The sequence below is a fragment of the Pseudopodoces humilis genome, chromosome 5 (genome assembly GCF_049639895.1).
Source record: "Pseudopodoces humilis isolate 2021_Gansu_Grassland_sample_001 chromosome 5, ASM4963989v1, whole genome shotgun sequence".
NCBI lineage: Eukaryota > Metazoa > Chordata > Aves > Passeriformes > Paridae > Pseudopodoces > Pseudopodoces humilis.
The window spans coordinates 34,595,115-34,868,136 of NC_142204.1; the positions used below are offsets into that span (position 1 = coordinate 34,595,115).

The 273,022-nt window shown below is 36.4% G+C and overlaps 3 protein-coding genes across 4 annotated transcripts; all 3 read right to left on the minus strand.

Annotated features, from left to right (window-relative positions):
• Positions 1-2,729: 2,729 nt before the first annotated feature.
• On the minus strand, positions 2,730-123,929 carry PTPRQ (protein tyrosine phosphatase receptor type Q). Of its 2 annotated transcripts, XM_088055134.1 has the most exons (63): positions 123,823-123,929; positions 121,464-121,601; positions 120,704-120,839; positions 119,387-119,641; positions 118,184-118,401; positions 117,020-117,206; positions 116,588-116,872; positions 116,016-116,297; positions 115,152-115,421; positions 113,790-114,050; positions 112,161-112,291; positions 111,852-111,981; positions 110,250-110,400; positions 109,655-109,761; positions 109,108-109,205; positions 106,176-106,338; positions 104,271-104,531; positions 102,421-102,581; positions 101,375-101,486; positions 100,476-100,702; positions 98,216-98,285; positions 95,980-96,179; positions 94,301-94,550; positions 93,025-93,153; positions 92,138-92,284; positions 90,238-90,410; positions 87,654-87,867; positions 85,816-85,968; positions 85,521-85,700; positions 84,600-84,707; positions 81,864-82,145; positions 81,304-81,486; positions 80,513-80,614; positions 78,141-78,261; positions 74,308-74,468; positions 72,622-72,767; positions 65,602-65,767; positions 64,833-65,123; positions 64,327-64,602; positions 63,389-63,540; positions 61,634-61,775; positions 59,795-60,064; positions 50,398-50,730; positions 44,090-44,211; positions 40,185-40,371; positions 37,699-37,943; positions 37,027-37,093; positions 36,293-36,451; positions 34,838-35,060; positions 34,289-34,362; positions 28,800-28,899; positions 27,918-28,046; positions 26,615-26,659; positions 20,442-20,468; positions 19,697-19,778; positions 15,193-15,283; positions 13,720-13,796; positions 11,172-11,306; positions 10,930-11,055; positions 8,802-8,950; positions 6,884-7,019; positions 3,308-3,431; positions 2,730-3,020 (listed from the first exon to the last, which is right to left on the minus strand). In XM_088055134.1, exons 1-63 carry the CDS (start codon positions 123,868-123,870, stop codon positions 2,983-2,985), a joined length of 10,206 nt encoding a protein of 3,401 aa, XP_087911260.1. In that variant the 5' UTR covers positions 123,871-123,929; the 3' UTR covers positions 2,730-2,982. The 2 variants fall into 2 exon arrangements, with proteins under 2 accessions (XP_087911260.1, XP_087911261.1); XM_088055135.1 differs by lacking the exon at positions 26,615-26,659.
• A 5,909-nt stretch (positions 123,930-129,838) lies between these two features.
• On the minus strand, positions 129,839-219,289 carry OTOGL (otogelin like). The gene is made up of 57 exons (XM_005519540.2): positions 219,211-219,289; positions 218,199-218,238; positions 217,063-217,111; positions 214,930-214,987; positions 213,135-213,233; positions 212,346-212,500; positions 209,586-209,707; positions 208,226-208,431; positions 205,421-205,548; positions 204,680-204,786; positions 202,354-202,460; positions 201,538-201,663; positions 200,743-200,851; positions 200,481-200,527; positions 198,998-199,143; positions 197,269-197,392; positions 195,498-195,675; positions 194,653-194,777; positions 192,650-192,859; positions 191,621-191,786; positions 190,485-190,559; positions 189,893-189,945; positions 189,047-189,209; positions 185,863-185,970; positions 184,782-184,920; positions 171,008-171,142; positions 170,390-170,536; positions 168,658-168,777; positions 166,360-166,476; positions 163,481-163,637; positions 163,042-163,068; positions 161,438-161,605; positions 159,622-159,900; positions 158,887-159,004; positions 157,597-157,676; positions 153,909-156,709; positions 153,063-153,240; positions 151,965-152,107; positions 150,893-150,916; positions 150,658-150,750; positions 149,852-150,041; positions 147,415-147,629; positions 145,452-145,593; positions 144,930-145,115; positions 144,216-144,428; positions 143,222-143,326; positions 142,806-142,913; positions 142,325-142,426; positions 140,977-141,081; positions 140,848-140,888; positions 139,829-139,892; positions 138,721-138,899; positions 138,257-138,365; positions 137,343-137,458; positions 135,702-135,747; positions 131,526-131,605; positions 129,839-130,430 (listed from the first exon to the last, which is right to left on the minus strand). Exons 1-57 carry the CDS (start codon positions 219,287-219,289, stop codon positions 130,230-130,232), a joined length of 9,708 nt encoding a protein of 3,235 aa, XP_005519597.2. The 3' UTR covers positions 129,839-130,229.
• A 5,213-nt stretch (positions 219,290-224,502) lies between these two features.
• On the minus strand, positions 224,503-228,252 carry RPS16 (ribosomal protein S16). The gene is made up of 6 exons (XM_005519391.3): positions 228,160-228,252; positions 228,014-228,069; positions 227,245-227,346; positions 226,490-226,586; positions 224,836-224,883; positions 224,503-224,701 (listed from the first exon to the last, which is right to left on the minus strand). The coding sequence occupies exons 2-6, from the start codon at positions 228,059-228,061 to the stop codon at positions 224,556-224,558; spliced, it is 441 nt and encodes a 146-aa protein (XP_005519448.1). The 5' UTR covers positions 228,062-228,069; positions 228,160-228,252; the 3' UTR covers positions 224,503-224,555.
• Positions 228,253-273,022: the final 44,770 nt, after the last annotated feature.

Here is a 273,022-nt window from a genome sequence, read left to right on the forward strand (position 1 = left end):
AGTATTTTAAGGACACTGAAAGTAGCCTCTTGTAAGGATGTTCAGCAGAACTAGCTATAAATATATATAAAAATATATATATTTATATATATATATATAAATACAAATACTGCTTTTTTTCTGCATGGAGATAAATCAGTCTCTAGAAGTTTCCCAGATAATTTAATGCAGTGTGACTTAATTTCAATAATCCTCTAGAATTTCTGGTTTTTTCTCCAATTTTTATTCATTCCATTTCTAATTTTAGCAGAGTACACTCCTGCTATATTAGTAGTGCCAAGAATTTGTAGAAAATTGAGTGGTGACATTCAAAATGAATGGATGAGCCTCTTCATACATCTAAATATATTCTTAAAATAGCAACTGGACAAATTCTGCTTGACTTCAGCTCTGCAGTGCTGTCAGTAGCACTGCCGTAGGTGTCATTTCATAAGGGAAGGAGGGATGGAAGACAAAACACTGTGTGGAAATTCTTCCTCTGTAACTGAACTGAGGTCTGGAGGAGTTTCTTGATACATGGATGCTCTCCTATCCCTGTAAAGTATTGGCACACACACAGGAGGGTTCAAACTACTGCTTTGTTTGTACTAAAAACCTGTACTTAGGGAGAATTGCTTGGAGATACTTCTTTCCCTGACCAGGTACCTTATGAGTTGTGGCCAGTTTATGCTGAATATAGCCTTTTACCCTATAGATAATACAAAATGTGTCAAGGTGGCATATATCAGATTGCTTATGTCAAATTGTACAGTGATTGTACTTGACTCGCCTTTCATAGAGAAAAGGGAGTCACTTTTTCTAGTCTCTTACTAAGTTGTCAGGCAAGCAGGTTACTGAATGCAGTGGAACCATAGGCAGGTCCTCTAAAGGAGTGCATGGAATCTTCACCATTAAGTATTTTATAAAAGCCAGAGAACATTTAAGCATGTTTAGAACTTCTGGAGTTCATCTCTAAGTTGCATAAGGCTTATCTTTTTCCTCCAGATACTCCACCATTGTGGATATACGACTATACAAGATTATGACTCTATAATGTCAATTTATCACAGTGCTCCCTGTACTGCTACCAAGTGCAACCACAAATCACAAAAAAACATCTGTAAGTCCCTATAAGCAATTTGTCAGAATACTTTAAAGTACATGTATAATAAATGAAGAACACATGTTTCATAGGAACCAAATGAAACTAGAGCTGTACCGAATGCTTTGCCAGAGACTTGAACAGCTGTGGACATCACCTCTCTCTCCCCCTATCAAGCTTTAAAAGGCATTGTTTTCTTTTTAGCCTGACAGGTGATGTTTACAATACCGTTGATCTTCCTAGAAGACAGATTGCCCAAATATCTCTGTAGACCACTTCTACCTCCTTAAATGCTGTCTTTTGACTTTCATTTTAGATATATGGCACTTTCTATGAAATGACAAATGGTCTTCACTGTACCATCCTTGCCAGTATCTAAAAACACTGTCATTTAGTTCTGGAAAAGTACCACATTACCTTCTGCATAGCATTTTCTGTCTGAAAGCTACAGTGAAGAAATGGAAATTTTTGTTCATTGGCCGTTCTGTTCAGAGTGTGCACACACAAGAACATACATATTTCAAGGTTCTAAAGAGTTTTGTCTGAATTCCATGAGCTTGATGCCTTAAACTGACAGCTTTGATTTCTTCTGTCTAAACACAATATAAGGTGGCAGTTCCAAAGTCTCTTAATTTTTTTTACCTGAAAAAAAATTAGCAATCAACCCTTCCACCCAATAATATAAATTGAATACTGTCACTTCTATGTAAAACCAGGGCACACAGTTTCATTATATCTCTAGTCCTCCTACTCTACTAATTTTTGCTTTTCTGCTCAGAAGCTTCCTGCTTCTCTCATTCCTGTTTTAGATCTATTTCCAATAAACATCACCACCATCATCATCAGGAGTGGAAGATGTTTTCTTTTTATAAATCTCTAGATCATTATCTCTAGATTTTAGCTTCCATAATTTTCAGTGTCTGAAGTGATCTGCCAAACCTGAGGAAGGTGCAAAAACTTTTTTACTTTACAACTGTGTTATAAAATACATTGATATTAAATTTTGAGCAACCTTTAAAAAAGTTGAATAGTGTTATATACAAGAAAGGTGAATGAATTCTAAACGTTCTATTACATAAGTCAATCTAGCACTCATTGTAACAGGTAATAGATTTATAGCTTTACTTTTTTTTATATGCTTGAAAAAGTAGCAGGAATGTAAAACACTTTTTTTTTTTTTTCTGCTCTGAACATGTGCAATCATCATTATGTATTTAAAAAAAAAACCAACCTGCTGATTATAAAATAGTTTAAATAGCCCCAAGTGTCCCTGAAGAGCTACTGTGTGCTGTGTAAAAGCTGAATAATCCTCCCCATGTCAGAAGGTGACTCTTCAGCTGTTCAGGATCATAAGCTGATGTACTACCACTTGTTAAAAAAATATTCAAAACACAAGAACATACACTTAGGTAAAGATCATTATGATGGTCTTGGAATTAATCTGCAAGAATTGACAACATTGAAGCCAATCTATCAAGAATGAGTAAAGAAACCTTAGCTTTTACTTAAAACCAAAACACACAGAACACAGCAAATTCACACCAAAATAGGTTCAATGGAAATGTGAATTTTTTACATCCTATTTGGCTCATTTTTCTTTTACAAAGATAGTTTGGAAAAAATGAATGTGTTCAAATACACTTTAAATACATTCTGAATGCACTATTTATATAACACCAGAAGTGCAGTCTGTGCAAAAGTACTCCAAATCATTATTGCTCGGTGTTCTGAATAAGATACTTCCACTTATTTATGAAGGCACATTGATAGAAAAAAAGATTCTCAATCATCTGTGTTTCTTTTAATCAACAAAATAGGGGAATTCACTTTGGCCCCTGTGCTTAGAAAAATATGACTTTGAGTTTCAAAATCTGCTTTGCTGTAATATTTCCTCCTAGTATTTACATGGTTGTTTCTTCCCATTCAAGCTCCACATCACCTGCAGAAGAAACAGATGCATTAAATAAACCTACCTTGTAAACAAATAGTAACAAATGGCAGATAGCTGTTTTTCACTTAATTTAAAAGATCTTGCATGGAAAAATGTGGGGAAAGCTTGAGCAATAACCATTACTGTGAGGGGGAATATAGAGCAGCAAAAGGCTAGGTATTTATACTTTTGAAGCAAAAAATGCATGTCAAAAGACTTTTTTTCTGCTTCTTATCTCAACAAGTCATTGCAACTGCTGTGAAAAAGTAATTTTGACACAGTCTGTATCTCCTTACCTTCCATGGCATCCAGAGAGTCCATCTTTTGCAGTGCTGAATAATTTACAAAACATAAGGGCTGACTACTTCCCTTGGTTGTCAAGAGATCCAATACACATTGATGTAAAAATATATATTGTGCCTGTAAATTTGAATTCAAAGATGCTTGATTAGAAGAAAAATGTACTTGTAATACCAGAAAACCTTTTAATTTTTCTATACACACCTAGAAAATCTCAAAGTAACTGCAGTTTAACTCAGCAGTCTCAGTACTTTTGTGATTATATCATATATGCCTGATCTGATTTCAATTATTATGAAACATAATGCTTTAAATTTGTCAAAATATTTTAATCCTTATGAACAGTAAGATATATGAAATGAGACTAATCATTACTGAAACTAATAGGCTACTTCACAATTTTCTGTGAATGTTTGTTCTATGAAAAGACATTTTGCCACGAGATGCAGACTGAAGAAACTGAAACACATGAATGTAATATCTACATAAGAAAATTTTCCTCTTTCTACCACAGAGAAAACCAGCAGGGTGCACTCAAATGCAGAAGTTCAAGTAAATCTAAACCTATATGTTCTAGGAGCTTGCACCAGTGCTAGCAGCAAATTAACCCGGTATTTTGAGTCATACTCCTCGAGCTGTAGCCTCACTTCTAACACATGATAGCATGAAGAGTGGGCAACTGAAGTTAATTTGACACTTTCAAGGGCATAAAGTCTGAAAAGAGGAAAACAAAATAAGGCAATGTGAGAATGAAATAAAGAAATGAAAACAGACAGAAATACAATAAATGAATTAAGCATATATTCACATTGAAGTATTGTATATGTAGATGCAGAAAATAAGCCAGGTACATTCAGATTGGAAGAGACCCCTTGAGACCACCGGGTGCAACTACCCACTGCTCAAGCTGGCTCAGCTAGAACATGTTGCCCAGAACCTTGCTGAGGCGGATTTGGAACCACTTGGCACCAAAATCATACTCTTAGATTTGACTTTTGCACAAGTAAAAATATTTATGTACTTTTTTGGCCCAATAATTGCTATTTTGTTTCAGAACTGCCATCAATTTGCAATTCAAGAGTCTCAGATGTATGAGAGAAATTTGCTTACATGGATAAGTTTTTGCTTACATGGATAAGCTCCAGAACTGTGGGTAATTAAAACAGCTTTTCACAGCTTTTCCCCTGAAGCATGCAGCACCATTACACTTTTCAATAACTTTATTACTGAAATAATAGCATGACATTACTTCAAACTAGCCCTTGTACTTGACAAGAAGATTAACTTTGACATGTCTGCTGAATAAATATGGATTTCTAGAATGAAGGTCTTAAATTTCAGTAGAGTTTAGATTGGTTATTCTAGTTGAGAATGAAGACTCTGAAAGCTCTGTGATCTCTTGCACTCATACAGCTACTTCTGATGATGTAGCAATGAAAATCTGGGTTTGCCAGGGGAGAGTGAAGGAGGCTGTCTGGGCAATTTATATGTAACTTATTATTTTCCCAGTTAGAATCAATGACAATCTTAACTATTCTCATTAATTGGTTACAGTAACAGATCATGACTCTGTTAGCAAAAGGAACATTATTTTGAATCTATAAACAAGCAAAATACAGGTCTGAGAGCAATCAGATTTTATTTATTTTACTCATAGATCTTACAGACAGTCTGACTGAGGGATTTCTATACTGAGTTCTGGGAAGGAATTGCTCCTCTCTTTTATATCTTCTGTGCTGCTCACATAAAATCTGATTAATAGGTAACTCGACAGTGTTTTATAACAGAACTCTCAAAATAGCTTGACTTTTGAATCCACCATAAAACTTTACAAGATTGATTCCCTTTGGGCAAGTTTTGTTGCTGATCTGACTTTTGTAGTCTTGCAAATATGAGTAGAAATGACCTGGACAGAGAACAGGCTATCTCAGAATTTTGCAGTTAGCATACAGATGGATACTTGATTTGTTAGGAAATCTGAACTCTGACACCATCATCTCTTATTGCATTTTGGCACACCTTTTCCTAGCCCCTGCCAAAACATTCAAGTGAAGAGATACATAAAAATAATGCATATTTTAAAACATGTGATGATGTTATCGAATGTTTGACTGTTTTAAGATTTTATTTTGGGAGTGCTCCCATTAAAATGCCTTCCAGCCTTTGATTTATTTCTATTCTACTTCTAGACAAAAATGTAAAATGAGAACCAAAAAGTATTCACAGAATTCATCATCACAAGAAAGTACTGGCAATTGTTTAGCTGCATCAAGACTTCAAAAGGAAAAATTTACACTGCAGCTTACAAGACACATCATGTCAGAATATCACCAGAGGGTCCCATAAAATCTTCTGAAGGGTTAACTGCTTTGTGTATCCTGACACACTTTCTGCATATTCAGGGTGTTTCTTGTTAATGTTATGTTCTGTTATTGCCCAGGTTGATGATTTGGTCCAAATGAGACCCTCCCACCCCACGTTGTCAATCTGCCCTGAGTCCCCTGTCAATTCTACCTTATGTCCACCACATGCTTGGAATTCCGCTTTGGGAATCCTCTAAACTTTGACGCTTGATTAGTCCATGTGACCAACTTTCCCACCCCCACCTCCCTCATTGGATGATGATTTTGTGAACCCTGCCTTTTACCCTCCCCAGGATATCTCTGATTAGCTGATGCTTTGTACCTTCCCTATTTCAGCTGTTGCACGCTCACATTTTCTGTCTTTTGCCCCCAAGATTATTATTATTATTGCAGAGCAATAAATCCTCTGTTATCCCATGCAAAAGACCTCCCTCTCATCCTTGTCTCCTCAGAGCGCAGACTGACAGCCAAAAAGCCGTAGAGCAAGTGCTCTAGTCACACCTTGGGTCATCCTGCTCCTGGGGTGTGACCCACTGGGCATTTAGAATCAGCTTTAAATTCTTCTATTATTCCTTTACATATACTCAGAATTCCAGATACAGCAGAAGGAAGTCTTCTATGCCAGCAGATCACCACTGGCTTATCTCCATACAAAATAAGTCTGTCAGAAATGTACTTTTTTAGACTCAAAATCCACCATTGCTTTTGAACAGTCTGAAATCTGTGATCAAATTCATCCATATGTACTATTTCATTTGAAGTAGTTGAAAACAAATCAAGGAATCAATAATGAGTCCAAAGGCAAATGAATATTTTAAAGTTTGGTGGACTATGCCACATATACATACACACAAAAAAAAATACAGTAAAGTAATAAGTAAAGTCAAATTAAATAGTAAATGAGTGAATCCATTTTTAATCTAACGATTGTTCAGCACTCAAAACTTAAAGTTTCTTAGAGACAGAAATCATTATTTAGGTTTAAAAATAAATAGCACTCTTTTCAGAACTTGTCAAAACTGCTGGCTAAGTGTACTTAGGTGGATACAGACAATATATTTCCACAATGCTTGAAATGAATAAAAGCAGGATTTGGTAGAAAACGTATTATACAGCTGATTATTATGAGCTTTCTAGTCTTGTTTTGTAGATCACATGAAGAAATGACTAATTTTTTAACAACAGGAGAACAGGATGGATAAATCTTACCAGATTTTGTACCATACACATTCTTTCACTTCTTAGCTCAGCTACAAGTCCATAGATATCCACAAAATCATGGTCATTTATATGTTGAGTTAAATGGTCAAGTGCAATATAAACACCTGTTCTTCCAACACCAGCACTGCAAACATGATAAACAAGATAAAATCAAACTTTTTTGTTAATGCTTTCAGTATTTTCTTAGAATATTCTGGATAAATTGTTTATCGTGAAGAGAAAAACTTTTGAAGCAAAACCTAAATCTTTTTTTCAGTATTTACATCTTGTGAATTCCTTTCTGAATTGGATCAAGTGAAATCTGGATTTAAACCAGTTTCTAATTTTGATTTCACATTTTCATAATTTTCAATTTCTCATTTCCATCAGATAAATGAGATATTACTCATTTGTATGTTCATAAGACCCAAACTTGTTTGAGTGGGAAAAAAGATACTATAGATTTTCTGTGAGTTTTCTGAAGCTCATTAATTGAGAGGAAAAAAAATCACAAGATTTTGTGAAATCACACAGGGATTCTGTGATACTTTTGGTATTTGAGATGCTACAACATGGCATCTAGCAAAAAATTTAAAAGAAAATACTTTTAAAACGAGGATGAGTGTTCAAGACATGCTGACAGGTAGCGTTTTATTTCAAGGTCTTATAATGAATAGGATTGTTTCCAAATGATCATCAGACTTCTCAGCAATTGGTGTAATAAATTCAGGGTGTATCAATGTGGATAATGAAGAGACACATAGCAGAACTCTTGAGCTTGAGATATCTAGAGAGCTAAAAATAATGAGTTTTCTGGATATGATAAGATAGCCATCAGGAATTTGAGCACAGGTGGAGTATCAGGTCCATGCTGGCCCCTTTACACATCTCCTGTCTGAAAAGAATGTAGGGTTCCTTGCAGAGAGACCCCACGGAGTATAAGTGTCCTGAAAACATGAAGACCATATTGTTCTCTCCTGTCGTAGCCTCTCTGGCCTTTGCAGCAGAGGGAAATGTTCATCAGAGACAACAATATTAAATAAGGCTTTACTACCCTTTGTGAGTGGTACCCATAGGATGCTGAGGACAAATAAAAAGAACTGCCATGCATGATATAATGGTTTGGGAAAAGATTTGTAACATCAAAGCCATCTTTTCCTTCCACTTATTTCCAGACTCTCACCAAGAGAGAAAGAGGCAAAGACAGCAGCAGACCTATGAGTTCAGATCCCTTTTATGGAGCATGCCCACTCACTCAGTGGGAACTGCACAAAAAATGCAAACACACTCATTGGTCTCCATAAGACATAAGCCTCCCCACACACACTTACTCTTTGAAACAGAAGTTTAAGGGTATTAATGAAACCAGTGGAAACTATGACATCTGAACACCTCTAACCACTAGACCATTTACTTAAGAGCCTAAATATAGGTTTTAGCTCCTTATAGGCATTCAGGTTTGAAATCTGACCTATGAAACCCCTTATTTCTATTTGTCATTCTCTGTGGCTTCAAATAGTTTCTTCCTTATGATATGTGACGTGTACATTTTAGATATATTTTTAATACTTCTTAAGAAGAGTTCTAATTATAATAGAAGTAATTTAAATGAACACATGTGATTTGCTATTCCTCTTCTTATGATTAAAGAGGAAATTGGAGAAATATCCAGCAGTACTTCATGGTAATTGTTGGAGCAATTATTTCCGTGGCATCACCCCAATGGATTTCCATAAATGTGAACAGGCATTGGCATTTTACCTTCTAGAAAGGAGTAAGAAGGACTGCTAGAGAAACCTTCACTGCTGTCCATACTAGAACCAAATCTGTGCACTCAGTCTTCATGGCTGTTCTGGCAACTTCCCTGTGCATTATTATGCACTTACAATTCGAAACTACCGAACGATGATTTGGTGAATACACTTACCTGCAGTGAACCACCATTGGTGTGTTGTCATGTGCTCGACTTGCACGGATAAGTTTTACAAAATGGATAATTGGTGCAGTAGTTTCAGGGACTCCGTGTTCTGGCCAAGAAGTAAAGTTACACTGCCGTACCATCATGCAGTCTCCATGCTGAAAAGTACAGAGTAGCACAGTTTTTACAGAAGAAATGCTGCAGAAGGTTCTGTAAGGTACATGTAACCTTCTCCGTAACCTCATGGAAAAAAAGTAAAGTTAGAATAGCATAATAATTATAAGATTACTGGCATGAAGGGATAATTTGTTGTTCACAGAACTTCTGGCAGGTATTTTGGGGATGGCATCAAGTCCATCTTTCAGAAAGTATTAGCGACTTCAGTAGTGACTCTTCATTTGACTTCAGTGATTATACCTGTAATTTGTAGATTGCAAGTTGACATTTCTATGGCTCATTTAGATGTTTAGTGAGCTGGAATGACAAATTTGTTCAGGAAAAAGCAACCACTCTAAGACTGATTCTATATGGTAAAGGCAACCACACATACACTGGTAAATACAGATATATTTTCTTTCATGCTCTCTCAATCAGAGCAGAAGCAACAGTATCCTCAAAAAAGAGGTTATGATCTGATACCCAGACTACTTTTGAAGGATGTAAAAATGAAACAGTATCATGTCAAAGGCCTGTCTACATCAATATGCTGTTTCCAACAGTGGTCAAGAAAAAATATTAGGGAACATTATAAAACACGACAACAATGAATCTGTAGTTCTGCAGAATAACCTTTCCATTCTTAATCATTTGTGACTTCTGAACTGCTTCAGTGAGAGACAGTAAACAGAAGTTTAATAGTACTCATCAGTATTATCTTCTACTAATTTATACAAATTTTTTGAATTCCTGTAAGTTTTTAGCGTTCACAATATCCTGCAGCAAGGAGTATCACAGTTCAATCAACTTTTGTGTAATGAACCAGTTTTTATTTTTTTTAAGTTCTTTTGAATCAATCACTTCTTTCATATTGCAATTGTACAACTTCAAAACCAACAATACAGCACATTTAGTGACATGCTTACAAAGGGCGTAGCTTCTTGAGCAGGGTAGTTCAGCTACAGTGAATGGATCACCCACTCAATTCAGATTATCTTCTTTTCAGCCTCACCCTCCTTAACACAAGTGACTTGGCATTTCACTGGCATTCATTTTTATTCTAAATAGTCCTTTTCCCAGTCTTGTTTCTCTGTGTTCTATTTTTAGCTGAAAATAAAGGTTTATCTTCTCCCAATCATTTTTAATGTTCAGTTTCTCTGTACTGTGTGCACAACATATGCCCATGGAGCGACTGCTGAGACCAGCCCCTACCTGCTGTGTGCCCTTTGTCACATGCACATGCCACAGGATGGTATTGTCTGCATTAGGACAGCCTAGTTCAGGTCCTAGGATCTGGCTGCACTACTTACAACACAGATCAGTGCTGGGAGTGTAGAAGAAAGCTGACTTGATTTTGGGTCTTTATTCCCAGACTGTTTTTTAAGCACGCCTGCTGTTCTGACTTAATGCTGGGTTATGCTTTTTCCAAAGGGTGGAAACTAATGAGTCATGACAAAGCTGGAGATCTCTGCTGAAGCCCTACTCCTCCTTCCCAGCACAAAGAGTAGGAGTAATACTGATGATTCTTATTTATATTGGGTGAATCTCCTGGGGGTGGAGGCCAATGGCTGGTGGTACAGTGCAAAACAGTTGCACCAGAGAATCTTGCCCTTTAATCTGAGAGGGATACATTCAAAGGGATTTATTTGTCTGATCCCAGAACGGTTAGGATTATTCCTTTCTAGAACAGACACCAAGGTGTCCAAGTAGAAACTTCACCTCCCACCAGACCAGAATTTCAGTAACCTTAGTAGGCCCTTCACAGCATATTGGACAAATATCTGAGCTCTTTGTGACAGAAATTCTCAGGAAATAAAACATGAATGAAAATAAAATGCAGGACAAACAGGCAGTACAATGTATATACACTAAAAGGTTAAAAGAAGAATATTGAGGGAGCAGTTGGGCGGGATATAGCATGTATGATGTTCTTTGGGGAGTTAGATGAATTTTGTTCAATCAACTTCCAGTGCTGGCTTACCCTTTCAATTTTTAGATCTCTGATGGTCCAGTCTATTTGAATATCTTCCATCAATTTAGTAATCACTATATCCCCAAACACAGTCACTGGTTTATTATCTTCTGGCCAGTACTGATGACATCTTATCTGCAGGGAGATGATTACTAATTAATTAACAACTATCATGTTATAATCTCGACAGAAACTGCGCACAGAATTTCCAGTTACATCAGATGCTTTTAATAGGTTCACTGGTAACTTACACGTCCTTTTTCAAAACATTGTGTGAGCATCACAAGCGTTTTAGCTCTTGTCTCCCACACCATTCTCCAGAAATCACCCACTGTTCCTGGTAATGGTCCCTGAGTTGCAATAAACTCGTTTGGACATAAATAGCCCTAAGAAAGAGAAAATATTTAATACATAATGGCTGGCAAGGAAAAAAAAGGGTTTGCATGTGACTCATAGCTGTGCCTGTATCTGCCATGCCTAAGGCTAAAACCTTGTCAGACATACTAAATGAACTGGCATATGCCTGGATAGCCACTGCATGGCAGGCTGCCTCAGAAAACTAAGGAAGAAATGGCTTTTTTGTGTAGTCCAGTTATGAGCCAATACTCTACTAAAGCATGGGAAGTGCCATGGCAATAGAAATGCATTTAGCAGAGCTATTACAGGGACATCAGGTCATCAATTCCCATTTTAAAAAATCTAAGCCTTCACATTATGCTTACAGCACATCCAGCCAGAAGTTACCAAGAACTAGGTCAAGAGGTGGCCAACAAAGTAGAATTAAATAGTTCTAAGGAGCAGTGGAGCCAGGGAAACAATTAAGGAGCAGTCTGAGAACCAGTGCAAGTAATACACACACTAATGACCTTTTTCTTTGGTGATTGTCTGGGATCTGCTGTAACTTGGGGCTGAAACTTACTGAAATAAATGATCTCTGATGAAAGGCCTTCAAGAAACCTACTGAAGGTGTTGACTTATTTTAGTGTTTGTTTCTGCTCTTTGGTTAATTTATAAATTGGTGTAAAGCTTTGGAAGAAGAAGTTTATTGAAAAAATGTACAGATGCTCTGAGTGCGTGGTTTCACATGGATCTGGTTCCTCATAGAAAAGAAATACACCTACAGGAACTATTATATACTACAGAAAGTCTAAAATAGCAACAATAGCAATAATAGTAATAAATTTATGCTGTAGAACTAGCAGTTTATAATATCACAATATTCTGCTTTTTGCTCTAAACAACTGACACAGTGGTTTATAGCACCAGCAAAGCTGCTTGTTGGAATTATAGCTCTATAATTCACAGCTGTCTGTTATTTACTCCATCTATAATATAAAGAACAGGTGGCAGTGGGAAACTACATTAATCCTCCTTAGTTTAAGACTGAGGTGAGAAACTATAATTCAGGGGTGCAAAGCTCACAATTCAGTTACTGACTTTGTTTAACCAATGAAAGTCAAAGCAGCAGCAGAGTTCCCTTTTGTTAAAATATGTGTACAAGACTTCTTCTATTCTTCTATTCTTCTATTCTTCTATTTTCCTCTCTTAACAAGCATGCATCTGTAAATAAGCCTAGGTAATTAGATATGTAAATACACATACATATTGCATGTTTACATTTATATATTTATACATCTACAAACATGGAAAGTGAGAGCATATAAAGGGCAAAACTTTAGCATTGAGAAGCCATAACATTGTAATTGTCTATTCACTGGCCATCATATGTACACACAAGCAAAATCTCAGCAGGGAACACTCTGTAGCTGGCTTTTGCTGCAGCTTTTTGGAAGCTGCTGTTAGTGTTCCCTGCCTAGGACTTGGCTTGTCAGTGACAGGAAAGACTAGACCATGCGCCAAGATGCCTCTGCTTTCCTTCTCAGTCATTCTCTGTATAGTCCCAGTATCAAGTGGCATGGTTCTTCCTGGCTGCTAACTCTCAGAGCAAAGACATGATGGGAATAAATACCATTTTCTAATAAGAAAGGAAGATCCTCTCAGCTCTACTGCTGATTCTCTGTAATGTCTCTTAGTTATCAGCAAATAACTATTTCTATTTTCCTTTGTGTTGTCTGTTCTGATTATACTCTTCATGTCTTGCTATGTGTTTAAAAAGTATTTAATGTAAATCAAGTCTTGACCTCATGTAAGATCACCAGCCACTGATGGAAGAGATTAGAGGCATAACTGTAATTCACACTTTGAGCTTCAATGGGACAAAAATGAGGTTAAAATATATATGAAGAATTTACTGAGCACACAACAACAAAGAGGGAAAGTCTGTGAAGAAAGATGAGGACAGAAAATAACATTACTTTCTTCTTCAAGAAGCCAAATTTCATTTTCCTCCATCATAACTTGCACAAAATAATAAGGGGAATGCTAAAACTGTTAGCCATTTCTATGAAAGTTTTTAGTTCAGTTGTCTTTGCATTGTCCTATTCATATACAAAAACTTTAACTCCTGAATCAAGAAACCAAATAACACCTATCTAAACAACTGACCTCAGTGGGAGTTCCACTATTGCCTTTTATGATAATGGTATGAGAAAATTTCTAAAAAGAAATTTTCTGGACAGTTCTGATTATTATGGAAATAGTTGCTTAGCAAGGAAAATGGGATATATATATTTTCAACTCGTCATGTTTACTGCCACAGGGGTCACTTGAACAATGTCGTGGCAACAAGAGTTGTAGTGAATGAAAGAAAAATTAGAATCCTTTTTTTGTTGCAAGTTATCTTTTTACTCTTGTACCAGAAAACAAATACAGTAAAAATGTGAGAGACTTTCTACTTACAGACACATAGCTGGCATTAATGTAGTCAGATCCAGGAATACCAGCATCAGGCATCAGCTTTACTCTGTTGTTATTATCTATCATGGAAGTAAAGTCTAGTTAACTAAAAGATTGGTTCAAAAACCACAAAACATGTAAAAAGTGTTCCTGGAGTGCTAAGAAATCAAAAATACTGTTATTAACAGTAGAAATATTTAAAAGAGTAGAACACTAATTACAAAGGTAATTTAACCTTTTTTCATTACTCTATGGTCTTTCTTCAATGCTCCAGACATGTTGTATATAATACTTTTTAATTTAAATGGTGAATGAGCCAAAACCTCCGATTTGATGTATGTGTGGGAGGATTCTGTACCTAAAAGGAGCCTGTGTACTTCAAACCATGCTGTTCTAGCACACACAACTTCTGTGTGAATCAGAGGGCAGGGTCAGGGATCTGATAGCTTTTTGCTATATACTTGCTGCCCAGGTCACTAACCCATATTCTGGCATTTCTGCATAGCTTTACTTTTTTTTTACATAAGGTTAAGTCATTAAAAAGAAAGAAAAGAAAAAAAAAAAAGAAAGAAGAAAAGGTTAGGGTTTCTTTCTTGGTCCCACAGTACATATGCAGAAATTGCAAAATCCACGAAACGTGTAATACCTGAATTTTGGTGTTTGGTCTTCAACTTAGTAAAGAACATTAGAATACAAAGTTAAATATTTATGAAACATATCTGTTTATGTTTTATTATCTGCCACAAAGATACATTTTTAGTGACTGTAGCTTAGAATATGTCTTGAACAAGGCAGTAGATTACAGGAACAGCTGCTCTGAAAAGTTAATAGCACAGAATGTAGCATTATTAACCCAGGAATGCCATGCACTCCATCTCACATCACAGCTAATGCCTAAAATAATAATGACATTTCTTGTCTTATTAACTGAAAAATGAAGCAGTGTTGGGTATAGAGAGACAGACTCCTGTCTCCTGTGATAATATCTAGCCTGGGCTTACAAGTTATCATACAGCCACTCTGATCTTCTGTGGAACCTTTGTAGCACATGTACTCATATCCACAAGAAAGCATATCCAGACTCCTGAGGTAGCTGAATGCACAAACATGTGGATTTTATATGTTTAAAAATTGCTTCTTACTAAAGGTGGAAAAAAACAAATGAGGAAGAATTTTAAAGCGTTTGCTACATGGCTTGAATTACAAAGCCAAGAAACTATTGAGGCTACAGTTTCTTGCACCTGCATATTAAAGCTTGTGAGAGCAAGTTGAAAGCTACTTGCAAATAAAACTGTCTTAAAAAAACCCCACAAAGTAAAGACGGATTACTTGACAGAAAATTATTTCATAATGTGGACATGATTGTACTGCTATTTCAAAGAGACATCAAACACAAAACCACTTGCATTCCAAATATCTGTTACACTATTGAAAGTAAAGAGCAAAACGGAGGAGTTGGTCGGTGAACACACATACATGGCTTTATGTTTGGGAAACGATTCTTAGACCTGTTCCAAGGCAGATCAGCATCTGTTGAAGCAAGGTCCTCGAGAAACTTGGGAAGCTCCTGTAGAGGAATAAATGATTGTTGGAAAAGTTTTCCACTTTAAATATGACACAATCATCCAGTAAGAGGAAAGACTCTACAGTTCTGCAACAGTGCATTTCTAAGAACAGCTGGAAGAATTAGAGTTTCCCACCTTACTGTCAACCCCAGTTACACCAGCAATGTTAGATGCAGCACTGCAGACAATGCTGTCAACTTGAACAATTAAGCTTACATGAACTTTCACCTTTAAAAGCCTGGATAAAGTCAGTCTATCACCTTTTTCAGTTTTCAGGTTTTTTTCATTAAGTCACATGCTTGGTTACCATGCCCTACTGACTCAGACTTAGTCTTGAATAATGCCTTTTCCTGACTCCTGTAGCTTGGGAGAGTTTGTAGTACAGCATGAGAACTGATGAGAATTTAATTAAGTTGAGAAAACTGGCAATTAGTTATTGTTCATAGGACTGTTTGTGACATGGGTGGGAAGAGTTATTTTGGGTTGTACCGCAGTTTCATAACTGGCCATTAGTTCTAGTAATGGAGGACAGAGATGGATAAATCATTCATGCTGAGGAACTTATTTGATGGGGATGTTTGTGTGCATAAACAGGTATAATTTACAAAGTTGATTAAAAGAGTGGAGACAACTTCAGAACTTGTTAATGGGGAAAATGTGTTAAAGTGATCTTGGTGTTAAGAAAATAGAAGATGCGAAAATCCAGAATTCTAAATACATTGTTAACTTCAATAGAATTTTGTTTTGTTTGACAAATGTTACACACAAGTCTGTTTTTTATATCCATCTATCTAAGCTATAAATTAAGAGGTCTACTTATTGCTTTGAATGAGCATAATGCAAAATTTTGCTGCTTGTGCAGAGTAATCCCTTCATATTTGTCTTTTAATATTAGCAGTTACTGTCTGCATGGGCTACTTCCAAAAGCTGGCCAGACAGCCTTACCATCAGGCTCAGTATTATGTCCTTTTGCCCAGGTATTTGAGACAGTCTGTCTTTTATGAATAAAGTTTAATGGGAATCTCCTAACAAATAAATAAATAAGTAAATGAGAGGGGTAATGAAAAATGGAAAACCAGGACTGTTTTATCACAGTGCTTTTCTTTCATTGTTAATTCAAATATTTTGTCAGCCTGGTGTGTAAAACACAGTTAAAGCTGGAGATGTTAAAATTCCTCTCATTCAGAAGGCTGAAACTCTCTCACAAAGTTTCTGTCATTTAATATTTACATGAAGGAAGGACACACACAAAATGCCTATTTTGAATTTTGCAAGTGTTTTGGGCCATGGAATCCCATATCATGTGAACTTTAACTTGTCTCATTTGCTTCACTCCTCTGAGTTTTAACTTGCCAGTTAACTACTGTAGAAGTAGCAGCATTGTACAGCACTTTATAGTAGAGAGGAAATAGAGAAGCAGATCTTGTTATTTTCATAATGAGACTTCCATAACTGAACAATGCTAAAAAGCCTCGTACCAATTCTCTGCATTAGTAGGGATTTCAATCTTATCTATTATTTTCAGATTTGGGGAAAGACAATTTGGTTTCCCAGACTCAGTAACAACTTGTCACAGAAATCATATTTCTTTGCAAACTCATAAAACTTTGAAATAAACAATTTTCATTTTGTTTACTGTAGTACTTCTGTGACACTGGTGACACTTTGAAGGATTTTTTATTATTATTCATGAGCACAACTTATAATAAAACAAGTATTATACAAGCATTTCTGTTTTAGTAATTTGCCAGTTACTAGAAATCAAAAGTTCCCAAATGTATTGAGAGATGCAGGAATCAGCTGAAAGGCTGGAAGTTTGAATAGCAGTGAGGTGACACCCATCATCAGTTACTTTGGGTCCCTATGGCTTCTTTAAACTTGTCTTTTCTGACAAGAAATGGATCCAGGTCCGTTCTGAGGTCCCGATTCCCTTCTCATCACATTTACCCACAAGCCATGTTCACATGTGAACCAAGATTGACCCCTGAAGATGTCCTGGCACTGCAGTTTGGTCAGTCAAGAAAATTAGATGAAACTGGGAATGTCCATGGATTACAAGAGTAAGTGAAATTACAAGAGTAAGGGAAGACTCACTCACATTTACGCTGGAAAACTCCAAACCATATTTGTTGTGCACAAGCTGCCTATTATTATAAATTATATTTACAATATAGTAATAATATATTTAAATATAAATTATTATTGTAAATTATCCCTAGATTACTTTACCTACCAAAGCATATCTTGGAATTGTCCAGGAAGACTGCTAGGCTAAAGAGTTCAAATACAACACAGGGAATATACTAGCAGTTTATTTGTGTAAATTATCATATTCTCATATTCTGTTCCCGGTAAACTTGAATTTACTCATCCAGAGACAGACTGAGAGAGCCCAAGCAAGCTCAGCACTATGCTTTTCACAGAACCATAGAACAGTTTGAGTTGGAAGGGACATTAACATAATTTAGTTTAACCCCATGCTGCCATGGGCAGGGACACCTTCCACTATACATGACAGCTCAAAGCCCCATCCAGCCTAGCTTTGGACACTTCTAGGGATAGGGCATTCACAGCTTCTGTGGCAGCCCATTCCATTGTTTCACCACTTAGTTACGTGCTTCGGATTCAGGTTTGCATCATGTTCAAGGGTTTATGCCTTGAGCTCACCTTTCCTACACACACTGAAGGACCCTCAAGTCATTTATGTAAAAGTAGAATTACGCATGTTGATAAAATCAGTGCAGATCATCTGCTTGCTTACTGGGTGTATTGCCAGCTCCTGAGAATTGCCATTACCAATGTAATTTCAAATATGTTGTCAATCCTATTTATCTGTTAAGACATGTGCTGAAAATAATATAGATACACTCAGATTGAGGGACTGCACCAACCTTGAAATTCTGCCTGCCCATGGACAAGACATCTGGGAAGATATCACTACATTCTGAAACATGGAAGTTGAACCTCAGAGAGAAAAAAGACTGAAAACCTAAATGACATAAAACTGTCTATTATAGGTTGAGTATATAAATGGTTTTAAGGAGACCTTGGCTTCTTGTATTTCTCTAAATTTTAATCAGATCGCAAAGATTTTGGTTTGATGAAACACTATTGTTTAAGATTCAAGACATTACAATGCTGTAAGGCTTAGCCAATGTGGGGCATGCCTAAAGAAAGTAATACTAGAGACTTTCTAGTAATGAATGTTAATATGTGAAAGTGTTATTGATAGTAAAACTTTTCATCTGTTCAGTCATGTATAGTCTAACTATAATCATTCTTGCTCAAGTGAAGTAAACCTTCTGGTTTTAGGAAAAAAAATATTCATACTTTATTGCCCTGAGAATTTTATGGTGCTTTTTATTATTAAATCCAGACCAATTTTACCTAATGAGCATAACAATAAAACCTGTAGGAAATACCATTAATCTTTATACACTTTTTTTAGTGTTCCCTTGGAAACTGAAATACTATAATCTAGCAGAAGAAAAGCCAGTTGTTAAGTCTTCATTTTTGTTAATCCAACTGTAAATTATTCATGGTAAATTTATAAATCCAAAATAATAAAGTCAGTGGACACTGACAAATTATTTTTGGACAAATGACTGTATGTGTTAAGATAATGATGATAAAGATTCTGAAATAACAAGAAGTTATTGTTGAGGAAAAAATATGATAGCCATAAAATATTACTTAATTAAAACAGTGAAAACTTTCAGATTTAAATTTGAAACTATACATGCATTATATTATCTGTAATGTATATTTTGAGAATTAGGCTCTTTTCAGAAAGACAGGCTTGTTGTGTTCATCTGCTTATGTAAGGAAATGGAGGCTGTTCACATGGAACCTATTCTCAAGAGCATAAGAAATATGACCTATAACTCGTAGAGGAACAAAAACCAAAGTACCACGTGCAAACCTTTGACTTTCTGCACCAAACTCTATGAGAGAAAAACATTTCTGAATTTCATGGCAGTATGACTGGGGCCTGAAAATTTTACAGAATGGACATTAACTGCTTTTGGAGTTATCATCACTCAGGAAAACAAACACATTTATAGCAGTTAAATATATGCATATATTTTAGAAAACTGTAAATAACTTGTTCCTAGGTAATCTACATATGCAGCAATACATATGTAAAAGCATAAATATGGTGGTCTTGAAATGTTGGAGAATAAAGAAGATCATCTTTGGCCGACACTAAGGTGAATAATTCTGACCAGGTTGTAGTATAGGCTGCAGAATCCAAATCAGTGTACTGTTACTTTCTAAACAATCAACCTGGTAATTGGGTATTGATTATCAAGGCCAGAGTCCTTCATGGCCTTGTCTGCTTAAAATGGACATGAAATGTGACACATGAAACGACTGAAGGTCTTGCGATGTTGTGACAACTGCTAGCAACATACCGAAAATTCTTCCTGAAACTTTAGGTTGTTGTTTGTGCAAAGCTCTTCAACATGTTGTAGAAAGGATTTCTTGCTTATTGGCCTGAAAGCAGACAGAAGAATTAGAAACCCATAGGGAATATCTTTGTCATTCTTGTTATTTAACTGTAGTTTATTAATGAACAATATTTTCCACTTCAATGGAAATTGACGCTTAAAGACAGAAAATCATGAATTGCTTACAGCATGCTTATTTGATTTCTCTTTAGTCACTTAAAAGAGAAACATTTCATCCCCTTGTTGTTCCTCCTTACAAAATTTTTGATGTTGCTAATGTTAACAGTACTAAACCTATAATTGTTTTTATAGGTAACAGCATTTCAAGGCAAGGTTTTGACATTAAAGTAAATTTGTAAACTTATTATCGCATTCTAAGGTACATAATATTTCTTTGTCAGACAGAAAACATTTTACACATTGCAAGGTTTTAGACATATAAAATATTGCAGTGACCTCATTCTCATAATGACATGGTTTTTAAATCCTGAGGAGTTTAAATAACCCTGTATTACTTCCCAAGCTAAAACACAGACATGCAGGCTTCACCCCAGAGAGAGAGAAAGCATTTCTCCAGTTACCATGCAATTAGTCATGCTTTTATGATTTATACGCAGCTTGGAGTTTTTTTTCCTAATAAACATAGAAGAGGGAACCACACATTGAGACTCACCGATGAACACAACATAAAAATCTTTAGTAAACTTACTTGATGGATTTTCTATAACTAAGTAACCTGAAACAGAGATTTTTGTTAAATGTAGCAAGCTGAGAGTTAACCAATATTGTGCAATTTAATAGGTTCTAGATTAAATACCATGTACTTAGAGATTGGCTTCCCTCATGGATTCAAACTCAAATCACCTTGGGTGATTGTCTTTATAAGTTTTTATCTCAGGTATCAGCAGATATGTGTAACAGTTTCTATCATTTTCTTTAGATCACTTTACAGTGCTCTGGGCTCATATGGCCCTGGGAAACCCATGCTTGCTGCACACCACTACATACACATTGACAGGCTTCATTTTGCATTCTTTACCCAACATCATTCTTCTAAGTGCCATTTCAGAGCACCAGGGTAGGATCAACCTGACTAAACACAGACACCTATTTCTTAGCTACTCTAGATTTCCTTTATAATCAATGAAAAAAAATAGCTGTAATTTCACCTCATTTGAAGCAGGTATCTAAAATGAGTCACAGATGAATCATGATGTTGGTATGCCTCTACAGAAACCACAGCTGTGGTTGTTTTTCTAAAGATTTTAAAAATTAGTGTCCTGTTTTTTTCTTCATTTTTCACATGTTCACAGCTATTTCTGTATATGTCAATTTTAAAAACTGTGATACATATTAGATGTCTCACAGCAGGCTTCATGAAGGTGGTACAGGAGCATCTATACTCAGGACTTTCAGACGGCCTTGAAACTTGGTCACAATTGCCTCTAAATGGATTTAGAAACCAAATTTCAAGCACTCAGACTCAGAAAGCTTGTCTAAAGGACAAAGTCAAAAAGTTTGTAGTAATTAAGTTTAAAAGATACTCCATTCCTTCAAAAAACTCTAAGTACCCCTTTTATGTGTCTGTTCCTCCAAATATATATTCTTACAGAAAATATTACAAAAAGTATTCTATAATACAAATTTCTACCATATTGCTGTCATAATTTTTGTAGAAAAGGAAAAAATTGTTTTAAAAATAGTTGGTTTATGAAATTATTCTTAATTATTAAAATTTTAACTGAGATAATAAAATGAGATTAATACAATTGTTGAATAATTTATTATTGAGCGTCAGAAAAGTTAATTTCAAAGCTACTAAGGATGCCTTTGTGGTACATACCTTTTTAGAACAGTTATCCTAAAACAAAGCAAACTAGCTATGAAAGCCTCACTGGATCAGTCTCACTGTAGTTACACGTATTCACAGAAATAAAGGTGCTTACTAAGGACAGCTGAAGGACAGCTTCAGAGTGGAAAAGAGGGCAATAAGATAAGAAAGCATGCCACTCTATTTATTCAGAATGTTTAGACATGTAGCTTGTGCTTATTGTATCACATAAGTTTGTGTTCTGTGGCACATGAAACTGCCTTCTACTGGCAACATGATAGAACTAAAGTTTCCTAACAAACAAAGGATTTTTAATAGTTGTACCAAAGTACTGCACACAAATATATATTTGTCTTTGACTAGAACATAAACTTTTTCCAGGCTTTTTTTCAGGTAAAAACTATAAGTAGACTGAAGGGAAGTTACACTTCTTTTTGCTTTGAATTCTCCTATCTTCACCACAGAACAACAGAAAAAATTCATGTCCCACTTGACAGTCCAGTAATTTTCCAAATACTCTCCTTTCAAATTTTTACCAATGAGGGGCTTACTGCACATAATTTGCAGCAATAAAATGGAGTTTGGTCATTAGGGAATAAAAATTACTTCTGTGCTGTACATAAGCAATCCAGGTAGGCCATTTAGTGTTTCAGTGCTGAAGGTACATGGATCCAATCATACAAGTTTTTTTAAGCAAGGCATCTAAGGGTTGACACTTTAACCTAGCTGTAGGAATTTAAGTGATTTTTAGAACTACTGAACTGTCAGATTTCTGTTAGTAGCAAGTGCACATAGCAGTGGCTTGGTAGCCCAGAAAATAAGATAATTAAAGTGCTTAAAGGAAAGATAATGTCTAACTTGTCTAACTGTGGCAAAGATGTTGGCTTTGTTGTGTAAGGACTTTCAGAAGGGATGAATTTTGTGTTCTCAGTAAAGACTTTCAGCAATTCTCAGTTTCAGCATCCTTAGGCTTAAAAAAACAGTACTTTTTCTACATCTCTTGAATTGGAATACATAGTAATAATCTTACAGTGTTTTGTCCATGAACAAATACTCATCTATCTGTAATATGGTCCTCCACATTTCCCAGTGTTTTGTGTAATACTTAAAAATATAAATATCACCACATGTTGATGAACACAACTTAGAATCGAGCCATGGAGTTGAAAATTTCCCTATTTCATCTGGACCATTTCAGATTCCCACTTGTCTGGCTTTGAAATGAGGAAAGAAAAACATTCTCTAAGATAAAAAATGCTTTATAGCCTTAAATCTGATTTTCTTTCAAAACAGTGTATTGTTTCATGTGTGGAGTTTTTTGAAGACTATCAAAAATCTGAATCCAACTCAGATTACTTATGATAGAGCTAGAAAGAAGCCATTTATTTGTTTTGGCAGTGATAACTGAAGACATATTGTCACACAGACTCAGCTTTCTCTCTGGGTCAATCATCTGAAATCTACAGGGAATTAAAACTTCATCCAACCAGAAAACTACAGAAATTACTATGTAGGCAAAAGGCTTAACTCATAGGCACCACTCTCACTTCCTAGGACCAACTGAGGAACTAATTTTTAACAAGTTAATTGAGAGCAATATTAAGCTTAACCCTTCCTACATATTAAAAGCCTAAGGAAAGAGAACACATGGTCACTTCTTCCATTGTACCAGGACACAAAGATTTATAAACCTTGTTCTCCTGGAACACAAACTTCAGGAAGCCTATTTTTGATAGTTGATTACTAAAGGGAAACTCCAAGAAAAAGGCAAGGCAGAAGCCATGCCTATCCTACTCAAACGAAGACAGGTCTGTCTACACAAAGTATCAGGCTGGTGTATAGAAAAGTGCAAAATTGTTACCTCAAATATAGACACCTACGAAATGTATATAGGACAGATAAGATCAGACAATCATTTTCTATACAATACTTTTCCATAATTGTTCTGATATTTGCAGGGCCTACAGTATCTGTAATACAGAAATATTTCTTCTGACCCCACTTGCTTGACAAGCTGTTTCACATAGAGTGAAAAAAAAGCCTCAAATGATCAACCACAAGGTTCAGTTTCTCAAGGAAAGATTTAAAAAAACCCAGGCATCAAATGGCTTTATCCTTGCTGTGGAAACCACTGCAAAATTAGGGTGCCAGAGAGGTTGTCTCCTAGGTAAGCACCTGAAACAGGGAAGAGCCATATCTCACCAAACCTGGTGCACACTGAAAGTTTAGGGACAGAATTTATTCACAGAAGACTAGTGTCTGCTTTGAAGAGTGACTTGGCAAACCCTGTGCACCTGTTGTAAATTAGGCAAGTAATGAGAGCATCCAGTACATGTATATCGAATGTGCTTAATGAAACAGTGTTTAATCCAGTTCTGATTGATGGGCTATATATGTTTCAAACAAGGTTGTTTTCTATTGTTGTCTCACCCCATCTCCACCATCATGGAATGCAATGTATGTCCCAAACATTCAAAATTAACATTTTGGATTCATAAAGAACATCTCATTTTCCACTAAATCCAGTAGGACTTAACTCCCTGCATGCCCTCTGAAGCTACATCCAATTGATCAAATGCCTAACAAAGACTTGTTGAGAGTGAGTGTCTATGAGCTAGTATTAGTAATTTTGGCCACTGAAATTTGTCAACAATGTTTTTACAATTTTTAATTATGTTTAAAGACTACTTCTGGAAGTGGGATTTATCCTTTAATTTCCTGGTCCAAAAAAAAAGTTACCCACAAAAAAGTTTAAAAGTTGTCCAAATGAAATGCTTGGCACTTTGAAATTTCTCTTTTCCTACTCAAACTGACTTTTGTAGTGCAAAATACTTCATATTAAAAAAAGTTATAAAAATGTATAAAATATGTTTTGATTAACCTATACTGAACACTGGCTGAGCTTCAAGCTATTGAGTTTTTGATCTAAAATGATGAAAAGTATTTCTCATCATACTCATATAGAACAGAAAATTTTTTCTAAGATATTGGTTTTTCTCATGAGATACCAGCTGCAAAAATTTTCTGAGAATATGAGCCAAGATCATAAGCCATGATCCACTAAGTATGAGAGAATGTCTGAAGAGACAATGGATGAGAGACAGGCAAGAAGGATCTCATGGAGCAGGCTAGAGCATTTTGATTCTGTGGATGAACTCTGTCAGCTGCGTGTGCCTTTATTGATTTATAGCAGCTAAATAATATCATGTCAGAGTAGTGACAAAACCCCCTGTTTTCCAAATTACCCCCTTGAAATGAGCACTGAATAGGATGATTCCTATTCAGTGGAAGAGGGAATAGCCCTGTATTGTTCTGTTTTCAGCCAGGATTTTCACACAAACTCCCCATTGCCCTTTCAGGGTAGGAAGCTGGACCAGATTTCAGTCGATTTACTGCTATCTGAAAAATACAAACATGCCAGTCTGGTAAAGGGATCTGTCCATCTCTGCCCTCCTCATACACTTGCAAAAGCCACAAACTGAGACACAGCAAGCATTGCAAACACAGCTGAGACCGCTGCCTAAATGTGGCCAGTGTACACTGGGCAGATGTAGTGATGCCCATTCCAAATGCATGGGAAATTTGTGAAGGTTAGACTGGAGTCATCAACATTAAATACTAGAATTAAACACGCTAACATGTCACTGCTTTAACCACAAATCATGAGAATGGCAGGGTCAACACAAGAACTGGAACTGTGATTGAGTTCAGTATAGCTGCTCCCCAGTGGTAACAGGTACAAAAGTTCTTCCATGGTGCAACTGTGGAAGTCTAAAAACAGGAAATGAAAATATTTTAGTCATTAGGTTTTGCAGTAAGCTGCCTTGGGACATTCTGCCATGCTTCTGCCAACTCCCTGATAGAGCCCATCATTACCAGGAAAGATTAACTAAATTAAAGACAGCACTAAAGACACCTAAAATGTTCCTTTTGGCCATTGACTTTACCAGAACAGATTATTACACATAATGAAAGATTCTTTGAGGCTTAAAAACAAAACAAAAAAAGCCAAAATAAACTAAAAAAATTTTTAATAGATAAAGGACATCCTGCCCCTCATTACTATATGTATGTTATCTAGGAGAGTACCTTGGGACATTTTCTGTCTTCCAGATGAAAAGATCCTGTCCTGAGGAGCTCTCAGTTAGTGCCTGCACTTCAACAGTTTGTCATAATATTCAACAAAGGACCTGGGCAAGGAGTCTGCTGTAGCTTTAGTGCCACTACAGTTTGAAAAATAATAATCCAAAATTTTAACAGCTGAGTCCTGTACCTTACAGCGACAGAAGTAGAAAGTCTTTGCTTTTGGCCATTGAAGGACAGTTGGAAGGAAGGAAGAGAAAAAGACAGATGAAAGGACATGAAAAAATTGCAAACCAAAATGTGAGACTGACTCATTAAAATAAGGGTGATGTAACTAAAACTGCTGAAGCATTGCTCAGTAAAGGTCTTGCTGTGCATAAATCACATAATGAAGTGTACATAAGTATGAAATATCATGGTTTTCAATTACTGTTTAGCATTTGAGGCTGTAAGAATTAAAAATACACAAAACTTAGACAGAAAAGTGGCAGAATGGTATTTGCAAACCAACAAAGGATTTGATGCATGGATATGTTGCTGAGATTGTAGGGGCATAGTATGAAACAGCTGCAGTGTGAGTACAAAAGACAGTTGAGGAAAAAAAGTAATTTCTCTGAAGTATACATATCGTAACTTCCAAAAGGAAGAAACAGCAAGTTTCTTATAACATATTTACACTAACTTTGTTTCATATATCAAGGCTATATTTCCATAATGTTTTATGATTTCCATTTAAAAATTACCCTGATTTATTTCAAAATAGTTGTGGAACTCCTATAACTCAACATTAGGGACTAAAAATATAGCAAATTTCACAATGAAGAATACTATTGTTTGTCATTAGAATATCTGCAAAGACTGACATTTCATTTTGATTAATTATATCATTCAATATAGTATGATAACACACAGGTTAAGAAAATAGAATGGAAAACACACCATGTTGCTTCAAAAATACAAAAACTTACTGGATGACAAAAATCTCCTTGCGTCTAAAGAAAAATGAAGAGTATCTGGAAGTAAAATCCATTAACACTTTAGTACATAAACAACATTAGTACAATTCTTATTCAGCTAACAATGTGGAAACAAGGTAGCTTAGAAAATCCATCAGGATCACTTATCTGAGGCACAGTTACCGCAGTGCACTGGCAGTGGTTGTGCCTTCAGAGGACGATTTGCACTGTTATTAGCAGGTACTAAATTCTGCTATCTGAACAAGTGCCACGCACAGGACATAGCCCAGCCCTTATGGCAATGAGTTCCAGATGATTCCCAGTATGTTTTCTCATCTGTTACAAGCAGCCATTCTTGTGTGCTCTATTTTGAACAGGTTTGTGCATGCAATCAACTTGCTCTGTACCACACACAGACATACACAGAAACCCCAGGTCAACAGCTACAACCTTTTATCTTTCAGCTATTCCTAGTCTGCAACAGTAGGATATTTGGCTACTGGGGCAAGACTATTTTAGGCTTCTCATCTTTAAGGACACTGCCTACCACAGTGTTTAATCTGTGACACAGCAGGGAAAATACAAGCAGGTGAAGAATGTTCACAAATATTTCTAACACAGCTGGATGCCACATATTATTGATAATCACCATTATATTTATTTGTTGAATAGTAACAATATTTCTGACAATCAAAAAGCAGTTCTCCTTCTCATAAAAATCTGTGACAAGATTTCTTGTCAGATACAAATGATGAATTGCTGCATGCACCTTAAATGAGCTGATGTTAGGACAGCCAGTGTGCTGAGCTCCACAGAAACCCAGATGTTATGCCAATCCCTTTTTTAAAAAAAGAAAAATGCTTTAAAAATGTCAATTAAACAATGACAGATTTGTTCTTGAGCTAGTTGATTTGTTCTTGAATTAGTCAACAGGGACTTCTAGAAGCCTGGCTTTTTCAAAAAGCTAGTGTAAATTTGCAGCCTACACAAAAAATCAGGCCATTAAAAAAAATAAAAAAAACTTTAAAAAACCAGAAATTCTGCACGTTTAAAATATGTAGCCCTTCTTTGGCTAACACAATTAAGCAGTGATTTGCACTTGGTTTTTTATCTTGTTGTAAAAAGAGCTTAAGATTAAGTGATTTTCTAAAAGCCAGTGAGAAGTGTCTTGAGGATGGAGGTCATTCTTTGAAAAAGGATCTCAGTGACCTGTGTAAATAAGAACAGCACAAACACTTCCAAACAAGCAAAGGTCAGAAAGGGGTCATGGCTACAGACCCTTTGGGCTACTGTTTTGCCTAAGGAGTACACTTACCGTGTAAATCTCTCATCCTTCAGCTCCAGGTCTGCCACTGTGATCAGCTGATCCAGTTTGAATTTAGTGTCAATAATTTCAGCATCTCGTGGGGAGTATGTGCCTCCCTCTTTTTGTTTTTGCCGAATTCTAATGGAAAGCAATAGTGAAAAATACACATGCAAAAGATATAAGGACACATATGTCAATACTTGATTTGACAGGCTGAAACTGAAAAATGGTTGCCAGGAATCCTTCCTTGGCCTTTATTCTTGTCTCCCTTTTAACAGTGTAATTTAGTCAAATACTGAATTTATGTTGTCTAAAATTCAAAAGAAAGAATCTACATGCTCTACTCTTTTAGTTTTCCAACAAAAATTCTTTGGTAATGCCTGAATAATCAAGCTGTGTAAGAACAGAACTGATGAATGAGCAAACTAACATCAAGTGTGCAGTACACAGCCTGCACACATTTTGTCCACTATTTGAATTTAAACTCAATTTGTGTATTTAACTGATAAATTTATTAGGAAGACAGAAGATAGAATTGAGTATTTACTTCATACCCAGCTGGAGATAATATTAGCCATCAGGATCACTACAACCAGCTGGCACTCTGATCTGTCAATACAGAAGTGGCTCTGAAAGGTTAAGAAAGGCTACCACTCTGATTTACACTCTGGAGAAGTTAGACTTTCTTCTTCTATGGGGGTTACTCTCACTAGACTAAATTCTTTATGATTCTCTCCCTAAAGTTCTACATAAAAACAAATAAAAACCCAAACAAAAATCAAGACATTTTGAAAGTACAGATTAGTTCCACTTATAAGATTGTTTCAACTCTTCTTTAAACCATTTTTGAGTGTTTTCAAACATGCTATGTCTAGGATACACAAATCTCACCTTGCAAAAGCATATACTGCAGCCACCAAAAGAACAACGGAAATTATGCACAAAGTAACAGCAAGGACAACTTCTACAGATCTTCCAGTCACTCCTTCACCTGCAACAGAAAGTGGTAAGCTAATACATCATAGATTCTTCAGAACTTTTAAATTTCTGACAGTATGAAATTAGGGAATAATGAAAGACAGACCCTTTTGGTCTCTGTATAACTGCACCCATTTTATGTTGAAGAGCTGCTTCAGAAAGAAAAGTATAACAAAACCAGAAACAGTTTATGTAAGGGTTCCTAAGCATTGCTGATCTATCCAATACATAATTTTAATACAGCTATATGTGCAGGTGTCACCTGGTCTTTTTCAGTTTTACCTGCTAAACAGATTAATGTCAGTCTATACTGCAGTAACATCAGGCTGAACACTGGCCTGAGTTCAGCTCCTGCTTCAGTCCCTGTGCAGGACTGCTCCAGCTCCTCAAGTGGAAAAGGAAGAGCACAACTCCAAAGCAATGAGACTTGCAGCTGCCACTTGCAAAATAAAACACGTTATTTTTAGAGTTATTCTAAGGGTGCTGAAAGAACTGAACTTCCTGGATTAATCTGCCTCACTGACCATTAACCCATGCTCCTGGTTTATGTGAGAATTGGTGATATTGTTAGGAATAACCACCAGTAGGTCAAAAGTAATCATAAAGGCCATTATGATAGAAAGGTAAAGGTGTTGGTATTCTAATCAGTCCTTCCAGGTGAGAATGAAAGCTCATTCAGAAACTGATAAACTATTTAGATTTATAGTTTCTAGGTGTCTTTTCGAACTTCTTTAATTCTAAATTTCTGGGACTCATTTAGTTTCCCACCCTTCATGTAAACCTGTACCTAAAACAAAACCCATCCTCTTTTTCTCTTAGGCAACAGTGAAAATAAGAAAAGCGAGGGAACACTACTGCTGGTATTATTCCTTTCTGTTGACATTCACCTCCACTTGCTAACTGTAGAATTTAGCTCCTGGAGAATTTAGCCTCAAGAAGAAGGAGAAAATGTACTGCTTCCTGCCATATGAAACTATTTCCCAAGGAAGGGACAACGTCCTCCCAAGAACACATTGGGAAATGCCATAGTCTTGGCATTGCGATTTTTGGATTTGAGAGTATATTGCAGATGGTCTGGACTGATGTACATAAGAATATGCAATTAAAATTCAAAATGATCCTGATTTATCCGATAAAGTCACCTTAAAACTTCAGTTGGATGAAATTTTGTAAGAACAAATTTATGGTTCTATATGTAGGCAGGAATAATCAGCTACAATAATACACCGCACAGGTAACAATAGGCTAGGTAGAAATTTATCAGAAGTGTGAGATTATTGTAGGTTGACACCAACATGAATAATCAATATCAGGCCTGTATGAAGTGACAGATGACAGAATTCAGTATAGTTTGAAAAACACCTGAAACAATCTTTCCACTGCATTAGCAAAATTTTAAATGCAACACCAGACATTACAAGGTAAGAAAATATTTAATCTCAGGTAAAGATAATAGAATAGAGAAGCAAGTACATACAAAAAATTTCAATGAGAAAATGAATGAAAAAGTCCTGCCACTCACTTTTCACTGTGATAGAGAATAAGTATTAGCAATGTGAAAGAACAGAAGAATATAAAAAAAAACCTCTACAAAAGTTCTATTTTGCAGTGAACAGTGAAGTCTATGTTAAAATGTACAGCTAACATTAATGCAAGAAATGCAGATGTTATTAAATAAAACAGTGCTGTTAGAATGCCAACCAAGAATTAAAACCACCACATTTTTCTCATGCTTCTTTGAAATAGGGGAGGACTAAACATATCTCAGCAGACATGTCTGTAGAGATATTCATGGGCATGGGAAAGGAAACAAAGAATATCATGATGTGCAATTCTGAACTGCTGCACTCAATACAGATGATAACAAACTGCAATAATAAAATACCATAAAGTCAGTTTCTATGCAAAAGACAGTGTTAGGAAACCCTATTTCTATTTTTTCCTGTCTCATCAGCTTTATATTTAACATGGAAAAGGTACATTTACACAGGACGACTGAACAGTGATTTACCGAACTAGCCATCAGAGTTTACAAAAAGGTTACAAGCTGCCTTAATGTATCACAAGTTTAAACAGTATTTATCACTGCATCTTAATTATCCCATGAAAAAATGCTGACCTTTCATTGTAGCATGGACATTAACTTTGCAGTGAGAGTCATGGATTGTGAGGAAGAAACTCCACCTCTCCAGCTCGAGAGGAAGGTTGTGGTACACCAAATATGATTGGGTGGGTGCACCTATTAAAATGTATCCTTTACTATAATTAAAAAAACTACAGCAGCTGTATATTCCCATAACCTCTACTTCAGTGTTCCTCCCTAAAACAAATTACTGTTATTTACAAGGGTATCTGACATGACTCACAAAATGCTTTCTCAAAGTTTTCCATATTTTTTTCTACTTCAAACATGTAGTATTAAATTGCACCAAAAGGTTAGCTTACTGATTTCCCAGATCAAAGGCCTTTTATATAGTAGATTTAGAAACCTGAATAATGTAGGGTTTTTTTTAACTTTTATGAATACCTCTGCCAGAATTCAAATTAAGGTTTTAGCTAATAAAATGAAAGTATAATGTTGGAAACCCACAAATTTCAGAGATTATTATTAAAGAAGCTAACTGATTTAAAATCAAATTGCAATTTGGATTTCAGGCAGCATAAATTTCTCCTGAAAAGCAGCTGATATTATGAATGCAGTAGAAGTAATTAGGTTGCAAAGGTTTATAAAAGCTGATTTTTTTGGTATGTTTTCTGAGATATATTTCTAGAGCAAGCTGGATGTTCCTATAACCAAGCATGTTCTATAAGGAAACTCTTGGGTAAGGTTCCTCTCAAGAGAGTGCTCTATCTTCAGGACCATTCAGCTGCAGTACCTGCATCACTTGTGATATATCAATTTGATGATTTCCCAGCACTTTTAAGAAAGAATGCAAAGAGCTTTGGATTAGCTATTCCATGTAAAATGGAATTACACTGAAATTTAGAAGCTCTGAAATTTAGAAGCTAAGATCAGACAAAAGTATGTTGTAGCCTGGCCTTAAAAAGCAGTGCTTTATGTTAAAGTTTAGCACAGAAGGCATTAGATGGGTATGAGGAGACATGGATATCTGAGGAATTTATCCCTGTTTTGGTTTTATCCCTATTATATTTTATTCAGCATACAAACACATCTTGCTTATTTATTGTGTACAAGGTGGAAAATGTTACCAGTTTTCAGTAACAATACATAAGGCAATGAATTACACTATCTGCCTGCCATTAAGTATTGCAGATTTTTCTGTTAGAAAGGAGAAAATTGCCCCCAGGACTGGATACAGTTGGACTCATTTCCAGTAAATTTTTTTCCCTGATTGGTCACGTTATCTTTCCCTTACTGGGAAAAATATTTCCTTCATTTGCTTAACAGTTTTAAGCTCAGAACATATAAAGACAACTTTTATGTTGCACTGTCCAAAGCATTCTGGGCTGGAGAAATAGAGCCAGATCCTTTCAGAATATTCAGGTAGTGAATTAGCATTTCAGGGTCTTCAGTATCAGATCATGTAACAAATTCCTAAAATGGATTAGATGAATAAGGGAGCTCACATCACAGGAGACGAATGCCAAATGAAAAATATGTGCCCACTAAAATTCTTCTGGGTACTCATTCAGTTGTCTTGATATACATTTTCAGAAAGTCAGGGTTAAAGCTTAGCTAAGTAAGTTTTTGACTTATAAATATATTAAAATAACTTACAGATCTTATTGCAATCTGCTATAGGAGATATCATTCCCAATTTTGAGGGTATATCATCATGGCCACGAAGGAATTATGTTTGATTTCAGACCAAGTAACTCCTGGCTTATTGGCTAGTGACTTTAGAACCAGATGGATTCTATTAGACAATAATAATTTATTAATTCATATGGAGCTTTGTCTATATCTGAAGGATGAAAGGGCTAAAGGGTCATGCCCTTAGATGACCTGCCATTAAGCTCACTGGAATATAATCATAGAATCATTTAGGTTAGAAAAGACCTTTAAAATCATCAAGTCCTGCTGCTTACCCAGCACTGCCAAGGCCACCACTAAATCCCGTCCCTAAGTGCCACATCTACACATCATTTAAATACCTCCAGGGATAGTGACTACCAATTTCCTGGGCAGCCTGTTCTAAAGCTTAACACTTTTTCTGTGAAGAAATTTTTCCTTATATCTGATCTAAACCTCTCCTGTCACCACATTTCCTCTTGTCCTATTGGTTGTTACCTGGGCGAAGAGACTGACACCTATCTTGCCCTTGCCACAACCTCTATTCAGGTAGAGAGTTATAAGATCTCTCCTGAGCTTCCTTTTCTCCAGACTAAATGACCCCAGCTCCCTCAGCTGCTCCTCACAGGACTTGTGCTCCAGACCCCTCATCAGTTCCATTGCCTTTCCCTGACACGCTCCAGCCCCTCAATGTCTTTCTTGCAGTCATGGGACCAGAACCAGACAGGACTCAAGGTGTGGCCTCACCAGTGCCAAATACAAGGGGACAATCCCTGCCCTGCTCCTGCTGGCCACACCATTGCTGACCCAGGCCAGGATGCCATTGGCCTTCTGGGCCACCTGGGCACTGCTGGCTCATGTTCAGCCACTGTCACCAGCACCCCCAGCTCCTTTATCCCTTGGGCAGTTTCCAGGCACTGTGTCCCCAGCCCGTAGCACTGCATGGGGTTGTTGTGACCCAAGTGCAGGACCCAGCACTTGGGCTTGTTGAACCTCATCCAGTTGGCCTCAGTCCATTGATCCAGCTTGTCCAGATCCCTCTGCAGGGCCTTCCTGACCTCCAGCAGATCAACACTCCTGCTGAGCCTGGTGTTACCTGCAAACTGACTGAGGGTATCCTTGATCCCCTCAGTCAGGTCATCAACAGGGACATTAAAGAGGACTGGCCAAATACTGAGCCCTGGGGAACTCCACTAGGGACCAGCTGCCAGCTGGATGGAGCTCCATTTAACCACCATTCTTTGGGCACGGCCACCCAGCCAATTTGTCATGCAGCCAAGAGTATCCAATACTAGTTCTACATCCACTACAGAAGGAAACAACACAAACAGAATAGCTACTGGCTATTGTTTGCCAAACAATGTGAACTATCCCGGCAACATTTTTATTGGTATACTTGAATCTCTGCAAAAAAACTTTATCAATACTGCCTCTTCATTTAACAGTCCAGGCTCACATAGAATCTCTTGACAACCTCAAAAGGACATATAAGGCAATGGATATATTTCTTCAGCCATTCTAGTTAAGCTACATCCAACAAACACAGGGATTATTGATTTCATGGAAACCACTTGACTAAAAAGAAACATGGAATTGTGTAGACTCTTTAGAAATAGAGAAATACTTTAGTAAATTACAGTCTTCTTACCCAATGTCTTGACAGGGTCAGAATAGTCAGAATCTGTAAACTGCCCCTTAATGTTGGTTGCTCTGAATTTAAATCTGTGAAAGAAAACCAGGAAAACTAATGAAATAAAGTTTAAGTGCCTTTTCTTAAATATGGTTTCATTTTAAAACTAAAATAATATATTTAAGTTTAGTATAATATATTTAAAATCATTAATAACCTACAAAAGTGACATTATGACAGATATCAAGAACTCAGTGTCAAAATCTTAAACGTATTAAAAAAACCCCAATGTGAATTGCTTATCTTGAATTTGGATTTATTTCATTTAATAACTCAATTAGCATCTTTTGCTTAAAAAATTTTGTTAAAAATTTGTCTCCCATATCTATGCTCCACCAAAAAAGTTAAAATTAGGTCCATATGATGATCAGTTCAGTCTCCTCCTCTTCTAATTTAACTATATGTTATTACTTTTATATTATTATTATTAACTATTTGAGTGTTTACATAAATCTATGTTGCGCTTAAGTCTGTCTCTTGGACAAACGTGGAGACAAATGTACTTACAGGTACTGTTTTCTTGGTTTCAGTGGGCCATTACATATTTTGTCTTGACTGCCTGGTATCAGACATGTAGTATCAGCACCTATGACATATATCTCTTCTTTCCCACTCAGATCTTCTTTTCCTTCTATGCATGGTGGGTTTGGAAAGCCTTCATTTGTAAAATATGGCCTTGGTCTGTTGAAGTAGGCATCATACCACTTGGTAACATTCCCATCATGCTGAGCTATTGTCAAAAAAAGAAATAATAGATTAAATTTACATTCTAACCAGACTGAAATTAAAGAAGTTACATACGAAGTTATTTTATAAGAGCTTAGCATGCTACTGGTGCAATTTACACAATTAAGTCTATAACTGCATTTGCACTTAAACCCAAATTTCCTTACCATCCACAGTATCCATGTTTTGCTAACTCTGAGTAAGCCAATTAAATCATGTCTAGAAAATTTGAGGGGCAATTTCACACAGCAGTTCTGCCTATAGAGTATATTACTTGCAGAAGACACTCAGCTTTGAAACTGAGCATGGCTAGTTAGCAAAGCCAGTAAAAACTCTTTAGTCTGAATACAGTCAGGATTGTTTCATAAATTAAATTACGAGATTTCTGTATGTAGATGGTACCCAGCAGCTCATGAGAAAAATCTTCACAATGTTGCTTAGCATGGTATTTGTTTTTCTTCCAGTTTGAGAGAATCTTCACAGCAATAGCTATGAAGTAAGTGGCATTAGGATTAGTGCTAAGATGCAAAATTCAGAAAAAGATGAGGCACTTAAGATGAGTTCACTTAATGTGCACACTTTACTTCTATACTTTGAAACGAAGTAAAATCTAAGTAAAATAAGGTATTTAAATAACTGGAGTTTGTCCTTCTTAGGTAAAGTAAGCCTGACCATACAATGTCCTGTCATAAAACTCCCACTCACATTGGTAAACAATTACTTAAAAAGGTTTCACAGCACTGTTCATGTGAGTAAATGTTCATCAGTCCATACAAGGGAATAAACATTCTTACCCACAGTCTACAGAAGGGAATTATCTCTGCCCCCGTAATGAAATGAAATATCAACTGCACATGGCTGCATTATTTTACAGGCAACACTAATAGCAACAGAAAAATAACCTTGCCAAACCGCAAAACTTCATCCTTATTTATACTCACAAATGTCAAATGTTGGGGTGTTTCCCAAGGAAACAGAAAATAAAGAGCTATAGTGATAGAATTAGGGACTAAATAATATTGGTGGCTTCAGACAGCATGGAAGACACTTCACCAGAAAGCATTCCCAGAATCCAGTACCCAGCCCACAGGTATTGGGTGCCCTTAGAGATGTTGCCACAGCAGAAGTGACTTTGTTGTCTGTCTTCTGAAATTAAATTACTTAAACCCAAGAAAACAAATGAAAAAGACAGCCTGAATGTGAAAACAGTTTTCAAGGGAACTAATTAAATTCTACCTCCAGCTTCTGCAACAAGAACTTGTATCTTCTTGATAGGGCCGTGATCATCGCTGTAATAACATATTGGCATTCTGATTGTAATTGTTGTAGCTGTGACGAGTAATGCTCCATTGGTATCATAAACTGGTGCTGGTTTCTTTTTGGGCCTTGGAGGTTCTGTTTTTAAGCAAAGAAATACCACAGAGTTCTGTTTTACAATAGTTTCACTGCAGGTATATTGTTCAGGCATACTGATGAGTTATGTGAAAAAAAAATCTCCAGCATATTTTCAGGGATGACTTAATGTTCTACTTACTGTCTTAAGCCTCTAAAAACTATATTGTGATAAATGCCTATGTATACAATTTTTAATTAAAAGAAAAAACAGTAAAATGAGTGAGTTTTAATTTTATAATTAATATCAATCAATGTCTTTGTTTATTTCAACAACTGTGATACTGCTATTTCTGTGTCATATTCTAAGCTGTTTGCTGATGGTAACTAAAATACTGAACTTGATATAATTATTTCAGTGAGTCTGCATGTGCTTTACATTATGATTATGATACAAATAGCAAATGATCAGCAAAACTGAACACTACAGTTCAAGAGGATCAATTATATATTCCTGTTCCTACATTATGCAGCCTCTAAATAATAGCTCAAGGCACACAGCTGTGTACTCACAGGTGGAACATAATTTCTTCAGAATTTATAGAGATTTCAGTAACAGTATACTTTATGGGACATACCTTTGATATCCATGGTTATTTTCAATTGAATTTTTGGCCCTGCACCAGCACCATTAATTGCATACACCTTAAAAAAACCAAACATTTGTTTTAATGAGTATTTTAATAGCTTCATATTGGCCAATTTGGGATAAATCTGTAGTAACAATGAATGCTGAAACACCTTTTGTCAGTCACACAAGGCTAGAATTTACTTTTTAGCTTTGAAATCCTAAGTATGGTAACAATTCACTGCTTATAGTGTAGCTCTTAAAAAAGGAGTAAGCAAGCTCACTTAAAGAATGATCTTTCCTCCTCTCATGTTCCAGTCTCTGACTATTTGAAAGTACTTCATGCACATATTTCTGGCAAGCTCCCCTTACAGAACTGGGCCTTTCATGTCTAGTGAGCAATTCCAGTACTGGAATTAAGAGAGAAATTTAGTCTTATGCTTGTCTGTGTGTCACAAATTACTTTGCTGAGCACATGAACTGATCACCCAGGCTAGTGATGATCCTGCTCCCACTCACTCTATCCTGTTCGTTGCTCCCCTTGCTCCTCAGGCTTGCCTCTCTTTGCATCCCAGCTAACATTCTTGGCATGAAAATCTTCATATTCAGCAAAGTTTCAAACTAATCTTACATCAAAGAAAAAAAATACCCCCACACCCCCCAAAAATGTAAGAGTTCTTACGCTGACATTATAGGTATGTCCTCCTTTTAGTCCTTCTATCATGGCAGTGACTGACTGATCTTTTTTTTCAATGACACTAAGGTTGTGGATCTGGATGGCAGCAGGGTCATCTTCATTGTAAACCATAGCTTGATACACCTGAATGTTTCCATTTGGTTCAGATGGTGGCACAAATGTTACTTGGAATTTTGTTACTTCATCTGGTATCTTCTGGAAAGTTATGTTGTTAGGTGGGTCTTCAGGCACTGAAATAAATATTTCAATGATCCACTTAATCAGTTTACTACTATTACTATTAGAGTAAAACCTGAAAAATTAAAATTATATGTTTTGTATATCACTATTATTTCATTGATTTTTTCTGGGTTTTATTAAAAATCCTTAAATAGTTCTTGCATATGAAAATATTGATAAACACAATAAAAAAATCAAATATATACTGAAATCCTTTTCTTATTGATGGTACTCAATGCTATAAACTTTTAAAATAATGATTAGACAAGACTCAGTAGTCTCTACTCAGAATTTTTTTTTCTGATTATCTACTCAAAAAGCCTGAAAGCATCATTCTACCTCGAAACACATCTGGGGTACACAAATCCTTGCAGATGTTGACAAGCAAGAAACAAGAGTCAGTGAGTATTCCTTTCTGAGAAAAGCAGAGTATTCCCCTGTTGACAGCAAGCTCCTCCCAACATATAAACAAGCTACTGTGCTCCTAAAAGTCTCTGCTTATCACAACTAAATCTTTAGGAAAAATTTTTCCACTAACTGATGCCCAGACACAAGCACAACATGCATTTTTCCTGGAGGCATTTTCTTGTCAAACACTGATTCCAGTAGCTTATTCTCAAGACAGAGAAGATATAAATCATTTTCCCAATGTCCCTTTCTGAAAGAAAAGGCTGTAACATTCTTTCCAGGCAGCTAAATATTTATTGCTCTACCTGAGCAGACAAGTATGTAGCGTGACCTCTAAATAGTGAAATCAAATGACGGAAGGTAAACACATTCCCTCAGCCAAGGATTTAGATGCAGTCATCCTGTTTCCCAGGGTTTTTATACCAGCCAAAGAATGCTTACTGAGGCTTCTCTGGAGTAAATCTGTGTCAACTGGTCCTAACTAAGCTGTAAGCTAAGCTGTACAAACCAGATGAAACAAGATGAGAGGGAAAAAAATAACTGTTCCTCTCTAAAGTTACTGCACCTCTTAATGTATCTCATATTTACATAAGGAAAAGGGCTACCAGAAAAGGTACTACAGGATGCTGTCTGTCTCAGAATAGATCCAGCTACCACATAGTTTAATCTTTTTCCACAGCAAAAGAGCATATCTTCTTCCAGGGATAGAAATTGGTCATCAATTCCTTAGAATTTAATTTATTTAAAGCATTGGAGATACATATACATATATATATATACACATAGTATCATATTAATAGGGATTTTAGATTTTCATACATCAAAGGAAAGAAAAATGATAAATAAAGTCACTGTGTAGTACATTTAAATCTGACATTAACCTGAGTATATAACTAAATAAGTTGTTTCACAGCAGACCTTACTAGAGATAATTATGTTTTATACACAGGTGATAATTAGTTTGAATGAAGCAGAACTTTAATACCTCTTGAGAAAATATTTTTAGTGTTTTGCTTGTTTGTTTGTTTAAACAATGGAAAACAATTCAAAACCAGCAAAGACAATAGACAGAGCATAACCATGATCTATGTATGTAAAGTTAGGACTATATCTTCCCCATGTACATATTTATATTTTTGTACTATTTATAGTTTTCTAAGCAAATGCAAATGCAATCTACTTTACTGTAACATCTCATCTCTCAGTTTTATTTCTCTGACTAACTTAGCAGCATCGTATACTTTTGTCACATTAATATCTAGTTCATGATCCAGATTGTTTAGAATGTGTGGAACAGCTAACTCAAGCAGAATTTCCTATGGGCCTTCACTAGCCACTTCCTTCCGCTGAGAATACACAGATAATGTCCTCAAGTCTGCACAGATACCATTTCTAAATGGCAAGATTCACTTCACTTAATATTTTATGTTTAAATTTTTGCACCAAAACCAAGGATGTTGTATTGAGTTTTCAGTAGTCTCTTAACAGATACCTCCACGTGGGTCATCCCTGCCCAAGGCAGGTGTCTCATATATACATGCTAATGTATACATAGAACCTCTCTCTTCATTGGCCATAGAAGTAATCTAGTTGGCTGTGTTCCACATACCCAAGTTTTACATGGAGTGAGGTAGGAGGATCCCAGCGTAACTAAAGGTAAATCTTAGTATTTATAAACATCCCTTTTTTGTTGTCTGACACCTTTTTAAATATTAAAGAAAAAATATTGCTTGAGGAAAAGTCTGTATTAAAAGCCTACCTCGTGGTCAAATTCCTCATGTATTTATCAAATTAAAGAAACACTGTGAATTTTGATCTGTATAAAGTAGAAAAAAATTACCAACCTGCTTCAAAAGTGGAGACAATTACTGGGGAACTAGCCTTGCCTTCTAGGACTGCAGCATTAACATCCCCTGTGAAGGCAATGATCACTACAGAATACCTTGTAAATGCTTTCAAATCAGAAATTGCTAAGACTTTATCCTCCTCATTTGTCTTCAAAAACTGAGCTTTATAGTTGTCATTATCCACCTGTAAAAAAAATAGTAAAATAAAAAAAAAGTTGTTACAAGGCTTGAAACAGCAAAAGCAGGAAATTATTATTTAAACATCTTATTTAACTTTTATTCTTCCGCTTTCCTATCTAGTTATATAGAAGGGTTCACAAGAAGTGTCTGGATACCAAGAGTACAGAGCTGTGCTGGGGAATACACTCCCATCCAACCCATGTGTTTCCTTTCTGGCACTACATCAAGTATGTATTTAAGGGAATGGACTCTTTGGTTGCTCCTGTCTCACACCAAGCAAACCTGAACCTGCTTGGAGACACAGGGCCAGGGCAATTATAGTGACCTGCAATAGGCATCAAACAAATGAAAAAAAAATATAGGCAAAAGATCCAGAAGATGAGCAGTTATATAGCAGAAGACTGTTTGGAATACAATTAGAGAGCTGGGCAGCAATATAAATATTGTTACAACAGCAGAAAGTTCAATTCTTCTTTGGATGGAAGAATAGAAGCTCTTTTTTTATGAGAGAGTTGGGAAGAATTAATTCTCCCACTAGAAAAGCTGGAAAGATTTAAGGTTCAGTCTGAAAAACGGGAGGATTATAGGAGATCTAGTAATAACTTTAAAATATGAAAAAGGGTGTTTATAAATTGAAGATAACCCACTGTTTATAGTGTTCACAAAAATTCAAAAAGAAATTTTACTTACACAGAAAACAACTACAATTAAAAATTACACAATCTGCAATGATATACCTAAAAATGGAACTAAAACCATGACTATTAATTTAGTTATAAACTAAAATAATCTATTGTGGGTTGCTGAGCAATTTTCAGCACTGGATATTATATGAAAAAGATAACAAATAATTTTTGAGAAATACTTTAGGTACACTTGTTTCTGTGTTAGAGCAGGCTAGGGGTTGGATTACATTGTGGATACCTCTTATCCTTACATCTCAAGTAATCTGTATCCCTGCAGAAAAATCTTCAGTGAAAGATTGGACTTTATATCAAATTAATAACTTCTAAAGGTAGCTTCAAAAAGAAGAAAAAGGGAAAAATGGGTGCTTTTCCAGTGTTTCATCAAGTATCATTTACAAAATTTTATTTATGTATATTCCCACTGCTTCCCACAGTTAATCATGTTTTTATTATTGTTTCTTCTGTGTAATTTGAAAAGAGAATTAGGTAGCTGTACAGTAGTTTTCCCACTGAACAAAATCTGTATTAAATGCAGCTGATAAAACATTAGAATAGCTCAAGCATACCATTTATTTGACAGATAGGCATGTATCCCCACTGAGAATTAACCTGAACTAAACTTTCTGATGAATTAAACAGGCATTCATTTCCTGGGATGGCCATCAAGAGCTGAAATATTTTCTTCTTTCTGACTATCAAAAATCTGGCATATAAATATTTATTCAACACCTAAAGTACAATCACAGCACTACATCAGTGAATGTATTTCTATTCTTCATGAAGTTTAATGGCTAAGTTCCATTTTCCTTAGCCATTTCCAGGAATATTTTATTCGGAAGTACTTCTAATTATAGTAGACAGTAAAGCATGACTTGGAGGAAAAACAATGGAGTAGTTTTTAGCTTTTCTGATCCTTAAAAATGCAAGGCACATCCTTGTAATTTACGCAGAATCCCAAGACATTCAGTTATGAATACTAATGATTAACTTTTAGTATATAACAGAGGAAAAATCTGAATTATTCTGTTCTATGATGCTATTTTTATAAATATTTAAAGATAGTTGAGAATAAAAGTGAGTAAAGTTATACATACTGGAAGTTTGTGGAATTTGGAGTCTTCATAAAAAATTTCCCACTGGGACAATAAAATATATACTAAAAATTTCACTGAAAAAGATTGTGACAGCTTTATTGGTCTTTAAGAAGGAATAGGTTTGTGCACTAAAGTTCTACAGAACTGGCACCTGTAGTTACTGATCATTAGACAGACAACATCTAATTACAAGGAATCCATAAACATTAACAGGTTACCTGATATATACTTGGAAAAAACACCCCAAAACCTCACTTTGTAAAAACAAAACTGGTCCTCCAAACTGAAGATTTAAAGTTTTTTGAGTTTCTTTCAAATGCTGGCAAGTTCACCTGGAACATTCCATAGATCATCTTCCTTCAGGAGTTTTATTATAACTCCGATTGATAAAGTATTGATAATATTTTCAGAGTATAAATTGAGATTATATAATTCATAATTTTGGAATTATCAGACAGAGAGGAAATTGTTTTAGTACAAGCTAATAAAATATTAAACCCCAAAAAAAATCAGGCTTTGAAAACTGAATTTTTAAGTTTTATAAAAACCATGAAACTTTTCCCGCTGATGCACTAAAATGCTGTTTAGTCAAAAAGTACAGGAATTTCACAAGGAAGAAATCTTCTCTAATTTTATTAGAGAGGAAATAAAACTTGATGAGTAGTTTTAGGTGACCTACCCATTGGACCAAGCAATCACCCATACAGTCATACAGTCCTCCCCTTGTCATACATCCTTCATCCTGCCATACTATTGCTGCAGTAAGCATGTTCAGAGCTGAGCAAATTTCACTCTACATGTTGTACAATGAACTTAGAATAAGAGAAAATTACAACACTACACATTAGTCTCCCTTGTAACTTTTCTGAGTAGCTTAAAAATATTTTGTATTTTTCAGTCATCTCCTTAGATATTTTGATTGCAGAAATATCTCAGCATTAATATGTTAGCAGATCTGTAATTCTTATGACAGATTCAGAAATTAAATATGCACACATTGTCTTACTCTATTCTCAGAAAACTTTCTGTTTAAAGGCCTTAAATATTTTGAAGATTTTAAATTTTTTTCCTACTATCTAACAGATTGATTCAAAATTTTTGAAACTGAAAATGGCAACTTTTCCTAGGTAATGTCTGATAAACTGCTTCCTATTTACACTTATAGCCCTGTCTGTATAATTCCTGGCAGAACATGGAACCTATATCCTACTTCTCATGTGCTTGACTTTAGAAAGATGCATATCTTGCTGCAGGGCAGGAAATGGGGTTTATTAATGGCGATTTTAAGGAGTTTTGTAAGTGCAGTAGAGGATGAAAAGAGAAAAGCCACTGGAGTTTTTGTCTTATGTCAGCTTATTTTGGTTATAAAGATCAAGGAGAGAGAAGTGTTATTACTGTGCTACCAAAATACAACTAATCTGATGGACAGAGCACCAAGTGCAAACAGGGAAATCTAGTTTGACTTTAAAGACTTTAAAGCTGCCCTCTGGTGCCGTGTAACTTTGTACAAGTCATTTCCTTTTGCTAGGCTCTCTACTTTGGTTTGTAAAATCACTGTGATGAACCTTTCATTCCTTTGAAGACGAAAAAGTTATTGTGGTTAAAAAGAGGTCGACTTCCACAAAGCTCAACTACTGTTTTCCCATACACCTTTATAGATACACATTTTTTCCTCCAAGACCTCTTATTAGCACATGTCTTTTAATATGAAGCAATTAACTTATCTCCCATTAATAAATTTATAAATGTACAATTAATTCTTACATGGAATTTATGTGGAAATAGACACAATTATATTTGTTATATATTGTTATATATTATATAATTCACTGGTTTTCAGTCCAGTTATGTCTGTCCTGCAATTTCTATAAGAACATCTGCTGTGCTATTGATATCTCCAAGCATCTGTATACCCAATAAGAGTAAAGCAGAGCTGCCTTACTGAGGTAACATCTATGAGGTAGCTCGTCGGTCCCGTAATGATGGCAGGTTCACTCCAGCTGACATTAACACTGTGAGGAGATGTAGCTAAAACAGTCACATTTTCTGGAGGACCATCTGGAGCTGTAGGAAAAAATGTGCATGTGAAGCATGGCCAAGGAAGTGTACAAAAAATAACCCAGTATAATTTCTATGGCCAGTAGAGATTTGAAAATAAAACTTTGTCACACAGTTAAGATTAAACACGGCTTAAATAACTTTAGAAATACATCTTCCAGTGTAACCACTACAATTTTTCTAGAGTATGGATTATGACTTCATCTTATATTGAGATTATAGGTTTATTTAATTACAAGTTCTTTTAAAGTATTTCACACGACACAAGCAAAATATATACAAGTATCTATACAAATAAACAAGCATAATACATTTGTGTATGTCAAATTAATCATTTAAAAAACAAAAAAATTGTGAGAAAAAAAATATATTTTGCATGCTAGAAAAAAATTTCCAGCAGTATCGGAAGGTACAAGCAGAAATAATTCTCTACATTTCCTTTCAATTTATTCTTAACGTGTTGAGAAACTACAGAAAACCCAAACAAAAGAAGTGGTAAGAACTGAAAGAGGGCAAGAATGTTCACATTGAGAAATTAGATTTCCCTAAAATTGCCATTTGTTGGAACATATAATTTGTGGAGGTGATATGTGAATTAACCTAGTTATTTCTTAGTAACGAATGAGAAATGAATGAGATTATAATAACATCTCAGCAATTCTCAGTAAATGGTATTATTTTTTCATAATAGCCATTTAAACTTCAGGAAAATAAAATTTGGAATAGAATGACAAGAGATTTGTAGATAATTACAGAACTTGGCTCCAGGGTGCCTTGTTTTCGGATCTACTACAAAAAGAAGACAGCTGTAGTGTCACTGAACAGCCTGTTAAAAAACAACAACATATTTGTACATATTTCCAGAACTTGACATCATGGTGCCTTCTTTTCAGTCTACCACAAAAATATACATATGAGTTAACAGCATATTATAAAAAATTACTGAAGCAATGATACCTATGCTAATTAGAAGATGCAGTCTCTTTTCTCAAACATGATTAACACATGAATATGTAGTTTGCCACTATCAATCATTAGATAAGAGGGCTAAATGAGGAAAAAATTGGAAGGTATAGAAGGCTACTTAGCTCTTCAGGAAGAACAAAAGGTAGGAAAAGGAAAAGAACATGGAAAGAAGCATGTAGCTGCTGCAGTTATGTGTGGAAGATTAATGAGGAAAATAATAAAATTTTTCACCACAGAGGTGAAAAATTGGCACCATCGTTGCAGAATAAAACAGAAATATTTGGGATTAGGAAAGGTGCTATGATGAGTTTAGGGTGTTGGATACAGGAATTAGATTCCTGTGCTGGGATTAGCAGGACTATACAAGACTTTATAGGCAGGATCAAATTCAACCATTGGAAGCAGTCCCCAAAAATATTGAATAGCATGGAACAACCGAATGAAGAGCATAACTGAATGAACTGTGAGTGCACATGAGGGGTGGTAAAGGAGAAGAGTGCTCAGGGAAGGCTGGCTGTCAAGTGGGGAGCTACAACAGAAAAACAAAATACAAAGGCAAGCAAGTTCCCTGCAAATTAGAATAAACGCAGATTTTATTTTTCAAGTAATGCACATCAGGCTTGTTACCAAGCAGTGTCTTTCAGTGTAAACAATTATTCCAGTAACTATGGTAATGATATTTATTGGCTTTATTGCCAAATGAAATTTTCTGGAAAACAGTATAAAACTATATATTTATATATATGGCTTCTTGAGCCTTAGTTTTCAAACCAACCAAGTTTCCAAAGACAATTTGTTTACAGAACTAATCGACTCTGAAGTTATGCATTAGAAGGTATAAAATAATTTTAAAGAATAATCTAATCTAGAAATCATCCAGTCTGCCGTTGCTTATATGGTTAATTTCCATATGCAGTTTATACTTGATGTATTTGTGGATATTTGCAAGAAAATTCTGATTGAGTATGCTATATTTAAGTTACTTATCTAAAGTGCATCTAAGCATTAATACCTGGTTTATTTTCATTATGAAAAGTAAAATATCAGACATTAGTCATATCATAACAAAATGTAGGAATAGTTTCTGAAATAACAGGTATAATTGGGGAGAAAACCACAAAATTAAAGGTATCTGACATGTCTTATGACTTACAAAAAACATCTTTTTTAAAACTGTGTTTGATTCAGTGGATAACCACTGCATTCTGATTTAGGTTTGTTTGTGAAATGAATCTGGTCAATATGAACCCATGATATCACTACCCCCTTTCTCTTATAAATCACAGCAATTTACTCTGGAGAAATGACCTAGTCTTATTCTCTCATTCCCCCATAATCCAATCACTTCCTCTCATAAGCACTTTTCTCCTGGTTTTCACAATAATGCATTTTCTGTAACTAATAACCATCATTTCCTGATTATCATGCTTCTATCCTTGCACAGGAATGTGGGTCTTATGGAGGTCAGGGTCATCTTTCCCATCCATCTGTGTCCTGATGCTAAGGCAGCAGTTAAGTGTGTTAGTTTGAAGATAGGTCTGGATAGCCCATCATTTAGCATAATCCTCAAAAATAAGACTGAATACTCCAGTTTTCTAACAGAAATTCATGCTTGCCAGTTTGGTTAGGATTAGCTCTTTTTTTCCCTTTCCCAGCAAAAATTAAATGTGTGCTTCAGTTATTAAATTTTTAATAGTCTAGGTTATTTTTATAGAATTTTAAACAGGTATATCTTATATTAGTCCACAATTATTTTGAAACATTTATTTTTGAGGAAATGTAACAAACAAAGAAAAACAAGTTCTCCTGGGCAAAGCTTTCCAGAAGAAAGAACACATAACAAGACATAAAATCTCATTACTTTTCATCACACAGAAATATTTCTTTAATAGTACCAAGCAACTGGGTATCTGAAGGGATTGGGAATGAAGGTGCTGAAAAGGGAAGCATAACCCTCTGCCCCACACTTCTATGTTCCAGCCTTCATGGGACACTCAAATATCTGGGATTTTCCTTTGTACCTCAGTATATCCTGGCATTAGGGGACTTGGCAGTTTACCAAAAAGCACTGCATTGTGTAACTGTGTGAGATCCAAAATGAGGTCAGTGATCTCACTGTCATTCATTTTTCATCTAACACTGGCCCCCCACGATTACTTTTCTCTTAGAAAACCTAACTTCAGCCAATCTTATTCTCCTCATAAATGTAATATTGAAACTTGGGTTAAGTGCAGGTATGAGGGAACAAAGAGGTGCCACAACAACAGCAATGGTGCCATCACACTACTTTATGCGAGAGTAAGACAATTCCTGTGAGGAATAAAGTAGTGTGATGAGTGCAAGACAGAAAGCTAAATAGTTTATCTGTGAGAACTGGGCTGTACTAAAAATCCACAATATTTTCACAGAGTTAATTATAGCCACTCTCAGTACAGAACACTGCCCTTTTTTTTTTTGTTTGAAATTTGCAAATGAGTTAAAGAATCTTGAAAATAATAGCCTTACATTTGTCTTTGTAATGAACTATAATAAATAGATAAGATCCTCGCCTTATTCACGGGATAGTCACAATAATTAAGTATTTCTGCTTTAGCACAACAATCAAATCCTCAGAACTTGTAAAAAGTATTTAGGATTTCTTTTATGTAATTTTTGTTGCTCATGAAGTTTCTTCTCTTTATATTCTGGGAAATGAGTCTGACAGTTTTCACCTTAAATCCTCCTCCTGATAATAAATAACCTCCTGAACATAATACTTTAATATTTTCTTTAGGCTTGAGAGAAATACAAATTTCTGAGAACCTAATGAATTATGAAGAAAAAATCCTTTAACTATTATTTCACAGCAAAGGTAACTTAACCTTTGGTAGAAGCAATATCTTACAGAGACACTTCTTGAAAATCAAGTGAAACGGGGCCTAACTTCTGCCCTCAAATGTGCAAACACAACTCCCATTGATTTTATGGGCTAAGTACTCAGGGTATTTTACATAGCAGCTAAGCACTCTTAAGCCCTAACAGGCCCTGTATATTGGCTGTGTATCAGCAGGCTAATCCAGAGGATGCTTGGCCCTATCCATGAGGGAAAGGAGAGGGAGATCAACACCTGTTTTCTGCATACACTTTGCAAGGCTGCCCAGAGTGCTGAACCTGCTTGGTGCATTCTGAATTTCTCTTTCCTCATACAAGTTGTAGCCTTTGCAAAGGAAAAGCAGAACTGAGGGGTTTTTTTAACAGTATTTCTAAAAACAAGACTATGAAAAGTACAAGGTGCCTAGAAACCTGTCCTTGCTAAAGATCAGCCACTGCTCATGGGGGCTCCCAGCACTGCTGAAGCACAATGGAGCTGCCAGCTGGCTACCCAGATGTGTCATGTCACCTTCCTCTTTTTTTTCCTCCTCAGCTGATTGCCTTCACCCCAGGAAAAAGACATGACATTTGGAATAATGCCCATGCTTCCTCAACTCTACAGTGGTGTGTTTTAGAGGCAACTTTTCTCCTGGTGCGTCACCAGTTTAACTCACAGGAAATTAATTGCTGCCTACTTCTATCACCACAGACACAGGTCAGCAGCCCCAGGCACTTGGGCTGGAAGAACTGGTGGAACTTTTACATCTTTGACCCCACCACTTTTAAACTTAAACTATCTACTAGAACACACAGAGGACCTACTGCTGAGAATTACACTGAGTTGGTGTGGAAAGGGCTTGTGCCCTATGAGATGTTCATACTTTTAACTACCACTTTCTCAGTGGGTTTGGATAGGAAACTAGCTCTCTCTTAAACCAAATGATCACTGTCCAAAGAGGAAATCATAAAAGGCATTCTAATGTTATGCAATTATATGTGTTTCCATTTACTGCTTCTCCATACAGTTTAAATCCCTAACTATTTTAATTCAGCAACAATTTTGTGGAAAGTATTTGCATACATCAGCAGCTGAATTCTATCAATTTAATAGTAAGAAATCTCCCCAGAGCTGCTGGCTCAAGAGTTGCAGAACTTCTGTTATCTATTTTCTGCTCCATCTGGGTTTATGGTTTTTTCTTTCCTTCTCCTTAATTTAAAATGTTGCATTGATTTACAAGCAGAGATTCCCCATAAGGGTCACTGGACAAAGAAAGAAAGTGCACGTGAGAATGACTCTGCAGCTGATTCCAGCACTTCTCAATCCAAAGGACTACTTATGAGCTTTATAAAAAATCAGGCTTTTATGATGTTAACTATCACAGTATCCAAATCTTCCTGTGCTCACATCACATGATTATAAAAATATGAGTGGGACAAGGTAAATATCTGGACCATTGAGCAGTCCTTGGTACACAGCTGTTTAAGTACTTGGTAGCTCCATTATTATTATTTTGTAAGGGGAAATGACTGAAAGAGCTGTGATTAAGCCAGGCAACTCATGGTGATTCTCAGTCATTCTACAGAGGCTATAGACCAGATATTCTCTATACTAGGATGGCTGCAAACTGGTGGGAAAAGTCATATATCCCCATGACAACTGCCTAAATAATTTATGTTTCATGTCCCTTTCTCCCAAATATTTAGTGGTGACTTATTTATGACAACTACCTCTTCTCTTGGAAACTTAAATCCTCAGTTGAGGAATGAGAGTTCTAATATGTGTCATGGCAATCCTCTATATGTTACATGGCTCTGATTGGTAAACTCTGCTGGTGGATATGGTTTTGGAAAGAAATCTTAATTCCTCTGAAACTATTGCTTAAATTCCATTGCCAAAAACACACAACAGAATTTCAGAAAAGTTTTACAATGTTAATGGACAGACTTTTAGTCAAAGAATTAAACAAATACTTTTTCTCATTGGCACACCCCACAGGCGAAATCGTATTGAAAAATGGCATATCAAGTCATACTAGCAAAAATTCAGACTTACCAAGTGTACACCTGTAGTACAGCTGAGGATTGAAATTGTTGTTGGGTAAGCAGTAAATATAAAAGAGTATATACAAAATCCATTGAAATATCAATCAGTGTTAGGTAGTTAAGTATGTATACCTACCACATTTTATATATATATATATATATATATATATATATAAAATAGATCAGGAGTTGTTATAAAGTTGCTGTAAATCCTTATTGACTTCACCAGTGTCATAGGTCTATGAAGAAAAACTTCTACCAAGAGTTCCTGCTTATTTAGATGAACATCACATTGTTATAGCATTATGAGACATGACAGACATCCTTACTTACAGCCAGGAAGGGTTTGAGTTGAAATCCAAGGTGAAGAACTGCCATAACCAACATTTGTACTGGCAGCAACAGCAAATCTGTACCATCTGTATTTTTTCAGTCCATACACCGTGTCTTCTATCCAGTCATACATGACATTTTCATATAAATACTGATGCATCTCATGTTCAATACATTCCATAGCTTCCCAGTCACTGCAGTGGATGGATTGTAGCTGTGTGGTAATCTTGTAGTTTTGAAAGTAGCCAAGGATAGATTTTGGTGATCTCCAATGCAAGGTCACACTTGTTGACTGCACGTTGGAAAAAACAATATCCCTGGGAGCACTAGGAACTACAAATTAAAGCACTTGTAAGATACCTTAATTTGAATGAGAAGTAATTTCAACTACTTTTATCCACTGTTGAAAAAATAATTTAATAAGCATATCTAAATACCAAGATTCAACTTCATATGTTTAATAAGCAATATTTCCAATGGCATAAATCACACTGTACATATTTAGGTGGCATACATTTACTATAGTTTTTGAAATAAAGAAAAATTCTTTCAGGCATAGCATGTAGGACCAGCTTTGAGAGGTGTGACATTTCTATTGCTACTTTTGGGACTATGTCTCAGCTAATGGGGGGAATATTACACAAGATATTTTTGGCAGACCCATAGCATCTTTTGCTGTGGGTTCTAACAGGCATTCCTCACCTCTCATTTAGAAATACTCATGTGTCCCCCTCTCCCGTGCTAGTATATTAAATTCTCAAACAACATGTTGAGGAAAGTTTTGTAAGTCTCCTGTTTCACCATCTGAATGAAAAGTATCAAGACATGCAATATGTTTGTCTAGCGTTCTAGAAGTGCTTTACCAGAACATGAAGAGAAAGAGCTGAATAAAAGATAAAAAACAAACTTCCCACAAATTTTGCTTCCATTTATTTATATGCAGGTTATATTCACGTCCATGAGAGAGAAGCAGTGCACATATGTACATACATATACATGTACACACATTTACCCTGTCTATATTGAGTCACCAGTGTACTCCCAGATTTCACAGACTAGTTGCAACATATGGTTTTGTGCTTTATCACATAGTCATAGAGAAAGCTAATATTATCTCTAAGACTCTGTAAGATAATACTAATACTCTCTATGGCAAAAACTGTGCAGAAAAATCAGCTCAGGAATCATTGTGTGCACATAGCTTTAAAGTGTGCTTTAGAGTCTTTGGGAGAAGAGGTATCACTGGTAAAAGAAAAACACACGATACATCCTCAGACTGAAACTGAAGAAGTCCCAAGGCTTACATAAAAAAGAAAAGGATCCCAGACCAAAGTTACTGGAGAAGAAAGAGAAAACACTCCTTTTTCTTTTCTTTCAGCCTTATGGGAATATCTGATCTTTGCTTTTGTCTGCAACAATTTGTTTATTAAAATCATCACATTATAATAAGCTGAAACTTCTCCATTAAATATAGATGTCTAACAAGAAATGTAGATTCTGAATCAGACAAAGCTGTGTTGATGAAAAGGCTGAGAAATTAAAATTCCTTCAAATGAACCCAAAGCAGGTGGAGTCTGCAGGAGAGGGAGTAGGCAGAGAACCATGGGCCTTCCCCTGTTCTTCCACTGAGCTCCTGTGCACAAGTACACAACACCACAGCATGCAACAGCCCCTTGGGCTCCCATCCTGCTACACCCTAACCAGACACAGAACAACAGCAAACTATATAAAAAGAATCTTTGCTAAAGACAACTTCCATCATTATACATGGTGCTATCAAAATTGAAGTTGTTTTTCTCTGTTATTATTAGCATTACAGAAAGTAGTAAAAAACCTCAAAACATGCAATACCATTCTTGCTTGATCAGATTCAGAGATGTAATACTTATTTTATCAACTTTCAAAAAAATAAAACACTGCAATATTTTCATAAAAACTTTATAAACTGTATTAACTATTTGTGTAAATGACAAGAAATGTATTATTTTGACTACTAGTTTATGGAAAATAAAGGCAGAGAAATGCCATATGGTTAGTAGAAAATTCCTGTATTTTTCCTCCATTAATTTTCTACTGTGTTGCAACGTAAGCTGTTAATATCTGCTAAGATACTGCAAAAATATGAAACCTTACACACTCAAATATGATAAAGAAAAAACGTGGGCCAGAAGAGAGACTTAATTATTGGGCTATAATCCAACACAGAAATTAGGGTTTGCCATAAAGCAGATAGTAACTAGTTATTTGCTGGGTGTTAGTGAGAAGGTGGAAATATATACTTTCACTTGCTCAAATGTGCACCCCCTGGTGCAGTCTCTGGACCTAAAACAAGTGAGGTTAAAGAGGCTGGTCACATTGCAGTGTCCATGGTGTAGACACCATAGTGGCCTTTCCTTCTTAATGGCAGTATATTGTTCCCTTATTTTCAACATGGATGATGAAATAAAAAATATTTGAGAGTTAGCAATTTTGCAGTAAAGAAGGAAAAGACACTTTTCATAGAACTTTCATAGAACTAGCAATTATATCAGGCAAAATGATGGTGGCTCTGATCTGTGGGCTCTCCCACAGACTAACAAAATTCTAATAAATCCAGACTCCATGAGCTTTTATTATATTTGGAGAGACAAACTCAGTGAAAGTGGGGAAAAAATGGAGGGTGGAGAAATGATTCTCTTTCTATCTGTCCTTTTTCCCACTGACTACTGGGGGTGCCCATACACATTATCTTCACAAGGCTGAAAGTAACATCTGTGATTATCCCAGTAACACTACATGAAAACCAACATTTTTAAAGATAAACTTGCAGGTATCCTGATAGCAGACAATCAGACAAGCATTTCTCCTTTCACACAAAAATTTTGATAACTATTTTTTGTTGTCACTTTTCCAGTTTATGAAGAACCACATAAAAAAAAATATTTTGAACCTAAAAATCAAGGGTCAGTCAGAAGAATTGACAGTAAAATTTTCTCTGTCATTGCTTACAGACCTTTAAAATGTAGTCAGAGCCTTAAACATTAGTCAGTTTAAAATCAAGCTAATTTTGTCTCCTTCCTTGCACAGACAAATCAAAAATAAATGTAATCACTCATTAGAACAAATAAAAATATGTGACTGAGACTGGAGCAGATCAAAGAGGCTTGGTCCTAAGGCCACAGTGAAGAGCAGTGACACCCAGTGGCACAGTATCTCTTGAACTTGGTGGTTGTGTTCAGAGACAATTTCAAGACAGCTATGCTATTGGGTTACAGATTAAAATTACTCTAGCATGGAGAATCAGATTTCCATTCCTCAAGAATGACTAAAATTCCCCCAACTTTTTCTGTCCACAGATGGTACTGATTTGAACAAACCATTCCATGCTTCCTAGAGCAAACATGCAGCTTGTCTAAATTTTCTAAACATGACTTAACTATGATGAAGTGATCACTGTTCACACTAAAATTTATGGAAGTCAGAAACTGCATATTTTTCAATTATTATTTCAGGTCACATTGGAACTGTAGAAAGACTTATTATCAATTCTCTCATACAGTGACAATTTGGTATGTACCTAATGGGAATTGTATTATTAAACCAAATTTCCAGAAAGGTACACTGAAAGAAAAGGTACTAAAAAGGTTGTGATTGAGGTATTTTAAGACACTAATTGCTCTGATTAGATAGTGGGAATTTTCATCCTAATCCCAAATTTAAATTTCCTTAGAATCATACATAGGATCCCTTAAGTCTCATCGCGTATCTCACAGTCTTTCCCTATTGTATTATATTTGCTATAATTCATCTCTGTGAGTAGGGAATTTTTCTAAGTCTGAAACATTTGGTGCAATGTATTCCACCTAATTTTCCATTTAATTGCTTCGATCCAGCTTCTGAAAGCTGGCCAGGGAGCTGGCAGAGAGGCTAACCATGAAATGTTGGTGAACTCAATTTCTAGAGTGGAAGAGAAATGAGGTATTTTGAGGTTCATCTACCATTGTTCATATGATGCCTAAATTTCAATGAAAAGTAACTGAAATCAGATCCACATGGGATTTTAAGCTCCTAAAACCTATTTACATGCCTGAGCTCTCACTGAAGTTAACAGAAAGCTAAACACCTAAATAGAAGTTAGTTTGGCAGATTTTGGCCCTATGCCTGTCTGGCTACAATGCTAAACAGCCCTTCCAAAGCTGGTGGACTGCTCTGAGATTAAGTTTTTATTTAATAACATAAATGAAAGGAAATTCTTGGTAGAAAAAGCGCTAGCACATTGCAAAGACTCATATCAAGTCGAAATTGGCAGCTAGAACTGGTTTAAACTAACAAAAATACTTGGTAGAAAAAAACCTTATTCGCAATGCAAAGATAACCTAAGGGCAGCAAAGGACACACACACAAATCTTCTGAGAAAAGAGAGGTTATGGCTTTCTGTGGAGACTTTTGTGGAAAGCAACAACTACAGCTGCACGGGCCGCGAACAGAAGACGGTAATATGATATGGCATAGTTCCTAACAAAGTTAATAAAAAAAAGTCTGCCTACAGAACAGCTGCTTGTAGCTGGAGTTTGGATTAAAAGAACTGCGGCAGCCTAGAGGTCTGTTGGGCGGTATTAAGAGCATCAATAGCAGGAAAGTGAAGAACAAAGTAGAACCGACAGCAGTGGGCACACACCAAAAAAAGTCTTCAGAAAATAGAAATAACTGAAAAGAAAATAAATATTCAGTATTGATTATCTCTATTAAATTTTGAAAGCTTAGTGACGTAAATGAATTCCATTGAAGGTTAAGCTTATAACCCTGACCATACTAAATATTAATGAAGTATATTAGAAGAATGCTAACTTCTGGAGGACTCATCATGATATAAAGTCCTGCTCAGTATGAATAAGTACATCATGAATAGGAACCAAATTATTTTGCTAACATAAAGATGTAAAAAACTGTAGACTATTTTTCCCATGACTTGGGACTGACACTATCAGACATGCTTCAAAGGAAATTGCACAGTTGAGAGTATGTTTTAAAAGAGCCTCTCTGGACCATGTTTCTCAGTCCTTAGCCCTCTAGAAAACTCAGTCTCCATCTGTGGGATCTGAGTACTGAAAAATCAAATCATGCAAATCTAGAGAGAAGTGCACTTCTTTAAGCTAAAAAGAGAAGTAGTGAAAAGCTGCCTGTACTCAAGTCTTAGAGTACAAACTTTCCATTAAACTAAAACTGACTGCTTTTCAGTGAACACTGTTTTTGGCCTGCAGATGCTATCCATGTCAGCTCTGTACATATACGTCACCACCATTTCTTATACATTAATGCAGAGTTGACCTCGTCCTTACAAAAAAGACAAAAATTCCTTTTTAACACCGATTTTTATCAACCTTCTTATAAAAATAACACCAGTACAATTTCATTGGCAGCAACCAAGTGATCCTGCTTTCTTCTAGTGAAGATTTGCCATCAACCTTAAAGCCATTGACTTAAATTTGGACGAAACAGCTAATCAGAAAATGTAAAGAAAACCATATTACATAAAGAAAATCCATATTAATAAAAAAAATTACATCTGGGAAAAAAAATTAGTTATCTTGGAAAGAAGTGGTTCAAAGATTCTTATTCCTAATTCACTCTGCAATTTTTGGATGATTTTACTTTAATACAATTTTGAAATGTGAGCTTGGAGCAGAGATTGAACGTGTGAAACACACAGCCCTTTTCTGCATTAGTGACAGGGGACACTGAAGCTTTGCCATTTCCAATAGAGTGACTCTGCAGCAGGCTGATTCCTCAGAATCACCAGGGCAAACACATCTGCACTGCACATCTCACTTGCAGCCCTAAGAACCACTTGAGGGCATGGGTTTAGATATTCTTACAGTGCATCACGGTCATCTGTCATTTCCTTCACTACTTAATGAGGAAAATCATGTAACTCCAGCTCAGAGCTGTCATGAACTGACAGATCCTGAGAAAAGGATTTATGGCGAAGCATTTCCTTGGATGTGAAGATGGCTTTAAACTCTTGCTATGTTTTGTGCTTCTCAAAGGTTTGATTACAAAAAGCCTGTATTTTCCAGTGAGAACTTCCATACTCCAGATACAAATCCAGAACATTTAGAGCGTTCCTTGTGCAGAGAATAAAGACATTTTGTGCACATGTAACAAAAGATGATGCTAATTTTCCACCTCCACACCAAAAGACCTGAGAAACTTCCCTATCACCAATTCCTTTAGGCACTACTCTTCTTTATTCACAAGGCATGCATCTGTGTATAACTATAAGTTATTAATGGCCTGGAAAATGAAGCCCAGATTAAATGAAAAAATGCTTCTTGGACAAATTTCTAGCCATATTCCTTTTTAATGTGAGATATGAATGAATGTCTGTTTAGCAGAAAACAAATGGTAGGGACTGTCACCAGAGTACAGTGGGGGCCTCAATGTCATCTAAGCCTGTGATCAGGTATGAGACTAGCAGGAAAGGGGAGAAGGTGGGGAATTACTCTGTGTATCTTAATACTGCAATCAATATCATTAATATTCTAATAAAATAATGAACAGTCTATAAAGAAAAATCTAAATGAAAAAAATTAAAGCAAAAGCAGTTTTCTTTTTATTATTCATGCTTTGGATACCCCCAACTGGCTTTTTAATTGTTCTATTTGTATTGTAAATGGAATGACTGTTCCACTTGCCTCAGATTTGTGAGTTAACTGAATATTCACAGTTTTGGTGTGCCTTTTGGAGAAGTTTCCTACTATTTTATGGCTGTCTCTTCCTCCTAAAAATTCACTCAACCTTAATAAAATTTCATTTTAGTATGTGCATTATCTTGAAGATAATCCAAGGATATCTATTCAGTCATAAAATCTTAACCCATTTACACATATGTATGTATATTATATTCTCTTTCATATTCCTTATAATGTATTTAATCACAAACTAATACTACCACTACAAAGCTGACGGTTTTTATAACATACTGCAGCCTGGCAGAGGTGGTTTACCAAGACAATGGAGCTAGATTAGACACAAAACAGTACTAATCTCCTCATAAATTTCAGCTTCATGATTCATGTTTAATTGTACCCAGATATGAGCAAATTTACCTCAAAAAGGTAAATAATCTTGCCAAGAATTTAAAGGTCAAATGCTATGCAGTGAGACACTGAGCCAAATTCGATTTCACTTTATGTCAGAAATAAATGCATTGCAAGTGACTCAGTGCTGGCTACATATTCTGTGACTAATCTTAGACCACCATAAATAAGAAGCTGACAACAGCTATAAAACTGTTTCCATTCCCATCCATGAATCTCCAATTCCTAGTATCCAATCACTACAAAACAATTCATACAAACACATAGCTAAGGAAATGTCCTAATAATAACTAGTTTGTTGTAAATATGACTAAGCAACAACAAAGCAAGAAAGGGTTAGTGCAGAGTTTGTGGCAAAAAGTACATGTGTTGGAGTATAAATCCTTCACTTAGCAAAACTCCCAGTGATAAGACACATAAATACTGTAAAAAAAAAAGTCTAGTTTGGGTTTGTTCCCCTGCTAGCACAACTCTTTATAACACTATGAAACACTACCAGTCACTCCCTAAAGCCCAGGCTTAATCCACAGCTTTCCCAGTCTTTCCTCAAGGACTAATTAAAAGCTAATCCCAAATTTCCCAGAAATCCCAACAGTTAACTTTCTCAGGTGTCAGGCTTCTTTAACACGCTAGAAGCCTTTCCCCCATCCTCCAAGGTGTGAAGCACCTGGGAAGTCTCCTGTACTCCTCTGTTACCAGAGGGTAACATCCCTCCTATGCAACTATCTCCAAGTCTGAACTCCACCCCAGGTTCAGTCTTGCTCTGGCTCTGAGGGTTGGCTGTTCAGCAGCCATGGTGTAAAAGAAAGCTTTGAGTGTAACATTTGAGAAATGCTCAGAAATGCAGGAGCACACTCAACTGCATCAAGCACAGCAGCTCAGCTAACTACATTATTTCCAGCCAACGCTGTAAAATGTTTTGTAAAAGTATGCTCTTCCCCAATACTTAAACAATTCCTTTGCCTTTTCAAAATTGGATTTTGAGCCCTGCTGAAGAACAGAAGTTTCTGAGCAAACAAGATGACAGATGAAGCAGGCATATGTCTTAAATTGCCAAGGTTCTGGACAGAAGGGGACCAGCAGGGATCACAAACTGGCAGCATTTGTAAGGGAACTGTTGATGAGAAAGCAAATTTAGACTGAACATTTTTATCAGAAATGTGTATGAATGTGCCACGTCATAGTTCAAATAACAGATGTGGCCAGGCTTTAGTGGGATAGACTGTATCAGGAGGAGGGACAGTCATCAAAGTACAACCCTGGCAATTTTCACAATGTTGGCCAAAATATGCCAGCAAGGGGCTTGTCCTCATTTGGAGCTCATCCATTTGATCTGGAACCAAAGCAAAAGTAGCTCAGCTGGTAACACAGACATTGTCTAGAGTCATTCAGACATGCACATCCACAAGTCTAATTTTAAGAAGTGTGGAAATCAAAGCTCATAATGGGAGACCAAGGCTCTGTGGACCAGAGGGATCCAGTGGAGGTGCATGCCACTCAGGAAGCTAGCAACAGGAAATCTGAGAGTAAGGGTAAGTCTGATCTCCAAGTTCAATGTCTGACCCAAGCCTGCATAGCCGAGCTGCTCCCCTCCATTTGCCATCCTGAACCAAAACCTTGTTGCTGACACAGATTCTTGTGTTTATTATCTGACAGATCTGAGAAAATTCACTCTTTCAGTTGAAGCATATATGAGAATGAGTGCTGCAACTCATGTTTTAAGTTATCCAAAAACTTAGTAATAAAGTATTACAAGAGCTAGGTTTGATTTCTAAGCCTCATGGGGCACAGTTGTGCTCCTCCACCCCATCCCTGTGTTTTCTAGTTATCCAGCTTTTCTGAAATAGAGGCCCCCTCAACTCCATTGTATAAACAGATGTCACTTAATACAAAAAAAAAAAAAATAGATAAATGCAGTAATTTATCCTGTAATTTGGTAGAAAAGTGAAATCCTACCTGGATGTTTCTTGTTTAACATAATTTTTAAATTTTTATATTTAACTATTACCAAAGAAGAAAAAAATCCCAAGAAATAGTCCCAAGAGTCCCCAGAAAAATAGGTGATCATAAATGAATAAAATACTCAGATAGAAAAATATGTTCTCAGTGTGTTTTTAAAAATGGCAATTTATTCTCATCACTAGTTGTGTTCTAAAACAGGAGAAAGAGGAAACCCTGTTTCTCTTCATTCACTATTAGCGAGAAATTTAAACAATAGAATGATTTAACTGCCTTTATTGAAGCAGTCTCTTCATGCCTGCTTGTTTCGTATTCATCATTTAAATTAAACAAAAAAATTAACTTAAATAATTATTTACCTTTTTCTGGAAGAGTAGTGGCATTGCATATCTGTTCTTCACCATCACCAGCAGATGTTGCAGCTTTTATTTTAATTTGATAAGTAACATTGGAAAGCAGATTTCTAAAAGTATGCAGTGTATCATGAGATGAAAAGTTTGTAGAATTTCCTTCAACTGCTATGATGTAATGTGTGATTACACCGTTGGCTGAAGCAGGAGGGTCCCACTGCACTAGGATCGATTGCCAACTCATTGCAATACAACCAAAGTTCTGTACAGCATCTGGCACTTAAAGGATACACAGGCATCAAAGATTAACATGCACACACAATTAAAATTGTAGTCACAGAACAATATCACTAGAGAAGCAGACCCAATGTTCAGAGCAAGAGTCAAACACTGCATTGTCAAATTAATAAAAGAAACACATTGAAAGGATGAAACTATGACTTTGTCCTAATTAGATTGCTCATTTCCAGCTACTCTGAATATGAGTGATGTTAGTATTGAGACAGAAGAGGCCATCTGTCTGGCTTCTTCCTAATTGTGTGCTTCAGTTTTGTTTTCCCAGCAAAACCTTTTGCTCATATTTTCCCCATTTTTTTAAAAAATACACTGTACTATAACATATACAACATACATACTCCATAAACCTACTCCATATATATAGCAACAACATCAACAACAGAAGTTCCTTATTTATCTGTTTCCTTATTTATCTGTCAGCCTTATTTCTTTCAGGTACTATATCACACTTGTCTGTACAGAAATCACTGGGCAGGTTTCATAGCTCTCATATCAATTCTTTTAACTTACTGTTCCCCATTTATTTGCTGAAGAAATTTTTATTCCAGCAGAAGAAATTTTTTAAATGCTCATAAAAAATTAATGAAGGTAGAAAATATTATAATCATGTTGAAAATAGAGCAATTATTTATCAACTGGTTAAAGAGAACTGAAGAAAGTACCAGAAGTGCAGAATGTCAGTGATGAAATGAAACAGCTGATGGATGACCATGGCTCTTGCAGGGGTCCAACAGCCAAAGTGGACCAACTCAATGATGGTGCAGATTTCTGATCGTGTTGTAACTCTTCAGCATAACTTTTTCACAGAACCTCTGCTTTACAGGTTCTGGAAAGAATCTTTCACTGGAAATGTGATTTTAGCAGACCTGTAGTCATCATATGGGATCATTTTATTTTGGGGTCTGCTCCCTTTGCCAACAGTGTAAAGGAACCTGGGAGCCCCCTAACCCATGTTTGTCCCCTGCACTGACAGCTCTTACAGAGCCTGGGGACTGCTCTGAGTTGCAAAGGAGCTACAGTTTTGCACAACAACCAGTTTCACAAACCCACAGGCTCTCTGTAGTGAATGTAAAGTATTTTACTCTTAGTGGCTAGCTTCCTTCCTAAAATACATTTTAAAAAACACTAGTTAAAAATTTATATTTGTCTAATATAATTTCCAGTTCATTTGCCAATCTTTTGTCCAGCTGCTTTTGATACTGCTAATGTTCCAGTTATTTTCACAGGGATCTGAATTGCTGCTTTGATCTGCAAAGACTGATACCTATCTAATTTTCCTCCCTTTATCTGTGTTGCTATTAAAAGATTTATAGTAGCCATATAAGCCTCTCATTTCAGATGAGGACATTTTTAATTCTACACTTCCGAAATCAGACTTCAAACCCAGTCTACAATAGGAATATGAATCAGTGCTACACAGGCAAGAGACAATGACTAAGTGTTAGGTTATGTTTTCTTTGGACACAAGAGGAATACTTTTGTTCAGCTATACAAGGAAAAAAATATTAATATATTTAAAACTGTCAGAACTTAGAAAAAGTCACATCTAACCTGATTCCATTGTTGTAAATTGGACAGCATTACTGAACTGGTTGCCGTTCCCAAGCTTGGTAAATGCAGAGACACTGATAAAATAGGGGCTGTATGGGTCTAATCCAACAAGGTTTGTCTCATGGTTTGAACCTGAAATGTTCTTAAGGAAAGAAATATTATTAGTACACAATTAATCTCTAGAAACATTGTGGACTTCACTTTGAACCTACTGAAGTGAACAGAAGATTTGCAGCCATAATTTTGTCTCTTCTACTCTGAGTAGCTTTCAGTCAAATACTGAAAACTATTTCTGGCTTCACATCAACCCCTCTCACCTTCTTCATTGCTACACCTCTGCAGTGGAAGAGGTCATGGGTCATAGTTTCTACATAGATTGATGAAGAGTTAAAACTAGCAAACAACAACAAAAAACTAAAACTAAAAGCAAAACTGCAACAACAAAAAACCCTCAGCTCAGTTCCTTGGATCTGTTTTTCCCAGACCATGCAAGGCATAGCTGTTCAAATGATAAGATTATAATAACAGCAAGGAAAGAGCTGAATTTCAGCAAGAAATTCTGATGAACATCTTGTGGGATCCAAGCTATCAGAGAATTACAGTACCTAAATACAGTATTTCTATATAAATTTCTTTCTCTGCCTTGCTGCTACAACCTAAATCTAATTTCTTGCCCATAAACCACTACAAAACATGAAGAAATGTAGGGCATAGCTGACATATTCAAGTGCTTCAGCCAGTTTCTGTATTCTAATTTAATTTGAGTCTGCCTCAGATGGAGAGATCTTTGGTGGTTTCTATGAATACCCAAAGAATGTGTTTCTAAAGGTAGCTGGCTGTAGAATCCGCAGTTCCTCTTTCATGTGTGCATGGTGGCCTTTCATGTATTATGGAAGAAACTGGGATGATGCCAGCACATCCACAAAGGGGAATAACAGCAGACCTCACTGCAGCAATGCTTTGTCCTGCAGGTTTTACAAGCATCTCAGATGAGCAGGGCTCACTATATAGTTTCTAAGCTTGAGACACAATCCTGACCTCAGCTTGCTGCCTTTGCAGTTCATGGATCATTTCCTGAGGCCATGCAAGCAATCAGATTTAAGCCTTGATCAAATTTTGTATGTCATAAAATTACAGATTCATAGTTTGGTTTGAGTTGGAAGGAACCTTAAAGATCATCCACTTCCTACCCCCATATTGTGAGTAGGGAATCTTCCATAAGATAGGGTTACTCAGAGCTCCACCCATCCTGGCCCTGAACATTTATATAGCATCTATTTCAGTCACAATTTATTCAGTTCTTATTGTGCCATTTTTTCTTTTTTTTTTTTTTTTAATGAAGACCTCTGAACAGTTTTTACTTTTTTTAAAGATGACTAGGAGTTACTGCTTTTTTGAATCTTGAAAGTCAATAGGTACTAAATAGCTAAAGAAAGGTAGCCACAAAGCAAGTAACTTCTGTAATTTTCTAACATCAAGCTTACATTAAAATACAAATTAAGATTAATAAATCTCACCATTAATGAAACATTAGAAGCTCAAAGCACATTAAAATCTAACAATTTTTCCTGTTAAATCTGAAAAATTAAATTACAGGTATGGTGGGAAGGAAAATAAACTGTCTTAACAAATAGGAACCTATAGGAGCTTCATAATTCTAGGAGCATAACAGCCATTTAAAATACTAGCCATGTTTTTTTCCTAAAGTATGAAAAAATATTTTAAAAGATTATGCACTTTTAATTATAAACATACCCAAAAAAATAGTTTTTCAGTGTTGTTTTGATAAATCTTAAAATTATATCTCATAATAACACCATTTGACTGGGGACTTGGATCCCATTTTAGCCACACAGAATCTGCGGTGTAGTTGATAATGGTCAAATTCTGGGGTGGAGCTAATGGCACTGCAAAAGAGAAATGTTATTGAGTTCCAAATCACAAATAATCCAGGCAAAACAATACACTTCAGACATGCAGGAGAACATAAGTGCTTTTGTTAACATTTGTATCTGAATTCAAGCTAACAATACTTCATTGCTATTTCAATATCTTTTCTTCCTCTTTGACATGAAACAAATTCCATTAATCCAGAATACATGTTTAGTTAGCAAGGGATCTTCTTAGAGATCTAACAAATCTATTAATCACTTAAACATCCCTACTGTCAGAACTAAGGCATTTAACAGAAGTCACATTACATATATAACTGGAATGCGATACACTTTGCTTCCTACACCATATATGGAGCACAACACATCATATGTTTAAAAGATGTGTAATTTACCATGCAGGGGAGAGGAGGTCCATGTAAAGGAGAACTGTGTGAATGTGTCAGAAATATTTCCATGTTTTATCATTTTTAAATTACATGGGGGGATGAAGAGAAATGTACTGTTGCTTGCTTCAAAATCCCTGACACTCTGCAAACCATAACGCATTCCAAAGGCAGAAGATATTTCTTCATGGAGTTATTTTTGTAATCCTATGCAGAATGTGACCTCCTCTTGCACACTGTGGCAGGAGGAGCACTCAGGAAACACTTGCCTTGAAGTGTTTCCTTCTTCTGAAAGCTCTTCATTCACAGACCAATGGAAAATTAATTCTTCATAACAGGTCTGATGCTCAGATCTAAAATGGATGCAGTAACATAGGCTGATATTTTGAAGCTGGTTACAAATGAATTTTCTCACCTGACTCATCTGTGTAGAACTGAAGCACGGCAGGTGGACCAGGTCCTTTTATTGTTCTGGCAGCTACATAAATGCTGTACAATGTGAATGGCAGAAGGTCTTCCAAAATAATAAAATTATCGGTGCTAGAGAATGAGCTATTCCTTTCTGGCCCAAATAGATTTAAATCATAACATATTATAATACCATTTGGCTTAACAGGAGGGTCCCATGAAAGCATAACTGAGGTAGTTGAGAGATTTGAAAATTTTTTGATTACAGGCGCTGATTCTGGGACTATATGAAGAAATAAGAAAGAGAAAAACAAGGATAATCTCAGAAAAATATGAGTTACAATAAAAAATTCTATTTCATGGTCTTAGAAATGTGGAGCAGTTGTTCATGTCACTGTATAACAAAAACTTTAAGTGAAGCAAGAAAAATAAACACTTTATTTTTCTTTTAGAAAGTTCTTTGTGGTTTTCTTATATATTTCCTTAGGAATTAATAAAATATCTTAATCTTACCATCTTCATCAGTTCTTATATGAAGACTTAGAGTATGCTGTTCAGAAGATCCTTTATCAGTGGCTGGTGTGATTTTCAGAAGGTAATCAGTATATTTCTCCAGATCATCAAAAATTATGCTTGTGTTGTAAGTAAGGAAAGATAATATCTTACTGGTTCCCAGTTGCATTAAACTTAGAGAAACATGAAAGAAGACTAAGCCATTTGGCTGGGATGGTGGAAGCCAGCTTACATTTACAGAAGATGAGGAAATGTTTTGATAGACCAGATTTTCAACAAAACCTTCTGGGACTATGAGAGATAATAAGCAAAAAATTAAATGCATGGATTACAGTAATAAAACATCCAAACCCCAACCAGAAATAACTGCTCAAAATATAATTAGTCTGAAAATGTCAGTTGGAATATTTTCTACAACTTTTAAAACCATTTTTGTTTCAATATCAAAAGGAAAATAGCTGAAGGCATATAGGAATAATAATTTCTGTTAAATTTGTTTAGGAAAAGAGTCTTAATGAAAGGTTATGACAATAATTTTATTGCTTGTATCCACAGAGGCTTGTGCTCTATGTTCTTAGAATTTCAGAGACTCAAATCAAAATACCTTCCTTGCAAAGATAAATATTGCAGCACTGAAAAACCACACTTTATGGTTTTTTTTTTTAACTTTGCCATTATAACAGTAAAATATTTTTAAGTTAGAGAATATTTAATAAATATTTCATAAAATCATTGATATACAGCGAGCACTAAAAAAGTATTCACTTACTATCCTGATCTGTATACACATCTATTTTTTCACTGGTTTTGTTTCCATCTCCAAATGCTGTGCTTGCAGTTAACCACAAAGTATAATGGCTGTATTTTGCCAAGTCATCCAGCACTACAAATGGAGACGCACTGACGTTGCTGCCATTACTATAACTTGTGAAATTCTAAAGAGAGAGAGAAAAAAAGAAAATGTTAGCACTTAAAATGTTTTTTATTCATTGATTTCACTTTCTAGTTTCCCATTTAGCCATCACCTCCACCAGCAGAAATTATTTACCATACTCAGAAGACATAAGCCTATGCTTTGACTCCTAATAAATACTGATTTTTCTGAAATTCTAGATTGTATGATGTCTGTTGTTACTCCTTGTAAGTACTACAGAGCCCATAATTGGCTTCTCCTGTTGTTTGTAATTGTTGAATGCCAATTCAGAGATTAAAACTGTAATATTGCAGTGTGTTTATCCATATTTCATCAAGAAAAAAGTAAGATCTGCTAACTGCTGATAGATTTCATGAATCACACATGCCTTGGCTGATCAGTGTTAATTAAATCAAAGGACTTCTCTCTAATCCAATTTTATGAGAGTAGATTTTGAACTTAAAGCTTTCAGTGGCAGAGATCTCACTGTACCACTTGATGAACTGTTCCTTTTGCTAGTTGTCCCTTGCAATAACACCATGACACTATCTCTAAGGAAACGGCCACAGTGAATGGACCGTGTTAAACTGAAGGCATCAACAGAATTTCTTTCCTTTCTGCAGTTACTTGCTAATGAAAGGATAGCAACAGAACCTAGTCCCACTGTCTTTTGAGCTATATTAAAAAATGTCATTAATACTGTGGCTACAGCAGTAAGCTAGTGCTTCAGATCAGCACCTCTAAGGAGGCTATTCCTGTTTAAAATCAATCCTTTTGGAAGATAAAAATAAAATACATATAGCCTATTATTTATGTAAGTTCGGCTATACCACATACATGAATGTGTTGAATCATCCACTGCTTTACAGGAACCTGACTTAGATGATCCAACACAGTTTGGTTCATGGTTTGAAGATTGTTGAGAAGTTATTTAGCCCATAAGCATATTCAGATCAAGCACTGGGTAGGAAGTCAAATCTTTGCTGCTGATTCAAGGAGCCAGTGGCATTTCTTTCCAACAGCCACATTGCCCTTTTGCGCAGATGGCATGGACAGTACTTCTCAAGACCAAAGAAGTCCTAATTTTTCTACACAGCAATATTTTCAGGATGAGCTGGATTTTGACCAACCCCCTGATGAATTCCAGCTATTTGGCCTGCCCCCTGGTTTTGGTGTTAGATCAAATCCACACCCTTCACTTCTTTAAAATCCAAGCTAGCATTCAAATAAATGTTTTTTTCTGAAAAAGAAAGGCTGTGAGAGTAAACTTACTAAAGCAGGAGAAAGGCAACAGAAATATTTGAGTATTAAAATTTAGAAATACTACATATAAGCACAGGCATGCTAAAAGTGTATACTGAAAAATGGATTATATTTCTCATTTCTCAAGTTCCTACTGAGAAAGCCACTATTATATGCTCTATCACACAGCTGAAACAGTACTGTGCAAACTGATAGTTCAGTATGCAATCTTGGTGTCTGTTACCAATGCATATCAATTTATATATCTAATACAGCACTTCACCAGTTTTTTGGTAAAATATTTTTATTTTTGCAGAAAACGATAGGTGACACTCTCATTCATTTCCCTGAGATTTTTATACCTGTATTTGAAGACCTAGTTTTGCCTGCAGTCACTAGTACTGACATAAATAAGTAAACAGTTTGTTTTGCAATGAAAACTTAAGCCTTTGTTTTGAATGCAGAACAGAAGCTGCACATATTGTGAACATAATTTTTTATATCCACTCTCATTAACTGACTATAAGCACACTGTTAGTTTTTCCCAATAGATTAGATTAAGTCAACACAGGTCAAAATACAAAAAGAATCCACCTTAATATATAACTTTCTTCTAGAAGTAGTTTGGATTTCATGCTAGCTTCATACTTAACTGAAAGAGGCTGGAAAGAGCTTTGTGTTACATTTTGTAAGTTAAAATACAGGAATCTGTTGATCAGATTCTAAGGTAATCATTTAAACTTTCCAATACTCAAGCAGAGTGTGACAGAAAATGTCGTCTGGCCCAGAAGAAGCATTCTAATACCCTCCTGTTGTTACTACTACTACTACTACTACTACTACTACTATTATTATTATTATTATTATTATTATTATTACTATTATTATTATTATTACTGTTGTTAAGAATAATTAGTAATTTATAACATCTAATAATCAGATTTTTTTTAAAATTAGATCTTAAATAATTACCTTACTTAAATAATTACCTTTTCAAGGTAAAAATATCAAGGCTACCACATCAAGTTCTGATACTAGATTTAATGGGAGCTTATTGGTATGAACAGCTGAAAATTCAACTCTTAGTTTAAAAAGACCTTTACAAATTTAACCAGCTGTCTGGCAGTTAAGGACTCAGTGAACCAACGTGAATATTATTAACAGGGTTTTGGTGGGTCAACAAAAACTATTTTAAGATGTAGTTCTTTTACTGTGAGGAGTCCAAGGAGTGGAGATATCTCAAACTACTGATATGACAAAATATTGGGAGAAAAAAAGGAATGCATAATTAAAAGTAACAGTGTGCAGGAGGGACTGTGTGGGTACAAACTAAGAAAATATGAAACTTGTACTAATTGTACCCTGGGGATAGAAGACTATAGGAAGTTTAACAATTATCTGTGGCCACAGATGAAAGCAAACAGCTTAGGATCTTTGGCCACAGCTGAAGAAACTCTTCCTTCTGTCCCTTTCTTCATCCATACATGAAAGAAGTTTTGACATAGCAAAGTATCAGATTATTAAAAGTAGCTAAGTGTAAGCAATACACTCAAGCCATGAAAGTGTCAGTAGAAACTAGTATCTTCTTCACGTCAGGAAGTGGCAGATATTTCCAGTGGCATAAAGCTGTAATTAGCTGTATATGGAAAACATGGTGGTGCTCTTCTTCACTGTTAACCTTTTTCTTTTTTTAGGTTCATTGTATTGCATACTTCTTTTGAGTCTGAGGATCACATGCATGACTCTGGCAATCAGGTGAGAATGGTGACAGTGTGAGGGCTAATTCAAGACATCCTTCAAGGAGCATAATATTCACTGTTCCAGTAAAAACCTAAATGACGTTATTTCCTTTTTGTCTGCTGTACCATTCTGAGACCAGCTTTTTTAAAATTTACAGTAGGGAAGTTCCCCTTTTTATCCCTACTTTGGTCATACTGGTGAAAGAAAATATCTGATTGTTAAGTAATACAGCACATTGTTTGCATCCCTTGTCTGCATCCCAAGGGTAGACCAAGCTGAATTTCACTCTGAACTGCATCCAGTCAGGATCACTTTGCTTGGCTTGAGGTAGAGGTTGGATGATTCAGGGTTGGATATTCAGTTGCTGTAAGGATCATAGACTTTTTTTCAGTCCTTGCCCCTGGTTCCATTGTCTGGTTTGTTAGAGCAGGACAGTTTTCATCTGTACTGCAATTCCTACACTGGGGAAATTTACTGAAGCATATATCTATGTGTTTAATTAATATCTTTCCTACTTTCTTGCTAATCAAAACATAAGTATATAGAGATTGAGTAACAGTGTTCATTCAAGTCAATGATATCTTTCATAGATTGATATTTAGCCAGAAGATGTTACTTCCATAGAGTCTTTGATTTATTTCCTTGATAGGACTGAGAATTTGGGCAATTTTATTGCTTCAAGCACCAGGCAGGACATTGTGAAGCAAAACTTGCAAAGCTGCTATTGCAAACAGTGAAATCTTGGACTGTAGGAACCCAGCAGTGTCACTGAGAAGTGATGTGAAGAAGAGGTGCAGTGTCACATCATCAAGTGAAGGACTCTGTCGGCATACATGTCATATCTTTACTGCACTGGGACAAGGTAAATACACCAAGAAGTAGCATTTCCCCTAGACCTGTGACAGCAGAAAATGAAAGATAAAACTGAACTGGAACCTAGACTGATGCAGGTGACGGTTTCTTCTAGCTGGCTACCAGTCATTCCTCCCTCTCTGACATATTTTCTTTTACTACTGTCAGCATCCCCATAGAAACAGCCCACTGTTCTACCAAAATCCTTAAATCTAATCTCCATCACTAAATATTTCCTTCTGCTATTCTGGTCTTGAAACTTAGGTCTGAGCACCCCAGGCCTTCTGACTTGACAGCTGCAGTGTTATTTTTCATGTACACCAGTAAAGAAAAGAAACGATACATTATTTTTCTGACTGATGAGGGTACATAAATTTTCCCTTTTTCACAAAAAACTCAAGTTTCTGCATCATGTCAAGGAGTAAATTGTATCTTTTATCTCAGGTCTTTTTTATATTTGGGTATTTTTTTCCCTAAACAAAATGAGTCACTCTGCAGCTACTAACTTCCTAGATTTAACATATTAATAGTCAGAGGTTTATATTAATTAGATTTTAATATGCCTGAGCATTCTGAGAATGTGTGAAAAGTGAGAAATTGAGACAACAGAACAGCACCAATTTTTTATGACTTTTGTATCTATTTTGTATCTATTTGTATCTATTTGTATCTATATATTTCCGATTATTAGAGCATTAGGACACGTTAATTTGCTTGATATTCTTCAGCAAGGGTGTTCATTCATGCATCTAAAAGATATGCTATAAGACTTGGACCTCTGGCATTTTGTCCTGACAAAGATACAGGGGAAAGACTGATAGATAATGGCTGCCCACAATGTGAAATGTGAAAAGATCACCTACTTCTTCAATTCTCCTGTATAATTTCTCAAACTGAAAATACAGTTTGGTTAAACATAAGCAGATGGTGACCTCAACGCAGATTATTTCAGCCGAGGATTCTTTCTTTCCAAATGTGTGCAATACAAAACTTAGCAACAGACCCTGCTATTACATGGTTTTACTTCTAAGTTACAGATAGTTGTAACCTATATGTATGCATACTCATGCAGTTTACAACTGTCTGTATATATCACATATATATTTTTTTATATATATAGTCACATATCAGGCTGACTTTCACACATGTGTTTCTCTGTTGTAAAAAGAGTAATATAAAATATCTGATAGAAATGAGTTGGCTTTTTTACACCTGTTTGAAATCTGTCTTGCATCCACAGGAATGCCAGGGTACAGAATAGGACTGCAGTGTAGATATGGTAGTTGCTGTGCTAAACAGTGAGCAGATGGGAAGTGAAGGACAGAAGGAGTTAAAGGGAGCAGACAGATTAAGATTTGATCATGATTCGAGAGATTAATGTTCATATCCCATGGGCAGTAAGAGACAGATACAACAGCAGCTGAAACCTATCTTCTGATGGCAGAGGGATGGGATAAAAATCAAAGTCAAAAGGATGAAAATGGTAGTTTCCACACACAGAGGTAGAACTACTGTCAGCACTTTTCTTCCGATAACACATAACATGCCAAAGCAGCATTAACTTCCACTTGTGCCACCATCCTTTCCTGGCCTAACTACATCACACAGTAATAAAACTGGACCCTCACCTTGCTGGGCCAATGCTACTGAGCTTCATCTTCCCTATCTTCCTCCTTTATTTCCAGAATCCTGGACACATTCCAGGGGGTTTTATCTCTCTGTGTGTCAGCTTCACCTTACCCGTTCATCTCAGAATTGCACCTTCCTAAAAGCAGGAATAATCCAAGCCCATTGTACCCCTCTAAAATTGCTTTAGATGTCCTTCATAGGACAGGCCAGCTCAGGTGATGCACTCATGTAAAGGTTTGTCCAGAGGTTTAAGAAAACAGGTGTTGTTATAGCAGTGTGTGTAAACTGTAGCTGTAGCCTTGATTTTAATCTATGTTCTGAACTGTAGCCCTGATTTTAATCTCAGTCATGAATTCATGCCACAGTCCTGCTTTCACCTGAAACTACACAGAGCCTGGTAACTACATACCTTCACAGAAGTCAGAGAAGTGTATATACTGAAGTGTGTCAGCAATTATTCATACACAGGTATTTGTAACATTTGTGAATGCATACCTCACCCTAAACATATTTTGTTCATCAATTTGGGCATTCAAGGTTACTTGCCATACATAATTTTCTAAATTAATTTATATTTATTGTTTTTCTTCCATTAATTTATATTTCTTGTTTTTCTTCCATATTGTATACAACTTGTGACCAAAAAACCTGTAAAGGAAGCTTATTTCTCTTATTATATTTCTGTACCATAAGACATTCACAGAAAGTAGAACAGAAAGACTATACGTAATTAATAAATGTAGTGCATAATTAAGAATGAAAGCAGCAACAGCAAAAAAACCTAAATGAAAATGTATCACCAAAATATTATTTATAAGATTTTACTTGTCTTTTAAGCTTTAACTTCAGAATATTAATATATTTGCTTTAATATACTAAACAGTAATTTCCTTTTGAGAGTAAGAAAAAGATGAAAAAAAAATGCATTCCCTACTTTCACAGTACCTTCATATTTTCAATACTGTACAAACATGTATTAAAAATTAAAACCAGAACCAGAAATTTATTCACATTGAGGGATTGAACTAAAAGAAACAATCTTGAGGGTGTGCTATGCATGTAGTGGGCCATGAGTCTATCCACTACATATGTTAAGTGTATAAATATATTAGGTGTATGTGTGCATATATATATATATATATATATATACACATGTACATAAAACTTTGCATAATGGAATATTACACAAAATCTATTGGCTTAAATGTTAAATGAGATGAATGCTCAGTGAGATGCACAATGTAACATCTATGATTACAAGACGTGCTTCTGTCTTTGTAAGTTTAAAAACTACATCATGATAAAAGAACTATGAAAAACCAATTTATTGATGACTATAAAACTGATTTAATCTCTAAGTAATTATTAGAACATTTCATCGACTTCTACAAAAGAATCTAAAAATAAGCTTACCTGTATGAATATTCCTGAATTGTTTTTGAAATAAACTGAGTAGTACAGTATATTTCCATTAGGCTTTTGAGGAGGAGACCAGGATAGCATTATTGATGTGGAAGTAAGGTTTCTGTACGTAACATCTTTCGGTGGATCACTTGGTGCTGGAAAAATGTTAAGTTTTAGTATACCAAAAGTGTTTTTATCTCAAAGTTTTATACACTTTAGTACCCAAGGAATATCCACTAAAATAGATTTTACAACATCCTATGGCAAATTAAACGTATTCTTGATTATGGTATAGAAACTGCTCCACAAAATAATGAAATAAAACTATATCTGTAAAAATGAATTTTTAAAATACTTTTTCAACCATATTTGTATTTAGCTACATTTTTAAACAGATAGAGCTTTCTTATAGAATTTGTCCTGTACTTACTGCTTTCCATATAGAAAATCTGGAAGTTGACTGAGTTAGGTGTCTATATTCCAAATACAGTTAGTAAGGGAAAAAAAAGGATTTGTTTCACAAAACCTAAGTTTAAAGCCTTTTTATCTCTGATCATAAACAGAATTTAGGCTCCCAACTCATGTAGGTGAACCAGATACTTAAGCTTGGATGGTAAGATAATTTCTCTTTCTTTCTCTTTACTCAGCCTATTAAATGTGCAGGAAAACCTCTGTAAGCCTTCCTCCATTAGTCTCTCCTCCTATTTTATAAAGAATAGCAGCATACGGTTCTTCTCAGTAATACAGTTATGTAGGAGAGATAAATTCTATTCCTTAAGTCAGCTTAGGAGAATTTAAATCCATGTTTCTCACCATCCAAGAAAGTGCTCTAGAGAACGTGCAGTAGAGTACTGAACACTGTGAGTTATGTACCTCTCTTGCTTTGTACTGCTCTAGTTTGTGTAAAATATTAAAATATTAATTGGAGGGGAAACCCCAGGACCAGGTCCTTAAAGTCAATTCATATTTCCATACCAGCTTCAATAGCAACTGTGAAGATCTGCAACCTGACAATGTAGACAGATTTTGGAGGGATGGTTTACATAGATAATAATCCTCCCAGTGGCTGTGCATTGGGGAATTGTTTATATCTGTGCAGGGTGATTCTGAAGTATGCCTGCCTACTATATATTTGGGAACAAATTATAGCAATATGATTGATGGAAAACCAGGAAAAAATTAAACTGAATGACTTTCAAAGCACAGTGTAAGGTATGATCCTATAAAAGTCACTTTCCATGTTGGAAGTATAAAATAATTAAAACAGAACAAACAAATCAATGTATACTTACAGAGTAAATTTTCAAATTAAAAATATTTCAGACTTGAGAGGGATACTCTAAGAAGTATTTTCCCTATCAGAAGTTGTGTCACAGCTGCTTAAAGTAAGGAACTATTAAAACATATTTCAAAAAATAATTTGATTTATTTCAAAGTTTAGAATGAAATTATTTGAATCTTATCTGTCCTGAAAAGAAATGTTAATTTGTTTCTCAGTAAATGCATAGAAATACCTATCATCATTTTATAGAACCATAGATACATGTATACACAAAGAGCCACACAGACAGGTAGAATATCTCTTCTTTATAGGTCAAATGTCACTTTTACTTCAGTTGCTTTATTAACTTAAATAAGGCTGACAGAATTTTAAGGCTGAATGAAAATAAAAGTTCATACTCCATATAAGCTTACCTCCTTCAGAAGTTCTGAATATTATAGTATCACTTTTTATGTTGCCATCTCCAAATCTTGTACTTGCTGTTAGGTAAGCACTATACTCACAGTTATATTCTAGGTCTGTGAATTCCAGTGATGTTTGTGCTACATTTACACTCCTGTTTGACATTTTATTCCTAAAGATAAAGGTTTTTATTAATTATATATGCGCACCATTTCTCTCTATATATATAGTCATGGCATTTGTTGCAAAAGTGAAAAATGCAATTTCATGTTAAAAACTAGTAGTTTAGGTTTTTAAAAGAAGCTAGAATAACTTTTTGTCTTCTATGGTGAAAAGCTAACTTTCATACTGTGGCATCACAGTAGGGCTCTTCATTTTATTTCTTCAAAAAAAGCACCCCAAAACCCCACAGAAATATGTTTGCATATTACATCAACAAAGACAATGGCTATATGAAATATTTAGGAATATTTCTATATATTAACAGCTTTCAAATGGTTATGTGGTACCCTTGGGAAGGACACAGTAGGGCATAACTAAACTGTCTCCCTGGACAGGAATAGCGAAATATAAAAAGATTATAGCAGGGAGCATGCCCTACTGTGACTCTGTGAAATTGGTCAGAAGGCTGAAGTTATAAATGGAATAATAGAAGATGATATGGAACAGGAATTAGCTGGTGCTGAGTTAATTCTGGTGGAATGTAGCAGAGGATCAGAATGGAACTCCAGTCAGGTCAAAACCCGCAGAGAAAGACTGTAAGATGTAACATTAATAAAACGTTGGTATTAGCATAGGTATGAAATGATTATCAGAAAGTAAAATAAGGTACAGAAATAAATAACCTGAATTCAACAAGTCTTATGGTCCTCATAAAGTTAACATACTCTTTTAAGAAAAAATACAGGAGGGAAATAAAAACCTAACATTCCATTCCTTCAAAGATTTCTGTATGAGTAAGTGTCTCTAATAGGATTTCATACAGAGATGATAATTTGATAAGTAAAACCAAATATCTTGCTCCAGGAGTCATTGTGAAGCTCTTCACAAATGACAATGTGTTCTAATACTAAAAATAAAAATAAAAAAAAGTGATTCAAACTTTTGAATTCTTTGATACTAGATTTTCATCCTTTGTTAACTGAACGACTGTCCCATTAGCAAAGATCACCTTCTAATGTATCTGAATAATTATATTAACAAGCAACTGGAATGAGAAAATATATGAGAAAATATATAACCCTGATTTTGAGTGGAATGCAACTTGACATGGGAAATACTCTTGGTAACAGAGAAAGTTAACATTTACATTTTTCCCAAACTTCTGACATTTTTGAGTCAGTAAAATTTACAAGAGATTGCAGCTGCAGTTATCAAACTCTATACAATGAAAGACATTTTTTCCTGGATCTTTGCCCAAGGTATTCTTAGTATGGAAAGACGTATCTGGTTATAATTTAGGTAAGAAGAAAATCCACAGCTTAGTGCTGCAAACAGTTCTACTCTGAGTAACTGCATTCTTACATCTGAGTTGCCAAAAAACATTTCCACAACCAGGCACAGAAAGAAGAACAAAGCTTGACGTATTTCAAGGGAAGTTGATTTTCTGTGTAGAAACAACTGAGATTGCATAAAAATAAGAAAACACTGATCAAAGTAAGTGCAGCCTTCATAGACCGCGAGAAAGTACCTAGCAGAATAAGTTAAGCCAAGAGATTTTACTGAAGAAAAATAATAAAATAATTTAATGTTTTAAATCACATTTTTCAAAAATGCAGACAACACAGAATCTAAGAAATTGTGTAATTCCACTTGACAAAGATGTGTACAATATTTTCTTAAAAATCTGTACCTCAAAATAGACCTAGCCAATAAATATCTCACAAAAATTTGCAGAAAAGGATAATGCCAAAAAACTATAGCTACATCCAAGTTCAGCAATTTTATTAATTTCACCTTTAATACTCTAAAATTACATTTAGGGAGTATGAGTTTTTAGGCTCAAGGAAAGAAGAAAATTGCTTTACTACCTGCTAGCACCCAAATCCACCTTGTCCTCTGACAAATTCCATGAAATATAACTGAAAACTTTGCAAATATCACCCTTTCTGTTCTACTGACTGTGGATTCTTGTTCCAAATCAGCGAAAGAAGGGTTATCAAATTTTCTATAACTATTGCAAAATATTTAAGTGAAGTGAAGGAACATTTATTTAACAACTGTAGTAACCTTCTTTCTTCTTTATTGAGAAACACTGGGATGAACAGGCTCCTCCAAAATACATTGAATACCTCCCAAGAGCAGCAACTATATGGCACAACAATTTGCCTTGTCAAATCTCCCTCTGCAATGCATTTGATGAAACTGTATAGACAACTCTTTTAAATACTTAAAATTGCTCTCCTTCCTTCACACCCCTGCCTTCATGCCAAGGAAGGAGTGAAGTTATGACCCCTTTGAAGGCAAAGGGAGTTTTTCTCTAGTGTCTTTGCCTTAACATGATACCTAAAGCCTCTCTAAATTTAGGTACAGCACAGTAAGGACAGACAAGACTGAGCAGAAAGAACGTGGGGCAAGAAGTTGTGCGGTTGCTTAGCTGCAATATTTAGAAAGATAGATCATTTAAGAGATTCTTTATAAATAATTCTGGCTAAATCCTTTCTTACAGCAACAAAAGCAGTAAGTTATAAGGGAATATAAGGATGGAAAGTTGCATGACCTCAAGTCTCTGAACACAGCATGCATCGAAACCATAGCCCTTATCATGAAGAAACTCTTCCCTAGCTTGAGGACCATCATTATTTTCAAGAGAACAGACATTCCCAGTAGACTAGAGCTAACAAGAGAAGACAAATTCGACTTTTCTGGAAAGAAGAGCTTGTTCCTCTTCACTTTATCATCAACTTAACTAGAAATTATAATTTAAAAATAAATAAAAATCAGTAGTAACTGAGGCCAAACCCTACTCCAAAACTGTCAAATAACAATAAAATAATATAAGCTCAAGAGTAGTATGCCCATAACAACTAAGTATTTTCACATCTGGTTCACATCTCATAACATGCACTTTAATACTTGCTTTCTGCACCTTAGTAGTGGCAATAAAATGGCAAAGCATAAATGCAATATATGAAAAGTGATGAATAAAAAATGTTTTCACTCCCAGTAGAAGTTACAGATCTTTGAAGAGATGCCACATCGCTAGACCAGCAAGGAGTAGGACAGAAGCTGCAAGTTTTAAAGTGACAAAACTCTTTTGTAAAGGTAAGAAAATATCACAGGAGATTATAAGGGGGAAAAAAATAAAAAAAAAAAAGTCTAGATAGAAAAAACTAGAACATAATAAATGAAAAGTGTCTGTTGAAAATCCTTGTTTGCTATGAATGTAATAAACACAAAATATAACAGTAGACATAATTGCTAACACATATGAAAACTGTGAACATGGCTCATAGAGGCTGTCTATGAAAGGAGACAATACTTCTCTATTTTAAGCCTATTTCAAATCTCCTTGACAATTCAGCATGGGTTTGTGCCCTGCCTTGCAGCAGACCTAATCAAAATATAATGAAAGTAGGCACCATGCTCTAGTTTAAATCTGAATTCACGTACTATAACAGAACCTTTGAAAAAAAATGTTGAAAAGGCTTACAAAATATTGAAACTGTTCCCCTGGTTTTTGGCTACTTGGCATTTGCATATAAAAAAGTCCAGTATTTTAAGTGCTGGATGAGTATTTGTTCTCCCAAAACATGTAATCAACATATTGTGTAACAAAACCTAACATTCCTGATAGGTTACAGATTAACATTTATCCTCAGAACTACTTCCAGAAAAATCTTACCAGACATAAACTGTGTAATAGAGGATAATTCCATTTGGCTCCAGCGGAGGTTTCCATGACAACTTCACAGTGACACCCAACAACTGTTTTACAGTGAGGGCTTGTGGAGGAGAACTTGGAGCTATAAAATGAGAGAACAGGACACAACATCTTGTTAAAGAGCTCAGATCAGTGGGAGACCAGCATCTTTAAATTGGCTTTGAAATATTTGTGATAGGAAGTTAACCTTGTACCATACTGGTACAGTATCCATCAGCTAATGTTAAGGCACAGCTTCTTTTCCTTTTTCTGACAGATGATAAAAGAAGATTTTGCATGGTGGTGTTAGAACATCTGTTTCTGTGATTCAATGGAAAAAGTGCTTCATGAGAAAACGGAGCAATGGCTAGGTCACAGTGATTCACCTACTGCCCAAGTACATTGCTGTAATTTTTTTTCCCTTCTAATAAAAGCAAGAGTTTTATAGACATGAACACATGTAAAATACAGCATAATAGTTCCCCTGAGAAAAAAAGGTGCTGTAAAGAATTACACAAAGTGGCAAAAGGTGGAAAAGTGGATAAGCATGGCACTGAGAGATGATAGAGTTGTGGGATACTACAGCAGTAAAATCTATTCACTCCATCAAATAAGGACCACATTCATACACTTAACATGTCACAAGGGCAAATGAAAAGATAGCCATTCACTGAGATCCTTAAAATTTGTTTTAAGATGGTCCCTAAATGAGACCATATCCCGACTCTGTAGGGAAACATTGTAAATAAATGAAAATGCTAGACCACCTTTGATTTTGTTCTAAGGTCCTTATTAATTTTACTGAAGAAAAATAACTAACTTGTGCATAAATGATCCTGCTTTATTATCAGCATGTTATTGAGAAATGTATCTTTGTCTGCATGTTGATTCATGGACCTATGTATCACTATGAAGCAATATTAGAATTACATTTGTTTTTCTCAAATTAAACCAAAGAGCATCATGCACTAAAAATTCAGGTCAAAGCTGTAGTCATGCATGAAAATTGAGAATATGAGCATAACTATTAGCAAATCTATGAAACATTTGGTCTGAACCTTGGAACACTGTGTTCCTGTGAATACGGAACATGTGATGTATTATAAATATTGTTGTTTTTCACTTCTTGTTCCTTTCACTATCTTGAAGGTTGGCATAAAGGTTTTATCACTCTTTATATTATAGAAGAAACAATTTTGTATTTTTCATGAATACACAATGGATTCAGTGAGTGTATTTACCGGTGAAAAATGTTGACAGCTGTATTTTGTGTTTTACTTGTTATATTATCCTCAGTGGCCGTGCAATAAAATGGTGAATGCCGTCTTTTTGACATGTCTAGCTCATTCTACAATCCTTATTCTGAGAATTTTCTGGTTTTTGCTAAAGAATAGAAACTATATTGCTCTAAGTAAAAATACTCTCTGTTAATAAAATGGATTTATCCAATCTAGCTCTTTTCAGTCTGCTCCAGCAACTTAACCCTTGACCAAAGGTTTTTTTTACTGACAGTATGGCTGGTGGGTTACTTTGTCAATGCTGCTTTAGACAGGTTCCCAGAGATTTCCTCCTCAAGCAAAGGAGAGGAACAGACACAGCCTTTTCCAAAATATGACTCACAGCACCTCAATTAAGATTCTTGCTATGAATTTTTTTCAGGATTCCTCTGCAGAATCTAGAGAGGTCACCAATGATAATTGTGTACTGAAAGTACAAGTAAAATTTTAAAGTTCCTCTGCTGGTTTGTGACCTATTGTAAAAAGTAGCAGGGGCTGCAACAACTGTGTTCTACCCTCAGCCTGCACACGTTCCAGCTCATTTTGGAAGTCCATCGCTACAGATGATGGACTTGGGGCATTTTCATAATATTAATTATTTCATATCTATCTATGTGTACCTGTACATGCATCTGTTTAGAATAATACAAAAATCTCCCCGCAAGAAACCCCACAGAAATGTCCCTGGACCATTCAAACTTCCTTTTTGTGTTTTTCTTTCCTGAGCTCTCACATGACTGAAAAACCAAATACAATATTTAATTCTACAATGTAATGTATTAGATTAAAATAATATGAGTAAATTAAGATTCTTCAGAGTCATAAGATATTGGTAAGATCAAAAGTCCATGCACAGCAATTGCAAAATTTCATACAGCTTGTACTGATTAATATATTGGTAGATAAATGAATAGATAGATAAATAATTTGTGTGTAGATGCATATATACAAATAGAAATGGAGAGACATAACTGCCAACAAAAGTGCATAAAAATTAAAAACATCTGACATCAAGTGTAAGAGTAAATTAAGAATGCAGGTAGAAAATGCTGCACTGAAACTTCTGTTTTGACTTACCATCTTCATCAGTTAGTATATGCAGAGGTGAACTACGGATGCCCTCCCCCACTGCGGTACTAGCAGACACTTCTACAGTATATTCTGTATATTTATTTAAATCTAAACAATAACAACAAAAAATATCAATAAAACAACCATTCAATGGGACAAATTCATTCATTTCATTTTAATGGACTTTAAGTATTTTTGAAGTAGTGAATAAGCCTGTCACACTGATCTGTGTCATTAGAGACTGAAATAAGCATTAGGAAAGCTTGGAACACAAAATATTTTGCAAAAGGGGCAAAGCCCTAATTACCACCTTATACTTCATATTCCTAGAATGCTTTGCAGTTTGTCCTTGGCTGTACTCTGAAAGTGTAGCAGTGGAGGTACTGAGTTCCCAGCACTAATTGCTGTGCCATGCCTCAGCAATAATGACAGAACTTAGGAAAAGATGCAAAGATAAGTGGAAAAGGAAGTTTTTTATCCAGAATAAGATCAGAAAGAGAGTGGCTGGAGGATTTACTTTGTTACAATGATATCTGCAAAGATATCTATTGTAGTTCCTTCTACTTTAAACATCTAAAATACAGTGAGATATATGTTAGGCTCTATACCACTCCATGCCCATTTCACCACATTATGACAAGACACAAGTCATTTCTCAGGACAAGGACCAAAAAAACTTTCTGTAAGGGCAAAAAGGATCAGGTCCAGCCAATGAACTAATATATCTCTGTCTGTCTGTTGCACACTTCTCAGAAAAACTCACAGTTGCCATAAGTTCCAGATCATTATATACTGGCCTGCAATACGTAGTGTCAGAAGAGTAGTGTTTATAACTCTTTCTTCAGTCCCATTAGTCCTCGTGAGATATATTGTGTAGGTCTGTATGATTCCATTGGGAACGGATGGTGGAAAAAATGATAATTCAATTTCCATGGATGAGATGTTCCTGTAGGTTATGTTTTCTGGTGCAGAATCAGGAACTAGAAGAAAAAAAATATAGAAGATTTCAGTCCGTTTCATTGATTTGGAAAAAATTCTTATAAACCGATTTCAGTGAACAATGTTGTAAACATTTGGATTCGAATCCTATTTTTTTTTTTTATGAAATACATTTTAAAAGAGACTGAATTTAAAAATCAAAAACACTCAAACACACACAGTACCAACAAGGTCATTTAAAAAAAAAATTATAGAAATCATCTTTATTCTTTGTACATAAAAAAGAACAGAATTCAAACTCACTGCCTTGCAAAGAAAGCAAATACTTTTAAAATTATTAAAACTTATCTCCTGGCCATCAAAATCTATCATAAAGCAACTTCTTGTCAAAAAATTTCATTTTTTAAAAAATACGCACCAGTTTCAGAAGTTCTGACCAGAAGTGGAAAAGATGACTGATTCCCATAGCCAAGTTTGGTGAATGCCCTTACTGAGATGTTGTAGAGAGTATATGGCTTCATTTCACTTAGTGATATACTTGTAGATGAGGCATTTTTCATGAAAAAATCACTGGAATCGCTGTACAGAACTTCATAGTGAGTTATGAGACCATTAGGCTGCTCAGGTGGTAACCATCTCAGATTTATTTCTGTTGCAGTTACATTTATTAATTCTAGGTTTTGAGGTGGGGAGTCTGGTTCTGCAACACAGAAATCAGAAAAAAAACCTTTTCAAATAATTGAGTACAGAACTGAGATCATAAGCCTACTGGATACTGGTGTTGGATACTCACTGTACCAAAAGGGCTATACTCATTTTCTCATTCTCCTTCTCAAAGCCTTACCACTTTTTACCTCAGTTAATTTTGGTATGTGTTTCATATGTTCACTTGGATTGGTGAACCTAAACCACTACAGTATATCTCTTTTCCACTCATAAAACTATGCTTTTTTTTTTTGCCTTATGACACTTAAGCTTTTCTGGAATTTCTTCTAAATCTATCTGAAACTGCACTTATTAAGAAAAAACTTTCTTCTCTCTACCAGTCTCATGCAGACTGATCCTTCAAATCCTTTCACTGTCTTCCTCATATTCAGTTCTTCAAAATTGGATTAATGTCCTCTTACTGCTTTCTATGTAAATAACCACCCTGAGTATACTTCACTGAATCAACTATTGAACCAAGAAAGAGACTGTATGCACAGTAACTAAATTCCCCTTAGTGAACCCAGTGTAAATCTTGTATACTCTGGTGTGAAGGTCATGCACAAAGCAAGCCCAGCTCCAGGGTGGTGTGTGGCTAAATCTACTGGCAATGTATGAGTTCATGTGACTCCAGTGAGCTGCTAAGGCATGGAAAGGTCGAAGGAGTGAGTGGGCTGCACTTATGAATAAAATCAGCTCTGAATGTCAGCTTTGATTCTTATGAAAGCTTCACCACTTCACCCCTGAAACAATCTGTAAAATCAAGATAAAAATATACTATGTACTCAGGATCATAGGATTCAGTTTGTGTACAAATACCCATTTGCAGATATTTCAGAATTCGTCATGAATTTTTTTCCTAGAAGGTCTCACAAATCACTTTCATTCCTGATTTCTGAGCACATGAAAGTGTTAACTGTAACAGATCACTGCTCTCTGGATGACAAGTCTACCCACATGGATATTTCCCATGTGAAGAAGCTTAATTTTTAATTGAAATGCATTTTGCCATTTATCTGGCATGGTAAAATATTTAAATGCAACAGCCTAGTTTCTTCCATCCTAATGCAAGTTATCTAAGACAGTTGTAGTGAATCTTTTATTTGGAGCTATCTCTCTTTTCAAGAGTCAAACAAATTTCTGTTCCTAGGTTGGCTAAAATTAGGAGAGATGAATCTCAGTCTGAATTACTTCAGGAAAGCTAAACAAGAAGGAGAAGATAAAAAATTATGCATAGCCTTATATAAAGGCGAGAATTCTTGGTGGGTTTCTCACTAGTTTCCTCAAGCCTTGCATGGCTCTTTTATGAGTGAATGAACAGTTGGCCGTTGGCTCTGAACAGAGAAACTCTACTCTGAAAAATTTCTTTAACAGGCAAGGGATTGTAAGCTTTCAGAGAAAAGAATATTTATATAAGTGATTTTCTGTTCTTGTGATATGCCTTTCCCCTGTAAAAAAACTTGCAAATTTTTTTTTTTGCAAAAAATTGCAAAGAAGAATGTAAATTTTAAAAAGATTTGCAACTATTTTAAGTTTCACCATTTAATTTTGTGTGGTTATTCAAATCACCTAAGCTTCATAAATACCCATGATTTTTAATCCTGTAGTCCTTTTCTCTCCTTTATTGACACTCTTCTTTTTTTCCTTGTATTGTAATACATTTGAAAATGAGAGAAATAAATGACGATTGGGCCATCACCCCCTGTATTACATCAGTAAACCTGGAAATAAAACTTTGCTGAAACCAGTGAAAATACAAACTTGATACAAACAAGAAAAGACTAATATTCATGGCTCTAGTCTGCAAATCAAATTCCCATGTTTTCTTTGCAGAAGCCAATTACAAGTCCAGCTCTTGCCCCAATGCCTTCATGGGTTGAAACTGCCTTGCAAGAAAGTAGGATTCAGAAATCTTCATAATGTAGTATTATCCCTGACATTAAAATTATTGATCAGTCTTAAAATTAATAAAACGTATACAAAAGCAACTGCTTATTATATTCAGCACTAAAAAATCTTTACTTAATCAGCATCTTTGTCTACAAATAGAAATATGGCCTTTAAATTGTTGAAATATCCATATGCTTCAAAACCAAACTAATTTACACATGATAATAAAAAGAAATATAATATTACATGGAGCCACAAAGATTATGATTTTGATGGGTGCTAGGGACATATTGTTTTGACAGAGGGAGCCTCAGCTCTGCAGCTTTCCTTACATTTGTCTATCACATTTGAAATCAGTTCATTGTGGGTCATGCCACGGCTTTCATTATTACTTTTTTAGCACTTAAATGAAGTCACTGACTGATAGAAGACTGATAATTTCAACATTGGTTTTATTTATACGGTTTGTTCCCCCTTTTTGTATGTGACAGTCTTCTTTTTTTGAACAAATACAAAGTTCAGTACAGAAAATAAATCATTATTGCAAACAACGTATTACCATCCTCAGGGGTTCGCACAAAAACATCATTCTCTTCAGACAAAGTACTTTCTCCAACTGCAGTAGAGGCTGTGACTCTCATTTTATAATTCGTGTACTTTTTTAAACCTGAAAAGATTAATTTAAAAAAAATCATGACTCTTAACTTCTTAAACAAGACTGTTGACCTCTTTTGTCATAGCCACTTATAAAAATATAGTACTGGATACTGTCCTGAGAGTTTTTTAATACACCTTTGTCCCCTAAAAGAATATGTACAGTACCATTTCTTTGGTGACAGTCAAACAGATACGCAGTCAATTCAGCAGATTTTGAAGTAAGTCAACTGGCTTTAACCCTGCAAATAGCTTGAAGAATTTGTCAAGCACATCAAAGGATGCATACATGAACATCCAAATATGGGGGTTTACTCTGTATGCATTATTTTGATTAACATCAATTAATAAGTGAAACTCCATTAGGAATGTGTTTGCTTCTATTACTATAAAAATTACACCCTTAAAATAAGAAAATTGCTATTAATGTTAGACAAATATTGTGAAAAAATTCAAATCTGAAAAAGACTAGACAATTTAGGAATATTTTCCTATGGGGACACAGGAAACTGAGGCAAATGATCCAAGGAGAAATCCCCTTCACAAATTACTGCTTGTACCATTTCAAAAATTACTGTTTATCTTAACCAACCCTCTTCTCCCATCTCACATAACCTGCATGTTCCTCCACAGAAGACAAGTCTGGGTAGTGTCCTAACCTTGTTTTTACATGCAGTTTTGTTGTGTGTGTGTGGACATGTGTGATTGTGTGAGATTTGATCCACATACATTTCAAATGACATTACATAAAATTGGGGAAAAAAAGTTTGTAAAATGTACTTGCAAGATAAAATTTTTATATTTTTTTAATCAAATGACACTGTACCTGTCATAAGTAAGCTGTTGTTTGAAGTAGTTTCATGAAATGCTCTTTTTGTATCCAGTTCCATTGCATAAACAGTGTAATGAATGATTTTCCCATTGGGATTTGCTGGAGGATCCCAATACAGCAAGACAGAGGAAGAACTAATATTTTTGTAAGATATATTTTGTACTGAGCTTGGGACTTAAACAAAAACATAAAAATATAACAGTAAGTAAATAAGTAACTAAAAAAAGTCAAACATTCAGTGAAATAAGTCATGTATGTTAACTATGGAAATACCAGAGTTACAATTTACCTTGCTCCTGTGTCCTGGCTGTAAGAACTGCTGGTGGTCCTTCTCCAACAGCCGTGAAAGCAGACACACTAATTGTGTAATCTGTGAAAGGTGTGAGGCCCTTTATAATATAGGACAGTTCTTCAGCCAAAATATCAATGCTATATTCATTATCTGTGAGTAAATAGAGAGAAATAGCTACTTACTGATAATTTTATTTCTTATGCATTCTAAACTCACTTTGGCATGGAAACCTGGAACTACTTTATTCTAAAAGAATTAATTTTCCTGTCAATTATAAAAATATAAAGAAAAGTCTACATTCCACCTCTTAACTCCCTAAAGAAGAGTCTATTATAGGTCCATTTTCATGTGTACAATAGATAGATTAGCCTAGGTGAAAGAGTGAATGAGCAACAAGTAGAATTGTGAGGTTCTATGAGTAATCAGTCCCCTAGAGGCTAGGAAGGTACTTTTGTATAAGGCCTAGTCTCTCCAGTGATTTCAGAACAATGGCTCCTAGACTGATGGAGCTTTTGAAAGGTTTTAAATATTTTTAATTAAGAAAGATAGATTCCTTCTTCCTTGCCCTCGCAATGGTGCTAGAACAACAATACTAGGAAAGGCTGCCTTCACAGATCCCTTCACACTGGTATTTTTAGCTGAAGAGTTGTGGTCATTAGAATGATGAATCCATGCGTGCACACAAAGAGATTCTGGTGCACTCACAATAAGATTCAAAGTCAGCCACAACCCAACTGTGTAGGCCAAAATCATCTGCTATAAAGGAGTAATTATGCCAATGCAACATGTAAAGATGTGGGCGCTTCATATACCTGAATATCAGGCTCAGAGTTCAGTGAGAAGGACATTAAAAGGAAGGCATTGAAAAATCAGCAGACCCTGTTGAAAATTTGGCTGTCAACAGCTTTAACTAGTATAATCACTCCTATAAAATAATACTTGTATGGTAGATCACAACAGACACTGGCTAAAATAAATTTTCTGCAACAGAGACATCTTTTAGCAAGCCAATACTTCAAACTGAATGAGGCCATAAAAAGAAGATTTACATTGAAAACACTGTACATTTCCTGTGTATGACAAAGAAGATTCTTCAGGATTAACATAGCACAGAAAATATCCACTGTTGCTTAAAATAATGGATTTAATTCTGGTTTTAGATACTGGTGCATATAGATGAATTCAGTGACTTAATTAAGTCATTTTAAAAAAAATATAAAACCTTTATTTTCTCCCCACTCTTCAAAACACTGTCAAAATTTAGAGTGATATTTGAAATCCCTGCCTGTCAGCTGAGGGCTGCTTGATGATTTGTAAATATCCATACTTGGTAAAGAAACAGTGGTCCATTGATAATACAGAACAAGTGTACTCACTAATGACATCACCATGTCGTGGGGTCATCTCCACCTGTTTGTAACCCATATAGCAAAGTTGTAACTTTTTGACCTATTTACCTTCACTGACATTTGAAAACCTATTAGTCAAAAGGCTTAGAGAAATCAAGGTCTCTGAAGGGCTTGGAGATATGTTAATCCCTGACAATCACACCTGCTTTGGCAACTGTAATAACTGATTGTCTATGCAGCTTGGCTGATGGCTCTCGGGTGCTCCTTTCACTAGGAAGAAGGTCAGCTGGGTGACAAGGGGCTAGTTCCTGCCTGTGTGGCATTCCCATTTGCTTCAGAAGGTTATTTGGTAGTAAAAAAATCTGACTCCAGCAAATGACCCATTTATAATTTGCTTGAACCGTGTGCTAAAGATCATATCTGGGACAGTGATGGGGGTCCTTCAGAACAAAGAAGCAGGTAGAAAAATACCCTAAATTATCTTACCCAAAGCAGAATGCAGCTCTGCAGCTCCATTTATATCAGGCAAATTATCACCAGATACACTTGTAAATATTACTGGGGAAGCTGTCTGAATACTGGGAAACATTTCAGCTGAACCTTCATATAAATCATTGTCTGCTTCCACTGAATTCCAAGGGGGAGGAGAAGGTTTGGTATTTTCACTTATTGCGTATGGTTCCAAAGAATCAATCAGATACTACAAGTTAAAAATATAAAAAGAAATCACAAACCTAGTCATCACTAAATGATATAATTAAATTTCTATCTAATATAAAAATAATGTGTGTATGTTTCTTCATGCACATAGATACTATGTAAATGTTGACATATAAACGTTATTGATCATTAGAATAATTTTAAAAATATAATCTTTGTCATAAAAATGTTCAGTTGCCAGTAGCCTACAACATTTTATTTTGGTTATTGTTTAATCAAACACCACTTAAAATTTTTTCTTAAAATACATATTTTATATTAAGGTGGCAATTTTAGAGTAAGGCCTTTCATTTTAAAGCTGTATCTTTGGAGCTATATTGAACTTAGGAGATTTTATTTGTACTAAATATATCCTGAAAGAAGACAGCACAGCAGGCACAGAAAACAAGAGGATTTCATGGAAAACAAGAGGATTTCAGTGGCCATTCGAGTCCCTCAAGGAAAGAATTAGCAGGCTGACTAGATCTCTGAGAGGGAAAAAGAGGAGAGAGAGAAAACCAGAAGCTAATGAAATAAAGGGGAGAGAAAGATAAGGGAGTATATATGTGAAAAAGGAGAGTGAAAGGGAGGCAAGTGATAGAGGGGCCTATAGGACAGAAGACGAAAAGAATAGATCCAGTCAATTGGAAAGGGATGGCAGCAGATATAAGAACAACAAAGAGAGGAGAAACAAAAGCAGAAAAGAGAGAGAGAGGCTAGAGCATAGGTACAAAATGGTGTGTTGGCACCAGATCTTCATGCCCCTTCAAAATCTGGGAGTAAATCCAGGACACAAGTATCTCTGAATTGTTCTGCTGTCATCTGGAACACTCCCCACTCACACATATGGCCCATCTCATTGCCAGAAAGAGATGCTTTTACAGTGATGTAACTAATACACTTTAGTCCTTTCCCTATGGACTCTGGGCAGAGAAAGGGCAAAGCCCTTTTTTACTCCTTTAACGTGAGGTACATTAGCCACAGGCACAGATAGAGCATCAATCTCACCTAAGTACCAAGAGGTAAAAACTGTATATGACTCATCTTCACCAGCATTTCATAGCAAAACAGTAGGCCACATGGAAATACTTTTTGCTTATGAGGATTTTCCACATATAAGACAACAGCTTTTGGTGTTGTAACTCAACTGGTTATTGAGTACCATTAGCACTGTGGGTCTGACAGTTCAAGTCCTGTAGCTGCTCTAAGCTGTGGTCAATGCAGTTCTAGATAAAGCAAAGTTTTTTATGATTTGCTTTGGTTTTTAATTAGAAAATTACATTCAATAAATTATAATAAAGCAGCAATGATACTGCACTAAGAACTCAAAAATTAGGAAATTCCATGACTAAAACATTTTTGTGCAGACTATTTAAATTTTTTGCATCCGGACTATGATACAATCTTTAATTACAGGGTAATATACTTTCCTTTTCCAAGGATGCCTGCCTGGCTTAATGAATGGATCCTTATCCTATTTTTTTTTTCCCCCTTTCTCCTTATTTAACATTTGACTCCAGGGCTCTATTTAATGTATATTGTTCAACTTGAAAGTGAACTCCTTCCTTGAGCTCTACATCAAAAACTTAGATTCCAATTCAGATCCAGTGAAAGACATCACTGTCTGAAAAAATAAGGAACTGTGCAGACTTTGGGCACCTGTTTTCAAAACTCAGACCAAAAAGCTCTGCCTCAGAAAGAATTCAGTCCTGAGCTGAATGTTGCTGGGGGTCTGCAGTTCTGTGCTGCATATTCAGAGCTGCTCCTCTAAGCATGTAAAGCACACCAGCACCCAAAATCCAGAAGCTAGACTGATTGACAGCATAGGTCCCCCAAGAGATATGATCCCATAGATGTGCACAGATATCCTTAGTATGCAACCACAGCATGGAGTTAAGCATAAAATGAGGCAGAAAGTCTTAGCCTGTCTGCCTTGCTAGTACAACACTCAACCATCCTTTGGACACTTCTGCTGAATTCACAGGGTTCGTACCCACATCTTCTAGAGGTTTTACTGAGTGGCTGGGTATCAATCTAGGTACCCAAATCTTTACTCTTAATAGTCTGGCCACCCTATGCCACAAAGAACTCAAGGACTCAGAAGGGCAAGACTGTGGGCTGAGGCTTTCTGCCTTCAGCAGCTGGATAATTCTGTCAGAATGATTTATTTTATTGTGTTGTGGAAACAGCGTTATTGGAATCTTTTTGAAAGCCAGTCAGAGAAAGAGAGTGGTCTGAGGAAGCTGGCTTTTAAAAACACTGACAACTCATCTGTGGGAGCTACTTCCATGTTCTGTAAATGTCAGATAAGGCAGAGAGCAAATTTATTCTAACATAAAATCCATATTAAAAAAAAAAAATGAAATAATACCTTATTTTTATCTCCAAGAATAGTGTTTTCCAGAGTGACAAGCGTTTCCTGCATGTGTACTTTAACTCTGTACTGGGTAATGATTCCATTTGGTTGCTGTGGCTTCTTCCAAATAATTTTTATATATGTGGCTTCCACTTCTGCTAGTTGTAAATCTGACACAGCACCTGGGACTAAATATTCAAGAGGAAATTTGAGTTCATTAAACACTTGTGATTATTACAAGGTTTTTCAGCATTGGATGAAAAGTACAATAGACAATCAAATTTCACATCCTTGTCTTTTGAGCTGACCCTGTGCAGGATAGAGACTTACTTCATATGTTTTCTTAGCAAAGAAGTTACAGTTCTAAAAATACACACACTTTTTTAACTCATAAGATCTGTATGAGTAGGTTAGACACTAAGATGATATAAACCAGGATAGCTCTACTGAGGTCTACTTGATTGGAATCAAGCAGACTTTTTCTATTTTCCTATATGGAGTCTTAAGTATATTTGAAAATGAAAAGTTAGCTCTAAAATCATGAAAGCTATACTAGAATGAAGTAAAAAGCTTGGGAAAAAAATTAATGTGATACGTCTTGTTAATTTCCCTTTTACAAAAGGTTTATGTAATTTTATTTAAGTTTATATAATTTTATTTATATTATATATTTTTATATGTGTGCAATTATAGATATGAAATATATATCTATATATAGATAGAAATTATATAGTTTATATAATTTCTTCATTAAAAACTCAGTCTAAATTATATTATAATTTCCATAGGACCACCAGAGCTAAAAGATATTTATATTCAATAGAGTGATATTCAGAGTTGATACAAAAAGAAATACTTTTTTTCCTAATAGACTTCAATAAAAGACAATTTTGTAATTATTTGAATAAGGAGGATTTTTAGATTTGGCTTTAAAGAAAGACACTCTTGTGTTATGCTAAAAAAACCCCAAACCCACCAAAATTCCCTTTGGCTCCTGACAGTGCATTTCAACACAAGATGAGAATGACTGACTGTACTCAGGTAAGTCATCTCTGGAGCTGTCTCTGAGAGCTGCCAAAAGCAGATCATTCAGGAAAGAATACAGTAGAGAAAGATAGGTTTTTGTATCCATATTTCAAAGTGCAAAAGATAGGTTTTCCTCCCAGTGTTATACCTTAACAACAAACATTGCCAGCAATCCCCAAGGCGGAGATTTTCTAAATTTGTGTTGTGTGGCATAAACGTAAGTCAGAAATAACCATCTTGAAACTGCCTATTACACACCAAATCTCATTTTTTCCTCACTCATCCTCAAATGCTGGCCAAGAATCCCACACAATCTCACGTACATGGAAGATAAAACTGCATTTCCATGCAGCCAAGGGCTCTAACCTGGATAGCTGGTTATTTTGGCCCTGTCTCAGAGCTGCCCTCGCTGCTGATGGTGGCTCCATCAGAGATGGGTTTGGGCCCTGGGTTTGCTGAGAAGGAGCCAAAGGAGAGGTTCAGCGAGGAAAGGGGCTGAAAAGAGCAGCAGAGGGAGGCTGCGCTGCTCTTTCTTTTCCTCTTGCTGCCATCTAATGGGGCAGAGGTGGCCCTGCAACTTCATTACTGTCTCTAAAATTATCATTTTACTTCCATTTCGAAAGAAACTACATTTCTTTCACAATCTCTGAAGGACTGTGGTAGCAGATAAATGGACTGACAAAGTATGAACTTCACAAAAACAAAGAAGTAAATGACATAATAATATTCAGCTGATTTCTTTAGTTTTTTTGTAACCTTTTTTCATCCCTTCTAGTGCTCTTATATCCATTCTTCTCCTTTTCAAAGTGCTTTAAAGGCTCTGAAGGGAAAACTGAAACTTTTTTTAACATCCAACCAGGGTTTTTTTTTCTTCTCTATGCTTACTTACCATCTGCAGGAGTGAAAACTGTAAGGTTGGTCCTTGGCCCCAGCCCAGCACTTGTCTCAGCACTGACGTACACGTCGTATGTTGTAAACGGCACAAGGTTACTAAACACAAACCTATGGTCTTTTGTACTGTTTTCCAGAACATGACCTGGAATTAAAAATAAAGAGATTTTAGGTCTAAAACAGAAACAAGTCCATGGCTTCTTTCCAGTATGATCAACAAATGAAAGGACAATTTTTTCTGGGGAGAAGCTAACCGGGAATCAATTTCAATGTAATAATGCTAGATATATGGGGAATGAAACAACCAACCAACCAAGCCACTTCAAGGAGTGAGTTTTGAGAGGAACAGATTAAAAAAAAAAAAAAAATTATCTTACTTTTCCTGTGTGGTCCTGTAACAACATTAGAATAGAGCTTATGTCTTACTGAACTATAGGCAGTTCTATAATTTCTGCATCTATACATGTCTGAGTTAAAAAAAATTGCAAAAACATCAAAACAGATTTAAAGAGTTGATTGTATACTGCATGTCCATAAATCTTTAACAGAAAGAGAAAAAATAAAGGTAAGATACAGAACAATTTGGATATATAAGCACAGCAATTCAGCTGTACTTAACCTGTCATCTCCTGAGAGGCTGAGGAGAAGTTGATTTTCTCTATTCTTAGGAATATCTAATGTGAAATCAACTTTATACTGTTCCTTGTAATGGACTGACTATTTCCTTAAAATTAATCTACGAACAGTTAAAACACAATAGTAAAACAGAGACACATAACACTGCTTTTGACTATCCATTTTTGATTGGCAGGCCCACAAGAATGTGTAATGTAAGAATGGAATCATAAAAAATCAAAAGAAATGGTAACATCAACTCTGACTTACCAGATGGTCCATACAGCTCAACTCTGTAACTAAATTTCCCTGTTACTATGGTTGGTGGATCCCACATTACTGAGAAAGACTTTGCTGTAATGTTGCTCTTGGCAAAATTCTGTGGTGGATCTTCTGGAACTTAAACAATATTGGAAAAAGTCTTTGACCATAAAATACTTTATATTAGGATGTCCAAGGACCCCATATCAGACAATTAATTTTAGACATAAAAATTCAATATTCTGAAGGGAAGCCATAAAAGCATATCATTAAAATTACTTAATTTCTGTTTTAAGACAACTCTCAGAAAGGGATCAAGAGTGTTGATAGTATGCAAATAATCTCTAAGAGACAAAGGTGAAAAATAAATTAAAATTAGCCCTGAAAACATTAGAAGAGAAACTGAGCAAAATTTCATCAACCCTAGACAGAGTGGCAAACTAAGACTATTGAAATTTTGTCAAAGCAATTACACTGAACATTTCTAGCATGGAATAATTTTTTTTTTTTTATCTGAACAGTGCTATCTATTTTGTATGTATGAAAGGGAACCAAGTAACTTCAAACCATGTCAAGCAAAAGAATGATGTGCTAGCAAACAGAAAGCCAGAACAACATTCCTCTGGAAAGCCTCTTTTTTTATAGCTCTGATAACAGTGTTCCCACTACCTAAGCCATTATAGACGTGCTGCTCATGGACCATTGATTCCAATTGGAAAACAGTGAATTGCAAGAAATCAAAAATCAACTTCACCTAGTGCTTAAAGATTTATTCAGCACTGAACAACTTTCTGCAATAGGTACAGATTGGCAACATAAGTACAGGAGTTTTCTTTATCATTGCTCATTTCTCTACAAAGGCAAAGAAGCTTAAGGTGCATTTCTATGCACACAAAACCCATACTTTTAGAATATTATGCCTGACAGCTATCGCCTTCATCTTTCATTTTCAATTCTTCCACCATTATTCTATTTGCAGTTCTTATATTGCCCTCTCTTTTTAATAAAATTCGATCTGTCGTGAGCATAATTTTGGTATATTTGACTTCTAACAAAAAGTGAACTCTCACTCATTGTGCATTATTAGATACATAAATATATAAACATTTTCAATTTATTCCCTCAGGTAAAATTAAGCAATCATGAAAATACAAAAGCATGATACAGATAAAGACAGATTTGGACAGAAGTATCTCGCAGCAGAAAATCAAACCTGTATTTTGAAGTTTTTCACATAAATCTGGGAACCTTGTTGCCATTTTAAAGCCGTATGTATTTAATGTACCTGATTCTGGTGTCCGGACAATGGCGCTGTCAATGTAGCCCGCTTCAGTGGTAACTGCAGAGACTTCAAAAAGATAGGTGGTGTATGGCCTGAGGTTAGTTACAACAAAGCTGATGGGTTCACTCCAAACAGAGCTCATTTGACTTGGTGCCTCTGTAACTGGTGTCACTGTAGTCTGTGAAAGAATTGTGGGTTTCCCAAAAGTAGTTGAAGGAGTGGTAGTACTCCACAAAAAAGATTCACTCTTATCCTATAAATACAAAATATGAAACACAATCAGGTGCATCTATAACCAGTAACTGTAAATATATGTAGATAAAAAAGGCAGACCATCTTTGAAAAAAATTACCCTAAATTGATTCTCCTTTTTGTACTTCAGTTTCCAAATTCAGGCAGACTGTGCTAGTGCTTCCTGTTAGTGACAGTGTTATAGTTTCCTGCCTTTTTCAAAAAGATCTCAAATCTGCCCGAATAGAAGCATCTCTCTAGAATTCAACTATTCCCAGTTTCTGCTTTCAGCATTCAGTCTCTCTCTTGAAAAGGAGGTTCCCTAGCACGATCCTTTTGCATCACATATATGTTGTGTGTGTGCATGGATACACTACAACACACGTGTATCCATACATCATGGATAAAACTAGACACAGTTTCTTAATCCATCCTGTCAGGAGACAACTCTGAAAAACTGCTAGGCATCGTAGTGACCAATTGTCCTGGGGTGACTTTCTAAGTCACCTAAACTAAGACACCAATGCTCATGGTTCAGCAGGTGGCAGCCTGCCTTCTCAGTGCTGAATTAAATCAGCCTGGTGTCAGGAACCGTTGCAATGCCTAAGATGGTCTTCCAAATAAAACCTGAAACCAAAGTTATGATAATTTATGTCATTTAAAACCACTTTTCATTAAAGCTCCAAGCTTAGGAAATAGAAAGGAAATAAAAAAACATAAAAAGAAAAAGATTTGTTTACTTTATGATTTGATGTCTGAGTAATTGCAAAACTCTGTTCAAAGTAAGAAGGATAAAAAGAAAAAATTCTAGACAAGAGAATTTTCTTCAAGAAATTCCAACAGGATACAATGGTTGCAGGTCTGAATTCAACAATAAGAACAATTCAAACTACAACCATATTTTTGAAAATCACTCTGCTAATCATGTTTGGTTTTTATTTTGATATGAGAAGTATTTAAAAAATATTGAAATGTGATACACAGAATAAAGCATATTTTTAAATACAAAAAGCATTATCATACTACATAGAACATAAGACATTATGTTATAACAATACTATATTTTCTGCTCTGACCAAAAAACCCCTGTAACTTTTTGGAGTTTTTCTAATTGAATAGTTTGTAAAACAAAAAAATAAAAAATTGAAAGCTGAAAAACCCAGAAATTTTCTATTTCATGATTTTCTGTTAAAAATATTGCAAACTTAGCCTTTCATAACATTTTTTCTTTGATTGAACTCAAATTTTCAAGCAAAAGCATTCCATTTAAACTACATTGAACCGAAAGGATTTTCTTCATCCATTTTGTCTTGTCTTGGGACTAAGTTTGTAAGGTTTTTGGAATCTTTCTGAAAATCAAGCCTCCATATTTTTGTGTCTCAAATTTTAAATGTAAAACTATATTCTGTGGGTTGAGTCTATTTCTAATTTAAAAGGTCTTTAGAACTTACATTACATTCTGGTAACCTCCCAGACAGAAGGTCCTCTACTTTAACCAAGACATCTTTCACTACAATTCCACTTCTTGCATGTTTCACACTAATCTTGAAACTAGTGATCTTTCCATTTGGTTGCCGAGGGAGAAACCAGATCAGATTTACAGCTGAAGAATTTAAGGCTTCAACTGTGAGGTTCACTACTTTACCTGGAGCTTGAAAAAAAACAAACAAACAAAAGCAGTGAGATAAACTTTTCTTCTCAGCATTGAAAAACAGCAAACTACTCTTTTTTTTTTAAAATGCCATTTCTAGCTTCCAAGTTCTGAAGCAAACACATAAAAATCATTCACACACATACAGTAGCAGATACACAACCATTTTCAATCTGGTTTAAGTGACAAATAAAATTATTTCAATCTCATATATAGTAATTGTTTTGGTCAACTTAAATATATTCCTTTTAGAAGAAAATCATATACTATTCCAGAAGTAGAAAAATTTTGCCCATTTTTTTTTCTGGTTAAGAGCAGCTGATAACACTCTGTTTTATTTCACTTTACTTCTGTCATCTTTTCTGCTGCGCATAGATTTTTGGTAGCTTTAAGCAATTCAATTAAATTGGAATATTCACTATTACTGCATAAATGCTGCTCTTTGTATCAGTGACAGTTACTGCCAAAGCATCAGTGTTAACCACAGCACAAAGGGATGAGATGCAGCATCTAAATCAGATTTTACATGCTATTTTACATGCTGAGCTCTCCTGTGAATTAGAGCCCTGTAGCCCTGCCTGTAGTGCTGCCTACACGTGGCAGAGTCAGCAGCAGGTCCTGCAATAGCTGACTTAATACTAAGGAGAAAAGACTTTTCATATTACTTTTAAAAATAAGGCATTGCACAACTACAGATCTTCCACAGGTGAATTGTGACAGCTCCTCCAAGCCTCATATTTAGTGCTTTCAGTCCTGCTAAATCATTTCCAGATCATTCACCTCTTTTCCCCTCCTCCCAAACCACTTCATGTTTAAATAATTTTATCTTCTGGCTAACTTTCTCACTTTAAATTTCCCATCTTTACATTGAGTAAGTCACTTGGTTTTCCTTAGCCATCAAAACAAGAATTAGAACAAAAAAAATAGTTAGGAAAGTGAAAGTATAAATGTTATGCCAATGACACATAACTCACCTAGAATTTTAAGAAACCTACCAATTACATTTATAGTAAGGCATTTTAGATTTAATAGAAATGTAGACAGAAATTCTTCCAAAAGTAAAAAGCTTATGTTCTCATATGGAGAAATGCCAGGGCTGTCCTCTGTCAAGCACGAGTAAATAACAAAGCTCACAGAAATAAGGTTTTTCACCAGCAATAATGCACAAATAGTGAAGAGTAATGATTTCACATAGATCCATGCAGCAAGCTTACTACTCCTCATATTGGGTTCATAAATTATTGCATTATTTGTGCAATAATGCAATTATTGCATTGATTGATCATTGATATGATGATTTCTGCCATTAATTAAGATATCTCAGTCTGCAGTTTGCACAGAAGCAGAAAGCAGCCTAAACACAGATGGGCAGTGAGTGCCTTGGCAGCACGAGTTCTGTATTCCATTGAGAAGGAGCGCTGCGAGCTCGTCAGCCGAGGCACAGCTGCTCCTGGAGCACAGCTAAGATCACAAACACTAAATTAGTAAAGATTGTGCAAACTCAGACCATGTTTTTTTAACCTTCAAAACCACCAACTCAAATTTTCATTTCAGACTCTTTTCTTACCGTCAGAATTAGAACATAAAAATTTAATAAAATACATTCTGTGCTGAGATTCTTAGAATTATCACTAAACAAATGCAGATTGGCTTAAGCAGACAATGGCAGAGATGATCCCACAACAAAGTCTGTCTCCTACAACTGTTGCAGGTAACAGCAGATGGATCCCCTTGATAGGTAGCTCTGCTCTGCTGTGACCTTGCTTTCTGCAAGCTTTTTCTACCTAGAAACTGGCACAGGAAAACTCCAAGAAAAACAGACTTTGTGTACAACAAACACCCCTATGGGCACACCCTAAATGCTCTTGCTAGCAAAGAGAACAAGATGGACCTTTGTCACTGAGTGACAGAGTAAGAATAAGGATTTTGCTCTAAATGCATTGAAATTCGTTCAAGTATGAAATTTATTGTGGAAATATATTTGAACAAATTAGAGCAGCTTTAATCAAAATAATTAACAGCTTTATTAAATTTACCACTTTCTGCAGTCTGAAAAAGGAAAGGATCACTAAACACTCCAACACCAGCACTGTTCTCAGCAGCAACCTACAGAAAAAAAAAGAAAGAATCCACATTAGAAAATCTACAGTATATACAGTTTCAGGGAGTATGAAAATCCTAAGGATAGACAGAGATACAGCTTTTAACTTTTAAACTATGAATATACAAGTGAACATGCCCTTTAGAGTTGTGTTGTATAACTTATACTCAATAAAAAAATTAAAAATTGTAAAAAATTTGTAAAATTTGTAAAAAAATAAAACAGAAAAAACATGTAACAGCATAAAAAATTGAGAAAACCACACACGAATGCCTACACATCAAAAGAAGATCCTTATTTTATGAGTCCCTACTTTATGCAAAAATCAACAGCAAAAATAACATCAGTAACACCCCTTTTTCTTACCACAATACGCTTAAAACAGATTCTACATTCCTATTTTACTTACTATAACTTAAAAGGGTAAAAAGGAAGATAAGTTCCCTTTAATTTCTCTGTCTCCTCTAGGCTAGCAAGAGCAGGTCAACCTTCCTCAAAGCAGAAACCCAAGGAAAGCATATCTTTTTGCAGAAGGGCAATAGGTCAGTGGACTGTAGATGCACTTTATGATGGAGATACTTCAGTGCTCAAAATCATGGACAAGTCTTCCCACAGAAGAGCAATATATTGAGACTTTGGTAGAATTTATGGAGATAAACAAAGCAACAATGCCATTTGCTCTGCAATGTAGGATTTGGTGACAATTCAACTCAGTGATGGGCCATGGCATCCAGTACTTACAAACAAGAGGAGGGAAGTCTAACTTCTTATTTTGAAAAAGAAGTAAAAGGGACAACAAAAGATAAACATGAGTAAAATTCCAACAGTGATGGGGAGAGGTGTGGGAAAGAAGAAGCAAGGTGAAAAGTTCTCCAGCAAGGTTATAGCTGGCAATGTCAGGCAACAAAGATGTGGCCATGGGGTTTAGGGAGCTGACAGTGCAGACTGTGGGGAAGGCAGGGTGAGAAGGGGTAGGTGTGCAAAACAAAGTGTGGATCTCTGTAGAAGTGACAGCACACAGAGGGTAACAAAGGGCAAAAGAAAACAGAAGGCCTCAGGCCAGAAAGGTAAACTTGTTCTAATCGTTTATTGGCACTAAACAGTGTGTTTTTCAAAACTGCAGAGATTAAACAAAAGAAAAAGGCTACAAGAGACAAACACAATAAAGGAATACAAGTTAGCATTGAAGATTTAATCTAGTATGTCACAAAGAACTTGTGTCACTGGCTAGCTCCTTCCCAAGCCACACAAACACCTCATGGCTACAGCCAACTCTACCTACTTATGCTTCACAGGGACAATGATTGAAACATCCTTGGGCATTGATGAATTCTATGGTAATTGCAATAGCTCAGGAAATAGCCCAGCAGATCTCTAGGGGGTTGACATGCAATCAGGAAATTCTGACAGTATTTAAATTACACTATATAAATCTTAAGCCATGTCCTCACCTAAACATTGTTTTTATTACCTCATCTAAAGGTAGGTATTGTAGAATGAGCTCAGAAACAGAACTAGCACTAAGACAGACATGGAAACTCCTACTTAAGTGCAGCTTCAAGGCAACTGAATGGAGTGAAGCAAACCAACACATAATTTAATTCTTGTTATTGAAAAGAGGAACCTCTACAAGGTTCTTATGAAAGAGTAAAGTAGGCAAAGAATTGCTTGGAAAATACTGCCAAGGGAGTAGCAGTTAATTTCTGTCCACATCACCTGAAGTCATCTACTGTTGAAGAGTTCAGAGATGGATCAGGAGTGCCTAATCTCAATACAAAAAGTTCCATGTATGGAAGACATGCTTTTATGGATCTGGCTGGGATGATTTAGTAATCTACATGTAATATGCAAAGCGCACCAGTCATTTGAAAGATCAAATCTCAATGAAGATAAGGAAGGATTTTGAAGTTCCCAAAAATTTTACCCTTTGCTTTTTATGTTTTACCACATAATGCCATATGTTAATCTGAGTATCAGTAGAAGAAGGTACATTTCAGTGTAGGTTTGACTGGAACATTTTAAAGTAGATTTTAAAGACATTACTCAAACTCAGCTATCTCACTAATACATTTTGTTATATGGGAACAGTAAATAACATGGTCCCTCAGAAAACTCTACAGGAACCTACTATCAACTCACACAATTTACGATAAATCAGAATTCAAAATACTAAGAGGCATTTGTAAAGCTTTTACCATAATTTCATAAGTTGTTCCAGGGTTAAGACTGGTGAGAAGAACTTCCAAACTATCTGGCTTGGTTGTGACCTGTGTGTAACCTGCTTGCATCCATGGGCAGACTTCTTTATATTTGACAACATATGAGAGAATTCTCCCATTTGGATAGAGTGGTGTGTTCCATGACAGCAGAATCCCAGCAGAACCCACTCTTTCACCTGCAAGGAACATGGGTGGCCCAGGATCTAAAAAAAAATTTTTTAAAAATTACATATGCATACACACAAACACACACAGAAGCACACACATCTAAAACAATTTTTAATTAAGATTAATGATAGTGGAGACATATTTACAGATGCTATAGAAAAATTAAATCATCTGCCAGGACAATCCCATAAAACTACTGAAAACTGATGTACTTCTGAATAAAAAGCTTTTATTTCTGGCTAGAGTCCTGTTAGAAATTACTAGATTAATTTTGGAAAGCCAGAAACATTCTTTTATAAGAATATAAAAAATTTATTGCTCAAGATCTTTATTAAAAAAACAGAGTTTAATGCCAATTTGACATCTGACATATTCTAGCACTCAATTAAAGTGTACTCTCTTGAAAAGCACATCTGCTGCATTTTTTTTGGAAATAGCTCTGAATATTTCTTTATGTACCACTATAGATAAATCAGAATCTGGATATTATTACATGACACAACAGCAAATTTTTCAAAAGCTTGTAAATTCTTAAGTGCTCATAGAACACTTCAGATTCAGTATTTTTAAATGGTTGAAGAAGATGAAAAATTTTAATGACTGTTCAAAACTGATCATAATTTCTTGGACATTATTGTGCACATAACAAACATAAGAAAGCATAGTCTTAAAAATGAACAAAATTTCATCAGTCATTTTTAACTCACTTGTCACATTTGTTGTCACTGTTCTACTTGCAGGTGAACTATAGACTGAGGAAGAAACTGCAGAAACTGTGACACTGTATGTTGTTCCAGGAATAGTATTGGAAAAATCAGCCTGAAATAGGACATAGATTTATTTAAGCCTTTTACAAAGGCTGACAAAAATTACGCCACTCCACTCAACAAAAAGCCAAAACAAACAAACAGAAAAGAACCCTACAAAACAAAGCACAAAAAACCCACAGAAAATTTTGAGCAATTCATTATAAAAATAGTTGTTTGCATCTGTTAGCTAGAATATTTTGCTGCCAACTACCCTTCATAAGATATGTTCAACATTCAATATTAAAGAACAACAAAATTAACTATTAATTTTATCCCAGAGTCCCCTAACAGTGTATCTGTAGAGGTTTCTCTGTATTATCATTATCAAAGTAAATATGAAGCATTATAAAACTCCTTTTTGAAAGAATGAACAAAAAAGCAACCCGAAAAACGAGTTTTTGACCCTTAAACTAACCCATCCTTTTCAGTAAACATGATTATTAACTTTTATAGCAAGAAATTATATAAAATACCTGTATCTTCACAGTTCCAATGAAAAACAAAAGCAAAACATCCAGAACAACCATTATTCCTGTAACTATTGTATGTTCCAGACAGCAGAATCAAAAAGTGCTCCTATATCTTTACGATGGCTTAGTAGTGAAATGTTGCCTGCATTAATGATTTAAGCAGAGATCTTCCTGGCAAGTACACAATTAATGAGTCTGTACTACTCAATAGCTCTGCCCTTCCCTTGTTAAACTATTCATGAATCCTTGGATGATGGTCTGCTTCCTTCTAGTAGACCTTAAAAAAAAAGTTCACTACCTGTTGTTAGGTAACAAGCTGTGGATGCTGCTATTTTCCCCAATCCCACCAATTTTTCATTAATACTTTTGTATTTATGTATGCATTAAACAGCTAAGGAGGAAAGCTTGAATTCCTCATCAGCACAGCACATAAGGAAAAGCTGGCCCTGCTAGTCCTGTAATAAAAGCACTTACTTGATACTCCCTAACTCCAAGATCTAGGATAACAACAGAAGCATGGTCAGGAGCAAGATCCACATGAAATCTGTCTACAAGCCCATGTGGCAGTCTCCAATATAGTGAAAAATAATGTGATGAAACATTGAAGAATTTAAGACCTTCTGGCTTTGCAGGTTCTGGAAGAGAATTGTGGAATAAAAGATATTAACTTAAATAACTCCATTAAAAATATATTAGTGGTTACAACTGAATAGAAAAGCGTCCAAGAAGAGTTTACTTGTTATAGAAAGGATTAGTCTGGATATGGCAGCATGGGATCCAACACTGCTGCACCACCTCCGGGATTTGGTTGATGGCCTCCCAACTATGCTGGGATGCCCGTTCACAGAGAGCAAGCTCAAGTGTCTGCAGAGTGTCCAGTTAACAACAAAATCTCTGCACAGTCCTGGGGTTTCTGCTTTAATCTTAACACTACTGCTGACATAACTACTGCTACAGTTGAAATTCAAGATACAGCTAGTGTTTTTTCTGCAGCTAGCCACAGGGTTGGCAACTCTTTAATACATTTCATGAATCTTGAATCCCAGTAATTCCATAAACTGTGGTCAGTTAAGATTCCAAAATTTGGGTAGTCTACTCCTTTTATTAATGCCAAATTTCCATCTACTCATGTCACAACATCTCATTTTCTTCTGCTTTTAAATGCACCTTTAAATGCATATTATTCACTCTAAGCTTAGTAATAAATCAAATTTTAAATTCTTCAGTAGGTCATAAAAATGTTATCTGCATATAAGAGTGTATTATTTGTTCACCTGTACAATCTCTAGCCATGTTCATCTGTTTTCTTTCTACTTTGGAACTCATGTTCAGCTGTCAGCTTTCCCCATGCTCATCTCTCAGAGAAAGCCCAGTCAGTGATGCTTTTTGTCTCATTTCAGATTCACCCTGGTACTCTGTCTGCCTTTCTAACATGGTTCTTCCAAATTCAGACTTCTAGTAGTTTATCCATTAGTATCACACTGTGCAGTCTGAATAACGTATAGCTTCAACTCTGAAAGATTTTCATTCCTTTCTTATTTGCTGTAAATCTGCTAAGATTGTCTATCTTTTATGAACTCCTTACACAGACTATGCAAAGTTGCAGAATTGCTTCAAACAGATTACTCCAGTTCTGCCATCAAGTAATCTGAAATATTAATAAATCTAAATATTAATTTTAGATTTTACATTCCATCTGTATTTGTCTCATAGGTATGATTTTTAATTCATGGTTTTATTTTGACACTAACAGAACAAAAAAAATATTAGTATTAGTGAAGGCGTGCAAGTTTAACTGAGAGCATAGGTTCTTCCTTTTAGTATATTCTTACAGGCCCTGAGTCCTACTGCACTTGTCAGTCCTATTATTTGCATGGATCTCAACTTCCATTAATGCTGGATTTTATGTTTATGGAGGTCTCTTTGTACAGATTAATTTCTGAGTGTAGTTCAATCTAAAGCCTTAATTTTACAAACATTTCTAAACCTGTTTAACTTCACTCACTGTAAAGAAACACAACTACTGAAATAATTATAAGACAAAAATCAGCTGTGTGTAACTCTTTGCAGGATGAGATCTGAAATACTAAAGAAAGTCAAAAGAAATGTAACACAACTAAAAACATTTTGTTTCTGACAGGTATCATTACATGCAGGTTGAATAGGGTTGTAAGGAATACATGCCCACAATGACAGCAAACTATTACATGGAAGATCTCTTGAAATTTCAGTGGTACTCTACAAAGTGAGATGTACACAGATAAACATGAACTGCTAGGGACAGCTACCATTCAGTGGCAGAGGAAGCTGGAAACCATACAGACCTGTTACAAATTCAAGGACAGAGGAAGCTCCTTCAATATTTCCTTTCAGTCTTCTCAGTGTGAAATTATAAATGCCCCCAGCAGTCAGGTCTGTAACACTGAAGTCAGTCACTGTTCCTGGAATTCTGAACTTTTTTATAAAGGTGTTGTTTGATAAAGATGCTTTATAAGAAGTGAAGTTAGTCTTGGTTGGATTCCATGTTACAGTTGCAGAGGAAGAATTTACCATTTTTAATGTCAGAGCACATATCCCGGCAGGTTCTGTGGTAAAAATTATTGAGATTAATAAAGAAAAAAATAATTCCTAGTACTTGAAACATAAGAAAATAACAGCTTTTAAAAATAGAAGGCTTTTACTTAAATTAATGTCTTGAGACTTCAAAACATCATGGAAGATGGATTTTATGGATGGAATATGGATTTTTAGAATTTTAGAACTCTTTATATGGATATACAGAAAAGAGTGCCAATTTGTTGCACAGAGTAAATAAAACCTGGGCATGTACCTCCTGTGTGTATTATAAAATGTATGGAAGAAAATTTCAATTTTATCAGGTCTTCTCTAAGAACAGCAATATTGCTCACTGGTACAGCAGGATGAGAATGGAACACTTCGTAAGCAGAAGTAGAGATTTTAGTCATTCTGAAGTTTTCTAAAATACATTTTATGCCACATAATTTTAGAATACTGGTCATCTGCTCACTTAGGGACACAATAAATAGCACAGTCTCAGTGATTATCCCTTTTTTCCTTTTTAAATAGTATTTCTTAATATATTATTCTTAAAATCACAAATAATTCACTAATAACAGCTCCATTAATCTGTGCAGCACAGCAGCTTGGGAGAGAAAAATGTTTCCATTCCTCCTAAAAAGTGAATCTCCCACATAATTGGTTTATCTTGCTTGAAGCCTTATAAAAAATACTGATTAACATATGCCTATTACTCAGCATGGAAAAAATCCTAAGGGTTTAACCATTAAAATTATAGAGTAAACTTTCCACAACCTAGGTAAACTCAGGGCCCATCCAAAATTCTCTTGAAAATATTTACCTGAGGGAAAAAAGCATCTTGGGGAACATGATAATGAATATTCTGCTGCACATTTCATTCACAAGAATCTGCAGGACTTGTTCTGTTTGGGTTTTTTTCAGAGATTCTTTGAATAACTAAGTGCAGACCCTCCTTTACTATTAGTTGAATTAAGGAATTATAATCCAAACAAGCCACAGAATATCCATCAAAGAAGAGAGGAGGTCTGTGACATGCATGTGAATAAACTTGGGAGTTGATTAATTTTCTGATTACAGTTAGTTGCTCTTTATCTGCTTTGGCAGCCCAGAATTCAATATAAACCTTCTTCAAATTTATGCCACAAATAAATTTCCCTCTTTATTATGTTGCATCACAGGAGCATTGGAAAATATTTGTTTTCCCAGAGACAGAAAATGAGTGCAAAGTACTGGTTTCTGGACTCTGTGAGGCTCTCTAAAGTACAATTTCTCTTACTCTCTTAAACATTCTGTGCTCTGCACAGGAGAAACACTCCAACCTGAGACCACGGGCTTGCAAGAATTTAGGAGGTACAGAAACAATTGTAATCAAAACACAAGGTAATTAGGAAAATATAGAAAGCTACTCTGGCAAGATTTTACTTTGTTAGAGCTGGAAGCTTTTCTCAAAGAACTATTTTCAGCTATGTCTAGACTCCTCAACCTCAATCCAGCGAGTTATGTACAAGGCTCCTATTTAAACAACTATCACAAGAAGCACAACTTCCCTCCCAAAGGTGAAGTTTCATTTTGAACTCTGTGACCTTTTTGATTTACTTACAAACAATGATTTAAATGTCTCTGAACATTTACTGGTTTTCAAAAAGACAATTTATAAGGTATTTCCTTACTTGTGATGACTTCTTTCTCCACAGCCACAGAGGAATCCAAGCCTTTAATTGTCCTTAACTGAAAAATGTATTCTGTCCCAGGAGTGAGATTTTTCACTACAGCTCTGCTGTCATAAATAGTTCTCGTAAGCAGCTTTTCATTATTCATCTGACAATATGAAAGCTATCAAAGCAAAAGTATTCCTTATATTAGGTTATCTAAGTTCATAAAAGTAAGGCTCAGAGATTGTAACTACCTGTTAGTATAAAAATATTTAGAATACTTTCCACATTTTAAATAAAAAAAGAATCAAGGAGCTTTTTATTTATGTTCCACCAATGTGGAACTCCGGCATTCCTTAATAGCCCAGTGGTGAAAGCAATGTCTTTAATATTTAAAAGCAGATGGAGGAGGCAAAGTAAAATTGAGGCTTAGAGGTTTTTGCTCTTGCAGGAAGGGTAATAAAGTGTACTTTGATTGTTCAGTCTCACAGCTATACTGGTGAACTGTACAACTAAGTAACTCTGTACCTTTCTGCCAAAAAATCCTCAAAACAAAACAAAAAAGCAGAACATAGCAAAACAAAGAAAAAGACTCAGACACCTAAAACCATTCAACCAGAAAATCCACCGGTGCACCATTCAGAGCTGAGATTGTGAAAAGACTCTCAAGGAATCAGTCACTCCACTCAGCTCACTGCTATACCTTGAAAATTCATCTGTTTGGAGCCACTGCAGAGAATAAAAGGGCTGGAGGTATCAAGACATTGAAATCTGGGGACTTAATTCCCAGAGGATTCCTTCTGACCTTCCAGACAATTCTAAGGTGTCAAAATAAAAACCAGCCCACACCAGTTCTTTCTGTGGCCATAGAAAAGTGTCCCTGCAGACTGGTTCCTGTCTGCACTGGTGAGAGGCAAGGTGCACACCGTGCCTGCCCTGCAGAGGAGGGCACTGGACAAGCACCTCCAACAAACAACACATTTCTCAGGCATGGCTCTTAACACTGAAACCAGGTAGGGCTGCAGCTGCCTACATAGTGAGTCCTGTCCTGCCACTAGTCATTTCCTCCAGCAGAAGGGGGATGCTGTACACATGGCAGTGACCTGAAAGCGCTGGGGTTAGCTGCTATTCATCTGGGGAGGAATGATCCATCTCCCCTCTGTCTATTTTACCAGCACAGTGCCTGTTTATGCAAACAAAATCTTGGAAACTGTCACCACCTTATTAGAATTACAGCACTGCAAGATGCTAGAAGCAAAGCTATAGATTAAAGATTTACATCTAGTATAAAGAAGTTAGGAAAGTACCTTTTGTGCACTCTTGGCTTTACAAACTATATTGCATAGAAAGTTGGTGAGCAGGGATGATTAATTTTAAATGATTAGTAAAACGATCCCCTTTCTGCAGGTGCACCTTACTAAGCAACCAGTCTACGAAAGCCTTTCTCATTAAAGATTTAAGAATAAGCTCATTTATACAGACAAAGCATTGTCTAATGTGGCTGCTTGCTCTATGAGATGCTGAACTATAATACTGTGACATAAAGATCAATATTACAGATGACAATTATTTTCCACGGGGTGGCAAAAAATAGCATTATCGTATTCAAAAGTGTATCGGAACTGGTTCAAAACACGAGCAAGATAATTAAATTTAATTTTAAAATTTACAAATATGCTTCAGGCTGCACCAGCAAATAGTGTGAGAGGTTAACTGACTGCTCTTATCCACTGAGATCAAGGCAGCTTTACACTAATGAAGAGAGAAGAAATGTCAAGGAACTATCCTAAGGATACTCAGATTTCAGGTTTAGGTAAGGATATAATTGAAGCCATGGGAGAGCAGAAGGGAAGGAATTGTGCTCTGTAATTTTGGGGTGAAAAATGTATAGATCATTAAAACAAAGTACTTTGACTCATGGTAGTGCTATGCACCAAAGAATATCCCATTCAGGTAAGTTAATTGTGAAAGATCATATCTAGAAATCCTTATTGATTCAAGTGACATGGTAAAACAGCAGTGTGCTAAGTTTTATTGACCAAGTGTTGATACAGTGGCTACAAAATGCTGAAGATAATACAAGACAGACTGGAAAAGCCAGGATACAAAAGAGAGACTGGCTGCATGTCATAGTAAAACATCAGTCATGCTATTTAAATGCTGTTGTGGAACATTTTTGACAGAGACCTGAAATAACAAATGATGAAAAATAGAAAAAAATTGAAGTTTATAAAATCACAAAAGGTATGAGTATGGTACACAGGAAAGTACTAGCTTTTTCTAATACATCAAGAACCTAAAGAATAACAATAAAATAAAGAAGTGTAATTTTTTTAACCAGGGTATAACAAAATTTTCAATTATAAATAACAAAAAAAAAAACCCAACAGGAATAGCACCTGTTTTTCTTTATGTATATCCAAGTTCACTCAGGAAATCCCTAAACTACTTACTGCCCATGGACAGAAGGATAGGGCAGGTATCCAAGGTTTGCAGTTTTGTCTAATAAATTGCTATGTTTAAAAAAACAAACCCTACAATTATACTGTAGCTTTCTAAACAAAAGATTTACATTCTTCTTTAAGGAAGGTATTTTTTATTTTTTACTTCCATTAAATTAATTTGCATTACAAATTTGAAAAGCTAAGAAAATAAATATTACATTGTAGTTACATTCAGCCCTTGACCTGTGATCTTTTTTATTTCATGCTAGTTGAAAAATCAATTTTTGAGAACCATTAAAAGTATAATTTTTAATTTTTTCAAAATTGTTATGTAATAGGAAGTACATATGTAGCTGATCTTTTCCAATAGCAGTATTTCTTTCCAATACTTACATGGGCTATAAAAATAAATACTTATTACTGGGTTTGCAGCCCATACAGAATGATAATTTAATTGAGAAATTACAAAATAAATTTGTATTGGTTTCTTCCCATTCTCATCTCACCTGAAACATATCAAATCCTCCTCTCGGTAGTTTCCAAGAAAAATAGACTGTATTCTCTTCTTGTCCAAACACTTGTAAATCTGATGGTGGATCAGGATCTGAGGATGTAAAATTTAGATTTCAATAATCTATATTTATTTTAAGGAAATCGACATCTACAGAACACATGGCTTTAATTGATTACATAGTTCCATCTAGAAAGAGATTTCATTCTGTACTTAAAAAGAATTTCAAATAGATGAATATCACTTCTAATATTAGAAACAGAATCAGAAATAAAGTCAACCTTTGTCAATTTTTATGGGAAATTTTTATCATCCTAACACTACTGCTGATTCCAGCAAAAAATCCACCCAATGCAGAGGAAACTTTGAATTTTAAAAGCTTTTATGTACTTAGTAACTTTCAAAGATGTTTAGATTGAAAAGAAAAACTTAAAAGCATCCATTCAGTCATTGTTAAGATTCATGGATTTAAGGAATAATTTTTCTTAGAGAACACCTTAATTATCTGAAACCACAAAAAGTCATTAATAAACTGAACCTACAGGTGCTAATCTTGAAGACAGTAGGGCGACTTCTCTTTAATCCATTGGTTGTCACAATATTGATTAAGAAATCAGTGCCTGGCAGAAGATGCTCAAATTTGTGCATTCTACAAAGATTAAAAGAAGAGATGATGTCCTTTGCCATTCTAAAAAAGTATATATGCTCATATGATAATTCTTTATAGTTTTATGGATATTATTCATGATGTGTGTAAACATATTTATATCTTGTGAGTCAAAAAATATTTTAGTTCTATAAAATCTTAAATAGGGTGCATTATACTGTGGTTCACAACAAGTTCCAGTACTAGAAAGTTTTAAACTATTGATGTAAATATCCAGAGTGGCACACAGGTTCTACTGGTGCTCACCCCAGTGTAGTGTTTTGTTTTCTTTGCATAAACACATCATATGAGAATTGCAATTTGATATAAAAAATGCACTTCTTAAAATACATGGGCATAGTAATGTATATCAACTAAACCATCAAATACATATAGCATATAGATAACAGCACAGGCTATTTATTTTAAATATCCAGGGAAACAGCTGCTTTGAGTTCATGTCAGTTATTCTTCTAATGTAATCATCATACCTCACACCAGCAGGTAACATTTTCTTCTCACTGAAGACCTTACTGTTTATTGCAAGAACATATCCATCAAACATACTTTGTGCTGGTGGCCAGGTGACAGTTATTGATTCAGAGTCTCTGCTACCATTCAGATATTTGACTGCACTTGGTACTGTGTGACAATAAAACAAAATGCATTGATTCAAAAATATATTTTAAACATATTTCTTTATGACAGGACTCTCATCATCAGAATGCAATAAGAACTCCACACAAATGATGTCATGTTCTTCCTTATCTCAAGGACATACAGACTGCTATCACTGCAGAAACATGTAGTAACTTTTGATGTCCAGGAAATCCAGAGCCAAGCTGTTTGCTGTTCTGTAATGCTGCTTAGTGCAGTTCTGACACCACTGATGTGGACTTCCTCAAAAATGGACAATTTCTCAAGAAAGGAAGTCTCAGTATAAGAGGTAACATACTGTGCAGATACCTAAGTTCCAACTAGCACAGTATCTTTTATTCAACAGTGGCCAAAAGGATATGTCTGCAGAAAAAGTAAGAATTGCATAGTGATAATTTCTTTCAGTAGTCCCTCAGGCTGCAGTTTGCAGCCCAAGGATTCCATGAACCAAAGGTGATTTCTATTTTCTATGTAGTAAATCTCAGCAGATTTTTCTTTTATTAATGTCTTTGGTCTCCACATGAACTTATGATCACAATCATCAAACAAAACACCTTGTGGCAAGAAGTTCTGCAATTTGTCTACAAATGTAGTAAACAACCATTTGCTTTTGCTTCTTTTCTACTTTCTGTTTTCTAATTTCAAGTGCTTAGTTCTGGAAAAGAAAATGTCAGAGAATCATGATTTACTTGCTCCATATTTGCCTCTCCATGATTTGTTCTCTCACAAATTATTTCACATCGTTCCTTTATCAGTTTTAACTCAGTGGTTCCTTAAACGCAGAGCATTATATATCTTTGATCACGTATGCTGAGCCTTTTCAATCACATCTACTATGCTTGATTTTTTCACATTAGTGACATTTTAGAGGAAACTATGCCAGATCTAATAGCCTGAGAGGCTGTGTCAACCAGCTAGAAATACTAGAATAGAGGAGTACTACACTACTGAGAGTCAAATGTCCTAACCTAAAGTAAAGCTAAATGTAGTAAAGCCCAAATTTACTTGTGATTTAAGGGGAGGCCAATGAATAAACATGATAAAACTAATTTAGTTCTGGCAATTCAAGTGTGTTCAAAGTCATAGATGAAGAGGAAAAATTAAAGCATTAAAGAGAAATATAAGAAAAAAAAATATTTTCTCTGATAGTGGTAGCCAGACACTATGCAAGTATCAGTTACTGGACTGTAGAGCTGCTTGAATCAACATGAAGTTAACATTGGTATCTCATTGCACAGAGGAGCTATATTGAAATTCTTGATGGTCCTTTGCAGTCAAAGAATAAGAAAAAATCACAATGAAAGAGACTAAGGAGAAAATTACAAATATGGTTGAATTACTGTTCTTTGTTTGAGACAAAAATAAAATTTAAGAAGAAAGCAAGAGATATGGATGGAGTAAAACAAACCCTGAATTTGACAACATTGTGGTCTTACCTGTCTCTACTTCTTTTGTCACAAAAATACTGTCTTTGAAACCTTCCTTCTCTGTTCTAATTGCAAAACTGTACAGCTTACCAGGACTAAGGTTGGAAAACGTTGCAGTTTCTTGCTTGACCTTCTGGACCTAGGAAACCCAAATACAGCTTTCACAGAACTGCTTACAAAATTCATTTATCATTTATAAACCTCACATCCAACTATTTTAATGGGAAATAAAGCTTCTCATTCAGCCTCTGACTACTTAGTAGGAGACTGGAAAATAGCTGCAGTGCATATTCAGAGGTGGTGCCCTACACAGCATACCTTGAAAGCACTTTCACAATTAGTACAGGTAACCTCGTACTGCTCAAAATCTCCATCAGCGCGGTCCCAAGAGAGCTGTATGGAAGTGTCAGTCACGTCGCCCTCTCGTACCTTCAGGGGAGCTGCCAGACCTACAGATGAACATAAAACACCTCTCTGATCAATCCCAGGCATTGGTCAAACTAACACTTTTCCTATCTCCGGGGGAGACATAAAAGTGAAGATAATCAGTAACAGACTACCAGAGGGCAAAATCCGATCTCAGGTGTGCAGACACATAGTAATTCCAAAATAGAGAGGGAAAAAAGAGAGGGGAAAAAAGATATAGTAATGCCATTATTTAAGAAAAATTTCTTGGGTTTCTGTCTTAAAATTACATGAGGTTGAAATTACATTTTTCCCTGAGGACAGAGCTGACACCCCTAGGTGGGAAAGTTCTCAAGGATGAAGTTAATCCCTCCAACAGCACCACCACAGTGGTGCTAAATGTGCACCTAAATTTTGTCAAAAGGCTCAGAAAAACTGGGTAGATAAGGCTAGACATAATACACTTTATCCCTTACTAGTATAGTGTTGTTAGGTACGATTCAGATCATATCACAGGAGAATTTCTGCTCTTCTCTACATCTCTTTCATCCCCATCACAGCCATTTCTGTCTGGAATATACTGGAATTTGCACTTTTTCTGAGGAAAAAGTGTAGAAACTACACATGTGAGGCATCAGGATTTTTATTTATTCCAAATATTTGAGGTCCCAGGAGAGTCAGAATAAGACTAGGTTTTGTAAGGGAGTTCCCCACTAAATTTAGGAAGTGCTGGCAGAAGATTGATTACACCCTAATAATAGTTTTATTAAAACTATTTTTTAAGAAATATTAGCTTTCAAGGCTTGCTTTATTTGGGGACGATTTTTTCTGTCTTGCTCTAATTCACCTCTTCTTCTTTATATCTTTAGATCCTATCTTTTCTTTTTATGATATTTGTATTCTGAAAAAAAACAGAGCAGAAAAGATTTCAAAGGAAAATGATAAAATTGGAAAAGGAAAACTTATGGAAGTATAAATACTATAAAAAATAGGAAAGTAAAGACACAATTTCGGCAGGTATTTTTAAAATAATTTTTAAGTTTCTATTAAAATTCTGCTTTTAAAGGCCTTGATAGAAGGTGTCCCATCCACTACAAGTCTTTTTATGTCTTTGTGAATTAATTTATTACCTTGAAGAACCTTAACACTTTTATTATTTGCTTAAAGATACACCAGGAAGAATAAACTTATTGATAAGAATAAACTCCATTGATACTCATCTACTTGTTTAAAATAAATGGTCATAATGTCTCCCACAAGGACAATAATTTAATACAGCCTAAATTCCTGAAATGCTTGCTAAACATTTTATACACAATATAAAAAACACAATTTAACAAGTTTAGAAATTAAAAGGGATTCTTATAGTCTTGTTTAAAAACCAGCTAATGTTAGTACAACTGCAAATTGCTTACATAAATATATCAAGAAGATTTTTTAATAGTGTGTTTTTCCTATTCCACTGAAATAAAAATAAAGTTTACAAGTTTCAAACATCAGGATTTTATATAGTGCAATTTTATAAGAACTTAAAATACTCACATGTTTTTACACCAGCTATATGGTAAAAGGAGCTCAACATTTTCCCACTTTTTGTGGAGACACGGAAATCGTGTTCTCTTCCTGCAGTAAGGTTTTCAATTGTTATTTTACCATCACTTTTTAAAATGAATGTTGCATTAGGTCCTTCTTTACTTGTAACATATATGCCATCAAATACTCCGATATCGGGCACACGAACAAATAGTACCACAGCATTGCTATAGAGCACATAAGGAACTACAATTTGGACAGGCTTGGGCTCTAGAAGAAAAAAAAAAATGCCACACATTAAGCCAGTTGAAAATAAATTAAGTGAAAATCACATAATGTGCCTGAAGCAACGGCCCTGAGAAATGCTCTTGCCAAGCACAAATTAACAGCTACCATAGCAAGTCATTGCTCAGAAACAATAAACAACCTGAGCTTTTAACTGGAATTTCCTTCTCAACCAGAACTGCACCAAGAAGGTAAGCAGGGTAACTGAAAAATTATACAGAGGTGTAGATGAGATAACCATGGAGAATGAGATGCATTTGATGGATACAACATTGACATGTTTAGTTTTCTTGCCTTACAGTTAGCTCTGACAGCTGTGAAATATCCCATCTACAATTTAGTCATCTGTGGCATGAATGAGGTATTAAATATAATCCTATATAAAAAATTCTGGAAAAGACTTAAGACTGTCACCCTCCAAAATACTGTGATCATTTAGAAAGAAATGACACTGCAGCATTTCATAAATCTATAACCTGACAGCTGCAGCCTTTATATATTATATGTATAAGTGAATCCTGCCCATTCCTTTCACATATGTAAAAAATATATACAACACCAAAAGCATTTCAAGATTTTGGTAAACTAAGACCCTTCAATAAACCCTTCGCTATCAATGGGAAAGATGCTTCAACAAACAGTGCAAAGCTTTTATATTCAGCTATTATTGCTTCTAATCCTTTCCTAGCAGCCTCTCACTAATGGTAGGGCAATTTTTTCTCACAGTTCTCAGAACAATATATCTTCAAAAAGCAATAATCTATTTCAACCATTTTGATATTTTCCCATTTCAATGCAAATCAAAGATTCACCCAGCTTCTTCTGCCAGTGGGAACAGGATTTCCAGCTGTGGTCCCCATCACAGTTGTCACTAGTACCAGTATGTTTTCCAAGGCTTCACTGCTCTGCAAAAATTGTTAACTTTGCTGTTAACAATTAGGATTGGATCTCTACATTTCCTATTTAAGTTTTGACACTTGGCTATTTAGCAAATTGACTTGATTGACAAAATTAATGAGGTGATAGCAACAACAGTGAGACTGAGTGTATTATAGTCTGTCGTTTCCACCATAAATAATGGCTTACTTAAAGTGCATCGAATGGTCTTCAGCTCGCTCATAGTTCCGTTTTTCACACTTGCCACTGCTATTTCATAAACCATTCCAGGAGTTAGGTCATCAAGCTTTAATTCCTCTTTATTACTTAATAAAAACTTTTTAGTTTCACCAATGTCTGCATTAGGTTTCACTTGAATGTAGGATTCCTGACACTCTTGTGGCAGCTTCCAGTGAAGGATTACACTCTCTTCTTCTACATCCTCAGGGTGAATATGAACAGCTGTAGGTGGACTGACAGCTTGATCAAAGAAAAAGATGTCAGTTTAGAACCATACATCAAACTTACTATCACTTTACAATCCGTTTCCAAGAATGTATCTTGGTTTGCTTTTTCTTCAAAAATGCCACGATTTTAAACCTACTGATTAATTTAATTATTTCTTAAAATAATTCTCAGGCAACTACCTATTACAGGCAGATTCTGTTTTGGCATAGCAAGTAAGGACTCATTTTGCAAGTATAATCCATTCAACTGGATACATATGGAGTAAAAAATGACAGTCTGCCCTAAAAAAATTGAGAAATTGTGGTAATATTTTAATTTTTCTAAAATTAGAGATACAAACTATAAATCAGAATTTATTAAGCAGAATGTTGCTTCTTTAGTTCATACTAATATGCTGCAAACAGGAAAAGGAATTAATGAATAAATAAATAAATAAATAAATAAATATAAATAAATAGATTGGTGCTTTCAAAATTTTGGAAGGTTCTGAAGAACAACAACCCAACAACCACAATCTGAAATGGCTTTAAAAATACATTCATGTCTTGTATTTTAAATTTAAACTCTGTCCAGTGAAATAAAAGAAATAGAAAATGGATATATCACCTGTTGTGATTAATATAGGCTTCTCATGGCAGCTTAGAGTTCCCTTCTCTGCTACATTCTGTAAATATAACTGATACTGATGATAAGCTTTTACATTTCCTAGGACTGTTGAAGTCTTGCTTTTTTCAACTGGTAACTGTTCCCAGATCTTGGTTTCAGTATCCAATATGTTGAGTAGGTAGTAATGAAAAACACTGGATGAATGCTGTGGAGGGTCCCATTTTAAATGTATTTCTGCAGATGAAACATATGTAGCCTCTAACTTCTGGGGGTGCAAGGGCCCTGTTGGAGAAGATTAAGAACGGTTTCTCCTGCCTTTCATCAATAACTGTGGGGTGTTTTGTTGTGTCTTTTTGTTTGTTTGCTTGTTTGTTTTAAATAGAGCCTGAAAACCTAACAATGCACACTTACATACAGGCTAAATACTATTAGAGCAAATCCAACAAAGCCACCTTCACAGTGTATTAGTGAATACTGATCAACAGAGAATACAGGAAACAGTGCAATTATAGGGGAAATATAAAATATATATGTTTATCTGGTAATTACTGCTATTTATTTTTGTAACTTACTTGTTTCTACCTTCAGAATTGGACTTAAGCTAGTCTGTGCTCCTTCTGGGTTCCTTGCTGCTAATAAGAAACTATAGTGAAGGCCTGGAGACAGCTGCCCAATTTTTGTTTGAGTTGTATTCACAGGCAAGTTCAGAATGTATGGTTTCCACCCATCAAAATAGTACTTAAGTATAAGTGCAAAGCCTGACTTAAGCCACATGTCCATGCTGCTCCACACAAATACAGCTTCAGTTGTCTTGACATCACGGACATCAAACTTGAAGTTTTCTGGTACCCGAGGTACTGAAAAATAACAGCAAAAATAAAACAAATAAAAAAAATTGAAAATCATTAAAACCCTTTAATTTTTAAATTTGTATCTTTAAATATAAATGTAATCAGGGCAAGGCTTTTAAGAATAAATGCAAAAGATTTAAAAAATATACTTACATTCATATTCACAAATATATGGTAGCTGTACATAGCAGAAAAATCCTGTGAAGAAATAGTCTGGGCCAGTGGGATCTCTCTGAAGGGCATAGCAGTCAGTTTGATTTTCTGGTATCATTGACAGAGATGAGATACTGTATTTTAGAAGATAAGGAGATCCATCTGTCCACAAGAGCTGACCTTCATCCTAGATTAAAAAAAAAAAATTAAATAAAAACTCAGAAAATTTTGGATTATATTTATAAATTAGTAAGGTTTCCCACATTGCAAGTGTATTTCTAAATATTCAAAAATGTATGTACTTCATTTATACAAGTCAATTATATAAGTATATTTTTAATAAAGGCTTCAATCTAAAATTCCATCCCTTCTATTACAAAAGATTACAAGATAATAGTATAGCTTATATATATGGCTTATATTATAATATTATAATATAATATAAACCATATGAGTGTGTTTCATTATTACAAACAAAACTTTAAAAACCATTATTAATCAAATAACTGAATAATCTTGTACGGATAATTTTTTAAAACAACTATTCACTTAAAAATTACTCAGTCAAAAATACTCATAAATTGAGTCTGAAAACAAAAATATTTAGCTAAAAAAAACTATGGCTAGATTCACACTCAGATGAGGAAATGTTTTTATATCCCAAATACAAGAAACAGGCAATATTTTACAAGAAACACCTTGCTCCATCTATGCTGGACAGACCTCACTAAGCTCAACTCTCAGCATTTCAGACCTGCATCAAAAGCCAACCCCAGATTTCGAAAGCCATAGTAACAAGTGTGTAGACTGGGATTTAAAATCTGGTTATACTGCACCACCTACAGGCAGAATAGTATCCTCCAGAAATAACACACACACACACACACACACACACACACACACACACACACACACACAAAAAAAAAAAAAAAATTACAGGTTGAGTATACACTGTGGGGGTTTTTTCCCCCCCAGACCTTCTAAATGTTTTCAGTATTTCTAAATAGAAAGAAACATTTTTTTTTTTGTCTAATTACTAATAAATATAGGAAAAAAATAACCAAGGTACTGTTTAGTAATTTTTATTCCAAAGGATTTGCTCCTCTATTTAAAAATTCTCCTGCTTCCATATCTGTAATAACAAAGATGCTAAAATATACTGACCTTTAGGTCATTAAGACCTGTCCATAACATGATGATTCGACTAATTTTCTGGAGATATGACAACACAAACCCATGCTCTTCTTCACTCCCTATGTCAAGAAGATGTGCCCCTGGTGAAGAGGTTTGACAGGTTTGTTGTGCCACCTTCCATGGCTTGCTCTCCTCGCCCATTCGGTAGCAGCTGCTCTGGAACGCCATCCACCCTGGGGAACAGGCGCCTGTAACAGGTGAACAAGGACAGGATTTTAGAGATATCCTGTTACTTTTATCCTGATTTTAAAGATATGTGTTACTCATGGCAGTGGTGCTAATTTCTTATAATTACACAGACATTCTGAGGACAATAGTGTTTAAACAAGTCATTATTTCAACCCCCAAAACATTCAGTGATTATAAACCAACACTCCTTCTAAGTACTTAGTGTTTTAAAAAAAATCTGACTGACTGAATTAAAAGCTGCAACTGCAACAATGAAGAAAAAAAAAATCATACTCTAGAAAAAAAAGTTATTTTTTAAGTTTAGTTTTTAATTATTCAATTATTTTGATTACAAAAATGAATTTGACAAATCATTTTCTTTTAATATCTTCTTGAGAAAATAATTATTTCCTTGAATTTGATTGTATATAATTCTTCTTTTGCGTATTTAATTTTAAAGATTCTAAATTGCATTATGAGAGTAGCACATTTAAAGGAATGAGGATACACAACCAAGACATAATATTCTCAAAATCTTGTCTCCCTCACAGCACTTCTAAGAAAACAGCACAGCTAGGATTGCCAATCAACAATAAAAATCCCATCATTTTGAATGCTTCAGAAAGTGCTCCAAATCCTTACCAAACTCAGGATTTTCTTTGTCTTTTCATTGAACTACATAGCAAATTCAACCCATACACTCCAATAGTTACAAGGCTTAATTTCAACATTGACTTCACACTATATTAAACTGCAAAAATATAGTTAAAATATTTATACATGCAAATTTAAATTCTTGCTCCTAAAATACTAAGAAGCATTAATTAGAAATAACCTTCCTATGCCATTAATATTCAATTTATTTCCTCTTTCTAGAAATAACATCCATATCTACTGAAATATGTAAAGGGGAATACAGGATTTTAAAATTAACTCTTAACCCTTCTAGAAAATATGTAGTACTAACTTGCATTCACTGTGACTAGAAGAAACTCTAATATATACCTGTTTCAGCTTGAATATCCAGTGATTGAGACACATTTACAAATTCAGGATTTAATTGTTCAAATATAAACTTAAATGTATAAATGGTGGCAGGTGTCAAATTTCTCCACACAAAGAATCCATTGGGACTTTTTATAATCTGAGAAGTACCATTCAGGAAAACAGAAACTGAAAATTCTTTGATCATCATACTCCAATTAAAAGACACTGTAGTAGCTGTCACAAATGTTTTGATGTCATTTTCTGAAATTCCACCTGGTAGACAACAAAAAAATAAATACTGTGTTTTCCACAAAGAAATAATTAGCTCGAAATTTTATTTCATCAATATTATTACATTTTTCTTATGAGAAAGGATGAGGGATAGCCACCAATATAGAAGGAAATGTAGCATCATTTAAGAAAGTTGTGTTTTCTTTTATTTTCATGGTATGTTGACTTATGTCTGAAGCAAGAGATAACAGTGCACACTTTCAGGAGTGCTTGAACCGTAAAAGTACATATTTGGATAGGATATCAGTTAATAGATGCCAAGTGCAGTAACACTTTAGCAGGGCAACCATTTCCTGTAGCTTGCTGAACGTTCTTTCATCAGTTGATGGCTCCTGCAATGCTTTGAACTTACCATGGTGTGATCACAGCTCTGTCGTTTGAACTCAGATACAAGTCTGTATTCCAAAGCTATGCAATAGTATGAGCTTGCAATGTGTAAAAGGTAATGCTACAAACTTTTAAGTGACAAAGTTAAGATTGGAAGCCCCCTTCATCCTAGTAACCAGTGGGACTTGTGGTCCTGAATGGATTTACAGCTATAAATGATGTTTTTAGAAATTCAATGGCTAAACTCATACATTTTATACTGAATGTCTGTCCCAGTTAGTCACAATGTTAAAATCTTCAAGATACTTATTAACCCTTTTTAAGGAGGGGCTGTTACAAAGTTGAAACAAAACAATTTTTTTTTTTAAATTTATATAAGACAATGACCCTATGTTATTATGAAATTACCAGGCTTTAAGTAATTTTTCCTTGGTCCTGTTTTATAAATTTCTTCTCCTAGAATCACTGTAGTATAGCAAAACCTGTAATAATTAAAAATCTCAGAAACTTTTACATCATTCTCATATTTTAGAATTGTTACACTAACCAAACACATTATATAAAATTATTCCTTCAACACTTTATGGTTGAAAACATACGTCAACACAAAATTTCTAAATACACGAGTAACCTTGGGATCTGAATCCCTAATTTTTGATCTTCAGTATCGGACTACCTATAAAAATACCAAAATATTTTTTGTGCTTCTTGACTTACGTGTTTTAAATGATTTTATGCTTAAGATTTGGCCATTTTTCAGAGATTCTATTGTAACATCATACTTCCTACTTTCCTCGAGCAGAACTGTAGTACTGACAGGTTTCCATTCAGCTTTAGAAATGTTTCTTACATTCTGCAAGTTAAAAGAATTTCTGAATATAGTGAAAGTAATAGAAATACAGTTTATAAGTGATCTATGAACCTTTTAGAAGGAGAGCTTATATCACTGCACATCAAACTTGAGGCTGCAGTTATATTGCAAAATATCCAATGCATTTGAAACAAAGCCTTTTAGAAATCACATTAGTAACAAACACCTTCATATTAAAATTACAATGTTTTCTTTAAATTCCAGAACATCCTGTGCTCAAAATAAGAACAATGCCTTCCCACTGAGATCTGGGGATAGTGTCTGTGTGTCTCCTGGAGAAGTCAAACTCCTCCTTCAAACCACAGTACCTTGAAGAACTTGCATATTCTTTACTTTGAGCATATGACTATCCATCCTTATTCAACAGGATACTCAAGGGTCTTTTGAGTCCCACTGGCTTCAGTAGGACTCTGAAAGAGTACACATAAATGATGTTAATTAAAATATCCAGTACATTTTTTCCCCAAACTTTCTCTTTATTTCCTATTTTACTTTTTTTTTTAAGAAAAAACCGATGAACCAAACATACATATGGTGCTATTAATTACTGCTACCTGCAGCTCAAATAACATGGAACAACTTATTGCTTAGATTGATAAAATATACTTTTTGGCTGAAAGCATCTGCTTGCTGGTATGTCAGAATATAATAGTCTGGATCCTCTCCTTTGGGCAGTTCAGTCCACTCCATCCAAACTATTCTAGAAGGCTTTTTCACTTGGTCACAGTCTACACACAGCACACCCTGTAAGACAAACATACACAAAGGAACTTAGTAGAAAATGCAGCAAACACACCTCTAACTAAATAATTAAACACAATTTCAGTCAATTTAGTTAATTTTACCTAGAGCTTGTTAGCTAGCAATAGTTTTTTACGTGGACCAGTATCACCAGTGACACACAGAGACCTCCTGATATCTTACAGGTTCTGCAAGTACAAGTTCTAGTTTTCTTTCTCTCTCCAGAGGTGAAAAAATCAAGTTAGCTGACCCAAATATGACAGAAACCTGTCATCATTTTACATTAGAAGCAATGTCAGAGATTTCACTTGCTATGTTCATACTGCAACCACAGTTACAGCAGTCAGGAGTGGGAGGTCTCAGTCCTATTCTTATATTACACATTAAAAACTTTAGTGGCATTAATTTAAAAATTTTCAACTATTCAAGTTCTGTCTTTTGTGGCTTGTTTTTGCTTTGTTAATGAATTGAGATGACAAATAAATGCCATCTTGGCAATGAAATTAAAGTCTTGTTCAAAAAAATAAACTAAAATAAAAATCAAATATGAACACCTAAGACACTAAAATAAAAGTTAGGAGTTTTATTACTGTATTACTTTGTCTTGTCCTGTAAAGCAATCTAGCTTTACAAAAAACAAACAAAAAGAAAACAACAAAAAAAACCCCACAAAAAAACCCCAAACCCATAAAAAGCAAAAAATACTATGTTGTTTATTTTTTTTAAGTACAACTTATTCTGGAATTCAGTTTGGCTTCACATAACTTCCTTTAACTAATGAATAACTAACATAACTATTAATCTGTCAATATCTCCATGTTCAGAGTTTAGATTATACATTGTGAAGTAGAAGCTTTGTAAAGCTTATAAAGCCTTTAAATTCTACAAATCCTTTACAAGAGGGACCTCTGGAATGAACTGAGACAATGGACTTATAATATTGATGGCATACACAAAAGTGTTTAAGGAATATTTTTCAGATTTTTAATCCAGTATATTGGGTATACAGCTGGCTTGCATTCCCTGAAAACACAATCTGTCTAGCCCAGACAATTCAAACAGTAGAAAAATCTGATTTTAAAGATAAAAAATATATATTTGGCAATCACTGTATTAACCATTTTTAATAATTTTCCACCAGCAGCAATTGTATACCATTTTACTATACATAAATACATTCTACTTAGACCTAAAAAACAAGAAACGCATTTTCAAATGTACACAAAAATTGTTCCATACCTATACCTAATGAGAGGGATTTAGAATGTTCCTTTTTATTGCCAGAACCTTGCCATCACTTTTTAGGCCCTCATCTAAAGACCCAAGCAATTTAAAAAAATAAAACCAAAATTATTAAATTGACCAAAAAGACCTAAGGTTCAAATCTATCCTCAGGTGAGCCACTCAGGAGACAGGAGACCTAAACAACAAACAACTTATTAACTTTTGCTCTCAACTGTGTCTCAACATAAGACTCAAGTAGGCTTCTCAGTCTGAAAAAGAGGTGCCTGGGGAGAAATACAGCAGAGATCAATAAAATCTTAAGTAGCCAAAATTGTGCAGAAATGGATTTTCATTTTCTCTTCAAGTACAAGCACTGTGAGGGATGAAACACAGCTGGTATGCTCCAGATTTATAGAAGAGGGGAAAAAAGAGTTATTCACAAAATAAGTTGTTTATCTGACAAGGCTTAAAATGAGTACTAAAAGTTTCAAGGGGTGTCAGAGGAGGCCCATTTGTGTTTGCAGAAGTTTGAGTTTATAGAGCAGAACTACAATGAAGCTCACAAATAACACTGCAAATGCATCCATCTCAAAAAGTCCTTAAGCTGCAAATGGTGGGAAACTGAGGCAGTGTAGGTAATTTTCTTACGCTATTCTTACAGTCCTCCTCAAGGGTCAGAGGTATGATAATTATATCATTAAAGCTTTTAATTCATACCTGTCTAAGAGGTGACTTAAAGGTGTTGGGATCTCTTATTTCTTCTGGGGAACACTAAACCCAAAGCAGCAGGCAATAAAGCAGATTAAAAGTTTCAAAAGAGCTTCCAACTATTTAAGTAGAAAGAAGACTGGGAATGTTCAGTAGCACTAAATGAGATCTCCCTGTGAACAGGGAGCTAGAACATCAGGGGAAAAAAAGCCAGTCCAAATCACAAACCATAAATTTTCAGCATTTACTTCAACTAGTTATCCACACCCAAAAACCAGAGTATTTTCCTTACCTTAAATAAATATTTAAATAAAAGCAGAAGAAGAATTGGTTGATCCATAGAGAAAGAAATATTATAGTCCCAGTATCTCTTAAGTCCTTGTATCACCACAGCTTCAAAGTGAAATCATGTCAGAATATCCTAAGAACAGAAAAACTAGTACACATATTTATTCTTCACATGGTTACAGAGGCAGCCAATGGTGCACCTGAGATGTGTCTTTGATCTGGCCCTGCCTCTTCCCAAGCCTCATATTAAGTTTCCTGAGATCCTTTAATTTCAGTGAACTGTGGATGTGCCTGCTGTTCACTAGTAATTTTAAAACCTCTCAATGTAAAAAAATATTTTTAGTTTCTATGTGATTACCAGATCAAAATTCATTGCAATCACTGCTAGCCCTTATTTTTCTTCAGACTCTGGTTGTTTTTCTGTACCTTTCTACACAGATATTCTGTGGCAGGTGTACAAAATAAGCCTGAAAACACTTTTCTGCAGAAGTATTAAGCACAACTTCAGAACCATTGGCATGTCTTATGATCTCACAGAGGTCCCATACAAAGTCACCAATATAAGCAACTATAAATAAAGAACAGACAAGAATTCATGGCAGTGGGACCACTGATCTATTTCTCAAAGGCTTCTGAACAGAAGCTTGGCTCAGAAAAAATTTACTGGGTGATATTCATCTTTGGCCAGATCTGAAGCAGCAATTTCAGAATTAAACTGATTTCAGTATAATTCTCAGTGCCCTAAACTTTCCCCAAATAACAGTTTTAATAAAAAAATAGTTTTCCACTGTGTTCTTTGAAATTAAATTGGTTTAATAAGCTGACAAAAAAATGTTTACCAATTATAAAATAAATAAAAATCAATGCCATGGTATATGTGTACCATCAAAAAGGGCAACAGTCATGTCATATTACTCTGTATTTTCCTAGGTGCTATCATCACATCATACTTCCGTCTTGAGATACTATCTTGTTTTTTCAGTGGGCTGTTGCTAATTTTTACAAAAACATGTATCCCACTGAACAGTGGATCATGAAATAAGGAATACAATTTTCAGGTAAAGCTTTATTTAGAACTTGTAGTAAACAAGACAGGCTTACTTTCACCAGAAAAATACCATTTTGGAACTTTTATGCTATCCAGACTCAAAGACACACATAGTAAAACAAAAGCTGCTGCAATGAAACCCCCAATCTCAAAACACTGAGTCAATCCCCCTGTCAGAATGGCAGAGCACATGGGTGTAGTTACTTGAATGATATTTTATCTATCAATGACAAAAGTAAGCTACTGCTTATTCAGCTAGTTTGCAAAACAGACATGCTCATTTTTTTTTTCCAGAGCAATTTATAATCATCAGGCACAAAGGGAGACTTTATTAGCAAAGTGATTTTCAAGACAGCAGCAGGAGCCCTCTCTGTGTTAACCCCAATAAAATAAACATGCATGGCACATTCCACCTTAATCAAAAGAACACTCCCCAAAACATAAACACATTCCTTTTATTCAGCATTTCTACTGACTAAGTTGTGACACCATTCACTACTGGTTTTCTCCAGTGTGATATCAGCACAGAAGAAGCTCTTCAAGCTCCCCCATACTAAAACTACTCACAAAACTAGAAACTACACATATAAGACATTTTCCAGACTATCTCCTTGAAGCAAGATGCTCAAATCTCTCATGTTAGGGACTCATTTACCACTGATTCCAGTAGATATAGGACCACCTAACTGGTATATATGTAGAATTATTTTTCAAAATAGGCAGAAATGATAGTTCTTGAATGATCAGTATATGGCTGCCAAGATCATGTCAATGTATCTTATTTGCTACAGCCCATTGTCCTTCAGCTCTGAATATACCTTTCCTCCCTAAACTCTGGTGACCTGTTAATGGAGAGATATTTTTTTAAATTTTCTTATTCTATAGGCAGCTTGCACATTTCAACTGTCATTTAAAGAAAGTTTAGACAAAATTTAGTACACACAAACCATCTCCACCATAACCTTTTCTCAATAAAACCCTTTTCTTTCTCTTGCATTAATGTGCTGAAGTATACCCCTCAAAAGATTTTTTACTTACATGTTGTGAATATTTTTTGAAAATATATTCCAGAGAATTATTGTGAGTGTGCAACTGTACAAATTTTTGTTAATGTCCTGGCCTTCATGCTTTGTCCTCCATGATGGTTATATTGCTATGGTCATGTGTGACAACTCATTTATGTTTTGTCCCCTAGAACACACTCCTATGGGATTTTTCCTTTGGATTCTTCCTTTGTCCATGTATGGACACCCATACATGATTACAGCAGCAGCAGCATCTCAAGGTAACATCTGAGAAAGGTTTTGATGAGACAGAACTTGAAAAAATTAGTTCAAGTCAATGTTTTCCTTTGCCATAGTATTCCTGAGTGGTACCTACATGTTTATTTGGCAGTAAGGTTTTACACAAAGGTGGATCTCTGTAGTGTATGGAAATTGGATTTGTCATTTAAATTATTGTAAAAAACAAGATAGAAGAAAAAGAGGTGGAAAGAATTATACAGAACTAATGAATAATAATAAAATAATTATAAAAAATAATTACAGTTTCTGTAAGCTGAGTGTATCAACAGGGCAGAAGTTCAAGGAAAAAAGAATTTGTGTCAAGAAAAATGGACTGTGAAAGAAGGGGGAAATGAGCCACCTCTGAAACAGAATTCTGTCACTTCTGAAGAACTTTGAACAGTGACCATTTGTAATCCCAGTGGGTTGCTGTAAATGCCTCTGCCTTTCAGTATATTATGTGTCTTGTAATTATGTTCAAACACCAAACCTCAGGCCTAATCCTGCCTTAAAATGTCACCAATATACAGGTACATATATTTGGGAAGAGCTCCATCTGCAATGTGGAAATATATCATGCAAATTAATTATGTTTTACTTTTTATTTTTAGTATACAGATTTGGCTAGCTAAAAATGGGAATATTAGCTGCCTGTATAGCTGTACTCTCATATTTTATTAATGAAAACACATAGTAAGTGGCTTATACCTAATATTAAAAGCTGTGCTTCAAATTCTAATTGTGTGTTAGGGGTATAGTTGCTCTTAAATTATCTGGTAAAAAGGCAATGAAATTACAAAAGTCTAAAATAAATATGGCAAGGACTTACCATTTCGTAGAAGTACATGCAGGTACAATCTGATTCTTCTAAGTGTAGAGATATTTTTTATGTTTGTCTCTAAAATATCTGCACAGTTTTATGGCTAAGCCTTTATATTGTGTGAATTCTTTTCAAGCACAGGTAGGAAACAGCGCTTGAAAAGAATAATGCCCTGGAGCAGGGGAAATGTAGGAAGGAAGGGCTGCTGGAAGGAGTTACAAATGGCAGAAATGACAAGGCATGGTGGGACTGCAGCACCTCCATCGTGCACAGTTGCTTGGGTTTTCCAGTGACAGCGTGGGAGTTCCAGGATCGCCTCCCCAGCCTTCCTTCTAGGGGAGTACAAATTATGCTTGTTAGTTTCAGAGCGGGTAGAAGGGAGTGAACGCTGTGGGTGTGAAAGCTCTTTTGGTCAATAATAAGCAGACTAATTAATTTTGCTATTTAACTAAATAAGATTTGAGTTGGATCAGCTTTCCAAAGCAGCTCACAAGACACCTGTGCAGACAGAGTTACGCAAAATTTGAGGACAGGGCTTGAGGGAGGAGTGCAGAGTTGAAGAGACACGAGAAAGCCAAGACAGAACCATAAACTGCATATGTTTTGTATTATGTATGGGTTGCAGACAGAGGAAGGATGGAGCAGAACAGTCCTGCCACTCTGCAGTCTCATTCAAACCTTCTGCAAGGGCTAGCTCATGTTATATAAAACACATCCCATTGTGCCAGTGTCACCTCCCTGGAGGTAAAAGGGCTGGGTGGGCTGTCCAGGAAATGGTTCAAGGGTTTTAATAGATGTTCACTTTCTGACAAAGCAGCCTGAGTTTGAAGTTGAACTGTAAAATGAAAGACAATCTTAGAGCCACCCTATCCAGCTCCACTGAAGATGTAAGATTTTGCTGTAGGCTTCAGGGACAATCCTAACACAGTTGCTACTGATTGTTGCATTTAAAAAAGCAAATTGTCTAAGTGGGAAAAAAATAGTTTAATATCATTTATCTTATTGCAGGTTGTCATGAAGTTAATTTTAAACATAACTTTTATAATTTCCAGGCTTTCCTAAGGTTTTGCATTAGAATTAGTGGCAAAGCTTAATTAATTTCATCAACACTGATTTATTATCTCTTTGCAAAATAATGTTTATTAAATTCGTTTCAATTACAAACACAGTTCTAAATCTTAGAAAAGCAAATGGCTTACATGGCTCAAAAAAGGCCACAGCTGTTCAATGAAAATGTTTGATGATTATATTGAAAAATGCTATATTTTGAGGGTCTCCTTTTTGTCAAATGCTAAATTCATTAAGTAGATTTAGGCCAAACTCTGTTAAGGCAAGTATAGGATACATACCTCTATCTAAAAGTATTGTGGTGGTGGTTTGTTTTTTTTAAAGTTGTCCTTTAATCTGCTGTTTGAGTACACCAACATTACAGATATGACTATGATTTAACTTCTATTTCTTGCTTGCATGAAAAGTTTCTGTGCACAAATTCTGACAGCAGTATCAGGGAATATTTTGGTTCTAGGCCCTGGTATATAATAAAACTTGAAATATCTGCCTTACAAACCATTAAAACACAAAGATGAAGCATAGACTTTCTCAAAGTGCCACTTTATTTTGATCACTAGTTGATCTTTTCTTCTTTATAATGGTTAAATATTTTGCTGATATTTTACAATGGATTGCTATTTAATTTTTAAACCAAGTCACTATTATTAATGATATGCATGAGTAGATGAGTCTTGATAATAACAACAGATTTCTCTGTATAAGCTATTTTTCTTTATAAGCCATCAAACTGAATGTAACAAAGATTTGTCACACAAAGTTGAAAAATAGCCTTGGCTTTTAAGGCAGTTTTAATTGCTTATTTTTCATTGTAATAACCCATGTGATAATCCAACCTTTTTGTAATTAAATGATGACAGCTTGAAATCAAAACTGTCAGAAGATTTTCAAACATTTAGACAATTTCAATTCTCACACAGTTAAAAGGAAAATTGATAAGGAAAATACTGTCATAATTAATATAATTTTCATTCAGTGAGTTTATAAAGCAAAGTAATCTTCTAAATACAAGATTAAACTTGCATCCTTTATTTTTAAATGCAGGTTATGTATTATGTCGAGTAAAAGGGAAATTATATTCAACTTAAGGTGCAGAATCATGGGTATTTACAGCTTGATTGAGCATGAATAACTCACCTAAGTCCTTCAAAACATTTATTTTACCTGACTTTTTTTCCTGGACTCAAAAATTATGAATCCTAAATTCAGGCAATAGTCTAAATATCTGTATTGAAAAAACAAATTATAAAATATATTGAACACAAATCTCCAGACAGGAAAACAAAGACAAAACCCATTATGAATATTTAAAATGTGCAGTACTGTGGGGTTTTTTAATAAATATATATACATATAATCTTATTCTATACTAGCAAACAGCCAATTCCTTTTCTGTGAAAAGTGAAAAAATGGATATAAAATGGAAACCTTTGTAGCAGAAATGGCTTTCAGATATCTTCGAGTCACAAAAGCTATAATTCTTCAGCCTGTGCCTAGTCATGCTTCATATTTATAATATACATAAAAATTAAATAAATGTCTAAGGTTTCAAGATGTTATGATTCTGCTGTATACTCTGGAGGTTTCCTACAAGTACATACAGATCACAGTAGTGTTGTTTCTCATTCACAGTGTAAGCAGAATCCAGTCACTGACAACAGCTTAATGGACAAAATACAGATTCTTGAGCAAGGTAAAGAATGTTACAGTTGAACCCATTATTTTAAAAATAAATTAATTCAGTCATTTTCAAAATCCTAATATGCTTCTTTCCCATTTAAATATTAAACTGGTGATGGTTTTCAATGGGAGGCCTCTAAGTAAATGAACCATTGAGAAATTATTTGAGAAAGTCTCAACTTTGATAGGTAGCCACGATCCAAAATTTTAAAACACTGGAAATACTAACCATATTAACCAGTTTTTTTCACCACCTCATCAGAAAGCCACTGAGTAGAAATAAATGATGGATAAACTACATCGTGTTTGAAAAGATTTATGTTTTTTTTTCTATTCTTGCCAGTATTTTCAAAGACAATTCAAAGAACAACAAACAATATCTTTGCTAAATTTGGGGAAAGTTACATTGTAAAGCATAACTGATGCCTTTTTTATTTCCCTGCAGAATACTATACTCATCCATGACCAAAAAACTGTGTCTGGTGAAAATTAAATCATGTCCACAGTGATGTTCAGTTCCATTGGCATGAGCAGTCTATGGGCTCTTGAATGACGTACAGAATTTCGGTGCCATTTCCTGAGCAGCGCAGGGGCACAGTCAGGACTCGTGTTCCAACTTCTCGACAGCATTTACAGAATCTTAGATGGCTATCAATATTGACATTGAAAATTGTTGCAGATGGGCATTTTCCATCACAAGAAGCCACATTTACCTATGAGTAAAAGAAAATAAGAGTAAGAATTAAAACTAGATATCTCAAATTTTATTATAAAAATATTACATTTCAAACTTCTTTGTGATTGAAACCCATTTTTACACTTGAAAAGGACTCTGGTCTTAAAAATTATTTTATCTTCTAAAATTAATTCATTCTAAGTTTAGCCACAATTAATTTATTTTTTTTAAATAAACTTTTCTTTATGTTTTGTTTCAACCTTGTGCTATGGGTACCAGAATTGAATCCCCATTTACAAATTAATAACTTTGGAACAGCACAGCTGAATCCATGTCCTTTTCATGTTCATTGATAAAAAGTTAAATTCCTCTAAGTAAAGTGAAGGGAAGTGTATCATTCTCATTGAAAGACGAAAAGCATATCAGTGCAAAAGCTTTTCCCTTTCTTATTTATACAGGAGGGCTGTGTTATCACTCAAAGAAATACATTCAGAAAGTAGATGCAGTAACAAACCACCTATGACACATTCTAGCTAGAAAATTATTTGTGCTCTAGACTTCAGCAGAGCAAAGCTTTCTCTCACTGTTACATTATGTGAAGAATTTAATTCGCTGATATGTTGACCAAAAAAATGAAGTATACTTTTAATTTAAAACTTAAGCAGAGTTGAAATGCTGGGAAATCAAGGGTGGCTATACTAGGTCTAGTTCTTTTTGTGACAGACTTAAATGTGATTTCTTCTGCAGGTAGGGCATATGAAACATGGTTTGAGCTACTCCTTTCTGAGCCTGTCATGGGATGTGCCATACCTATATAAATTAAGCTAAAAGATTACTCTCATAACTTTGAAATTTCCTGAGATTTGACAGAAGTTAAAAAAAGACTTCATCCTAAGCACTAGTAATCACATTTATTAATTAATTAAATGTAATCATGCTCAGCCCTCTCCAAAATTTTTTAGCAGTAACCCAGCCAAGAAGACATTGATAGTTCCCAGCCAGTCACAGCAGATACCATTTGATGGGCCAAAATCACCTGATGGAAAAAGAGTGCCAGTGGGGGAGCTGGAGAGGCAAGGGAGTTTGCTTGGCTTGGCATGCCATAGGCCCAGCATTGAAATTTTATGCTTACCGGGCTTTGACTTATACAGTCATTTTTTCTTATGGTTGTCCTGATTGTCATTTTCTGGCAAATCCTTTCTTCCTTTTTGCCTGATAAAATACAAAAAATGCATACTGAATCAATACATCTTCTGTAACGTTATTTGCTTCTTTAAAAAGTAAAAATATTAACATAATTAAAATAGTTATACTTAATTTTCATTAATGTACACATGGAAACTATTACTTCCATAATTTTCTTTTTAAATCTAACATATTAATATACAGTTCCTGTGCAGTATTACCTATTTTTGGCTGGTACATATGAGCATCAAATGCTCCAAATAAGCTATACATTTTTTAAAAAATATTAAACTATGAATATGTTTTTAAATTGCGCATATGGCAAGAGAAATATAAACAATTAGAAAAAATATATTCAGTAATTTTGAATAGTATTAGAATTAATTTTGTTTTATTGGAAATTTCAAATGCAAAAAGGATTTTGATCCTGACTTTTATAAAATTTTCAGAACTTAGCATTAGAGAAGGTGAAGGTGTGAATATGATTACAATCTTCATTCTATTTTGCATGATTAAAAATGAAATATAATTATAGTATTTCAATATATTTTTGAGAAATATGTCCTTCAAGGAAGCCTTAAAAGAGAGACATGCATTTATTTGCTACATATGGTGCACTTTTTATCACCAGGTCTGAAGCATGTAGCACATGCAGTCAGCATACAGATCTAGGATGAGGGAAATACTGAATTTTTATGTTCAGTCTTGGAGCTATTGTTAGGAGCGTTTGGAGTTTTTCTTATTTGTAAAATAAAGATGTACAGTTGAAAGCCATTTTTTAAACAATAAAAGTCATAATATAATACTGAAACAAACATAATTTTTCATGCTTCACTATGTATCAGACCATTATTACTATCTGTGTAACAGCAGTCATTTAGATCTCCTGATCCACTCGTCATCAAAATGATCTTTTAGTTTTGCTGTGTAACCATTCTGGACATACGGCACATAAAATAATAACTATTCAGCAGTTTCTTGACCTTTCTTCAAGGTTGGGTGTACAGAAAAACAACTCTTCTGCTCCCCAGAGGCTTGAGAGCACTTTTATAAGATAAATGATCTCTGAGTAACCAAGATATTTTGCAACCACAGCTCCATTAAGTACTGAAAAATTAGGTTGGCTGCGGAATACAGCTAGATTTTAACCTGTGCATTCAGAAGAATCAAACTAAATTCTGTTACTGAATTAGCAGATCAGTGTATGAGTGAAGTTGTTAGACTATAACATCTCACTTTTCCTTTTTCAGGAATGCTTAATTTCTGTGATGTTTCAATCTGAAAATGTTTGCCAGCTTGAGTATGTGCAGACAGGACAGTCTTTGTACTGCTGCAAGTCATACAGAGATGAATAGCTAACATTTTAGCCTATAAAGTGCTGATGTCTTATGGAAGCTCTGCTGCTTCATTTTCTTTTCTCCAACCTTGAACTGTGAAGATCTGCATTTCAGTATCAGATGTGCTTTGTTTACTCATTCCTTATTTGAGGAAGGAGTTTCTGTGACTCACCTATCCTAAAGAGCAAAGAATTATGTGTACTGCAACAGTTCTGTAACGTTCTGAAATTTCTGGTATAAAAAGTATATACTGCCATGGGGTTGTAATTGTATGTGCTGCATCCCTCTCCCCGCTCCTGCCCTCAATATTTTTGTAACTTTGTAAAATACATTATTTGTGACAAAGAAAAAACACAGCATAAATCCATATCTGCAAAGGTGAGATCAGACTGTAACACACACTCTTGCTCTATTTTAAGACAAAAGTATTTCCATCATTAAATTTAGAGACATGGCATCAGATTTAGAATCTCTTGGTAACAGTATTGAGAATTATGAATTTATTTAAGTAACATTTCTTATTAAATCTACCCTGTACAGCAAGTTCATGTGATAAAACCAATTTCAACAATGAGCAGCAGGAATAACCATCAACAACATATACCAGAAATGGATGAACCTAATTCTGACAGGTGCTGAGCAGTGAATCTCAACCAGGCTTTAGAAAACCAGATTTGGGAGCCAGCAGAGGATCAGCATCTCTCAGTATCAGGCCCAGAGCCATTAACTGCATGGTAACATCCAATGATGATGACAGCTATGACACATACATCAAGCAGTGCTTATATTATTTTCAAGAAAAAAAAGAAAATACATTATTAAAAATAATACCTTGTTCACAATTAATACTATCAGTAGGCACTACTGGACTAATGGCAAAGGGTAATAGACCCAATCCAGAACCTGGCAGAATCATTAGGAATAGAAGATTCTCATGAAATAAAAACATTTCTGTATAAATGACACTTCATTAATTCTTACACTGCCAACTGCAATGTTTTTTAGCAAAAGAGGGTGAGCTTTCCTGTTAGTCTTCTGCAATTTAGAAACTCTGCAGCTGCTTCAAGTCTCACTAAAGATGGCCTATACTTTATTATCCTCCTGGTTAACACCAAACTGGAATGCTTACATTTAAACCCTTTTAAACCAAACTTTTGGAATTAGTCTGTCTATGGCAAGGTAAGAATTAAATATATGCACTCACTTTGCATGCATTAAATCAAACTCTTTCAGAAAAGTTATTTGTTCCCATTAAAATCCCAATGTGTTGCAAGCTCTATTTATAAGTACTCAACTGCTTCACCACAGGGCACATGCTTTTAGTTAAAAATAAAACAAACAAACAAACAAACAAAATATAATAATATGAATGATATCTGGGGGTTTTAGCAGCCACATTAGCAAGTATTTCTGAAGTATAACAATGCCTTTCCTGAGGCCACAGAATATGACCAAAGATATAAATCTTCCTGGTCAACAGAGAACCAGCAGTCAATAATTTTTAAGACTAATTTTCTAAATAATGCCAACCTAATTGATTTTTTTTTTTTGGGGGGGGGGGTGGTTGAAGGGGCAGATTTATTTTTTTTTAATCTTGTGAGAGAAAGATTTTTAATTAGTAAGATTTCAGTACAGTTCTGGTGTGTTACTTCTCTAAGGTGATTCTCAATAAAAAAAACATTATGTTGTATAGAACTACCTTTCATTTTCCATATTTTGGTTACAATGGAACAATAATATTTGCAGTTTCCTTTCTAAGACTCACATAGCTTGGAAATTTGGTATAGTTCTGTATTTTATAAATATTACTACTTCCCCTTATTTCTCCAAATTATATTCAATACATTGCACTTCAGTTTTATATAATAACTGTGCAATATATGGTTATAAGTGTGCAACTTCCTAATCAATAATATGAAGCAAAGATTTGTATACAGAAATTCCAAAGACTGATTTACTTTTACTCTAGTGTTGAACACAAAAGAGGCCAAAAAGGAGGGTTAAGGTTTTCTGTAATGTTGAACATGTCCTTGCTCTACACAATCTAAAAAATTAGTTTTATAAAAGAGTGTTTTTTATATATATATATGTACACATAATTATGTAAGTAGATAATAATTTTTTTTCTAGTCCAAACTGCAGAGAAAACCAGTTTGTTCTCAATCTATTTTTAAAATTGCATAAATTATGAAACCTTCATGTCACCTTGAGTCACATTTAATCATATTTTAAAGTTACACACAGAAAATGTGAATGTATCACCAGATATTAAAAGGCTGATTTTATATAAGCATTGCAATCATCAGTTTTACTCTAATTTTTCCTCATTTAGGATTTACGAAAAAACATTCCAGTATTTTGGACCTAAAAAATACATATTAGGAATACAGAATAAATTGCTAAGTTTGAAGATGTACTGCAAAATGTCATTGAATCAGGAATCGTTTTTAAGAGGAAAAATTCTTGTCTTGTAAGAAGATCAGAAGGTGCTATTTGAGAGCCAACTTAATGATAAAGAGAATGCTTTAATCGAGACAGTTTTAATCTTCCATACTTGGAGAGATTTGGTTATACTCCAGAACTATAACGTTAAAAATCACCAAGTCAGCAGCCAAATGAAGCAAGACATTTTAATATGAGTAGTTAGGTAACTACAAGAATTTTATCTGATTTTTAGGGGGAACTGCATGCTTTTTCCCTCTTTATGTCCCAGCAACTGAGGTTAAAAAAATAAGCCCTCCAAAACCAAAGCCAAACTAGCACATATTGCAGCCTTCATCACTTACAGGTCTTGCAGCAGCCATCATTATACGTCTGCACAATTCCTCCATTCTAGGAAAATAAAAGAAGAATATAGCAAAAAAGTCTGGGCCAAATGTAAGGGGAAATTGTATCTCATGACATTCCACATTTTAAAAATGTCAGACTAATAAAAAGTAGTGCCACTGAAAACAACAGAATTAAACAGATGTGTGCCAGCTGAAGGACTGTTTCACAAATTATTTACAGCTTTTGAAACTGAAAATGAACTCATCACTGATGACAAGCTCATCAGTGATGAGTTCATTTTCAGTAGTGTTCAGTTGACATCTGATGTAGTTTCCTTTGAATAAGTCACTTAGTTTCTATAAACATGTATTTTATATAATCTACTACCCTCTATTTCCCCACCATGGAGATTTATTAGGATAGTTTCAAAAATTCATGTGAGTAGCCCAGATCTGCATATAAAGCAGACTACAGAACATAAATCGAACTCTTAGGATGACAACAGACAAAAGACAGAAATTTTTCAGCTTCTATCTTTTCATGCAAGAATATATTTTTTACCTCATTACGTTGAATAAGTTGTTCAAGAACTTCTCAAAAGAGCACTTAAACTCAGATATTCCTGAATTATCCAGAACTGCCTGTGAGAAAAGCTTTCTTCTCAGCTACTGTTCAAGCCTATGCTCAGCATCTCTCAAAAACAGGTCAGACAGATTCAGAAAGTTAATTTTAGGGCTCCATTCTTTAAAATCTTAACCTAATAGATGGTGTCAGAATGGTTCCAAGGAAGAAACTCAAGCATTTCCTCAAAGTAGTACAGGCATTATTTTTAAATAGAATATCTTCCTCAGGACTGGAAGAAATAGGAACTTTTTCAAACAAATGGAAGGGGTAAGGAGGACTGGTACTAAATGTATAATCTGTAGTCAAGGCAGCAATGGTACTTACCCTCTCTACATAAATATTTATTATTATTTGTAGCTCATATAAAATATAGGATGCACTGCAAGCAAAAAATTTTCCAAGTATTATAAAGTTAGAGAATTATTAAATGAGAATTTAAACTGTAAACAAATATGCAGTCTTTGTGAAGAATACATGTTCTTCAAAGCAGTTTATATGGATATGCCATCTTTATATTTTTAAATATATGAGGTATGTAGATACCTTGGACATTTTTTGTTATGTTACGCAGATTATAATTTAAGAGATAATAAAGTTTATATATACTCTGTCATCTCCCTAATCATTCCACAATTTAAGGAATTTTTAATATAACTGCCTTTTATATGGAGTATTTTTGGATTTCTTGATCTATTTATTGTGTGTGTTCTATGAACTTGGCAAAGTATTATTCCAAACTAAAGTAAGACATAGTGATTAGCACTTTATATAGAGATATGTCAAGCATGATTCCAATTCCACAATAGTCTAAAAGCAGTCATCAACAAGACCCAAGCCAAACTTTTACACTCCTCACAGATATTTTGTCAGTCAAAAAAAACAGGAGCATAGGAAATGACTGCAAATTGCTCATTTACAGGTTTTTACTTACCTCTTTCTTAATTTAAAGAAAGTGAATAAAGTTTGCCTGCACTGTGGAGTGTAAGCCAAAATCCAGAGCAATTATTGTCACTTACCTTAACCAAAGTACAAACCTTTGTACACTCAGTGTCATTGAACGGGGGACAGACAACACTTGATCCCAGGACAATAGCCCCTGCAGCAGTCTTTACACATTTGTAGTTGGTACAGTTGGAGGTCCAGGTGCTTCCTTCCTGAATATATAAAACAAAGCCATTGTTAGGAAAGCCAAAACACTTCACCTTTATCTCCAACCTGAAATGTCTACAAAAGTAGTGCCCTCATACTGTAGCATCTACTGGAGTGGAAAGTGTGCTGCAGACCACCCGTAGGTGGTAAAAGGGAAAGACCATCCTCTAACTATCAGAGGCTATTCCTCCCTGCAGCTATGGCTCTTCTCTCCAGTGTACAGCTGGGCACGGCTGTCCTACTGCAGAATGAAAGGACTCTGCCAGTTCAATAGTTTCCTTTGCTCTAAAATAATTTGGAAGTATGAACCAAATCACAGCCACATCTAAATTTCTGTGTATGTGGATGCTGGAACACACTATCAAGATCCTGAACCCCAGAGCTTCAATTGACACTTTTCTGTAGTAACTAGCATGAAGAGTGGCCCTGAGAAGAGGGGGACATAGAAATCCTGATGTAGGCTCAGAAGCTCTCAACACATCTAAATCACAGTATATAATTTAGGGTTTGAACCCTGTTCTGCATTTAGAGCATATCCAGCCTTAAGTAAAGGATGACATTTGCATATCTTTGCAGAAAATATTACAAGCAATAAGAAAGATATTTACGTATGTGAAATGGCAGGCCCTTAGATAAACACACTGCTTTCCAATCAGACACCATAAATAGTCTCTTAAGCGTGTAACTAGCAGAAGGGAGGTATGAAACAAGAATGACAGCATGAGTTAACAAAGAAATGCCTGTCAGACTCCTGTCTATTGTATCATTACAGTTAGTTCCTCTCTGGGTTCAGAGGCACCTACCTCATACACAGTCAGCGTTCCATTCTCTGTTTGAAAAGAGCAGGACACGTTTTGACACGTACCACAACAAGTATGGTGACTGAAGGAAGGAATATATACTTGATGCTGGAAAGAAAGGAAAGGAAAAAGACGAACTAGTACTTTCTAAATATACATTATATGGAAATTCTTTGATTTCTGAAATTAAAAACACCAAGGAAAACGATGGATGGATGGATGGATGGATGGATGGATGGATGGATGGATGGATGGATGGATGGATGGACAGACAGATTTTTTTACACAGGCTGCTAGAAACTGCCTCTCAAAATAATCATGTAAACACAAGATAGACATAATCACTGCTAAGTTCTCAAGTTCTTGCTGAGTAAACAGGGCAAAATTCTTCACTAAGATTTCTATCCTAGTTGTGCAGTTGTGCTCACAAATTGCATAATTCCTGTATTTTAGGAATACTCACAGCTTCACATTGCTGGGAACAGTTCATCATTGTGAAATGCATGGCATTGTAGCCTGTGTTCTGATCTTTTTCTTGTAAACACTGTACAGTGTAACAAAGGTCTCCATCTAAGTAGTGAATCACTGACTGTCCAGGGCTCAGTACTGTGACCTCTTGGAAGATGCACACATCATCCTTCTCTAAAACCAAAAGAAATAAATGTTACCAGAAGGGGGAAAAAACATGAAACAAATTAACAGAACCACTGGTAAGACAAAAGTAAGGCAAATTCATATTCACTGCAAAAGAATTCTATCTTTTAGACGCGATTGGTTTGTGGTTTTAATTACCAAACAACGATCAGAGGGATGATAATTCAGTTTTTGAAAATGTTACAAAATGCAAAACTACCTAAAACTGATAGTGCTCCTACTATGGAAGTAAAAAAAGTCTGCTGTTCTCATTTTTAAAGTGTTCTAATATTTAACATTCAGCTAATCTGCACATCACAAAATGTAGCCTTTCAGTCAATTAAACAACTCTGCAAATACCTGTGGTCCAGTAATCTGGCCAGGCAGTGAAGGTGCTTGGCTCTTGGAGGCAGTTTAGCCCGGGCTGCTGCCAGGACTGCAGTTTGCCTCAGCACCCTCATGTACAGTGCAGCTGAAATCTGCTCTACATGGGTAGCTGAGCGAGGGAAGGGAGCAGAGCTCTGATCTTAAGACTGGCTAGCTCCTCTTGTGCTGGCTGAACAGGTCTGGTGCTCTGTGGGAGATGTCTCTTTTGTGTTGAAAGCTGACTAGCAGCAGCTGCCCTGCTCACACTTGGGTACTGTTCACAGCTTATTTCCTATTTGTCTCTCACCAGAGAGACTGTACCTGCCTCTGAAGGCATGGGCACTTCTACAACACTCCCACACTCTACCAAAATAGACACAAAATGGATGGGTTAGCAGGCAAAGCACCTTATTCAGAAAAGAGAGTAGCATTGCATAACTAGACAGACACATCAAATTAAGATAAAAGAGCATTTACATTTGAGAAGATTACAATTACCTCATTTCTGCTTGCTTTGCACACCCTTTTAGCTAAAAACTAAAACACAACAATGAGGAATAGGAAAAAGTTACCACAAATGTAGTGAGTGCATCCACAAGCACTGGAAACACTGCTATCTATTTTTTTAACTTCCCCCTGAGTATAGAAAGATAAAAGTATTCAAAGTCAATTAAATGTAGTGCTACACAGACAACTTTTCTCTAAAAATGTGAAATATTATTTTCATCACTTCCAGCCCTGGTTTCATAAAAGAGAAAAATTGCAATGTACTCAAGAAACAGAAGCATTCAGAGTTATTCAGTGTATTTATCTCTTAAAACAGAAAACAGTATTTCATTTTCTGTAACAGTGCATAGAACAGCAGAGTCAATAAACAGCATTTTTTCCTGAGATACAAATTTATTTCAATAATAAATATATTAGCAAAAGATTGCCTCCTAAGGAGTTTCTTCCAAAAGATAGGTGAAAGTTATTTAAATATAAAATTCCTTAGTAGACTTTGTGTTATGCTGTCTTCACATAAGGAAAAAACTTCAGGCATTGCATAAGGAAAATAATGGTCACTATAGTATTAATGGGAGTTTGAACATTCACTATTAATTATTTTCCAGATCACAGTCCCTGTCATGACAAACTACATGAGGAGCAAAATATTTATGACTTCTCACATTAGCTAAATTCAATTGTGTTAAATCATTTTAATCAAAATCATAAATGTTTAACAAAACAACACATTTTTTCAGATGATACATATAATCATAAAGCTTATACCTCACTGGTTACTTTTTTAAATGTGAATTATTTATGTGGAAAGCCTTACTAGCATATTGTTTCATGTCAGCACTGAACAGGACAAAACTACAGTTGCTTTTTTTCTTTTTCCACCTTACAACACACAAAGTGAAATTTCTCCAAGGAATGGCTGACAACACTATGCAGACACTTGGAATTACACGCTTGAGCTGGGGCTGGAAGGAGATGCCACCCTGTCCCTGTTCACTCTTTACAACTAACCAAAACAAGGAGTGTAAAAGCGAGGAGTAAGACAGTTCTACACCATTACTAACAGCATTGAAAAGACACCACTTACCAATTTACAGGTCAGCATAGAGGCATTTTCACAACTACATTCTGAGGAGATAAAGAAAACTGTGTTAATCTATTAGCTAACTGTTAGCTTTGGTTAGCAATTGTGACTAAGGAGTAAAGCAATAATTACCACAGTGCCATTCTGGACAACATTGCCCAAGTACTTTTTCCTTCACAGGTGTCATGTCATCTGTGCATATAATAGGAGGCTCAGAACAAAGATTTTCATCACAAACTAAATGAGGGGGAAAGACATATGAGAATTTACTCAACTTTCCTTCATGTTTTTCAGCTTACATTTAAATACTTTTAAATTACTTTTAAAATAAAATTATTTTATATAAATGTTGTTGTGTTTCTTAAGCATCTCAATTATATTTGGAATGAAAAACTAAAAAAATATTTTCAAAAGTGATTTTAGTTGCCTTCGAACATGTTTAAATTTTCAGAGAACATCAAACAGGAATCATTTAATATTCTTCCTACTTCAGAGTTACTCAAGATTATAACTAGTACCAAAGATAACTAAAGCCATAATCTTTGGTAAACAGGGACTTGAAATGTACTGTAAAGGGCACTTCTGGAAGATAACAGGGAGCAACTTCTCCCCAGGTATGATGCTAGTGCCTCCCTTATCAGAAGTGGCTAACTGGGATTGTGAAAGATGATCACACACTAAGATCTAACTTTCTCTATGCCAGAACTGGGGGGAAAAATGCCAAAGGCCTTTGCAGAAAATTTCACCTGGGTACAGGTCCTAAGAAAAGGACTAAAATACAGAAACAAGTGAAGTAAAAATTACTAAACTCCAAACTTAGTGGAAGTCAATTTGATTATTTGAAATTACCCTGAAAGACTGCAATAGGATGAAAGTTAATCTAAATTAAGCAGGTATACTTGTAGATGTTACTTTAAAATGTATAACACAATTTATACGTTTTATGAGGATATTAAAAGGACTAAGTTACACTGGAAATATTTTTCTTCTGCCTGCTCATTGTTTGAACAGTAGTCAACCCAGCAGCATTTGAAACACTTGGTCTACTTCTTCCCCTAGGAGCTAAAAGTGCAAAGAAACTGCCTAAACATTAGTGAATAGTACAACAGAGGTAAAACAACATGGAAACTGTTCTATTAATGTGTTTTAATATATGAAAATTGTAAATTTATAATCCAAGGATAGGATTTAATGCCACATGAATATACTGTTATTTAGATCAATGAAGATAACCATATTCTCTCTAGTGAACTAAATAACCTCTCTAGACTCCACTGACTAGGTTTGTCAGACCACCACTGGGCATACCAAGAACTTTGATTTTACATCACATTTGGTACCTTCACACCTTCATTTGGACCTCTTAGTCTATACCTGAAGCCCACCCTACTTGCCAAACTTAAACAAATCCCTGCACACCCACACACTGTCATTTTTACTGAATTAGGTGACATATCAAACTCACAACAGTTACACTCACCACAGTAGTAATGAGGACAACAGTAGTGTATGGTATTAAGGTCTACAGTGAGAATTTCCCCTTCACTACACAAGGGAACAGGCTCAATACAGGATTCACAAACTAAATTAAAAAAAAATAAAAAATAAAAAGCCAGACATATACAAAATTTTAAATACTAAAAAGTTAGCACATGTGAATTCCATCTAAGACTATATAACAAGCAATACTGCATTAGTTACTCAGTAATATAATAAGTAAGATAATACTTTTAAGGATTTTATGGGTATAAAAGCTAAACAAAGTTCAAATATGATATTCAGAATTATGTTTATGAAAAGATCCCCAAACCCAAGAATAATTATGCTCCAGTCAGCCAGATCTGTGTAAAATCTCACTCTAGGAATTCCTGCCTTGAGTTATTTATTTTAGAATTATAGTCTGCTTTTGTAAATACTTGACTATTCCTTAGCTCCCCATAAAAATATTAGAGGCTTCTTACCACAGAGATGAGAGAAACAACAGGGATCTTCCTGTTTTGCTTCAACAATAAATTGATCTTCTCTGCAGTCAGGCTGGGAGGCATTAAAACAAACCGAGGGATCACACTCTGTAGGATGTGAAACAAGCACTGTTTTAAAAGGAGTTATTGAAACAATATGAAAAAGGATAAATAAAATAGATATGCTAAGTAAAATAAAATGCCCCAAACTGACTGTAAATCAGAAGTAAGACAAAACAAAAACACAAAAATATAAAAAAAAGGAGAATGTTTAAAAAGAATACATCATTGCCTGGTGTTATTTACAGTGTCCTATTCTGTTAAAAATCAAGACAAATTGTAATGCAAATTTTCTTTCAACATATAATATCTGTATGGAAAATTTTCCACTAACTGTGGTTTTGCATTTCCCTTACCACATCGGTACTGTGGACAGCAGGACAAGGGGTGGTAGCCTACCACTAATTTTTCACTGGGTTTGCATGTTGGAGTAATGGCATCACACAATGACATGTTACATTCTGTGGGATAAAAAACAATTTTGATGTCTTTAAACAGATACAAGTGCAAGTCCTACAGTTCAGGCTGTTTATATCATATATATTTATATATTATTATATAAATATTATTATATTATTATACAGAGATGCACAAAACAAGAGCAGCTCAAGTCAGATTGAAGTTCACTCCACACCACCACATAGACCTTCAAGCTCAACCCAAGCAATCAGTTATACCCCTCTTAAAACTGGTATTTACTTGCTCTGCTCCCTATGCATGAAGCCAGCTATAATGTCCCACTGATATTCCTTGAGCAAATTGACAGTACAGCATTGGTTACAGGCATCTAATAAGCAAAAGCACCATATCAGCTGGACCATATGTTCTCATTTTCCTTGAAGACATTATGAAGAAATTAGTATATTTTGCTTAATGTTTTAGGAGCAATAAGCTAGTTCTTTTTCTTAACAACCACGGCTAGGCAGAATATCAGTATTCAGTGATCATGTCCCAGAAAACAGCTTTTGGGAAACAGCAGTAGATCAGAGGATACTGCTCATCACACCAAGGCAAGAAAGCAAGCAATCTCTGATGATGTCCCCAAATACCAAGGTACTTCTGTCACTGAATACATATTAAGTTATTATTAAATTCTATGCAAGAGCTTAAAAAATAATTTTTAACTGAAGTTTTGTTTAACTGGTGGACTTCTAAGAAAAAAATTATTTCAGTGTATCATTTTATTTATTCTTACAAAGAACAGAAGTCTCAATTGCTGGCCCAACTAGCCACAAGTACTTGAAAATTAATTCTAAAAAATGTTACCTTGAATCTAAAGTTTGTCAGCTGCCTGTGAATGTGAAGCACTTATTTTATAATCCTTTTACAGAAAACAAGTGAGGTACATACCACAAACTTTTTTGGGACAGCAAGCTCTCTCTTCAATGACATGGAGTAGAACTTCCCCTTCTCTTTCACAGACTGGTGCTGGATCCTCACTGCATTCAGGTTCTACAGCAATAATGCTTCCATTTTCCAAACAGCTGTACATGCAGCACCCTCCCATGGACCCATTCCAGATCTCTCCAGCAGAGCGGGGTTGTCCTTTATTATCTGTACATGCTGGAAGAAAAAAAAACCAAAACATTAAAACTCTTTAATGAGCAGACAGCTCCCATTTCCTGCAAGCAACTATGACTTGCATGGAATTATTGCACAAAATAATATGGCTGAAGAGCATTATGATAAAAGAATCCAAGAAAGGATGATGACCTTAAAAACCCCAAAGGAACAAATGGATGAAAATATGTGGGGGCCAGGGACAGAACCTGCCCTTGTTATTCCTTCCATAGTTCTCAAGGGAGGAAAGTAGAAGCTGGGAGCTGTAGAATGACCATCACTTTTCCCCCAACAGAGGTACATCAGCACTGGTTCTTAAAGCCAAGTTAACTGAAAGCACAAACTGCTGTACACTGAGAAAAAGGTAGGCTCTGTTGAAGGGACCTTTACCAGATTCACATTTACTGAGGACTGACACAGAACTTAAGCTTATCTCTTACCATGAACTGTTAATATAACAATTATTATCAAAACTGCAAAACTACTCTGTCCTGCTGTACTTACTACATTTTTCTTCTGGTATACAGAGGTCAGAGTCTGTTCTATGCAGAATGGTGCCGTTTTTGCACACACAGTCTTCCCTTAAATAGGAACAGGGAGAATCTTCATAGAACCATTTATTCAAGCATGTCTTGGCTTCACAGGGCTGCACACAAGGCTGGTATTCCTTGCCCTCAGGACAGCTCAATGCTGCAAGGAATGAAAAAGGACATTGAGTGCTTCTGTATTCTTTCAGCATTTTATTGGTTAAATAGGTAGTAATAACAAGTGAGCACAGAAAGCAACATTTATATCTTTAATAGTACTTTAGATAAGCAGCTAATTCAATGGAGATTAAAATCCATTCATGACTAAACGATGTATTATCATCTAAGAATTTGTACCCTGATTTACCAATGATGCCATAAAATGATATGTTACTTGCAAGAATAGGAAGAAATATATTTTAAACTTATCACTAAACAATCACTAAAAAATCTCATCACTAAAGCCACTTAAGTGTACAGGATATAGCTATCTGCTTACAACAGTAATCAGGTGTCCTCCATCTAATGCAGATATTGTGCTTGTTGCATAAAGCCACATATGCAGAAAGTGCATCACACTCATAATTCCAAAAATTAGTACTGTTGATCCACATCTTCTCACAAAATTCCTCTGGTGACACCTAGGAATATATTGAAAGTGGGAATTAATAAGGACTTCCTCTGACTAAAATAAATCAGTAATTAGGAGAAATAATACAGTCACAATGGGAAAAAAACACTAGCAGTGTCTAAGTTTTAAAATATCCTTTTCATCAGAACAGTCATTCTGCAAAATTTAAACTGCCAGAATTTTTTTTGCTGATCAGTTGACAGAGAAGGTAGTCCTAATGCGATTGTCACATACTTTAAAGAACTTTTCAGTATAGCCCTGTCAACTAAAAGTGAACAATCTCAGCTAAACATTGCTGCTACCTCTTCCATACAATCCTGCTGTGAATTAATTATTTATTACTCTGTTTCTGTGTCTGTAGGACCTGATAGCCTGTTTTACTGGGCCTAAATGCAGGTGATGCAACCTATCTTATTTCTGTTGGGTTTGTTTACATAAATTTGTAACAAGATTTTATTTCATTCTGCTTCTTCACTGCTCTGCTGCAGCTGAGTTCTCCCTGTGGTTTCAGCAAATCTTCAGGCAGTCTCTCACTTCTGCCAAGAAGTTCATGGCACTGATGACTGTTAATTATCCTCGACCAGCTTCTTCATGCCAGCAAGTGCACAATACACTCCATGCACTCTGGCTCTGCCACCATCATGTATATGAAAAAAACCAAATGTCATAATGGATGAAGCAACCACTTGAAAGTCTTGATGAGTTTTTGTTATAAACCTGGAAAAAACGCACTATCAGAGCTCTCCTGGGAACATATATGCAGTAGGTATTATGACTCTTCAGATTTCCTTAAATTATTCTAAAATTATGCAAAGCATCCTGCTACTCCCTGGTGCTGCTCTATCTTCTTGATTCCAAACTGCTTACCACTGCTCCCTCACACTAAGTTTCTGTGGCAAATATCTATTAATTTTTGTATGTAAAGAAACTACTTTAGTTCCTTCCTTTTGGAAAAACTCCGTTCATTTTTATTCTACCTCAGGAAATGAGGAGAAGTCTTAGGAATTTGAAAGGAGGGACTCAGCTGCATGCAATACTTTTAAAAACATCTGTCTGTGATGAAAATTGAAGTGTACAAAATAAAAACAAAGGGTGGAAAGGTAGAACAAGAAGAAGTGAATCAGGAATCTGAACACGTCTATCGGTCAGAAAGAAAGGGCCACTTGAGCAATTAATCCTTTTTCTTTTTAATTAAGTTGAGAAAGTCAGTTAGACCTCAGAGATTTGGGGCTTCCTCATTTTCTGTTCTGGAAAGCAGCTGTGCTGCACTGCCCACTTCTAGTGACCTATAGAGGTCTACCAACCTCTAGAGGCGCATGCTACAGCTATATCCCCACTAGAAAGTACAGTTTGTAGAAAAAAATTATAATGATTTCTGGAAGAAATGCTACAAAATTGTCAACATAATACTGACTATGTCAAAAAATTTTAACTGTAAATTTCTTTAGTCCAATAAGCCCTGTAAGTCTGCAACTGCATGAATCTCTATTGTGTGCAGCAGAAGCATGAGGCTTTCTGTTCTAGTGATCCATGTCAAGCATTTAATAAAATAACACCTCTGGAACGTGTTTATCTTGACATGATGATCAAGTGTCTCTCTTTTGAGAAATGCCCATTAAGTAATTTCAAAAAACAGAATAAGAGCACAGGGATCTATATAGATGTGTGTTCATAATGGACACCATGACAGGGGTATTAAAGCCACATATTTCATTGTGAAATCATAAAAATAAGCAAAACATGAAAAATGTGCATGTATCAGTCACTCTTTTCTTAATTATACAACTATTATTTGATTTGGTCCTGCAATTTTTCTGATCCTCATACTCACTTTCTTGTGACAAGGGATGAAAATGCTTCCGTTTAATAGCTCCATACAGTATGTGCAGTTATCTTCAGTACAATTTCTTACTGGCCTCCTGGTTGTTACATCAAGTGATTTCTCAATTTCCCAACTCCTAATGAACATTTCAATTTCCTCCATATTTGTAATTATGGTCATGTTTTGCATTTTCAGGTCATCACTAGGATCTCCATTACACACCCCTGGAGACAGAGCATCATATTCAAAGCACAGACAAACATGCCATATACCTTCATTTGGGAAAGAAAAGCACACTTGATAAGTTATGATCAACACTGCACCAGGCTGACCTGTGAAACTTAAGTCACCTGAGTTTATAAACCAAAGCAGCTGTATTTCCACTGAGTGATTTTAGTTCTCAGCTCAACAGCTCAGTAAAAAAAGTACATCATACAATACAACTCATTGTACCTTTCACAACAATTAACTTTTGAGAAAAACTGCTACCAAAATGTGCTGTTGGGGATATCAAATTCACTGACATGGCACTAGATTCTGATCTCATTCTACTGAATGGCAGTCAGCTCCTTAGGAGTAACAGTAGATGGTTTTGAAATTAATTGCTCATCACCGATGATTTCACACTGTATTGAGGTTTAATTGAACATTCTAAGTGCCAGAAGTTATAAAAAGAATCTTTTGATGAACAAATTGCTTTATCTAGCTAAAATATTGTTCTTACTCAAGTTAATTAATTAGTTATTAATACAAAACCACTCTAAAAAACAACCTTCCCAGACCCTTAGCATTCATTGTCTACCTGAATTCATTTTTCTATCAATTCATCAATGAAAATACATGATCTCTTTAAACACATAACAAGTGAGTAAAGCCAAAACTTTAACCTTCATACTAGCTTTATATCTCAGGAACAGATAAGGCAAAGTTCTGCACTGTTAAGCACACCCTAAACCCTTGCCCTCGTGTTTTCAGCCCTGCAGTCTGATGTTCTCCAGGGTCCTTTGTTAGAACTGGACTAGCTTGGTGTGGCAGGCTATTATTCCTTCAGACAGCATAGAGGAATACAGAAGATGGCATTTAAACACAAAGCATTTCACAGTAGCACCACTTCCCAGTATTCTTAACTCTTCTGCTTCTTGCTGCAGATCACAAGCTGGTGCCACTAGAATTTGTAAGGCCATGCTACAGAGCTGAAGAATCAATACAGCTTTAAAAATAAAGCAAATTTACCACATAGTGCCACAACTTTCTGTAGTATGAGAGGAAAAGGATTGCAGAATCCCAGACAGGAACAAACAGCAGAGAACAGGAAAGAAGCAGGAAAGAAAACTTCAGACTTTACTGCAAAATATCAGGTGGTGCAACATTTTAAGCTGTTTGGATTTGTCTGCATAGTCTTCCTTTTTTTATCTTCTCATGACACAAAGAGGAACTATTCTATAATTCTTCCTTCATTTGACCTTGTCTTGTCCCACTCATTCAGCATGCATAGAGAAGATGGCATGATACTGGGAAAAGATGCAGGGCCAGCCTTCACTTTCTCTCACTAGATTTAGGAGAACTTTCCTTTTGTTCAAGCAGAAAACAGCAATTGATTTTAAAGACTTGATTTGTTTAAATTTATACTTAAAGCATATTTGAATTGCCCTGTTTGCTTTTAAAACTAAAAGAAGTTTAAAAGATTATAAGAAGTTAATTTCTTTTTTAATATGAAGTAGATTATGTAAAATTACAAACCACCAGAAAATGAACATTTATAATAAAATTGAAGTTATTTTAAATCACCTGCTTACACTTTCCATATTATTCATACTAGTAAAGTTATAAAAAGGCTTAAGGAAGCTTGAAAATGAAAGCTATATTTACTGTCACTGTAATTCTAGACTGAGATACCTCAGCACAGTTTTGGACCCTAGACCCAGACTCAAGAGATCTAAATTCAGATTCTTAATTCACTGTCCTCACAAGACTTGGACCCTTCCCAAGATACAGCTTTTGTCAGTATTTTCATAGCAATAAGCTGCTCCTGCTAACATCAGACAGTTATTCTTTTCTCTGTAATCACTGAAATACACTATTACTACCTGAACTTCTTTAGCAGCCACTCCTTCATTAAAAATTTTCTTTTTCTTTACTTGGCTTCAGCAAAACTTTTAAAACAGGCAGAAATAAGTAAAAAAAAAATAAAAGTAAATTTTTTAAAAGTTATTTAGATACAATATGATGATCACTACTTGTTCTACAAAGTACTTTATTAGCACACCGTGCTTTCAAACTGAATGATTAATTTATTAATTAATTATTAGTATTTCACAGGCCCTCACAGAGCTAATGAGGGTCACAGTGAGAGCTACAGGGACAGCTGGTCACAGACACAAAAGGGAGTTGCAAATTTCAGTTGGGAAGTTATTGAATAAGAACAAACTTGCCACCATAGCCTCACCACAAAGTCCTTCTGTCTCCCTCGTTGTGTTAGAGTGCAATCCGTACTGTATATCTATGATGCCTGTGACATGAGCCCACTTGATGCTAATACCAGCTGGGGTATTAACAACATACATTGCACCAGTATCCTGAATACTCAGTCCTTCTTTTGAAAATGGTAATGGCTGGATTACAGAATCCACGACTACCTAAAATAAACCAAACACATTTTACAGGTAAAGCCAGATTGCAATGATGTATTTTATATGTAGTCCTATTTTATAACAAAAGACTTTATTTCACAGCCTCTGCCACATATAAAAGTCACAGTGCTTAAATTAGAGAGCTTCCCACCCATGCCACTTCCAAAATGCAAAAGAGGTAGGTATGAGGAAAAAAATATTTTCTAATTAGGGAAAGAATACATCTTATTTATCACATATTGTATGATGAAACAAAACCTCATTCCAATTATTCAAAGACATCTGTTCTGACTTGTCACTGACTAGGAAGGAAAGTAGTTTATTTATCACATCTAGTGTTCTGGAAGTTTAGTCTTGGGCATAACTGCTTTTGCAGCTTCATTAAAATCTCAAAGCAACTTCTAAGTGCCATTTTGGAAAAAGTATATTTAAGTGAAGCATAGTACCAGAAATGTAAATTGCTTGTTTTGCCTCCAGCATACCATGAATTATTGGGAACTGGATCTGCAAAAATAATCCTAATCCTGTAGTGTTTTATTTGAAATCTGATTTATCACATTATACAACAAAATAGCTCTCCAGTTATTTTTTAAGAGTACACATACTGTTGATATATACTTACTTTTCTTGCTAAACGATTGATAAGTATTTGACAAGTGTGTGTTGTGACATTTAATTTCTTAAAACAGAGCCCTGAAGTGTTTGCAGGTGGCACCTTGAAAGAAAAATGACAAGAAAATTTAGTTACTATTATTTTTCTAATTCCCTGCCAGTGCTATTGGAATATTTTATATTAATTAAATAATTTATTTTAATACTAATGCATTTTAAAACCAGCAAAATAAGCAAGTACTTACTAGTTTTCTTATTGAATTTGCACTCTGGAAAACATTAAAAAAAATTAGAAGTGCAATACTAATCAGCAGCATTTTTACTTAGCAAAAATAAGTTACTATTTTCTTTGTCTTTAATGTTATTCTACAATCAGCTAAATAATTAAACTAATTTAATATATTCCTTATAAATAATAAAAATACACACTTTCCAGCTAATTTAATGCATATGCTGAAAGGTCCTTTTGAACTATATTTCTTAAAGAACTAAAACTACAGATTCCTAAAGCTCATCTGCGCTTGTGTGCTGTATTCCCACCCCTAGACTGCAACAGGAAACAAGAAAGCAATTTAATAGAAAGCATCTAAAACAATGCAAGACTATTGCCTTTAACAGTCTTGAAGTTCAAGTGTACAGTTGCCCTGTGAGAGTAAATAAGAGATGGGAAGAAGCCTGTTGAAGCCCCTCATCGCTGTCTGGATTATCCACAAACTGAAGATGGACTCAATCCAGTTGCTCAAGACCTGCATAAAGTAGGACTATGGCCAATGCAAAGGACATGTATGTACAGACTCTAAGAATAAGACTGACCTGACCTAAACTGGCAATCTAAAAATAAAGTGGTTGGATCATCTCTGTAGACAATACAGAGAGTTAGACAACTACAAAGAACAACTCATCACAAAGTCATCAATATTCTCCTAAAATAACTACAAAATATATTTTGTGACTATTAAAAATATTTTACTATTTTGACTATATTATAAAGTATAAATTCAAAGTTACAGGAACATTTCTGTGTGGAGAGCCTGAAAGGAGACATGCATATTGAGAAGTTATATCACCTCTGATAATTTAAAAGGAACCTACATTTGAATTTCCTTATAATACAATTACTATTTCTCTCAAGATAAAATTGTTTCATCTAGACAGTACTATTAAACATGCTTCTTGAATATTAAATAACTTGGCATTTTTCATTGAGTGTGGCTTTTATGTATAAGTTTTAGTTGACATATTTTTGCATAATTTCACACCTATAACAAAAGAATTCAAGGAGCAATTATAATTATTGCACAAATGAAAGAACCTTACCTGATTAGCAGGACATTTTTCAATATGAGCAACAATAATTTCTCCTGGTAACTTGACTAGAACATAGGAAGCCATGTTACAGAGGGCTATGTTATTTCCATCAAACGTAATAACACTCAGTTCAGACAGTACAGAACACTGACCTAAAAAAGAACTGTCATTTAATGAGGTTACCACAAAAATGAATACAGGGCATTTATAAAAACTTCCAATTCTAGTATTATTTGCTTCTGTATATACATTGATAGATTGATAGATAGATAGATAGATAGATAGATAGATAGATAGATAGATAGATAGATAGATAGATAGATGACCATGTTCTGCAGACAATATATTGAGCCATATGCCAAAGTGCTTAGGTTGGTTACTCAGTGGAAATACCTTAAACTGCTTCTGTGTGCCCAGGGTAGGGGACAATGTTTAAACTGGTGAAAAATTTTACTTAAGTCAATGTTTTACATGCAAAGTAGTGAATCTGCACAATGTGAAATAAAACATATGCATAAATAGATATATTTTTTTTTTTTTTTTTTTTTACATACTGACAAGGGACTTATCTGTCTTATCTTGAAAAAAATGGCAAGTGCAATACTGGTTTCATTGATGCTGCAAGGTTTTAAATATGGCTTCTCTTTAGCCTTTTTTAACCCTGGCAGGCTTATCCGCCAGTTTCTGCAGTTTCTAAGCATGAATAAAAACTGCAATTAGAGCTAAATGAAATATGAGGATTCTGTCTTTCAGAAAAGCTAGTATTTAATTTCTTTTTCTTCATAAAATGTTGAAATTTTAACATTACTACTGATAAAAATTCTGAAAAGTCTCAGCTGAAAAATATTGGTGTTCATGCTGCAGATGTTATTTCAATGTTTTTATTAAAAAAAAAATATTTTTAATTCTCCAGGATGTCAATTCAAAGGTACCAAAATGTTCAGTATATTTCATTCAGCTTTGGTGAAGAATAGCTCTTTTTATTTCGTCCCAGTATTTAACCATTAACCATTATTACAATTCCCATTGTAATAACCATTTAATTTATTACTTGACATTTACAGATCAAGACTCCAGATTTTAATTAAAAATAAAAGAGTGACTTACAGGGACATTCCCATTCTGGACAACAGCTATCAGTGTTAACTTGAACAGGCATTCCTCTAAAACCACAATCTGGCTTCTGCACATCCTTAGGACAGTTCCTTGAAAGATTGTATAACATCCAACCCATATTAACACATACATACTGGCTACATTTGTCAACAGGTTCGAGGTATCTTGGCTGCCATATAAGGAAAAAACAATCAGAGTCAACTTTAACTTCATGGGCCCTGTGAAGTAATTACTTGTCCATCCCCCAGCTCTGAATCAGCACATCTGCCTGTCCCTCATCAGTTATTTTGGAATGACTTGCATGTGTGTGGCTGTAACCAGTGACAATGGTGCATGTCCATTCACCCACACCCTTCCTGTTCCATCCAGCTTTGGTGCAGCACTCTATGTAAAGCATTATGCATTGGGGGAACATGTTAGAATCAGTTCTAATCTGAAGCATTTTAAGAAACACAAAATCATGCATTCCCATAATTTTAAACCCTATGACAAAGAAGCAAATGGAAAAAGGAAACCCGGGAAAAGATTATGCAGAAACATCAAAATTCCAAGATTATGGCTTTTTCTGCACCTCAGAAATATATTTAGCTATCTAGAAAACTCACATAGCTTTAAAGTTTTTTTCAGAGCAATAAGTCTAAGTTGCAGAATATATCGGGGCAGTGTAAGAGCAGCAACAAAACTATCCTCTAAGAGTAACTGAGAATTTTAAAACAAGTAAATTAAAGAGAAAATATTAACAATATTAAATCTCTGGCATTATCTATATAGAATAACAGAATGGACTGAAAAGTAATATATATTTTAACATACAGAGGAAAGTAAGACTGGTCATACCACACACTCAGAAGATGTAGATATCAGTGTATGCATCATTGTCCCAAAGTAAGCCTTGTCAGCTACAGCTGTTGTTTCTGAAGAGGAAGGCAGAGCCATTCCACCACTAGAATGAGATAAATCTATTACAGCTCTGGTTTGCAGCTCTGCGGCCTCTGTTACACTAAAATAAGGTGTAATGGGTTTCTGTGTTGGGATTTTGGACCTATCTGATGTCATTACATCCAGGACTCCAGATAGAGAGATATTTTTGACTGAGGTTGTATTTCTTGAAAAAAGCAGACTCTGAACTGCAGTTACTGGCAAATAAGGCGAGGAAGATTTGTCAGTTGTGGCTGTCTCTGTAGCATTTTTTTGCTCATGTGAAGTCTGACCATCTTCTGAAATATCCACAGTTTTTTCAAATGAAGTTGTGTATTTAACTTCTGATGCTATGTATGAGGTACTCTTCATCTGTGACAGTGGACTTGTAGTACCAGTTGTTTTCATTATATCAGTCTTTGGAGTTTCTCTTGTGCTCTGTGAAGCTTGAGTTACTGCACTTGTAAATACAGATTTGTGTGTTTCTATGATGGTAGGAACTGAAGCTGAAGCCATATAAAAATCCAGATTGACAACAAAAGAATCAGTGGTTTTTGTAGTAATCCTAGAGGCTAGGGTAGTGCCTGAAGAAACTAATAAGCTGGCAGAAGAACTAGGCAGTATTTTTGCAAAAAGATAAGGTGCTTTTGAGGATGTAGCATTCACTGTTGTGTTCATGACCATTGGTGTAGTGGATTGAGTGATGATTCCAGCTGGTATGGCTGATACTGTTCCATCTTCTTCTGAAGAACTTACTGAAGAACTCTGTTTTCCTAGAGAAACATTAGAGATATGAGTGGTCTTAGGAGGAGGTGAAGGCATAGAGGGCTGGCTTTCTAAAGTGATTTCAGAGGTAGGCATTAGTAAAGAGGGCATTACAATGGATGTTTTTAGTGGTGCTGAAAAGCTGGTAGAGAGACTTATTTTTAAGGTGAATTTAGAGAAATCCACAGAAGTTGCAATGTCTACAATTGGAATTTTTGAAGTTTCTTGTGTATCTAGAGATGAAACTGATGCTTGGGCAGCACTTATATTTTGTGTCAGTGATGATGTGCTACTGACTGTGGGAATCAATAAAGGACTTGTAGCCTGAGATGTCACATAAGATGGTACTGATGTTGATAACAAGGTTGTAAATAAAGATAATGACCTTGTAAAAGAAGGATCTTTAGAAATGAAAGTACCTGAACTTTGAGCCACAGAGTCAGTTTTCAATTCTGTATCTGAACTTTTTGGGTACTCTGTAAGTTCTGAAGTGGTTATTAATGTAGTATTTAAAGGTAATACCAATGTTCTGAGAAGGAAGTGTGTAGACATAATGGATTTCATTGGCTTTTTAGAAATGGATGACAATGAAAAGAAATCAGTGTGCATGATATGCTTATTTTCTGTTGAGGCTTTACTTACTACAGACCTATCAAAGACTGTTGAATTGCCTAGAGGAGTGGGAGCACCAGAATGCACTGTATAAAAACTTTGAGGGGCAACAGTGACACTTGCCATAGCTTTGGACTTCAGGGAGGTAAACAGTGAACACGCTGGTGTAGATACTGTGCATGTTGCAGAAGGACTTGAAGAAGTGTTTTTAGGGATTTGAGAAAAAACTTGAGGTGAAGATACTGTCATTATTGGCAGAGCAGCAGAAATACTGCCCTTTTTTAATAGAGATGTCTGCTCGGGAACAGTCCTTGAAGTTTGCACAGAAGATGAAAATGGCTTTGGAGAAAAACTGGCTGAAGAACTATCATTTAATGATATCAGAGAAGTTTTTGACAAGGGTTTTGCTGTTCTGAAATATGAAACTGGGATTAATTGAGGAACACTTGTCCCAGAGCTAGAAAATCTAGTCACCTTAGGAATTTGAGGAGCAGTTGAAGTCAGTGCAGAAATGAGTGTTGGGTAAACTGCAGTTTGACTAATGCCAGACCTAGTTCTAACAGGCAAAGTAGATACAGAAGTGCTGCGTGTCAACTGTGGACCTAGAAGAAACACAGGTCTTGTGAATGTTTCTTTGTCAGCCCACAAGGCAGACAAAGACACTTCAGGGAGTATTTCTGCTCCCTTAGAATGACTTACTGAAGGACTCCTACTCTTCCCAATCCCTGCAGGCAGCTCAGAAGTGACAAGAGATATCTTGGAAGCTAAAGCTGTTAGTGCTGAGGAAGGTCGAACTGTTCTTAGCTGAGTGGTTGATGTTTCAAGTGAAAGTGGAACTACCACTAGGGAAGCAGGTGTTAATAATGCAGAATGTGTTGGAACAGGACTTGCACTGAGCAGAGTTGTAGGAGTTGTTATTGTAATGGGTAAAGTTATAGATGTGTTAGAGCGGGCAGTATGTGATGTGACTGCTGAGGCTCGAAGAAGAATTGGAAAATCTGCTGAAGGGATGGGTTTGGAAAGGACAGTAGGGCTGGCTGTGCTGTGAAGTACATCAGAAGGCTCCACTGTACTTGGTAATGAAAATGTTGAATAGGTGGCTGCATTAGATGCTTCCAATGAATAAAAGTCTGTAATGGACTGTGCCGACACATTCATTCCCCTTGAAGCTGTATTTGCACTCATGGTTATTTTGTCTGTCACGCTGATGAGAGTTGATTTATTTCCTGAAGTAACAAATACAGAAGGTGTCTGAGGAAATCTCTCTGTGGTAGGACCCATGTGAGAGATTAACACTGAAGGTTTCAGTCCAATTTCTGATTCTGTAGGTGTCACAGGTATGCCTAAAAAGAAAAATGTGTGTTTTACTGTCTTTTATGGGTTATTAGTAAAGAAAAATAGCTATCTCTACTCAAATATGATTTAAATATTAGCAAATCACATCTTGCCAATAGTTCCAGGCTGGCTGATGACTTTGAGGAACTCAGCTGACTCAAAATATTTTATAATTTTCTCTGCTAACGAAGTAATTAATTCTTTATTATTGGTGAAAACCTTTATTTTGCAGGACAATTTTGAAGCAACAAGGCAATTCCATAAAAAAGTCAGTAAATCCAAAATAGTAAAATATTTTAAATAAGTACATTACCTCCTTAAAAGATAGTATATGAGATGACTTTGTACTATCTTATATCAAGCAAAATGTATTTAAATCAAAATTTGTAAAATAAAATAAGATACAGTACTAAAATTAAATTTTAATGATAAAATAATACTTTATCCCACAAAATAAGCAAATAATGTGGCAACTTTACACACATCAGAAATTATGAAATAGATGAGCTGAATTTGTTAGAGGTGTGTCATCCTCTGAAAAGACAACTTTTTGCCACAGCTGTATTTCTTTCATTTGGGATTTCTCTCTTACAGATGTGTAATACACAAGTATTATATAGCTATAGTTTCTCCGAGTATAACATAATCACAAAAGGTTATATATAACCCACTATTAGAGAAATAGAGAATTCAATTTAAAATATAACTCGTTTGAATGCAGAAACTGTATTTTGGATGACTGGGAATGGAGTTTATGTCCCAGAGAGACAATCTTCAACAGAAAGACGTTCTGACAAACCACTTAATTTAAAAAAAAATTTATATTCGATTCATCCTTTCCTGGGATCTCTGGAGTAATTCATAAGAGTAGATCAACATAATAAAGTATACTTACAGTCTTCTGGATAAACACATCTAAGTGTAACCTCATCAAGGATCATGTTTTTGGGACAGTATGGCATGCATCCTTCAACCCTTTAAAATATTGCATAGTCAATTCTAGAGCCACAGTAGAAGTTTAAATTATTTTACTTCGGCTAAAAAGCCATTAGAATGTCTAATCACAGTTCTGAGAACTTTCCAGTGGAATTATGAGCATAACATTTTGAGGCATTGCAAGGTCAAAAATTTATTGAGGAGAAAAATTCTATTCCTAAAGCGTTAATAATTATTTGCATAGGCTGATGAACATGATAGCTTTGGACCATTCTGCTTCCATAACCAGGTGGAAGTTTAGATACCTAAGCAGAAAGGTTTTTCACAGAATGATGAACATGTCTACAAGACATTTGGTTTATCTATATAAGCTCATTTGAGATATTAAAATATATAGATTAACTTCATAAAGCCTTTTCATTGTGTCCTTTCAATGTATGAGAATGCAGACAAATCACTATATTGCCATGTCTTTTTCGTTCTGGGGGGACATTTCAATAAGAAAATCATTACATTAACAATTTTCCATAAAGGAAAAAACTAAGAACACCAACGAAAAATTAGCCATATTAGTAGTATTACTAATGATAAATTGCATATGCCTAGGGAGTCTGAAATCTAAAATATCCTTTCTTTTCCACCACATTGTGCCTTGAGCTTTTAGGCATTTTTCCTTTTAGATTACTGTGGTTTCATAGAGGCCAGGGGAGAACCATGGAGACAGGAAATCTGTTTACCAAACCCCAAGCTAACATCAGCCCTCTGAAATCCCTCCCTTCACACCAGTGAGCATCTACCAGCATAAAGTTACTTTTTCTTACAGGAGAGGGCGTATTCCTCCCTTACTATTCCTACAAATTTTGACCTCTGTCATATAAACACCAGAAAGATGTTGTTTTAGCATCATGGTATGCTGGTTTAGGATGCAACTAAAAATCCATAGAAGAAAATAACCATTTAATTTAAGAGCTTTCTACTCAAGCACTACCAGAAGTTAACCTCTGGGCTAAATACAATCCCTCTTATTCTTGTGTTGGAAAGCACATGTAAATGGGAATACAGACTGTGGGAAATGAGAGGCTTGGCACAAATGTTTTCATATGACTACTGAGATTTTCTGATAAGAATGATATTGAAATCTGGATAGTAAAACTAAATGGATAGTGCAGCAGCAGTAATTCTCAGAAAACATATGGTCTGCTTATTACAAAAAACAATACACTAGCAATACGAGATGAATTTTACTTACAGAGGAAGAAATTTACATGCTATTCCTTCAGGATCACTACATGTCTTAAAACAAGGACTAGCACAAGATTCATATCGCCATTCACACATCCTTCTGTAAGGCACAGAAGCACTGAGTTCTGAGAAGGAAGGAAAGGGTTTTTTTATTGATTCAATAGCCAATAAACAATAAATTTACAGCCTTTTCTATAATATACTTTGGGATTTTCAGATATATGAAAAAATGAAAACCAAATAGACAAATGTTTTAGAACTTCCCAGTAGGTGAGATTTTGTTCAGTTTCAAGTATTTAAATTTTTTTCAAGCTAAATGACACTTCCAGCTTTGACAATATAAACAACTATTCATTTTTACAATATACTCTGTTTCAAAACCTAAAAGATCAGTTAAACATAGCGAAGATACTGTTGGTTGCAGATGCAATACAATTACCCAATTCATTTAAAATAATAGTTATTTATAGATTACTAATGAGATATTAACATACATTGTTTTGTGACATGCCACCTTCATTTTGAAAAAGTAAGCCAATTAAAACATAGTTCAAAGATAAAGTGACCATCCTATCTGCAAAAGTTAGAAAATAACAGCATTTTGAGATGGAATGGAAGACAGAGAGAAATTAAAAAGAGGATAAAATAATTTTTAGTGTTGCTGATGAAATACAAGGAAGAAAGTGCTCTGAAAGGCAAGCAGAAAAAGAATGTTTATCCCTGGGGATTATGTAAAATTTACCTTCAATACTAAAACTACTGAAATGTTTGAATTCTTCTGAGTCATCATACTTTTCCACTTTAACACTGGATGATGTGAGAATGATGAAAAAGCCTTTTTTACTGTGCAGCTCGAAGGCACTGAGCCCTGGACTCCAGAGACCCCGGTGGTGGAAGAAGGTGGCTTGTCTCTGAAAGGAGGCACTTGCCTGCCACTGCTCCAACCCAATGGTTTCATTGTCATGTACATACAGAAAATAGTTTGGTCTTTCAGCAGATTCAAGGGAAACAAGAGACAGAGCTTCCACAGAAGAAAGAAAATTAATTAAAAAAAATGGTGAGATTTTCACAGAAAACAACTTATAATTGAAATTAAATCATATATATTGGCTGCTAAGTGTCTCCTTTTAAAAACATGCTTTTCACAAAAAAAATAAAAATTTCAGCTTTATGTTGCACAAAAGAGAGTTAGAACCACAGTGCAGGGTCTAAAAGAGACTTCAAATGATCATATAATCCAGAACCACCAGTTAGACTGAAATTGCATTCAGCCTACTACTACTAACCTTCAAAATGATTCCTAAGCAGTCTCAGACTGAAATTTGCATATCTGGGAGTTTTTCTCAAGTTTGCACAAACGTCTGACAGCTTAGCAGTGCCAAACTTCCATTAGTAAAATATCACATTGTAAGAACATTGAGGTCAGGGGTTTTTTTATATGCAGTCATGTCCAGAAATATGGTAAGAAGATCTATGGCCAAATAAATCCTGACCTCTATTTGCTCTACCCATATCACAAATCAAAAGTGAAAAAATTGTCTGAAAATGTAAGAATTTATAAGAAGAATGACTTCATAGGTGATTTTCAACTTAAATACAGTCTTGAAGTTCTTTAATCTAGAGGAATACTATCTCATCCCTCATTTCCATATGAAAGTCACCTGTGTACTGCACAGATATAATGAATTATTTACTTCCACCTTACATTGGGATTTGACAAGACTGAATTAATTCTTCTGTTGTATGTATTTTTCATATCAAAATCACATCTAAAAACCTGATTTTCCCATGGCAATAAGCATTCAAATATTTGTAAACTTAGTTTGAATTTTTTCTGTGGAGAGAGCCCTTCTTTATTTTTGAGGGTTTGTGATTTTTTCAATAAATTAAATTATTTGAGAAAGCAATGACAAAATCTTTCTTGGTTTAATTGGCACAATCTTCACATACGTGAAGAAAGAAAAATAGATACAGAAGGAAAAATATTTAAACATGTTTATTTTTGTTGTATAGTTTGGGTAAGTCTCTGATAAGTAAAAAATAGAGCTTAGGATTAGCTGTTCACCTAAGAAACTACCTTCTACATTGCACAGGGATGCTGCTTATTAATAATGCAGAAATAGATTGATCATTCTGAGTTACACATTTTCTAGGTCAGGAAAAGTAACAAATAAGGTGTAAACATAAAGTACAACCAATTTTACTGGAGACAAAAATACCCTGCATTGACCTTCAGTGTTCATATTTCCTAGATATATGTGTAAAATTCACCAGTTTCCAGTTATACAAACTAATTGGATTTTTTCACAAGATATTCTATTCACTTGTATTCTGTAATATTTCTAAAATAATGTTTTAAAAGTAAAATTTAAAGCTGGAAGTGAGGTTTCAAATATTAAGAAAATTAAAATTTAAATCACTCCTTCATTTTGAAATTGGCCACTTACTCCAATAACTAAAAATATCTAGACTACTTTAGGACATTTAGAAGACATAACAAAAATCATTCATATAGTTTGAGATATCTCACCATTAGCAGAACTGTTGAGGACACTTACATAAATCTTTATCTTTGAAAAGACCTGGAGTTATCATGAAACTGAAAATTACATTTCCATGTGCTCCAGTTCTAGGCAGGGGAAATATCCTTCTGCTGGATACATTAGCCCCTATAATTGTGTCATTCATTCCAAAGCTTGCCAAAATATAGGGTCCTTCACCAAGACCTAAGGGAAGAAAAACAAAATAGAAAAAGAAAAATTTTCATTGCATAATATACAAAACTTAAATCTTAATTTTACACTTGGTTCCACTTGGTAGTGGAAACATGCATAACTGTCCTTGACTTCAACCCTGGCAGGCAGCTAAGCACCACACACTTGGTCATTCACCCCACACCTCACAAAAGATTCAGAGGGAAAGAACTGAAAAAAAACTCATGGGTGGAGATAAAGACAGTTAAATCATGGTTTGGTTTGAGTTTTGTTTATAGAGAAATTAAGAAAAAGAAAAGGAAACCAAAGAAAACTGTTACAAGAAAAATGAAGGAAAAGCCAAAATTCTTTGCTATCAGCTGACCAACATCTAGATGAACCCTAAGCAATGCCAGTCCCAGAAAACCTCCCTTCCATCTTCTACTGCTGAACTCAACATCATGAGTTCTGCAACATCCCTTTTGTCAGCTGGGGTCAGCTGTCCCAGCTCTGTCCCCTCTACCCTCCTTTGCAGCCCCAGCTTCCTTACTGGTAGATCATCATGAGAACTGGGAAGAGCCTTGATCTCTGTAAGCAGTAGCTAAAACACCACTGTCATCACAAATACAAAATATATTATTAAATTCATGTTAACAAAATAAAGAAAATTAGCCAAAACCAGTACTCCTTCCTACTTTTCTACAGAATCATAGAATAAATAAGGTCAGAAGAGACCTTTAAGACCACTGTCGCGATGTTCACCACTACAATCATGTCTTCAAACCTTTTTGACTAAGATAAAATTCCCTATTACAAAGTAATTGTGGGAAGTCAGCTATATCTTGCAAGATCTACATGCTACTACTGTAGTAGGCCAGACAGGAGAAGAAAAAAAACATCTCTATAATGATCCTCATTATAGGATGCAAGTCATCCTAGTCATCAAAAAGATACATTAAAGTCAGATTTGTATCATTGCAATTAGTCTAGTTTCCCTTTTCAATATATATTGCTGCCTATAAAGCATGTGCACAGTACCCAAACATTAGAGGGGATGATGCAGGAATTCATTCTGTTAAATGAATACCACTCCCATTCTAAGGTACTGCTCTTTTTTACAGTACAGTATTGTGAGACTTGTGCATAAAATCCCATAGCCTTTCAATGTCCAAATATTGTAGGTCCCAGCTCTAAAATTTACAGTACAAACACAAGGAAATGTCCTTCTGGAGCTTCTCCCTGGCTGCTACCGTAAGTGGTAGGATGATGGATCAATCCACCCACCCACACTGAACATTATGAAATTATTGATGGAGGCAGTAGGGATTACTAGGATCATTCAACACAGCTGGGCCACTAACCTTCACTCATTAAAAATAAAAGCAATGTTAAAACTACATACCTCAAGTCAAAGAAAAAGCCCATAAATCAATCAAGTTTTTTAAACAAGATTATCAAATAGTACATACCTTGGTTGTAATATTCACAATCATAAGCTAGAAGAAAAAGAAAACAAGCATATTGATATTATTATTATTATTATAACTTTTACTATTACTATTGTTACAAAGTGACAAGAGAATCCATGCATACCTGCATCCTAAAAATGTAAAGCTCACTTTCAGGAGAGGAAGCTTCATGTCCCACAAGATTTTTCAGTCTGTGACTTTATTTTCTTAGATTTTTGTTTAGTGACAGCAGACCTGAAGCAGGAATTATTCTACAGCTAAGAACCCTTCTTGACAATGAATTTGGGTGTATAAGGATGACATAACTAACACAGAGACAGCTTGAGTGATGTGAACTACGTTTATTATCCACCTGCTTCTGTCATATTTGTATAGTTGGCAGAAAAAAGCCAGAGATGCCTGAGATGAGCTCTGGTGCATGGCCAGCCCAAGTACATACCACAGAGCAAAGGAGATCGCCAGTGAATCGCTGCTCCTTGCTGGCAGCACTTGTGGGCATAAGCTGCAATACTGGTACACAAACACTCACAGTCCCCACCAAGATTGCAGTTGCATGTATCTGTGTGACAGTTTTTGATAAAAGAAGTCACATCAATCTGGGGAGGTGAGAAGAAGAAAAATAGGTGAGTTAATTGCATGAGCTGCACAAATTCCAGTTGCAGCAGGAGGGCTGGCTAAAAGAATTAAACACAAAGATAATGCATTTTCCAAAGTTTGGGCATATTCCTACACAAAATGTACACTTCAAATTATCAGCTTATGCCTAAGTTAAAGGTCAAAAGAAAAATTCAATCAGTGATTACTAACAAACATGCTTGTCCACATACTTGCTGTTCATCGATTTCAAAGAATTATTGAAGCTGGCAGTTCTGCTTTTATAAGGCAAATACTGCCACCTGTAGTCATCCTGTCAGTTTTGCATGAACAACAGCAAAACCAGAGCTGTGACTCTGATTACCAAGTTATTAAAGTAATAACATGTAGAGGAAGGTTTTCCCAGGGGAAGAAAGCTTAAGACCACTGGTGACATTGTGCAGAAAACAAAATACTTCTGCACTTACCAAGATTTTAGTATAATTTCTCCACAAAACTTCTTTAGATCAGAAACCCACATTCTCTAAAATCCTATTACAATATTTAATGGTTTTACATGATACACTATTTCTTGATTTTAAATCATCTTTTTTGTAATGTTGAGCAACATTTCCAAAACAACATTCTTACTCAACACGTGGAATGTTTAAAGCAATGCTTCTCTTCAGTTTACTCTCTGGTCTAGCTCAGTTGTAAAGCACTGAAATGGCACACGTCAGATTACAGAAATACCACCACAGTAACAAAGCAGTACTTATCTAACACGATGACAGCTTCTCAGTTGCTAGAAGCTGGCAGGGACTGGATCAAGGGCAGAGAGATGTTATTGTGCTTTCATCCTTTTTCTTGTTTTGAAAACGGGGATACCACTGGGGACATGGGGGACGCACGTGAGAACTAGCTCCATTGAAAGAGGCTGTGGTAGCTTTGTAGAAATCACCAAACGGCAAACCGGCTCCAAAGATCTCAACCTGTCTCTCAAGCCTGCAGAACAGCATCTCCCCATGGGTCAGCAATATCCTGCTCTTGTGATAAACTGGGAGCCTTGGGCCAAAGTTCCTGCTGAGTTCAGGAATTATGAGGAAGACCCTTTTTCTCCGAGTGTTCAGGTTCCTCAGACCCTGTTGAATTCAGTGCTTATCTGGGCAACTGCAATCCATCAGTTGCTGCCAGCCAGCAACGCAAGATTTTGTCTCACTGAAAACTGATATTGCAGCCTGAGTTAAACTGCACGGCCACCTGTCCCACAGACAGGAGTTTGCCTGCACGCACTGCAGGATGTTCCACCCACATAACAGGAGCAACAAGAAGCACATCTGAAACCCCCATCAATGTTTTCTGTTCTTTCCATGCCCCCAGTGTCAGTTTCTGCTCGGGCTTTTTTCTTGGCACCCTGCTCCCCACCCAGCAGTCAGCTGCACATGCCCTTGACAGGAGCTCACTTTACATTACATTTCCAGGAGCTGTACATTTTTCACATGGTGATTAATAGGTTCTAAAAACACATTAAAGATGTTTGCTTTACAGACTCTGCCATACAAGACAGATATATATGTGTGGAAATACTTGACTACTAACTAAATTACATGTTTTGTACCTGGCATAGATTTTTTAACACAATGATGCTAAATTTTTGGCATAAATTTATGCCAAATTATTTGCAAATTCTAATCACAACATGGATAAGATACAGAAAATGAATGTTCAGGAGAAAAGATCTTTCTGAGTTGTTATAATAATACAGTTCCTTAAAAACTCTTGAAAGTTCAATTTTTATTTATTATTTGCCACTTTGAAAAATACGCTCATCGCTATTTTCTCAGGCACATGCTCAAAAAATTCTTTGCATAGTAACTTAAGTCAACATTAATAAATCTCTTGGGTTAAACTACTGCAATCTCCTTCGCAGGCAAATTCCTAACCATGTTGATATCCAGCTTTGGTCCTGAAAGCCAGGGGGTTCAGCTGAGACAGCTAATGATCTGATCTGGTATTAATAATCATGAAGAAATTAAGAGACTGAGATGAAATGTTGTAGTGGTTCTTGCTTGCTCAGGTGTAAAGAAGCACTAAATACGATTTGGAGACTAAAATTAGAAAAAAGGAAAAATGTATAAAGCAAGTCTTGCACTGATAATGGGTGGATTAAAATGGAATAAAAAATTACCACATGAAATAATGTTGTCCCCATCTTGTCTAGACTGAACTGAAGGACATTATTGTTACTCAAGTCCCAGGCTCAGCCATGTATTGGGAAAACAAGGATACCAAACCTCTGAGTTTTAATAAAACCAGATGATAAGCTGCCAAATAATTAAAAATACCTATAGCTCTGAAGCTAAAATATTTCTCTCTCATATTTCTTTCTAACTTAAAAAATAAAACCATTTGAGCTAAGGTGTAGGTGCATTACACATACAATTATTTTAGAATCACTCAATTCATACAAGTTTACAATTTATAAAACTTAGCTACCTATATAGATAAAAGGCAATAGAACCTTGATTATTCAGTCAACTAACTCACAATTCTGTTACCACTCTTACATTTAGATTCCAGTCTTGAACAAGGAGCTCTGCACAAATATAACCCACCCACACAGAGATACTTGCAGGGCTTTACTCTGTATCCTCATATTCAGACTGCGGGTACTGGCAAGAAGAAAGTAATTACTGGAATTTTATTATTTTCATGACAGCAATCTTAGATATTTAATGAACTTACCACATTGCGACAAGGTGCAAAAAGATCACTGTATAAAATTGAGCATTCCTTTTTGGCATAAGGGAACTTGCTCTGATGTACTTCACATGGCCTCAGTGTTTCATTTGGGCTCTTGCACTTGAAAACAAGCAAAAAAAGCCCACAAATATTTTATAGGTAGATGTGTTTATCAAAGATTCAGGTACACCACAGTATCATACAATTCAATACTTGCATAATCAGAAAATAAAATAATTAAATGCTATCTTCTTCATCTTCTTTCCTTGATTTGTTTTTATAATTGAAAACATTGGCACAAAAAAAGAATCTTTTTGTTTTGTTCTAAAGCACTAAAATGTTCCTGCTGTCTGCTCAGTGCATAAAGACAAAATGTTTTCTTTGTGACACATTATAATCATTACCAGAGCAACCAACTGTAACATCATAAACAAATACGTGGTCCAAATCCATCCTGGGTGGTTTTCACTGACTTTAAATGGAGTCATACTACAGATGGCTTTAGCCCTGTAAGTTCAAATAAAGAAGCAGTGGTAGGAAGGGAGCAACTCATTAAAAAAATATAGAGTCAAAGATCATCATGATAATTAAAAAATGGGTGAGGTACAACTACATCACTTATAGGAACTCTACAAAAGGTAAAAATAAATAGAACAGAAAAATACAGGAAAGGGACACTCATCTCAGAGAACAAGTTCATCTGAAACCACTCTGTCTTGATGGAGCAGGTAAGGTGTGTGTAATGCACCAGGAGGCTGTGAAGTTGAATGCATAGGCATCACCGGGTTGTCCCACAGCAGCTTCAGCTGCAGTGCACCTACCTGTGCTGCCCTCCTGTGCAGGTGCTCAGGCACTGCTGCGAGGCGATGCTTCTCCCAGGAAGGAGAAGCCCTGGAAGCATCTGATGCTTCACAGTGCTGATACAAGCACATTTCCCCGTAGCAGAGCTGAGTTCTAGGCCTCCAGCTATCAAATACTCCTTACACTATTTCAGTTTTTTAGAAATGGTGACCAGGATACATCTTTACAAAGGCTAAAGGTCCTTTCTGAAAAAATCCCCAAGGCCTACTGCAGGGGCAGATGAAGTGTCAAGTCTGTCTGAGCACAGCCAGCCAGTAAGACCAAGGCTGAACTTAGATCCTGAGCACTGGCAGACACAGAGATCTGGAGATTACATGAGATTACACAGATATATATCTCTGCTGAAAAGTTAGGTCAAAGTCTGAGATGCATAAGCAAAAATTGTAACATCCTACAAGTTAACAAGTGCTATGCAAACACTATGCACCTTTTTAAGGGAGCCACTGAATTGATAAATTGAAAAAGAAAAATTAATTAACTTCATACAAAGTATTCACACATTTGTTTATATACAACCTTCTAGATGACCAGTGTAACTCTACACATCTGCCTTGCTTGCTTGTGAAATTTAAACATTTTATGTAGATTAAAATACGTTCGAAGGGAGATATTGAGGCAGAAAAGCCTCAAAATCTTTATTTATGAGGTGACAGATAATTGGTCAATTTTCTGCTGTGTTAAAGAGAGAACAAATTAAAAACTGGTCCTGACAGACATTCAAAGAGAATGCATTACAAATAATGATTTTTAGGAGGTCTACAAGCCTATGAAACTTTACATCTTCTCAGCATAAATTAATGAAATACCTATTCTCCTGTGTTATAAACCAGAGTTGCAGTCACCCACTCCCTACAGCATCCTCCTAAGGAAATAGAAACCAAGTTTCCATACTGGGTTGTATCTGTTGCTGTTCTGAGCCTTTTCTGCCCATCCCTTCGCCACCTCTACTTTGTCACTTTGCTTGGTTTACAAAGTGCCACTAAAATAAATCCTAATTTTATTTTCAGTGTTCAGAAGGAGACTCTTCCAGGCCTCTTTTTTCCAGCATTAAGATTCTGTTTACTTTCAGTATCCTGATGCCTCCAACCCCAGAGAAATTACAATTGTTTTTAAAATCGGGATGAATCAAAAATACCAGAAACCGTGTACCTAACTTTGTAGAACACTGAAATGCAGACAGCTATAATTGTCTTACACAGGGGAAAACACATCCTTCCCTAAAGAGATTGTCTGGTTTCATTTAAATTTGGTATGTTTGTCTTATTTGGCATAAGACATTATTAACACATTTCACATCTATGAACACAAAAATTAAAATGTCCTCTTCTAGTGTGATGGGAATTTTAGAAAATACCTGTACATCCTGTGGTTATAATGTGCTCATTTACAAACTAAAATTATAGATTTTTTACCTACATTTTTATTGGACATGGGACTTACCTGTCCTAATACCCAGCTGTCTCCAAACACCTGTGCATTTCTCACCTCCATGTTGTTTGATGTAGTCAGATCATTTGAAGTATATTTGTCAAAATTTCCACACAAGCCTGCCAGTTTGCCCTGAAAGAGAAAATTATTTTTTCATAAACTCATAACCTATAATTGGCACAAATGACACACATGGAATATAAAAATTTATAAGTGAAAAGGGTGAATGTAAATCTGACTTATCCTTGGAAGAAACATGATACTTTGCTATGCCTGCATTTCCACATTGCAAATATCTTTCAACAGAAATCAGTAGTTTTCTTCTTATTTTCCAGAACTTGTTCTTACTGCCTGCCTGTGAAAATGGACTGGAATCTAGTAATATTTTTTTCTGAATGCTCAATAGTGATTCCAGTCCAAAAGTCAAAAGTTCAGGTGAATTACCTCATGGTTGTGAAGCCTGACTAGCTGTTGTCATTAAAACTTGCTGTCTCTAATTTTAGTTCACAATAGCTAGAACATTTGTAATAGCAATTATAAAAGAGACAGCTGCAACTTTCTTTTCTTAGGCGTATACTGCTGATGGGAAAACTGTGTATACATGCACAAATATAAAGATATATATATATAGGAAAACAGACATTCCTGCACAACAATAAAAAGTGGAGTTGGATTTTTAGGGTGTTGTCGCTCACACTAATAAGTTCTTTTCTCTTAAGGTCTGCTGCACACATCTTACTGAACTAGAGCCTCTAGAAGAAGCAGTCATTGGAAACAGAAAACTCAGAGTATTTGAGTTCCTAAATACAACCTGAAGAAATTTTTTTTCTCTATGTGTATTGATGGCTGATAAATCAACTTGTAAGTGATTTAAGTATTTTATGGCTATTTGGACAGAAGCCTATAATAATTTTTCTTTAAAATCACATTAGATGGTCATTATAGCTTTGACTTACACTTCAAAAAATCTGACACTGTACTCTGTGTACAAACTGTAGCATGTTTTCTTTTGCTGAATGAGCCTCATCTTAATACATGTGTTCATGTTTGAAACGAAGAGAAATGTAATTCTGAATTGCCAGCACCCAAAGACTGAGTTGCAGAGACTCCAAGATAGATGATGATACAGGAATGGAAAAGAGAAGAGCAACTGGAAAAAAAAGGAGTCTTGGATTCTTCCTTGCATCATGACTGAATCCTGTCGCAATATATCCATTAAGTTTAAATGTAAGATTTTGTCTAGAACTATTTCTGTATTCTGTCTTTTTTAATTTAACTATTATGTGACTCCATCTGTTCATCTCAGAAGCCTCTACTACATCTTAGGGTCAATGCTGTCATCAGTCTAATGTAATCTGTACTACAAACCTGCCATCTTCCATGTCACTGGGCATGGAAACTTCTTTTCCATTGTCTTTAGCCAATGAAAACATGCAGTGAACTGGATAACTCTACCAGGTAACACTACCCCTCCCTTCCAGCCCCCAAAGTATCTTTGAGTCAGAGCTGAATCACTGCATAGCTCCAAGGCTGCAGTGGAAGCATACGTAGAAACCACTCCTCTTCAGAAGTCACATTCTCCATCTCTTCTTAGCTGGGAAATTCCATCAGCTGAATACCACAATAAACAGCCATATCACTGGGGAAGCTAATCTTGAAGAAAAGACTGACAGTTATTCAATAAAAGATCACATTAGCAATATAGAGAACCTACACAAAGTCTCAGGTTTATATTTCAGCTCACCTTCCATCGAGGTCCAACTTTAACATGCATCATTGTCTTCTTATCCCACAGAATTGTAATGTCCTGTTCTGGAAAGTGTATCACAGTATAATATCCAGCCTTCCAAAGCTGATAGTTAGATTTGTTTTCCTGTGCCCCTAGGGTCTTCTGACACAAATGAATATTTATTAAGATCTACTAAAGTAATGCTACTAAGGTATACAGCCAGATAAGAGCAAAGTGTATATTGAAGAATACTTTAGCATACAGCTGAATCAATAATATTAGTAGAACTGTTGTTTAATACTTTGATATTTTGTCTTTTCAGCCATCCAAGTTTGCTTCATACTTTGGTTTCTCTTTTAAAACCATCTGGAAAGAAACTCATTAATGCCAGTATGTTTCAGCTCCTTGAGACTTTTGGACAATATTCTCTGTATGACAAATAGAACTTGAAAAAAAAACAATGGGGAAAAAAAAAAATGTGTGTCCTGGGACCTGCTGCTTTATCCAGGCCTAAACACTTGTACTATATTAACTCAGACTGAGAGATGCTTTCCAAAAACACGCTCCTGTAGAGCTGTAAATTTGCAGTGCTTATCTTAAAGGGCAACCCAAAAAGGAAAGAAAATAACTAACCTGCTTCTCAGAAGGTTCGCTAAAATAAATCTCAGTGTCTCCAACAGAGATGAAAACATTCTTTGAGCAAACAATATCATTGTCAAAGCACTTTTTGTTCTGGGCAATTATAGATATATTTGAGTTATCTGTGCTCTGCAAAATTAAGAAGATATCATTTTACTTATATATTCAATTGCATTTCAATCTTACAGATTTATTCTATGCTTACCACCACAAAAAAATCCAAACAAACAGAAAAAAACGTGGATACTTTACAATTTACACACATTTGAAATTAAATTTAAGCAAGTTACCAAATTAGGAAATACATTTTTTAATTCAAAGCTGAACCCACGAACTTTGGTGTTAAACACAAAGGGCAACTATGTTCAGCTGTGACTCCTCTTGCTGAAGACTTCACAAACTCAGAGGATCAGGCCACCCCTAAAATCAGAATCTGGTTTAGGCTTTTAAAATATGCTTATACTGGGAATCCAATATTTACAGCACAGTGAGGTTGTCAAAATTGAGACATGCTATAAAAAGAGCTTTATTTTTAAACCAAGGTACATGAGATCAAGCTGTTTTCATATTTTTAATACCAAGAAACCTACCATCTGTTGGTAGTAGATAGAGAAGTTTCTGTGCCACCACACATCAAAATTCACAAAACCATGAGTCATACTCAGTGTTATAGGAGGGAGCAAAGGTTTCTGCCAATATTTTTGTTTGTAGGGTGGGGTTATTTTAACACTTATAAGATTTGAATACTTTGCTGTCCTGATTTACTGGTGTTTTAGTACTTAAAACTCAAATGTACTGCTGTCCCAATCCCACAGCTTTTGGCTCTACAGATCGTTCATTAATTTCACATTCTAGGCACAAAAAATCATCTTTGCACCTTGGCTCAACCTGTCTGTTTATTCACCTACAGCTTCTGTGGTTCTTCTGTATCCTGAGGGGAGCACACATGCACCTTGTAATTCCCCGTGCTAAGATTTTTACTCAAAGAAATGAGATGAGCTGTCATTTCAGAGTTGCTAACACTACCACAAACAAAAACAAAGTTGAATTTTCCTATTATTTCCTATTTTATTTGCTTTCCTGTTCATTTCTGTACCAATCCTTGCAAATCAACAAGTAGCCGTAACTAGAGAAATTTCTTGAGAAAGTTAACTTTGTAACATTAATATGAGTCAATAACACTGTTCCTGAATCTGATTCAACTTTTGACCAAATTCAGTCCTACAGTCATCAGAAACCTGAGACGGAGATGAAATAAAAATCTTGGAAGTGGTGAGTAGCACCCACTGACTAATCTAGTCTTATGTGGGACACTTGGGTAGTGCTGGGAACAAAAAGGTTCTCTTCTTGCTAAAACTTTTTCTCCCACCCTCTTTTGAATATAGTCTCTGAGACTGATGAGATGAAACTAATTGCAGATGCCAATGGGCATACTGTGCAAGATAGAAATGGTGGCTCTCAGCATCTCCCCAGTCCCAGGAACTACTCTTGGCTCCCAGCAATGCTCTTGAAGAGCTCCACTTGGCCACAACAGGAGACATCCCTTGCCTTGGTTTCTGCCCACAGCATCTCTCCCCAGAGCTTCGCTCCCTTCTGTAGTCAATGTACCACTGTTTTGGTCAGCATACCCCTGAAAGTTTCAGGCTGCTTACTCCTAACTACTTCTTATCTGTCCCACATTTGTACCCTTATTTATTCTGTGCTCACCAGAATTCAAGAATTTAAAAAAAAATCAGTAATTTTTCCTCATCAGTGAGAAATACTGCATGCAGAAAACAGATGCTATACAGTGTGTGCATTTTTTCTTAATAAAAGCCATAGTGATCAAACTCTTTAAAGTTCACTTTCAATTTAAAATCAAAAACAAAGCCAACCCCAGATGATGGAAAGCATAGAGGTATTTTTTTGCCATACAGAGGAGGTGCTACCGTTTTGCTACCCTTAGTCTAGCATGATCCAGAAGCCAGAGGATGCTGCTACTGGCATAGAAAACACTCTACAGCAAGCTAGTTCTTGTGAATGCAATAAGCACAAGCTGTGGGAGTCTGCCTGCAAGCTCTATCTTACCCTAATGCCAAGGCTTAGGAAACAGGTGATATTTGTCAGCAGTTAGATTGGAAGACAACAGTACAGTGGGTAAAGTTATTCACTAACTGCTTAGTGGTTAAGGGGGTGTAGGGAATCAGATCTCCATGATCAGGTCTTTAAAGTCAGCTTAAAAGTATCAAAAGCTTCAAGGTAGAGCAAAGTTCATCTGTTCCACCCTGTTGTAAGGTTGTTTTAGGTTGCACCCAAAATAAAATTGGTCACTATTACCTTATTGGGAAATACACTATGTTTTAATTAAACCAGGCCTGCTGCTGGAGTGAATACAATTATTCCCTCCAAGTCAGATAACAGCCCAGAGCATTTTTTGATTTATTGGATGTGATGTGGTAAATTAAAAAGAAGACAATCTCATTAGTTTTGTAGATAGGATGCAAGCTGATACATTCTGTGCTGGCCAACTGAAAAGTGAGAAAGGGAGTTACCTCCCCACCACGGCTCAGTGCAGAGAAGGACTTTGCTTGCAGTCTCTGGGTCTATTTGATGCCTAGGACATTGTGGGCTCTTCATTGCACAGTTCATTCCTCTTCAGTTAGCTTAGTATCAGCAAAAAGGAACACTGAGTTAGTTAATAGGGAAGCAATGTCTTCCCTGTAAGAAAATAAAGACCTTGTTTTAAAATAAGGATAGTTAAATCAGGCTAATTATCCCACAGTAAAAATACACCTTTTTTGGCAATGAAAACAAGTCCATGAGGCAGCAGTGAGTAGCTCTATTAGCTATGCTAATTGAAGCCTGTGTCTTCAGAGTCCAGGCCAATCCCTTCAGCTGAACAGCATCAACATACTCAAGTCAGAAGTTTTTGTGTATGGTTGGGATTTGAGCCAAGGGCACAAACTGAGTTATATTTCAAGTTAACTCTGCAGTGCAGAGAAGCCTGGAGCCAGGAAGTGTTTTGCTGACCAAAGCCAGAACAGGGAGTCCTGAAGTACTTCCTTACTTGTAGGACTGCATGATGGTGTTAAATTACTAGAAATTATGCAGGATGGATATGCAGAGATACTGTGGTAGTAGCTCAGCAGAGTTATTAGTAAATCAGACATTGAAGAAAAAAGGGCTTTGCATTAAATCCTGAATCTTCTCTGCTTTCTATTTTTCTAATTAAATCTTAGACCTAAACCCAAACCTAAAAATATTATTATGGATTACATGTCTCTTATGGCTCTTAGCTTTCCCAAAATCATTTGCTTTACATATATCCTCTTGCCATTCTCTCCATATAGCTCACCAGACACCTTTCAAAGCCTGTAATCATATAGATTCAGCCACACGGTACGAGACAAATTTGAACTTGAATGACAGTTTCTATCACAGTCTTCAAATTATTCTGTAGCAGCTGCACATGCAGTGTCTCCTTTCAATAAAGAAGGAATAAAGTGCAATTGAAACTCAGCACTTACTATTACCAATGTAAAAGAAAAGACTTCAGATAAAGTGAGGATCATCTTCTGATGTTTGTGTAAGACAGGGAGGTCTTAGTCAAATCTCAAAAGTTCTTAGGGAATGTGATGGTATAAATGATAATGATTGAGTTCCATCTCTCTAATCTGCACTAAATCCACACAAATATGAAAACAAGCTTTTGTCACTACCACTAGAAGAAATGTCTGAGTAGACACTAGGAGCAGGTCTAATGAATAACAAGGTGGGGGTTTTTTGGTTTTGTTTTTTTCTGCACAGCCTCTTTCCAAGGCAGAGTCACTCTTTACCTTTTTAGGTAAAATGCACCCAGCAGGGGATGTACTACAGTTCATCATGTGAAACCTACTTACGCTGACAGAAACTAGAAATAAAATGGTTTTCCCACTGCAAGAGTATCTTCCCACGTAAATTACCATATCCAGCCTGTTCCAACTTAATATCAGTTTCTTTGTGATAACATGGAGTTGCCAAGCAACAGAAAAGACAGAGTCACAGCTCTGGGCAGTCAGTCAAAAGCTCATTGTCAGTCCCACTTCTCAGGACATTCTTTTTCTAGACTTCACTGCACTTTTTTTCCATATTTCTTCCAAGTCAAAAAAGCAAAGCACTGCTTTCCTTTTTCTGGTTTGGTGTTGGTTTGGGGTTTTTTTTAGCAGTGCTTGGGAATGCTAGAGTTTATTTTTGTTAGAAACTTTCTATTTCAATATCCTGTTAGAAATTTTCTGTCCCTTTTAACCAATAACAATGCTATGTAGTGCACTTACATCGTCAAAATGCAGCCTGGGAGAAGGCAATTTAATTGGCTGTATTCATTTCTTTGAAAGTTTCATTAAAATCTCTGTAACTGTTCAGTGTAAATACTCATTCTTTTCCATTCTCAGTACCCTGATTTACCCATTACTTTTGGTTTCTTCCCTACAAAATTGCAAACTAGGGTGACCATAAAGGCCAGGACAGCCTGGGAGTAGGGCAGAGATAGATTAGACCTATCTTCCTTTTGCTTTAATGATGGTTTAGGTGTTTTCATATATAGCTACAAAAAGAAGCACAAAAAAGCTCTAAAAATACTGAAAAAAAAATTACAGTAGTTTAAAAAGTAGAATTTCCTTTCTATTTCCTACATATATTCAGAGATTCCTTAGCTCTGATCAGATCTAATGTTTCAGGAGATCTTATGGAAAGTCAAAATTAGCTTGGTTGTGGTTTAGTGGCTCTGAGTTTCTTCTGAAGGAACTTAACATTTGAAACTATTACTTCTAGTGAACTTGATCTAGGAGAAGCAAAACATTTTAACCTAGATTTAGGAAGCATTTGGGCATAAATATATAAGTTATTTCGGACAGCGGACAAATGCCTTGACATCTAACTTGTTCTTGCTCTATTAGTTTCCTGTGCCATTTTACTATGGACTTGATCTCCAGATAATCAGTGAAAACACATTAATTATCCAAAACTCATTTTAATTTACACTAAGAAGTGTCTCTTATTGAAAGGCTTCTTTTGTTTTGTTGGTGCTCTAATTTCTTCCACACCTTGCCAGAATTATATATACAGTCCACGTAACTTTATTTGATCCCTGTTTTTGCATTCTGCAGTAATTTGTATCAGCAAATGTTCTTCCCCACAGCTATTAAAACAATGCAGCAATATTGCTTTGGAGTCAACAGAGGGCACTGAAACACACTGTCTCAGCTTGGGAAGAAATTCACATGAAAGTTGGGAAAAATATTATGGGAAAGATAGTGGGTGATCCTCTTACACGAGAGAGAAAAGAGAGGAAAGGAATAGTAATAGGACATTTTTTCCCACTGATGTCATCTATTTTTATACAACTATTGAAAAAAAAATAACTAAAAAACTCTCCTAGGAACTAAGAACCTGAGAGCCAAATTGTTTATGCAAATGCACATTAATTTTCTTTTCCTTCACATCTTCTACATGGCTGCAGATTATTTTCACTCTAAATATGGAAAAGAAGCTTGCAGTACACTTGTAAGGTATGAGATATTTCCAGCTTTGAAGCACAGCTGAGTAGAAATGGGGGAGAGCAACATGACTGAGCAGATTCACCGATGAAAATTCAAGAGAAGTGAGATTATTCCAGCTACTGACTTATCCTCAAACAACTTCCAGATATTTCCTAATGCATCCATGATGACTCTTTCCTATTTCTTTAAAAGTGACTTCTGAAAAAGATATATCTCAGGCAGAATAAACTCTCAAAAACTCAAAAAAATATGTATGACAACTATGTATATGTATGTGTATATACAAGCAACACAAAAAACATATAATTATATAATATCTTCTTTATACACAGGGTTTTTTCTAGCAGATTTTACTGCAATATAGAGCTGTTGGGTGTTCTGAAGGTTTGTTAACAATAAAATCCAAACACTTTTTTTAAAACCTAATAATAATGAAAATACATGACAGTAAATATTTTACTTTATCTACTTAAAACAGAACCTTGTTCTAACTCAATGTTTCTTAATTTTGAAAACACTAGAGAGAGATCACTGAAAATTTTTGATTTTCTTTTTTTCTGAATTTTAAGAGAACTATATTAAAAAGTTTGAGAAAACAAATAATTTAAAACAGATTTCCTTTTGTTTAATTTACTTAATTTGCCTGCTTGTATACCAGATTTAGCTTTTACACAGGTCATATTAGTGCAATCCCTTTCTAACTAAAAATGAGACCTTCTGAAGACTGAAGATTTGGGAACATTTAATATTTACTACCAAGTGACACATTCTGTAATATGAGTTATTATTAATTACAAATAAGCAGCACAGTTGGTGGTGTTAGTTTTAATATCTAAGAATGTATTTATATATATTTACATGAGACCTGTTAGTGTTGTTTTATTAATAAGTGCATGATAAATATAAATATTATATATTTATTTATATATTTGTATAATATTAAATATTATATTATAAACAATATATTGTTGTTGTAATGATAAAGTGCAACAGGAAAATAAAGGACAAGAGCTCCAGCAAATGATTGCAGAAGCTAGAAAGCTGCAACTTCCACAAAGCTTTTATGTTTTTCAATATAAAAAAACGTTGTGTGTTCATTTACACTGCTGAAGTTTAGTTTTTATATATTTAGAAAAAAATCAAACCCTCATATCCTGAGCCAAATCAGAATAAATTTAATTCACAGTTCTCATAGTTGACCAACACCCAGAGTCAGAGGCCATACTAAGCATCACCTGAGGTGACTTGCCTGAGCATCCCACCCCTCCAAACACAGAGAAGGGCTGGGTGTTACTGCTGCACACACAGCTCTGAAACAGCAGCACACTGTGCTGGGCTTTGCTCATCTCTTCCTACACTGCATCATCAACAGTCCACGAAGCTGTGCCCACCAGAGGCCCTCAGACTCAGGCAGACATTCTTACAAAAAACTGCCTTTTCAGGCAACCATAAGAGTAAAACATTGTGGGGTCAGTATAGCCAAAGGGCTTTTGGATGATGGACATTAATCCAAAATCAGAAATTCAAAGCAAAAGGTCACTAAATAGCAAAGTCCTCTGAAAGGGAATCCAACTTCTGAGTCACACTACGCACACATCACCTCCAGATTGCCATTCTCATTGTAACAAACTTTTCCCCAAGCCTTTCCTGGAAGCCCTCCATGCTAATCTGCACAAATTGAAAGAAATCTTTTCTTTGTTGGAGAATAAAAGTGATTCATTCATTGCATAATTTAATGGTCTGGAGAATCAGGTGGTGGGGGCAGAAAGGCATATAGAGGTAATTGAGTCTGAAATCATTGATCTGAAGAAAATGGAACCAGAGCATAAATCCATTGCCAACTGTAATCAGATCTTTTGCAGGAATAGAACAAATAGAAAAAACAGGTACAGCTGAAGACAGGATGGAATGGGATGTCTCCCCGAGGGAGCTTGCTATTGACCCTTACAGGACTTCCAGAGACCCAGAAGAAAGAGGGCATCCAGAAAGGTATCCCCTGAAATCATGGGACTGATGAAAAGCAAATTGTTGGTATTCTTTGCAACTAGAGCAGGACAAAATATTCACAGTAAACAGGTTTTTTTTCACTGAAATGTAGTCTCTTTCTTTTTTGGACACAAATTTTCACAGAACATATCATTATTTCTACACAGTTACTACTGCTATAAATAATTTGACAAGAATTGTTGGTGGAAATATTTTGGTACATCATTTACTCATGAAACTACATCCTGGAATGTGGCTTGATGATTATATATGCTAATCAAAAACTTAAAGGCCCTTTGATTGAAACCCCATGTACAGCTTTATTCCCTGAGAAAATGAGAATTACTTTTAGAGTCTGGTGCCAAATTTTAAACATTTGTAATTTCAAATTCAACATTATTTACTTTCCCATTAAAATCTCCAGAATCTATTAAAATAAACTATTTGTCTTAACAATGAATAGTCAGCTTGACAACGTTGATTAACCATGAACCTGCAGTTTTAATCCTCTATAGGGTTACTGATAGCAAGAAGAATGTATTTATTTTACAGTCTATGAGAGAGACCATGCCAAATATTAATTCTTCAGATTTGCCAGTTTCATGGATCTACAGTCTGGCTACCTGGCACAAAAGATGCTGAAAAAGAGCTGCACTAAAATTTACAGATACTCAATAAGGGAGAATAGGATAAATCCTAGTTCTGACTTCTCAGATGTGCCAAATGAATAATTGAAAAATTGTTGCTCTCTGTGTGATTGCTCCAGCTTATGCCCTGTCATCATCTAAAAAAATTACCACTCAAATATATGCACAAATAATGGCTAAAAGATTATCAGTATATCAAACCTCTGTATTAAGCACTCCAATAAAAGTAAAATTTACTAAGAGCCTTGAATTTGTTTCAAGTTATTTGTTCAAGTTACAAAAAGCCCTGGAGACTGCTCAGCCATAGGAGAATCATTTGGGAAACTATAGTGGTGGTTCCCGAGTTGATGAAGGTTTTGCTAAATTAATTTAACAAAGGGGCTCTTATGTAATGCCTGCTGACCCAAGAGAGTACATCTGCACTTCTAATTGGCATCATGGTTTGATTATTTGATCCAATGGCTCAAAATGGTTGCTGCTTTCATAATCCTCCAACTTTGGCTTAAAAAGAGTTTTCATGATTGCATCAAAAAAGCTTAAAAAGGCAACTTAAAAATACTCAAACCTCCAATGGCAGGTAAAAAGAAGTGAAAATATTTTTACCACTAACTTTGAATTGAAGAATAATCTATGAAATAGGAATACTTGAGGATGAGGCCTTAGTTATAATGACCTTCATCTTTCAGGATATAGGAACAAAAGTGCTCATTCATTTTTGTGCTTTAGGACCTTCATGACAACCTGATGTTAGTGGAAATATTTCAGTGGGGGGTGTGGGGTGTTTTTAAAAAGGCAGATGAACATGGCAACAGAGGTCCCTCTCATTTGAGAACATTATGATGGGTAGTTTATCCCTTTGAACTCCTCCTTGAAATCTGCCCCAAAGCAGAGAAAATATTTTTTCTGAGAAATGCTACTAATAATTTGGTTTTGGGAATATTTTTTTCTGAGAAAAAAATTTTCTTCTGTTTCACAGAAGAGAACATGTCTGAGGGACTCCAAATGCACTGACCCTACAAGCCTCAGTAAAAATGCTGAGCTGCAGGACTGAAAACCATCACAGAAATAAAAGAGGACAACTCTTGTCATAGACATCAATTTTACCATAAGGGGGAAAGTTTATGAAATAGGTAAGTGGAAGAAACAGACTGCAACTAATAAAAAGTTTGCCAGAAAAATAACCCCATCTTTTGGAGGAAAGAATGTAGTATTATCAAATCAGTAAAATAAGACAATAAGCAAGAAAATGGAAGAAAAAAATATTTAACTATTTTCAGGTAAGAAACTGTTTGACTTTTAATTTATCATTCATATTTAGACTATCAAAGTGAAGTGTTTACATCATCTACACTGATAAATGAGTTGGTCTGCTAAGATTTTTTTCCTTTTAATCTTCAAAATAACTGAGATTTTTAAATGTTAAAAATAAATACTGATGTCTTCTCTGTGAATGTCATTCATCTATACAGGGACTTCACATCTCAGTGTGTAATGTAACTCCTAACCCCTTGATAAAAGGGAAGTTATCATTTCATGAGACTTTACTGCCCTAATATTCTTAATTCCTGATCTAAATATTTTTTGTCCGATGGACAAATCTGATGAACTTGTTATAAAGGGCTTTTTCATACACTTACAGTCACCTTAAACAAAAAGGCCTGACAGGAGACACTGATGTTGAAAACAAGTAAGTTTCATAATTGACTGAAAGCTTACACCTGATTTTTCTCCCACAAAAGCACAAGGGCTCCTTATTAAAAACATAATAAAGGTAAGGATGAGTTCTTTGGTACAGTGGAATATGATGACAAATTAAAGAGATGTTCAAACAGATCGGACTTAGGAAAGCCAACAGCCACATCAAACAGTGAGGGCTAATAACATGGATGGGAACAACACATTATTATGCCTCTGGGGATGACGGATTCAGATTATAATTCTTGCACTCAGTTCTATATCTGGGAAGAGTTCATATGCCAATGAATTGATTGTAGCTATGACTTCCCTTATTGCCCTGCTAAAACACCTTCAGGGTATTTCTATTAGTAGAAACAAAGCAGTCCACTGCTTACAGGAAAAAATTAAAGGATAAAAGGGAAAGGACAAACTTATTACAGTTTTGTATATACAATACTACAACCACTTTAGCTGCTTCAGTTTCAGGAGTCTGATGAGCATTTCATGTAATCCATAAAAATCAGCCTCACAACAGCACTGCAAACTAGCATTAAATCAATGGAATGTGTATTAGCAGCTGTGAAATCTGTGATATCTTACAGGCAGGAAATGAAGCACACAGCACACACCCCCATGGCAGGGGGTTTGGACTAGAAGACCTTTAAACATCTCTTCCAACCCAAATCATTCTATGATTCGATGATTGTATTAAAAAACAAAAAAAAAGGTTTGTAGAACAGGTTTAGGTGCTACTGCCTTGGATAGCTGTGCCTGCCAAGATGTTAGGCAAGGAATTTAAATTTTGCATTTGTATACATACTTTTCCACCTTTCATCTGGCTTCTCTATTTGGATAACAAGCTAAAAGAGACAGGGCTCTCTTGCATACCTTCTCAACAAATAGTAGCCCAAGGTAGACTCGTATTGCTTGGATCGTACTATTTAAAACATCACAATATCAGGGAAGAAGTTTAGAGAGAGAGAGAGACATGGAAACCTTGCTCTAGGAAGAAAAATTAGTACTTCAAACAACAAAAGCAGCTTCATCATGTTTCCATGTTTGCATATATAATGCAGCTTAAGCACATCAGGATGTGGTACAAGTGTAGTGTAATTGTGTACATATAAATAAAAGCACATGTGATTATCACTCAGGCTTCTATTATGAAGATGTACAATTGTGTTTAATTTCTTTTTCTCACTTAAAATTCCATTGCTGCATGATAGTGGCTAATTTAGTGCCTCACTTCATGTAATGTAGTTACATGGTTTTGTTTTCTGTTCATTGATATGCATTTGTTCATTGTTGAATTTCCTCTTTTATTTTATTATGCAGTGTTTTCTACCATAAGGTCTCTTAAAACTTTTGTTTCAGCTGCTCATACTGAATTTTTATCATCAGAATTCTCTACCTCAATCCTCACCTTTTCAAAATTGTTTCTGATGCTGAGTGCAGGTCTCAGCATGGATCTCTGTGGGATTTCACCAGGATTTCTCCCTTCTAAAAACAAAAAAAGGCCACTTATTCCTGTGTTTTACCCTATGACTTGTAATTAGTTTAGCAGCAGGCAACAAAGATGATGAAGGGACTGGAGCATCTCTCTTACAAGGAAAGGCTGAGGAAGCTGATCCTGTTCAGCCTCCAGAAGACATGGCTCAGAGGGGACATCATCAAAGTTTATAAGTATCTAAGGGAGGGTGTCAGAGGATGTTTCCAGGCTCTTCTCAGCCAAGCAACAAGACAAGAGGCAATGGGCAGAAAGAGATGTACAGGAAGTTCTGCTTAATATAAGAAAGAACTTCTTTACTGTGCAGGTGACTGAGCACTGGAACAGATTGCCCAGATCCTGCACCATGTGCTCTAGGATGACCCTACCTGAGTAGGAAGGTTGGACCAGATGACCCACTGTGGTCCATTCCAGTCTGACCCATCCAATATTTATTCTTTGAGAATATTTATTCTATTCTATAGGATGAGTTCTCATCTTATATGAGACTAGTTTCTAAAAAATAATTTTTGAAATCTTTCTCCAAAAGGTCTTTGAGCTAAAATACACACATACTAACTTGATTATCCTTATCCATATATTTATTGCCTTCACAGAATAACTCAGAAGACTCATCATGCATGAATTTCTTTTATTAAAACAGAAAAAAAGGGTGGTTCAACTCTTTCCTCATGGCAATTTCTCTTTATTAAAATTTCTGTTAAGTTCCTTCATATAGAAATCAGACATATTGCTCTGCTCCTGTCAAATTCAGCCATTAAGTCCTTTTAAAGTATTTTTTCAACCCTGCCATCTTCCATTCCTCTGATTGCAGGGTTGCACCTCACATAGTTCATCAGTTCTGTGGTTTAGTTCCATCAAAACTCAGGGGTATCTTCCATATAATCTCATCCTTTGTTTCTTTTTCTTTTTAATATCCCCCTTAAAAATTCTCAAAATATTTCCCAGTCAAAAATCAGCCCACAGATCCATCTTCCATTCCAGACATAATTATGCACTTCCTAATATATACTAAAGAGTCCTTCAATATAGGTCATGAAAGCTTTCCATATACTAAAGAAAGAAAAATTGTAAACAAATTAGGCTATACCTTCTCACATGAGCTGAGTTTGGGAAAAAGATTAAGCTTGAAAAGCTGAAAAAGGGAAGTCTGAAAAGCAGATCTGTGTAGGCAGAATTTTCATCATCTGTGTCATGTTCACCTGAAGGATGGCCCATTGGCAGTGTGCCATGTGCCTTAATTATCCAGCTGCCAACTTTATTCTTGGATGCCAAATGCTCCCCACGGTTTGTTTCCAGATAGGCTCTTTCTTACATAGTAGAGTGACAGGTGATATTTGATTGTAAAAGCCAAACATTCCAGTATCATACTAAAGTTTGAAAAGGGAGCATGGATTTGTCTTACAAACCTCTCTGAACAAATGGCACAAGAATTAAGAAATTACAACCTACCTTTCCACATCATCATACAGGCAAGATAATTTTTCAGGTAAAGTAACCCTTATTTTTTGCATCTTAAAGGAGAAAGGCTTGTACAAAGGTTCATATAGCTCTAAGAGTAGGAGCTTAATTGATACATGCCAGGAATTTGCTATGAGGTATTATTATCTTTTTCAAATCTCTCTTTTTTCTTTTTAAACACACACAAAAAATCTGGAACCAATGTATTTAATTCCACAGCTGTGAATACTCTACTAAAACATACTTAAAAAAAACTATTTACAGTAGTCTTTGTTGAGAAGCTATGCTTTATTCGCTAAGTTAGACAGTCAGGAAAATGTGTATTCTTCTAAACATATTGCAGTAACTGAGAACACTTAATCTTAAAATAGCAATAATTATAATAAACAAGAGTGGTTTTAGTAATAGACTATATTTTTAAATGTCAGTAGTGGTATCTTTAAACAAAAAGCTAGCAATGTGCTCTAAGTGTGTGCTATGAGGAACATTAGCATGTAGCTGCCAGACAATCTCAATGAATGATTTCACTGTTGAATTATGAAATCATCTTGTTTGATATTATTATACACATAAAATCCAGATCTGATGCAGGTCATGTTCAAGAAGAATTCCAAGCAGTCTGAGCTCATCACTAACCCTAGACCAAGCAGGGTTTATAGATAATTATTAAATAAATCTATGGATTATGCCCAGTTCTAACAGTTCCTATAGTGTTATTCACTACTCATTGTGACAAAAGCATGCTTAAGGTAGAACAGAAAACATTGATTTTTCCTCTTCTCTAAACCATAGAGATATGCAAGAGCATACCCACATATCATTTTCGAACAGACGAGCACAAAATGTCATGTACAGGTTCTTCTTCCACATCTGTTCTACAAGTGTTTTCTTAATGCTTTTTTCTATAGATCAATTGATGTTCAAAATACTTGTTTCCTCATGGACACAAGAAACCATATGGCCAATCCTCTTACCTTTAGCAAGTAAGTTTGGCAGTCACTGACATAGTCATACTCCAGTCCATCAAAGGTGTAATAATGTCGGTCTCCATAAATGGTGCACACAGCAGGGCAGGGGTAACTGGTGCAGTTGAAGACACCTCTCCTACAAACACTGCAAGGAAAACCAACAATCAGTGACTCCTCATAATGTCAGTAATTTGCTGGATATTTTCAAGAAAATGTTTTCTTGCGTTCTTTATTTCAAATCATGCAGAAATTAGTGAATTCAATAAAATTCTCAGACCTTGAAACAGAGAATTGCTTCTGAAATTGTGAATTGTTTCTGAAGATAGTGGTGATGCCATGGCAAGAAAGTGTTAAACATTTTGCCATCAGCCCATATGTACAATAAAAATGAATTAAAAATAAATGTAAATTCAATTTTTTATAAATTTTGATAAAGGTCAGAAAATTTTCAAAGGAAAATACCTCCAGGTGCTACCTGTAAGGTTTCAGAGTATCAGACAAATATGGAATGAGTTTAAGAAGTTAATGCTGATCTTTTGCAAGATTACTTTCACAGCCATTCAGTGGTTTACACAAATTTGCATGAAAGTAGTGCTGGCATCCTCTATTTTTGCTTGTGTAAATGTAAACCCTCAGTTGATTTGCCGGTGCAATTTTAACAGACTAAAAGCTGCCATGTTGATTTTTTTTCATTATTAAATTAACACTTAACTGAACAAAGATAGTTTGGCTAGAAAATTAGTGTATCTCTCTTTTTCTCCTTGGTTGTCTTTCATTATATTCTATTCTGTAAAATACCACATCTTCATCTCAGTGACTAACAAATGTGTGTGAAGTTAAGCATTTGTTCTTGACTGCTTTTTAACTTGGATATCTTCAGGTTCCTTTCAAGATCTGAAAAGGCACTCACCCCAAAGTCTTCCTACTTATCCAAGTCTATCAGTAAGCCTAATAAAATATATATCCTGTAACTATCTATAAACAAGCATCTATATTTTTGATTTTCACAGTATTAAACACATTTTCTATATCAGTTTCACTTTGGCTCTAGATCCAGATGATTTGAAAGTATGGAAAATTAACTCACCAGGTGTAACATGGAGTAGCTATCACTTCTCCTGACAGAAATTCTCTGTCTTTCCAGGTGCACGGACAGCTGTCAGGAATATAACATTTCCCTCTGTGTTCAGCCATCCTTCAAAATAAAATAATTATTAAGATGAAAGAGTAAATCCAAAAGACGATCAAGGTAATTAAATGTGTCGTGTATTGTTGAAACCCCATCAAGGGCAACCAGTCTTCCATGCAGCCAAGGAAAATTGTTTCATTGGCAAAAGCTGTCCAAATCAAGTGATCTGCACTGTGCACAGCTGGAGACCTCACCAAGCTCACAGCTGCAGCTCTCCTTTTCTCTAGAAAGGGGTATGTTGGTGTGGGCTGCAGTTCCCATGCAGGAGTGTAGATAGTGTAGGTATTCCTGTCTGAAGGCTCCAGAGGAGCTGGGTGCCATGCGAGCTGCTGGGGCTGCAGCCAGACTGCCCTTCCCTCTCTGCTGCTCTCTTGTCCTGCTGTGCCAGGACAGCAGCTGGACTGCAGTGCCAGCTCCTCTGCACAGACAGCGCCTGTCCTGTTCTGAGTGCAGAACAGTGAGCTGCCAATGGCTCCTGAACTGCAGTGGAGGTCACTTGCCTAGATAAGGGAAGCTGAAACAACTAACAAGGTTAAGACCAAACAGGTATTTAATGCAAAAAGTGTCAAATCTAATTAGATCAATAACTGACACAGATATATGGTCAACCTCATTCTGCTATCTCATTTCCATCTATTTAGCAATTTTAAATTTCTTAACAAAAATGCTCCTGACACTCCCAGTGCTGTTCTTTAGGAGAGCAATTCCTGGAGTTATCATGCAACACAACGCTCAAAATAAAATCTAGACATTGTTCCACTGGAAGTATAAAGGAATAGACATTTTCATTTTCCTCACCCCATTACTACTTCATTAAACAGTAATCAGCTCTAAGTAAAAGAGCAAGTGTTCAGAAAATTTCTTAAGGATTGGAAAGCACCAGAACAGATGGCTTGGGAAGGTACTTAGTCTCAGCCAATAGAAGCTAAATGTCTCCCAAGAATAACATCAGTATTGCTGGTGCTGCCTAAAGGCATGAGATTAACTTAGTCGTGTGAAGTCCCTTTCCACACTACTCTGTGCTTCTGCAACTAAGTTTAGCCTCATGTCTCCAGCTCAGTGTAAGGGCGACTTCCAGTGTATCTTTGGGTGATGAATTTACTGTCATTCTCAGCTCATTTCCTCATGAAAATTTGAGCTGTTATATTATTCAACTTCTACAGTATATCAGAGACTTCCAGCATTTCTAATTCTTTGTCATCTCTTGAACTACTGACTTAAACAACAAGCTGTTGTGTAAGAGCTTTAACAACAGAAAACGTAAACCATTTTTATTTTAGCAAGACCATTTTTTGCATACTAGAGTCTATCATTCCATGGTTTTCCAAAGGAAAGGGTTTCAATACCATGCAGAACCTGCTTTACTTTTCAAGCACCATAAATACCCAGGATGCTAGAATAAGGTGCCAGTCTCCTGCGGAATTAAGGATTCCACCCCAAAAGTTTAGGTCATTCAATCAAACAATGGGTAGTGGGAGAAATAAGGTGGGAAAGGAGAACCAAAGAGAAGAATGGCAACTCAGGAGAATTAAAAAATCTGCATTACAGTAAAATGTCCCACAACAAGTTTTTAATGGCTTATCCACTTATATTTAATAGCAAGAGATATATTTTTAACATTTTCTTGCATAAAAAAGAGATTTTTTGAAACTATTTTTTACGATAGTACAGCTGGCCCTTCCTAGTTAAAAGCCAAACTCACTTTTTGGAACCATAAGGCTGAAAGGCATAATTAAGTACAATTTAACGAGAACATTACTAAATGCACTGTGTTATACACTTACTTTTCAACTAATGGCAAAAAAAGTGTTTATTCTCTTATGAAATAAAAATAATTCATGTGTTTTACTCTATTATTTGACAGAAACTTAGGATTTTGCTTGTCTGTACTCCTGTTATATTTCAGAAAACAATCAAGTAATAATTTGAAATGGCATGACTGTCAAAGCAAGGCTTTAGCTCTGTTTCTAACTTCAATTTTAGTTTCTTCAAATTTTCAAGTGAGCTTTCAAGTCAATATTGCTAGTTTAATTTCATGAAAATATCACCGTGATGTTTCAGTTTATTACTAGTTTATTTATTTTACAGATTCATGTACTTTTTGTGCTTACAGTAATTGCTTATTCCCATAACATTAATGGTCCTGAAAGCTAAGTTCTCAGTTGAGGCAGAGGTTTTAGAGGACTACAGAATAAGAGGCAAGAACTAGTGAAATCTTAAATAGCTATGCCTGAAATCTGTACGTTCACCAGTGCTTAGTCATCTATGAACATCACAAAGTGCTGGAAGGGGAATGGTGACAGTCTCATTTATACTCTGAGCTGTGCACAACTGATACGCTGTTAGGAGACCACTGGCTACACACGTAGTGAAATAAAATGGAAAGTTGAGAAAAAAAGGGGAGCACTCCACCTGAGATGAGCAGCAATTACAGCAATTTGCACAGCATATTTGACTCCTCAATCTGAAAGTGCACATAGGAGGTGTCAGGAGGGAATGGCAACAAATGGAGGAAGTGGTGATTGATCCTGACACAAACTACAATAGAAGTTTTTAGAATTTATACTTGGATTTGCCAGGCTCAGCAGACTGCTTCTGGGCACCAAATCCAAATACTGGAGCTAAGAAAACAAAAAAAGGACAGAGAGAATGAAAGGAAATAGGGCAGAAACCAGTCCATATACCTGCCCTCCCTGCCCCAGGCTGGCATCGACATTGTAAGCCTGAGTGGAAATTCAGGCGAGAAAAAGACTTGGGCAGCAATAAGCAGGAGCACAAATGGTTTACATCAAAATTTTTTGTCATGTTTGCTTTTACATTCAAATAAACTACAGTGTGCAAGTGGTGGAAATCATCTCCTGTCCAGACAGTCCCAAATACCAGCCAATTGGAATGGTAGTAAACTGGATATCTTGATGGCCTTTTAGCTGTTACTGCGCCTCTGTGACAATTTATAGAACAATAGTTTCAAAATTAGAAGTGTGATACCATTGGAATTTATGAAGCAAAAAGAAATTTTCAGAGTCGAACAGTGGAAAATATGCATTTGGCTTGTGCTCCAGGTTGTTCCATCAAAGCTTACCCCGGGGGGCAAATGCAGCCACTTGCACAGGGTGGTGAGGGGACACAGGAGAAGTTCATGGCAAGGTTTGCACAAGAGATCCCACAATTCACACCCGCTGCTGGCAACCCAGGCACAGGAGATCTGCAGTCATAGTAGATTTTTCCTTCAGGGCATACGTGAACTTCAAATGGAAAAATGAAGGTTAAATAAGATCAACAGTTCTTTTACATTGAAGGTTTTCTATTTGGTTTTTTCCACAATCTATTTGTTTGGATACAAATGGAGGTTACATTACAGTTCATATCAGAATGCAATTGGAATAATAGTCTGTAACATAATCTGTATTACAGATATATAAAATTAATATATGTTCTAATATAAAAAACAAATAATATTAAGCATATGGATGCATGCATCCTGGATCTCATACACAGTCCATTCTTAATGATGGAGCCATTATACCTTAGGCAGAAAAAACCCTTAGAGGTGGCATAATTATCAAGGTACTTCTAAATCCATTAGAAATATATTTTAAAAATTTACTTTCTAGAAATTAAGGTCTTAAAGCTTCCTAAACACAGACAGAGGCTAATTATAGGTATTCCCATGTGAATACATTGACCTAGATGTCACATGCAATTATTTATTTCTTTTAATTTCCCAAGTGACTGAGTAGTACAATTTGTACTACAGAAAAAGGGGGAAAAAACCCAAGACTATTTGTGCTTCTAACTTTCTGTTTTAAGTATGTTGTGATAAAAAGTATCTCATAATTTAAATACATATGAGGAGAAAACCAAATTACTATTCAATATCAAATTCTCTGTTTGTGCAACTTTTATATGGGACAAGACTGTAAATTACCTATGTTTTCTGTAGTGGCTTCAGTACATTTCATTGTTCCATTCAAACATTGGCTAGAAAAGAAAAGGAAACCCATGTTTATTCAAGGGAAAAATGTTTTGTAGCCACCATGTCTAAAAGATTATACAATTCAACCTAATTTAAACAATAGAAATTAGGAGAAGAAAGAGGATTAAAATCCAAAAGCTTGAGTTCTGCTCAATGTTTCGTTGGTATTTTCTAATTCCTGATCTGTAGAGAGGGCCTAAACTCATAGTTTGTGTACTATGTAATTTCCTAATTTCCACTGAAATAAAAAAAATCTGAGTACAACCCCTGTGAGAATGGAGGGCCAGGTGATTCAGGATGCAGGCAGTATAACACAAAAACCTTATCCACCATGGCTTGCAGAATTTTCTAGAATTATTTTGTTAAAATAATCAGGTACATAATCCAATTTATACTAGGCTCCCTTCTACTAAGTGTGGAAAAAAAAATTTTAAAAAAATCTTGAAAATAAACTTTCAATCTACATGAGAAAAATTTTCAAACCACTTAAAGTAGCATCCAAACTCTGATACAAGAAAGATAAAACTCTTGCACTCAAACCTACCAGGAGCCTGTTGGAGTAGGAAGGATTTCTCCAGGCTGGAGGGCTTTGCCTTTGTAACGACAATGACAGCCAGATCTATTAAAAGAATATTCATGCATTTAGGTAGAAAAACAAGATGAAATGGGATTTAAGGGCCCTCTATTTATCAAGCTGTTATGATATACAGGTCACATTGCAACATTAACTTAATTCATCAGCTCAACTCTTGGATGTACAATATTCTTTGAGAGACAAAAACTTAAAGATGACACTCAGACTGTATTGAAGTCAGTGGCAAAACTCAAATCATCTTCAACAAAGCCAGACTTTTTTTTCCTCAGTCTCTGTGCTTTATATTTGCTGTTTCTAATTCTGTGCATTATTCTAATAGAAAGGACTTTTTCTTCCCAGTTATGGGAGTAGAATGAAAACTTGCAGTTCCCTTTCAAAGTATTGTTAAAATCATGAACTAGAGCAATTATCATAGCAAAGTCTGTTAACTCTGCAATAAGAGCCAGATGGGTTAGAAGTAGCAACAGAATTACTTAGAAACCATGAAAAAATATGCAGATAAGAAGTTAGTTCACTCTTGAATAGTTTAAAACAGTTTTTATCCCTACAGTATGAACTTTACTGATCTTTTCAAAATATATGTTGCAATGAACAAAAATAACTCTGTAACTACCCATGGTGGTAAGCTATAAAATTTTGTATATACAACATATTAAAACTATTTCCTTTCATTGACCATTTCCTCCCATTTAACTGAAAAGGTTTGCTTTGTGAGACCAAAGAAAAGACACTTCTGGCTGCTCTTCCCATACTTTCCCTTACTCTATAGTGCCTTCTCACTTTTTTTCCAAGTGCTAAACTTGGAAAACAAAGTTTTCACATGAAAATGCTATCCCACGAATTAAAAAAGTTTCACTACCCTTCTCTAAAGCAGTTTGACATTAAAGTGAAGCAGATGTATGTACACACAGTGACAGATGAGGCCTCACTATTGATTAGTAAGACAGAACATTAAATTTTCACACATTGCTTGCTATCTTCTCAAGGCAGTCTACATCTTGAGGGAAACTGCAGCAAAGCCACTTTTAATCTTGCTGGAAAGAGGAAAATGTGCCCATACATACATTCCATTTTTTATTACTTACATTGAGACACAAAAGTTGACAGACTCTTCAAAATACTTCCCATCAGGACAATTACATCCTTCTGCACAGTCATCAGCACAGATATTTGCCACAGAAAGTGAAGCACAGGAATGTTTACAAAAAGAAGAGCACTGATGATAAAGCATACCACTGTGACACATCACAGCTGGAAGGAAAAGAGTAAGAAAGAAGGGAGAACAGCATACTCTTAAAATGTGAAAAATAGAAAACAAAGCAGTATATCATGGAAGTTCAAAAAAATCAAAGCAAAGTGGTCTCTTGTTGCACTGGGTTTAGCTGAAATGCATGAGAAACATATGCTGCTTTACCAATATTTTAAGTCAGAAATATTTAGATTAAGGTGGGTTTGTGTTAAAATAATTCTTTGACTGAAATAATCAGTTTTTTAAACAGTAGCTTTCTATTCTTTCTTTATGTTCAGTTGGGCATTTATCCAGTAATTCAGACTTCCAAGAGAGGAAGAATGGTGCAGCTAAGGCTGAGGCATTGCTATATGGTTTAGAAGCAGAAATACAGGAGTTGGATTTCACTAGCCCTTGTGGGTCCCTTCCAACTCACGACACTCTAAGATCCTGTGAAATGCTTTGCTTTAAATCATTAGTGTATCCTACTTGTCCAGTCAGTAGTGCCCACCCTGCTCTGCCCACCCTAGGGAGCCCGTGCCAGCCCAGCTTGCCTTCTCCTAGAGAATGGCTCCACTCCTGCCACTCCCTGACTACTTTATCCTAATAGGGGCTTCCATATGACTTAGGGCTTAAAAGAAAGAATTGCATTTCTCTGTGTGACCAATAGAAAGGGCAGACACCTCCCTGTGAGGTAGCTCAGGGGCCCGAATTCAGATGCCTAATGTAAAGGTTGTTACCATTCTCCCCCCAGTACATCATTACACCATGGCACAAGTCTAGTTTCCAGGAAAAAGAAGCCAACCCCTGTATTTTGTGGAGTGAATGAAATTTGTAGAGTTTTACACATCACTAAGAGATCTTCCATTGTGGAAATGCTACTCACCACAGTAAGAAACATGAGATCTGAAGTCAACGATGACACCGTGCTTGCCACAGACATAAGCATAGTGTGCCAAAGCATTGCACAAGCAGCTGCTTCCACATTTGCAGGCATCGAAGCGGCAGAGCTGGTAGTACAACCCTGGACTGATGTAGTCATGGCAGGGAGCAAAAACGTCTTGGTTGATGACATCACAGTGAGATGCATACCCAGCTAAGAAGAGGTGACATTGTTTTAGCCAGATCCATTTTAATATAACAGTTAGTCAAATGAATAGCACGGCCTATTAAAACCAAACATAGCCAGCTGTGCAATAAACACTTGCATACAATGTCTTTCTGGAAAATTCTATAGTTTAAAATTGATATTACAAGCAACTCCCTCAAAAGCAAACTTCACTTAAGATAAACATAACTGTACTAAAATATTTATGCCTTTCTCTTATAGCACAGGAAATTTAAATGCCAAAATTATATATTTCTAAAGAACAGTTAAAAGAGTTCCCCAAAGCTTGGAATATGGTTTTCCTACTCGACATTCATTTAGCTTTAACATCAACAATGGCCATGTACTTCCAGGCATGTGGTCTCAGGAAGTACTACAAAGTAGAGCTCGAGGACATGCAAATCCCAAGCTGGCCATACACATTCTAGCAGCAGCAAACCCTCCTCCAGCCCTCTGGCCACTGAAGCAGACTACCACCACAAGTGGTGGAATAGCTAAGGAACACTGATGTGGATTATTATATTTAAGCCACTTTTGCTGCTGAAAGAATGCACCTCCCCTTCAACCTCCTTGTTCATTTCCACATACACACATTGACAGAAGGATTTCACATTTATGGATTCTCTCAATATATTAGATTCAAGGACTGAACTTGACTCAGTTGAAAATTAACCTGACAAAATAAGTAACCAAGCAAACAACAATTTATGCTTTTTTTTGGTTTAATCAGGTCAATATCATCTCAGAACCAGAAAAGATGCCTGTGCTTGTAGCATGGTGTGGATCACTTCACTCTCCACTGCTATTTTACAGTGATTATTAGAGGATCATAGGGAAATTCGAGCTGGAAAGGACCTTCAGAAACTCATGCAGTCCACCCTCCTGCTCTAAGCAGCTCCCATTTATGTCAAACTCCACCTTCACTGAGCTAGCACAGAACTGAGGGTGAGGCATGAAGGCTCTGAGCTGTTCTGGCTGAGATCTGGCTGTTTTTAGAAGACAGACAAGAAAGGCATAAAAAACTCCTAGAATGCCCCACATTATAAGAGATTTATTGTTATTCTAGGCTTGCTTCAACAGGCTTTAAATATGGATAAATCCCAGATTCTTAGTGAGATCTAATTTCTGAAATATTAAAAATATTAGACTACATTCTGTCACAATTGGCAACTACAGTCTACCCATTGTCTTCATTAATTGAAAAGAGCAGCAATGCAAAAACGAGACAGTGAAAGTTCAACACAAGCTGGTAGGCATGCCAACCAGCCAAAACTAAATATTTTCTCAGGAATTTGAACAAATTCAAGCCTCTCAAATTGTCTGCATCAGTTTTTGTCAGAGAACATAGCTGGAGGATAAAGAAATTTTTAATGCAATAAGCATTGAGGACTTTTGATCTCAACACTGTCTCCTGTACTTTCTGTAGCAATCATACATCAATTCTTTCTTCTCAACTGGCATCATTTACAGGACCATAAAAGAGCTAAAATTCTGCATGTATATTTAGTACTCATAGCCAGTATGCCCAGCACTAAATGACCAACTAGCTTTTATTTATCGAGTACTTACTTCATTTTTCATGTTAAATGTATGGCAAAATGGTATTTGCCAAAAAAAAAAAATAAAAGAAAAAAGAAAGAAAAAAAGAAAAATAAATAAAGAAAAGAAAATGCACATCTAAACTGAAATACATGTATGTGCAACTTTTTCACAGAGAAAAGGAAAACTGTCCCATAATAATAAGATACATAATAAGTCTAGACTCCGATGTGAAAACATACCATTTTGCTGATTCATGTTGCAGGGATCAACCACAGGAATATTGACAGGCATGGAGCAAGCTGAGGATACCTTCCATGCATTGGCATGAAGTTGAGGGGTCCCTTCTATCATCCCTCCTGGAGATCTGCAAAGGAAAAATATCAACACTGCAAGCATCCTGGGTCTACATGGGTGAGGATGCAAGCTCATTAAAAAGGCTTAGATGCATATTCACATTGAACAGTCAACCTGCCAAAAGAATTTCCATCTCTGAGGTACAAAAGAAGAGAGGGCATGTGAAACTTTTTCCTCAATATTTTATTTATATGAAAATGTTCCTAGACTCCAAGTCTGCTGTGCAGACAAGTTTTGTGACATTATAGCTTGAGGAAATTTGGAGGAAATAAGGTTAAAAAGCAAGGAAAGTGTCTCCTTCTAATTAAAATATTCCTGTGGTTCAGAATTATATTGCTTTTACATTATAACTTGATGTGGGGAGGAAAATCAAGCAGTAGTAAGTGTCAACTATGTGATTATCACCCACTTTTTATCTCAGTGCTCATATATTTGCTCTGAAGATCAGGGAGCATCAAGACAGGGAAAAGTGCATTCAAATAATATAATCATCCAGTAACTTCTACAAATAATATGGTAGCTTTTTCTAATTACTTAGCAAAACATCTGAGAATGCCTACATTTTTGAGTTTCATATTTAAAAAAGTGGCTATTTTAATAAAGACATTTTATATTGGTTAGTTTAATAAAGTTTGATCACATTAGCAAAATTAAATACTCAGATGATGATGTTCAACAAAACTTTTCACTTGTTATTAAACATGATATAAATATACAGCATGCAACTTACAGAAAATCATCTCTTAAATTTCCATTGTACGTTCCACAGAGCCCTAATGTTCTTCTCTTCCATCTGACATCAACTTGAACATAGATCCTCTCTCCATCTTTAGCAAATAGTATCTTCAAACCAAAACTAGTTTTCAGTTGAACAAAGAAAGAAGATACATTCTGAATTTCAATAGCCCCTGAACATAGCAAAAGAAGAAGAAAAACAAAGTCACTGAAACCCAGCTTCCAGGTTGTAATGGTTTATCCATTAAGAAAAAAAAAATTAAAATCCAGAAATAAAATGAAAAACTATGCACAACCTCACTATCAGACAAATATCCTCACCCATTCTCCATCTGAGCTTATTTCCAGTAACATCACAAATCAGGAATTCCAGCTACTGTTGACAGTAAAAAAAATCGCACACCTTTCTGTATCTGTGAGTTATCTAGAAACCATGTTTGCATCTGTCTGTTTTTTTTTATTTTAGAAGAAAGCAATGCAGCTGCAAGCCTCTGGTAATGAGAAGGCAAGACAAGAAACCTCTTATTTCTTAGTCTGCAGTGATATTATAAAAGTAACAAATGTTTGTAAAGTGTATTGAATCTTTAGATAGAAGGTTCTCTCTTACCACTACTGACATGACATTGGTATAGCTCCTTCCTTGTACTGCATGTGAACTGAGCCCCTATCAAATTCCCAGATTTCCTTCCCAACAAATCTATTATGTGAGGAAATGGAAATTTCACAGTCACAGCATTCATTTGCTACACATTGTTGGGCTATTTGCAGCTGAAGGCCTAAAGTAGATCCACCTTCGTAAGCAGCCTCTACACATGCACACACACACAGACTCAGGTGCATAAACTGAGAGAGGAAGGTAAAATTCTTAAAGATGTCCTTAGGGAATCAGACTTACTAGAGACAATTATCAAGAATGCAACACTGAAATATTTTTAATTGCTTATATTTGCTGCAGACAGTGTAAAGAGACAAGAAAGTGAATACAGACTAATTCAAAAGAAATAAAATGAAGTTATCAATCAAATTATGAATCAAAACTGTCAACATAGAGCATAACTGAGCTATGAAGCTCATTGCCATAGAAAGCCGTGAATGCCAAAAATAGTACTGTGACTGGACAAATTCTATGAAGACATTACTGCAATCACCAACGTAGGACTCCCTAAACTCTGTTTTGCTGAAGGCTGGGTAAGAATTTTACTCTACTCTTTCAGAGAGAGACTAAAATTTCAGTAACTGGTCATTGTAAATTTCAAAATTCAGCAATATCATTTCTATCCTCAGTGCTTGATTTTACAACGTGCTTTTAAGGCTGGTTTATTTTACTATACTTTCTGAAAATGTGAAGTAACCTGTCTGAAATCACAACATAAGTCAGCAGTGAAAATCAATATAGATCTCATGGAGAAAATAGATTCTATTCCATTCTATTTAGACTAAAAAGTTTTAAACAAGCATCAAGGTCTCTTCACTTCCTTGCTTTTTCTTACCTCTCTGCCCCTAAACACAAACAAAATGAGTGAAGTTTCTAGGTACTCTAAGATAAGAAATGCAATGAAATGAGGGCATAATGAAGAACTGTTTCACAGACGATAAAAGTAAATTTCTATAATTTTTACTAATGTTCTAAGAAATAACTGATCATGTGCTTTTATAAGCTATGTTTAAAGAAATTCTTTCTTCATAGACTGATATTATTAAAAAGTTCTGGAGCATATAAGAGACAGAGTAAGAACTCTGGTAATTCTTCTCCATACACTTCTTACCATTGAGGTTAAAAACTTGGTTAGGGACAGTTTGGATTTGACCATATCTTGTGAGAGTTACTTGTTTCCTCACATCATCTTCAAGAACTAGTGTTATAGACTCAATGCAGGCGTGGTCAAAGTTCTAAGTAGAAAAAAGTTTCACCATCAGAAACAGCTAATGATATTAATATTATTGTGGAAAATAGAACCAAACAAACAGGGAAAACAAACAAACAAACAAACAAACAAACAAACAAACAAACAGGGTGGGGGGAAAGCATATAGAAAGGAAATATCAGAACTGCTATCAGGTAAATCAGCTGTAAACTATTGCTCAAAGCATTAAACAAAGCACTCAAAATTGTATGTACAACATAATAAAATATTTTTTATGTATAATCTCTACATGCTAGGAGAATGCATTTTAGCTATTATGGCAGTATAATAGTAAGTGGACAGTGGTCCCCAGGTACTGGTACTGGGTTCAAAATTCTATATTTGCATGGCCACCCTGGGTACTGCTCATTGATGGGTTAACCATTGGTAGAGCAAGAGTCTGACCCTATCTAATTAAGCTGCTGCAACCAGAGCACAAATGCAGCAATGCAGGAAAAAGGAACTTTGGCACACATTAAGGTGTTTCTCACCTTGAAATGTAGTGATGATTTCTGATTACAGACAAAAAGGATATAAATTCTCCAGTATTACATTACAATAATTAATAAATATCTGACTATTGAAAAATCATGACCTATAAACTATGTCACACACACGCCATTTTAGTGTGCAATCCAGGCAGAATTTTTGAACCCAAGTACAGGACAAAAGCCAACACAGAATTAGTTGAAACCAAGTGTCTTATGCTCCCCAGGGACCCTTCTGTTTTCATCCAGAAACTTTTCGAGGTGCCTACAGTTGTACAGAGCATTATTACCAGTGGCAACCTTGTTTCTCAGTGGCTACCTAACCAACCATTTCATGCTTGAAGCCAGTTGAAATACAGAAACAGTTGTCTCAACACCTATGCAGAAGAAGGAGGTGCTTACAAGAAAGGCAGAGAGGCACCAGCTCATAATCAAGCTTTTGAAAGGAGAACATGAGAGACAGTCCCAGAGCAGGGCATTGCTCCCTGCTGAGGTGTTCAGTCATCCCTGTCCTCAGCACCTGGTCAGCTCTGAGTCACAGTCTCAAAGCCCCGTCTCCTGAGAGTCTAACAGCATCATTAAATCCACTCTCACAGATAAGTACTCTTTATAAGCACCTTTATTGCTAAAGCCTGTTGTTGAATGTCTGCCAAAATATTTTCAAACAAGTATGTGTGGTGCCTAGTTTCAGATGGTTTTCTGAAAAGCATTGTTCCAACAAATTAAATATAAGATATCAAATAAAAATCTAAAGCTACAAAAAAAAAAATCTTGCCTAAATAGTGATGTATTAAACCTACAGTGCTGCCAACAGCAGATTTTCCAAAGCCTGACATCTGTTGGTACCATAACTAAAGGTGTTTATACAACTTTAATGTGCATAAATGAGTAACTCTTTAGACTTCATCCCTCAGAAGCTGCAATAGTTTTTACAAAGGGCAATATAACACGTTGCAACAAAATTACAAAATACAGCTGTAAGATGAATTCCGTTTATATTTTCTATTTAACATAACCAAGTAGTTTACATTAGAACTCATAGAAGACTGCCTGAAATATGGATGAACCTGATTGTTTCAACATTTCAAAAAAATGTGGCTTACCTGTCCACAAGGTGCTTTTTGTAAAGTGATTGTGAATTTGTTTTTTCCAGTGCCTTTTACCAAAATGTACTGGCAAATCCCAAGAAAGGTAAAATGACGTCCATCAAATGTTGTGAAATGAGAGCTGCCTATGATGGAGCACTCAGCTTGAGAGTAAAAGTATAAAGAATGTTCACTTGCACAAGAATGTATCATTATTCTGCAAATTATGTAAGAGAGGAAAAAAAAAGAAACTTTCTCCTGATTTCTAAGTATATAATCCAGACTAACTTTAATCTAACAATAATGGCATTTAGAAACAAATTATGCTAGAAACATTATTTCCAACGGGTACTATCTCATAAAGAACACGTCCATGTGCAGCATCTTTTGTCTCTAACTAGGTGAGATGCCTATAATTAAAATACAAAAGACAATTCAGAAGTATCTTAGAATTTTTTCATCATTTTTCTTCCATGAGCCAGCATAAAAGAGGACAAGCCTCTTTCTCCATCCTTCTAGGTATTATGGAACTGCTTGTTACCACAGGTATGAAGGGGAGCAGGTGTCATCAGGGCACACATTTTTGGGGTTTTTGCAGTTCAAATCAGGAATGCACTGCTGAAGCAAGTCTCCAGCTCATGCCCACTTACTGCACTTTCATTCACACTATGAGGTAGCATCAGAGCACATGAACTAGATCCCTCAGTGGGAGCACATCTAACTTGCTCCCACTACTAACAGCAACTCAGACCCTGGGACCAGACCAAAGTAGTCATAATGAACCCCTCGTATGCACACACAACACACACAAGACACCGAGACTGGTTCTCAATGGCAATTCTTTTACATTACAGATCCACTCTGTCAAGCCTTGCTTAACAACTGCTAAGCCTTATTACCTCATTCAAAGAGGGCTCCTTAATTCGCAAAAAAATCTTTTACACAAGCTTCATAATATAATCTTGTCTGAGACAGACAACTACCAAGGCATTTTCACCACCTGCATGCTGCATGTTCCTCTGTGTAACTCACTGCAGAGACATACTACCTTTAAAGATACGGATCATTATTCAAATATGAGTTGCTATTACAAGAGAGAAATCTATCCCATAGCATCAGAATGATGGTTTTCTTATTACTTACAATAAAGTTGCACCTACAAGTGAGGAGATCCTTATGCCTGGCCTAGGTACTGCACAGGCAGTAAAAATACACCATCTGTGGCAAATAACACTGAGCATAAACAAGAGATAAAAAAAAAGAAGTGGAGGTAGCACACTGAGGCAGGGGAAGAAAGAGGGAAAAGTCAGGATGAGTATGATCACGCAAATAACAGCTCCATTCCAGCTGGCTCACAGCTACTGTCAATATCCACCTGTTTAATCTTTCTTCCTAAATTGGCAGCCAAAAGCCTTGGATCATATGTCTTATGTTCTCTTGTCTTCATAAAAGTTTATCATTTTTGTTATGAAGTGAGAAAATAATCAAGAAATACAAATACCTGGACAATCATGATCAGTGCAGTTCCAAATGCCACCAACACAAATACTAAAAAGAAAAATCACAAAATAGAGAAATAGTGTTCTGATCTTTAGCAAGACAAGTAGCTTTGAGTTGATGAATATACCTTGAATTCACAATGAATAGCCTGTATATTTTAATGATACACATACAGTAGCTATTATTTAAATTGTGTGACTATGATGTTAAACTAATTATGGACAGTAATCCTAGAGAGATGAAACACACAGGCTTTCACATACCAGTTGCTACATTCTTGTTCAATTTTTGAGCCTACAGGGAAAGCAGTTCCGTGATAAATACAAGGACAATTCGACAAAGAGATACAAGTTCCATTTTCCATAATGAGACCTATTGGGAAAGAAGTTAATAAATGAGATCTAAAACAAATTAACAAACCCTGAATCACTGCTCTTCCCCCATCTGACTCAAATATTCCAATCTGCCAGAAGGTCATGTCATCAGTCTTAAGCAACTACCAGCAAAAACAGTTGCCCAGTGAGTACTGAGAGCTCAGCTCCCTATTAAGAAATTGTCACTCTGAATTGTTGCGTTATGAAAAATGTCTGCCTTAACCACATAAAACTGTACAGACTAAAAAATGAAAGGACTCTGAAATCTCATTATTTTTAGTCTGTCTAGAACTAGAACAGTTCATAGTCCAGTCAATAATTTTTGTCCAGTACAGGTCTTAGGAACTTTGGTTTCTTGTACAGAGCATGACACATTCTGTTTAAACAAAATTTCTATGGAGTTTTGAATAATTCAAATATAGTAGACTAAATCTCCTACAATCTTATTGTAGGAAGCACTAATAACAGCTCCAGATTTTAACTGATATTGCATGCTGAGAGACCTTTGTAGATATATGTCTATCACAAAATAAAGAGCAGTATCACAGTGACAATAACAACAGCTAGGGCAGAATTTACAGTATTCATAATTTTCAGGCTTTAACCACAGTCTATTTAGACATCATTATGATGTTGGATACTAGCTTTACACATAGTTTTTTAAATAACACTAACAATATTTACCATCTGGACAGTAACAGCCATCTAAACAGTGCAGATTGCTGCCAAGACAATCTTTTTCAAATGTGCAAGTTGGTGGACAACAACTGATACAGTCACGGTGAACAAAGGTGTCTTCACACTTCTCAGCTTAAAAAAAAACACATGATATATTGAACATTAGTGCAATTTCTCTTTCCATGCTAGAAAACATTGCTGTCAAATAAACATTGTGCAGTTCTTCTGGTATAGGCAGGTAATCAGATCAAGTGGATGTTCTAGAGGAGTTATAACTGATGAGCTATGGTGAAGCTCTTGTCAATATTTAAGTCTTTCTTTAGCAAATCCTTGTATCATCTGTCCAAAATAAGCTATAGCTTCTGTGACAGGGAAACATATTCATATCTCAGCTAGTTCTAAGCCTTGTGCATGAAACTGAGCTGCTATTGATGGGTGGTAGTGATAACAAGAAGGAGCTGGATTAACTAAATTAATTCTGTTACAGGGCCAGTTGAGGCTGAAAGGTCTTCTGTGACAAAGACCAACAACAGATCTCCGCAGATGTCTCTTTGTCCTAGAACATGATCAGCACACATGATGTTCCAAGAAATCCACAGAAACATGAATTTTGTGTGGATCTAAATCATAGCACAATGGCATTAAAATATTCCTCTAGCAAGTCATTGGCTTCACTGTTTGCTAGCAAGAGTGAAACTGGCTGATCAGCTTGAGTATCAGGTTTGAGTTTTACAAGGAAAAATGTTGTCAAGATGGAATACTTGAACTGAATACATGGGATATCTCAAAGGTCGCATAGCATGCTTTATTAAAGAGTCTTACTACAGGCAGGAAAGTCATCCCTCCAGTCCCGCACTGGGGACCCAGCGTGAGAGCATGCTCTAGCGTACTCTGTCACTGCCCTGCAGTATGTTTCATCGTCATCCACTCTGAAATGATAAATAAAAAAATAATCAAGGAACACAAATCCCATCTACAAATTTCTGCCTTATGACATGGCACCGGATATTTCACGCATAGCTGACACCACTTGGTCATAAAGGCACGTAGGGAACATATAAAAAAAGAATGAGCTATACTGAATATACCATTGTGGCTTTATCATTTGATCTCACAAGAAGTTATTTCATTTTAATATTACAACAAGGAACAAAACAACTAGTCCATTACTTTTAAAAAGGGCTGCTTGAGGTGAAAGAGAAATAGGACCTTTTCGTGAAGACAATGGACAACTCAGCATTCTCAAGATCCCCATCTCAGGCCTCTCCCTCCTGCATGATGGAGAAACTCTGACCTACACTGATAAAAGACTTTCTGGTTCAAGTGAGAACTTCAAGTCTCCAATTGCCTTGAATTTAGATGAGAAGAACCTTATTAGTGGTCTTCTGATCTTGTGTTGAAGTTCTCAGAGCCAGAAGTATTATCCACTGAATACTGTGGACAGGCTCAGGGATTTACAGCACAGCCTTGGGCAAAGACAATATTTCTGCCTTAGTCTATACAGAAGGAGCTGTATAGTGCATTTTTGCCAGAATGAAGTAAAAAGACATTCATTAATGTTTAGGTAAGTTCAAATTTCATCCAGATGTAAGTCACGTGGTGAAATAACACCAAACTTTTGTTACTGTGAAAGTTGAACTTGCAACATTCACTGTGGAAGATTTGATGCCAAAATAAACTAGTCATAAACATGACATTTCTATTATAAGCATGTTTATGACAGATCAACTGAGTTTGCCTCTCAACACACAGGATCATGCTTCTAAAATTAATTGTCTTAAGAATATGTTATATTATGTTTGTGTTCTGCTTTCAACACATCTATTATCAAATCAAACACCACTATACTCTGTTACAGTGATCAGTCTCTCCCACTCTCTTTATCTAATCCAATTAAATGGGTCTTAATAGGAAGAATACTTGGCCTATACTATGGCCACACAAAAAGCCTTCATAAACTGACACTAAGCCACAAGAAGAGAGGTCTCTTTTATAAACAAAATAAGCCGAAATTAATTAAATTCCGAGACACACATACTTCAAGGTTTTTAACATTCACAAAATTCACATGAACACACATCAGATTGTTCACAAAAAATCCAACGCTCCTTAACACCCCAGCACTGATTCAATACCCTACTTGAAAAAACTAGTTTTCATTATTCTTCAAAAGTCACAGTAAATTCCTGAGTTATACAGAGACCCTACAGAAGCAACTCATCTCTTTTCTGAGCAACATCAATGTTTGCCTACAAACACAAATTCTTCCATCTTGACTCTACGGTAAAATCAGAAAACTAAACATTCATCAGAAATTAAATTAAAAAGTAGTAATGGATTATACTGAGTGATCCTTATGTTTAGTCTTGTGATCCTTTCTGTGTGTTTTTGATTAAACTGGTGATACTCTGAGAATTATATACTCTGCAAAAAATCCTCTTATTTCTGACAATTACTTCTCCATTTGAAAACCTTACTAAAAAGAAAATGGTACATTGCCCAATTATCTCTTCAATTACTGCAGTGTAAGTTTAACTTGAATGACAAGAACTAATCAGGAGTCTGGAGAGCTCAGGGAAAAATACCAGGTTGCCTACAGTGCCAGCATCTGAGGGGGTGTGACTCCCACCAAAGCAAATGAGTTGAATTTCTTTTGGCAGCTCTGAATTAAAATAAATGGCACCATTTTGTAAAAATTCTACTAATTTGAATGATAGTGGTTACTCATAAAAAAACAGTCCAGGCTGTCTGACAACTGGCCCAGCTCCCCCAGTATTGTTGAGATTTCTTCCTAGTATCATCTCTGTGTAGTTCTGTTTCAGGGCCTCCAGATACAAGTTTCATGGGTTTTTTGTGACTAGCAGCTCATCTTATGTCATGAGTGATGCTCCATGAATTTACCTTCCACTTATTTGTCTAGTGTTTCCTTGAATCTGTGTAAGCCTTTAGCAATCAAAATATCCCTTGTCAGACTTGTTCTGTGCCCTTTGCTCCCACACAAATCACCCCCTGAAAAACCCTGTCTCTTTCATTTTGAACTTGGTTCTTCCCAACTTCCCTCAGTGTTCTTTCATTCTGGTCCCACACAAAAGACTGAGCATTCATTTCATATGTCAAGATCAAATACACAAGAATTCCAGTACTTTACCTGCAAAGATCATTCATACAGCTTGAAATATAAGAATACGGATCTATACTTTCATGACAGCTGAGAAAAGGAAACTGTAGGAATATTTGGCACTTGAAGAATATGTCCTGTGCATTAAGGAGAAACAGTAAATGGAAGTTAGCCAAAACTTTCTGAACAGGCATCATTCTCTTTAGCTTTGTTTCCCCAACCTAAGGTCCTTTATATCCCCATTAAAATTTGAGCATGGTGCTGTCTCAATTTACTATTATATCTCTTTCATTATTCTTCCTAAAATTTGTCCTCTATACGTTGGCCTGCTTGACTGCATGCTGGTCCTAAACCACCTGGGATGAAAAAGTGTGAAATTACCAAGAAAAGCATTTTGTGTCAATGCAGTAGCTGACCTGCAACTATTTCTGCAGTATTTCACAGTCACTAAAATAATGAGGTGTAAGATGCCAGAACTGGAAACTGAGCCCAAGTTTAATGCAGTAATGAAGAGCTCTGCCAGCAGACTGGTGCCACTTGGCACATCCAATCTGAGCCTTTGTACTTTTAAGCTAAACGTATGAAGAACTTCAGGCACTCCCTAGCAACAGCCCTAATCTGAATCTTTCCCAAAGCCTCAATGCATTCAAGGCTTTTTCAACATCGTGTATATTGTTAGATTCTTGTACCAGCAGTAGCAGGGAAGATTAAGAAAATAGATGCATACATATGCATGGATCTATGTATATACATAAAATATAAATATTTTACCTCAGTGGATTCTGCATTGGCTGAGCAAGGACTGGAAAAATCTGAGGCAGTAGGGACACAAGTTATATCATCTGAGGCTTGCACAGCCCAGCTATTTGCAAATTCAGCAATGTCTTCTGTATATTCACCTACTGCATAAAAACATTGGGAGAGCAACAATTAAAAAATTCTCAGCACAAAAACATAAGACAGCATTTCACAGCATGAGTCATAAAGAAAAATAATAACTTTCCTTTTTATTTCAGGTTGTATTTTACACTACACATAAATAAAAATATTGAAAAATACATGACAAGGTGTTGGCTTGGGTTATTTTAAGTGCAATAGCTGATAATTTCATAACAAATATACAAATAATGACAAGTATAAGGGATTGAATACTTAAGAAATAATATATTTCTTTGAAGAAATTGAAGACTTTCAACATGTTTCACAAAGGTCAGTTAGTGCTATTATCTCCCTCCTTTTCCCTTATTGTGGAAGAGCCCTACAACACACACTCAAGATGCCCAGGTCTCCTCACAGCATGAACATGGGAGAATTAATGAACAAGATGCATGACTGGAAGTCATGGCAACAGGCTTAGATACACAAACATACAAGAAGGTTGGCAGTAAAAAAAACAGACACAAAATTTCCATATACTAGCAGCAAGAACTAAATTTTATATTTCCTCTGCATTCTTAATTAGTTTTAAAAGGGTATATTGCCTCCACTTTGAAGAATCTGACGTTAATTGTCTATGCTATGCTATGGTTATGTATATCTACACACAAGTAGGAGACAAGATATTGAAATGAAATCATCTAGAGGGTTTTTCCTTTTCACAGAGCTGTACTACAGAAAACTTAATCTAACTTCTAGCACAAGAGGTACAAAGTTGGACACTGCAATGTGGAAAGCCACAAAGCACACTAATGAGATATATATACTTGGATCTCCACAAATAAATTCCTATAAGCTTCTAACCTTCAGTCTGTTTTACTTATAAGTGAAGGAGACTTAAAATGTTTCTTCCTCTCTGACAGAGTAGTTCTTTCTGCAGAAAACCCTTCCCAAACATAAAAGGCTGGGATTTGATCTGGAGGTGAACCTGTCGATATAACTCTTCTTCTATTAAAACATTAAAAATACTTAATGTACTTTTTTACATGGCTTAAAAAAAAAACAACTTCTAAGTCTTTAAAAAATACCACAAAATAAAATCATTGTCCTTGAAACAGTTCTATACACAGATCCAGTCTTGCATATTAAAGCAATACAAAGATGACATTAAAGGTGAAGATCAGGAAACAGAAAATGATGTTTTTTTTAAACTGTACTTTGGAACGGATTATGATATGCCTCTCAGTAGCTCATTTATTTAAGCATTACGAATAATGAGCATTTGGACACAGGAAGACTCAGGATAGATGTAAGAACTACCTTTACACTACTCAGGGAAGTAGTTTAGCTGGGAGAGAGAAATCATTATATCAAATGATTGATAAGATTTAGAAATTCTTAGAAAAATGTTGCAGCTTGGATCTGAATTAGCAATCTGTTCTTGTGAAGATCGCAGAATTTCATGCTTTGAATTTTCAGAGTCAAGGCACCATTTATACAGCTGGTTCAATATTAAAGTGATTCATTTGTCTCTCAGTTGTAAACTGCAATTATGCTATCATTTCTGATAAAGAAAAATGCTAGATGAAATTATCATGGTGAAAAAATTTAGCTCCAAAAATAAAGACAGGTATGAGCTGGAAATCTTTTATAACAGATAATGCATCTAAAGATACTGAAATTACTGAATTTGAAAGATCACATGAATTCATTATTTCCTCCAAATATTACTTTTCTCTATTATTACACATCAGCAGATTAAACTAGTTATTAAGCATACTGTACTCTGGTGTGCAGAAGTCACTGCACAAAACTTACTGCTCTTATGGCAAAAAAAATATAAAAAATTTATATTCCAGCAGATTTTTAAGGACTCTGTAAAGACAGGTATAATGAACATCCCTTCCCTAAGGAAGTTTAAAAGCTCCACTACCAACCATTGAAAACAGGGAAAAAAGTTACTGTGGGATACCTCTTGTGATTTGAGAACATGCAGAGCCATGGGACTAGATTCTCTCAGCAGTTAATGGTAACAGTAAGATAATCTTATTTTGTTTGTATAAGAGAGTGAGAAAAATCCTCACATTTTCAAGCTTGTTCTTGTTCTTTTTTTTTTGTTCTTTTTTTATTCACATTAGTTTCAAGTAGGACAAAAGTCCCCATGAAGTCCTCCCTACTTAGGTTACAGAATACAAGTTTAAAAACTCATCTCTGCCTCAGACACTGCACAAAGCAGCTCCTCATCCCAGAGGGTAGTCAGAGGCCCATAGTCCACCAGACCAGCAAGGAGATACAAGGAACTCCCAGGAAACAGCTTGGAAATTTACTTATTTCAACTAGGATTATTACGATGCTGCTATAAAAGAATGACTCAAGATGTTGCTCTTCCCTCCATCTTTAAACACAGAGAAAAACATAAATATTTGTTTATGTATTTATTGTTTGAAGGCATTTTTGTCAGCTAGGATAAACACACCCCAAGTGCTTTGCTGAGCAAGACTCTTAAATGCACATATAAATACTTTCTTGAACTAGGACCTTTGCATCTTTAATGAAGAAGAGAAGTAAAAGTAGAGCAGATATACTATTTTACTGAAATAACTGACACAGGACTGCCTTTTTCCAGCATTATATTTATACAGCACTGTATTTTAAATGAACATGGAAACTGTTCACACAAAGGATAAGCTATTTACTTACTATTTTGAAGTATCAGGTCATCATATTTATTGCCATTAAAATTTCCACAAAGGCCACAAGATTTTCCCTTATGATCTTCTGTCAGCTTAATATAAATACCAGAGTTTCCATCCCAAGCAAGAGAAAAACCAAAGGTAGTCTTCACCAGAATATAATCAGCCAGTCTCTCAATGAAAGCATTTCCAACTGTCTGAGGCAATATTAATCTAGAAAAATATAGTCTACATCAAAGATCTCAGATGAGATGAGATGAGGTTCATGCTAGAAAAATACCACATCACCTTCTAACTCAAAAAACTCTTTTTCCTGGGTGTACACAGTCACTCCGTTCAATTCTTCATCATGTTTTTACTATCTTATGTTTACTTCTCTGTATCAACCATCAAAAATGAGGGCTTTCTGTTGTATACACCTATCAGTTGTACAAATTATAGGCTTGAAAGAATAATGCATCTTTACTTTCAAAGCCTAGCACACCACATTGAGGTATACTTGAGTTCACTAGCATGCTGCATTAGGCAAGGAGCTATATGGTGCTATGGCCACCAGCAGCCCTTCTGAGCACTGGGTCAGCACTGGCTTAAACATCTGCAAATGGAGAAACTTGCAGTACAGAAAATACCACTGACAAAAAAGTTGTAGCTCTTCCTCCTTTGGTGAAAGACCACTGGACAATAATAAGCACAGATCTATTCCTGGTCTTCCAAAGTTGTTCTGTTGGGTTGAACAGTATCACCATAGCGACCATTCTCAGATACTAAAGGCATTACACAGGGGATGACAAAAGCCCCTCAACAACTTTCTTAAAATTTCTGTACTTTATCTACCAGTAAAATATACTTATGATAGTCTTGGGCACATCTTTTTACTTACAAAAAGAAAGCTAAATTTGGAGGTTTGATGTACCTCAGAGATATTTTGTTGAGCTTTTTCCCCAAAGGGGCTCAAGATCTTTGTTTTAACCAATTCAGACTCATCTAAAAGAAGATCATGTCTTATATTAATTATAGTTACCAATAATAAATAATGATAGCCTTGTCACAATGCTGTCAGGATACACCAGGGATTAGCTGGGACTGGCTGACACAGACTTTGTAAAAAGCAGAGTGAATGATTGTTAAGTTACAGATGAGAAGCTGAACACAATAAATGCAGGGAGTGTATTCTATCCCCACTCAGGTATTACATCAGTACTGTTACAGCTGCTCACACTAGAGCTCTATCAGCCCAAATACAACAAGGGATCAATAGAGGTACAGAACAAATTGATTTATCTGGATTGTGAAAGAAGCATCCGTTTCCCAAACTCCACATTATCTTTTTGCAATAAAATATTAAAACTCACCATTAGAACACTTACCTGATTCCATTTTTTCTTACTTCATGTCCTGAAATCATTATTTCTTCTTGGTTTGAAAAAAATAAGCTGATGGACCTATGACAAGTATATACTGAGCCGTAACAGTGAGGACTGTTATGAACCTTTGAGGGAAAAAATAGACACAAAATTAGAATAAATGGTTGCCCTCAATAATTTTGCACCATTTTTATTAAATTCATTTGTGATATTTAAATTTTTTATGCTCTAGTTACTGAAAGAGGTTTACAAATAAATACCTAGAATATTACAAAGGCACAATGACAAAGTTATGCAAAACTCAAAGTTCACACTACACAATACTTCTGAGAAACACAGCAACTGTTTAATAGTGCATGCCATCACAGGCCAGTGGTCTAAATACTAGCGAGCTAGCTTATAGAGGCCAATGCAGGAGCTTGTTACTTGCACTGAAAGAACACCCCTATTTCTCTGTTTCTAGAGATCTGATCTATAAAACAGGATTACAAACCAATACAGAACCTCAGTGTAATAGCAGCGCTCTCCCTGCCAGCTGAGACTGGTACTAGCTTAATTGCAGCATGCCCTCCTGAACTGCTCAGGATTTCCTGAAATTTTGAAGTGCTCCCACGGATTACAGCAGGCATCTAAATTACATGGATCTGTTAAAATCCATTTTGCACTGGCTTTCCAGCACTGCTAATGGAGAAGGGCAGACTTTGCTGAAGTGTGCTTCTCTACAGCATAATGAGCCAGGGGATTGGTTTAGTCACATATCAACTTACCTTGCTTGAATACAGTACTCTCAGGACTTGAAAACTGTGGGTTTGTGTTTGAGCAAAACTTACACAGTTTTCATTAATCTCAGTGGGAATGAGCCACCCAAACCTGCAGGATGTCCTATAGTGCTTCAAAAGCCTATGAGCTCATTTTAGACATCACTGAAGAGAGAGAGGAATGTGTTTTGAATCTTAGATGCCTACCATTGCCCAGATTAAAATATAGACAGAGTTTAGATAGCTCAAATATGACTTCTGTTACTGTGTGTGTTATCATTCTCTGGGAAGGATGGGAATTCCCTTACCAGTTTACTGTAATGCTGTGAAGCATTTAATGTAATGCTGTGAATGCACTGTAATTGCAGTGCTGTGAAGCTAAATAAAATTGTAATTGGGAACATTTTACCAACATAGTGATGAAGGCTGTAAATGTAACTGTTTTGAAGAAAATATCTGTGAGTAAACACATATAGTACTCATGAATACTTGAATGAATCTTCTTTGACTGACACTAAATCTGGAAGTAAAAACCAGTTACTGTTTCTTTGGGTGAAATAAACTAAACCAGGAAAAACATTAGAAATTTTTACATGTATAAAGATGATCACATTAAAGACAACATAAAAGTTATTAGCCCTGGCAGATGGTTTCTATGTAAACCTGTCCCAAGACAGAAAAACAATAAAGGAAAATCAAAATAATTCTTATGTGTTCCTCTCTTGAGGGCAGATTATTAAAGCCAGAAGGACCATAATGTTAGGATTTGGCATGGATTTTTTCTCTCCATTGCCCAGTCAGTCTACAGTCTCACTTTACTTATGACTATGCTGAGTAAACATTTTCAGTTTTTAGTAAAACATTACATTAGTTCCAGCAATTGAATAGAACCTTCTCTCTTTCCAGAGCCACTGGAATACACTGGCATATTGATTCCAGATTTTAATATAATCTTGGACTTCACTACAACACTTTCTGAAAACCTTTTAGAGGTCACAGCTGCATACAGAATCCAAATAATTAAAATGAAATTGTGAAAGGCGAGTGTAACAGGGTCTCTCTGTAACTTAAGTAGGTAGAAATGCCAGTTTTAATGGTAGATTTAGTGAAGACTAAGTGCTGTTATCTGAAGGAAGAAGAGGTCATCTGTTTATAATTAAGAACAGTCCTCAGAGCAGAAATCAGCATCTAGATCTGCCATTATGCCTTTGACCACTCTATGCACACGGGCTCAAAATGAGGTCCTCTCTTGTCCCTTCTTCCCTGCCCAATTAGCACCAATCCCAACCATTGTGAATAAGGTAATGTAATGGCATTGTATCCTCTCCCCACAGTAACCATTAGCCTGACAAACAGGGCATCTATCTTCTAAGAGGGTATAGGTTTGAACTCTCCCTGACCCACAGTCATTAACCATGGACAGTCAGCAATTGGAAGAAATTACTAAAAAGAGAGCTTTCCATACACAGGTCAAGACGAAGCTTTTGAGCTGTTAATCTTATCTGCATGACGTAGAGGCAATCCAAAATTAGAATGCAAATCCCTGGAGGGGACAAGACAGGGAGCAAATCCCATTGGCCAGGGAGGCAGATCCTTATAGCGTGCCAATAGCTGTGAATTAGTGTTCCTTGCTAGTAGGCAAGTGATAGCTGTCTGCACTTTATTCAGCAACTCAGTGTTTTTACAGCCTGATAGCTGAAGTTTATTGAAGTTTCTGGGGTCTGGTTTAAAACCCACTTTTGGCCCCAGAAGTGAGAGAGCAGAAATCCCATTAAGGATCGGAGGAGTAAAAAGTACTATTTTTAATATGCTGACTCTTTTGATTATAATTTCATCAGTATTTTGAGTTACTGCACGTAGGTTTAGGCTTTTCCAGAAGTTTTCCACATTTCCACAGTTTTATATTCAAGTAATTAATGCCCAGTTCAGTACATTTATTGTCTCTCTACTTATTTATTTTATATTTACTTACATACTTATTTCTAGGGCATGTTTACATACTTACCCAAACAGTATACTGGGGTTCCAGAGTACTGCAGTCTTTTGCAAAAATATAGGAGCAATTTCCTGGGAAGTAGTAGTAGATGCCATCAAACGTTTCAAAATTATACTGTCCCCATGATTTGCAAATCCCATCTCGGTCCTTACCAGTGTTAGGTACTGAAGAGAACACACTGAGTTTACAAAGCATGGTCACCAAAAATTAGCAAGTACAAAAGATAAACTTATGTCTTCAACTTTAAACAAAGTCAGCACTCTTTTTTAATCTTAAATATGCAGTTTTAGCCATGTGAAATCACCATTAGGTTTTTTATTTGCTTCAGTGGAGACATTTTAATTACAAGTAGAGGCAAGAGATTTAGATATTCTGCACATCCTGGAAGACAACAGTTGATCCCTACACACAGCAGATTACAGAAACTAATGTATTTAAATAGTGGGTAATTTAATTTGCAATAAGCCACTGCTTGTTAAAAGAAATTAAGAAATGCAGTGTTTTTTTGGTTATTCAGCTAACTGTAAAAAAAGCTGTCTGGTTACTGATCTACTAGACAATGGTCTATCTGTTGTGGTATCTATATATCATTACAGCCCAAGTGCTGGAATGTAGGCATTTCTGATGTTGCTTTCTTTATGTCCCTAATGCATATAATTTTAATCCTCCTACTGCCCAAACGAGAGAGGCCTGCTACAGAATAATCAAAAATATGCTGGTATCAGTATATTTTTCAAAATCTGTATCCTAAATCTCGTTGAAAGCTGACACCAAACTATTTTGACCCAAAAAACTTACCAATTTGGCACCTGCTTCCTTGAGCCTGAAATAACTGACAGTCACAGTCACCTGCCTCTGTGCAGGCTGCTCCATTAAGGCACTCCTGGGGACATGAGCCTGTAAGCAAGCATTCCAGCCTTTTAGTAGATACAGTATTTTGCAAACAGGCTGAGAGATCCCAGCTAAATCCTCTTATTGTTAAATCGTGAGCCGCTATACTAGCTGAGAAAATTAACCAACAGCTATCACCATTTTTTAACATATGCTTAATTTTATCCTTCGTGTTCCTTGGTTAAAAGAGAAGCAAGGTTCTCATTTGGTTTGAGACTCATAAACTAACAAAGGAGCAAAAGGTCAACCTCCTCCAAGCAAACAAAAGGTCAAGTTCCCATGTAAAGAAATCAAATCCCAGTCTTGCTGATCTCAAAATATACCGGACACAGATCATTCTAATTCACTAAATTCAGCATAATTTATACATATATTCAGCTTCTCCCTCCTAAACATTACTGCAAATGGTACATTCAGTTTATGAACAGGCCAGAATATATATTTTAGAGTCAAAACCAGTCTTAAACAACCTTCCCCACATGCTAAAAAAAAGTCAGCTGAAAGGTTATTTCTACTTCAGAGGTGACTGGAGTCAGAGACTTTAGATTCCATGGGAATGGCTTGTTTTGTGTTATAATTAGTAATTTTTTTCCAAAAGCAGTTACATTAAATGGTTTTATAGACTGCTTGAAAGCTAAAACCTCCTTGTCCTTTACTAATCATCCATTGAGTTGGGTCTAAATCATTATTACCCAAAAGTGGAAAAGAAAGCTAGTCCCAAAGCAAAACTTCACCAGTTATTACACATGGTTGCTTGCTTTCTTGGAGTAGGACTCTACATACATACAAAAGCTTCCAATGTTTCTGATGGAAATTTAAAAAGCATCACAAAAGGCAGGAAGTAAATGAAATAAACAGGCCCTTCCACTCCCATTGAGGCACAGCAAAGCTGCTAGTGATATTAAATGGGAAAAAAAATGGGACCTTTACTCTAAAGGTACACAGAAGCTACCAGTGGTTAGGAATACCATCCATCATTGTGAAAATTCCTTTCCATGCTTAGCTTTGAATTTTTTCCATTTAAGAACTGCTTTCCAAATATACATAGGTACTCTGAAAATACCAACAAAGTGAAAACTATTGTTCCTATAACAGCACTAATGGGGAAATACTTTGTTGTTCTTAGAATTTTGAGTTGTAAAATTTCATATATTCATTTACATAGAAAACTGCAAAAGAAGCCACCTGCCCAGGCATTTTCCAAGAAGGATAGCAAAATTCCAACTGAAGCCGCATACAGTGAACTTTTCTGTAAACAATTTCTGTAACTTGAGCCTGCTTTACATGTTTGTCCAATGCTTAAATTCCTACAGGAGCAGCTTCATGCTCATTGCCTGAGTATTCCTTTCTCTTTGCATAACCAGTTATAAACCTCTCTGACGGACTTCCATCCTCTGACAAGACCAGAAAAAAAGTGGCAGAAATGAAAATTTGTAATCAAGCTAAACTTTAAAAAAACCCCAAAATCTCAAAAGATTGGTTTCATTAGCTGTCCAGATTTGGTTGTAAGGCCTTCTTTTGAAAGCACAATTTTAACTGATTTCTTTTTCCATATTTAACATGGATAAAATGAGAAAATGAGACAGGACAGAGTTTTGTAGGGACATGAAGAAGAGGGCTTCCACAGCCCATGGTAACACAGGGGAGGACAGCAGCATTTTCAGGGCTCTCTCCTCCTGCAGGTGAGCAGCACAGCACTGACCTCCTGGTGGACTTCGCATCAGGGCCCCATGATGGTGCAACCGAGAGGCAGCTTGAACCTGTCAGAGAAACATAAGAGCAAAATTAGGGTGTTTGTGGTTTACAAATTAATTGATAAAAGCCTGAGGCCTTGCACTCAAACACTGGGTTGGGACTTTTAATACAGAAGAGTAATTTGCATCTCAGCCAGTGCATGGCACAGTCATGCGTGCTGCTGGAGGGATTGTGCCTGGGAAGGAGAAGCACAGTGGCTTTTGAGGAGATGGGAAAGATACATCTGCTATGTGAGATCACTACTGGCTTCTCATCCATGCCCTCCAGTTCCAGTAAATCACCAAGGTTCCACATGGGAAGTTTTGCATTTATATTTCACTCAAATAACCATACTCTTCATAGTTGAAGAGCTCTTTCTATTGCTTCTGCTCCCCTGACCCATGCACTGTGCTGCACCCTGATCATCCCACTATGGCCAATCTAGTTGCAATGGATTTTGTGTTCGCCTTGACATCCTTCAGAATTGCATTTTGGTTCATCCCAAACAAAAGAGAAAGCTGATCTCTTTTCTAGGAGACCTTCCTTTTTAGGAACAAGGAGCCTCACACTATGAGGAAGCCCTGCATCTGGCCCAGCATTCTGACACTAAAGTTTGTTACCTCACATTTTCCCTTCCAAGAACTGATCCCATTCCAGACTGAAAGTACTCTGGGGCTTTTGCCCCCACTAGTCTGACTGGAAAGTTTACCAGGATGAAGTGCCGAGTACTTAAATATTTCCCGCTTACATTTATTCACGGCCAGTTTAAATCCCTTCCTTTATAAATCTGGTCCTTTTTGCTTAAATAGCTCTTCTTCCCTCTGTTTTTTTATTTATTTCTTATCTGATGTTCTATGAAAAAGCAGTTACCTTTCTCCAGCCCCCACAGACTTAAGTGCCAGCCTTCACCTGCTCAACTAAGTGAAGAAACTTTTTAGTCTTGTACGCTAATTTCTTTCTTCCCTCCTGACTCCACTCATTCTCCACATCTCAAGTTGGAACTCATTGATCCCAAAGTTAACAACAGTGTGCAAGGAACATTTTAGGGTTAGTCTTGCCAATATGTCTTACAATGACACAAAAATCTCCCTTTTCCAAATGGAAATATGCTGTGGGATGCTTCCAAGTAGTACAATCTGCTTAAAATCAACCTGAAATAGATTTCATTGAATCACCACTTGGAAGGCTCCCTGCACCAAAATTATTCCTGATGCCCATGGTAGCTGCAGAGGGTCCCTTCCCTCCCTGCACAACAAGATCCATTTCCATTTTTCCCGATAGCGACTCCACGCTGCCCGCCTCAGAAAAGCTGCTTTTGGCCTTTGCATCATTTCACAGAGCGTCCTTGTTGCAACAGCACTTCCTTGCCGAGGGCCCTCCAAGAACACCTCCAGTCCTGCTTCTCTCAGAGGCTTGACTCCCCTTAGTGCAGTGCTTCCCAGCAGCTGCCTTCTGACTCGGTAGCGGCACACAGATCGCACAGGTCTTGGAGAAAATCACCCCTGGTTCAGCTGCAGGCTCCCTGAAACACCCCGAGGAGGGACGGCCTCTGGCTTCCTGCCTACCCCTTTCAAAGGGGTCATAACCCTTGGCTGGGCTCCATAGCCCAAGTGTGTACAAGTAGGGGAACAAGATTCCTTTATTTAGGATTGAATTTCAGCACAACATTGCTGGGATGCAGCACTGAGGCAGCGTGGGGTCAGGGCGATGGGAACCAGGGCTGGGCCAGAGCCGCCAGGGCTCCATGTCCAGGAGAGAGCCTTGCCAGTGGCGCCGCCATTGTGCCTCTCACAAACAGCTTTCCACGTCCTGTTCTCCGCCACAAAAGACAGAGATGTCCCAGGTTTATTTCCCGTGGTGTGTGTCAGTCAGCTCGGCAGGGCAGGTCGCTCACTGGGTGCTTTGCTCAGGGAGAATGAAGGCATTAGGCCACGGCTCAGGCTGGGTGAGCAGGTGGGGAGTAGCTGCTCCTCCTCCTCACTGTCCTCCTGTTACTGCAGCCCATCTTCCCACAAAGGGTCATTTGTAAGGATGGCAAAGGCCCAGAGCAGAAAAGGGAGGAGGGTTTCCCCACCCTCCTGCTTTTGGAGGTATAACCTACCTCGGCTGTTACAAGATCTCTTTTCTGTCGAGTTGCATTAGACTCATTTCTGGAAGAAAACAAAAAGGATCTTGTATTATCAAAGGTCCCTGGAGCAACCTGAATAAGCAAGTCCCCAGAGAGAAGTGTTTCTCTCTGATTACTATCACTTTATCAAAGAGGTCTTTCTTGGGTTAACATTTAAAAAGGTGATTCTTTTCTCTTTTTTTCTTTTTTTTTATTTTGTCCGTGTCTCATTTTACAGAATTGGACAGCACTCTGCTTGCACAGGGAGGTACCTAGAGCATTGGGGAGACATAAATAGGCAAAACAGACTTACACAACAAGATACAAAATTGTAAACCAGCTTCATATTTACTTCATGCCGCATGTCGGTGGCTACAAATTCCCCAGAGTGTTGCTTGAATATGCTCTGATGGTACTTTTGATAGCAAGAGATGACTCTCCAGCTGGAGCCAACTTTAATTTGTGATTAAGTTTAGAAGCAAGGGCATCAAACTATAAAACACACTTAGTTCTATCAACACTCCATGATGGCATATCATTTGACGTGCCTGTGTGTCCCCTGGATGTATTAGAAGTCATGAGACGCACAAAGCTACATCCAACTTGATGCCTTCATTGAAATTGATGGCATGGATCCCATTTAATTCAATGGGATCAGGAACATTGCCTAGTTTGGGTTTTGTTTGGATTTCAGCTTCTATGTGAAAATTTGTATTGAAAATGTTTATTTTAAGGCTGTATAGCACTTACTTCTCTGTGCTTCAAATAGCAGCTAGGATTTTATTATGCAGTTAAAACTGTAGATGGATACTCATTTAATGTATTTTTCCAGCTGTGAAATCATGATCTCATGCTGTTTTCATTCCATTATTCCTCTAAGCTTTCTCAAGACCATAGAAGCATCATTTTTCATAAGGACCTCCATTTTTCAGAGGACACATGCCCTTTGCATAAATACTTGGAAATGAGTTGTAAACATTTTGAAAGTGTGTTCTACATCCAACCTACATGCAGATGACATTTTACACATTGAATTCAAGTCTATATTTTACTTTCTATCTTGCACTGCATTGCACTTGCTCATTCTTATTATGTTTGTAGGACTTGACAAATAAGGAATAAAAACTTACCTCAAAGTTCTTCTCAAAACAGAAAGCTTGCAATAAGATCCTGTAGATTAAAAAATCATGACGGTAAACATTTTTTTCTACAGCATCACTCTGCCCTTGGCAAGCAATGTCAAGTTTAAAACCACGTTATTGAATTTTAGGGTTTAACAATCCCAAGTTTTCCAGGGCAACTTTGTACAAACTCTGCATCCAAGGAATGTAGCACTATATGCACTCCTTCCTAAGAATTTGATTCTCTCATACAGTCTTCTCCTGCAGGTTTTCATGGTTGTAATTCTGGTACATGCTACCATGAAGAAGTGAAAAGAGTTCATAGTTCTTTAGAGGCTCAGAACAAAAAAAAAAAAAATAGAACAGGTAAACAGGTAAAATAGAACAGGTACTCAGAGCTTTCCAGAATCAAACCTACGGGGTTATAATACCTTTCTTACTGCTGTTTGTAAGACTCAATTGTAAATAATTTTAAATGAGTCCATGCTTAAAACAAGCCAGCAAATAAACAAAACCAAACAAAATCACAAAAAACCTTTTTATATTACATTAGAAATCTTTGTAATTGTAGCAAGGAAACTATCTATAGGATCCAGTTGCATTATATAGAAAATAAGGTAATTTCTATAATTAGAAGAGCAATTATTTACCCTAGCAGTCTAAAAATGTTTAAACAATCTGCAGGTGCATCCAGTTCAAACCAAATCTTACCTCAATGAAAATTATTAAATGCTATTCATCTGAGAATAATAGCAATAAAGGTAAGAAAGTTAAATTTTGTTCATAAATAATTGTATTCTAACAAATTCAGACATAAAAATTACTCTTAAAAAAGATTTATATTTTAGTTTCTACACCTGTGAAAGAGAATGGTGATATATACTTGTTTAAACTGCATTTACAAATGCCAGCAAGGTTAAAAAAATATGATAGAAATAGAACTAGCTGTAATATTAAAATATTTAGAAAAATTTTTGTAAAAATTAGTATTACTACAAAAAAAATGGAATAAAATTCTTACCTTGCAAAGTGGACAGCAGTGAATGAAGCAAGAATATACTCCATGGTATCATTAAACTGAGCTTCCCTACAATGTTCATTTCAGTTTAAATTAGAAAAAGGGAATTTATCAAAATTAATGGCTTTGATTATATGGCATCTTACAACTATGTATTTCTACAGCGTGTTGAAATCCTTTAGAGGTTAGATAATTGGACTCATTACTCAAAATAATGCAATGTAAAAGAGGAAGGGAGCAGGAGACATCAAGCTTGGTAGCTACATACAGCTCCAGGAGCTTTGCGAGTGTTGCGTACAACTTCCTGGCTGCATGTCTCTCATTAGCAATGCATGGTAGCTCCTCAGCACAGTCTGTATTAGTTACACTTCCACCAGACCTGCGAGCCTTACTCCCCTGTTGAATTGAATTGGCCCTTTATAACCTAGCAGACAATGACAGAAATGTTGCCATGTCATGGTGGTTTGAGAGATCCTTCTGTCATCACACACCTTTGTGTGCATTGAGGCTTGAGTCGAGGGCTATTCTCTGCTCCTTAGTACAGCAAAATAATTTTGCAAGACACTGAAATAATACCACTGTATAAATTATAACTGCATGATTTTACATATTAATATATTGGTTTTTTTCTGTCCTGGAAGGAGAGAGATGAACTTCTATTAAATAATACATCTGGCTTTTTAAGAATATTCTGGGTATAGATTGCTTATAGCACAGAAGAAGGCTTCTCAGAGGATAACTATATTTTAGTTTTAATAAATCATGTTATAAAAATTTTGTATTAGGTAAAAGGAGAAAGAATTCAACAGGACCAAAGGGTTTCATTTCTAATTATTGTTAAAATATAAAAACATAATTTTACCAAAATTAAAAATTATCATGATTTAAAATAAAAGTCCCTTGCCTGCTTTACCATAATGTAAATAGAATCATTGAAAAGCACAGCTTTAAAAACACAAATAATGCTACTTGAAATTGCTGATGCTCATTTTATTTTGCAAAGCCTACCTTTTGCCTACCCTCCATTCTTCCTAGGAGGCGCTTTGTGAGACCCTCTGAGCATGCTGCAGAAAGAGTGGTTGGACCCAAGTAAAACTCAGAAGTTGATGGCCTCTCTTGGGTAAAAAGTTCTCCCACCCTTTCTTCTAGCCTTTTCTCTTTCCTGCTCCCCAGATGGACATGAGAAAGCAAATGAAAACTCAGCCAAGTTATCCAAGCATGGACAGGGACAAAACCCTGTGTCCACACAGCAGCCAACAGCACTGATGAAGGTTTGGGATTACTGGTGGCACAAGGGTACTTATTGCAAACTGATGTGTAGCACTACACTCTGTGTGGAGTATTTAAGAAGTATTTTTATTACTGTTGGATCTGAGAAGCTGACGTTCCTGTAGTTGCATTTCAAGAGCATTTTTTTGCTTTGTTTTTACTTCTGACTGGCTTTGGGCTGTTCCCATGGATTGGCTGTCTGCAGCTGGACAGCATCTCTCAGCTCAGTTGCACCTGCAGTATGCAATCCAAAACCACTCCACACCACAAACAGAAGCAAAAAAAGTGATTTCCTAGGTCATAGGGACACATCGATGTAGTCATTCACAGACTTTGAACCCTTATGTAAGAACTTATAGAAAATAGACTTTCACTATCTCATAAACCTACCGCCAAGACTGCTCTCAAGATGAAACCAAGTATTACATCTTCCAAATTTCATCATGAGTCAATGTCACCTTACTGTCAAGCTCGTTGAAGTCTGTTTTAGAAAGCGTTCAAAACTCAGGCTCTTTTGAGAAATCTGATCTGGGATTTCTCCCTTTCTCAAGACTATTTCTCACCATACTTCATATGCAGTTTCACAATTAAGTTATTGTTATATTAATAGAAATGAACTCTTTTGGTTTAACAGAAAATATATATATATATATCCAAAATAGCTTTTTTGTGAGTTTTGTTTGGTTTTGTGGGGTTTTTTTAACAATTTTTCAATAGCAAAGTTGATATATGTAGTATTTCCCAGTTGTTTAATTTCTAATATTTAAAAATAGGCCAAGCCTTATTAGCTGCAAAGGAACTTTGCAAGAGTTAAAGCAATAGGCTTCATAAAGTTTAGACATCTCAGCCCAAAGCAAGGTAGGAAACAGCTAAGTCCCAAGTGAATTAAGGATGTCAGCTAAGGAAAAAGAATTATTCAGCCAAGTACTCTGAACTGTAACTGTAAGAAGGACTATATTGAGATTAAAAAAATCAAATCAAATTATATCAAGGCAACAAAACATGTTATCTACGCAAGTATTAGAATACTCCCAGACTGGCACTACTGAAAAACTTGAACAGAAAAAAATGCACTAGAAAATAATTGCTTTTGTAAGAAAACAAGCACAACACAGAACACACTTTTCCACACTTTAAAAATGCCAGTGTTACATTCCTAAATTACAGATGTTTTCTTCAAAAATAAAATTTAAATATTCCAGTAGTAATATATTTGTACATTGAAGTCAAGATAAATTTTCTATAAATTTTCCAGCATGATGTTTGAGAGGACTTAAATATATAGAGGTCACAACTTTCATCAGGATTATAAACAACTGATAATAATTGCTTTCCGTGCCATGGGCACAAGATTACCCTGGTTTGAAAGTGGGCCCATTGTCATTAACAAAGTATGGTATTTTCAATGAAGAATTCAAGTGAGGCCACATTTTGTTGTGCACAGATGATCTTCCTAAGGATTAGCTTTGGTGAAACTAATGAAAGAGCTGGACAAGAGGCTGGGGGCATTTTCTCTTTTCTGAGAACCATCTCCCAACTCGCTCAAGAACCTTCCTAATGGTTTGAAGATCAAACTCTCACTATTTCTCTGGGGATGCGTTTCTCTGTCCAGAGTGGATGCTCAATGACAAGTGCTCGATTACCATCCCTGCAGAATCAGAACATAAGGAAAGGAGACATTTTTACAAACACATTCAAACTTTACAGTGGTTAGCTTCCCAATGAAGTTAAGCCCTCTAGTGGGTGATCAGTAAGGAACCTCTTAGAATAAAAATTTTCAGCTATCCAGGCAGACAGCAGTCCAATTCTACAAACATTCCTCATTTAGAAAGCAAGTGTGTGAGAATGACATCACTCTGCAGGATTAATGGGGCATTTTTATAGGATTAGAGTTCCGTTCAGAAAGCATTTTTATTATGTTAAGAGTCTTCTGGTTTAAGAAATCGCATGCAGATACCATCTCTGAATATATTAGTAGCAATGCAAGTTTTATTTTCAGTCTTTCCACAAAAGAACAGCAAAACAATAATCCCCAATTGTTAAAAGCTGTTCTGTGAGCAGAAAAACAGATCCATCAGGCTTCCTCATAATGGTGAAATCTACCCTTAAGGTTACTGGCATCATGTCTTCCATCTCCCCCTGCCTCATTAAGTTTCAGACCACAGCTTTGCACAATTTTGCATCATCTCTTTTCCTCTCCATCCCACAGATCTAACAGCCAGACAAGAATCAGCTTTGGACAAGCCACAGCACAGAGTATGTATGTGCCAACTGGCAGGCCAGGAAGCATTTCCTAAGCAATGAGTGAGCCATTACTTTTCAGTCACACAGCCAAACAACTAGAGACTATTTTCCCTCAGCTGAAGCTAATTAACATCAAGACACAAGTCTTCATAAAACTCATAGGAATTAAAGCGATCAAAATGAAGAGTTAGCTCTGCATAGCGTCTTTCCCTTGGAAAACCAAGCCAGGAGGCTGAGCATGGCAATTTTCAGCAGACCAGGAGCTTAGAGTGCAGGAAAGGGGGACTCAGGATAGCAGATCACGCATCTTGCCAAAGACGAATCTGGGATGGAGTATCCCATTTGCTTCGTGTAAAACCAAATAATCCTGGTATGTAAACTGGTGATAGAACATACTACACTCCCCTTTGCTTCAACAGAAGCATGAGAGGTTTGAATACGAGAATTGCACTTCTATTCAAATCATGGAATGCAGTTATTTTGTGGCAGAAACTGACAGCTAAAATGGGGAGATGGATGCAGAATTCCTTTTTTAGAAGGAATTTGTTTGCTACACATTTAACTCTTGAGTTACTCTGAGTATACTCTTCTACTAAAAAAGCAGAGATCTCATGACAAATGCTTAGCATTAATAAGAAGCTGTAAGCATCTGTTTTATCAAACTAGAGCAAAAGGGTGGATTTTACCATTCATTCCAATTCTCCAACACACAAAGGAAGCTGGCTTAACTTTGTGTTGACTGGGTACACTGAGAAAAATCTCCCATTACGCAAGTGAGAATAACATGCTAAGAGAAAGCCCAATAAAAATCTCAAGCACCAAGTTGCCCCTATGACAATCCCAGCACTGCCATACAAGCATACAGAGGCATTAAAATACCAGGTTTGGAGAGCAAGCAGTAGCTGGGCTCTGTGTCCAGCATTTCTTCCTCTTCCACTCCAAACTGGTTTACAAGCACAGGAAACAACAGCTAAGGGCTGTACTCACACCAGTTGGGTCAGGTTGTATCCACAGCCTTACTCCCTTAATTGCACCTCTTCCGAAGGACAGAATGAGTCTTCCAAAGACTCTTGATGGCTCATCCCACATTTCCTCAGAATTTCTGTCCCTGAGTAAACAGACAGGAACTAAAACTTCCCCTACATTTAATATGCACATCCTGTAGCCAAATTTTTGAAAATTACTTTTCAACTCACTTTTTTCACCCTTTCTTCCTCCAAGGCTTTCAAATTGCCTCACCTAGCTCATAACATAAGCTGTTACTCCTCTGGGCTTGTACTGTGTGAACACGTGGTTGAAGGATTAATTCCTCGGACCTAATCTTAAAATACAAAATTCTTGATTTATTTTTCTAAAATACTATATTGAAGTATTTTAAGTTTCCTACATTTAGATGTACCAGCCCAGGGTTCAGTCTCTGCATTTTCTGGTAATGCAAGAGTTAACACACCTCCCCTCCCCTGCCCCTGTAATTACTTTGGTTTTGACAACTACAATATGGGCAAAGACTGAAATTGTCCATGAACCACTCTGTTGTTTCATGTGCCTGCAAAATCCAGGATTTGAGACTTCTTTATGTTTGGATAACCACACATATTCAACAGAAGCTCTTCTTTACTCCTAAAACCCTACCTACCTATCCAGAATTACTATGAAAGGATAAAAAAACAATTGCCATCAACCCTCTGGTTCTACTGTAATACAAATAAATCCCTTTGTGTATCAATTTAACACACAGTGAAAAAAATCTATTCACTCAAGAAAAGGCAATTTAGAAACATGAAAATTATCAAATTCTTTCTGTTTATTGACTGCCACATGATTAGAGACCAATTTTAACGGTAAGACTTCTGGTAGCGTGCACGAGCACCAGGTCCTCCAAATTTCTTGGATTCACAACGGCGAGGATCTGCAACAAGCAGAGTCCTATCATACTGGATTAGAATATCCTTGATCTCTTTCTTGGAAGCTTCATCAACATCTGTTTAAAAATAAAAAAATCTTTAGTTTAAGCAGTTTCACATGGAACAAACCCATATTAATACTTTTTGCAATAAAACAACCAAAAGCCATACATTTGCACTTAATGCTAATAAAACAATCAAAGTTACTTACATTTTTGGTAGTAAGCCACCAAAGCTTTGGAAATAGCTTGACGGATAGCTGTTAAAAAAAGATAAAAGATCAGTAAGGATTACAAATCTATTTAAAATTTAAACACAAAGTACTGGTTATCTGAGAAATGTGCAGTTTTGTTTACTGCAAAATTGTCCTTTCTCTCTTTAATATCCCACCCCACATACTCCACGTGACCCTTACTTTGGCTAATCTTAAAAACACCCACAATTCATTTGCCAATTTGACAGCTACCAGCTAGCCAAGAAACTGCACAAGGGCGATATCATCACCTTCTCTCCAGAGTACTAAAGTAGGTTCATCTTCTATCTACAAGCAGTCAACTTTCAAAACCTTTAGAAACACAGTTCTCTGAAATGCCTACACTTTTCAACAAAGATAAAATTGATTCTGTGTTGAAAAACTAAGGAGGCAAAAGGGCCAACAGGATGGTCTGAGTGCTAGAACATGGCAGTACAAAAAAAAAAAACTAGCACAGTAACAGTAATCAGAACTCAAAGAAAGAGAATGGGAGTAAATGTCAGGATGTTGTTACACTTATCTGTCAAAATATTAACATCAGGATTTTGATAAAAATATGAATGCTGTGAAAAACAAATGATAGAGTTTGGGCCTGAAATTTGCCTCTGCTTTTTATGCAGCCTCAGCTCCACTTCACCAAGTACATTCAAATTAAGAACAGAACAAAGCTATCTTTTGTAAAGATGAACTCTTATCAACAGCTAATGCAAACATATTCCCAGCCTTCTCTGCAAGGGGAAAACTACCTAGCTTTGCTCATACCAGAAAGTCACTTCTGAACAACATGGAAACATACAACTGAGGATAGAATAGAATAAAGATAGAACAGAATAAGGATAGAATTTCTAAACCCCTCTGAAAATCCTTGTGCTCAGCTGCACAGTATATTTGAACTACACTGTCACTGTAAAGGTAGTTCTTGTGCATTTCGTCTAAACTTCATTTTGCTTTACTCAGCTTATGCTGTTACAGCTTTGCACATAAAACGCTATCAACATGCCCTGATGAAAAACTACATTTCCACAGTGGAGAAAGAACATTTTGGCAAGTCACTATTCCAAACTTAAGCCTCTTAAATATGTGGCTGCATTTGGTCTGTCTGAGATGATTTTCCCATGACAGCTCTCATCTGGTTTGTGTTCTGCCTACAGCTGAGCAGTGCTTGCACAGCATCATTGTTGTGCCTACAACATATCTCCATCACCATTAGGCTAGGAGTGGGCAAGATCTTGGAGGAAACATAGCCAGGACAGCTGATATCCAAACCGACCAGAGGGAATATTCCATACCAGAGAATGTCTGCTCAGCAGTAAAAGCAAAGAGCGACAGCTAAAGGTATTGAGGCCCCACTTGCCAGGAAGTGGCTGAACATTGCCTGATGATGGAAGCCTTTTGTCTTTCTTAGCTTCAGTGTACAGCCTTTGCTTTTGCTTTATTAATCTCCCCTCATCCTGAGCCACAAGTTTTTTCCATCTTATTTTCTCCCCCCCTGCCATCAAGATAAGGAGGAGTAATACAGCAGCTTGGTGGTCATTGGGCATCCAGCCAGTGTCAACCCACCAGTGGCTTTACTCATTCCAGCCCACACAAGAAATCCCACCAAAATCCTTACCATAGATTTGTGCTACGTGGCCACCACCCTTGACACGGACTCTGATGTCAACACCAGCAAACCGTTCCTTCCCCAAGAGGAGAACAGGTTCAAGCAGCTGGGAAACAAACACGAAGAAAATTCATTTGTAATGAGGATCAGAGCTTGTAGTAGCTTTACCAAATGGGATGTTATTGAATCTTCAAAAAAATAGAGCCTTGATTTTAAAAGCACACACCCAGGTCAAGCACACCTCCTGCACAGTTCTCTGAAATCTACTAGTGCTGTCATAAGACATATTTACTGAAGTCTTTGGTTTATTTAAGTTTCAAATATCTAAACAACAAAGCACACATCCATAGGAATTAAGAACAAGAGAACAGTTTAACTAGAACGCCATAAATACATACAAAAAAAAAAGTCAAGGTCATTAAAACTGAAGACCTGAAGTAATTTGTAGGTTACTTTCTTCTTTATAGCAATCTAGACAGTTTCAGATTCTGTCAGCATTGTTCAGCAGCTATTACATGAACTTCTAAATAACCATTTTAAAATGAGGGCATAGGAAGTGCAGAAAATACTTCACACTGAGTGAAAACTGTTAAGCAAACCCCCCCATCACAGAAGTGCAACTTACTGCATTTTCATTACAGCATCTGTATTTTAGGTTAACAACCAAAAATTTGGTAATTTCAGTAGGACAAGCCACTTGTCTCCAGTGTGAACCAATTACATGTATAAAGGGAAAGCAGGGCAGAGGCTGGGTGGATGCTTACTTTATACTGCAGAGTTCTGGGCTCAATCATTTCCAGAGGTCTTCCATTAACTTTAATGAGGCCATTCCCTCTCTTGCAGTGGGCAACAGCCGTTGCAGTTTTCTAAAAATCCAAACGCGTATTAACACAGCGTTTCATTTTTGCACAAGCAGCAGGAACTTCGATTTCATTTTAACAATCGAGCAGTCTTAAGTCTTATGCCGCAGACTAACGTTACACACTAAACGAAACAGTATCTCTCGCTACACCTCCAGGTAAAATCACAGTCTTAAAACAGAATCTTAATAAAAGTTTCACTGTCTGATACCGTAGTCTAGTGGTTCATTTTCTCACAAGACATTGGTACCGCCAATTATTCGAGACGCTGCATTCCACACAACAGAGCGAACTTTACCTTCCCGCCACCACCTCATCTCAACGTGGCCCTCGGATACCGGCAATGGTAAGCCAGGCCGCTGTGGACAGGGGCGACAGCGGCGGCCACTCCCGAAAGCTCCGGTGAGAGGCCACCCAGACCCACTCCTGAGGGGAGCAAACTTCCCCTCAGCTCCGCAGCGCCCCAGGGCCACGGCGCGCTCCGGCAGCCACGGAGCGGGACACGTGGGCTGCCCGGTGGGACTCACCCTGGCGACCCTCCCGCGGCCGAGCCCCACCGCACGGCCCCGGCGAGGAGCAGCGGCCGAGTCACCGCGAGCACGAACGGCCCCAAGGCGCGGCCCAGCCCGGGAGCGAGGAGCAGATGGTGCAGGCCGCCATGCCCGCGCCTCACCTTTCGTCCGAAGACTTGGACGCTCTGAAGGGGACCCTTGGCCGGCATGGCTGCTCCTGCAAGAGAGCGGGAGCTGCGTGAGGACGGGCTAGCGGGGGCGAGAACGGGGACGCGGGCGGGCGCGGACGGAGCGCCCCGACACTCACCTGCCCTCGGCGGCGGCTCCGCGGAAAGGCCGGACGGGGTTTCCCGGCCGTGGATCAGGGGCGCCGCGCCGCAAAGCCCTCCCGGCGGCGCGACAGAGAGCACGGCCGGCTCCGGCCGGCGCGCTTTGCGGCAGCGAGGGGCCCGCTCCCGGCCCCGCCTCGGGCAGAGCTCGGAGGCAGCGGCGGCAGCGGAGAGAGAGCCGGGAGAGAGAGGGAGAGAGAGGCTGGAGGCTGGAGCCTGCAGCCCGCAGCCTGCAGCCTACAGCCTGCAGCCTGCAGCCTGCAGAGAGAGGCTGGAGCCTGCAGAGAGAGGCTGGAGCCTGCCTGAGGCTTTTCCCAGTGGCACACCGCAGTGCGCTCCGGTGGGTCCCAGCCGCAGCGCACAACCTAGGTGCGCTGCTGCTGTAACGAGAACAAAATGGTGCTATGCCCACAGTCGCTGTTTGAACCTCCTTGAGGTGCAACAATACAAACTCCGTAGCTTTTATAATTTTGAGCTCTGGTAAACTGGCGAAGATGAAGCATTAAATCCCGTATTCGCTTCTAGCACTGGTACACCGACACATATTCAGGCAATGCCTTATTCCCACTTAAGTACTCAGTGATGGTTATATTTAAGATCAACTCAGAATTATGTTTAGATTTAGTACACTTAGGAAACCCCATCAAATTTATCTTCTGTCTCCGTTTTTTTCTTGTTTAATATCTGTCGTAAAGCATGGAATTTAAGCGCCTTTCAGACTGAAAATATTTTAATTGTAATGTGGTAGCATTTAGTATGCAAAATTTTCTAGAAGGACAAAAGGAGAATCTGTTGATGAAGTGAGGTCACGCTTCTTAGATATTTTAAATGACAAGAGATTTAAATTACTATGATCAATTAGAAAGTTGACTGCTCAAATGAAACAATCAGTTCCTTTGTCTTTGGACAGGGTTTTAAATACTGAACGTTAGTCATCAGTCATGTGAGGATTTAAACAAGCACTTAGCTTCATGCAATTTGAGTGATTAGTTCTGTTTAAGTGAATAGGACTTTGCAGAACGTGTAAGATACAGCACATCTCAAACCCTGAATTGTACAAAGCTTTAACATGTGATCCAAAAGGTGATTTATTTTTTTAAGGCTGTTTCCTAAGGAACAGTGTTTATGCAGTCACACGTGTCTATCATCCAGTCTTTCCCAATCATCAGAGGAAGGGGAATGGTCAACTCCTTGTTGGCCAGTTTCAGTTAATTCTTGAAGATGAGTGGAAATTTCAGAACCAATTTAGGTTTTACATATTTGGTGAAAATAGGTGGCTCAGCATAAGATAGATCTTTAACTTGTGCAATGAAAGCAGCTGCAGGAGCTGAAATATTAAGATTTTATAAAACCTTTATTTAGGTGCAAAAGAGAAAACATAATACCTAATTAACCCAGTTAGACAAAAAGGGTCAGCTAAGACTTATAATCAACCCAAAGGTGAGCCATTAGTAATTCAGTTTTGTTGGGTGTCCAGGGAACTTTTAAAGAAAAAGAAAGCAGCTCTAAATCTGTTTCCTATGTGGGCATTATCTAAGGTCTGGTATCGAAGACCTGTATTTTAATAGGAAGTATACGATTAAATAGGTATTTTTAAAATATATAAAACTTACATTTCAGAAGCATGCTTTCTTAGATCCTTTAAAATTCATCCTCATTTGCATGTTCATCTGCTGCATGCTCTTCCTGGAACTGAAAATCATCCTAGAGGAGCCTGTGTGAAAACCAGGGATATGGCTACATGTATGCATCTTTCTGCCTTCTATTAGCAAGAGAAGACAATAACCAACATATAATGATAAGTTTGCCTGGAAGATAAAGGCTTTGTGCTGCTTGATCCCTTTGCTTTCTAGCATAAAGACAGAAATAAGAGCTAAGAGGTTGTAGGCTGTAACACTGTAGGGGTTAATTGGAACATGAACAGCACAAAACAAGCAAAAAAAGTGATACCAGAATGGAAAAGAAACCCCTCAGGTAAGGTACTATACTTTCACAAAAAGTACCAGCACTAACAATGTCCCTATTTAGTTTTACTGAGAACAGAGTACTTTAAAATGGTAATGTATCTCAGATTTCAAAAGGAATACATGGTAAGAATCTCCAAGCACCACTTACAAACTCTTGTGTTCACTTCCTTTTTATTTGTGAAATAATTGCACCTTTGGAATGCAAGGCTTTTGTTTGGTGGCCTTCCTTTTTTTTGTTAACCTGATTTTGCACCAGTGTGAGGACTTCTATAAGGAATAATCAGACCCAGAGAAATTAAGGCATGTTTGCTAGTAAACCACTCTTAGCAGAAAGAGCATCTCATTAAAAAGCTGGCAGGTTTGTACTTATCTAGATATATGGCATTTTATTATTTCCTAATAGAAGGAAAACTATTTGGATTTTACTCAAATGTAAGTACTTCACAGTCATTCTGCATTCTACTAACAGATGATGAGTTGTGTATCTTTGTAGCAACAAGATACTTACAACTACTAAATCTTTTACATGGGCATTTAGTGAGGCCTTAAGGGATTGAGACTCTCACTGCCTGACCTCCTCCGCTGGGACTGCTTTGACCTCATTGCAGGCTATGATGTAAGGTGCTGCTGTGACCTGCTCATCAGCCACAGACCAGCCACATGCAGTGCTGTTCTCTCAGTTTTCTGGAAACAGTGAAGGTATGGCAGCAGGGTGTAGCACTGTAAGGAACGTCCCTGACAGCATCTCTGGCTGTTAATTCACTTTGTGACAGGGGCATAAACCTTGTGTATATAACATGGCTGCACAGGGAGGAGGGCTGGAAGGGAATGGCAGGAGGCAGAAAAAGTTGAGCTGAGCAGAGCCAGTGACTTGGGCTGAGGAGAGCAGCATTGAATCTTTCTTTGGAAATTTGCCAGTGTGGAGCATATGGAAAACTGCAGTACAAAACCTGTGTGGTCAGTCCACTGCCCATCAAAACTGTCAGGCTGATGTAGTGCAACCCATGAATTTTAAATTTATACGTATTTGTTACTTGAAGGCTCACAATTTATTTGGCAGCACAGGAGTCAAATATATTGAAGATGTTTGTGACTTATGTGCTTGAGTGGGGCTTGTTTTTTCTGGGATTTTATGTACTTTGGAATTTAAAACAGCAAGTGACTGGACTTTCATGTGAAATCATGATATTGGTTCTCCACTTAGATCTTCTCATCTTCAAAATCAAATTCCCATGTAAGTTCAGAAGGCAAACATTCAAAGAAGATGGCATTTTAGCTTCCACTTAGCACGGAATTATGTAGCTGCCAGGAGTGTAAGGCAACAAAGAGTCAAGGTCAATATGTTAACAAGGCCAGCTGTAATGTGACTCTAATTTTGCTCCTATTTAAAAAGGAGAGAAAATTCTCTCAGTGAAAAAATAATGGGAGAAATAGTGAGATTATCTTCCTCATGTATTCTCTGAAACATTAATAGAAAGGTAAGAGCCATGGCAAAATAGAGTCAGTTACTTCTACGTATATTGTCATAGGAAATAAAATTATTGTGAAAGTAAAAGAACATTTAGGGGAAATACAAAGAAACATTCTTCTACACAGTCCATAATCACATTTAAAAAGATCCACGCCTTCTGCCAAAATGTCCCAATTTGCAATTGATTGTACTTGGTAGGATTTTGTGTGTTTTTTTAGCAGACTGGATAATTTTAACCAGGGAACAGATTTGTTCAGATTTCATGCATGATAAACAAAGCAAATTCTCTGAAGTTTTTACTTCAGACTGCAAAATCATCTCTTTAGGAGGCAATGTTGGTCTTGTACAGTTGTGTATCTTTTGAAAATTAGTGGATTCCTTCACTAGGAAGTATGAAGTATTTCAGGAAAGATATTGACATCCCTTTTTGGTGGCAGATCTTATAATCTGAAGGGTCTGGAATACCAGAATATAGTTCTCATATTACAGTTTGCAACTGATGCATGTTTGATGATAAAGTGTAATTAGCTAATGGAGCCCATTATTTCTGAGGCTTGCTTTTCACAGATCATATTCATCCAGGCAGCAGCTGAAGAGTTTTCTAAACTCAATTAGTGCAAGAATGCTGTGGCCAATGGAAAAATGTTTGATGCATGCCAGAAAACAAATCTTCCCAGCTCTTGGAAATATGTTCTGAAAACAAATATGGATCACACAAGATTTTCATAGCAATAAATATTTTTTTTCTTAAAAATATATTTAAAATGTAAAGCAAAATTTGTGGTTTAAATATTCTTCTCAGATGAAGCTCTGTAGCAGAAACTCTGGGACATAAGGATATGAGTTATCCTGACTGATGTGAATACTGACTCCTATTTGCAGGTTAAAAATGTTAATGTTGCATTGAGATTGAAAACATGAGGCAAGTTCTAATGTAGAAATTGACACAGTGATAGGCCTCATTCACACTGAAATTCAATGCATGTAAATAATTAGCAATACAATAGTTTACTTAGGACCAAGCTTAGCATTGGTATTTGAGCAAAATCACAATTAATGATTGTCTTGACTTTAATTTGGAATGAATAGGCTAATTCTTTCAGTACAATAAACAATAGAAACACAAAGCCCATCTTGTATCTGAACATACAGACAAAGATTAAGGCTCATTGTTTCAGCTCTGTTACCTGGCTTGTTGCTGAAATCTGAAAAAAGTTGTGACTTAATTTGCAACATGCATCCTATTTACAATTGGCTGGAAGTTTGTATAATCAGTTAACACAACAACTTCCCAGATGGAAAGTTATGGCTCATTTTAGAATCTGTCTATATAGTAAAGGCTAAAATTTAATGATCTAGGATTTAGTCTTGGAATCTTGGAATTGGTCAATCTCTCTTGCAGCATACAAGGCTTTAGTGAAGTCTGCTGACAGCAAATTAGAATGACTTAAAACTCTTCTCTGCATTCACAGAAGCTGCTTTTAAGTATGTGTGCGTGAGCTCACACACTCACACTTTTGTATGTCAACAGGAATCAAAGCTGCAAGAAGCTGACCTGGCAACAGCCCAGTACCCCCAAGCTATACTAATAAGCAAAGAAGTAAATAGAATCACGTACATGAAACAATTTATTTTTTTAGAACAGAACAGCATCTCCAAGCTTCCTGCTGTATTTTGCTGCCCCTGGAGGCTGCTTCTCAGTTTAGTTCCCATTTTTAGAAACTAAACACAGCAGGGTCCAGTGGGATCCAGCTGCCCTCTCTCAACTCTTTTGCAGAAAGAGAAGTCCTGGGTCTTCTGCAGGACTATTTGGATCCTTTCTGCTCTCTTATATTAAAGGAATATGAGGAAGAGTTATTGTAGAAATAGTAGAAATATTTCACACTTTTTGGTCCAGTTGGCTTAATTATGTTCAGCTTGCAAATACAGTACTGCACTCCATGATCCACAGCTCTACACTTCTCTTTAAATCACACATTTGACATAACACACACAGAAAGTTGCTGACTTCTAGTAGATAATGAGGTGAAATCATTGTTATTGACTACGGGAGAAGACTTAAATATGCACACACTTACTTTGCTGAAACATCAATCACAGTTTAGAGCAGAAAGAGATAGGCTTCTGTGAAGTTATATTAATATCTACTGAGGTAATTTCTATTTCTGATTTTGAATGTTTGTTGTTTCAAGTGAAACATTTTCCATTGCCTGTGGTAAGAGAGCAGATTAGGCAGAAGTATCAGAGCTCATGAACTGTTGTGTACTTACTGACCTACCAGAGAACTGAGACATTTTCTTCAGAAACTGGAGCAGCTGAACTCCAAAGGAGAATGAACCCTTTTGGCAAGGCTTTGTAAGGGCTGTGGATGGAAAATCTTGTGTTTATGAAACAGAGAGAGCAATCAGAAACATAGTGACTGTTCAGCTTGTAGAATTAAGGGAAAATAATTACACATTCACACAGAGCCGAACACAGCTAGGTTATCTGGACGCTGTGTGCTGTCAGGAGTCGTGGAATTGTCAAACACAGCAGAGTATCTGTCTGGTGTAGGATTGGCAAAGTGGTTGTTACCTGTTACCAGCAGTAGCTCTTGAACTGAAACAATTCTCAGTGCCTTGTTACATGTTAATAGTTGATGCATTTCAAAGTAATCTATCTACCCTCACCTAGCCCTTTATTCAGGGACTGCCGAGAAGAAGTCACAGAATCTGATATCTCCAAATGACTCTTCCATAGTTCATTCCTCCACTGTTCCCAAGAGAATCTAGCCCATAATATCTACACACTAGGAGATCTGCACAGTTCACAGAAACACAAACACATGCAGTATTACAACACACGTATTAAAGTGACATTTTTTTACAAGATCAAAAACAGATAGAAAAAATGAAGGGCTGTGGGAAAGCTTTTACCGAATAAAAATGTCTGTGGAGGCTTGATCATATGTGGGCCTGTGAATAACACTCAGGAGACTATAAACTTTAGACAAACCAGATGGTTAGACAGCAAACCAGATGTTTTTATTTATGAAGACAAAGTTCACATTTTGTAAGGTACTTTGTTCTTCTCGAGAAGGTTTCATACACAAAGTAATTATATGTGTTCTATGACAATGGGCTGGAACATTCATACAAATAAAGTCTCATCCAGTAGTCCATTACTCTTTCAGTACCTGAAGGAATGACCTGAAGTTGCGTCAGGGCAAGTTTAGGTTGGATATTAGAAGAAGGTTTTTCACCCAGAGGGTGACTGGGCACTGGAGAATCTGCCCAGGGAAGTGGCAGAGTCACTATCCCTGGAGGTATTTAGAAGATGTAGAATATGGTAGTTAGGAAATGTTTTACTGTTGGATTTGGCAGTACTGGGTTTATAGTTGGACCTAATGATCTTAAAGGTCCTTTTTGACATAGATGATTCTGTGATTTTATGGTTGGTGCCTCTAGTTGTACACATGAAAGATAATGTCAATGCAAGCTTACAAAATCTTGTCAAAAGAAGGAGTTTGGAGAGCAAGTATAGAAATACAAACTCTGGTGATTTTATACCACACAAAAATCAGTGGTTAGATTGAAAATAAATGCCATATTTCAAAAATGTTTAAAATGTATGTGAGATTTAGATGCCTAAATCTCAAAGGAATACAAAGCCTCTGCCTTTAGGTAACTTAGGAGTCTGAGTTCTCTTTGCAGAATGACATAGATTCATAGTTTATACCTAATTAAAAGTTATTTAGATTAAGCTTTTTAAAGTACCTCTACCTTTTGTAATTAGGACTTCTCTTAATTATCATTGGAAGTCTTTGGAACATTTCTTTTCCATCCAGCATGCTGTCTGTATCAAGGGGAATGAACCTTTCTGTTTTACCTGTTTCATTATTTTAAGGGGTTTGAAAGCAAATGGGTTGAGTATCTCCCAGACATGCCAGCGTTGTGCTTGGAACAAATACATCAGGATATTAAGGGTTTAAAAAAGTTTATTCCATTTGATTTAAAGATGCTCTGAACTGTTATTCTTAGTTATTCTTATATAAGCACTTTTCCTTTTTTCTTTATTTTTTAAGATTGGGGTTAAAAGCTCTTCAAATCTGTTTATTATGCATTCTGGACTCAGTTGCTAGTTGTTTATTTTAAGAGTTAAAGTATTTTGAAAAAAAGGTCTGATATAATCTCAATCATGTAAATCCATTCCATGGTCAGCAGCATTTTAGATAGGTAAGCCACAAACATAATTTTTCACAATCTTCCATCATCCCAAAATCTGTTTAATGGTAATTATATATTTTTGCCTCTTCATATCGAACAGTATTCATAGACAGTATCCAGTTTCAGATCTGTTAATGTTCAATTTGAATGTGCTTGGTGTTTATACCTTTTCCACTAAAATCATAGAGAACTTGAAATTTTCTGTATTGTATTAATTTTTGAAACGTCATTCATATAGTTCATGTGTAACAGAAATAGTATTAGTAGTGCTTTAATAAAATACTAAAATGTGATACAGTGATTTATCATTTTGAACAAAATATTCTGCAGTTAGTTGTATGTCATGATCTTGACAGATATTTGCCTTTCAACAGCACAAAAGTCAAGCCATCATTTGTGCAAAAGGAGACCATCTCTGTGTGTTCTCAGGCTGTACATGAATGAATTTCCTCTATGCAGTGATCAAATCCTCTGAATACAAAGACTTAAATAAACTAACCTATAGTTGTGACTGAACATGCACAGAGTCCTTGCCTTCAGCATCAGGAGCTGCAGTTTTAATTTAACAATTCATTCAGTGCCTTTATTGATTGCTCACAATGAGGCCGTTTGGAAACCGTAGCAACAGAGATCTTGCTTTGTATTGAGCAATGTCAGTGCAGTCTTGCCTGCTTAGAGCTTGAAATGCACATTTTATCTGAATTCTCCATGTTCCTGTCAATGTCTGCAAATTTGGATTTCAAATTTGTTGGCATACATACCTGAGTAATGATGTGACAACTGTTCAATAGGTAGCTCTGGTCCAAACAATGTAACACTACTCTAAAGAATGTATGCAGTGTTTCTTTCCCAAAGAACGTCCAAAAGAAACTGCCACTTTATGGGATGTTCTGAGAATGAAAAATTAATCTTGAACTGCATTTTCTTTCAGTTATTACTGCATTAATTCTCCAGAGGAAAGGCTGGGTAGAGGGTTTCACTTGAGCTACTCTATAAGGACCAATTGATGATTTCACATGTGACTCTTGCATAACCATCTAGTGATCAGACCTCCAGTTGTTCTACATTTAAAATCAGTTCACTTAAAGGGACACAATATTGTGACACTTTTCAACTTCTGTCATCTGTTTGGAGTCCTGTAGAATGCTTTCTACTGGGGGCTTCCTCAAACACAACTGGAAACCATAGTCAATGGTCAATTCAAGCATTTTCCACTCCACATACATTTTCCTTCCGTCTCTTCCCTCCTTGCTAATTGTCTCCTTACCCTTTATCCCTTTGCCACTCTTTGCTTTGTTAGAGGGTTGTGACAAGCAGCCTGGAGCAGACTCAGTGCTGATCTGAATGTGTGTGGGTGGCAGGAGATGAGGAGGGCAAATCCGGCTAGCGTGCAGCCCAACGTAGCTGTGAGTGTCCTTGTATGGAGAGCGGGAGCACACCGGGTTGGCGCTGATGCCAGCTGCCATGGGGGTGAATGCTAATGTTCCCATAGCTTTTCCCTCACCACCCAGCAAGACCTGCAGCTTAAACATAGTGGACGAGCTTACAGTGACGTGTGTTTGCACTAACTCAAATTTGTCACTACTTACCTGTACTAAAGAACAACTAGAAATCAGCTTTGTATTACTGTCATGGACTCAAAAATAATGCTTGAAAAAATATTGCTATAAACTTCAATGTGGATCCCAGAAGCAATGCTTTTCAAAGTGACTTTGTCAGGGAGCAGGAGGACTGGGGTAGCTCCATGAGGTAGGAAGAGTCAGGAGTTGAGCATGACCCCAGCACAGGCAGTGCCTCACCAAATGGGCACCATCCTGTGGGATCTGAGCTGGAAATTGGTGGTGTTATCCATTTCATAATTTTATATTATTTTGGTTTTTCAAGCATGGCTTGCTTTTTTATCTGTCTGTTTCTGAAAATCCTGCAAGCCCTGCACAACACCCACTTACCAAAAAAAAATACTTACTGGCTTTAATATAAAAATACTGCACATTGATTAACTCTTTGTGCGCTACAGCCCGTTTGAACCCATGGCTCCTTTAGTAGCTGTAGCTGGCAGTTTGAGCAACACTGCTGTAGCCGGTAGTTTACATTGTCAGCAAACTGCTTTGTTAATAAAGAAAAAGTCTACTAACCTGGAAGTAAGCAGGCATTATTCTTGAACATGAAACCACTTTTACTGAGATGCCTGCTGGCATTAAGATAACTGAAGAATTTATTTGTAGTGAAATTGTCTCTAGAGGCCTCCACAGCCCTAAAGTGTTTGCTGTCCTTTTCTCCTTAGGCACACGCATCTGGCGTCACCCACAACCAGGAGGCTTGAAAAGAAACAGGAACCCACCAGTGGTGGGTGGGGAGAAAAACTGTGGGGATGCCAAAGGGAGCTGGTAAAGGACAAGCAGATGATGAGAAGCAGAGCTGGTCTGAGCCCTCACCTACAGCTGCCTTCACTGAATTCCACTCCCCATGAGAGTTTAGGTTCCTCCACTTGTAAATTGTTATGGACGCTTATGTGCTTTTTTTTTTTTTTTCTTTCCCTGTGCTTCGTTCACAGAAGTTTATTTCTGCTGCCCCAGGAGAGTGGAAGGAAGCCCCAGCTGCTGTGTTTCCCCTCCATCTTGCAGCCCCAACCCTGGCTGTGCCAGCTTGACAGGCACACTGAGGGCTCCCTCTGCCATCCTGTAAAGAGATCAGGGGGATTAGGGTTCTTGCTTGTAACTCACTCCACAGCACTGGAATGTGTGCTTTCCTATACAACCTATACCCACTTCTGTATTTAGGATACTGTAGCCCACATATTGAATGTTTTTCTCTCACAGACAAATATGTGTGTCTTGGTTTCAACATAGTAATGATCCAGCTTCGCTAGTTTGCTCAATCTGCTTTGTGGCACTCCAGCAACACAGAGCAACTGTAAAGTCTGCCTAATTGAGCAATTAAACTTTATGACCGCTCTGCATCCCTGAAGCAGTAAAAGGCAGACAGAATGCACTGGCAAATCTTGCCCATCATTTGGGAAAACTAAGGAAGCACCAACCTCCTCAAACCAGCCCTCACCCCATGCAGAGGCACTGACCAGCGGGGCTGCACTGGCAGCAGGGTGTCCAGAGGACCGGTGTGTGCAGAGATTAGGCAGCGTTTACCTTTGCAAAAATGCAGGCTTAGCCCCTTCTTTAAAATGTGCTTTTCATTGTCTATAATGGAAGTCCACTAAAGGTAATGGTGCTTGAAATGTAAAAATTGCACCCTGATCTCATCAAACCCTTGGACTATGCATGAGGAGAAGACCTGAAATCTGTGATGGTGTTTACAGGATCAAATCTTACTTTTCAGGAGCACCACTGATGAAAAATTTTGTCTCTAATTCTAGTGACACATCTAGAAGGATAACTACTGCTAGCAGTGTCATCACCATTTTGTTAGTCTTTCTTGGAGAGGTCATAATTTTCTATACAAAAACAACAGAAGTAGTCCAAGCACAGGAGGCAGGACTGGGAGCATTGCTGATCCCTCTGTGTGCTCTGATCCTACTCCTGACTCACTGGCTGACCTTGAACCAGTCCTAGATCTGAGCACTACTTCCTTTGGGAAAGCTGAGGTCTGAGTTTGAAGATTGCATTTTAGACCTACCCTTCAAATGTTTTCTCTATTTGGTTGAAACAGTTCTTCCAGAGGCAGGGTGTTAAATATTCCAGGAAGGGGTTAAATGGGTCTGGCTGTTTGGTTCCCTCAGGAAATGGGAGCTACATTCTAGAGAAAAAAGGAACGTGGGCTGTGCATGGTTCTGAACTTCTCACAGAGAGGCTCAGAATGAAATACGTAGAGATTCTAACTGGAATATGAAAATATTGCTGATATGCTTGTCAGCAAAAAACATCTCTAGGATGAAGAGTTTTTTATTCTTAAGCGGGAAGATTTAGTTTAAGTTAATGTAAGTAAAACACCCACACAAAACCTGCTATTTGTTTTTCTCATTCCATTCACAATAAAAAATATATTTGTTTTATTATAAAAGACTTGCTTTGCACTTACTCTTAGGAGTGCAAGTAGCTGGAAATGTCCCTTTTAAATTTTGTGGCTGCTTAGTTACCACAGCTTCTTGCTATCCAAATAGACTCACTCTGTCAGGGCTGTGAGATGGGGAGAGATAAACACGAGGAGCAATTGTGGCTTCCTGCCACCAGCCCTGCTCAGAAAGCAAGAAAGCAATAGCAGATGAACGGTTGCTGCGGCAGCGGTGGGAAGCTGTGGCCTCAAAGGAATAGGGGAGAAAAAATCCAACCAAATATCATGAGAGCAGGATAAATAATGTCAAATAATGTGCTCTCTTCTAGGCCTACTTTGCTTAGTCAATAGTTTTAAGGCAGCCGTTACTCTGCCAGGAAGTAGTCCATGCAGATATGCTTAGAAAGTATTGGGTTTGAGGTAGTGCAGTGGGATGGTCTATATGCAAGACTTACTATGGTGGCAGCCAAATTTAAAATGATGTGGTATAGTCATTATCAGCTGTAATTGTTGCGTGAGTTTTGCCTAAATGTTATTTTCAGGTATTGAGTTTCGTTACCTGACCATGTCCAGTCCTTGTTTGTTCAGTTTTGGAAACTGTGAGTAGAAAGAAACAAAGAAAACTGGCAGATGGGAGAAAATAAGAGAAATGGGTAAAAAATCCCAGATAATAAAGTCGGACAGTAAAGGTCAAAAGCTCCAAAAAGAGGCAAGATCCAAAACATGAACAGCTCTCAAGCAAATTGGCCTTTCCATTCCCTCTGGTGGGGTGTGGAGCCAGCAGTTTTCCTATCAGAAACTGCAGGACTCATTTCTGCTGTTGTAGGCTTTGTAAAAGGAGTTTAATCAGACACACTTTTGCAGAGGGAGGGAAATAACAGCATTTGTTTGTTGTTTCTTTAACTTTCAGCAAGGTTGCATGGAGTCTAGCTAACTGCTGCTAGCAGGAGCTAAGCCCAGCCGTGTTTCACACCAAAGGAAGGTTACACAATGCTGTGGGTGGCAGAGTATTTCTGGGAGGCCCACTTTGCTGCGGACTTTGCTTCACTTCCTGAAATAGAGATTGACTGGTGTGATATATTCTTACTTTTTGTTTGTTTTCTTTTTTTCCTCAAACCACACTTTATATTTGCACTCTGTTTGCAGAGTTGTGTTTTGAAGAGAAGATCATAAAGGCTCAAATCAAGGTGCACTGTATTTTAACATGAGTTCTCCCTGATTCCTCTGGTTTTTTTTTCTCTGATCTTCTAGCATCTCAGAATGGAAACTCTGCCAAAGCACTGAATAAAAAGGGAATTATATTCTCTGCAATATTTGTCATAATTCTTATTCTCTTTACTTTGGGCTGTCCTCAACTTGTGCTTTCTTAATCTGCTACAGATTTTGGAGTTGACAGTGGGTAACGTCAAGTGAAGAGCCAAGAGCTGGTCAGCATGCAACTAGGGTTTTAACTCTCAGGAAAGTGTAGGAGGTAGTTTAGAATTTATTTTGTTGGTTTTTTGCCATGGGAAAAAGATACCTCTTTTCTGTCCCTTGTGCATGGGAGAAATGTGAAAGAAGGGAGGTCTGGCTATTTCCTGCTTTTCTACTTAGCAAACCCATGACAGCCACTGTCAGTGTCCCCCTTTAGCCTACTCTTTACCAGTCTCTGTGTATTTTTGATGAAATTATTAACAGAAGTGAATTTAAATATGATATATTGCACACTCAAATTCAGTCTCTACCAGCACTAGAGAGGAATTCAACTCTAGGAAATAGTGCTTTAATTTGTTTGGTGTTTCTACATAACATTGTTTAATCAAAACCCATTTGTTTCATCAAATTAGTCTTGATTATGTTTTTCACTATCAATGTGGACTAGGCAACAAGTTCAGGTTTGAGAACTTATTCTTTATTGTGCTACAACAGGGAAGGGTATGGGATGACAAAATAGTTCATGGTTCATCACTCAAAACACTCATCAGCTGTGTGGGATCACTGCTCTTAACTGTGACAAAAATACAAATGTGCTCTTTCTGTAGTTCTTTCAATCAATACATTTAACTTCTTATTTTCAACTCATGTATAGCTAATGAAACATCTCAGAATGATATTTCCAACAATAGGAAACAAACAAAAAAATAGCAATTAATTCTTCCTCCCATATAAACTGCATTTGGATTATCCTGTTTAATAGGCAGCACTGGCTTAAGCAATAGGCAGCACTCTGATTTTATCTCACCTATTTTTCTTACCTCTTTTGAACTTTTAAGTCCAAAGTCTCCAGTTCAGTTAATTCTGCATAAAAAAACCCCAATAAATCTCTTTGTTTCCAGTTTGCTCTCTATTCATTTAATTTAATTCATTGCCCTTATTGTAAGAAATAATTCTATTCACCATTTTGATCCCAACCACTTTTCGCTTGTAGGTCCCCAGCATATCTTTTTCACATGCATCTTTTCAAATGTGAAAAATTTACCACACAGGAGCTGGCCAGTATCTGCTGCTTACTTCTAGGACATTCCTACCACTGCTTACAATATTCACACTTGGATTGTGGTGGCCCAGTCATAAATTTCTATTTAATTTGGCTTTTGATCATTGCAGACATTTCTAGCTGAATATCTGCTAGGTATTTTTTAGAATACCTGTAGAGATGCGTGCATCTCCCTGTATTGTAAAGTAGACAGCTGTCTTCCAGACACAGGTTTGTATTGCACAGTGATGACCAGGTCCCAAATCTTATACTGCCTGCTCTGAAATGAGTATGCATTCAGAGGATGGAGTAGTGACTTTCAATTTAGGAAACAGTAGATCATTAACAGTCTTTCTGGCAGCAAAAACTCATTTGCACTGTTAACCTGCTCTGAGTCTTGTGCTCCTCTGCTTAATAATGTATCATTTTCACAAAGGTTATGAGACATTGGAAAACATAGCTGGTAGGCTATGATATGTATTAATTAAATTATAACATTAAAATTAATTATGATGGCCTTTTATACCACCTCTGAGGCATAATATTTAAATGCTTAGTTTAGCATAATAAAAATTCCAGGTCTGTAACAAGGCATACTAAGCTGCACTCTGGTTTTTAATGCTTGTGGTCCTCATTGACCCCTACTGGACTTGCTGCCTATGGAATGAAATTCTAAATGAGCAGCACATGGGAAGGTCAAAGAATGACTTTATGAAAATCCTTGTTCAAATATGCCAAGAAGCAGGGAGAAGTTGCGGTAGCAGAGGAATTTTAAGAGGTAAGGAAGACTGGTTGTAGCCATATTAGGGCTGTAGAAAAGGCATGATTTTGCTTCTTATATTTTGTATCTTGATTCCATGTTTTATCTTCTGCAGATACCTGTTTACACTGAAAAGGAGTTTTGTTCCTACCTTAGCTCTGTCTGTCCTGCACAATAGCAGCTGCTAAATAAAAACATAGATTTCTTGCTGCTCTGCTCTGTAATTGTTGATGGAATCTTATTCCCATTAAAATGAAAAATCATGGGGCCATGGCAAATTTCCCGTGCTTTAATAGAGCTTTGCTGAGACAGTTGTGTTTGGTTTGTTGTGTTGTGTGGGGGCTTGTTACTCAATACTCTCAGTTTAAGTGAAAGCTCCTTTTGTCCGGGAACAAGAGCTGGAATGCCAACACAGGCACTGTCGTGTCCCACAGGAATAGGTGCTGGGCTGCTCAGCCCCCAGCTTCCCTCTGCTTTAAATCAGGACCTGTTGAAATAAGCACGCCTCTCTGACATGCTTCATCTCTCTGCGATTTCTGAACGAAACCATTATCAACCTGTCACTTTGCCTTTTGAAAATGCTGTGTCTCTTTCCAAAAATGGAAGAATGGTTTTGTATAGCATCCCAGGACCATAGTCCACCTTATCTTTGATGAGAATGTTTCAAGTCTCATCTGCAAAGTGCTCCCAAAAATAAACAAGTAAAAATCTGAAATTATTTATTGCACATCCTGCCACTGGACATCCACAGATGCAAGCAGTTTATGGAGTATTAGACATAACTTTTGCTTCCACTCAGTGTTGTGATGTCAATTATCTTCCTTTCATAAAAATACGTAGTTTCATTTTCATCAAATCAGTCATTATGAAAATTGTGCTTTTGCACTTAAAAGTATTCACCCAAATTTTTCTCAGTTCTGTAAATGTCAGTCCATATTTTGATTGTCATTCTTTTACAGCCAAGAAAAGGGAGAGCAGGAGAAAAAACTATTACTTTGTATTCTAAACATCTTTTGTGGTTTTCTACCTTGCCCATGAAGAGAGAAAAATAAATTAGACATACTAGTCCCCTACTTCCTGGATTGCATTTCATCTTTCCCTAGATCTGAGCTATGCTTGTACAAGTTTGTTTACACCAATGGTTTGGTATTTAGTTGATTATCATAATTTTTTTTATTTGATTGTTAAGATTTTAAAGCAGTATGGATTAGTCAAAAGGACAGTGAAGCTAAATAAATCAATCAAATGCTAAAACACTATTATTTGGGGTTTAAAGGGATATTTTAGATAGTCTGCATTTTGCAAGATCCCTGCACATGATCATTAACAACAGGGCTTTTAAAGAACACTCTCTGCTTCTTATAAAACCAATGAAATAAGACATGGGAATCTTAAGCATAATAATATTATGGTTATAAACAATTAAAAATATTCCTCCCAATTTTGGTTGTTGAGATTTAACTTGAGACATTGAACATCTCATTTTGCTCCATACTTGCAGTTGTACCTAAAATCCACCAATGAGTACAGGAAATTCTCTCTTGATTTCATTGCAATATGGATGAGATCCTTTAGTATTAAATTATTCTGCAGTTTTGGAGAGATTCAAAATTAAACTACAAACAACTTCTTTAAAAGCTCTCTGCAGTTTTCATGTTTTCAACAGATTGCTCAGTTACTGCAAGACCTGAGAGTTGTTTATCTTTACCTGAGTATATTGTGTCAGAGATGACTTATATTTTTAAAAAATAAAAGAAATTTTTTCTGACCTCTTCATATGCTAACATCAGTGAAGAACCGTTTCAGCACAAAAAAGCAAGAGATGTGAAGTCTTTTTTTGATTTCTGCATGCTTTTACATTTCTGCATTCAAAGGACAGGAGTGGAAATGAAGTGTTTTAACTACTTGGGAAAATAATACTTGAGAATTAACTATTAAACAACTTTAGAGATCATGATGGGGACAGCCTGGGCTATTTCTGAAGTTTTGGCGTTCCCTATTTTCTGTAAAGAGAAAGAGGCTGTTGATACTCAAAATAAGCAGATTTCATCAGCCTCAAAGGGTAGTAGGTAAAGTCAGAGGGAAACAAAGAAGCTGGCAAAGCTACTGCTGTGGAAGGCTCTGTTACCCACCTGGCTTCAGAGGGAGAACACTAAAAACGCCAGCACAGCTGCAACAGCAAGAGGGAAAAACACTGTTAGGAAGGGAGCAGCAGAAAGGCTGTGTCTGTAAGGAGTAACAGGAAATCCTTCTGTAATTGCACTAATGGTAAGAGGAAGGCTGAGAAAGCTTTGGTCTGCTGTGTTGAAGGGAGGAAAGATCTAAACAGATGATGCTGAAAAGGGTATAAAGTGTTTAATGCTGTTTTGCTGGAGAACCCTCTGCAGAGGACATCTGCTACTAGATGCCTGGCACAAATCACAAATCTTCAACAGAAGACTAGGGTAAAGAAAACACAAGCACTTAAGAAAGTTTAAGATTCCCAAATCAGCTAGTGAGAATGTCTACCAATAAATTTCATCCTGAACCTTTAGACACCGTAAGTGTAGATCTGTTATGGGCAACTGCCTCATTTAAATGTAGCCAACCAAAAGTTTGGCACCCATTGCAAACCATTTATTTATTTTAGGGGTCCCTGACCCCTTCCCAGGGCTCACCCTGTGCTGCCCACAAGCCAGGATGCCATTTCAAGCCCCTGGGACTACCAGTTCCTGCTCCAGTGACACTGCAGCCGGTCTCCAGCTCCTCACAGCCCTGCCTGCAGGAATACTTAAGATTAAAAATGTATTACCATGTGGTCTCACTTTCTTTTCAGTAAATATGTGTAAATAAGGAAGGGAAATATCCACTGACCCCTGTAACAATGCAGATTAAATCTCTTTTCTTGCATGCTCCTTTCCAAAATATCTGTATCTGCCACCTGTTCCCTCTACATCCTGACTTCCATGCAAAATTACCTTGTTTTTCTAGCATGTCATTTCAATAAAGGTATTTGCTCTGCACATATCTGCAATGCTTGTTCTGCTCTTTGGAACTGCAAGTATTCTGCACCTGACAGGTTGCATAATGTGGCTTGGTGAAAGAGAAATATGGTCAGTAAGTGCTTAACATAACCCTTTCATCTCCTTACCAGCAACTTGTCTCTCAGCAGTTTCTTTTTCAGGGTGATTTGGAAGTTCTTTTTGAGTAGCTTACATTTTATCTCTGGACATGAAATAACTCCACACACTGTACTGGAGGGAACATGATGTTCTAATATCACAGGCACAGCTGCTTGGGCAGAGGAGACTATTAACTATGAGGCATCCTGATAAACTAAATAGATACCTGCAAAAAAATGTTTCTACCTTATTAGAGATATTCTATCTTGCAGCACAGTTCTGTTTGAGAACTCATTTGGCTAGTGAAATATACAATGAAAGGACAAACACACAGATGATCCTTTTTAATCAGTTTAATTAAAAAGGAAGGTTAGTACTTACTTTTACTTCCTTTCCTTTTAATCAAGCAAAAAGTATAATGTAATTTGTCTACCACAGGCAGCCAAAATAGTAGGAAAAGCCCTGCTTCACAATTTTATCAGCTTAATCTTTTTTCTTCTGAATGTCATTTGGCATTTGCGCTCAGAACTCATATGGACAAAAATCCTTAATAAAATATCCACTGCCAGATCGGCTGGCTGTGTCCTAGTTAAATTCTCTTTCCACTTTTAGCTTTGTATTGCCAATGAAAGATATCCAAACAAGATTATTCATTGGTGGAAAGCTTGATTACAGGAGTGCCAATTGCTGTGACAATAAGGAGGGAACTGTGATTTGTTTGGGTTTTTTAATGGAGAAGTACCAATTCCTCATCAAATGCTGTTCTTGTTTAGCAAAGGTGACTGCAGTGGTGACTGTAGAAGAACCACTGCAATCTCAGTTTTCTGCTACCCCCAAGGCAGGGAAGAAGCCACTAGTACCAGTTCAGCTGCTTCCCAAGTTCCCTGAGTCTGCAGCTGAGTAAGAAGCCCAAGCTGAAAGGATCGAGGATATTTATATTTCTTCAGCTGCTCTGAAAGGACTTCTCTTGCTTCCTTACCATGCTCTTTTCATGATTTTTGACTAGCAGTCTTTCCTGATCCAGATTGTGGCTGCTCAAAATGTGTCTTTTCTAGATCCTCCTGCCCTCAAAAGAACTCAAAACAATTAGCATTTTACTAACTTCTTCAAGTGTTTTTAAAAGTTGTTTAATACAGGCAGACCTTCTAATTTAGATAAATTTGAATCCCAAATGAAAGTTAATGTCACAATCTATTTGCCTTTGAAACCATCCCCAGCATGATGAATAGGCAGCTCTAAGAGAGGGAGAGAGAATAAGTGAGAAAATGTGGCTACCTCACATCTTTGTTTACTAAGAGAAAAAAGAGAAACTTGGAAATTACTAAAAAGAGAAATAAGCTATTCATGAGAAAACAAAATTGAACTGGAAGCAACCCCCATGTGCAGCTATGGTACAGGTGTAGTTGCCCTACCAGGGCTTGTGGAGGGACAGGCCAGCAGAGATGAGGTCCTTCCAGGCAAAAAATGTGAGAATCAAAGCATGGAGCTGTGCTGAGGAAACACCTCTGTGCAGCAAATAGTGGATGGCAGCCTTGTAGGGATAAGAGCTGCAAAGATCAAGTCTAAACTGATGAGATGAGATTAAATTGCCTTAATTTTTAAGCAATTAATTATATATTGGGGAGCCTTTTTTGTGGGTCTGGAAATCGTATGTGCTCCTATAAACTAAAAATTGCACATGTTTAATGAAGTCTCAGTGTGGCTTGCATAGCACCTTAAAATAACAAAGCCTATGTAGAAAAGAGCACTCAGAGAGCCAAGGTGTAAAGCCCATGAGGAAAAAGGAACTTTGCCTGCTATATTACTTAAATACTGAATCATTTCCAGTATCATGTGCCAGGTAATCATTCCAGTGCATGTAAGTTGTACCAGTATGATCTGATACATCAAGAGGCAAGCAGTTTACATCACTTCTCTTGATCTTATCAGAACACAAAACCCATGTCTTTTTTTGTGTGTGTTCAGTGCATCATTTCCTAATGTACTTTTCTTGTGTTTCCTTCCCACATGAATTTTTCTATTCATTGCATACTAAAGTCTCGATGCAATCTGCATGTCCCAGCATAATTAATTCAGTTGACTATCTGCTGCCTGAGCATAATTCTCATATGAGAATTTGTTTAGCTCTTGTTCTAGTAGCCTGAAGGCTATTTCAGTCACAGAGAGAGCATTTTAGTTGCCTAACTTGGGAGCCTGATGCTATTTGAGAAGCTCTGGAGTATCTAAGCCACCCATTAGAGCTGATAACACAAAATCCGTGGAAGACTTACACTGTTTTCAAGTGGCAGGTAGAGAGATGCAGGACTTTTAGTTCATGTCAAGTGATGTTTGGGTAACTGGGTAGATCCTCAATAGCTGATCATAAATTTATTATTGTGCTGTGGAAGGTTCAGCTTGAATATAAACCAATATTCTCATGCCTGTTAACTTTTCCTGGTGCTGTACATCTCTTCTTGCAGTCTGTTCTCTGAAAAGCAATTAACAAGTAATTATGTTCTCATCTCAAGCTCTTGTAAAGGAAACTCAAATACAGGAAGCTAGAATAATGTTCAGAATTACACTATTACACCGATATTTATACTTTAGTTCATTTGCCAAGTTAGACATATGCATCATTCAGTTTCTAAGCTTGGTTTTCAGTAGCCATAGAAACCGGAGAAGAGTGAAAATGGCATGACTTATTTCTTCTTCAGTTTACTGATCTTGAAAAGAATTCCTGAATCTGCAGTGCTGTATTATATTTAATCACAATTTTGTCCAATCTAATTTTATGTCAAGAACTGTATCTAATTTAAGAACATTACCAAGTACCTCATATTTTAGCATCTGGTATTAAAACTGCAGGAAAGGTTCAGTGTGGTACAATTATTTTGTTTTATTACACTAAAACCCAAAAATTGCTCCCCTCAGTGACAGTCCACCCTATAAGTAGATGTTTTCCTCTACTGTGTTCCTACTTTAGAGTTCTGCCATTTCTTACTGCTTGCTACATACCCTGCTTGGCTCCTGCTGAGAATGATGTGTGCAGGAGGAAACAGATGGTGAAGTACTGATGCTAGAAAAATACTTTGCTCTTCTAAGCTGTTCCTGTGGCCACTGAGGCTTATGGAAGTACTGGAATATATGTAAAACCTTACATAGTCTTCAAGCATGGCATTTTTGCAAATGATGATCATTATAAAAATACCTTATAAATCACAGAATAAGCTGACTTGGAAGAGACCCACAAGGATCATTAAGTCCAACTCCTGGCTCTTCACAGGACCATCCCCAAGAGTCACACCATGTGTCTGGGAGTATTGTCCAAACTCTTCTTGAGCTCAGTCAGGCTGTGACACTTTGAGGAGTCTCTTCCAGTGCCCAGCCACCCTCTGGGTGAAGAACTTTTCCCCCACTGACACAACTTCAGGGTCCTCTCACTGATGCCTTTCTTTTTTTAAAATTCTGTTAAGCTTCCTAGATGTACATAAAAATGTGGTCAGTATTTTTAGGAACAGTCTTCTTCTGAAATCACAACTAAGTCATTACTCAGTTGTGGCTTTGGGATGCCAATTGCCATATTCCATTCCCCCAGGATTTACAAATTTAAAAAATATTTTAAAAATGAGATATTAATCATACATATTAAAGTGTATTATCTTAAATAAATTATTTAAATTTTTTGATTAAATTTGGATGCAAGTACCTAGGATTAAAAACCTCCTTTTTAAAAATAGATTCATATTAGATTTATAAATATATAAATCTAGTTTTAAAAAGAACCTTTTATGTATTTGATGGTGTGAAATGCCTCCACTTTTTAAAAGCCACTGAAATACACTACAAAAGTCCTGTTGTGGCCCAGGGTGATGTGAAACTCGAGGTTTGCCATCGCACCAGGTACAGATGTGCCCTGAGTTCCCCGCTCTGCCCAGGCTGGTCTGGAGCGCTGCCCTGCCCCATGCCAGGGGTGCAGCCTGCTCCCGCTGCTGCATCCGACCGCTGCAGAGGGACAAGGCAGTGCCAGCAGGCCAGCAGCAGCTCTGCTTGACACAGGTCAATCCTCCTCCCCTGCACACACAGCATGTGAACACCCGGAAAAATCCCCATGTGACAAACTGGATGAGCCAAGCTAAGGGTGAGCGGCAGCTGGAACCTGGTCAGCAGCACCTGCGGTGCCACCCAGCGCTCCTGGACATGACCCCTGGAGCCTGCACACTTCCAGCCTGCAAGTCCAAGCCTGATTTAACTTGTATGTGTGCAAGAGAATGATAATATGGCCTCATGATCAGGTGTACCATGATCCATCCAGACCCCACTGTCTCACTCTGTGTCAGTCATCCCAGTGGCATGCTCAGAGAGAGGTCCTTGTCTCAATTTTCCTCATTAATCCATCTCAGAAGCGTGTTTTCCTCTATGCTTTTGTGAGATTCACAGTTTTCCAGCAAATTTAGCTTTTCTGTGCACCAAGCCTTTAAAATTTCTGCAAATTGAAAAAAAAACATTTTCTTATGCTTCAACTGAGCCCTATCCCAAGTTGTTTCCAGCTCAAGAGCTGACTAATTTAACATCTAAGTTCTTCTTCTTGGGAAATACAGGATTTGAAAAATGTTCCTCAAAATGAAATTATGAACCTTCAACAACTCATATTTTAGAAAAAGTCTCTTGCATCCAGTAGTCTTTTGGATTTCCTCTTTTTGTGACTTTCTGAAAACTCAGCATAAATTCAGCAACACATTTATATGAATATTCAATTTCTTTAGTATAAATGGTACTAAATCTGTTTCCTTTTATCCATGTAGCAAACAGAGAGAACTCTGTCAGGTGAATGAATTTATTTAAGAAATGGTGAACACCAACATCATGCATTAGCTTAAAACACAGTGATAAGGCAGTGTAGTGCCTTGCCAAGTGAAGGTATTCTGAGAGTCAGAAACAGGGTCCATCTGGGTCCAAACACAGTGCATCTCCTTTATCCAGTTTTCCAGACAGATATTTCCTTTAATTTTCTTTTTGAACCTTCATCAGATTGAGTCTCTTCTTTCTCTGAATCCATATAACATTGTCCCGGGTTCTGTCTGTCTTGTTTTGTTTTGTTTTGTTTTGTTTTGTTTTGTTTTGTTTTGTTTTGTTTTGTTTTACATAGAGATGTGAGGGTGGATGCCTCACATTTTATCTCAAGTTTTCTCTCAATAACTTTAGTCACAGTATTAAAAAAAGGGAAAGCATACCTTCATTGGGGGCTTTACTGTAAAGTGTTAGTCCACTGGAGAGTCTTCATTTTTAAACAACAGATACTTTATTTGAACCATTCATTGAAGTATCCAGCTGCATGGGCACACTGCTCACGTTGTCTTGTGAGTTTCTGGCTGCAATAATGTGATCAGTGTTATTGTTGAAGAGACTTCTTTGACACTTGTTTTCCCATTTTTTCCTCCCAAATATCCCAGAATGCTAATTAACAGGAATAGAAGTAGCAAGAAAATATGATGGAAAGATGTAAAAGCAAAATATGTAAAGCAACAAAAGCATTTGCTCCGATTGGTTTTGTTTGGGACGTGCAAATAAAGAAGTGCACGCTTTACTGTGAGACATGTACACAGCTTGGCAAAGGTTTTATAGCTGAAATTACGCTATTCTCTGGCTATGAAGAAGAGTCCTAAACAAATCTTTTAAAAGTTCTTTTTGTGCCTTTTTGTATCAACATCATTTTCCAGGACTGCATCTAAGAAAGCTATTGTATTAACATTTTTGCCAGTGTTTTACTGTGATAATTAATTAATTCTATCATACGGTCTGTTTTCCAACATATATAGTGTTTTCCAACTTTTCTTTTTTTAACTATTATTATTTTCTGAGAATATAATTATTCTGGCCTCCAAAAAAGGATTCTGCAGTTTTCTCTGTTTAACAGGAATGACGAAATGTTGGAAGTATTTGAAGCCCAAGAAGCTCCTGAAAAGATTTATAGAAGTTAATGCTATAACTGTCCAGCCCTGGAGAGTTGCCACTTGGAAGGGCCCTGCTTAGACTTTGAACTTAATTTGTCAGCATCATGTCTTTAAAAAGGGATTTTCATCCCTTCAGTTGTCTCCCCAAAACTCTAACACCACTGCATGGGTAAACCAGGGCAGACCTGAGTGAGTCCAGGACACCAGAGGAGTTTGTCAAAAAGATATTCCTGAAGAACAGGGAGAATCTCCTATGCTATAAGCATCTTCTGTCACTCCCTTGCTGTGTGTTATTGGCACGAGACAGTCAGTGAGCAAGGGCTTTGTGGTTCCTTTATGCCCCAGTAATCCTGGCTTCTAAAATAGCCCTTTTGAGACTGCTGGCACCTACACTACTCTCTAAACTCTGCTCTAAACCAGCCCCAACAGCGTTCCACCACCAGGAGAAAATAAAGTTGGCCTAAAGCCAATTTTGCACAGCCTGGGTGCCCACACTGGGCAGTCCCTTCACCACTCAGATGGTCTGAACTTGCTTTTGTGCTGAAAAGTTGATGTGGAAATAGCAAGAATGTATTTTCACATAGAGATCTCATATTATTTTCTTTTTGCCCCAATTGAAAGCCTAGTGGCAAGGGACATAGCATCTATGAAATACTGTGAATTATTACATAGTACACATAGCCTATAGTATTTTTGGTGTAAGCTGCAGGTTGCTGGTGAATTAAGAGGTTACTAATCTTCTTCCCCTCAAGAGACAACTGAATTTCTTCAGCTGAAAAGCACTACTGGTCAGCGGTCACTGAAGCAACACACTGCTTTTTAAGAAATCCTTGGCTAATGTATTCATCTGTTTTGTGAGGAAAAACATCTGCATCCACAAAACCTTATGCACAACAACATGTAACTTGATGTATAACTTTCTAGTACACTTAGAAGGGCTTCTAAGACAACCAGCCTTTGACTTTGGCAGCTTAAGCCATCTACTCTAGACTGATGCATGGTCTAAAATAAATCAGATCTGTGTCATAAGCTAAATATCTGGAGCCTGTTTCTCTCTTAGTAAAAACAAAATCTATTCTAGATGTGAATTGCTGAATTTTTAGAAGCAGGAAAAAGCTGTAACCAGTCTTAATTTAACTGCCTCTGGGTATTGACCAAATAATTTTACATAAAGATAGAAATTAATGCCTTATGTACTTGTAAGCTGAGATTTCTCTCATCTGAATTTTTAACACAGCATTTCAGATCTTACCTAAAAAATTCTCATGGAGTAAAATCCTGGTCCCAATTAATGTAATGGCAAACCTCCTACTGACATTTGGGGAGCAGAGATTTAACTCATAGCCTGAAAGCTGACAGTGACTTTAACTCACTGGGCTGAAACCTGAGATCCAGAAGGAAGGGCATACATTAAATAGATAATTAGTTTATTTCTAGCCTGTATGCCAACAAGCAAGTAATAATGCATGTTTGTATCATTTCCAATGACACAAGGAAAGCAACTACTCCCTACAAGTAATACAAGATGCAGCAAATATTTTTCCCTTTCAATTTTTTCTATCTTCAGAAAGATAGCCAATATTCTAAAATATTTAATTGATTTCCTGAACCAAGATCATAGTCACTGCTTTTAAGAAAAAGAATTCCTTAGATTATACTGTAGATAATGCTCTTCATATGTAATGTGCAGAATTTTAAACCACACAAAATTAAGTAGGACTTTTAGTTTGACTGTATATGTACACACACACACTATTTTCAAAGTACTTTAAAAGATTTGCCTGCATTTGTGAATACTTACAGATTACTCTTTGAGTGCAAAGTGTAGAATAATTGATCTGTTACCAGCTAATAATTAAATGAAAGACAAACCAAGATATTTTTGAACAGATTTAAAATCGACTGTAGATATATTGGGAGCCATTCCATTATATTTTTGAATGTTACATGTGTCTTTCTGATGGTATGGTCTGTCAAAGCAGCAAGAAAACAAACAATTTCAAGAGTCTTCCTAGATTCCCCGAGTGCAATAAGCAGCAAAAAAAGTAGATAGCCAGGCACCTACGAGCACTTAGAGATGAAATTACCTGCAGTGAACTTCAAGGGGAGAGCCTGTGTTGCAGGAAGGCAGAGCTTGGACGCAGCACAGCCAGGCAAGTCGTGTGCATCTGATTTGCCAGCTCAGTGTCCTGGTAAATGAGGTTGTTAAGAAAGAGAGTTCAGTTTTAGAAGCAGGGACTCCTCTTGTGCTGATGTGCAGCATGCAGTACATGAAGCAGGGCGGTCACAGGAATGTTTCCAGTGTCCATTAGTTTCTTCACCAGACAAGCTTGGCAAAAGGAGCTCACAAACACACAAAGCAGAGGCATTGCCTTGTTATAAAGATCTCTGCTCTGAAGCTAAGAAAACTGAAGTCCTTCAGGGGTATTTCCATCCAGAAAAGGGAGTCCAAGGAAGTGTTAGGCCTGTAGATCTTTTAGGTGAGACATCAGCTCATCTCACATTAACATTTTTCTCCCCAAGTGCTCTGTCCCTATGTATAAGTCATATTTTACTTGGGAGAAGCCTTTCTCAGTCACTGCTCTTACCTCTGGGGCCCAGCTGCTGAACAGTCTCTGGCAGACATCAGATCCAGTCAGACCTGCTGCAGAATGGTGGCTGAGTGCCAGAGGAGCCAGGGCCAGGGGTGGGAGAATGCCACATCTCCACCAGGAGAGGGAAAGAAGGAGGGATGGAAGGTAATGGGCATGGGACAGGCTGGCAAAGCATCACAGGTGGTCTATCTCTCACAGGTATAGAAATAGCTGATTTTGTGTACTGTGCTCCTCTCAAGCCAGGATAGCAGGCAGTGGTCATCCTGAAAGAAAAAAGGTCCAGGTAGGTGAGCTGCACCAGAACAAATAACAATTCTCTAATAAATATACACCAGTCTTCAGCTGATAACCATAGTAAACAGGATAGTGAGTGTTTAGATAACCCTGGTCTCTTTCTTACATTATGCTATAAATGAGGTTTTCATGGAAAGGAGGTTTTCAAGTAGAACAACACTTCCTTGTTTAATCTTAATATTAAAATTAGCCATAGGAATTTGAGTTATGTCAAAACTTACTCTAACCTTGAATGAAAATGGAAAATTAAGTTTTACCACTGTTAAAATATCACAAACAAAACGGCAATCAAAGATGTTCAAAGATCTGTGGTCAAAGATGCTTAAAAAGCAGGTCCCAGTAGGTGCTTTAATTATTGTGCATGTCTTGAGCCATGGAAGTTAATAGTAAGATTGACATTTGCTTGAGTGAAAGAGATGTTCCTCAATTTGCCATGCAATTTCCTGGTCTAGGCATGAAACAAGATCTGTGGGCTAGAGCTATTCAATCTGGCTGCCTTAGCAGGTTTGCATTCAGTAGGTCTTGTCATGTTGCAGAAGTAAAGATTTACTGGAAGAAGTCACTTTAGGAAACTTCTGAATCTCCTACACCATCTCTCCTTACCCGCCCTACTCACACCTTTCACCTCTTCACAGCTTCACAGCACATACTCCCATGCCTGTTCCCTGCGAAGACCCTCTCAAATAAATCTGGCATATATTCAGCCCTGAATGCAAAGGCAGGACATTGGTTATTGTTTCTCACTGGACAAAATATTTTATCTGAAATTAGGAAGAAAAACAACAAAACTTCCCCTGTAGATACAAGAAACAGTCTCTGCATTTGCTTGTCTTTTCTATATCTGGAAGCTGATAAACTAATCTTTCTGCTTTCAGAATCTCCCACAACATGTCTATGTGTTTTTCTGTTCACTTCCAAATGATCTCACCGTTTTCTATCCACCTTATAATTAACCACCAACTTCTAATCATTGTCTTTCTCTGAGAACACAAACATAGTCAATCAGTGATTTAATGTCACAATGGAGCCTCCTGAAAGGACTGCATAGAAAACATCTTTTACTGTGTTGCTTTTTACTTTAACTTTCCAATAACTTCCTCTTAAGGAAGATCTTATGTTCCCTTGCTATTCAGACACAAGCACACATAATGATGTATTTCTATCTTTAGACTATTATGGCTCAGCTACATGTTGCTTTAATGCCACACACGTAATTGCTCTCAGTCGGGATCACCAGCCACTGCACTCTCAGAGCTACTGCAAAGTCATTTGTTACTCACTTGAAACTGGAGAAGTAAAGTGCACACTCTGGGTATCAGGGATGGTGAGAATATAGGTGTAGTCCTTGGGGCTGAACGGGAGAGCACCCAGTGGGATTCTGTTTGGGCAGCACACATATTATATACAGAGTGTATTGATTTTCTAACATAGCGCTGGAAAACAATCCCAGCAGAGCTTGAGATTGTGAACTAAGCTGTAAAAGAAAGAAAAAGATTTTTTGTGTATCCTTTACAATATCTAATTGACTCAAACAAATCAGTTAAATGGCATCATAGAGGGGAAAATATCACCTTCATATTTAAGGTGAGTTTCTTCAGCTTGCATTACAATAACGTTTGTGATTTCAAATGAATAGCTGGAGTCATAAGAAAAAAATGTGTCAGACAGAATTTATAGAATGTAAAGCAGATAAGACCTTTATGTTAGCTTTTAAGTAGAAACATGTGATTCCAGCAGTACTGTTGCTGTTAACAGAGTCAAGGTTATGAACAAAGGACAGAATGAGTAAAATAGGTTTACGGTGTGAATCACACCACTGAGTTCACATTAAAAGGAAGTAGAGATGATATATTTATCATCATAATGTGCACTTCCTGACTCACCCAAACTCAAAAAAATAAAGTATGTGAATGATTAGGCAATGAAGATAGGTGTTAAGGAAGGAAGGACAATGGAAAATATTATTAAGCTTATAAAAACAACTTGACCTATTCATTAATTTGAAGATAATATGTTGCTCTTCCAATTATCCTAAAAATAAACATAGGGGTAGGTTTTTTCTGTGTGAGGGACAATTCCAGCAATTTGGATGACAGTCAAATATGTTTGAATGACAGGCTGCATAAAATGATTTAAGGCTTTATTTGGCACATACTTTTCGTGTGAATCAGTACACTTATTTTTATTATGATTCCTCACCTTCATGCTTGTAAGGCCATAAATCCCATCTTTATAGTTCAGAAACTGGATGAAGAGTGGCAGCTGTAACATCTAAAGCATCGAGCCTAACTCATAGTGTAAAAAGTTTTTCTACTAGATCATTCTGGGTATTATAGTTTTTGTTGATATGTATGTTTTTTTAAACTTTATTTTATGTATAACTTACTAATTTCCATCTTAAAAAGGTCAAATGCTTGAAAACCATGCAACAGTACATAGTTTATTGGTACTTCCAGCTCTAAGTATTTCTTGGTTTTTTTCTGTTTAGAGCTGGAATTGTGGTTTTCACCATCTTCCTATTTCGAATTCCCATTTTCTGACACTGGTCTACATGGGGCAGGACTACTAAAGATCTTTCTGGCCAAATGTAAGTATCCCAGACAGGACTCTCAGTTGTTGAGCTGTTTATCTGGGTTTCTCTTCTAGTCAGAGGAGAGAACGAAGGTCTTACAAGTAGTTTCATCCAGAGGTAGGCATTTAAAAAGCCTGAGATAAATCATGACTCCAGGCACCTGTTTCTTTCTTCTTAAGGAAGAACCATGGGAAGCTGGCTCAGGGTTTCCTGTCTGAAGCCAGGAGAGATGAGTTCCAGGCAGAAAGTTTGATCTGACACTGGGTAAGTGGGTAAAAGGAACAGAGGGAGGGCACAGTAAACACACCTCATGGTTACAGGGCGCGGCTATGGATTTGACAGGTCAAATTTATTTGCCTGTTTCTTCCAACATTTAAAAAGTCAGGATAAAGACACTATGAGAGAGACTGTCAGGAAGAAGGGAAATGATACAAACCCACATATGGAAATGCAGAGGAGGAGATATATGAAAAGTAGGCTGGGAAAAAAGGTGATGGGGGACAAAATGTAAGGGAAGATGTTATTTGGTTGTTATCATATAGGGGCTGATAGTTTCATGGGGTCTTGTCACCCCAGTCACTTAAGGAGGAGTGCAGAGACATAGCTGAAGGAATCACATTGCTAAGCATGAGAAAGCAAGGTTGAATGAATCTGTGTAGATAGGATTAGAGTTTCTCTGAATCAAGGTTACACCTCTGGCTGTTAGTGTTTCTCACTTGCACATCTCTGCTTACTCAGGGGCCCTGGGAATGGTGAAACTGAAGGTCCCAAGACTAGGGCTGTAGGAAATCTTTTTGATTTCTTCATAACCAAGAGAAATCTCCTAAATACAGAAACACAGTTTTGGGAGATTTCTGAACCAGTAACACCAAGATAGATGTCTTGGAAACGTTTTTATCACTAGCTTGGAGATTGTTTACCATAAGGTTTCCGAATGGCTTTTCAGGACACTTCTCTTTCTTGCACTTAGCTTTGACAATAGGCAGATAGCCATGTCATTAGAACACTCTGCTACATTTTTGAGGATCAGTATTTGCAAGAGTAATCACAGGAGAATAGGGATAAGAATAAATGTAATTTTTAATAAGCAATGATCTGTATTCTTTTTTCTAAAAACCTTACTTGGACAGTATGAAAAAATCACTGTCTTGGCATATTAGGCATAAAAAGATTCAAACTGAATTTCTTCTATGAACACTAAACTCTTCTTTGCCTTTCAGTTTCTTAAAGAATTAATTGAAAACAGAAATGGCAACACTTTAGGTCATGAGAGGAAAGGAATCCATTATACATAAAATTTCACCTAGAGATCTAATTAGCATTAACTACTGATGAACTCAGATGAAACCCTTTATAAACTGCTGGATTCTCCATTTAATATCACAGTAATTAACTAATTAATAATTAATATCTTTGTATCATGGACTGACTTCTGTTCACTAAAGTAAAAATAATTAATCATTCCAGAGGAAAAAATGTTAATGAGCCAGATGAAGAAACAGTAGAGAACAGGGATGAGCTAGACAAAATTACTTTCTATTCTTCTTCTAGGAAAATAATAATACTACTCAACAGCACTAGCAGGAATGACAATCACTGTGCTGATTCTCTGGCTTGAGAGCTAAGGGACTGGTTTTAGTCCTGGTCTAAGTGTGCCAGACATCACATGTAATCTGCTAATCTTTGCAAAAGTGGCCTTTTATGTCTAATTCCTTGATTTCTGAGTAGTTGGCCTGAACTTCAGACCTGCCAGGTGCATACAGATCCTGTTGACTGTAATCAAAGTGCATAGCAGTCTTAAAAATGAGTTTTCAAGGCATGTCAATTTGGTTAATCAGAAGTTAAACAACTCAAAGAAAATGATTGCTTGGAAATGTGGGCTCAGTGATGCTGCCTCCATTTCTTCTTTTGCAAGATGGACATAACATTTTCCATTAATTTCTTAGTAAGAAGCTTGTCATAAAATTAATTCATCCTATATATTTTAATATGAAAATATCAACTAAAAGCATGGCAGGGGAGTGATTTACAAACATTTTAGATAGGCAATTGCACATTGATTGCTGCATATGGAAACTTATTCCTTCCAGATTTTGGTAATAAAAACAAAGTATGTGTGAAAAATTACTGTAGGGCTCTGCTAAATCATTTATCCGCAGTGTTTGAATACCGTTTCCCATAAAGGAGCAGCAACATTGTCAGTCTTGTGACTACAGTACTGAGGGAGGTGAAAGATAGCATCTTTGGAATGAAATTGGAGAAATATGACTCATCCTTTTTTGTCATTAGCCAAGCTTACCTTGACATTTATTTCTTTGCTGGAGTGCAGAACTTGTTTACAGAAGTTTCCCACACGCAAATGCATCTGGATTTCCTCTGAACTGTCATCATCCTGCAGGGATATTCACTCTACCACCTCATGGAATTTTCTTTTCTTCTGACTGTAAGTTAAATGGTACTGTAGACCTGAATGTTGCCAGCATTCATGTCAGCCTCATATTTTGAAAACTTCATATTCCATTGGGAACTCTGCAACCTCACCTTGACTTTAGAGGATGAAATCAAACCTTAGATGTGAGCTGGTTCAGACCCATCTGGGTGGCAGCTTTGCATCTCAGGACGTTCTAAAATGACAAAACACTGCTGAATTGCTGAAAAAATTGTGTTTGTTTAATGTGGTTTATAGGGGTTTATAATTTAGGTCATGTCAGTATGAGAAGGGCTGAAACCATGTATTCCTGATCCATTTCAATTCAAAGCAAAATGCATTTATTTAAGCAAATCACTACTGATTTTCTCTGTACAAGAAATACATACGCAGTTAGGGATCACCGCTTTGGAGAAGTAGATGTTATTTTCTTAATTTCTCTTTTACTGCAGTTCATGTGATGGTACAACCAAACCAAGATTTGGTTCAGATTAATATGGTAATGTACTGATACAAGCATAACCAGCTTTAGCATTGTTTATGCCCTCTGAACACATGTTCATGAGGGGTTTATATTTCTAACCAGCCAAGCATCTTAAATGTAGGTAGATTTGTGCAGATTTTACAGTCCAGGCAAACTATCCTGGTGCCATACAAATCAAGGCAATTCTGCTCACCTTCACAGGCACTGTTGTGCAGTCACAAAACAGTCACTATCACAATACTAAGGAAGTGTGTCCATAGTCTAAAGGATATGGATCTCTAAAATGCATTCCATTTAGATATATACCTGTATTCACAGGTATGTTTTTACTTCTTCACCAAGTACTGTTTTCTTGTGATCACACTGACAAACCAAACCCTTTTATATTATTCACATCATCAAAAAAATAAAATAAATATTTCTCCCATTAAAACAGGTCACAATTCTCATGACAGAAGCATCTAGTCATTAAGCAAAATAGTTCACATAATAACCTTTACTTCCTAATATGTTATAATGACATCAGAAAAGTAACCCAATTTTTTCCACAGCCTCTTTATTACTTAGCAAACTATTTACTCCTACCTATTTCATATTTATAAAATGAAAGAGGCAAAAAAGTAAGAACTGTATTAATGTAAGAGGCATCTTCAGTGACAGTATCATCAGATGCACAGTATATGTGTAACTAGTTTAAGGAAATCTGAAGCTGCCATAAGATATAATTTAACTGATATAATTGTAGTCTGGATTGTAATCTCCGGTTATTTGTTGTGTTTGGCAAAGATGACTATGTATTTTTAATTTCTTTATTTTGTATACATCTGTTTGATTTTAACGTTGTCTGTAATTGACTACATAAGTTGCTCCTTATTTAGTACTTTTGCTGTATGGCTGTAAGCCAAACTACACAAATAAGTAAACAAATGAGCCCAGAGGGTTGTGTGAATATATATTATCTGACAGTCCTCAGGGACCCATGCTCCAAAAGGGATATGGGGTTTTTTTCATTTTGTTTTGTTTTGTCTTTGTGAATAGTGATACCAAGTTTCTTCATTTTGAACAGAACCACCCTCTTTGAAGAAAATTATATGCATAATATGGGTTAATTTTTTAATGTTTATCCAATGTTTAACTTTGAGAAAGTTAATGGGGAGCGATAAGGAGCTAGTTTAAGGTGTATTACTTCCTTAGAGTGGAACCAAATAGTTTTTAGGTAAGGTTTTCTCCTGTCTCTTTCTATGCTAAGCCTCTCCCAGAACCTATGGACTATTTCTGATTTTTGTGTGAGAGTCTTCTCTCACTTACAGCAGATGATCAGAAAAACCTTTCTGCTAGGGAACCAAAGAGATTAAGGACTAATTCTCATTTGCATTTCCTTGCAGCCATGATTAGGTCTCCATCATTGTGGGACCTTTTCCTTTAAATAAAATGTTCAATGCCAGAAGCATGAAACATGTCAAAGTTCTGGCAAGACTCTTTCTACATTACATCATTAAAATTTTCTATTCCGGTTAAGCATTTGGGGTGAAATATTTTACTGTGTGTACTGATGTACCTTAATTTTTGGATATGGGATAAAACCACCACTGTTCCATAAGTCTCTGGGTTTGGTTTGTACTCCCTTAGGAAAACAGGAAAAAGCAAAAGGAGCTGGTGCATGCTGTGAGGGGAGACTCTCGCATGTGTGTGCCGTGCAGTGCAGTGCTCCCTCCAGGACTGCCAGCTGCTGGATCCACTGAGAGACCTGTCTGTGAGGAATGGTCGGCACCCAGACAAGACAAAGCAATAACAACAACCAAAAAATCATTCATGCACATTTGTGCACGCTGTTTTTCTCCTATTCATTAGGTACACGTACCCTTACGGCAAAGAAAAACTACTGTTTAAAATTATTCCTGTGTACCATGGGAGAGTGAGCCAAATCAGAAAGTGAGGAAAGTTCTTTTCCAGAGAGCATAGCCACGATCTTCTCTGTTGCAAGAGCACTAGACCAGGGTATATATTACATCACACAAGAGATTCCCTAACTTTGACTCAGCCAGTTCTAACAGAAATAAGTCAGATTACTATGCAGTAATAATTGCTAGCTGAGGCACTAATTGGAACAAATTGCCCTTAGGGGGGAAATTAAAAAAAAAGGGATAAGCTTCCCATGATCTTTGCACTGCTGTATCCATTTACTACAGCAAGTTCTCCGTCACAGTGAGCAGGAGCAGTGGTGGGCTCTGAATCATCTATGAAATCTAACAGGTTGCAGCAGAAGCCATGAGGCCACTCTTCAAGAGGGAGAGAATGAAACTGGCTTAGAGACTTGTGTTGTTCTAGGATTAAATGACAGAAGAAATAATATTGGAAACCTTTAGGTTTCTCATTCAATATAGAGATGATAAACAACCTGCCATAATAAAAGGACCTTTCTTGTGCAAGGAACGTACTCTAGTAAAGCAAGGAACATTGTTTAGTTTCTTATGTTCCCTGGAGCATCTTGTAAAAAGTATTTTTGCATCTTCTACTCGTATAATTTCCTGCTGCTAAAATGCTCAACTGAGACCAAGAAATTGCATCGTCTCCTGACAGGGTCCTAAAACTCAGAAGTACACAGAATGTGACTTGTGGGGCTAAAATGTACTCTGGGAACGTTAGGCACATTGCCATTATAGCCTGCTACATTTCCATTTTGCTCTTTTTCAAAACCTATTTGAATAATGTTGCTGGGTGATTCTAACTCCACTGGATTTCCCGTGGACAATGCCTTCTATTTTTTTGCAAACAGGATCATTTTTTGTCTTATTTTCTGGGTTCTTTCTTGAATCCGTGCAAGTTTGTAATGACACTACATAGATAATTTAGCCTGTGCTGAGTTCCTGTATGTATGCAGTGACAGTTCCCACCCTTGTTTGTTTACTCTGTCCTGAACAGGGAAGAGTCAGTGTGATAACATCTGAGAGTTCAATTTTGAGGGTTTTTTTTTCCATTCTGAAACCTGTTATCCCAGAGGTGCTACCACTGTTGCTGATGGCTCAGCCTTGGCCAGCAGTGGGTCTATCTCAGAGCTGTCTGGAACTGGCTCTGTGGGATATGGGGGAAGCTTCTGGCAGCTTCTCACAGAATCTATCCAGTAACTCCCCCTGCCAAAATCTTGCCATGCAAACCCAATACAAGGCCATACTGATACATGCATATCACTGTGCATTTGCCTGGCTTTACATTCTTACATAAACAACTGCTGTGGCTGTGACAGAGACAGGACACTGGGCTGAGTGGACTCTTTGGTCTGAGCCAAACTCGTTATTCCTCTTCTCCTATATTCTTCTGATGACTAGATTTTCTGCTTTATTGACTCAGTCTCTAGTCTGCAGGGTCCATTACATTCTTATAAAGGAAATTAAATAGAAAAATTATTTTTGACAATTCCTCAAGAGCTGCTGCTCCTTACTCCTTGCTTTGTTATCCTCTCAGAATTTGTAGAGACAGGATGGGATACATCTTATCTATATTTGCTTTTGTCAAATCCTCATTTTTTCCTATGACAAAAGCCAGTAGACTTTTCTTTGCAATAATTCTTATTGCAATATTTACAAATATTCTTATTTTTACTCTACATGAAAAGTGCTAGATTATTGCTTGAATAGTTGCTAAATTCAGTAAAGACAGATCTGAGGCCTCAGCATTTAGTGACCTGTTTGGGCTGTTTATCTGAAAATGATGGTGTATGAGTTACACTGGAATGCCTAAATTTTTACAGTGGAAATGTGAGCAGTGTCTTTGATCATGTTGTATCAGAGCAGACTGTGACATTTGCTTCAGAAGAGGAAGTTACTAATGTTGCTACCATCTTCTAGCCCGTCCTTTGACCTCCGTTTCACAGTTAGTTGCAACACGCTAAAAAATACTGCTTTCAGCCACTTTTCTAAGTGTTGCAGAAGAGGCAAATCAGGAATCATAAGACATGCACAGTACAACAATCATGGACTTAGTTCTGATTGAAGGGTCAGAACATTTCGTTCTGACTGTATGGAGATGCCAAATCCCACACTGCAAGTACCAGAGGTACAACAAATTACCCCATTCATTGGTTACTGCTGACATGGCCTTCTTGCAACTTTCACAGCTCAAATGTATTTCTCATTCCAAGACAATATTAGGTCTTCAAAGTCCTCCTATTGACTGTTGTTTAGATGACTACAAGATTTTTAGACGTCTCTTGCTACTGTTTTAAATAAGCCATCAGTAACATTTTTTATTGGCTGTGTATAACTTAACTTGCTACTTTTGTTTCTCTGAGCATGGTAATTATGTAGCTTTTAAGAACACCTTTAGAGGAAAGGAATTTCAAATAAGTCGTGGTCAATGGGAGCGTATTTTAAATTTTTAAATAGTTTTTAACTCTCTGAAACTCTAGCTAGATCTGTGCAGCTTTCTTACATATTTTCACCAGATATGTAAGTGGATGAGTATATGGCTTGACAAAATACAGGTGAAATTAATGAAATCATGGTGAAAATATGATTTTATTCTATATAATTAAATTCTTTAAGTGTAATGTATTCCTAAGACTAGGCCCATGAGAGACATCTCAAGGTGCTTCTGCCAAGAATCACAAATTGAGGTGATTAACATCCCTTGCCACTTTTTTCTTTCGTTATTGTTTTTTCCTATTCTTATCTTGCAAAGTTAAATGCAGAACTTGTCTATATCAACATTGTTACTAACAGCTTGATGGTGCCATGTAGTGTATTATCATGACATAACTTATAAATTGTTATACAAATAACAAGAAAACCATGTAATTCTTCAGAATATCCCAGATTCTGAATTGATAATTTTTCATTGTGTAGCTTTAATAAAATTCAAAAGTTTAAGTCTTTTAAATCAAAAGCAAAAATTGGCTGAAGGGGCAAATAATAAATGTTTGTTCTCTAAATTAATGACTAAGTTTAAAACATTGAATTATAAAATTATATATCCTTAGAATAACTTAATGAATCTCAGATGCTTTTTAAATTAAAAAAAAAAAAAACAAAAAAAAAACCAAAAAAAACCCAAAAAACACAAACAAAAAAAACCCACAAGAGAACCAAACCAAAAAACCAACAAACCAAGAAAACAAACCAACTTCTGGATTGACCCAGAGTCCCAGTGTCAACTCATTGTTGGGAGGTTGATTAACCAGTTCATTTTAACTTGTTTGTTGCTTCAGTTTTATTCAGTTTACCTGAAACTAGAAGTATACAATATGAAAAGCAGAGCTGTCACTCTGTTTCTCTTTTGTTTGCATCTGTTTTCTTTGTTGCTAGACAATGTTATTTTTTAGTTGATTTCCCATAATTAAAAAAATACCACTACAGCAGATAATATGAGAGAGAGTAAAACAACATACTGTCTCTTTTGTCCTAATAATGGGAAGGTATTTGTCTGGATAAGGTCACAGTTGCTTCTAAGTATAAATTACTTAATTGTTTTCAGTAGGGCTGTTGTGTGAGCTCCAGGACTAGGCAGTCTAATCTAAAGCAGAACTCTCTGTCTTCGAAAGAATGTTTCTGGGGATGATCTTCACAGGACAGACCACTAGGTCACCAGGGACTGGGCAGATTGGGTTTTATTAGTACTTTTTGTTTTGTCTTAGAAGAGAATGTGGGTAATAAAGAAACACCATTTTACAGACATCCTTTTCTAACACCATATACTTTAAATTATTTGCATTTTTAGGCAGAAAAAAGGCCAATGCCAAAAAAAAAAAAAAAAGGTAGTCTTCACAACAGCTTAATAGCAGCTGCAGGCATAGCTAGTGAGATTTTAAATAACAGCCTGGGTTTTTTAGCCACAAAAAACATGTTTTATGCTATTAGTGTAATCCATGAGGTTGTAAGTATCAGTAAATTTTTAGGTATACATTCCAGTGGTGCCTTTTCAATGGAAAAGGGAGAGAGTAGCACCCCATTAGTACCATCTAATGCAGCTGGAATCATATTGTTGTGTACTCACAGGGCAGCTCCGTCCTCCTGGATAAAAATAAATTTCATTCCATCTAAGTTTGTATATGGATGGACAAGCCCGTGCACACAGCTTTGCAGAGAGCTCTCCCTCTGCATAAACAGTCTCTCAAAGCCAAAGCTGGAGGCCAGTTCAGTCAAGATATGTACTGGTGTAACAACAAATTGTACTTAAGATGTTGTTTTAATTGACATATCTGTGGACAGTCAAACCCCTACTTTAATCTGGCTTGTATCAACCAATAAACACACAGCTTTTGTGGGAAAACAAGCCCTGGCCCTACCCAAATCTTGTTCCTCTGCATGGAGTTTATAGAAAACTATGCAGCAGGCTGCATTAGTTACAGTGCAATCAAGGATTCACTAGGAGGGAAGAAAAGGACTTGGCCTCATGTGAACTCTGCATAAGATGCCTATAATTCCTTGTGGGGGCTTTCAAGGTGACACAGAGGTTATGTTGGAGATGGAGGTAGAATTATAACATAAATTTATGTAAGTTTTAGGAGCACATTTAAAATTCTTAATTAATTGATTTTTAAAACATCCCCATTAGCCAAATGCTTGCAACAGTCCAAAGATGAGGAAACACCAGTACAGCAAGAGTAAATTTAGCATCCACCACTATGCTAAAAAAAAGTTATCCAAAACATAAGGACAAGGAAGGGCGATTGTAGGGTTGTTTTGTTGTTAGGGGTGTTTTTTTCAGATTTTCTTCTGGAAAGATAGAATGATCCTCCTGGGGAAAAGAGAGGTCTCACTTAGAAGATTTTTCCAAGCCATACACATGTACAAACCTACACATACAGACACAGAGAGCTACATACCCTGCATTGCCTCACAGCCATTATGTCTGGCTCCAGCAGAACACGGCCTGTCCAAGGGGTCTTTCACTTAGCATGTAGGGAAAGCAGGAACAGAAATAAATATTTGCATAAATGTTCAAAGCCACACTGCTTAACACTGATTTTCAAGTAGCTTACTTCCAAATGCTTGTTGCATGTTTGCGTTATGATGTTTTGCTTTCTTTTCTTGTCTCTGTCTTGAATCGTGTTCTGTCTTACCCATTTGCCTCCATTTATTTGGTTCTTACACCCCTCCAGCTTTTTTCTGTAAACACCATAGTAAATTTTAGTGCGGGAGCACCTATGACTTCACTTTATTAAGCTTTTGGTGCCCAGCAATACTACTATAAACATTTCTGGTTTTACATTTTTATCTCAATTGTTTAATCTGCTGTCTGTTAAAACTAGACACCAGCAGGGTTGCAGTCCTTAGCAGGCAATCCCATTTCTCCAGTGAGGATGCCTATTTTGTATGAAGCATGTGATGCAAGAAAGGCAACAATGGGACAGCTAGGATGCCATCTATGGTTTTTGTTGCAGCCTATTATCTTATAAAGTAGCTACAACCTGATAAGTGACATTTAAATGCCTCAAAGTTCTTCTTTAGTGTGGTGCAAGATATTTTTATATATGCAACTCCTGTTATTATCAGAAGGATATACATCTACTCTGTGGCCTACTCCTGGCATGATACACTAACTAGGAATTTAAAGCTGCGCTCTAAAACACACTGTTGAATACATACTGAGATATCTTCTTTTTACCATGTTCCAGGGAAGAAAAGTTTTGCAAGTTTGAATACCTTGATGTACAGCTTCAAGAGAAAAAATGGAATAATGTATAGCTGAAATGCCTCACCATCACTGAAAGGGTCTGAAAAGCTGCTGCAGCACATAAATAAAGATCAACACACCACTCTGTGCCAACTACGACTTAGCTGGGAAACTATGCAATGATTAAACAATGAAATTAAACACATAGGACCTGGTAAATTTAAATATTTAAATGCCACTTTTCATAACAAATCATACTAATGCATAACTGTGAGCCTGACCTTGCTTTAGGATGGCTTATGACACTGCAAGCAAGACAGATAACTTGGTGCATTCCTCTGCATCTTCAGTTATGGTCTATGTTCTCCTATAGAGAGAACATAGACCATACCTACCTACATGAGATCTTGATTATGTAATTTCTTTGTTTTTATATATTTGTCAGGGGCATGAAAGTCATTTTTAAGTGAAAGGAATCTGCTTTCATATAAGTATAAATCTCAAGTAAATCCATTGACCTCAGTAATGCTACAGGAAAATCCAAGTCTGGCATCTTGAGGACTGCTACTTAAAAGTTTCTTCTTAATATTTTAACTACTACTCACATTACTTTATTGGACAACTCCATGGCTTTTCTCAGTGGAATTATCTCCTGACTTTATCGGCTATCCAGGTAAACTTCACAGTGGGAAGTTCACTCAGATGTCCTTCATGAAAGTGGGTTTGCAGGCAGGAGAAAACGTTTGAGCCAGCTGTGTAACAAAGAAAAATGTTGCTATGTGTTTCCAGCAGAAGTTTATACTTCAAAATGGGAAGGAGCATGAGTCGGAGTCTATTCAGGACCACACAGAGCTGGAGTTCTCAGTCTTTTACTGATTGTTTTTGTGTCAGCAAAGAGCTGGTTATAAGATGTGGACCCTTGTTTCCATGTCAAAACTGTATTAAAAGATGCATGTAAATATATTAAGTGCTTTCCTAAAATTAATTTCCCTTGAAAGCTGTTGCATGACTGCAACAGCACTGTGCAGTCAGTGAGTAACTTGCCACCATCTGTTTATGACATATCTACAGGGGAATTGGTAGCAGCTAAGCTCACTTAAATAAGAGGTTAAAACAGCAAGAAAAACAAGGTAACTGGGGGTCTAACTCTGGATAATAGCTTGAGTTCAGATCAGCATTTTCCACAGATCTCAACTCCAGATGCCAAGCAGAGCTAAGCCAGACTTGCACTGTCACTGTCTTAGCCAAGGTTTTGTGTAGCAGGAGGGGGTGGGAAAAAGGCTCAGGCTGGGACTATGCTGCTCTAAAGGTCACTCTGCCTTGCAAAGGGAGCCTGCAGCAATGTGAATTCCTGAGTCAAGATTGTCAGGAAATGTTTTTTAGCTGAAACTACCTTTGAAACCATGTTTAAAAAAAAAAAAAATCAGTGAAAATGGATCATTCTCACAGAAGTCCTTTATCACAGGGGCATTTTCTCTCAGAGCAAATTTATCTTGATGCAAGTTTTTTAACCAGATTTAAACCTAAAACATAGAATTTGTGAAACAGACATGCAATAACCCCTGAGGATTATTATTGTAGCCCCACCCTGACACCTGCACATCTTCTGTTTGTTCAGATATTGCCCCAGGGAAAACATTTGTCCCAGCATGCAAGCCTGAGAGTTTATAAGGATTTTCTATCACAGTGATATGTCGTAGCACGTATGTTCTGTCTCACAATTCCAACTTTTTTTTAAATCCATGTAAGTGTAAGCTAAGTGTGTGCTAAGGTCTACTGACAATTCCAACATCATTTTCATCCTTCATTCTTTTTCAGTTATTCTTATTGGGTGCTTTTATGTGTGTGTGCAGGCGTATGTGTATCTAGCCTGCCATCCCTCCCTCCCTCCCTCCCTCTCCCTGGGACTGCTGGGCAGCAAGGGCAGTGGGGACATGTGTCAGTGTGGCTCAGGCTGTGGCCCTCTCACTCCTAAGCTGAGAGGTCGTGTCCAAATCTCATTTCCTGATGCTGTGGATAGAAGTCTAAAGAGTTAGCGGCTTCATTTCTCGAACAAGATATTGACCTGAGGTTTCTGGATGTCAAAGATTTCAGAGAATATTTTGGAAAGAAAGGGGAAGGCCCAATACCTTGGCCAACGTCCCAGTTTTCAGCAGAACTAGCATCAAAACAGAGTGTGATTAATGCTAAGTACATAATGTCTGCCACATTTGCCTTTGCAAGCAGAAGGTCTCTTGCAAACAGGCTTTTTATTCTTTCTTTCTGATTCCAGTTAAAAATCAAAAATTTTCTTGAACTGAAGGACAAGCGTAAAATATGTTGGTGCTCTAGTGTTTTACAAAGATTATCTTGACCTATTTATATGCTTTCACTGCCAATTTTAAATTGGAGTAATTTAAATACTTTCAGATTTCCATTCCTCTTAAGTAAGACATCAGCCTGTGGCCTGAACTTACTTTTTTCAAACTCAACACCACTGCTCTGATAATCTCTGTAGAGACAGAATGGTACTTACTGTTCAAATATGGCATTTTGAGTGCAATAATAAGCTTTTCTCATTCCTATTGCTCTTGAAATTTAATATAGCTAATGCTGGAGAAGCTTAAGTGACCAAGTTTAGTTGTATTTTCAGAATTATACTCTCTCCCAAACTAAGTGTTTAGAAAATCACTATGTTTTTGCTAGCAAGCACATAGGAACTCAGACTGAGGCTCAGACAGTTCTCCTACTGATCACACATGCTTCAGACTTAAAACAGAGAGAAACTCCATTAGAAGCAAATGTTACCATAAAAATGTGTCTTAAGCCGCACAAAAAATTCACTTTTCCAGGTGGTGACATTGGACTGTGGTAGCCATCTGGGGCAGGCAGCAGCAGCTGACAGCTCCTGAATGGAGAAAGGAATGCTTTCTGAGATCATAGAATGTCCTGTATTGGAAGGGACCCACAAGGATCATCAAGTCAAACTCCTGGTCCTGAATAGGACTACTCCAAGGGGTCACACCCTGTGCCTGAGAGACTTTTCCAAGTGCTTCTTGGATTTTGGCAGTTTTGAAATCAGTGCCTGCCCCTCTGCTTGCCCCTGTACCAAGGCTGTAGACTGCTAGCAGGTTTCCTCTCAATCTCCTCCAAGCTGAACAATACCCACTAGCTCTGTCCTTGCAGAAGTTGAGTCTAAAGAGTGGGAAATGAATAATTAAAGTGGCAGAAACTTGCTCTCCAAAACTGTAGGAAGCAGAAGAATATATGCACTTCTGTGATGCAGCCTTAGTTCTGCCCAGAGGCCAGCTTGGCCAGCTCTGCATCCACCAGCAAGCTGCAGCTCCATCTTGGAGAGAAACCATATGGGCATTACAATAAAATACTTGCTGTAACACCTTCTCTTTGCTATGGCAGAGCTCAGTTTCTCACACACAGTGAGCAGGACACACTTGTAGCTGGCTAATCTTCAAGTACTCAGGGTGCTGGCATGGGGTCATTTACCCACTGTGGCTGCTTCTGTCACTGCTGCTTGGCTAGACCAGGTGAACAGGCAGTGCTTCCCCAGGATGACAGGCCCAGCATTCTGCACCATAATGCCTGCACCAGGGGGCTGTCAGTCCAAAATACCTTCTTTAGGTTTGTGGTGGGACTCATGGGGAAAATTCTTACATACCTGCTTACACTTCCTATAAACCTCTATCTTGCATTTTTTCTATAAAGTACATAATGCTTCTGATGCCACAGTTCATTCTCTTCATTTATTTTTATAGAAATACAGGTGATATGCAGGTCAACAGATGTTTTGGTATCAGAGATATATAACAACAGGGGGATGTGTTGTTTTGGGTTTTCTTATTATTTGCATCATTTTAACAGGAAAATTGTTGCATTTTCCTCCATGTGACCAGAAGTTGGACTGGATGATGCTGATGGGTCCCTTCCAACTCAGCATATTCTGTGATTCCATGAAAGCATAGAGAATAACTGCAGTGGACAAAAAACTAGTTTCTGGATGTTACTAGCATTTAAGTAACACCTACACTTGGTAAGGCTTCAGCTTGACATCCACTGAATGATGAGAGCTTTGATGAAGATAAAAGAGATGATGCTGATGAAGGCTGTTACCTGGCTTTTCAGTAACTACGTGGAAGCTGGAAGACCTAAGGCATTTCTTCTGAGACTGCAAAGCTACCAAGTCTGCACACTGTGACCATGGGGCAATACAGGGTAAGCAACAGAGGAACACAATGAATTTGCTTCCATTTGCCTCCCTGTGATTTAGAAGGAAATAATATCACAACTTTTCCAGCCACAGCCTCCTCCCTGCTTTACCAGTAGTAAAGAAAGAGCTAATTTTCCAGCATTGGGAAAATGTCATTGAAACAATGGGGACACATCATTACTGTGAACACAGCTGGTTGGGAAGATCCATGATAAGTCTTCAGAACAAAACTTTTAAAAAAACTTTTTTTAAAAAACCCTATCCTTTTAAGCTTTTTAAAAGTTTTAGAGGGAACATTTTCCTAGATTAACAGATACACATTGGTGTTGTTGCCAGACTAACAACTATTTGAGGAACCACCTATTTTTCCTGTTCTTTTTGAAGCCACTGGGATGCAAAGGCAGATGTTAGCGTAGCTTGAAGATTTTGCACTGCCTTGCAAAGTGACTGTTTAATGTGTATTTGTAGACTGATGCTGGAAACACTTCATAATTAGTCTGTGTCTAAGTAAGCCAAAACATTTTTGTTGTGATATTTGAATGTTATATTTTACAGATGATTTGTAAAAAAAAGGAAATGTTACCAGGAAAGAGGGTAGGGACAAAAATATCCCTGCTGATTTTGAACTGCCAGACATAAAGGCAATTACCAGAGCAGACTGTGGAGATGCGCACCCAAAGGAGGCCTTAAGGGCATGCTTTGATATTATGTCAGAATCAGAGGAATGTCTGCTTTGTGCTAATTTGTGTCAGTGTGGTTG

Coding starts and splice junctions, on each gene's coding strand:
- PTPRQ (XM_088055134.1), bottom strand. CDS start 123,870: ATGGATCAACCAATTCTTCTTCTGCTTTTATTTAAATATTTATTTAAG. Junction 114,051..115,151: donor GACCATTCGATGCACTTTAA/GTAAGCCATTAT, acceptor TTTTTCTTCTAG/AGCCCAAGCCTGTCCAAATT. Junction 19,779..20,441: donor AGTTATAGAAAATCCATCAA/GTAAGTTTACTA, acceptor GTCTGCTTTCAG/GCCAATAAGCAAGAAATCCT.
- OTOGL (XM_005519540.2), bottom strand. CDS start 219,289: ATGAACATTGTAGGGAAGCTCAGTTTAATGATACCATGGAGTATATTC. Junction 214,988..217,062: donor GAGATCTTGTAACAGCCGAG/GTAGGTTATACC, acceptor TTTCTCTGACAG/GTTCAAGCTGCCTCTCGGTT. Junction 163,069..163,480: donor GCGATCTCCTTTGCTCTGTG/GTATGTACTTGG, acceptor TTTTTCTTCTAG/CTTATGATTGTGAATATTAC.
- RPS16 (XM_005519391.3), bottom strand. CDS start 228,061: ATGCCGGCCAAGGGTCCCCTTCAGAGCGTCCAAGTCTTCGGACGAAAG. Junction 227,347..228,013: donor TCCAAGTCTTCGGACGAAAG/GTGAGGCGCGGG, acceptor TTGGATTTTTAG/AAAACTGCAACGGCTGTTGC. Junction 226,587..227,244: donor CCAGAACTCTGCAGTATAAA/GTAAGCATCCAC, acceptor TTTGTTTCCCAG/CTGCTTGAACCTGTTCTCCT.